This window comes from Pithys albifrons, chromosome 2 (assembly GCF_047495875.1).
Source record: "Pithys albifrons albifrons isolate INPA30051 chromosome 2, PitAlb_v1, whole genome shotgun sequence".
Lineage (NCBI taxonomy): Eukaryota > Metazoa > Chordata > Aves > Passeriformes > Thamnophilidae > Pithys > Pithys albifrons.
In genome coordinates, this window is record NC_092459.1 from 62945979 (window position 1) to 63177434 (window position 231456).

General features: G+C 39.4%; 4 protein-coding genes across 17 annotated transcripts; 1 reads left to right on the forward strand and 3 right to left on the reverse strand.

The window, feature by feature from the left end:
* Positions 1–4758: 4758 nt before the first annotated feature.
* On the reverse strand, positions 4759–21600 carry LOC139684672 (uncharacterized). Its single transcript, XM_071580834.1, has 5 exons — positions 21583–21600; positions 20941–21367; positions 11155–11289; positions 10655–10704; positions 4759–9382 (listed from the first exon to the last, which is right to left on the reverse strand). The coding sequence occupies exons 1-5, from the start codon at positions 21598–21600 to the stop codon at positions 9377–9379; spliced, it is 636 nt and encodes a 211-aa protein (XP_071436935.1). The 3' UTR covers positions 4759–9376.
* Positions 20998–47669, forward strand: TFB1M (transcription factor B1, mitochondrial). Of its 4 annotated transcripts, none has more exons than XM_071549277.1 (8): positions 20998–21042; positions 21609–21777; positions 23269–23420; positions 26421–26529; positions 28254–28405; positions 32243–32362; positions 43012–43139; positions 46037–47669. In XM_071549277.1, exons 2-8 carry the CDS (start codon positions 21645–21647, stop codon positions 46293–46295), a joined length of 1053 nt encoding a protein of 350 aa, XP_071405378.1. In that variant the 5' UTR covers positions 20998–21042; positions 21609–21644; the 3' UTR covers positions 46296–47669. The 4 variants fall into 4 exon arrangements, with proteins under 4 accessions (XP_071405378.1, XP_071405377.1, XP_071405381.1 ...); XM_071549276.1 differs by having other exon boundaries at positions 21009–21108; XM_071549278.1 differs by lacking the exon at positions 20998–21042 and adding an exon at positions 21275–21399.
* On the reverse strand, positions 36042–39189 carry CLDN20 (claudin 20). Its single transcript, XM_071547948.1, has 2 exons — positions 39053–39189; positions 36042–37075 (listed from the first exon to the last, which is right to left on the reverse strand). The coding sequence occupies exon 2, from the start codon at positions 36995–36997 to the stop codon at positions 36338–36340; it is 660 nt and encodes a 219-aa protein (XP_071404049.1). The 5' UTR covers positions 36998–37075; positions 39053–39189; the 3' UTR covers positions 36042–36337.
* TIAM2 (TIAM Rac1 associated GEF 2) lies at positions 46771–211882 on the reverse strand. 11 transcript variants are annotated; one of them, XM_071549264.1, is made up of 28 exons: positions 211794–211882; positions 180604–180746; positions 133332–133443; positions 131085–132287; positions 124878–125310; positions 119421–119593; positions 118176–118400; positions 108652–108837; positions 107561–107707; positions 103979–104041; positions 99043–99207; positions 96202–96307; positions 95694–95771; positions 94712–94804; positions 93413–93673; positions 76374–76477; positions 58864–59043; positions 58211–58279; positions 57719–57844; positions 56447–56555; positions 55652–55831; positions 54143–54261; positions 52855–52963; positions 51204–51262; positions 50272–50377; positions 49525–49612; positions 48971–49125; positions 46771–48123 (listed from the first exon to the last, which is right to left on the reverse strand). In XM_071549264.1, exons 4-28 carry the CDS (start codon positions 132279–132281, stop codon positions 47480–47482), a joined length of 5175 nt encoding a protein of 1724 aa, XP_071405365.1. In that variant the 5' UTR covers positions 132282–132287; positions 133332–133443; positions 180604–180746; positions 211794–211882; the 3' UTR covers positions 46771–47479. The 11 variants fall into 11 exon arrangements, with proteins under 11 accessions (XP_071405365.1, XP_071405366.1, XP_071405361.1 ...); XM_071549265.1 differs by having other exon boundaries at positions 99073–99210; XM_071549260.1 differs by having other exon boundaries at positions 99043–99210.
* Positions 211883–231456: the final 19574 nt, after the last annotated feature.

Genomic DNA, 231456 nt, shown 5'->3' on the forward strand with positions numbered 1-231456 from the left:
TCCACAGCAATGGTGGCTGTGTGCACCATAGGTTAATATGTACTTAGGTTAACTATACTAAGAGCACCCTAGAAATTTTTGCACTCAGTAAATGGATCTCCCGAGACATGCAACTGAAACTGCAGATAAAAGGTTTATGATAGACTGGCTGAGGTGGGGGGCACTCCAGGCATCTACTCTAAGCCTCTTGCTCAAAGCTGATTCTGTGAAGAGAGGAGCAACATTTGCATTCTTCCAGTCCTCAGGAACTTCCTTCCATCACCATGACTATTCAAAAATAAAGAATGGCCAGTTCCTTCAGCACTTGTGGATGCAGCCCATCAGTTTCCATGGAGTTGTTTAAAATCTCCCTAACCTGATCTTCCTTCACTGAGGTTAAGTATGAATTGCTTCAGATCTTCCCACTTGCCTCAGAAGCCAGGGGTCTCTGAAGGTCATCCTTACCTGTAAAGACTGAGGTGAAAAAGACATTGAGTACCTCTATCTTTCTCCATGGCCTTGGGCACCAGTCAGCATCCCATTCAGCAGCAAACCAACATTTTCCTAGTCATCCTTTTGCTATTCATGTATCCATAGCAGCTCTTCTTGGCCTTCACTTCCAATGGGCCCCGATCCCATCCCAGCACACTCATTGTCTCTATATTCCCTGCATCACCTGCCCTTTCTTCCATCTCTTGTACGGTTCCTTTTGTGCTTCAGTTCTGTCAGGAAAGATTTGTTCAACCATAGAGGTCTCCTACCACCCTTGAATGACTTAGTCCACAGCAGACAGATCCTTTGTGAACTTGGAAAAGGTGATTCTTGAAAATTCCCCAGTTCTCCTGGACCCCTCTTCTCTCTAGGACCATATTGCATGGGATACTTCTAAAAATCAAGTTCCTCCTGCATCCTCTCCATGCCATGTGTGTTAGTGTACAGGCACTTAAGAAAGGCATCCAGCTGTGATTTTTCCAGAAGAGGTGATAGATCTCACACCCTGCTTTTCTGTGGGCATTTGTTTGTTTGGGTGGATACTGTTGGAGAAGGACCCCTTCTGCCCTGTTTAGTTGCATGTGACATGTCTCCTGTTTACATCATCCTGCAAACTTCACTTGTCACCCTGTCCACCACTTTCTCATTTGGTCATCCACTCCCTCCCTATCGTGCAACATTCCCATAAGCTACTAAAGGAAAAAAAATATTTCCCTACATTCCAGCACAGAAAGCTAAAGAAAAACTATATTCTACTTGGACTGAGGAGTAACAGAGTTCACCAGGATCACACAACGCATTTATCCAGTCACATGATAAAAACGGGAGGTAGAAAACAACCTGTGTATGTCAACACTTGAATAAAACAAATGACAACATTATATATCTATACTTATCCACAGACACAAAAATGCCCACTAGAGGGGACATAACTGTATAGACAAAAGAAACAGAGCAATAAAAATTATGTGACAGACAACTCAAATATTATTTGGTACATCTTCTATTAGGGGATACAGTATGTGTGAACTGAGATTGTTCTACAAGATACTGTTGTATTATTATTAAGTTTAGGGCAATGCATCTTTGTTTTAAAATTGTTGAAGTTTTTTTAAATGTCTGCCTATGTGAAATGATTAATGCGGTGCATACTGTGTAGCAGTAGAGTGAGTAGAGAATTAGAGTCTCTGCCAGTTCACCTAGAGGCATTTATCTTTTATTTTTTCCCTTGGTGCCCGTGCTGAGCCTCAGGGTAAGCTGACACATTTTCTAATATAAATTAAGCTGCCTTTTTTTTTTATGTGTGTTGAAAATCTTGAAGGAAATGAGAAATGTGTGTAGGCACCAATACCAGCTGCCATTCCATGAAAGAAAGAGGTGACAATTTCCTACAGATTCTGAATGATTGTTTTAATGGGGCTGGATCGGAGGTAACAAGCACAAAGATATTGTGCTGCCAGAAAAACAGGATCTGTTCTCCCCCCAGCCTCATGCAACAAGATGTAACATTTAGCTTCTGGCTCAACATGGCATCTCTTCACTGCTTTGATTTATTCCCACTTTTGCAAATCACTGTGGTATGCTACAGGAGATGCATTTAGAGCCCTTGTTATAGTTCATTGAGTAGCACTGCTGTTATCACCACCAGAGGAGAATTTCACTTGTATCAAGACTGAGTGACCTAGAATAAAGGAAAAATAATAATAATAAAAAAAAAGTGGGGAGGTTTGTTGGACTAGGATGAAACTGCATTTAGGTTGAATGAAAATCCCTTTATTACAAATACAATTTGAATCAAAATGGGAACTAGGAAGATTTGGCTTTCTGCCTTGTTTTGAATAACACTGAGCACACAGCAGCTATGATAATGTGAGTGCATGTGTAATGACTCTATTATTATGTTTATATATGGAAACATCATTCACTGTCAGGGAAAATGAAAGATATCTTCATGGATTTGTCCATTCAGCTGCTTCAGCAGGAAGTGTAGGAAAATATTATTAAATAAAATATAGTCATAACAGCACAGACTCACCACATCCTGTGACAGAAAACTAATCATAGACAAGGATCATGAATATACAGATTAATTACTTTGGCTCTTACAATAAAAAGAGTGATATTATAAGGGTTGAAGTTGTGTTACAAAAATTTAAGTTTATTCACTAGGAATTGTAAATTGAAATACATGGGTTTGTATGTTCTGGATTTCCCCCCTCTCCCAAGTTGTATGTAGTAGAAATTATTTAAGTAATTTTGTTCCTTAGTTTACACTACAGAGAAATTGCCACTCTTAAATGAAGATCCATCATGTGGTGCCTGTGCCATATCATCACCATTACAAGGACTCTCTTCTATCCTTCTTTTAGGTATAATTAAATGGCTTAGAGGAAATACTGTTAGCTGCAAAAAAGTGACAAACTTTTCAAATGTTTGAGTACTCCTGATTAACAGGAGATTTTCTAAGAACTGCCTTAAAGGCAGCTTAGTTCATCCAGAAAAGTAATAAAGTAAATGACATGGTAGATTTATAATCTCAACTGGTCAACAATTTCTGTGATTTTTTTTTCTTGAAGGAAAATCAGCAGAATTTCTTCAGGAACAGAGAAAAGAAAAAGAAAAAAGTGACAGTGCTTCCATTCAGCTTCCCCTATAAATAGCAAAAGCTTAAATGAAACATGCATAGTCAGCCAAATAATGAGGAATGCACGCGGTGGACTGGAAGGTGCAATACTGTGTGCAGCAGAGACAAACTCTCCATAGGGCTTCATCTCATCTCCTGACACTTCTCAGGCAATCCAGTACCAGGCGTGAAGTCACCTTGGAGACCACTTACAAGGTGGAGGGCACCCTACTAAGGATTGGCTGACCTAAACCTTCCTAGCACTGGAACCAAGCTGAGATGAGGCTTTCTCACCTCAGTCAGGTTATCTGTTCTGCAGCTGCAACTCCAACTCCTCCTGTGACCGCTTAATTGTCTGAGAAATTCTGCCTTTATGCAGAATAAAATTGGGTGTCCATTTCATTAAAGCTGCAGTCACATTTTCCAAGAGTGTCTACTTACATGTTACAGAATACAGTTGAATGAGAATGAGCTGACAATCTGCATTTTAAAACTCTAACCAGTTAAGTCTATTTAACAGGAATCTACTTGTCCTTCAACAAGTCGTATCTTGCAGTGAAAAAAATCTCAATTACACAATGGTCTTAAAATATGGGAACAAATGTGTTAGTTGACATGGAAACACACTTTTTCTCCTTTCAACAGCAAGAAAGGACGAAAAAGCTTAAACTCTTTAAAAGATACATTAGTATCCTTTCAGAATACATAGAAGGAAACAAAAGTTGCATAGTATAATGAACCACTCAAACCAGCATATTTCAAAGGCTATCTGCTTCAAATATTTGCATCTATTATTTTTAAACAATAATGACTTCTAACATGGTAAGACATTTGTATTCATTGAGGATAAAAGCCCTGAGCCTGCCAATACTTACACATGTGCTTTAACAACTTCAAACAATCTTTTTACAGTCCTAGAGGACTAAATATGGTTTCCTTTGAAGCTCATGCAGAGAGGACTGATGTCAGGCTCAAGGCTGGGTCCTGAAGGCTGATCTCTATTATTCAGCTATTAAACTACCGGACTGTCTTGTTTCTTGTCTAGAGACTGTTTCTCTGGTACAGTAATTCTGAATATGAAAGACAACTTACAGTCATGCTCGCCTTAAGGTACACAGATAAGACTGCACTTATACACTACAATAAAAGGCCTGATTTTCAGTGGTCTTACAGCTTTTGTTAAGCAAAAAAAAATGTGGGTTTGGGGAGAGCTTTTATCTTCTTTTATTTTGGCCAAATTATGAATATGCAGATCTGGACATTTTATTCTATGGATATGTGCAAATAAGCAGGAGAGAAGGCAGATACGAGGCTTTCCTCTGAGACAGAATTTCTGGTCTCCAGCCTACTGCTGACCATTCTCCAGCATCGCTGCTTTAAACACTGAATCTCCAGTACCCTTGCTTGAGACAGGTTCTCTACACAAAAACATTTTTCCTCTTGCTGCTAAGTTTGCAAAAACCCTCACAGAAATCATTACTGTCAAAACTGAATTAAATGGGACTTTGTGAGCAAAGATAAGAACACAGGCCCAAGACCAAATTAACGCACAGTAGTTGAGGTGTGGATGCACATAGAAAATCTACAGATACCTACCTGCTTTAGATCACACACACATTTTCCTCACTGTAACAAGTATTATGTATTTATTCTCATTTCTAGGAATTCATCAAGGTTAAAAAAATGAAAGACAAACTTTGAATTCAAAAGGTTGCAAGCACATAATCAACCTGCAACACATCACACTCATTAATTATACATTACTATACAATTACATTACATTTAGATAAAAATGTTTAGATTGAAGAATGCCCACCATTTGCTCATTAATATTGGTAAAATATCCATGCAATGTTCTGAGTTTGTGTGCTGCTAAGGAAATTCAGAGGGCTATGCAAAATGCATACCAATGCAGAGGTACTCATATAACATCACTCTTTTTTAGATTCCTTACCATGCTGGCAAGAGGAAGATAGTTAAGAGGCACAGTTGGACAACTTTGAATGCAATATCAAAGGTTTGAGGATGAAACAAACAAATGTATGCTGTGATACTGGTCAACACAGAAGTTCCTTCAAATGGGAAGAACAGACAGATTTGACTGAACTGGACTTTGTGTAATACAAACATGCCCAAGTACAATTTCACTGACAGGAATGTACATCAACTATTTTATTATGTAGTTGGCATTACAAAGATGTATCTACAGAGAGAGACATCAAGCATAATCACAAATGCTGACTGCCCTATGTCTATTTGAGCAAGTACATCATCCTTCTATAACATTGTGCATTCATAAAGGACCTTGAAAATGCTTTAAAAATGGTCTGATGCTGGGGCATGCTTAACCGAAAAAGCTTTTAGTGAAACCAAAAGAAACTGTATCTGCTCAACATTCTGCAGAATCAGACTTTTGGAGTCCAGACAACAAAATTAACCAGAGTTTTTGCCAAAATGAGGATAGTAGAAACTTGGCTCAGTCAATATCATTGCAGAATGATACATAGGAAATATTGAACAGAATTTTAAAGGGAAAGAAAAAATCACTTCAAACTGTGTGATTCATTTATAATAAAATAGCTAGTGCTTTACTACATGCTGATTGTCTTATTGCTATACACATAGATAGCCATGAATAATAAAGTTTGTAAGTGGAGATACACCTTTTTGGGGATGGATGCAATTATATCTCTCTATATAATATATATAATATTACTAATATTACTATATTAGGCTCCAGTTCAGCCGAGCATTTGTGCTTATGCTTAGTTGAAAGCATATAAAGTGGAGGGTTTCTTTCAAGGGCTTAGACACATACTCAAGGCTCAGTCTGTATCCTGAGAGCTTTGTTCAAGTGAGAGACAAAATACCTTCACAGGGAAGTTTTTGCTATATTAGAAGAGACTTTTTTCTTCAAACAATGCTGAACCTTGGAAATTAGAGACACTGAAGAAAAAACTGAGGCTTTACTAGACAAATATCAAACACACGTTTGGTAAAATAATGAAGCAAAAGTGACAATTGTTCTTTTGTACATGGGAGGGATGAGACTACTACTGGCATATTGCAGGTTTTTCTGTTGTACATTTGAGGATGTTAAGAAATTAGCATTGAGGAAAGAGTCACAAACATATTCAAGGACCTCATAAAATACCTTGCAATTAAAGGGCCAATAAGTTTAGCACATCAAAAACTGTATTAAGAGATTACTCTATTACAGCATACAAGTACATTTATGTGGAGGCCTGAGTGCTACTCTGGAAGATCCATGATGGCCAGACACAAATAAGGCTCAGTTAAGTTGAAGTGCAGTTCTGTAAATGGATTCAAATTGCTGGCTGCTGCTATTTAAGCATCAAGGGTAAAAGGTGTAGTGGTCCCTTTGGGGTTCAAACTGCTTTGATTGTATATTTTCTCATAATATCCTCATCAGGTGGAAAATTTATTACTTCCAGTTTTAGATGGGAAACTGAGACATAGAAATGCTAAGTGATTTGCCTCAAGCTCTCAAAAGAATGGCAGAACAAGGATTAAACCATAGCCTTTCAGGGCCAAGACTGTCGCTTGAACTGTGACTGCAATCTTCCTCTCCCATAAACTGCATTATATATATTTGACATGACCCTTAAAAATATCTGTGAGCTTTCTGACTGAACATAAAACTGAAGTGAATTATTTTCTGTTTTAGTGGTAATGGTTAATATTTTTATTGGACAGCATGGCTTGTTTGAAAAGCAAGTGTTTTGATTCCCAGGACAAGTATGATACATACTTGCTTACTCCTAGAATTCTATCTATGAGATAAAATATTCATATGAAACTTAGATCCTCTGGCAGACAATGAGTGATTTTTGTGATGAAACAAAGATTTAAAACAAACAAAAAATAATATTTATCAGAAAAGAAACAATATTTGGGATTTTTTCCTAAGAAATATTATCAAATATCTGAACATAGATTTTGATGTTGGACTCAAGCCTGATCCTACTTTGAGCAAAGAACACAGGAAAATGCTTGTTGGCTCACATAGCAGCAGGATACAGCTAAAAACCAGATAGTACAGCATTGCGCTGTCAGGAAAGCCAAGATTTCATTTTCATGTAGGACAGATCAGAACATTTTCAAGTGTATTAAAGCAGCTCTTTAAACATTTCATGAAAAGAATATATGATAAAAATAATAAGACTAGGTAAATATGTAACATTCTACTTCAGTTTCCTGGGATGCACTCATTCCCTTTATGAGCATTTGAGGCCATGCCACATTTGTTTGCTTTCTGATTTCCACCACCTTGCTTGCACTAAGAGGATTTTTTAAGATTGCAAAGGAGAACCTGGTTATTTCTTGTTTGTCCTCCATTAACAGCTTAAATAAATTCTAACATAACCAGATATGAAGTCTTCATCGTGATTCTTTTATAACCTCACTTATTGGCTCCACAGTCATCCAGACTAATGGTATTTGACTATTGCCCAGCTTAAAGGTACATTAAAGCTGTCTCTGCAATAATACTGTTTACAAGAGTAAATTCAATCCTGCTCATTCTATTCACTAGTATTTTCTATTAAATTAATGCTAGGGGAGGAAGGATTTAGAACACTTCACCTCCTGCAGAAGTAATCAGAAAATGTTCATGAATGTTTGTGATGGGAGGAATAGAACAGAAGGCATTTTATGATGCTGATTTTATCATATTTCTTTTGATTGGTGTTAACTAGTGTACAAAGATCCAAGGCTCATTGGAGAAAAGGGATCTATGCATTTTCAAAAATTCTTGTTAATAAAATAAATTTAAGGGGGGGAAATGTAATTCATACCTTACTGTGTAAGTTCAACTCCACTAGCTGCCACCACCACACAGCACTGGGGCATGCTGTTAAGATGAGGAATGAAAACTACTCTGAAAGACAATATCAATCTAGAAATTCAGTCATTGAGAGCCTGCTTCATGAACTGAAGCTAATTAATGCTCTCATGTAGAGTTGAACCCAAACCATCAGAATTATAGCAACTCCACAGCTGAATTACTTTTTTAGTATGCTGCCACTTAAAATTCCACCCAGTCACTTTAAAAGAATGGAGCACATGATTAAATTTTGCTACAGGAAAGGAAAAGATGAACAATTAAAGTGAAAATCTCCTAAACCCCAAAGATTACCTAAGATATTTAAATACAGAATGACTTTGTATTGCAAAAAAGCTTTCTGCAAAAAAAAAAAAAATCCATTAATTATCTGCACAGACTTCTTGTACAGCTCTGTTTAGAAGCTCTAGAAAAGGTACTTTTGTCAGTTGAGCCTTACAAAGCTGGTTCAGTAAAAAATTTGAATATCCTAGTATCAAAGCACAACAATGATGCTGACAGTGTGAACTATGCAATTTTTTAAACAGAATAATATTTGTGTGCAGATGTCTGGAAGAATATAAATATGAAAATAAAAAACAAGGGTAGACTGAGCAGAGCCCTTTACCTTAGAAGGAGCAAAAACACAGATCATTTTTAAGAAGGGTATGAATCTATAATATTTGCAAGTTATTCTCACATTTTGCAAAATTACTTTAACTTGGAGCCTCGTCCATCATAACACTTTCAAACCCTTCTCATTCATTTGAATTCCTTGATGCCCTTGTTTAGATACTTTGCTTTCTGAAATAGACAAGAGTAAGATTTCAAAGTGTGGTCAGGATGGAAGAGGATGGTCAGACGAATATGGCTATAAAACCACATCTGCTAATGTCTTTAGATGATGATACAGCTGCTGGAAATCATAATATTTAGTTGTCTAGGTTATCAACTACATCAAAATTATATTTACAACTAGATTTTTCATCAAATACATGGGAATATCAAAGGTAACATTTCAAAAGGAATTGAGTTATGAGGCTAAATCACATTGACTTTCAACACAACACAGGCATCTATGTGACATAAATATGTGACATACATAGATTAGCATTTTCAATACTAAGCCATGTCAAAGGCATGAGGCCTTTTGCTGTATTGGGACCAGCACATTGTAACTAGGAGGAAGTCAAGGGAAAAGGAGGGGCAGAGGAAGCGCAACAGAGGACACAGCATTTATAGAGACCATTGCTCATGTAAACATGGCTCTTTTTCTGTTTGAAGTAGCTGGGAGGTTTTCTCATGCTGCCTTGAAGGAGGATTATTGTCCTCTTCTGCCTGGTGTTTGCATTTGTTTCAACATGCAAATTCAGCCAACTTATGAGATTCAAGCCAGCATGTCTTCGACAATCTTCTATCATAGCCAGAAGATACGAAAATCAGTCCTAAAATGGAGCAAACATAGACAGCAAAACCTTGGTCAGTGGCAGAATGGGTTATTGGGAAAAAGGACTTACAGGAGGCTGTAAAGCAGCTGGAGGCCTAGCAATAATTCTTTTATAGAGATATCACACAAGGGGATGGAATACTGACATAGCAGCAGCTTCTTTACAGATGTTTCAGAGTGATCTCTGAGGCTCATAAATGTTCTGGGTATGAATGGGCTGTCTTTCTGTGACTGGCACGATGTGAGGCACAGGCTTAAAGCTGCCATCCCTGACTGTAGCAGAGTGAAGATGTCTACTGATGATGATTGAGACAGGGAATGTTATTTTCAAACTCATATCCAGGACAACATCACTGCAGCTCAGGAATTTGTACAGCTCACTCAGAAGCATGTTACTCTGATGAATCATTGATTTTGAAATAGCCATACAAAGAAAAGTTTTGCTTCCAGCAATGTCTCCAGTTCTGAGAAAATTATATAACATGTAGGAAACTGATAGGAATTTTGACTTGGGCTTTGAGACAACCAAAGGAGTCAAAAGTCTAAGGTCTTGAGCTCTTAAGTTTGTCAACTACTCCTAAACTTCTAGGCTGCCCTTCCTTCTGAGCTGCATCTAATTTTCTCTGTCCATGCACTCTGGGAATCATGGTAGATAACAAGTAATTTAAGACAGGTGTGTATACCTTAGAAAAAAGGAGAGATCCTTAATTGATTTTACTGTGAGCAGTCAAAACCACAATGTCTGTGGTTCCTTCATGTTGACAACCAGTAGCTGTATCTCAAAGGTTGCTGGAGAGCTGCTGGAACTACAATGAAAGTACACAGGCAGCAGATAACTCAGAACTTCCAAAGATGAATAACAGACTTAAGGCAAGTTTATGGGATGGAGCAGTGGACACTACCATGTGGGTCACAGGATCCACATGAGATGCTGATACTGAAGAGCCACTTCAGGACTTCCAAACATCAAATCTTGATTCCCTTTAAGAAAAGATCATTCAATTGCAATAGCATCTGGCACAGCATTAGGAAGAGCACTGTGAGGGAGGTGATCCTTCCCCTCTATTCTGAGCTGGTGAGACACATCTGGAGTGGTGGGTCCAGTGTCGGGCTGCCCAGAATAAGAAAGATATGGATTCACCATAGGAGTGAATCTAGCAAAGGATCACTAAAACAATTATAGCTCCAGAGCATCCTTTATGAGAGGACAGGCTGAAGGATCCTGGAGAGGAGAAGACTCAGAAGGGTCTTATCAGTATGTCTTAAGTACCTGATGAGAGAAGATGAAGAAAAAGAGATCCAGACCCTTCTCAGTGGTTCCTAGTGACACGACAAGAAGAAATGGGCACAAATTGAAACACAGGTCTACATTATCTCAAGAGCTTCCTTTCAACCTAAACAATTCTGTGATACTTTACAGATTGCTGATTTTCCAATTGAAATTTTACAAGTCTCAGGGTGATTTTCATATAATTCTTGTAGTTCTCTGGCTTTTCATTATTATGCAATGGGTGGTCCTGTGGTGTAAAGGAGAGCACTCTGGACTCTCAATCCCAAGGACCTGAGTTCAAGTCTCAGTAGGGACCGTCCCCCCTGGCAGTTAAATGCCTCCCTGCCATCCAATTCCATCAGATCTGGGACACTAAGTTAGTACTGGGTGCTGGAGACAGTCCCAAGGACTTCACTGTCACTGTCCAAGCTCTCTCGGCCGTGGCAAATGGACCTTAGGAGTTTAAGGGTGGGGCCAGTTCTGTGCACGCTGTGCCTCACCTAAAACATCCACTGCACAGGCTGGAAGGGCACACCTACGTGGGGAGAGCCCTTCCCAAATCTTCGTTTGCGAAGTCTGGCCATACATACATACATACATTATTATGCATAAGGTACCACCAGGGAATATGGAACCTGGAGAGAAAAAAAAAGAGACCAGAAGTAAAAATGTGATTTGATTTATACTCAGTCTGAAGAAGTTGCACAGAGCTAGATCCTTTGCCAATAACCTACACCCTACACAGTATTCTCAACAGTGGTGTAATTCAGCACTGAGTGCTATTGACCAAAAAGTTGCTCAGACTTTGCTTTCTGATGAAAACCATTACCCAAGTGTCAGTAATTTTCATGTCTCACTTGAGATACCAAGGTCACTGTAGAAGCTGAAAAGTCACTTGTTTGGTGGGGAATTGGGCCACTGCAATTTGGAAAAAATGAAGATGTGTTAAGTTTAAGGTTGCACTGTTCAAACTAAACTTAGTAATTCAACTATGGGTCTTGGCAGAGAACCTACATGACTCCTCAGAGAAAACCTACCATAGATCTCAAAGAGGAAGCTACATGACTGGCTAAGGTGCGGTCAAATGTGCTTATAACCAGGTCAGCTGAGTGCCTTTCTAACTATATGAAATCATCACCTAAGTGTAAGAAAACACTTTGTGAGGTGATTATCAAAGACAACCAAGAAAAAGTTGAAGAATATAGTTCATTTAAGATTTATGAAAAATAGTGGTTATTTTAGCTTGTAGTATTTGAATTTTGTGTTGATTACTAGGAATATATTGAAAAACAAAGTAGCTGAATTTGACCCACTCTGATACTTGGAAATGATAGAATGCAAGAGGCTTGGAGAAGTCATTGAAAAACAACTTTGAGTTAATGAAGGGATACTGGCAAGCTCCATTATTTCTGAAAACCAAGAGTTACATTAACTGCCTTTAAAGGCCCTGTATCATCCATTCCACATCCTGCCGCTAGGACTGGGTGGAACTTATGGATGAGGTACTTTGATACTACGGATATTCAGACATATATCTTGATATACCACCTTGGAAACCGAGTCTTTGCACAGAGATCTCCTCAAGTCTCTACAGACTTTTTCTCCAGCAGTGACACATAATTGACTGCAGACTTTATATCTAGAAAGGTATTTAGGCCCTGTGCAGCCTAGTTACTGTGGGTTTAATCAAAGGAAGCCTTCATTTCTCTCACATCAAATATAAGTCACTTACCTTCACCCAAAATCTCCCAATGTCCTATTTCCACAATTCTTATGATCTCTTGTGCAATACTGTGACTCTACAAGGTGAGCTACTTACCCAGGTGAAGTAATGCTTTCAACTCCTGCTGATTTTAACTCCTTTTTAAGGCCTTTTATTTGACTCAGAAACAAAACTTCCAAGGTACCTCAAGCAATAAACCTTCAGTCTTGGCTGGATTGTCTCTAATACTCAGCTATTCTAGATCATAGCCAGATACCCTCCTCATTTACAGCTTCAGTTCTAGTAGATTCCTAACCCTCAAATACTTCCCTAAATTCTTTCTGCTATCAAGTATACAGAGTCTTTCACAAGTGCTTCCTAATCTCCACCTCACTTCACTCTCAGCAGAATGGGGAGCAAGACCTAAAGTTTTCAGTGTGCATCTCTGTGCCCAGAATGAGGCCTGAGATGGCATGGTCTGGACAAAAACCTCCTTAAAATGTTCTTCCTGCACATTCCTAGCAATACTTCTTCTGATCACCACCACCAACATTATACTGTGGTCACATTTATTCCTAAAATCAGATAATCATTATCACCTTGGACCTCTAATTGGGCTTAATTCCCACCTTTGTCTTCCAGATCTTTCTGCACAATTTCTGTAAGTTTCTTTTTCTTAATGTAGTTTATATTCTTATCCAATTCTCAACTCTTAGTCTCTTGCATAATGAAACAACCATCTCTCTGGCCTTTATAAATGCTTCTTTGTCTTACCTGTCATATGCATAATTCATCACGTATCTACCTACCTCTCACTTTGGCCTGATCTCTCCTCTCTTTACATCTTTCACTGCTTCACCTTTTATATTGCAACATGTGTCACAAACTCTCACATTCACTTGCTTCTATACAAAGATTTCTGAGGCAGCTTCCTGGAAACATTGTTGAGAGGCCATGGTTCATGAGAGCAACCCATGTTTCAAAGAAGCACCTTGATGATTTTTTACCCTCTGCCCGCCCTGTAAACATCTGCAAAGTTCCCTCACTGTACCCTTCACATCCCTCTTTTGTGATTCTGTAAGAAAAATGCTGCCTTGCTGAGACCACAGCTTGTCATGCTGACCACTACTAACTCCTTATTCTCTTAATCTGTCAGCATCCACTTTTACCAATTCTTTTGGACTCACATGGCAAGGTTTTCCTGACAGAGGTCATATCTTCTGCTGTGCTAGTACAATTTCTGACATACTACAGTTCTGCTGGGGGCCTCTGGGTGTAACTACAATAAAAAATCCATTCTAAGCTTTGAATACAACATTGAATAGTATCTGTTTAATACAGAGGGTTAAACAGACACATTAGCAGTTCAAGCAGAGTTGTGGATCCAAATTAAATTCAAACAAGAATTTTGCAAATGAAGAGCCAGAAAGAATTCAGTCTATCCCCCATCCACCTCCATTTTCAGACAAGCAGGTCACTGTTGCATTCTCTAAGATGTTAGAATATGTTGGTTTAAAAACAAATCAAACTAAGAAGACATAAAAGAATTAAAAAGCATTCCCACCCAGCTGTCATCACAATTTTAACAGAACTGCAGCAATTTATGCCAGGTAAAGCCTCAGAACAATATATTTGGAAAAAACTTACACTGTTGATTAGGGGAGCAATTTCTTATTGATGATTTTTAATTTAACACTTCCCTTAGGTTGGACAGAGAAATCATTCCAGTTAGCTTTACTCTCCCATATTCAATACTACAGCAATGGTGGCTGTTTGCCCCCTAAGAAATGCACAGTCAGAATGCTGTGGTAGTTACAGCAGCCTAACGATAAAAATAGGTTATGGTTCAAACAGAAACACTATATTTTATTGTACCAGCTGCATTAAATGAGAAAAGTTGACTTAAAACTTGTTAATTAAATGCTTTCTTTCAAAAAATATTTTTAATCAGTCTTCTCACCCTTCCCTTGCAAAATACAAATTCTGACATTGCCTTCTTAGGAGCTCCCAAAAAGCAGAACAACTATGATTAACATTCTACCCTTTCATGTGTTGTATTCAGCAAACCTGAACCTCCAGGTTTTACTGCTTGGATTTTGTTTCCTGAATCTTCCTTTCTTGTTTACTGTAAGCATCTAGCATTGACCTTCTGCTTTTTATTTCTGCTAGGCGGACTATATGGCATTCGTATTCTGGCAGCCTGAGTCGACATAAGGACATTCAGTGGAGTCAGTAAACTTTTTGGTCCTTGTTGAAGGCACAGCAGTTCACTTGCTGTGGAACAAGAGTGGCACCCAGTGGCCAGAGAGCTTGGTCCAACATTTATGTTCCGAAGTTTCTGTCTCCTGCATTTTATAAATCCCCTTGCTGCATATTTAAGACAGAAATCCTTTTGTGCTCAAGCTCCCAGACCCCAATCCCACCTCTGGAATTAAAAGACAGAAGCTAGAGAACTAAAGCCAAAAGGTTTCCTCCCTGTACTGGTTTTGAATGTCATCTTTTCTGAGAGCATAAACAATCTACCATAGGTATTAGGCATGTATAAAGGGTATTGCTTATTTCTGAGGTATCAAGTAGCAATGGACAAACATGGACATAAAGGAGTTCAAGGACCTCATCTAAACCTAACACATTGTCCAGTAATCCTGATAAAGTAAACATGTTTTTAAACTGCTTTGCCAAAAAAAAAAAAAAAAAAAAAATAAAAAAAAGTGGCAGCAGGAAAGGAAAACCCAGGGACAGAGACTGCTTTGAGATCTCCCCTCATGGGGGATATACAAGGTTTTGCACTGCTCCCTGTCCATGGATGGGTTTTAGAAGTCTATAAATTAAACTATTGCAATGGAGGCATAGATGGTGACATGGTGTGGTGATGAATACTGTTACCTATGTGACAGTACACATTTCATCTGTTTCTCAGAGGTTTAGGTCATTTTATATTCATGTTTCAAAACACAATCAAGAGTACAAAAGTCTGCATTTCAGTTATGTGGTATGTTGTACTTTTAATAAATTTCTTTGTGGGAGCTGCTGCTAGTAAGAAAGCTTTCACTCTCAATTCGTTAACTTGGGGATAATTGATGCTTAAAACTGGAACATCAGTTTTGAAAACACTCTGTCAGAGAGCCTAAGACACAAACAAGTATTACCCTCAAGGGAACATTCTCCAACACTTGGGTGTTGGGTGGACAAAACCAAGTTCACCATAACACCAGTTTCGCAATGCTCTAAAATTCCCAATGATCAGTGGGTGATAACGGTGCAACTGCTTGCAGGGCTGTGTCTGGGTTTTTGTTTTTAGGCCCTCCTAGCAGTGCGAAAATCCCCATTTCTACAGAGGCCAGCAGATAATGGAAGTAGGATGAGTCTTGATTCTCCTCATTCGTGCCATTCCTCAAATTTTAACCTAAAATTTGTGCTAACTGGTATTTTTTCTAAATGCCCTGGCACCTAAAATGGTATGAGCAAGTCAAAGTCAAATCTGTCAACTAGAAATAAACCTACTAGTGTGGATGGCTACAGCTAGAGCTTTACAATGTGACCTGAGTTGATTAAGTGGCTCACAAATAAAAAGGCACATCAGGAGAATCAAACATTAAAAGAAATTTTAATGTTTTAAAACAAATATAATGACTTTTAGATATCTGCTGTGGCAATACTGAAAGCTATGGATCTTTGTACTTCTTGAGTTATGTTAGGAAAAACTCAGCAGTCTGGGCAGAAATTTCTGCCAGATCTTTTGTTAATGTAAAGTCTTTGCTCTTTGAGTGTTTAGTTTTTGCTACACAATAGTATTGAAAAGGTAACAAGAAAAATACTGTTTCTGATCCAAATGTGGCCTGACAAATCCACAGTGGTAGACTGACAAAAGTAGGAAGAATTCCCTCATAACTGTATTGTTTGGCTCTATGGGAAGAAATGAGTGTAGTAATATTCAGGTTTATTTGTCATAGAATGTAAACACAGCAGCGAGTAGAACATTTACTTCTAAACAGGGACTCCAAAACGCATTGTCTCCACCATCAAAGAGTAAGAAACCATCTTACAGATCCTCTACAGAGTTAATACTGAAGAGGTTTCATAATAGTTTTGCACTTATTTGCAGTGGTTTCTAAAATTACCATGACTATGCAAATGTACTCTGCTGTTATATTACCCAAACTTCTTCCCATTTGCTAATTTATTTTCTTCAGCATTTTATTTTGTCACAGAAGTTTTCCTGAGGGAGGGCAGTCACTATGTTGTTTGTACAGTGCCTGATGCAATAGGCTCCTAACAACTATTTAGGATCCTTATGAGGTAGTGTAATAGAAATAATAAACATTTTATTTTCACAAACAATAGAAACCAGCGTATTAGAGAGCAAGCTGAAGAATAGAGGCTTTGTGGCATGGAAACACTTCCGGCATGTGGAAAATACAAGATATTTTGCATCTAACCTCCTTTGGGTGTTACATTCCCTTATCATTTACAATGCAATCTGGATATTTACAACTTGTCATCTTATTTACCTTAATTTGATGAAAGCAATTGTCAAATAGCTTTATCTGTGACAGAATTGAAAAGAGTGCAGCATTTCAAAAGCATGGTGTGAATGCTGTTTTCTACAACATGATGCCATAACACAAAACTAGTAACAATACTCCCAAGCAACAAAATTGTTTCAGGTCAGTAATACTGTACTTTCTTTCAGACACAGTTGTTTTTATGTTGCAAAAACCTGAACATGGAACCAGTAAAGAATTAGTATCCATGAAGGAGTTAAAGTCTACAAAATTAATTTCCCACTGGTGAACATGCTTTTTCATCATTAAGGATGCAACTTTGGTTTCAATCCTTGCAATGCTGGCAGGGAACCTGAACTGAAGCTAAGAACTCCAAGTAATCCTGCAACAATATCTCTGCACAATGATCTCAGAACCTCACCCTGAGCTTCTTCAGATGTCCCATTTATCTTTCCCTGGGCATCTACCTCATATGTGGAATACGTGCTGAACATTTTGTTGTCTTCAAAATTAGCAGGCTCTGTGTGTAAGGTCAAGGCGCAATTGAATGATTAAATAAGTCAGATGCTGGATTACTGTCATTCTCAAAATAAAGTATTTCTCCAGCTTTCCAAAATTCAGTATTATTTTGTTTATGGTTTTGTGAACTGCTCTCACCCTGGAGAAATGAAAGAAAATAGATTAGGAACACCTTTAGTAGATTCTTGAGCCGGGCTCCAGTATGAAAATGTAGTTGCCCAAAGTCTAACTTGAGAGGTCATTTGAGTTTTATTATTTCTGTTTATGGTAGTGCTCTTCATATTCCAGCTTCTTTCTACAAATTTAAAGACTGTCCTAACCATGGTGCCCACAACTGTTTGCAAGCACCTTTGTGGTAAATAATCAGAAATATCTTCCTGGGACAACCTTAACATACCAAGGGAGAAACAGACAGGAGAGTCACAGGGTGGGTGTCAGGCAGGCATTCACAGGAATAGAAAAATTCCTTCCAGCTTCTTTCTCTCATTTCTCTTCTGTGAACTTGGCTAGGAACATAAGAAAAAAATGCTCTTCCTGCAGGTCCTACCTTACTTGAAAAGCCATGAAAGGGCTGGAATAAGCAAAACAACAGATGAAGGCTGGGAAGGCTCACATTTCCTCTTGCAGAATACGCAAATCTTAGTTGGAGACACCTTCCAGAAATGACCAGCTAATGCAATGAAATTAATTAAGGCTCTACACGTCCACTTTTCCTTCCTGAGTTTTGAGGGGCCATCTTGACTCTGAATTCCATACACTACTAGCCCCATAGTAACTTTAGAAGTCTGGAAACAGTTCAGCTATAAACTGGAATTGTGATTTGAGCAAGAGGATTTTCTACCAAAAATTTTCCATAAGTAGGCCTCTTAGCACAGATTACTGTACTCCATTCAAGTACTTAAGTATAAATCTATTATAGCTTGTTATTATTACAGTAAGAGTCATGGCCACATGAAATACCTGGAAACTTATGCATGTGCATCTAATCAAGAAAAAGGGTTTACTTTAACCATGACAGAACAATATTCATATACAGAGTAGATTTGAGGCTGCAAGATGAAAAAGCTCAGCCTTGGTTATCATCAAGTATGAAATGCATTATTAAAAAAATGCTATGATGACATTTTTTATGTAGAGAAAAACTTTTAAACTGTTGTCTTTTTTTCGCTCGAGAGTTAAAATAGTCTGGACCTCAGCTGGTCATAAAGTTGATTGATCACATGCCATTCTCACACTTGCTCCTCCTGAGACCCAGCCCATATTCCTTCAAATTTTTGCAGATTTTAAGTAGAAAAAATCAACATTGTATTAATTTCTTGTATAACCCTTTTGGAACTGAGCTACTGTCATTGGGCTAGTAACAAATATAATTTGAAATCCCACATTTTCACCAACAGGTGGAGCTTACATTTTATGTTTAAATTACAATGACTTTAAATTCAAATAATATATATTACACCCAGTACATTATACCTCACAAAACTCAAAACTCCAGTGTTGCAGATAAGACTGGGACCATGAGATTTTATTCCAATATCCCACTGTATGCAAACAATAAACCCGAGGCCAGATCCTTTTCTCACTGATACCAATTGCAAAGTTCTCTATATTTTCCATGACTGCATAATTAGATCCATTTTAATTTTTTTGTAAACATGGCCCCTTCTAATTATATTCCTATTGATTCCACCTGTTTCCAGGGGTTCCCACATGTATTATTTAACACACACACACAGGTTTCAACAGAAATAAACTTGATTGATCTCAGAATGTGAGTGAGCCCACATTTATAAAGAAAGATTGATGCAGCTATTGTGTATTAGCCTCATTCCAATTAACTCTTCACAGGACAACACTGACACACATTACAGCATCTGCTGTTATTATTTAACTAGAACAGGCTACTGATGGCAGAAGTCATGTCTAATGCAGAAAGGTATTTAGAATTACACCCATTATTTCTCCTAAGTGAGAAATTACGTTTTGCAAATCCTTTAATGTCTTTATCTTTTTATATCTACCAAACAATATCCTTTATTATATCTGGCTCTTTAGTAACATTCTAGCTTTCTGGAAACATCTTCTTAACATCGAGTTGCATTGTCATACTAGCAATGATACAGGCCAAATGAAAAGGAACCTTAAAATCCAATCCTTGCTTAATATTGCAGAAATACTCTGCCAAAATGGCTTTTGATGCAACCAGTGTATTTCAGGATGAGCAAAACTGGACAATCCCCTAAGAATATATCTATAAATATACATGCACATATATATGAGCACATGTTGCTTCTGTGTTGACACAGTATATTATAGCTAAAATTCTGCTGGAACATGTAATTGCTCAATGTATAAAATTACTCTTAAGAGCATATTATTAAATCTTTTTCTTCACTGCTAATTTCCTAGTCTGATCAGGATGTGTGTTGTAGGACTGCAATTGCAGACTTCAGATATACAAAAACATAGAAGCAAATGAACTACAGGATTTCTGATCCCACTTTACAATTAATGTCAATGTGCAGAAATGAGCAGGTAAGACGTGCAGTATCCAGACCACCTGAAAAATAGCCTAGCTATTGCCTCACTCAAAAAACAAAACAAAACAAAGCTCAATTGTGAATATAGAAGACCAATCCAATTCTAGACTGATCTGCAAATCCGTGAACCTGCATTTCCATTTGACTTCCATGTGTTTTTGGAAAGTATCCCATCCATACCCTTAATGCCTGTTCCTGGAGCCTGCAGGTAAGAGGTCACCTGTACATCAGAGCATCAGACAAATCTCACTGCCACAGAAATGGATCAACCACAGTTTAATGCACAAGGATGAATGCCAACAGTGTTGGGGTTTTTATCATTGCCTAGAACCTTTGTCATGGCAACATACTGCCACACCAGGAAACTACAATTTTGTGTCTAGCCTTGGCAGCAGATGGTTCCAACGGGGCCTTCCCTTAGTTTGAAGTCATGGTCTTAAGCTGCACATGTGGAGGTTCAGACTGGACATTAGGAATGATTTCACAGAATCATGGAATCAACTGGATTGGAAAAGATTCCTGAGATCATCAAGTCCAATCCCTGATCCAACACTACAGTGATTACCGTATCATGGCACTCAGTGCTACATCCAGTCTCACCTTAAAAACCTCCAGGCATGGTGAATCCACCACCTCTCTGGGTAGGCCATTCCAGTGCCTGACTACTCTCTCTGTAAAAACTTTCTTTCTGATATCCAACCTAAACCTCCCCCTGGCAGAACTTAAGCCCGTGCCTTCTTATTCTACTGCTGGTTGCCTGGAAGAAGAGGCAGAAAGGGTGACTGGATATTGGAATGTGCTGCCCAGAGGGTGGTGGAGTCACCGTTCCTAGAGATGTTTAAGGAAAAACAAGACATGGCACTCAGTGCCACGGTCTAGTTGACACAGAGGTAGTGTCAGCTCTTAGGCTGGACTAGATGATCTCAAAAGGTCTTTTCCAGCCCAGCTGTGATTTCCTGCGGGGGTCTCCTCCGCGGCAGCCACAGGAACAGCAGCAGCACCGCTCTGTCAAGGTCTTACCCCGGCCCCCGTGCGCATGCTCACAGCAGCCCCGCCCCGCAGCGCGGAGCTCCGCCGGGTGCAACGGCTCTTCCTGTTCCGGGTCGGCGGCCGGCGCGCACCGTAAGGAGCCGCGGCGCTGCGGGAGCGCTGCTCGGAGGGTCCCTTTCCGCAGGCCCCGGGGCGGAGGTTGGAATAGAACGCGCACGCCGTGATGGGGCACTCCCGCCGCGCCCCGCTCCGCGCCCGCCTCGGCCCGGTCCTGCGCGAGGCCTTCCCCAGCCCCGCCGGCGGCTTGTGCGCCTGCGCGCCGCCGCCTGGAGCATGCGCAGTGCGGCGCCGGGCTTGGGGTGGGCAGGGCACGTGTGGCTCCTGCGCTGGGACTCTGCAATTCATTATACTCGGTCTGGGTGTGGTGAGGGACCTCGGTGTCCTTAAGGATTCTTCTCTAAAGCAGTGGAAGATCGGCATCGAGTAGTTGTGAGCGGGCTGTGATGTTGAGCTACAAAACGGGACTTGCCCAAATCCCACGAATTCCTGCTGACCCTAAGCAGTGGATTCAGTATTCGAAATACGCATGTCTGGAAGTTAGCCTTCCTATAATGATGTGTAAATCGTGTCTTGGTTTGTCAACTTAGTAGCCGTTTTAATATTACAATTTACTGCTTGTAATAGAATCATCTTTTCAGTATCTCTCTAGGAGAAAGGAAGGAGAGTTTTGGCTTATGGCTGCTCCAGGAAAGGTGTCAGCCTTCCGTCTGCCTCCCCTGCCAACTGTTGGAGATATTATTAAACTCTTTCACCTTAAAGCACAGAGACAACTTTCCCAAAACTTTCTACTGGATTTGCGATTGACAGGTTAAATATTTTATTCTAACATTTTTTGCAAATAAAGAACACATATCCAGGTTTTCTTCAGAATCCAGAGTATAGCTAAGGAGATGATGTTTGCATAATAATGTCTATCAGGGTAATGGCAGCTCAGTGGTAAACCTTTGAAGGCTTCTTTTAAAGTTTAGCTTAGACAAATTGTTTTTACCTGCTAATTCCTCAAAAATAGGTTTCTTTATAATTTTTAGGTAGAGACTATATTCCTATATAAAATAAGAGTTATTGGTTGAAGTGCAAAAATCCAAGCCTTAGTAGTACTTTCACCATTAGAGTGCTACTATAGTTTCAAAGCTTAATTTAAAAATGAGTGGGTTTTCAGATTATTATGTGTCAGTGAAAGTACTATAACTGACTGTGCAATTTAGTTTACTCTTTGCTGTGGTTAGGAAGGTCATTTGTCCCAGTTTATCAAAAGTGTTGCAGCTTTTTTCAACCAGTTACATTGTTCTGAACAATTCAGTTTTCTCCAGCTTCATGTCAGCAGTGGGTGATAAAGCTGGCACTGTTCAGTCAGTGGTGAGTGGATGTCTTTACTGGCCTGGTGGTGGCTGGGTTTTGCAGTAAGAAATTCAGTACAGCTTCATGATTTGATTACATTTGAAGATTCGGGCTGATAAAGATTCAGAACATGAAACTTAGTTCCACTTCCTGAACATCCAGGCTCTTACCCTGGAAAAAAATGTCTGCAGGCATTTAGTAAACCTTTCAAATAGACAGGTCTTCAGATATTTCTCATTTTTATTGCATACATGAGAAATTATGGAGTGAGCACCATAATTTCTGTCAGCATCTTCTCTTCATGCATGCTAAGGATCCCTTTGTTTCATTAGCTATATTTTTAATCCTTATTTTAGCCCTTAATCTGTCTTCTTTTTTGGTTGTAATACCCTCCAGTGTTGTGTCCTTCCATTTACATACAGGTGTTCTTTCCTCACCTTTCAACTGTCCAACTCTCTATACCTACCAGTTACCTGTGTTAATTTAATTTGCTTAATTTAATTCAATCCACTTCTCCCTCATAAAATTGTTCTATTCATATGATAATCTTGATAGAGCTTCCCTGAATCTTTTTTACTTAAATTTCCTTGAGATACTGTAAGCGAAATAAGGACAAGTCTTTAGGGTGTTGAACACAAGTGCTTGCTTGCAGCACAATAATACTGCAACCTTACAGATGAGGAGTAATATTCTCTTTTTATTTGATTCTGTAATGAGCACAATGTATGCTGAAGACATTAAACTAAAAATAGTCTTTTTTAAATAGCTCAGTGTATCTTGTATGAAACAAATCTGAATTCTGTGCAGCCTGGTGGGTGTGTGATCATTTAACTGGGATGTGTCACTGTTTGTGCTTGTTCTGAGATAAGCATGCCTGTGCTTTAACAATAAACAATGAGTTTATCTTAGTGAGTTGGATCTTCTGCAGAATAAAGGCTTAGTATGTTCTCTGTCTTGCAGACAAGATAGTGAAACAGGCTGGCGAGCTGAAAAATGCCCATGTTTGTGAAGTGGGCCCTGGGCCAGGAGGAATTACCAGATCCATTCTCAGTGCTGGTGTTGAACAACTCCTTTTAATTGAAAAAGATGCTCGATTTATTCCAGGATTGCAGGTACCAACTGGAGAATAATTTGTAAAAATGTATCCACAGCATTGAAAGATAACATTTTAAGAGCACAGAAAGGTCCAAAGTGTCTTGTTGAGATCTCAGCATTAAAAATAATTTTGGTTCTGTGGCTTAAACCAGAACTATAATTTGCTTGAAGATGAAGATACACAGTATAGTCATTAATTGCTCCTGCTTTCTCATAGCCCTTCAGGGCCTGATCCTGCAACTGAATTAATGCCAAGGCCTGATAGTTTTTTTCAGGTTGAGACACTTTGGGTGCATGTTACTGTGCAGGTAAAATCATAGTTGGAAGGCTGAACATAATGTCCTTTGGTCCTAATTTTCATTTTAATCCTAATGATTATGCTTTATAAAATTGTGAAAGGATAACTCCAATTAATAGAATTCAGTGTGGGTTAATACTCTGATACGGAAGAATAAACAAACAGACATTTTACATTTTCAAATAAACACTCAAACTTTTCTCCTTTCTTTTAAAGTTGATGTAAGTGCATCTACATTTCTATTCTAGATTTTAAATTCTGCATTAGAAGAACTGGTTTGGAACTGGAGAAAATTTGAGATGAAATGATACTTGCTTTAGTTAACAGAGCTTTTTAAGTACTTGCACTTTTTGTATGATCTTTCATAATGCATCTGCTAAAACAGATTTCTCTGAATAAAACTGTACCTTCCAGGGTCTGTGAGCTTTTGGTATATAATTATCTTTACTATTCAAGTGAAGAAATGTTTGTCATTATTTTTAATTACCAACCTACTCACAGGAGGAATGAATTTCTGAATGAAGTTATTGAATGTAAAGATGGTATAGCTCAGTAATAGTTGGATGTGAATGAACGAGAAATGTTTTGCATCCATTTCTGTTAAATTTGGTATTTTTTTTTTCCTACAAATAAGATGATGCATACTGAATCTTTCTTTTTTGATAATCTGGATTGTAATACCTATTTTCTGGATTCCCATAGCAAACTACCAAAACCAGATGCTTGTAAAAGCTTGAGATTTTAATATGAGAAAATTTCAGAAATTAAAATAACCATTGAGGACTATTACTTAAAAATATCTCTTTAGATACATTTGAAATCACTGATGTAAAGCATACAGCATTTTTCATTGATTTTTCATTTCCAAGCTGTGATATCTGACAAAACTGAAATACAGTGAAGAACAACATGTGTGTCCAGAGTAAAAGTTTACACAAACCGAGAGTGTGTCAGTTCTGTCTTGCTTTTAAAGAATCCTGAGCTCCCTATGCCATATGACCTACTAGTTTCTAGGCTTGAAAGATTAATGAGGAGAGAAAGAGAGCAAGAGAGTATATGAATATAAAGTGATTCCAGTAATGCCATTTCGTTTTTTAAACTATGCCCCTTACGTTTCCTTTGTGCCCTTTTGTTGTGTGTGAAGAATGAGAGGGTCTGTGTAATGGAACACTCTTGGCTGGTGTCCTAGCACACAGCAGCTCCTGAACTGTGTTAGTGCACAGGTTTTCTCTTAAAATGGGAAAAGCTTGAATGGGTTTCCAAGTGTTTTTGAATAAGAAAATAGTGTAATTTTTTTCATAGTTGTATATTTCTAACTTTATTGGTCTTACATTATCTTTCATTTGGCTATAGCATTTATAACAGCTTCAAAGAAAGATTTGACAAATCATGGCAGCTTAGTGAATTTGTATGCCATATAATTGCTAGTGTAATGCTGAAAATCCATTAAATGGTCTGGAGTTGAGGTTTTGTTTTTTGTATTTGGAAGTAATTGCACTTAAAGCATGAAAGAACACTTAGGTTTTAGTTAAGCTTTTATTTTAGCACTCTACAAAAAAATTAGCAATTCTGATTAATAAAGACCCCAAATTTTTACTCAAAAAAGTACCACACAGACATTTTATGAACAGTATGAGAAAAGCAGCAGTTTCCTTTGGCTCAAAGACCAGTGAAAGCTGTTTCTGCCCTGAGCATATAAGCATCATTCAGACTGAAGATGGAACTAACAATGGTGAGCAGTGTATTTCAGCAGTTTGGCCACTGGCACTTAACTGTTCATGAGTTCGGATTTCTGTGCAAAAGCAAAATTGTTCTTTAAGCCATTTCTCCTTATTGACACAGGATCAGTAAATAACACCAAATGTCATCTTTGAAAAACTTTGCATTTGAATTGTGCTATTTGCACATAGTTTCATTGTGTAAGGGAAAAGATTAGTAAAACATTAAAAAAACCCTAATTTTGATTATGGGAACTGACATCAGCAATGAAAGAACCACGACTAGTTCTGAGTTTATCAGCCTTTATTGAATACCAGATAAGCTGCAGAAGTGGGCTGCAGAAGCTGACATCAGAGTGGGGTTTGTAATGTCTGGAAAGATACAAATTCTTGAGATTTTCTCTACTGCTACCTACTCACTCCCTCCTTTGGGGGAATTCCTTGTTTTTAATGGTACAAGTGTAGACTACTACATGAGTATTAAGAGAATCTCTTCCACCTTTTTCATGTAGAAGGAAAAACGGCCAAGTATTTCTGCAGCCTTATGTCACATATGGCTAAAATTCAGTGATAGGCCCTAAGGCTGTGGGGGAGACAGAATAAACAACATGAACTTTGTTTCTATAGGTAATGGATCTAAAAACTTCTCAAAACCTGCTGCTTGCATTATTACTTGAATCAGGTGGCGTCCTGCTAGTGACCTGGGATTTGTTAATTGCTGTTGAAGAGACTCTTAGCAGTCTTTTCAAGTTTGAATTCCCTAGTAAGGATTCTACAGCTGTGCATAGTAAGTGTTTACAGAATTGTGCATTAAACATTTTTCTAGTCTTTGCTTTTTGAAAGTACATACTAACTAATAGTGTGCTCAGTGTAAACTCCTATTGTGCTGTGTTCTATATTGAAGATTAATATATAGCAGTGGTTTCATTCCTGCTGTGACTGAAGCCGGAAATCAGTTTGGTTAATACTCACTGTGAATTCTGTTGCTTGCTTACAAACAGATGTTGTCTGAAGCAGCTCCAGGAAAAGTGCACATCGTTCATGGAGATATCCTGACCTATAAGATGGAGAAGGCTTTTCCAAAGCACTTAAAAAAGGACTGGGAGGATGGTTAGTATTTACATTTGGTTTATTTTATTTTTTACGGCTTCTCAGTTAGTGTGGTGATAAAAGTTGAATTTCAGTCAATGCTAGTGTTATTCTCTTCTGTTACATTTTGAAGATAAGAAAAGACAACCTATCTTTGTTTTTTTCTTGGAAGAAAATAGAATTGTCTTCTTCTTCTAAGACAAAACCATGGAATTTGTGTGACATTGACCTTAGTCAGCAGTGAGGAGCTTTGCAGTTATTGATCTTGGAGCATCTTGACTGTACAATAACAACCCATGGAAAGCATAAAAGCAGATCAAATGGTGTACTTCCCAGCTTCTTCCTCTTTGTAAAGAAATCAGAAATCAACACTGCTGTTATTCCACTGAAGAAATTTCTGTAACTTGCTTTGAAACTTTTGGGAAATTTGTCCTCAAACATTCTTACTGCTTTGGTTTCATCGGGATGTCTGGCAAAAGCAGAATGTAATCAGGATTTGTGTGGGTTTGGGTTTTGTTTTAATCTGAGTTTCTAATAGGACACTATTTCACCCCCCTTTTTAAATATGCAGTATTACTAGATTAATCAGAGATGACCTTCCAGTCCCCTTTTCCAGATTTCTAAATTTGAAGTAGAGTCACTCTTTGCAGTGCCTGAAGAATAATAAACTGTTTTCTAACTTAGGACATAGAAGACCATGGCGCATTATATTAACCTCAAAAAATTCCATACTATATTTGCCCCACAGAAGCTCTTCACAGTACAAAAATATGAGCAAATGCATTTATGAGAGTGTAGTGCAGTTTTTAAAAAATTCCCTTTCTTGAACATACAGTTGTTGGTTTTGGACCTGACTAATTAGAGGTAGGGTGTATTTCTTCTCTGTTGCTGCCATACAAAAATCTGAAAGGCCAATGGGTTTCAGAAAGGTCCTGAGCCATCTCTGATGTGTGTAATATGATAAATATACCAGAAATATCACAGCCTAAAAAGTACGTAATAAGTAAAGTGTGCCAGAAAAATAGCTTGAATTTGATAGCTGTCATTCATTTTATTAAATATGGTGGTATCTAAGAAACATTACACACTTGCTTTTGGTTTTTGTCCACTTCTGCATTCCTGCTTTGACCACATGATCCCTGCTAATGAAATGCCTGCGTTATGTTGTGCAACACATGCATATACTGATATGATCCATAATGGAAAAATAGGTATCACTACTCACTGCCAAGTCCTGTCCTTGAACACATTTTGTTTTCAGAGGACTCTACACAGAAGGAGAGCTCTGTCCACTATGAGTTAGGTGGTTGTTTTGAGGGTTATTAAGACTTAGTCAAATACCCCTGAAGGAATGTGTTGAACGACAGATACATGAATATGGCTATTTACTCTGTACCTAATGGTCATAGTTTAAAGAAACACTGTTATAGCTTTGCTGTTGGTACAGCTTTCCTGTTGTGGAGTAGCTCAGCAGAATTTTACCGATCAGTTGAAAATCATCTGAAAGCTACTGATTTATTCAAATGTGAGAACCCAACCTAACTGCTTTTTTCCAAGTAATTGCTAAGAATAGTAACACAGTTCTGCCTGTATAGGACAAGTACAAATGAAAAGGCAGTGTGGCATGGTAAAAAGTATTTTAAGTCTAGGTTGATAGGCACGTTTTTTTAATTGTGTGTTCTTTCTTGGCAAAATCTTATCCAAAACTTTTTGACTGTTTTTTTTCTCCTGTCAAATGTCAACAGAACCACCAGATATACATATCATTGGGAATCTGCCCTTCAGTGTTTCTACTCCTCTAATTATCAAATGGCTTGAGAATGTTTCAAAAAAGGATGGACCTTTTAGTTACGGCAGGACACAGATGACGCTGACTTTTCAGAAGGAAGTTGGGGAGGTAAGATTTTAGCATCTTCCCAAAGTTGTACAGATTTGTTTACCTGCAACCTTTTGTTTAAAACTACAAACCTGATCTTAGTTGGCTTTAGAAAGAGAGGAAAAGTTTGGTTCAATTTTTAGTTTATGTGGCTATAAATTATGGATTTTGTTGTTGAATTGATCATCTGCTTTGATCCTTTCATAAGCACATAATTAAATTATTTTATTGTCTTACAAAGGGATATATTTGCTTGTGGTACTCTATCTTCTGAAGTCTGATTTTTTTAGCATTAATGGATTGCACAGCAGTCTTCTGATTTTAAATATCTTTCTTCTTTCACAGTCATTCGTCATTTCATCAGTTTTTTCTTACCTTTCATTCATCTCAAGAAATACACTTAGATTTATTTCCTTCGTCCTCTTTATTAATTTTTGTTTTAAAAGCACCTTCCTGGAAATAAGGAAAAATGACAGATTAACATTATTTCTAGTTGTGATTAAACACTTAAAATACAAGAGACTTGATATCAGAATTACGATCAGAATTATTAATGTATTGCTGCCATTCTTGTGTGTGTAAAAAGGCATCAATTGAGTTCTGTCACCACAAGTATGCAAATGTTTTATACTGAAAAATTTGGTGTCTCCCTTGGATGTTTCTAAGCTAAGAGCCTACATATCAAAGAAAGTCTGTGAATATGCCATAAAGTCAGCAAAAGCATGAGATGCTGTCGTGGAATAGGGTGTTGTTCTTTATAATTAATTAGGATAACTTGGTAATAACAGTAAGAAAGAAGAGCAATGTGCTTCTTTATTTATGATCCGGCTCTGTTTGCTAGCATAACAGGGAGAAAACACCTTTGCCTTTCTTGCTGATTGTATTTTTTTGCTTTTCTCTTTCCTTGTAGCACAGTGATGTTGGTGTGAGTTACTGCAGCCCACTCTGTTCTGATATGATTTGATAAAATGGATTAAAGCTGATAAAAACCAGCAGTTATGTTATATGCTGAATTCTGAGGCCTATTAAGGATGATAAGGCAAAATATCCACAGCAATAAAAATAGCAATTTTGAGTGTCAAGCAGATCATTTTGTTTCTCTGTAGTTTACATTTTTAAAATTGTTCCTTACTTAGTGAGTAAGAATTTTTACCTTGCCCCAAGTTCTTCAGTGCTTCATCGTAAATCTGCCACCCAGCCCAGGTAACTTTCCAGCCCACTTCCTTTAAAATTACTCGTATTTCAGTTTGAATAGGAGATCTTTGTCAGTCTCTAATTTTGAGTAGAACTGGGTAGATGATAGTTTGCCTGAACTGCAGGGACGTGGGAAGTGAGGTACTAAACTGCTAGATGTCTAGAACAGAGTTGTGTTAGAGGAGCCGAATGCTTTGTCACTTTGTGTCTGGCATTGCTGTCTAGAATACTAGGCAAAAGGTGCTAATAAAATAGAAATTCCAATTTTTTGAGTAATGTACAGAAGAAAAATTGCCATTATATTTTCATCACTTGATGTAGGTTCTAAACGAACATGTTTTGCAGAAAGTGGCTTATGTATTGAAACTGTATTTAATATTCTTTTGTATGGTCAGTGTAATTCTTCATGTAGGTTAATTCCTGTGCCAGATTTTGCAGATTCATTTGTAATGGGGTTTTAATATGCATTTATGAAAAGCACAATTTCAGGGTACAACTTCTATTGAAGACTAAAACAAACAGCTGTTCCTGAATCACAGAATATGCCAAGTTGCAAGGCACCCACAAGGCTCATCGAGTCCATCTCCTGGCCCTGCACAGAACCATCCCCAACAGTCACACCATGTGCCTGAGAGCATCATCCAAACACTTCCTGAACTCCGTCAGGCCTGTCGCTGTGACCATTTCCCTGGGGAGCCTGTTCAGTGCCCAGTCACCGTCTGGGAAAGAGTGTTTTTCTAATACCCAACCTAAACCTTCCCTGACACAATTTCAGGCCATTTGAGTGTGGTTGACAGTGAGCAGCATCAGAAGAGGTTTCTGGATCTTTATGCCTTGCTAAAGTTTTAATAGCAAATGAAAAAATGTTACCTAATTAGCTGAATTTCAGCATGATTTACTTAGTGTAGTTTCAGATGCTATCCATATTTAGAAGTATGAGTAAAGAAAATTTTGAGAACTGAGCTTCAAAACCTACCAATACAGGCCAAGTTACAGAAGCAGGGGGGCAAACTTTTTGACAAGGCGTGTTGCGATAAACAAAGGGTAATGGTTTTAAAGTAAAAGAGGATAGATTTAGATAAAAGGAAGAAGTTTTTTAAGGTGAGGGAAGTGAAACACTGTAACAAGTTGCCGAGAGAGGTGGTGGATGCACCATCCCTACAAATACTGAGATCAGGCAGTGCAAGGCTCTGAGCAACCCGATCTCACTGAAGGTGTCCCTGTCCATGACGGGGGAGTTTGAGTAGGTGACCCTTGTACGTGTATGCACAGGTATGTTCCTGCTGATGTGCTTGAAGTGCTCTAAGATGTTACTGCCCGGAGGTTGATGATGTTACTCCTTCTGTAGCTGAAAAGCAGGAGCTTACTGCCTGAGAGCAGCTAAGTGATTTTTGGGGGAAGTGAAGATCGGCTTGTTTGAATTGGCATTGGAAGGACTACAAGTGTTGTCATTAGGTCAGTTTCATTTCTACTGCAGAGGTTTGAAGTGCATATCTTACTGCATGGTTAGATTTTGCAGTCTGTTTTTTTTTCAGAAAATAATAATGATGGTGGATAAATTTTTTTTCCTACTACATTTCCTGTGAAACAACAGTGAAAGTAGTTTTAAATGCTGGTGTATGCAGAGAGAATCACTGAACTTTCTTTCCAAAAAGTTGTTGAAAAGTGTTTATTTGCTCTGCACTGAACTGCCTTTTAGAAGAGTTGTTTAAAAAAATGGCAAACTTCAGAAATAAATTTAGTTTCATTTTTCAGGGATATGTTTAATCAGCATGGCAGTATTTCATGAGTAGGCTTTTCATATGAAACTGCATGATGTACAGATGTCACCAGATATAAAAATTGGAGTTTAGTTTTTATTTTTTATTGAGGTGGTGGTAAATAAGAATAGGAATCTTAAAAAATCTGTTTCTGCATAGTTAGTGTAGTGGTTTTTATCACTTGAGACTTGTTTTACTGAGTACTTTTTTTGTTTAAATCTTGTTTGTGCTAGCAAAACACACAAAATGGGTTTCTTACTCGGTTCCAATGGTGTAGAAAACTTCTGGCCAGGCTATTATTTTGATAGTATTTGTAAAAAACTTCTTGGGAAAATCAGAGAATGACTGAGTTTTAAGTATTAAATGCTTTCATTGTTAGGCATTCTAAATTTTTATGAAGTAGATCAGCTTCCTTGGAAATATTGTAAGTGTAGATCAGTTAATAATGATGAAATTTTGGGTTCTATCTGATCTTGAGTTTATGGAGCTTTATCTTGAAGAAGGAAAAAGAGTAGTAATATCTAATATAGAAATCAGAAGGTATGTGAGAGTACTTTTTAGATGGTGTTAGGTTTATTTTGAATTCTGCAGTCAGGATAGTTTTAGTTTTCTCCTATATTCATACAAAATTCTTTTGGCATTCATTTAGTTCTGCAGAAGTTCAAGGAGCACCTTATCCTGTGCATTTGATTGCAGGGCTGACATAAATAAGCAGGGTGTCTTAGTGAAATGCTGCTACGTGGGAGAAAAGAATTCTAGATCAACAGGGCATGCAATTAAATATGAGTTCTTAACTGGTGGTGGATTTTTTTCCTTTTGATTATACTGATAAATCAAAGTTTAATGTAACTGATCACTTGGTTAACTCAGTATCACTGATGCACATGTTTTTGTTCTCCCATAGAGGCTTACGGCTAATGCAGGAGGTAAACAGCGTAGCAGACTGTCCATTATGGCTCAGCATCTCTGCAATGTTGAAAACTGTTTTGTAATTCCAGGTGCAGCCTTTGTTCCAAAGCCAAAGGTAGGTTTTCCTCTGTTTTTATGGGGGGTTTTTTGGTAATTTGTAAGTCAAGCAATGTATTTGATTTTGACTAAGGAACAGAGATGGCTGCTCTATCTCCATACTATGAAGTGATGTGAAATTTCTAGAAACAAAATGTTCTTACTCTTAAGAAGGTGCTTTTCTTTCTGGTTCCTCAGATCTTGGCTTTGGCTTTCAAACCTATTTGCAAGATCAGTGTTCTTCTTTGGGTGTTTCTGGAGAGGGAGATTAGGATTTAGTGGCAGGATAGTCTGCTAGGATTGTAGCATTTTTGCAAAGCTTGCTATTTTACGTTTTGTATTTATAAAACGAGTCTTTTGAAAGACTGTGATAAGAAAAGCTTTTAATTTGTCATCTTTGTCAAAGATCTCTATTTGTATTGTGTCTATAATCTTTGTTTCATCCTAGTCATTTTTAACATATTTTACTCCCTCCTATTTGCTATAACACTTTGTCACCTGTATTCTACTGCATGTTTTAAAAAGTAAGTTTTTTCTGCCTCCTATCTGTGAGGTAGAGTGAGTGGGGAAAGTCTAATGTTGCCCCCTTATCTACTGCCACTGATTTTATTATGATTACAGGAATCAAAAATCAATAAATTAATCAGTATTTTGGACAGGAATGCTTTTTCAGTTGTGGGTTTTTTTGTAAAATCTTGTGTTTGACATTAAAAGTCTGTTTCCCCTGAAAGCACATGGAAAACATAGGATTGTAGAAATACTTGGGTTGAAAGGAACCACTAAAGGTCATCCAGACCCATCCACATGCAATGAGCAGGAGCATCTTCAACTAGGTCAGGCTGGTCAGAGCTCAGTCCAATCTGAGCTTGAACGTTTCCAGGGATGGGGCAGCCACCATCACTCTGGGCAACATTTCAGTATTTTACCACTTTCATTGTAAAAAATTTCTTCTCTTTTTCTAATCTAAATCAACCCTGTTTTGTGTCCTAGCAAACAGCTGGTTTGTTTCAGAAATGAACTTGTAGTTTGTGACAATCCCTCTTAAACTAGTTGGTTCAGCTCTTCATTTTATTTTGTTTCCCTCTTATCACAGTCACTCTGTCCTTTTACTTTTCAGGCATACTCTTGAGAACGAACCTTTGGAAGGTTGTCTCTCTCATTTGTAACAATGAATTTCAAGGCTTCTACCTGGGCATATTCTGATGATGACTTAAAATTCTGTAAATACTTTTCAAGCAAGTAACCATTCAAACATGTTAAATTCCTAGTTCTGACAGCAGTCTGTAGTGAAGAAAAATGTCCATGCTTAAGAAATTGTATTTTTTTTCTTTGAGTTTTTGGAGTAGGTTTTCTTTTCCTTTCTCCTAACTGAAGGAAAAATAATTTTGGGATGCCATCTCACTGTCAAATAAATGAAATAGTTTTAAGTAAGGCCAAAATTCCAATTTTGTATTAGTGGTTTCTCAGTGGTGGATACAATTTGAGTACTAGTAGAGCTAGTTAGTCAAAAGTCTTGTGCAGATTGTGTCTCAGAATTGGGAAGCTGTAACTGTATTCCCATTTTCCTGTACTGAAAAGGTGATAGTTGACCAAGAGAGAGGCAACTCACAAAGTTGTGATGAATATTTTAGTATAAACACATCCTACAGTCAGTTGGTACTCTGTTGAATAAAAAAGCTGTACCACTAAAGGCAAGCATATTTTTAATTAATGTATTTCTTCGAGTTAAAACAAGAATTGCTTATATTGCAAAAGCAGAAAATACTATTTTTTCAGACAGATATGTTTTCATATGTTTTCAGTATATTTTGTTTCCTTCAAACTCCTGTTGTAGATTGATCTTCTATTCTGTTCTTGTTTGTTTTGCTGTAAACTGACGTGGTTTTAAATATTACCATTGCTTATAGAATCTGTTTCCTTGGAAAGCTCCTTCAGCATATTGTGAATGAAGTGGTTCTGTGCTTGATTTTAGTTTCATAGCTATACAAAGTTCTGGTACTTCTGTATAAAGTTTCAGGAAGAAAAATCTGCAGCGCATGGAACCGATGAATACTTCATTTTGCTTCTAGGATGCAGTTACTGCCTTTCTCTTATGCCCTCCTGGAAAAATGCTTTTTGGTTATAATTTTCCAAACATTAGTTTTAATTCACACACATAGCAATGCTCACGGCTTAGTGCCATGTCGAACCCCTTACTAAAGGTGGAGATGCATGTTTGTGAGAATGAGTTGTTTACCTCAGTTCTCACAATATATGAATATTATTTCAACCATACTGTGAATGTTGAGACATAAAAGACTCTTGGTTTATGGAATAGGGTGATGCTATAGGACACTGTGTCTAGGAAAAGAAAATTCAGCTTTTTGATCATACTTAAGTCTCTGGAATACCAAATAAAGTAGCATTAGGAATAATACAAAACAAGTTCATTGATTAATACATAGGAAACTCAAGCTGTAATGGTACTAAAAAAAGCAAGATATAATGCCATTCTATGTATAAAGAATGAAAAATGTAGACTCTCTGTGAATAAAGACTCTTTACATAATAGGTTCATAAAACTCCACTTCCGCAAATGCTGTAATGGAAGATCTTACTTTTTCCAACATATTAAACATATGATGTTTATGGTCCTTCATACTGTTTAGCAAATTTCAGGCTAATAACATGGGAAATGAAAGTTGTGTATAAATACACAGAGTAAATAGGAGTTGGTTTTATTGACAGACTTGTCCAGCATTATCATATTCCTAAATTTAAACACTTGTATCTCTTTTCATTCATCAATATGGTTGTTGTTTAGGGAAGTATTTAGATAGAATATGCTTTGCCAATGACCACTAGAAAAAAAAGTTTGTGTGGTGAAAGAAAAGGTTAAAAGATTTAAGATAATTATTCAAAATAAGGTAGTTAAGAAAATAAATGAAGAAGCTGTCTCTTTATCACTGTTAGATGCTATATTTTAGAGTACATGGAATACATGGAAGTGGGTCTGGAACAGACCTTACAGGAATAATTTAAAGGATTTATAAAGTTATTTTAGAAGGTCAGAACTGTAGAAGACAGTAAGTGGTAGCTGTATTATTTGACCTGTTAATAGCTCCTTTCAGCAGTTTACTTTGTATCCTGTTTGTTGCAGTTTGCAGGTGTTTTCAGAGTTACACTTATTATTGTTGTATTGCTCCTCATATCTAACATTCATTGTGCAGTGATAGATTAGTAGCAATTGGTGAATGTCCCGCAGACATTTCTTTAACAATACTTAATGAAACCCACAGCGGGTGTCAGTTTGGGGTGAGAGAGCTGTGTTTGGCAAGATCTGAATAATACTGCTGATTCTTCAGCCCAAAAAGCAGAGTATAACAGTGCAGCTAAAGTTTGGAACCATGGGCTTTTGTTGTGGGAGTTTTTTTGGTTTGTTGTTTTTTTGTGTATGATTCATTGGGTTTTTTTACTAAATCTTGTTACCAAGGCAATTTACCATTGAAAATGAAAGGCAGATGTGTCTGCTTTATAAAAACCATTGGACTTGACTTCTTGTGTTTGTTTTTCCTTGCATCATAATTAAAATAGAGATAAAAATGTAAAATACACTATAAAAAGTTATGTTATTGAAAACCACATTTGCTGTATAGAAAGCAGTTATTTTTTAATCATCTTTGCTATAGCAAGACATCCATACATTAATTGTACAGTCAGTTATGTTTGTAAATAGTTCCTTTTTCTTCAGTAAAAGTTACTTGGCAAGTCAGAAAGCATGGTTTGAAAAATCAGCAAAATAAAGTACTTTTTTAGCAGACAAGTATAATTTCCTACTTTTTTCCTTTTTCTGGGTGCCCCTATAAATTAAATACCTTGCGTAAACATAACTGCAACCCAGATGTAGGAAAAGTTAAATGCTCTGTTACACATTCTTTGAAATAATCAAACTACACTTAGCACACAAAAAACCCTTTGAATGGATAGAAATACTTCAATGAATAGAAATAACTATTTACACATAGTCCTTCAGGTTATAACCTGCATTGCTGTCCTGCTCTGTGGATGGGAAATGGTGCTGCTTTGGAGGGTAAATCCATGCTCCTTGCTGCTTTTTAAAACAGGAAGAGCAGAAAATCACACCTGCAATAAGCAGAAAGCCTGCTGAAATGAATCCTGTATAAACCGCTCCTCCTGGTTCATGTTTGCTGCTCTCCGGAATGGTCTGGTCCAGAAAATTTGAAATAATTTCTCTTGTGTACCAGGATGTAGGTACTAATCCAGAAATTCCTGCAAGAATGAAGCAGACTCCTCCAGCAAAACAAGCATGACTTTTGCTGTCACTGTCCCCTCCCAACTTTGTGCATTTCATTCCAACTGTAGTGATGCAGATCCCAAAGGCTGATAGGATACAAGACAGTACCATGGTGGTCCGTGCAGCCTGGATGTAGACGGGGAGAGAGAGGATGGAGTATTTTAGGCTGCAGCTAAACATCCCAGTGCTGTACCATGTGCAGTCCATCCAAAGTCCTTGCATCTGTGTTATAGCTGTTATGATATTTGAGCCAACGTCTGCATTTACCTTCCAGTTTGGTAGCAGCGTGGCTGCGATATCTCCAAAAACACCAAACAATGCCAGAATAAAAGCAAAGAACTGCAGACTTGCTGATGCCATGATGGTTGTCTGCTGTCACCTTTTGTCTGCCCTTTCTCTCGCGAAAATGAGTGGTAGCTTCGTAGCCAAGCTGTAGCCCTGTGTGTAATAGGGAAGAAAGGAGGGGGGAGGAGAAGTGCAAGGGGGAAAGAAAAAGAAATCAGAAAACACAAAACTGCCTCCGTTTAAAATTAGAGCTATCTGAATGAGTATCTGAACATGACCCTGCAGCAGCTGAGCAGCTGTACAAAAGGTACTTGAAAAGAAATGATGGCAAGTGGGCAGTGTATTAGAATGGCTTGTAAAAAAGGAGCTGCTGCCCTTTCATACATTATTGCAAACCATCCAGCAAAACTTACTTTACTGCAGTTGGTTTTGATAATACCATAAAGATTGCAGGTTTACTAAATAAATATGCAATGTAAATGGAAGGTTAGGAATTTGCAGATTAGAAGTCATTGGGGTAGAAAAACACTAGTAGAAAATATATTCTATTCCTCAAGTACCTTATTTAAGTGTGTTGATGGCTGTTGTCAGCTCTTGTTGACTGTTCTGTAGTCATGTATGCTGTTGCATTATCTCTTGTGTAAAGTGTGGTTGAAGGTAACCCTTTTTCTGTTACTTAAATATTACCTGTTCAAATTTTTAATAACTGTTAACAAAGTTTCTTGGTTTTGAAGGATAAAATTTAATTTAGTTTTTGCAGTATTTTCACCATTTAGTCACGTGTGACTTTTCTAAATCAGTATTTTATTTTCAATCAGTGATTTCCATTCCTTGATTTAGGGCAGCAGTATTGAGCAAGTCATGAGAGAGTATGATCTGCTTCTGTCTCTAAAATGTCTTTTTTTAATATTGATATGAAAAAACTCATTTGTGGAAGTGCATCTTTTTAATCAGTCACCTGTCTGAAATAATTTGCAAATTTGCCATGAAGTGGCAGTTTCAAAAATTCATTAAAAAAGCTTCCTGCTATTCTTGCATTAAGAGTCCAATTTTATTTTGCAGATGAGAACATTTTAGGCAGCACGATAACTGTGCACTTGGGAAGACAGAAGTGCTGCTGTTTCATCAGATGGACTGTTAGGAGAGCAGATGAAGAACGATGGTTTGATAGAGCTGAGAGGAGGATTAGAAGTAGTGCCCTGCCCTGCCTTTTACGAGGGGCTGGATAATTGGCAGGTTTTGTCTTTTGTCAGTGATAGACAAAGGGTAGACCTCAGTCTGGATTATGCTTTCTAAGACATTCTGTCTAAGTATGAACAATAATATTAAAATTGGTCTTGAGCATTAGAACGTTTTTAAAAAGCCATAATAATAAAGGATAAAATTGAAATAAGTGGAACACAAAATATCTGTAGCATTGTACATTATGCATAAGACAACAAAGTTTTAATCAATATATATTCTGTAGGTCTTCAGTGGCACTACTTAACTAATTAATGTAGCTATCCTCTATAAATATGATTATATTTAGTATTATTATTCTCTATAACAGTATAATATAATCCTCTAGATCTTCTATAAAATACATAATTTATATATTTATACTTTAATTTTTATATTGTACTTATTTCAAGTAATTGTTCAACAGTGTCCTAACTCTGCCCAGCATATATATATTAAAAATTCTTACAGTTAAGGTGAGAATATTAACAGCTATTCATTTTAAAAATCTTACTTTAAAGACCAGCCTACTTCCAAATCCCTTCAGTTTGTTCAGACTGTGAAGACGTGCTTTGGCAAATACATATCATTTGCTGTATGGGCCCGTGGGAAAGATGGTTTAACTTCCTTTTACAGAGGGAACTGACACATCCAGATAGCTCAAAATTCTTTTGAAAGCATATTCTGAAACAGCTAATTAGGATCTTGAGTCAGCCTTTTTCATTGCTTCTTTTTTAAAATTTCAGTATATATGAACATGCACACGTAAATGCAAAACACTGCAAATGGTAGCCATACATTACATTTAATTGGATGAACCAAGTTAAAGGCATGATAATTTCAAGTATAAGCACAACAATTGTAATTAAAAATACAATTATGTTTCATTCCTGTTTGTGTAGGACTTACTGCTGGATGTGAGGTCTGAGATGTTTTCTTCACTGTAGATGTCCTGGAAAATGCAGTTTCTCTTGAATGGAACTATCCCTTCTCATATAAAACTGCATTGGCATGTATTAACAAAATTTCTTGGAATGTTGTGGGGTTTTTTTTCTGTTCTCTACAGCAAGTGCATTACTGCTGTTTGTTCTCTCTCTTAGTTCCATCTACCCGAGAATAAAGGAGCACTTTGTTTAGTGAGTTTTGTTTGAAAAACACTCGGTAAGGAAAAGCAAAGAGATTATGGAATAAAATGGACGGAGGCCCTTAGTCCTAAATACATAATGATAGCCAGGTTCTATGATGAAAAGTGTGAACCGTGATTAAACACAGTAAAATTTTGAGTATCCATAAGCTGTAGACTTATAGACTGGGGTGAAAGGGAGGGAGAGTAATTTAAGTTGTACTGAGAGCCAGAGGGTTTTGTTGTTTTGTTTTTTTCGTCGCAGATAATCTTATTAAGAGTTTAAATTTCCTGGAAAAGAACTGTGCAATTTATTTTAATTTGTAATTGGAACAGCAAGGCATTTCTATTCAACTACAGGTTTTGCTTATCTATTTCTGTTAGCTTTAGCCTTCATAGGTGATCCTATAAATTGTTTCCTTGGTGGTATGAGGCTGTGTAAAAGAATGCAGGAATAAAGCTACTAACAAAACTTATGTGGTAACTGCAGCACATTGGAGTAGTGGCTGCAACAAGCTGGTATGTGAAATCAAGAAGATAGATCTAAGGCTTGCTCATTGCAGCAGTGATATACCCATAGGTTCTGTCTCTGACTTCTGATTTCCTGTGATTCTCTTTGTGAGCCTAGTGTGAATGGAGTTGTTGCAAAGCTGTTCTTAGAGAGAAATCACTGTTATTAGTGAGTGGCATAGTTACTTTTTTGCTGGAAGTGAACCAAAATTAAACTCTCACATCAGAACAAGATTGCTACGAGATGCACGTCTGGTGTTAGACCTAACATTTGTCTATAGTAGATAAAATGCTGCTATTGAACACTTGTTTTGTGAAAGTGCTGGCTTAGAACTGTCTCAGTAGTATCTCAAGCAGTCTGTTTTAATGAAATTGTAATATGTTCTGCTTAGGTTTCAGTTCCCTACTAGTAAATTACATCTTGAGGGAAGGTTATGTGGGTTTGCTTTTAATACAGCCCTGTTGCAAGATACATGTATTGCCCATTATAGACCTTTATTGTCAACAAGTAGTAAAAACTGTCTTGCTTAAGCTTAGTCTGATTTAGAATGTTGATTTCATTAGCAAGGCAGCAGAATTCTCTGGATTAAATTGTGCTCTGTCATGTGTTCCTCCTACCCTACCAGAACATAAACCTTCATTGTCACAAAAACAGTAAGGGATGAATAATTGCTGTGCTATTGACAGTTCAGGGTAGATCAGTTGAATGATTTTCATATTCTTCAATTTGTAAGATTTGAGTGCTATTTTGTAAATATTTTTAACATACTTGATGGGGTCAAAATTGTTACTTGTAAAATTATCATCAAATTAACTTGTATATTTTAAGTGCTCTTGTGTACTATATTGGCTTTCATAATTTTACTCTTTATACATACTAAAAAGGGTAGGAAAAAATGGCATGTATAATTTTAAAGGAGTGGCCAATTACAAGAGGAAAGCTTTTCCCTGTATCTGTTGCTATAGTAACCAGGCAGCTTTCCTGGGGTCCAAAGAAAACAGCATCTGTAATGGAACTGAGAAGTGCTGTGTTTTGTTTCAGAAGCAGAAATTATTGCCCACTGGCCTTGAGATTGCAAACTGAGCTGTTTGGCTCTGAAGTAGTACACTGCATCTAGACTGAGTTCTCTTTCCCTTCAGAAATTTTTGTTAAAGATACACCTTTAACTCCCGAAGAGCCCTAATTTCTCACTTAGGAGCAATTCTGCAAAATTGAGATAACTAGGAGATGCCATATGGTCTCTGGTTGTTTTCTTACCCCTTATTTTGTGGGGGAAATACCTTATTTTATTTCTTGACAATACACGTATGCATGTGCCAATAAACCCTTAGTATTTCTGTTCAAGTAGCTGATTATCATGTGAAGTATGTATTTCCTCATTTCAAAATGATTAACTTTTCTTACACTCAGTGTGAACACAAGTGTTTTCTGCATTCCTGTCGTCTTCTTTGTAGGTAGCAGCAACCTGTGACAAAGGCAAAAGCTTTGAACACTTGAAAAATTAAAAATCCGCTTTGGAAAATACATTTATGTTTATTTGACTGCTGATTCCATATGTCAAGTTTTCTTTGTCACCTGTTATTTTTAAACAAGTTCTTGTGCTTCACATTTTTGTAAATTTAAGTATTTTGTTATTTTTAACTAGCTTTCAGAAAAGGTGGACTAATAGAAAAAACATTCAGTAATGTGTACTTGAGAAACCTACTGGTTTTCTGGGTTGTATTTTTTTTTCATCAGAACCATTAACTGGTATTTCCTTTCTCTAGCAGATATTTTTTTTCAGTTTAGTTCTGTCTACATTAAAAACTTACATTGTTTGGATTTTATGATTCTGTTGAAAGGTAGTACTTCCTGTTATTGAAGCAGTTGTACCTGTATAGCTGTCCTTGACAGCTGAGCTGTTCCCTCTGGAAGAACAATATATATACCTTGTGTCCACATCAGAGATTGCTATGGGCAGTTTTGGTTGAAGCAGTGGGAAAAACACCTTCTTTTTTTAGTACTCTTGTGATCTGGGTCATCTCTATTGGTACACTGAGTTTGAGCTTAGAGCAGCAGTTGTTCTTTAGCCTGTGTCTCTTATTTCTGTCAGAACTAGCACATCTTCAGTTTAATGTCACATAGAATCTGTTCTATGAATGCCAGTGTTGACTGTCAGACCTTTAAAAAATGAGTGATTGTCCATCATATTAGCAGACTCTTTAATAAGAGACTGAATATTTTCAAAAATCAGTTACTTAAAAATTTTTAGTCATTCAATACTAGTACTTGTACAAATTTATAAATTTTCACCGTGCTCTTCCACAGAAATTTTCCCTTTTTTTTGTTAATGTCTAGTTTGGAAGATGAACTGCTTTATTCGTTGCTGTGCAGAACTGGATTTTTAGCCCAGCTTCTAGTTTTTAATACAGAAGTCTGAATTCAGGACATTTCTGTATAATACAGTGTCTCTATAGTTGCATGACATAGATATACATGTAAATACCATAAAATGTATACATACAACTTCATTCTGTTTTGTGACACAGGGAAAGTGACTGTTCTGTCCAAGCTGATTTTAGAACTATAAAAATGTATACAAGCTTACATTTATGGAATAATTCAAGTGTAATTTTAGATGAACTGTGATACACAGTGTAAATACAGAGTTGTGCGGTCACTTAAGCTGAATGCAGACTTATTTCTACCTACCATTCCTTTAAATAGAGTAGAATTTTAGAATCTTAATATGTTGAAACATAATTCCTTGGCTTACATTTTAGAAAAGCCCTAGAGCAACAGAAGAAATATAGGGAATGAGTTTGATTTCTAATTATAATACCAATTTTCTCCAGCTGCCCTTCAGCCTGTATCTCAAATATTGTCTAATTTGTGTATTATGTCAGAATTGTCTTGTGGAAGGATCTGAAGACAGAAGTGCTAATTACTTTACAGATTACATGGAAGTTGCTTTAGATGAAGAAAGTGCCATGGGGAAAAAAAGTACCAAGTATTAATGTCATGTGAACTAATTGGAAATATGTAGATAACTAAGACTAAAAATCTGTAGGGCCTTGAAAGCTAAACCAAATCTTTATATATTTAATACTTCATTAGTCACTGCACAGCTGTGTTACCTGTCACAATAATCTGTTCCTGTATTGTGCCTGTTTCCTGATGTCTAGCCAGTTAACTTAGAAGTAATGTGTCCCAGAGGAATATGTGTACTCAAATGTATCTTTCTTTTCCATATAGGTGGATGTGGCTGTGGTGCATTTCACTCCATTGGTGCAACCAAAGATACAGCAGCCCTTTGAGCTAGTAGAAAAAGTGGTTCAAAGTGTCTTTCAGTTTAGAAGAAAATATTGCTGCCGTGGACTTCAGTAAGGCTTTTTAATGACAAATTTTCAGATAATGTTTTTGTAAATGCATCAGCTACTAAATCAGTTAGATATGCATTTGACTTTTATTCCTTCCATTTTATACTTGTTGTCATTAGATCTTTCCATTTCAGAAGGGTTTCTGAAGACAAAATTAGGAGATTTATTTCTGATGTAATTATGTAATAGTTACCTGACATTTTTGTTAGTGCAATTGAAGTTGTTAAAATCACTAGGATAAGTTGGCCATCTTTTCAATAGTTTGTCTGTCTCAGAAATGAAAATAGCCCAACCACAAAAACTAGAGCATGATTGAGTTAAAAAACAAAAGTATCAAAATTCAGAATCAAAGATGGCAGTGTGAGGAGGTTTTGATGAAAATTTGAAGAGAACATCATCTGTGGAAAAATTTATTTGGGGATAATGTCAAAAGCTCAGATCCTTGTTTCTGTGCTTGCTCTTTTATGGAGTTCTTATTGGCCCTTTAAAAATCCCCATGGCTTACTGAGGGAATTTACTAGGTTCTCTGATGTGAGAAACCTGCAGTCTCTTCACCAGAGATCCTGTTAAAACTGCAACATAGCAACATGTCGGACTTGTTATGGCCAAAACCCAGCATTCAACATTGTAGAATGTGTGACAGATGCTGTTAGGACTGGAAGCGTGGTCCTGCACCTCAGGCTAGCTGGATTTGCTGGGCACAGTTTTGGCCGTGATTCAGTCTAGAATTAGAGTGAGTATTTGGGCAGGCAGTCCCGTGGCGTAAAGGAGAGCACTCTGGACTCTCAATCCCAAGGACCTGAGTTCGAGTCTCAGTGGGACCGTCCCCTGGCAGTTCAATGCCTCTCTGCCATCCCATCCCGTCACATCTCGGATGCTCAGCAAGGTCAGCCCCGGTTAGTACCGGGTGCTGTGACAGTCCTGAGGACTTCACTGTCACTGTCCAAGCTCGCTCGGCCGTGGCAAATGGACCTGAGGACTTAAACGGTGGGGCCAGTTCTGCGCACGCTGTGCCTCACCTAAAACATCCACTGTGCAGGCTGGAAGGGCACACCCATGTGGGCAGAGCCCTTCCCAAATCTTCATTCGCGAAGTCTGGCCATACAGAGTGGGTATCACCTTACTGAACTACAAGCCTTACATGTCAGTGTTTTAAAGGTGAACAATTTTGCCTCTAGTTTTAGTTTGTTGTCGTTTTTTTCTTGAGGCTGTGGATGCCATTGATGTTGGAATGCAGACATTGGGTCTAAAATGAGTGCCAATTTGCCTGTGTTACAATTTGAGTATGCATTTGGAGGTGTTTAGAAAATGAAGTATCCAAACTTTAGATTTATTTGTATTTGATTTACAGGGTGGTGAGAGCTTGCGTTTTTTTTTAATTTTCTTTTTTATGCGAAAGAATGGTTTCACTGACAGTTATAAGCAGAAGGCATGTGCAATCAGCATATATCTATGTTAGGTACAATATCTTTGCCAAAGTTGAAAAAAAACCCCAGAAACTCAACTGTTGCATAATCTGAAATTGCAAATAACTGCTTCACATTCTTTTGAGGCAAGGAGGGGGAATCTGAACTTTTGGACGTCACGTATTCCCTAGCAGCTTATCATACTTTAGCCCTAGTATGCAGCTAAGAAACACAATCCTCTTATTCTTTAGCTGACCTGAAAAAAATAGCAAATTTTTTTGTATAATAAAGCTGTTAAGTTCATTATAAGGTTATCAAATATACTGTATAAAAATAAGGTATAGAATCAATTTACATTCAGTCAGTAAATTCTGGCTCCAGGTATGTCTTTTAACTCCTAAATCAAAGAATAGCCCGAGGGATATTGAAATAAGAATTGATCCATTTTAAATTTGCTGACCTGGATGCTGAATTAATGGGAACATTTTGACCAAGGCCTGCAGTAACACATACTTTAAACCACGTTTCCCAGAAGTTCCATCCTTCACTTACAGTTTTAAACCTCTTAACTCCGTGTTCTTTCTGGCCACTGGACAGACTCTCACTTACTTATTATACAAGATTAGTTTGTCTAACAAACCTGCAAAACACATCTGGCATGTGAGGCTCTTACTGTATTACATGCACATTTTTGGATATTATGTATGTATCACAGATACACTTTGAAAATTGAGACACACACATAAATCATGTGCAGATTTTATGCCTTCCTGACCCTTTGTAGACTAAGACCTACTGCTAATAAGAGCTAGTCCTTTTATTAGTTCACACTTTGTAGCATGCATTTTTTGTGTGACATTAAAAATTACTTGAACTTTGGGGAACTTGTGTTCTGGCCACAGAGTAAATGTACTGATATGCCTATCTGTGAAGAATGACAGAGCTGAATCCAAAATTTAGAATTCCTGCTACATTCACCAAGTTCTAAATATAAGAAATTGAATGGTAATTACATATGCTTTTCCTCCTTGACCTTTTTTTACCCCTGGCATTAGAATTATGATATTAATGACAAGTTATAACAAATACCTTTCCCATTGGAATGAAACAGTCTGAAAGAAAGTCATATAGTTTGGATCTGATCTGTTTTGCAGAGTTTAATCTGTTCTTGCTTTCTAAATATGAGACTAATTCTAAGAAGGTTCTGATATCCTTGCTCAAAGCTCTTTAATGTTAGCAAACATGAACATACATGCACGTGTTTAATATATTTATATATATGCTTTCCTATGGTGTCATAATTTGCCTTTGCAGAAAAAGGACCCTCATATGTTTCCATTTGTTTAGATAGAGTTATATTAAGAGTGCCACAGCTAAAATATCATAGTTAGTAGTAAACCTCTATTAAGTAAATTCTTTGTTACTCTTAAGGGAAACTTAATTTTCTGTCTGAAATGTTTGAATTTGATTTTTTTTTCTCCCTACACCTTCTAGGACCTTGTTTCCTGAAAGTGGACGTTTTCAAAGAACAGAAGAGCTGATGATGACAGCGAATGTTGATCCAACTTTACGTCCTTTTCAGCTCTCCATGTCACAGTTTAGAAATCTCTGCAATACATACAGGAAAATGTGTGATGAAGACCCAAGCCTTTTTGTGTTCAACTACAGAGAAGAACTAAAACAAAAGAAGAGGGCAAGGAAATTACGAAGAACTAGTCAGCCTGAACAGACTGAAGAGGAAGATCAGCTGTAATTTGCAGCAGACTGTTTTTTTAATTAGCTTTAACTCTTTGTTTCAGTAAAAGGAGGCTTATATATTCCTGTATTTGTGCAGATATGGAAGAACTACTTTTGAGAAGGTGGTGGAGAGAGAGGGCAGCTCTCTCTACTCCATTCAGCTGCAGACAAAAGGGAAAAGAAAGTCCAGGTTATTTTTACTTCAGGGGAATGGTGAGAACACATACCAGGAAACAATGTATGATGTGAAACAGGTAAATAAGTTGTGATACTTCTGGAATAACTGAGTTTTGTATGAATTAAAGTGCATTACTGAAATGTAAGAAAAACACATTTTGTAGTTCAGCTGTAAGACTGTTTGGGTTTTTCTGCTTTTTTTATCCTGGAACATTCTACTGTGCAGAGTAATTTAAAAAACAGAAGCCAAGGCTCTTATAAATACACTCAAGTGACTGGCTTATGGGAGAATAAAGTGCACCAATTGCCTCAAGGTCTGCTAATACTCGTCTCATTTATGCAGAAACAAAGAATTTGGGATTTAAAGCTCCAACTAGAGAAAAGCAGCACAATAAAAAGTGGAAAACATGGCTAAGTACAATACTTAATTGTCTTTTACTGTACAAGCTGGTAGAGAAAATAAAAAATACAGTCAAATAAAAGATTACAGGCCAAGCTTTGTTTTTGTATTTACACATATGTATAAAGTATAAACAGCATTGAAACATACAAAAATGAAACTTCTGCACTGTGGTGCACTAAAACACATTAAAATAACTTAATTCTGCTTTAAATAAAGCAAACATGAAAACCAAAGAAATAAAATGCCCAAGGTATTGAAAAATTAAATTTGCAATGCTACTTTCCAAGTTAAACCCCTCTGCCACTCACTAGCACCTTTTCCACATTACTGAAAATACTAATGAGGCCATCCCCAAGAACACTACATCATCTTAATAACTGCTTGAAAGGGATGAACTAATTTACAGACCTTGGCCAACTTAATCTATTTTTGATCCACAATAAATTAAAATAACTTAAGAATCCTTTACAGCTGTTTCTGTGGAAAAAATGTATTAGTGCACAAAATCAGATAGTAGTTTTCCTGCAGCTTCCATGAATTAACTAATTTTAAAGCAAAATAGTTGTTGAATTTTATATGGACTTCAAATTAATGTTCTTAATATAGTGCTAATTAGAAAGCTAGGATTTTCCATGCCTCTCCACAGCTTCATAAAAACAGTCCTCATTAACTACAGATGTTAAACTCTGGACACTAAATTCTCTCTCTAAAATAGAGTTCAGATCCAGGTTTGCAGTATCAGAGTGACTGTCAAGAGACTGGTGACGTTCTTGCATTGCCATTAAAGTTCCTCTGTTACGCTTTGTGCTGTTTACTTTTCTCTTCACTGGGCAGAAATGGCCACGCACAAGCTTTGGATGCTGTCCTATCTCAAAGCCATCTCCTTCCTCATTTTCAGCAGCCTGATTCTGTTCAGAGTCAGGACTGGGTTCCTCTGAAATCTTCAGACGCTGGAACTGTATTTCAATGTCTTTTGTAGGACTGCCCTTCTTTAGGCTCCGATAATCCTCCTCCTCCTCATCGTCACTGAGAATATCAGATTCTTTGACAAGAACATTAGAAAAGTCAGATGCACAGCTCTCTACATGTTTATTGGGAGATGAGTTTTTGGGCTCCTGTATGCTCTCAGAAGTGTGGCAGCTGCTGCTCTGAGTACTGCTGCTCAGGCTGCACTCATCAGAGTCCTGGAAGGTGCCTTTCCCTGGGTCTCCATTCCACTCACTACTGGATGAATTCTTCAGGACCTTCAGGGACCTCGTGGAAGCTGAAAAAATGCAGGTTTATATTTTTTCAGCAAAAGATCAGCTGATTATCCCTTCTTTCTCAACCCACTTACGATTACTGTGTAGTCTCTCATTTGATAATAATTCCAAGTCAGAAGTGTCAGCACTCCAATACTGACAGTGTGATTCCATGTCACAGTTTTCATTACACCTACCAGGGCTATGTGCTTGCCTTCATGTGTAATACGCATCAAATCCTCCAAAAATTGTAATCTTAAATTACACACTTCTTCAGGATAGAATGATTAGGCACCTCAAGCACTGGAGGGCCAGGATGCAGGCAGAACTGGAACTGTTCCAGATCTGTGACGTTAAGGGGATCTGATCAAAGGACTGATCAGAGAGAGAACTTGAAATACTAGTACCTACTCATTTAAATAAAATGTCTGAAGCCTGTACATAATTAGAATATCTGCTGGGATGCAGATTTAGTGCATTGAAAGAAACAAGACCCCTGCCTTTTGCCAGTTGTTTTAGCTATAAATGTTATTATGGCTGAGATACTAAAGGGAACCCAGAGGAAAGAACACTAATATCATGCCAAAGGGAGTCTGTTCCTCCCCGTCAAAATTAAGCTGAGCCTTACTAAGTCTTCCCTGAAGACAGCTAATGGCACATTGCAGTGTGGGGAAGGGAGACAGCAAACTTTCTTACCTCCTCTAGCCCTTGTCACGCACTGAGTGGTGGGGAAACTACTACCCACCCAGCCTAAATAATGAAATGGGATATGTGGGTCTGACACATCACACCTTACAGTCGTAAGAATTGTGAACCACCTGCCAGTATTGGAGTCCAGAGTATTTTTCACTTTGAGAAGGTGTTTCTTACCCAGTTTGGCTGTTGCAGGTACACGATTTTTGAGTGGGACAAGGCGATCTTTACTCATTTTCTCTAGCGGTAGCTCACATTTTATGTGACGTCTGAAATTCTCCCGCAAAATAGAACGAATCACCTTCACAATGTTAGTCTTGTTCTCAGAATCACTGCAAGTTTAAGAAAACAGAAATTAATTTTCCTCTCTGAAGTAGGACACTGGGATAAAACATCTTGACAGGTAAATTCTATATCAAGGGAATCACCTCTTTAATTGGTCTTTTCCAGAAAGTAATTTTTGATAACCAACTGAGAGTCTGATAAAATCAGTTATTTTTCCCATATCATACTGGAACCTGTGCTTATAGAGGTGGGCAGATTTCTGATGTTGGATCACTGCATCAAATTCACTCCCGTTTGAATTTGTTAACTTAGCAATTAAATGCTGGTGTAATGCCTGGCTTCAAAGAGTGAATGTTACATCAAAACTGATGCAAAGGTCACATGGGGAAAACCTTTTTTTAATTCTATTGATGTGACTTTTGAAACAATCTCCATGCAAAGCTTACCTGCTGCACAACTGAAAAATTGTTTCTGGCCTGCCTTCTAGTTCTGACTTCGTGTGAATCAGTTCCCAGATACAGCTGTTCTCTGTTCCTGTGCAGAGAAGGAAACGTTACTTGTGTATATACTTCACAAAACCTTTGGCATTAGAAAGACCACGACAGAGCTTCTCCACTCCTGAAGGCAGTGTTGACATAGCCATGTGTGGATCCACTCTGTCTTGGAGGGTTACATTCCTCAATTCTTCTTGCTTCTTCATGCCTTCCAGTCTTAAAAGGCCTTCACCAAGGTGTGCAAAGCATTAATTTGCTCTAAAGAACTTGCAACACTTTATAGAACATACGGAGTTGGATAGGACCATAAAGACCAACTTGAAAATAAGAACACAACCCTCTACTACCACAAATTACAACTTTCCCTGCTCAGAAAAACACAAGGATCAGCACATGCACAGCGTAAGGGTATGACTAGGATGTCAACTATGGTAAATCACCTTCCTGTTATTAGGGAATTCCATTCTGTCATTCCTTCACATCTTTCTGAACTCACAGAAGTCAACATACCAAATGAAGAAAGCCTGTAAATTTATCAAGCCTGTACCGCCTGAGTGTGGACACAACAGTGAATAGTATTTTCTCTACACCTCCCTGTTTGCAAAGGCTCCAGAAAGATGGAAGAAGCAGTAAAGAAGCATGATTAACAGAATCCCAGAAAAGCATTCAATACTGCAGTATTTAGAGCAAGAGAATTACCTGCTGTGTTCCCCAGTCGAACCTGAAGAGCAGATAAAGGAATCAGCCAACGAAATTTAAATGGATCCAAGTCCCCATAATTATGTGCAGCACGAACATTAGTAGGCTGCAAAAAGAAAAACAAGGTTATTTCTAAGAAGTAGAATAAAAAAAGTAGTGTTTTGTGATGCTCTTAAAAGACCTGCCTCAGAAGAGAAACTAAATTCATTAGATTTTTCTTCAGTATCTTAAAATGTGCTTGTAAATGTAGTTGAAATGGTGATAGACATAACCTTTGGAATTTGTAATTGCTTCGACTTTTAAAAGCCATTTGATTTTAATGGATAAAAATAATACCTTGCATATAAGTACTACTAGGCAACAAGTTTCCCATGAAAGAACATGCAGTCTGTTGATTAGCAGAATACATTGATCACATTGCTGCTGCTGCTACTTTCAGAGCCCCTCCATCTGTTAAAATACGCATGGTGCAGTACCACCACTGATACTTGGGATATACAACTTGCTACCTGACGTCAGCATTCCAGGTTTGTAAGCAGAGGCAGAGAAGGTTATGTTTCTAATGCCCCTTTTCCTTTCCTTCCAGGGTGATCAGGGGTCTATAGAACAGAGGTCTTTCACCCATACACTGTGTTAAGGGAGACCATTGTACATGTCATCTGGAAAAATTAATTATTTCTACATGGCAATGCTTCATATTCCACCTGACAAAACTAACACAGGGCTCACACAGAGAAGATGCTGCTGTGTCCTGAAGAACAAAAATTGCTACACAGATCCTGAGCACTTGTTTTAACAGGGATAGCCAGAAGTCCAGCCTAGTGAGAGAAGATGGCATTTCACCCAAGTCACTTCCCCTTCAACACTCGTATGGTCCATCTCGTACTACAGTAGTATCATAAATATGCACCCACCTCTGATACCAGACTTACCATTTTCCTTTTCAGTTTGTAGTTCTCTTTATATACCAGTATTACAGCCCTCTTAAAAACTAAAAAGAGAAAGGAAAAAAAGGAAAATATTACAGGTGTAATATTGAATGAAAATACTATTTTGGAGAAGCTGATTATTGTAGTCATGGGAATGTGAGGGATGAGACAAGCAAACATTGGAAAGCACTTGCCTTGTATTAAGACAATTGTTTTTTCATCCTACAGTTTCACACAATGGCAGTATTTTTCCTCAGATTTTGTTCCAAACATTTAGGATGAAGCAATTCTGTACATTTATTCTGAAACTACCCAAAAACTATCCCCTTTAAGTGTTCACATAAACAAATACAGTAGATGTAGGCTACTCAGAAAGTTTTCTTTCCGTAATCAGTAGACATTTTCAAGTGGAATGAAGAGCCAGAGAGTGCTGTGAATAAGAACACTAAGTCTGTTCCTCCTGCAGACATCTCAGTTCCCACTTTTCTTTCTGTAGGAATTCTCTGGCTTCCACATCTGACGGGAGTGGCTCAGTAACTTTATCTAATCTTTCAGCCTCCAAGGAGACAGGAACATATTTACTCTCATCTGTATGGTGGAACAGAAACATGGGGACATTGAAGTTGCAGGTGAGCTGTGGATGGCTCCTCAGAGCAGTGCTGGATCCCAGATTAGACTCTAGGGCAGAATTAGCTCTATCGCTGCTCATGCATGTTTCCTTCCAGAGGAGAGACGGGCAATAGTATGAACTTGAGTCTTGTCTGTACATGAAGCCAGGATGCAGCCATAGCGAGCATAGTGTTAACCCCAGAGCCTGGCAGCTTTCTTCAATTCTACACATTGTGTGCCCTTTATAAGCTGTCTACAGTGGGTTTGAAGTGAGACTAGAATTCCGTTTCTCAAGTGGCAGACAACTAGTCCAAGTTAAGCATCAGGCCAGAGTCCTTTCATTCATACATCTCATCACTGAGAAGCTCATCCAAGGAGCCTGGTAGGTAGTTTCTGTTTGTTCTGTCCTCTAATCTGTCACACTTCCCAGAGAAAGGGAGAAAGATAAAGTTGTTTGAAAAAAAGAAACTTGTCTGTCATAAGCTTAGAGTTCTTCTATAGGTGTTCATCTAGTGAAATATTAAAATAATGCACAAGTGCCTAGGTTGTTTCCCTAGATTTAATTACTTAGGTAACAATTAAATGATTAATTGTGTATCTATTCTGTAAATAACACTTTAGTTTCTATGCTCTCATTTTCACATTACCTTTAAGGTTAAAATAATCTGGATGGGGATGTCAATGCAGTAACTGTAAAGCAGAGGTTAGCTGGAATTCACAATAGTAGAATAAATCATGATTGAAAGCCTCATTTAACAGATTGTTCTAAAGATAATATGGCCTCTTAAAAATCTCTGATTTCTGTAGTTTAAATATAGGCAAGACAGCAGCTGTGCGTGGCTCACAGAGCAAACTGTACCAGCAAGCAAACAAATACAAACTTTCCTCATGTTAGGAAATACAGCTATGTATTTTTTCAGATATAAGTCCACCCTAGATATCACATGGCTACAGGGAACAGGATTTGAGTCTTTTATCCTGTGAGAAGATATAATGTGGTAATCTTTAGATTTGAAAGAGCAGAGTTATTAAGCAAGACACTTACCAAACACTGTAAGTTCAAGGTCTTTCCTTGCTTTGCCAAGCGATGGGAAAGGATTCAACCAGGAAACTGTAGAATGCATCAGAAGTTCTCCCATTGAAAGCTCTGTCACCTGTATTAAATTATAGCAGTAGATTATAAATAAACAGTATAAATATATTACATCAGTGCTGCAACCCACATATGTAGAACATTAATGAGTATACATCAATAACTTTAAGGATCTGTTTGCTGTATTTATGTGCAGGAAGAGATCTGCAACTACAGCAGGAAAAGTGTGAGTAATTGCCTTTTAAAAATGGGTAACAACTATACTAAGTAATAGCCCTTAAGTTATGAAAGCTGGATAGACGTTCTTACTAGTAATAAGTTAGAAGAATATTAAGTTGATCTAATAACCTGTCACATATAGCCAGTTGCGAACTGGCTGATATAGTAGCTGTAAGTATCTTTACAGAGTAATTAGTATTAATGACACTGCCAATGGCAGAATTAATAGAGGTCTTGGACTCTGAGGCTTCTTTCTTCTATAGGATACAACATAACTCCGAAGAATTTCACAGGCTGTCAAGGGTTAGGGTTAGGGTTAGTTTTGTTTCCCCATAAACAAATTTTGTTTCCCCATAAATAACGAGAAACCAGATAGCTGATGGGGGCAACTTGACTTTTACTAGCAAGAAAGAAAACAACTGAGCTGACATCTTTTATATCTGATATCTAACTTTACAGATTTGATCTGCTTAGTGATTTTTTGATGTAAATGACTAAGTGGAGACCGTGGTGCCCCAGTTCTGAGAGGTGCATGCGCAGGGTCCATATAACTAATGGGGTTTGTTCTGACAAATACCCATGGATGTCTCAGCACTGGAAGTGTAGAGAATGAGAATAACAGATCTTAATATGAAACCCCTTCAATTGTCATTTTCATTTATACGGCAAAAAAATATCTTAAGAACTGAGGAACTCTATCGCATAAAATTGAATTGCCTTGGGCCATGGATAATCTCTGCAACATTTTGAAAAGAGAAGGATTTTTCCTGCTAAGAACTATGTCTACTCTTGCTTGCAGTGCTTGTCAGTCCAGAAGGCAGCTCTGGCAGCTGTCTGAAAATTTTACTCTAACCTACTGACAAAAAGAAACTTGACAGGCAGATACAGAACAAAAGTCAAAATATTAAAGGAGAATGGAAGAAGCCCAACACAAGTTCCCAAACTTACCTCAGGAAGAGATGAAACCCCAACAGCAAGCTGGATAATGCTTTGAGTCAATATATGTTGTTTTTTCTCTTACCTCTTTCTCTGTTCCACTTTGATCTGCAACGAGTTGGTCAAATACAGTGCCATAATCTTCGTATATCTTCTGCATCTCATTGATGTGACTTGCTACTTTTTCCATTGCCTTTAGTGCTTCTACAAGGTTTAAAAATTTCATAGACAGCTATGTAATTCAATTGTATTTTCTAAAAATGACATTTTTTTAATTGAATTCCCCTTGTGGCAGGTAAAATAAATTTTTATCTTCCCAAGCTCTGGTGAAATGAATTTTAGGTTTATACCAGTGCTTTCTCATACTAACAGTAGGGAATATTTCTTGATCAGAGTAAGTGAAAATGCTCATCTGGTGTCTTAAGTTCCTGAAAAGGTTACAATAAGCATTCTAGTGACAAGCCTCTAAATGGTTCATAGTTTATAGCAATATGATAGTAACCACACTTAAATTTTGCATCTTGTAGATACAGGGCCACTAGGATTGTTGGAGCAATCCACACTCTGTGTAGAATAAGTTATCTGACAAGTTTTCAGAGAAACAAATTGCATTTGTCTCACCACAGAATGGACAAAGAAATAAAGTGCAAGGTTGTACAAGTTCCTTATGGACTGTATACATGAAATTAACTGCTGGTGGCCAGCCTGTGTTTAAATTTTGTTTTCCAAGCAGGAATATCACTAGATTGCATTAGATTTTTGTGTTAATTCAGAATGGAATTGGAGAAGGGTGCTTCATTTTATCAGCTCTTAATGCTGCAGCCTTTTAGCAGTTTGGCATCCATCCTGACCTGCATGTAAATCACCCCCAGCTTGTTTGGGCAAGGGAATAATATTAGAAGAAGCTCTTCTGAAGTCATGAACAGCCTCATGACTTTTTGCTGACAATGTATTTTGCCTGAACCTGTTTTGTGAAAATGAAAATCAATCCATAAAATAACATCTTGATTTTCATTCACCAGATGCTGATACACGTGAACTGGAATTTGCCAGGGTGACGTCCCAAACATCTGAGCCTAGAAAAGCATTCAGCTCTAATGTACGTTAGACAGACAAGCCTTTCTACATGGAAAGACTGCAAAGCTTTGACAAAGATCTTTTCTATGGAAGCAAAAGTTACAGAAAAACTTCAAACAACCAAAATTTGCTTCTATGGTGCTTTTAAACTCCGACACATTTCAAGAACTAAGTAATAACCACAAGATGGAGCCTTGGTCAATGTTTCTCAAGTGGGGGCAGAAAAGCAACACTGTGACCTCACATGCTCCTGTGCATAAGGATAAAGAACCCAGTCCTACTTGCCATGACATATCCTGGGCATATCTACTTCTCAAAGGAACTTGGATATACCAAGTAGGACTTTCTGCTAAAAGCAGGAACAAACTACTTAATACTTTTAAGGAGAGGGAGGAAATTCTCTGTAGGTTTTGACAAGTTTTGTGTTAGCTACCAAAATGTTTACCTGTACCTTCAGAAAGTGCAGGAAATAAAACTTAACTCATATTCATTTCTGTAGAACAGAGGAAGACATTACCTGTCAAATGATAGTGCTCCTCACTCTCATTGTCTGTCAGTGACACCAACTCTTTTAAAAGCAGAGGGTATTTCAGCACTCTCTGGACTGGCTTTATGAGATACGACTCCAGTGTGGAAGAATGTTGCTTTGTGGGATTTCGAGCATCCAGAAAGGTCTTAAAGGCACTGTCTGTTTTGGCTGGACATAAAAAAAGAATTGGTCAGTTGAACATAAAAGTCATTGAAGCTACAATAATTGGAAAGCACAGAATTGCAACTTGAACCCAGCACCAAAATTCTCATCCTTCTCAATAGATAGTTTACAGAGTAGTATAAACTACTCATTTCATAATAATTTCCATCATTAAATAACATTCTTAAAGGCTGAGAGAGCAATTTTATCAAGGTGATATTATTCCTCAATGTAATTTTGCCACTGCAGCAAATGACAGAGGAAGTAATTCCTAACTTATTATACCATTTGTTTTTCCTTTTTGGAGTCTGGGTCGGCAGACAGCACAAACTTGTGGAAGATGTTTCTGTAGCTATCCAGGCTACTGCTTGGAAGTTACAAAAGGGCTCTAATTCTTCACGTCTATACCAAAATTCAGCAGAACCTCTGACCTTAGCTCTTCCTGTTCGAAGATACCTGATCAGTCCTTGGTTTGTACCAATCAATATATTCCAATATAATAATATATACCAATGAATAAATCAAATTCCTTGATTTATCAAGTTGCAAGATTTTTTACAGTAGGTCACAGCAAATTTGAATTCATGCAAATAAATTACAATAATGAAGACAATAAATTACCTCTCTCAAGAACTTTCTGAACCTTGATATGGTTTGCACAGAAGCCACTGTACAGTTTGAAGTGGTCAGCGTAATACAGAAAGGAGCCTCCGAGGGAAAACAGCAATTTCTGAAATCAACACAATCAAAATATTAATTCACTGCTAGTAACTTAAATAAATATTCAGGCACATAACATGCAGACTCAATGGTGTGATTATCTGCTATCCTTCCACACATATCCTGTATTAAATATTAAATAGTAATATACTACTGGTAGTAACTCAATGATGTTTTTGTATTTTGCTGAGTATAGAGATCAGCCTACTTAGGCACAGCCTGCAATTTTCTCCTTTCTTCCTGAGCAGGTAACACCACTGCAGATATTTTGTTTTACTTTATATTTCAGGCAGCATGAACAAGAACCAACAGACATATAACGATGTTATGGTGGGAAAAAACCATGAGCAATAGGAAGCAAGGCATAAAAGTGCCAAAGCCACAAGGGACAGTGTAAAACAAATACAGGATGGCTTTCCAACTGTTTTCCTTTTTTCAGGCAGATGGTAATTACAGGGCATCTCTGATGTTCTTGGATAAAGGGGAGGTTGGAAAGGTGTGGGAGGGACTGAATCACCAGAGAGAGGTTTTTAGAAAAATGCCTCCCAAAGCAAATACAAGAAAGAGGAGTAGAGAGGGAGGAGGAGAGCAGCCCTCTCCCCTCTTTTTAATCAATGTTTGCTCCACAAAATGCAGCAAGTATTTGGGACACCTACCAGCAGCATCGCTCAGTCCTGAGCCAATGACTGCATCGCCAAGAGACCAACTTCCTCCAATTAGGGCAGGTACTGTGTGGTGCTATAGCCATTTACACTTTGTACGCCCTTTTCTTGGACCTCACAACATGAGAAACTCATATGGCATTTAACAAGAAAAGCTCCCAGTCTGTAGTGGGCTAGTTGAGTACAACAGGGAGAAACACAGGCACGGCAGAATTCAGCATAGCAACAATAACCGTTCTACAACGGAGTTCTACATCACAAGCACTGCTAGTTTATAGTGTACTCAAGGTCTACTCTACATTTGCCCATGTTGCACCTTCTGCTATGGGAAGGTAAAACCATGAGAAATAGCACTTATCTTTCATTGCTGAATAGAATTCTGTAAGCCAAAACAAAGCTTCAAACATAAAAGCAACCATATGAAACTTCTCAGAGGCAGAAACTTCTTAAAGCCAGATTTTCACAAAGATTTGCAGGCACACTACAAAGTATGAAATGACGAAATATTTACTCGGAACTGAGACGGCGTTTCCAATGTATTAAAATCTGAGGAAGAAGATATTCCATCTTCAAGGGTCTCCAAAAACACCTTCTGGAAATCCAGCATTTCTGGCAGACTGCCGAACAAGGACTCCATCTGTGAAAAACATGAGGCTGTGAAGTGCAGCACTCCATGCACCTAAGAGTGGTCTTATGAAACAGTAAACTAAGGAGGTATAACACACAAAGAGGTTGCAAAGGCCAATAACATCTTTGTTAATACTTTTCAAACCAGTTTAAAACAAAAATCACTATAAAAAGTGAAGATTTCTTAGTAGTTCGTTCAGAAGAACAATTACCCTTTAAGAAAAAGAAGTGATGCATGCACCAGACAGGCATTGCTTGGTGTAATTCCTATTGCTATCTTTGTTGCCTGCTTTTTCTGTCATGCTGTCAGCAATGAAAAACCTAAGGTCTTAACAGGTAAAAGAAGGAAAAGCATAGCTTTCAGTTATTTCCTCACCTCATCCTGAGTGAGAAAGGTTTCATTTTGAAGGGGCTCCAAGTATAGCTCAAAGAGGCAGCTCAAGTCCTGCAAGAAAGAGTATTTGTTCACCTTTTATGTAACATTTTGAAATTGCTCTTTATGTGACCGTGAGATAGGGGTAAGTTTTGGGAACGAACTAGAGATACACTGAACAAATTATGGACTTACCAGTTAAAGGAGAAATAACATACTTGTGATGCTACAAACAACCGGAGTTGTGACTTTTAGCTTTGCTGATTCAAAATAATTATGCACTATTTTCCATGGTTAAACTTTTTTTCTCATTTGTAGGAGACTGTTCTTCTACTAGATTTATTTTCATCTTGAAAACTAGGGAAACATCCCCTAGAAACCCTTTTTTGTATTGCAGGTATCTACTACTCACAAATTACCACTCTCCAATATAACTACAAATTGACTAGATCTCAAATCCTACAGCCCCTGCTACAGGGGCAAGTCTGCTAAGAATGACAGGAATGATTAGATAAGCAGACTGTAGGTTATGGCCCTTGTAGAGGGCTGGTCATATAGAGATAAATATGAAATATATCAAGACCATCCACAAGTCATGGTTAGCCTCAAAAACAAGGCTGTAGCGAGCCAGACTTTATTACTTTTTTTTTTTTTACCTTGACATAAGATTTCTCAGTGTCCATAAGTTCTTGGATGACTTTTCTCAATCTATCTGCGTCAGAAAGGTGGCGAGCCAGTGGGCGTGGAGGTGGATCCTGGTTGTCTTTCTGTCCTTCCATACTGCTTGCTTGGACTTCTTGGAAGTTCCGGCACAAGGCACTGATCTGTTCTGCGCTCTGTTAAGTGAGAAGAGACAAGCGCCAAAGTTTTCAGGATACAAGCTCTACTACAATTATTTCTAAATTCCTCCAATTTTGTTCCTGTTCCAAATTCAGGCACCAGAAGTTGCCATTGATTTTTTTGTCTGATGTGTATCTTGGTAGCTTTGAACAGCTTTAATATATAGCAGATCCAGATCAAGCAGTAAAATGAATTTAAAATTTTCTAGTGATTTTCAGGTGTAAATTATTTTCAGTCTTCAGATACAAGCTTGTGGGATGCAAAAGCTTAGAGAGCACTTAGATATATCAAATACTTTGATTCTTATGACACTAACTTCATACTGCTTTCCATCTCTTATTTTGCAATACTCACTGCATCAAATTAGAAAGTATTAGTAGATAAACCTCTTATAAGCATCCAAAATAATCCTTACATTTGTCATCTGCTACCTATATTGTGTTTTGTGTTCTGTTGTTGCTTTATAAACAATGAAACATGGAGATGAGGATTCAAATTCCAATGTCTTGGGCTGCCAAAAGATGTTCAGATGCTTTCTCTCCAAGGACACAACTACATATTAGGATTTTTTTCTCTCAAAAAAGGCAAATAGAAACATAAATCGTTGAGATTCTTTAAAAGAATCATAAAAATGTGGGGGAAAAAAAACCAAACCAGAAAATATTCAAGCGAGGTAGGCACCGAAGATAGAATGACAACAGTTAATCTTGTAATGCAAAGATGGAAAAGAGATAAGTCTTACACTATGACCACCACTAGTATTTAGGAGCAACTTTTGCAGGCAATAATTTTTAATGCTTACTTTGAAAATTATTCAACTGTTTTCATTCTTCCATGGTGTTTCCCTGAAAGCTAAATTATGACTAGACTAACATTATCCAATTTTACCTTAACAGCATTCAATATCCACATCTTTATACTACACGAAATAATTCTTCTTCAGCGCTTCTGTCATTCAGACACTCACTAAGAAACTGGATGGTTGCCTGTTTTGTGCCATTTATCACCTTGTATTTAGGAAATGCATTTAAATGAGGACCATGAATGTTGCCTTATTTCAAGTGTAAGTCTTCTTTCAGGGGAGATATCAGGTATGAGTTCATTTCTGAACTGTGTGTAGTAATCTGTAGTAATTTATTGCACATGATCCTTTTCAGGTGTTCCAATTGACTCCTGATTATCTGTATAACTACATTCTCCAACATACTAGGCCATCAAACCAAAAAATGCAAAAGTTATTCTGCAAATGAATTGAACTATACAAAGCCTTCAGTAGGTTGGAGATTAAATGAACTAGCAATATTGCATCTCAACCATTCCTGTAATAAAACACCCATATGATGAAAATAAACATTAAAATGTCAGATATTTGCCTATTACTCTGTAGCTTCACAGCTTCCAGTTTTGAATAATGCCACCACTCTAAAAAAAATTAAATTACTTTCCTCACCAATATGTGCAACCAGCTTCACAGTCCTATATAATGATGGCTTGCAGGACTATGAAGCTTAGACACATTTAGTATTTTCAACACTTATGGGGACCCAAGAAAATACAACTTAAATTGAATGGTGTTTGTGGAAATTACAGTTGCACACTAATGAAATGCATTTAAAAATCAGAGCCAGTTTGTGAAATAAAATTAATTAATAGTTTGGAGACCAATCACAATTTACAAAGCGATGTGTGTGTTTATGTATGTATGTTTTTTAAACAACTTCAAACAGCTGAATGCCAAAGTCCTTCAATTTTCTTTTCTTTGTTTCTAATGTCAGAAAGGTTTGTATTTGTATCAGAATGTCTTAGATTTTACACTCTCTACATCTCAAGTGGTGAGTAGGCAGCTTGATTTACATCAGCCTGATGACTGATCAAGGACAGTAGGATCAAGGGTACAAAGCAGCCTATTGAAAGCTAGTCATAAGAATCATGATCAGGCACAGTTTTAAAAGGAGGAGTTAGAAGTCCTCTATTCTTCCTCAACCATCTTCGCATATAAAACAGGCAGACATTGGGGAACATGCTATTTCTATATCCTTTTCAGTTTTGGGGTCAGAGCTGCATCTGTCACCAAGAAACACTGGATAAGAAAGCGTGTGGAAATAGATGACACTCACCAACATAGATACTTTCTGATCACCTAAGCAACATAATTTTGGTGTCAGAAATTGTTCTGCATAACTGGCCTAAGCCCAAGACACAAGATTACCTATCAGGTACTGCCAACAAGCACTGATTTTTATCAACTTCAATATGTTCCTGAATATGTTTGCAAATTTGGCATTAGAAGTATTGCCCTTGGCTTCCCACACTGCTTACAGGATCTTGTCCTTTCCTGAAGTTTTGCTGCTCTCTGTCCTTCCCTTTATGGGAGGCTTCCAGGCTGTGCAGTATCAAGACCTCACTCTTTGTACCCACTGTGGCATTTACATTCGGATTAAAGCAAGCATCAAACGCTACTTGATCATAGGACAAAAGTATTTCACATTCACTCATACACATTGCATAGAAGACGCAGGAACACATTTTGCCAGTGGAACCACTGCTTCTTGACAAAGAGCCTAGTATCAGTGAGAAATTTCATAGCAACAAATAAGTAGAGAGGTATAAAAAGAATTCTTGCTTCACGTTTCTTCCTGAAACTCCCTTACCACCCAGGCTGGGTTCTCTACCTTTTTGCCCCAGTGCTCTGGATGCTACTTTGTGCTTCTCACACTAAACTATTTTCTACTCTTTTCAACTGTTTAAAACAGATCTTTTCTGGAAAGGCTTTAGCGACAACCCCTAAGAACATCTGTTTTATATCTTGTATGTGTAGGCAGGAGAGGCTCATCCTCTGCCCTGTTACTGACTGCAACTGGGATTTTAAAGCCACCTGGGCATTCTGGATGTCAAATCAGAGCTTGGCAGTCAAGTGCCCTTAAGCCAAGAAGTCTCAAGAAGAACCCCCAGTTGATACTTACATACATCCTCTGTAATCTTAAACTAAGGTGTAAATTAACCCTGAATTTGCCCTGATGTTGACATTGCAATGTCTAACACAGTCAGATTTGACCCACAGATGCACTTGATAAATTCCTTAAACAGAAAGCTGCTGCTTTTATTTGCACAAGACCAAGACTATCTGTACTTTGTAAATGGCAAAAAAATTATTTATGCCAACTTTTATAGTGCACAGCTCATCAGAACAAAAATATTTAAATCAGTGAAAAGTCCAGATGACTGACTGTGGACAAAGCTGCGAGGTAGCTGGGTACAGACAAAAGGTGATGGGAGACTGGTGGAAGGAACAAACTTCCTCCAAAAATCCATCACTTAAACTTATGTATGCCACTTTCAGCAGCATGTATAGGGGATTGAAAGCATCTTCAGTTACCGTTGGTACTGAACAGCAGACAGATAAGGCTAAATATTGTAGGGAGTATTCCCTGTGAATGCGGACTGCTCATAGTAAACTTGGAAGGGAAAGTTCCAGTCCACATAGTTGTCACCTTGACCCACAGTCAAACACTGCAGTGGTGCTCAGCTTGTCAGACAGAAATGAAAGCACATTCCATTCTCAATAATACTTGTGGTAAAAAATATTACTGATTATTCCCCTAAAGAAAACAAAAAGATACTCTTACAAGGATGTCTTGCAGATTTGCTTTGCTCCTTGCAGACAAGTATTTCATCATTTGAGGCTGTGCTATCCCCATCAAAGCAACAAAACTCCATAAAATTAATCAGTGAGAGAGCAGAAGACATTAATCACCAGTGGTTAAGAACTAGCACAACGATTTCATGGCTACCCTGTGACTTTCTAGAGAATGACACTGATGGAGCATAAATGCTGCATAAGGTCAATTAGTGTTATGGTGTCTCTGCACACTGTTGTTTGCTTTACCCTCACTTATACATATCATTTACCATCATTTTGTCAGGGTTTGTTTGAAAAAGTGATGGAAGGGAATATTTTGAGTAGGCTTAGAAAACTCTACACAGCTTAAGAAAGACTCCTTGGTGAGGTGAAAACTACAGATGGTTCTTTGAAGGGTTTTCAGATTTCTCTACCCTTGTACAGGGCACTGACCACAACTAGAGGGTGGATCAACAGGCCTTTGAATTCCCTATCCTAAGAGAAACATGGCCAGAAACATTCTGCAGAAACAGATTAGACTATTGCCCTCTAAAAATGAATAACTAACAGCTCAGTTCTGTCTGATGCATTTAATTCCAGGAAGACTGAATGCACCAGTCAGTAGAAGAAACACAATTACACAGAATTTTGAGAAATGAACACTGGCCAGAGATGCCTTTACATCCCTCACTCTGTGTAAAAGGAAAGCTCTTGGAGATGTTCATCACTTTTACTGTATTAGAAAGTAGATCTCTCCAGAGCAAAGGTAGCCCTAACAGCCACCATTTTTTCGTAGTTGCATCACTCTATGGACACTTCTGACATCTCCTCAGAGATGTAACCAAGCAACATAAGAAGCTAGAAAGTTGCAGGCCTTAGTTTCCTTAAAGACCACTAAAAATTTGCTTTATGGTACACACTAATACAGTGCATCACTCCTCTAAGTTGTTCATTAAAACTGAAAAATTTCAGCAGAGTTTTACTGAAAAATACCTTGTGGGATTTTCATCATAGATATTCGGGCAAGACTGATGCTCACCTTTGGGCAACAGAAGCTAAAACTAAGCAGTAGGCTCTGTCATCACTTATCTTCTGCTCTTCCTCTTCAAGGCCATTCAGAATATGAAACAGTTCCTGACTGACACTGCTGAAATTTTAGGGGTCTGCTTTGTTTCACTGTATCTCTTGCATGTGTTTTAATTAAAATGTTTTAAACTTTGCTAAAAGAAGGATATTTGTTAAAAATATCCATTCAGAGCCTTCATAGCAATAAGTGAAGCATAGTTAGTTATGCTTTAAGGAAGGAGAAGCAATCTTATTCACCACAGTATGAGAAGCTGCAGGCAAGGAACTAAAAATGACTTTTTGTCTTTGAATTAGAATTTCTCAGTTTCAGGGAGATTAAGTTAGCAAAGTCAGCCTGTTCTGGTAACACAAGTAGATGTCTCCAGTGTCATTTAGAAATCACAAATACAATAAGAAGAGGGATTGATGACCCAGTAACTCTTTCCAGACAGCCCAGAGGCCTGAAAGAAGGCTAAAAGATGTGACCCATCTGACGTGGTGCCTGAGCTATTGATATTTGCATGGTGGCAAATCTTCCCTCTCACTTGCCACACACAGAGATGCCCATCTTTCCCCTTGAGCACCAAAGAACTGGTGGCGACTGAGGTACTTGGCTGAAACTCTAGTTATAAACCAGGTCACACAGCAGGGATCCAGAACCAAGAGCATCAACTGGGTCCCCAGGATTAGCAGCAACAAATGAGTTCGGAGATGCTGTGCTCAGCTTCTCTAAAATCAGTCCCCAAAGCCACCTGACCCAAGTCATACCAAAGTCAAAAGCAAAACAGAAGTCATTCCCATTGCAGAACATTAAATCCTGACTATACAAAATGTAAAGATGAGAGTATCAGGAAAAAAAGAGAGGAACCCTGACAGCTCAGGTCACGAAAAGGAGATTCTCATCAGGTAATATCTAAGCACACAATATAAATTTTCCCAAACCCTGATCTTCTGAAAACATTGTCAGTTCATCTTTCCCCATGTCCTTACACTGATGATGTCAATTTTAATGCAGAAGGGTCATGTATTTTCTGCCACCTGTGTAATATATTTACAGCTATTTCCACCATCCTACCTTGTTTGTGAAAAGAATAGAAAACTAGTTAAAACATTCATGCCACAGTTTTTTCCAAATTTCAAGAAAAATCTTTTTAAAAATCATCCCACTTCTTGTCAAAATGTGGATCTTACTTAATAATTTCTCTGACAGATGCAAGAAATAATGATTTGCTCGAGCCCAGCAGCAAACAGTGCAGGCAACCAACCCACCTTTCCCTCCCCCAAACTTCACAAAGCCTAAACCTTTTCTCCCATGCAGACTACTGGTATAAACTCACCCACCAACAACACCGGAATCCATTATTTGATTACTAATGCTGGGACAGTCGCTATTTATCAAGTACATGCAGCTTGGAGTGCTCCTGCAGCCCCACCACCTTAGGCTAATCAAGCAGCACCCCCCAGCCTAACCCACGCCGCTGCAGAACTCACCACAGAAAACATCCTGTGCAGAGAGCCGTAAGCTGCTGCTGCCTGCTGCTGGGTTTTGCGAGCCAGTGCTAAACTCTTAGCTCTGGTTTTACTCCTCCTGAAGGCGGGCATTGTGGCTTGTGAATGCAAACTTTGCCAAAGGAAAAGGGCCCTAGGAAGGAAGCCACGGACGTTGTGATCCCCCACCAACAGACCTTCTCTTCAGGCTCAGCTGCACAAGTTTGTCTTTTGTGCTGATTAACAAAAATCAAAGGCACTGACAACATCCCAGTGCAACAGAGCTAAGCAGTGTATGAGAGCAGACCTGCAATGCTTCCCTTTATTGCAACAAATGAAGGGAAAATGTGCCAGATGAGAAGGGTTTTTTTATAAGTAGCCTTAGTGCAGCACAAAGTGCAGTTATGGCAAGGGAAGATGGGTTTTATCTGCCCAGAAATATACCTGCCTCTGTGCCCGTGAGATTTACTGCATAAACAAAACATCAGGTGCTTTGAGAAAGTTAGCCAAATACCTAAAAATATCTAGATGGTGCTGACTGCCCTGAAGGTCAGCATGAATTATCAATAGCACTGATGTTCTGTCAAGGGTATATGCTGCTAAATGGTATGGCATACAAATGCTCTTACAATGATAAAACAAAAAACAAAGAGGCAGCTCTCTGGATGATTTCTTTATATAATTTTCCTTGTCCTTTGTTTGAGCTTTTTAGCCATAATTACATCAATAAAAAGAAATTTAAACTGGGCTAGTAATAAATTCAGACTTGAAAGTAATAGTCTTGATGTGGATATATTTACACAAAACCAATCAGGTCTACAGACAGATTACTCTAAGAACAATATGACTTTAAATGAAACATCATAGGACATGACAACACTGAGCTGAAGAGACAAAAGACTGACATGCAATTCATTAATAAAAGGAGAACTACACCAGTGGCATAATAAAACACATCAGTTCCCATGTTGCCCCTATCACAGCACTCCTAGAGTGCAATGAAATTTAGCTATAAGGCTTCATTCAACCCTGCCCTTGCCACTGCCTGTTACTCTCTAGCAAACTCTTCTCTTGAACCCAAATGATACCACAAGGCTGGAGATCTATATCTTTAGTTATGTGTGCACTGCTTCAAAAGTTTCAAGGATATTCAGATATTCACCTTCATACAACCAAGGGAATAACATAGCTTTCTCCTTTAATTACTGCAATTAAACTTCCATCCATCTCTTTCCAAATCATTAGCACAATTTGACAGCTCACCATTTGCCAAACTGTACAGTTCAGTTGCAGAGAGGCTGCCTATCAGAGGAAAAATGGTGCTGGAGCCCTGAAACAACATGCTGCTGATAAGGCATGCAGAATGCATCACAGTAGTAGGAAACTCTTTTTTTAACTATGCCCTTTCTTTCTCTTGGAGAGATAATGGGTTCACTGGGTGAGAACATTATGTAATAGAAAACTGAGACAATGGTCTTCAAGGAGCAAGAGAGGTTTTGTCTGCTTCATAACATTTAATTTTTCAATGGATGTACAGCCTGGTTTAAAAATCCAATTACATGAACCACTGTGTAGCATGTACAAGGATACTGTTCTTATCCACCATTAGGAGTTGCCTCTGCAGTAGGCTACAGACCCTAGGGATCCACAGAGCAAGTCTGAAGACAAAAAATGAAAAAATAAGTAGCCTGTGGAAATTAAAATTTATGGTACTGCATATGGCATTTTAAAAATAACACAGGCCAGGTCACCAGATCCACATTTATTAAGAGTATAAGTATACTTTCTGGAAAGGTACTAGTTCCTCATTTCCTATCGGCATTAGTTGGGGCACTTTCAAGCTCTGTTTTTTGTTAAAACACAGCTCATCCACTGGGACCGGGAAAAAAAAGTTTGCTAAATTTCAGGTCCAAGCAATTGTAAGTCTTGATGAAAAACCATGATAGGCCTTTTTAATTCCATATTAGGAAGTTATTCTTTCCCAGATTTGCTAATTAAGTCTGCATTATTAGCTAGCCATATGCCAGCTAAAAGATGTTACCAATTAACAGCTTTTTTTTAATGTGTACTCATTAGAAAAAAGATAATTATGTTTTAGTAATCTTTCCAACTTCTACTCAGGAACTTGTACAAATCAAAAAGGAGAACAACACAAACTAGAATGAACCAAATGAATGAAAATGTTTTCTTTAGCCTTTCTTTGGAAGTACACGATAAACACTCAAGCCCTTTTCAAAAACTTCTCCTATGTAAAATTTACATGTAAAGTTATCCACCACCTTGAAATATTTTTAAGCTCACTGGAAAAATGTCATAGACTTGTTGTTTGTTCCTGTGTACTTTGAATAACGCACATTCCCTTTACAGACATCTGGTTTTCATCTTTCCATTTCAGTGGCACCAGGCTTGACAGTTACCGTAAGAGTAACATCCTCCATAATAGAGGCTTCCCTCTATTGTCCTGGTATGTGTAGGTGTGCTTATCGGCATAGAGTTCATTTCCCATCCTGCTTTTGCCCTTACTGTATGAAGGTAAAAGGCTAATTTTGCTCTGTCTGTATACACATTGAATGAAAGGAAGCAGAGTCTTGCCTCCAGGAAAACTCCAAGCACTTGTGGGCTACTTTGTAACATGGAGCACTGGTGATATATGAGCATAATTTGTATACACATTTGTATAAAAAAACCCATATATATGTATATACACACACACATACACACCCTGGACCAGTATTTGTGACATTAGTGGTCCCTAAGCATTACAAGCTCAGGCTTGATACAGGTGGTCTCCAAGCATTATAAACTTCCGGTTGAGAGCTGGTCTCCAGATCTCTGCAGTGATCTAAAGGGACACTGTTTTTTTACTTTTTATAACTGTGGGTGGATGAATTTACTGAATATGTTCCTATCATGCCTAGTGTAGTAATAACGTGAGTTTTAAATGCCTTCAAAATGTATTTTCAAAGCATAATTGACCACAGTGAAGACACTTGCTTTAATTCCAGCATTAAAAAATTAGTTAGCATTCCAAATGTTTAAAATGAATTCCTGTTTTATTTTTAATTTCAAGAATCCTGAATATTATTTGTAAAATTCTCACATGAAGTGTTTCATGCTGAATGCAAAAACTTTTCTCAAGTGTTGAAGCAGAAACTATGGCAACCACTGAGGTATTGTCTTTGTAGTTGCACTCCTGTTTCACAATACAGTTTTGTAGTGTGCCACCTTTGGAGGCAGAGAAGGCAGCTCGTATCTGCTCTTGTTAGTAGCCAGCATACTGCATTTCAAATGTTAAAAGATGCAATAACTTCCCTGTAAAAACAAATATTGATTCTCTGAACTCCACATCAACCTCTCCCCTGGTTTTGGCGAGGCTTTGTTTAGGTACTACAAAAGGATTCTGCTGTCCCAGAAGGAAATAACCACCATGTGATAAGATGTCTATGTCTGCCCACAGTATATTACCAAGTAAAGAGACAACAGGTAACAAATTATGAAAATCTGTTGGAACCTCCCTGTGCATCTGACTCAACTGACCCCTTAATTTTTTATAATTCTCCTCCCTCTTCCATCCTTTCAGGTATCTTTTTATCTTGGATTTTGCAGAATCTGCTGCAGGTAGCAGATTTTTCTCAGTTTGGCCATTTCAGTCTACCTTTGTCATTACATGTTCCTGACAGAGCAAAATAAGAATCAAAGCCTCATCAAAGTGTATGATGGTACCCAGGAGGCAATATTTGTCTGAAATTCTATACTGAAACTTTGTGCAACTTTAGTGACTTTGTGTCATATCACATACCTCAGCATGAACTAAAACTGGGCTTAAATGCTTTTGTATTGCAAGGAAAAAACACATATGTTACTGTCAGCACTGTAACAGAACAGTATCTTGATTAAATAAAAATGAAAGCCCACCAAATATTCTGAAGCTGGCAGAGAGGTTACCCAGTTCCCTGGGTCTGTCAGAAGTGTGATAAGATATCTTTCTGCCTTTCACTGCAAAATGAAATGCTGCCGTCACATCCTGCACTGCAGGTGACCGGGGCTGCTTTTGGAGGCCCAGGGTGGTGGGGTCCCAGGCAGCTTCCTGCCCTTCATCAATGAAGTCACAGGCACCTCGAGGGTCACTGCTAACCATATCCTGTTGCAATGATTCAGGACTATTGTCATATGTTTCCCTTTTCACCTGCAGGTAAGCCCTATGGATTTTTTCCCAGAGAACTACAAAGAAAAGCTGCGTTGTAAGTCCTCTCTCACTGGCTTCCTTTTGTGAGCATCAACAGAATACAATTTCTTTTCCTGATCAAAGCCATCTATATGTTTTACACTAAAAATTGTCTCAGTACTTTAGAGGATGTTTTCTTCAGTCACAGGACAGACAACAAATAGCAGCTTCCCCCTAAAAAATACAGTACCACAAGGTCACACTCTGTGTGCAAGCACTGCACAGTAACCGTTTGGTCTTCATTCCTCCTGTTGTTATGCCTGCCTATGCACCAGTAACTATGCACACAGGTCTTCATCTACAGCTTGACCAAATGTCTGGTTACAGGTTCACACTAGGGATAGCACCTTCCATATTCTAACTGTTATGACCTGGAAGCTCCTTCACTATGTTAGCCAAGACAGGCAACTCTCATATATTTGAGGTTTTGGCTGTCCATTGGGATGAAAAACTGCAGGACCAACACAACAGTGAAATCCAGAATTGAGCAGTAGCACTCACTGGTATGCTTACAGCAAGTCTTCAGTAACCTGCAGTCCATCAGTTTTGGTGCCTTCTCTGAGCAATAGATTAATATACTAAAACATAGATTAATTAGCAAAATTATTATGGACTTCTAACAGGCTACAGTTTCTTTCATATCACTGAGACCCATTCAAAAGGCACATGGAGACAGTAGGGGTCTGGCAGTGGCTCCACACTGCTGGAGCCAGCAACTCTGGTTGGGCTCACCATAGGCTGGGCTATCTGCAAGGGAAGCACAAAAATTAGCAGAACTCCCCACACGCTTCTGTCATGCTTTCAATGCAAAACTGTCCCCTCCAGGCACAAATGAATCAAGGAAACCACTGCTGAGAAACATGGTATTTTCCCATGTTAGCTCTAAGATTCCCTAAATGCATGTCACATCTGGAAGAAAATGACATTTGAATTGCAGAGGCTATACATGATTTTGAGAGTACCATGTTGTTAATCCCTCTCCTACAAAGCACAAAAAAAAAGAATGTTAATTGCAGACTACTCCCCAAGCTTTTGGATCTCATCAACTGCTAAAGAGAAATTCTTATGATTAAAATAAAGGAAAGATCCTCAATGTCCTATGGTTGCTGACTAAACCTTCAGGCAGGCAGCTCTCCTGCAATTAATGACATGCTGCGCAAGTGAGAACTGCCTGGGCAATGCAAAATAGAGCTAATGAGAAGCTATCATGATGTTTAACTGGAATTGCCTCCATGCAAGAAATAGGTTTGGGGCTCTGTTGAGCTTCTGGTCATTTCCTCTTGGCTTTCTTTCAATGGAGCTCAAAAACTGGTCTTTACTTGATTAATAATAACATTCACTTTCCAAGATTTTTAATTTTTACAATCTGCTTAACAAAATTACTCCACATACACTTTTTTATTAAAATGTCTTCTTTTTTTGTTTTGGTTTTGTTTTGGTTTTGTTTTTTCGTTTTGCCACTGTTTTATTTCAATGCTCATGTTTTTTCAGGGGTGTTCTGGGGGTAGGAGTCACTAAACTGACTAGCAAGAATGATGCCACATACCAAATGTACAGAAATATAGCTCTGAAATCTAGCAGACACATGTAGACATACAAGACATAATACATAACACCACCCTAATGTAATCAAAACATGAATTATACTTGTCAAGTTTTATGTTTTATGCACCATGTCATTGCAAATCTTCTTTCTAATTCAGTATACTTTGTTAAATCTTTAACTTTCTCACTGAAAAGTCATACTAGGAAACTGTTTAACTTTGGTGGGAATGAATAAACATTACTTGACATTTACCCACTAAAAGACAATCATCCACTGCTTATATACATGCACTCAGACTGATCCCAAACTCATCTCTGAGAGTGAATGAGTGTCATACCAGACCAAAATCAAAAAAAGAACCACAACATATATATTTTATATAATGTATATGATCCATACAATATACAGGATCACATTTACTGACAGCACCAATAAAAGGCTGTCAGGTATGTTTTGAATAACGAGGCTCTGAACTACTCCACAGCACATCTGCTACAGATTACACTGTATAATGTTTTCTAGGTAATAAATCAAAGGAATACATCATTCCTAGTATCCACTTGCATTCTTCTGCAAGATAAAATACCATTCAAATCATTCACAAACACTGAACAATTGTAAAGGTTTTCTGTTGGGATTGGACTGTATGAGTAATGATTACCAACTACTTTCTACCCCTACCATTCCATGACAACTGTTACAGTTGCCTCCTTCCTCTTGCCAAAATCAAACCTTTAACAATTGAGCATTCAGAAAGATCAGCAATGGGATACACAGTCTTTCATCCAGGTTTGAACCTAGACCTGAATGTATATTTTACCTCAGGATTTTTACCCGTGCATTATTCCGTCTGCATAAGTTGATGGAAAGCAAACTTGGCTGTCAACCAGGAGAGGAGGGTGAATGAGTTGAGATAATCGGAATAAGCTCAAGTGAGAGAAAGGTGTTCAGGGATTTTTAGCCATAACTTCTGTTCATTGCATTAAGAATGGTATTCCCAGAGGGATAAAAAGTTCACTTTCCATCTCTTCAATGTATAGAATTTTGCATTTATTTTTTATTAAGAGGTGATGGGGATAGACTTGTTTTCTTACACATGCATTGATGTATGATCAATAACCCATTCTAAGAGTAAAGTGACTATCTTAAGATGCAAAAGCAAAGGTAATTTCTCTAAGTTTCTATATTTAACTTATCCCTAGGATCAATTTTACTTCATTGTTTGAAAGAAATAAAGGACCATGACAAAATCAAACCAGTTGGCCATTCTTTAGAAAGCAAATTCTTGTTAACATTAAAAGTTTCTCATCACAGTAGCTTCCACTTCTGTATCTGCAATGATTTTTGAGGATGCTACCATAAAACCATTCTGCATTCATTGACCATTTTATCATGATTACAAACCACCACACTAGGTAATTTTACAGAGTTTGTTGGGTCTCTCCAAGGCCTCTAGGATACAGGTGAGAATATAATGAAGTTATGTGAAATATCTGCAGAGAGTATACTCTAAGTTTTTCTTCTTACTATCTGTAAAATACTCAAAGTGAAAATACATCTACCTCTTCTCACACATGCATTCATATGAAGTTACTTCTTTCTGTCTGTTAATATTTAATATGATTTCAGAAATACCTCTCTCTGATGATACTATAAAGATTCAAGTCAACCAGAAGTCAGACCACAGCATTTGTTCAAGAGACCTTAGAATAACGGCTACTTATATGGTAAAATTTCACCTTTTAGCTATGTTCATCTTTAATAAAAGAGTATTTTTAAGACACTGAAAATACAAAGTAAAGATAAGCAGGTTAGTAATAGACTACTAAATTTCACCTTAAAACAAGCTGTGGGCTAGAGAAAACATTTTACAGTTTGTGATTAGAAATCATGAGTAGCTGAAGGGAAAGTGGCATTTTTCATTTATTTGGCTTCACGCTACTTTAATATACAGAGAGCTTGATTCTTGGCAACTGCCAACATACCAGGATTTAACTGAGCACTAGGAGCACAAACAATTAGTTCTCAAAATGATTAAACACAACTAAACCTAATTACACTGACAGGCATACTCAATTCTCAATTTTCTGAGGTCAACTATTCTTCTGTCAACAGGATGCCTATACCTCCAGAACCAACAATAGCAAGGACAAGATGCTGCTGCCACATAAACAGTATTTTAACACAGTTTGAAAAGGTACTGCAGCAGAATGTGTCAAAAGTATATCATCTATATTTGTTAAAGAACATGGAAAACAAGGTTAGGGGTATTAATGGTATTAAAATATAAATAGGGTATCCCAGAGAATACAGAGCTGTCAGAACTAATGAGCATCTGGAATGGATGGTTCCTGATGTCCATGTGTTTTTAATAATATTTTATAACCTAAGGAACAACTTTCATTTCTCGAGTGATACGATCCTCTCTTGCCTCCTAATTAATTTGTTAGCTCTCAGATGAAAGACAAACATATAGCTATCCTAAATACATTAACTTCTCAGACTACAAAAGAAATCAATGAATGGATGATTGAATGAATATGTTTCAATGTAGTATATATACATGCAACAAAAGACTTATTTCTTTGAGATTACAAGGCACTTATCATACTTTCAGTTGAGATGATATCTAACCCTAGCTTGGTATAAGATGAAGAAAATAGTGAAAAATGAAGAAACAAAAATATTCAACAAGAAGAAACACAAAATCTAGAAATCAGACATGCAACCATTAAATCCAAAGCTTTAAGCTTTGGTTTTGATTTACTTACATGTTACGGGACAAAAATCAATCAAACTTCAAAGGAGCCTGCCCGTCGGAGCCAAACAATTATATCTACAGTTGCTGTCAACTGGAAAGTGAGCATCTCTAACTGTGTCTCCTCTGAAATAATCCCAAACTGCCTGTTGTTTCAGGCTGTGCTCAGAACCTCTCAGCGCCACCACCGTCTCCTCCACAGAGCTGTGCTTACAGATTTCCTCTCCCCCAAGACTTCTGCAGCATCGCCCACTGCCTACTACTGAGGTGTCTGCACTACTGCTGTCCCACAGGCACGGGAGGTCAAGTCAGCACATGCAGGAAACAGAAGGCAAAGAGAAAAAAAACCACAAATCCAAATCCAGATCCCATGCTTTTTGAGGCTGCACAGTTTCCTCAAACTAGCTCTTATTAGCAATACTTATTGTTCATTTGGTGAGCAATCCAAAATCACAGCTATAAAAACAGAAATCATTTTAATTCCTTTCATACACAATCACAAAAGCAGATACAATATACACCACCTAAACTTACTGTTGGGTTTGGGTTTTTTTTAATTCTATGTCTATTGGGGAAATCAAAAGGGTCAGACAAAATGCTCTGACAGTAATAGGCACCCTCCAACAGAAGGACAGCAATCAATTACAAACCATTTGCAGAAATTGTAGAGCTGTCACAGACTCCTTTGCAGCTGCAGTTCAAGTCAGCTGCCTCTGATTGCAAGGCTGTTTTCCTCTCTTATACCTACAAAACTAGGACAGCCTCAGATAATTTGTAGAATGACACTAGAAGTCCCACATGTCAACCCAAGAAGTGAACTGCAATATAGCGTGGGCAGTTACTTCAGCAAATCATGCAAGAGCATAACTGCTGGACGTGAGAGATTTGAGGTTGGAGAGAGGGTAGGGAGTAGGCTGTTCTCCCCTCTTTTTTTGACCATTAATTGCAGCATGTAATTTAAACCATTTAAGCAAATTTAGTGCATTCAGAGAAACAACTAGTGTACATCAATTGCTCTCTGTGTATTTAAGTGCTCCTGAACTCTCTCTAATTTTCTGGCATCTGGTGCATTTGACATAGACAATCATGATTGGCTTTGTTCTTCTGCTAAAGCAAAGCTGATGCCCCAGAATCTGCTCCTCTCCAGCAGGACAGGTCAGCTATTTATATCCACATGCTGCATGGGGCGGTGCATACTCCTTGTGCACAGGGCACCCCAAGGTCCTGAGGGGAATCTGGCTTGGTGCAACCAGCCATCAAGGCATCCTAAGCCTTGGAGTCACCTCTGCTGTGCTCCCACAAAGATACCCTCCCCTAAAGCCAGGCAGAAGCCCTAAAACAGGACAGTCAAGAAATCTACATTATTCCTTCCAAAGGAACAATGTGTTCTAAGGGTAGAAAACCTAGTTTATTCTTGTCTGGTTGCAAAGATTTTTGGGGAACATAAGCAATGTGTTATAACAGGATACAGATCCTCTCTGTGGGAATCCCCTTGGGCAGCAGGAGATGGGTTGAAGACCCACAATCACAGGGCTTCTCCTTATTCTCTAGGTAAATGGCATAAAGTGACCTGAAGTAGGTTGCAAATTCAAAAGGTAAGAGATGAACAGCTCCTCTCAGAGGAGGTTAGAGGCACAATATATGTTCCTTGTTGCAGCCTTAAGAGTTGTTACATTCTGCCTCATCTCTACCAATTTTTCATATAACTTAGTAAAAGACAGTAGTATATTCCAGAACCATAAAAACTCTAACTTTAGCCCTGTTATGTAAGAGTGTAACGTAAGTGTTATCACAAATTTACTGGGAGATACAATCAATTTATCAAAAGAATTTTAAAAAAAACCCATTTCTGTTGTCAGAATGGCAATGCCTGCTAAAATCACAGCCACCAACATGAAAACACTACCCACACTAGCTGTTGGGAGGTTCAAAACAATATTTATTTGAGTTGGGCACAGGTGGCAATTGGCCTGACTCAGAGCAAAATGGATGTAAAACTGCTCTTCAGAGTCCAGTGCATTTGAAGGTGGACACTAACTCGGTGCTTTCCTGCCTCAGCCTCCAAAGTTCTGACTGAGAGAAAGTTTGAGCATCCATTACTCCAGCTGACGTCAAACAGTAACTGCAGACACATAAAGGTTCTCCAAATGGAGCCAGTGGAAATCACTGGCTCTCAAACACTGCACCTCTCCAAGTCTGCAGCCCAGTTTAAAATGACTGATGTTAAATGAGTACTGCTGTGGTCACTACAGTCTTAACAGCAAGCTCTGGAATTATCAGCAAAAAGAAAATACAAAACAAACTGAATCAATTACAAAGCTGCAGCAGCTTTACTGTTCTCTGTGAGAACAGTGTTCAAGCAACACAAAAAGATGAATTTTCTAAGTCTCCACCTGTTTGCTATTTCCACGCATGACACTGGTCTTGGAGATGCAGCAGCTGTACTGTAGATGCTGACTTGTCAGGGTGACTTCAATATAATAAAACACTAAGTACAGTTAATATACATGGAAAAAATTCCAAATTAGTGCCATATATTTAATTCTTTCCAACGAAACACAGAGCATTAACACTACGACACTGTCTTTTTCTTCATAAGGATTGTTATATTAAGCATGCTCTTACCCTGAAAGGTGGATCAGTCTTCTCCATGTGTGGCACTTGGTCCAGAGTGCCATCTGTACTGCTCCTTTTCAAACTGGATGTGACATCAGGCACATTACTAAAATCTGCAGTTGAAAGAAAACAAATAAATAAGTTAGAGGGTTACAGGACAGGAACAGGACATGTATTTGCTCTTACCTGCAACTATGTTCAGTGTCTAGGAGAATTACAATAGTGGGGAGAGAAGCACAGAATCAATTAGGTTGGAAAAGACCTCTGACACCATATTAAATCCAACCTATGACCTAACACTCCCATATCAACTAGACCCCGGCACTAAGTGCCATGCCCAGTGGGAACACAAAATTAGCAATCCCCCCCACCCCTCAGTAAACAACAGAAGAGGTCAAAGCAAGGAGCATCTATGCCCTGAAATTCTTGCTTTCCAAACAGCAGCTGGACATCTGAGACTGTCTGAAGCAATGTGCATATCTACACTACCAAAATAAAACTAACACTCTTGCTAACAGTGTGCTTTTAAAGGCAGCATTATCTATAATCAGCACACTCTGTACTGCAACATTCAGTGAAGATAATTAAATGCACTCAGCAGTTCTCCTTGGATGAACACACCATTGTTCAACATGACTTAGTCCTGAATCCCTTAAAGATTTAAAATGAAAAGATAATTTTGCCCTGGAACAAAGACCACAGTTCATGATACAGGCAAAATCCCTTCTCTTTACTGATAGTTTACCAATTTTACTAAGTTTGGAGTCCGTCTACATAGCAGCTGGCACAATGCAAAAAACAGAGGCAGCACTGCCCTGCTCTACTTACTGACAGACTGTAGCTTTCAATAACAGTTATATGTAAACTCAGGATCTATCCAACTATGCTGAAAATTCATATAAGAGTGGTGATCTTTCTGTGTTTCCTCAGTTGGCTGCTTAAAATCTGCAGAGGTGTTTACATGGCAATTCTAACTAAAATTCTTAGAAGTGAAGAAGAGATTTTTATCTACAGTACTATCAATCTATGTACAATCTATGTATCCATATAGCTGAAAATCATTAAGCAGCCACCAAAAAAATCAATGAGGATTTTAAGCAACCTCAGAAGATAAAATAGCAATAAACTGAAGGCAGTTTAGAATTTGTTGCTTTGTTTCCTAGCCTTTAAACCTCTGGTGTATAATTCACACCACATTACCACATTTTCAAACTCTTTCTCAATATCTAAAAATGCTGGAGATGTATTTTTAAGTGAAAGATAAGACACTCCTTTAATCAGTGACACCAGCAACTGGGATGGCAATTAAAACAAATACCACCCACCTTGCAGTAAAATCATGACGACTAGCAAAAAGAAAGTTGTGAAGGACAACAGAATCTATCTGTCTGGGTGCTGCTCTTGTCCTGTCCATGAAGAGCAGGACCAGCTCCTCTCAGCAGGAACTGATCAACATGGACTGAGGAAAATGGGAATTTTAGGCCCAAATGAGCACCTTACAGACCATGAAGAGCCTTCCTGGGAAGACAAAACACAGCAGACAGACTCCAGAGGAAAGTCAGGGAAAGACATGCAAATAACTCAGCATGATGTCATCTTGATACTTAGCTTTTCCATATGTTATTAAGATGCTCAGGTCAAGCTTAGCATCAAGGCTGACACTTTCCACCCAGATGCCAAAGACTTTACTCTCTCATTTCCTTGTCTTTGCAGAACCAAGGTCTCACAACTTTTCTTCCCTCAAGCTCTTTTTTTGAGGGAATTCTCTGACCTTTTCCTTCTGGAATCAGGTGTGGCTCCTAATACTTCAGAGCCTATATAACATGCAATACCCCAACAGTTACCACTTTAGCAGAAAAAAACACATTTTACACAACTCCACAAAACAGTCATCCCTTGTCTTTAAAACCTTAACAAAGAGTATGCCTTGTCTATTTTATTATGCTTTCCCTCTCTTCCTTCACCAAGCCTGAATAATCTTCTCCTTCCCTCTGGACTTCTAAAGTTATCTTGAGTTTCTCTTCTGTATATGTGTACACATGAGTGCCTACTGACATGCACCGCTGTCACCTCCTGGGTATACAAAAGGTAAGCTAACCCCTAAAACTTAAAGTGACTTCTAAATAACATTTTCTTCAGGTAAGAAAGATAATACCAAGGATATTATTTCCTACCGTTTCCCAGTTGTGCTCTTTCTACTTGCTTTCTGGGTTTTAATGTTCTTCTCCCTCATACCTACCTCCAAGCAACATGCACCTGAGATAGATTTTTCTGTGGCATAAAGGATCTAGAGTTTGACCTCAGGTAACTGGCTAATAGGAAAAAAAATCTATGTCTTTTCCCTGATTTTACAAAGTGATCATTAAACATATTTGTCCTTTACAAAGCAGTCAAACTAACGTAGGCAAGCAATGAAGAGAAAGCATAAATCTGGGAAGACTAAAATAGGTTAAAACAATCATCAGACAACATAAACAGAAGTAATCAGGATAACAACAACCAATGTAGGCAAATAGAATATTGTATCGCTTTGTCCAGATGACCCATCTTCTCCTCTCTTTACCCTCATCTTTGTTTCCTTTACAATCTATAGGACTGTCAAAGGTAGGTCTAAATATTCTTGCCCATTTTTATAGCATTTGCTGTTGGCAGAAGGAATTGCTGATGATAGGGATCCAACATTAAATGTTATTTTAAATAGCAAAAGCTAAAAAAGTTACATGGAAAGGATCCAAGGTGTAAAACGACATCCTACTGCACATTGCATGCAGAACTAACAGGGGGAAGGAAGGAAGAAAGGAAGGAAGGATGTATGGCTTGTTGTTCAGTTTAGCATCCATATCCTGTCTCTTTCCTTCTTTTGCAGTGGAAGGAGACTTCCTTTGGATCTGCTCCTACAAATCATACTAAATTATTAGTATTACCTTAGGGAATGGATAATTTCAAATGCAAAGCCTAAGGACATAAACATAGCAACAAGTTTAATATTTAAATTCTTTCTACTTCTCGTCCTAAGTAGAAGGGGAGTAAGAAAGCCAAACCCTAAAAAATGTATTTCCTTTAAACATTTAAATTTGGATTTAACTCTAAAATAGTATTCATATTATCAAAGATGTTCACCAATAGTAATGTGAAACTTTTATCTTAGAGGTTGGGTAACCACTATTCTTCCAGGTAAAACTAGCAACAAAACTGTAGAGTATGCACAGAATTAAGAAAAATGTTGTCATAGTTCAAGTACAAATTTGTTCCAGTATGTAACTTTCTAGATCTTTGCTGGTAAAAAGCATGGAAAAGTATGCAAGGGATACATATTCCTAAAAATTATCCAAATTCAAGGTCAAATCAGCACTTCTTGGCGCTTTTTTTTTAATTACTATTATTAAAAAAAATCCAAACCAAACCAAATCAAAAAATACCCCACCAAAATAACAACAACAAGAAAAACACACCCACCCCCCCCACTCCCCCAATCACTAGAATTACACATCTGTCTACTTAAAGAAACCATGGATTACTTTGCTGGTAACATTGTTTGAGAGGCTTTCTGACATAGCAAATGGTGAGTATATCATGACTAAATCTGTCCATACATCTCCATTACAAGAGTACAAATGATTTATTCTACTGATACACTTGTGATAAACCTGTCTGGAAGAAAAGTGGGATTGATAATAATGAGTTAAACAAAACCTGATTTAAATCTTTTAATGTATTTTTTCTCTGCTGCAGTCCACCTCTCTGTCCTATTTACACACACACACACATTCATGTTTGGTGAGCTGAAATGTGTATCACTTCCATCTGGGATACAGAAATCTCTTAAGCGGATACTTTCTTCTTGTCTAGCAAACAGGAGTGTCTCCACACGCTAAAATACCAAGTCAGTGTGGTGAGTTGCCTGTGGCTGGACAGCTGGATAGCTACTCTATCTCACCTCCTCAGCTGGGCAAGGGAGAGAAATATAATGAAAGGCTCCTGGGTCGAGATAAGGACAGGGAGAGATCACTCAGTAGTCACAGGCAAAAAAGACTCAACTTGGGAATATCAATTTAATTTATTAATCAAATTGGAGTAAGATAATGAGAAATAAAACCAAATCTTAAAAGCACCTCCTCCCCATCCTTCCATTTTCCCAGCCTTAACTTTACTCCCAGTTATCTCTCCTTCCCATCCTGAACATCACAGGGGAAACAGGGAATGGAGGTTGTGTCTCTGCTGCTTCTTCTGGGAAGGACTCCTCACACTCTTCCCATGCTTCAGTGTTGGGTCATCCCATGGGAGACAGTCCTCCACAAACTTCTCCAGCATCAGTCCTTTCCACCAGCTGCAGTTCTTCACAAACTGCTCCAGCATGGGTCCCTCCCACAGAGTACAGCCCTTCAGGAACAAATTGCTCCAGCCTGGGTACCTCATGGGGTCACAAGTCCTGCCAGAAAACCTGCTCCAGCATGGGCTTCCCATGTGGTCACAGCCTCCTTCAGGCATCCACCTGCTCTGCCATGGGGTCCTCCACAGGCTGCAGAGGGACAGCCTGCCTCACCATGGGCTTCACCATGGGTTTCAGAGTCTGCAACTACATCTGGAGAATTTTCTCCTCTATTTTCTCCCCTTCCTTCTTCACTGACCTTGCTGTCTGCAGAGTTGTTTCTCTCATATATTCTCACTCCTGCATCCAGCTGCAATTATGAAGGGGTTTTTCTGCTCCTTAAATATGTGAACCCAGAGGAGCTACCACCATTGCTGATGGGCTCAGCCTTGGTCAGTGGTTGTCCACTATTGGAGCCGCTGGCACTGGCTCCATCAGACATAGGGAAAGCTTCTAGCCATCTCTGTAGCCCTCTGCTACCAAAAGTCTGCAACACAAACTCAAAACAATCAGCTTGTTGCAAAACAGAAGAGTAGGAACCTCAGATAAAAGTTTACAGGAGAAAAAATGTAATTATGTGAAAAGCTTAACTACATCACATGAAATGCTTACTAAACTTTTTTCTTGGTTTCTAGCAATGAGCCATCAAGTACTAGGAACCTACTCAGTACCTTTAGCTACCAACAGCATTACAAAGAATGTCATTACTCCTGCAATGTTGTGTCTTGATGGCAGGCAGGTAAAGTGTTTCATAATCATTCAAGAGAAATTATAACATAACCAGTAAAAACAGAAAGAAAACATACTTCCTAACTCATGCTCCTCACTGCTCATTATTCAATTAAAAGTAGGCACAGAGGACACAGATGGGACAGTTGGTTGGAAAAACAAACACATGCAGCATATCCAAGAGCTCTGTATGCCTACGGGAATGTCTCTTCCCATGTTGATGCAACGGTACACGTACAAGTGGTGAACGTGGAAGTTATTCATGTTTGTGAGCAGTGAGGTACAATGGAAATGCATCCTCTAGCAGATGTGTGAGACAATAATAATCTGTGCTGCAATCCTAGCCAAGAAACCAAAGGAAATCAACTGGAAAACATCAACATCCACCATCCGGCAATTCATTTACCATAAAGAAGCTACCAACAAATGCAAATGTCACTTATCTCTCTTTTTCTGTTTAATTAATGAAGAAGCCTTAATTACTTTCTAGTCAGCGATGTTCTTACCAGTTTAGCTGCTCACTGCAAAGGCAAAATCATGCAGATAGAGTAGGAACTGAGGATTCTGTTTCTTTTATAATTCTTTTTTCTTAATGCATCAGAACTTGCTCTGTTTCAGACTTCTCTCACTGATTTCCAAAGAAATGCCAAATAACCATCACAAGTGTGTCAAACACTATCAGGTGTCAAGCACTGAGTAGGTGGTGTAACCACTCCTTTTTTCAAACTATGGCAAGAGAGTGTGTTTTCACCTGCCACTCTAATGACAATGGTAAACTGAACAAAAATTTCCTTCTATCTCTACAGGAGAAGACAACACAGAAAAATTAAATGTACTCAGTCTCTCACTCCAAGACAAACTAAGTATGTATTCAATATTTTCACTAATTCCCAAATGTTCTAGAAATTGCCAATAAAACAGAACGCAGCTGATCTTCAGCATGTAGAATGTTCTCCCTCTCCTGCTTACAGAGAATTTCCCTAACAGGGCTGCAAGGTTTAACTGGAAATGAGATATTACATTTGGGTAATAAAGTTAGGGCAGGTGTAAGGAAAGCTGCATTTTCCACTGTTGTGCAAATTCTCCAGACTGATCAGTTAACTATGATAAGCTTGCAGTTCACATATTTCTCTAGTCAATGTTACTATCAAGAGAAAAGTAAACTTGCAAGAGAAGAAAACAAGCATTTCCAAAATTCCTGGTGCAAACAATATGAAAGTCTGAGCCAACTCTCATAAAGGAACAAAGCTTTGGTGGTCTTAATGTCTTGAGACTTATTGAAAAACAGGGAGTGGTAGGTGAACCATTCCAGCATTGCCTGGAGAAGAGAAATTTCAGGGCAGTGAGCTCTAAAAATGCTCCCTCAGAGACCAGCACTCGTAGCTTCAGTTAAACAGTTCAACCTGGCAGGTAGGATACACACATGTGCTTATTTCTTTTGGTTCGATACAACTAAATATATTTCAGGTTTTCAACAGCACATTTACTCTTTTGAAATGAAGTTGAAAAAAATAGAACTGTAAGCATTTCCTTCTGTACCCTTTTTCTTTCTGAAAGATCAGAAATAGCTTTCAAAAAGTAACAGTTGATCCAAAGGAATTTATTGAACGGCTTTCAAAAGACATTCTCACAATCTCTGTTAAAGAAGGCATCCAAGTTTCACCAGAGATATGAAGGGGTTTGGGTTCATTAGTTCAGCTATGAATAACTCATATATCTTGCTTATTTGAGGATAAGACCTTTCAGTTCTTTAGCTCATGTTATCCCCTGGAATCAGCATGTAAGGGACACCCAGCAGTTGGCATCTAGGTCAGAGCCCACACACTCTTCTCTACAGCCTTTTAGATTTCTCACTGGGTTGGAAAAAGCACATTAACTGTGGTCAGAAAGAAGAAAAGCAATAGAAGATTCCATGAAAGATTCATTAACTGACTGACAAGAGCCTTGGCACTGGAGAAATTGCTAGTAAAAGTGAGGAGGGTCTAGAAGATGAAGTGTGGAGATACAGCAAGGTAAGGTGTAATAAAGTTGTGATACAAGAGCCCACTGGAGTTGCTGTACAGTTTCCATCATGAAGGCTCAGGTCTGGAAACATCAGGAGGTGTTTAGAGGCAAAGTTCTTCAAGGCCTTCACAGGAAAGCAGGTTTTTTCTTGTAAACTCTCTTTTGACAGAGAAGGATGAATAGAAATTTGGTGATAAGTCAGCTAAACTAAAATTCAGAGCCTATAACACAAGAATGGTCCAGCTCAAGTGACACATGGGGAGTTAATTTCTACCTAGGAAGAGTGGGCAAGCTATTAATCTATTTCCTCTGCACTCAGAGCAGCAAAAAATTAAATAAATAAACATCAATTTTTGCACTCGTATATCCTATCAGTACAACAATATGAAAAATCTGTATTTTTATCTCTATCTATGAATCTGGGCAAGAGATTGAGGCACCATAGACCCCAAGTGCAGATTTTTATTAATCTCCAGTTAAGTTTTCCACATTTAAGTGAATTTTCATGTTAGCTCAATTAATGGAATTTATGTAAGTTTTTAACTATTACACAATGCCAGTCCACTTTTTCCCGACAGGTGGTACTCACAGTCAAATATTAGTACTTAGGCTTTCACACTCCAATACTGGAGTAAATTCAAATTTATTTGTGGGCAGTAACTGAGACTATGAACTGTATGGTAGTTTACAGCTTTCATACTGCTTTTGAGAGGGGCTGTCCCCCACGTGGGTGAGCCCTTCCAGCCTGTGCAGTGGAATTTTTAGGTGAGGCTCAGCGTGCGCAGAACTGGCCACACCATTTAAGTCCTGAGGTTCATCTGCCACGGCCGAGCAAGCTTGGACGGTGCCAGTGCAGTCCTCAGGTCTAGAACCTACAGCACCCGGCATTTCCCATGAGGTCTCCCATCCAAGTACTAATCCGGGGCTGACCCTGCTTAGCTTCTGAGATCTGACAGGATCGGATGTCAGGGAGGCATTTAACTGCCCTTATGCTGCTTTAATCAACTGTTAAAAGAATAGTGAAATATTACATTTATTATCAATTCAAAAACAACTTCCCCTTTTTGCCTGGGAAATTTTCAAGTTCTTCAGAAAGGCTTTAAGCTAACTGCAGATAACTAGCTCAAATTCTCATTGCTAAATTAATGTGACTTGATTCTACTAGTACTAGTAACTTCAGTTTCTAAAAACTGAACATGTTACAGCAACACAAGTAAAACAAATTGAATTCAGTATTTCAGAAATTATTAAATATTTGCAAGATATTTTGGCTTTTATCACTTGTTGGTGTTCTGGGTGTTTTGTAATCTGTTTTGGGACTGGCTGGAAGGTATGTTCTCATCTTATCTTCAAGGCTGTAAAAACTGACTCTTTGACATAGCTAGAAAATCATTCAGGAATTCACGCAAGATGTTCAGTCCGGAAAGAAAATTAGCATACAGCTGTCATAACATCAGACTTCCTAGATAGGATTTGTAAACACAGAATTACTAGATGCCTGTCACTAACAAGACTAATTCTTATCAAACAAGACATGTAATTACAGACCAGGCAAGAAGGTTCCCTTCATGGCCTCTCTCATCCCCATGTTTTGGCTTCAGGGAGAAAACTATGAAACATAAGAAGGTGCTTTACATGCTTCCTCATGTACAATGCAACCAGGCTGCTTCTTTTTGCATATGTGATACTGCCTACACAAAGAGAAACTTGCATGTCTGTCTAGAACATGAAATCCTTAAGCAGGACAAGTCTTTATCCACCGTTCTCACCTTTCAGTGACAAAAGTGAGGCTTCTTCTTTAAATATTCCACATTTTTAAGTATAGACAAAGCCAGTATACTTATGCAAATATTCTTGTCTTGTACAGCTTGCTTAAGAGGTGTTGGGTCACACACTGAATGGTGGCTTAGCTCCAGGCAGCCACCTACATGTACAAGTTTGACTTTCTGCAGGCTGTTTTATGCTCTCTTATAACTTCCCTTTTTTTTTTTTTTTAAATATCTACAGAAGCATCCATTTTGAAGCCAGAGTCCTTTAGATTCCTTGGAATTTCCTTTGTCCATTAACTGCTCACAGTAAGGCAAAGCAATTTGACTCATCCGCGAGTTCACTAATCAATAGGAGACACAAATTAGCAACATAATAGGAAATAGCTGCCTGTGCTTCTGTAGCAATGCCTGATTAGCCCCTGCATCTCAGTGGTATGTTTTTAGAGGGTTATTTAACATTCTAAACTTTCTCTGTCCAAGTATTTACCAGTCAGACAGCTGTTCAGGCTTTTCAGTTTTAAGCTTAACACTTCACACTACTTCTCAAATTGTTCCCTAAATTGCATTTGTTTCCTCTCAAAAGCCTTCTCGTATACAGTCTCACTGGAGGCCAGTGCTAGCCACAGCTAGTGCATCACCCTTCTATTCCAGTTCAACAACTGGAGATGTGCGACTGCAGTACAGGGGACAAAGACAGAGCAGAGCCTGTGTCGGGTCACCACCATCCTCCCAAAGGCTGCAAACTACTGCTGCCATTATGCCTTCCAGGCTGTGAATGTTAGACATGCAGAGCTGTTGTCAGTAATCACTCCTCGTTTTTGCTGCTACTGCAGGACTGTTCGCGTGGAATGGCTTTGGCCACTCTCAGAGGTAGTTTGCACCAAGAAGAGTTAGAAAGCAAATGGAGCTAGCCCTGCCCAAGTTCCAAGTTCTTCTCAACCTCAGATCCATAGGCACAGAAGTAATGAAAAGAGAAAGAAGAAAGGGGGAAAAAAGTTACTTAACAATTTAGCAAGAATTTGTGGCTAGCTTAGACAGTTTTTGTAATTACTCAACCTACCTTTCCTCTGTGAAAGACAGAACAACTTCTGTTTCATGTGCTTCAAATCATGCCTAAGGCACTAGTCTATATGTGAATGTCTCTATCACAATTAATAAATCTTTTTGCTATCCATATTGTCACTCTACAGAATTCAGTAGGAAGGGCAATATGATGATATATGACTACAAATCACTGAGCCAGAAGATGCAGTTATACAGAGTTTAGTGGAGTTTACACCAGGAAAAAAAAACAATCTGGCCCACTGACTTCACAGGGATTAAATCATAGCAGCATTTAGCAAAGCAGAACAGAATGCTCTGTCAGTAGAAAAGCACAATGAAGAGCATTTAAGATTGACCCATTTTATAATATAAGCAACCTTTTAATTTGCAGCACACACATCTAGCAGAAAGCCAACAGGACAGTTTGTCAAGTGCCAGCAAGAGTTCATTAAACCACCACCCTTGAGAAACACTTGTATTGCAAAACATGCACAGGCAACAAGTGCTCCTGTGGATCCAGCTTCTGAAGAGACAAACGTTTTCTCTGAATTAACCTCTACACTGCTACAGTCCCAGGCATTGTCACAAGCCAAACCTAGCCTTTTCCCAGAGATTCACAAGAGGGCAGGACAAAGACTCTTGTGTTAACAGCACATAAACAGCTGGAGCAGAACCCAACCTATCACAGTTATCCAAGACTACTGTCAACACACACCTTGCCTCTTGAGCTTGGTCTCACAAGCATGTTGTATCACATCTATGTGGCTTCCTGCTGAACTGAGTAATAACTAAAAAAAGAAAACCCAGCAGAGTCATCTATCCTCAGACAAATAAGCAGTCATGCTGCATAGACAACTACATATCTATATTAAAGAGGGGCACTGCTTTTCTGATACATTGCCCTCACACCACACAAAACCATCAGATAGTTGGCATTCGATCCAGTAGGTAAGAGGGACCAATGTATACAGACCTGCACAGCTAACGCACATCAGGGCTAATATCTAATGGGACTGTGGGTATCCTTGGGACTTGGGAAGCTAAGAAGCAATATTCACCTCATATGAGCTCAAAAGAATTTATTGTGAAAGAATAAAAACAGACTTCTTTGATTCCTCATACATGAGGCACAATGAAGGACATGCCCTACTGCACAATGAAGAGAACTTAAACGTTGAAACGGTAGCCAGACAAACAAACAGGACCTGATTTGGCAAAACCAAAAGTAGAAGTTATTTTAGAAATTCCATTCAGTTAAGTTTCAGTTTTACTTTTGTTTGCAAAATGCTTTTAACACTACATTAAAGATGTTTGTGAAAAACTATGTCCAAATAGCAATAAGCAGAGTGGTCTAAGCCGGTGGGACACACACAGTACCCAGCTGTTGGTGGCTAGAGACCACCTTACTGTCATATCCTCCTGACTTTGCCTCTTCTCTCAAGTGGGACACACAGGTCTTTCTGTTATTCAGGGTAAGTTGGGGCTGAAAGAAGATGTAGGGAGTGTTGCCTGGAAAGGTGTGCACAGCAACACTCAGAGAACCAGCTGGCACAGCCAACCTCACTCTCTTTTCCTCACTTAACTCGGTGGTATCTGATGAAGCTGAATGGGGCAAAGTTTTCTGGAGAAGTTACAGAGGCACCTAAGCCTCCCAACAAATTGCATTTGAAACACAAAGTACCTTGGAACTGAATCCACACCAATTATTATTGGGAATGGTTTTTTAAAAGTAATTTAGTCATATCAAAATTAAACTGGTGAAAAACTGATGTACTTTGCTTCTGTGTGTGCTTACTATGAATAGAATCAGAAGCTGCTCATGTCTAGGTAAACAGAAGAACTACTTTTCCATCTGAAGATTCAAACCACTGATCCTCCTCCTGAAGCAGTGGCGCTTTGCAAAAATATCTCAATGTTTATCAGAGCAGGAGCCAAAATATAATTTTTCCTCTCCTGCACACAGCCCAGCCACTTGTCAAACTCTCTCTCTCCCTGACTCCAAGCCATGCCTTATACAGCATGAAACAGCTTAATCAGGAGTGACTCAAACAGGCATGTCCCAGACTACACTGCTGCCCAGGAATCAGTGTGAGAGGGTGAAAAGCAGAGGGAAAAATCCATCCTCCAAAATGGCTAGAGAAGTGCCCTGTGGGCAGGTCAACTGAGAGGTTGCTGCATCTGAGCATAACTGTCCTTGCAACCAGCTCTCCCCCAGCACCTGCCTGCTCCCCGCTCCTCCTCCTTACCTGGCTCTGGCCCTGGTCAGAACTCTGCACCCATCAGTTCAACCCCCTGACTTTGCAGGGACTGGGGTGGGGGAGAAAGATTTCTCCTTAATTAGCTCCAAGGACTCCAGTAAGTGCTGCTGCCAGCACAGGGGTGGGAGGAGTGCTATGGGGCTGAAAGGAAGGCTAGAGGAAGAGAAGGAGGAGCAAGCCTCTTGCTTGACAGTAGCACCCAAGCCTTCTTCACTGCTCCTGGCACTGCACCTTTGGAAATACGGGCCAGACGGGAAGCCAGACCCTACAAAGGAAAAAGTATGTCCATTTCTTTTTAACTTTTTTTATTATTGTTTCTTTACTATTTAGCTTTCTAACCCTCACAGATGAAAGTGTTTTATCATGGAACTACCATCCCCCACCTTTTTTTTTTTTTTTTGCTTTTAATCAGAGAGTTCTATTTACAAACTAGGGTTGATTTCAACAGTGTCAGCTAACCAAAGTGAGAGCTTTTTTCGGCAAAAACACGTTCTCTGAGAGAAAAAGACCTGCCCAACTCTGACAGCAACTCACATTCTGCAATTGGTTTTCACACTTACTAATGCTCCTACCTCCTGCCTCTGCATTCCATAGATATACCATAAACCCACACAGCACTGTCCTAAATATACAGTTTTCAATTCTTGTGCCCCCTCTGTAATTTATTCCTCAGATACCCATGTCATCTTAAAGTGAGGCTTTTTTTATCTCCACAGCTGTAACTACTTCAGTCCAGTTCCCTCATTTTTTAATTCTACATAAATATTTCTTTAATTTCCTTAGCACTGGAGCTTGGAGCAAATTTATTTGCTCTGTTATTTAGTTTTCCACATTCATGAGTGCATTTTTTAAAAGTATTTCATCTCATTTCTTTTCCAGGATAAGCTTATTACTAGCCAAGCAGCTAAGCAGAGAGAACATAATGTTGCCATGTGGGAGATCAAATGACACAACCACAGTAGGTCCAAAATACAGATACAAAATATATACAAGGGTATAACCAACCTCTTGGAGTGAATGAATCACTCTAACAGAAAATTCCCTGGGAATGATTTTCAGGAGAGGCAGTTAGTGGCTTTGGAGAGAGTCAATCACTTCCTTTCTGTACAGTAAAGGTTGCCAAAGTTGGCCATGAGGTGTTATTCAGTATCCTTAACATAGCAGAATATGTAGGAAAAGGCTTTCATCGGAGTTATGCTAAGCAGTTACAAAACTGTAAACAAATGTGGACAAACTATTACCACTCAAGTTATATGAAGCCAATGATTTAAAGTACATTCTGTTTTGCTTTTGTCTGGTGGTCATTACCAGCCACTAGGCAAGGCATTACTTTGTGACTCAGTGCTAAAAAATTTCATTTTCTAAGTGCCTTGTTAATTTTAGCACACTAATCCTCATAGTAGTCTAGAAAGACAGTAAATTTTTTAAAAACATGGAGGCAACAACAGAAACATTAAGGTTTTTAACTCCCAATAAGTACCTTGAGCCAAACTGTGCTTGATTTTTGAAACAGGTTTCCTTTGCAGGCACTAACTGACTTTCAAAGGCACTTCTTTGGAAGAACAGACTCAACACAGAACAAGCAAACATTAGAAATTATATTTGAAAATTGTGGTCTTAAGAATGACTCACTCAATTCTGTCAAAGGAGACAGAACAATATTAAACAGGTTAACCAGGGGATCAGGTCCAGCCAGCATGGGTTTGGGAAAGGCATGTCCTGCTTGACCAACTGATCTGTTTATAACCAGATGGCCTGCCTAGTGGATGAAGGAAAGGCTGTGGATATTGTCTACTTGGATTTCAGTAAAGCCTTTAATACTGTCTCTCATGGGACTCTTCTGGAGAAACTGGCTGCTCATGTCTTGGACTGGTGCACTTTTCACTGGGTAAAAAACTGGCTGGATAGTTGAGCCCAGAGGGTGGCAGTGAATGGAGTTACATCCAGCTGGTGGCTGGTCATGAGGGGTGCTCCACAGGGCTCAGTGTTGGGCCCAGTCTTCTTGAATATCTTTATCAATGATCTGGACAAGGGGATCAAGCACACCCTCAGTCGGTTTGCAGGCGACACTAGGTTGGGTGGGAATGTTGATTTTCTGGAGCGTTAGGAAGGCTCTGTAGAGGGATTTGGACAGGCTGGATTGATGGGACAAGGCCAATTGTAGGAGTTTCAACAAGGTGAAGTGCTCAGTCCTGCACCTGGTTCACAACAACCCCATACATCACTATAGGCTTGGGGAAGAGTGGGTGGAAAGTGGCCCAGGGGAAGAGGGCCTGGTTGACCGTCACCTCAACATTAGCCAGCACTGTGCCCAGGTGGCCAAGAAGGTCAGCAGCATCCTGGCTTGTATCAAGAACAGTGTGGCCAGCAGGACCAGGGCAGTGATTGTCCCTCTGTACTTGGCACTCAAGGCCACACACTGAGTACTGTATTCAGTTCCAGGCCACTCACTTCAAGAAAGACATTGAGGTCCTGAAGTATGTCCAGAGAGGAGCAACAGAGCTGGTGTAGAGTCTAGAAAATAAGTCGTATGAGGAGCAGCTGAGGGAGCTAGGGTTGTTTAGCCTGGAGAAAAGGAGGCTCAGGGGAAACGTTATTGCTCTCCACAAATACCTGAAAGGAGGTTGTAGCAAGGTTGGGGGTCAGCCTCTTCCCTTGGGGAACTAGTAACAGGACAAGAGGAAATGGCCTCAAGCTGTGCCAGGGAAGGCTCAGGCTCGACATCAGGAAGAATTTCTTCACTGAAAGGGTGGTTAAGCACTGCACAGGAACTGGTGGAGCCACCATCCCTGGTCATGTTCAAGAAACAACTGGACATGGCCCTCAGTGCTATGGTTTAGTTGGTATGGTGGTGTTCAGTCAAAGGTTGGACTTGATGATCTCCAAGGCCTTTTCCAAGCTTAATGATTCTATGATTTCATTAAGACTGGATATGAATTTAAGAGCCCCTGGCCTCCAAATCCCTGCTTGGATCATTAAATACCCCCTCTGCTTATTTAAAATCTTATTTAATTCCTGAGTGAGTAGCAGGACACAGAACAGTTAAACCCTTTATGATTATCTATTAACTCAAAGTAATGCCATTTGTTTCTGTTTCCATTTGAACTTGATCAGGTGATCAGACACTAAGCACTGAATTCAATAAACATTAAAATTCTTCTCACGAAGCTTAATTTAGAACTATTTGTTCTCTTTCAGAAGAAAATAAATCTTCCTTAACTGCTTTTAAGCAGAAGAGCAAATATACTATCTCCGTTTATCTACTAGTGCTTAAAGTATAATACGTACTCCAGTAATTTCCTATTATAGTGGAATATTTGCACAGGTTGCAAATTTATCCCAGGTGAATGAAGAATCTGGTGAATGGACACATACATTTATTACACTGAAGACTCCAGGTAGAGCTGGCCTATGATATCAAGCCAATAAACTAGATGATAGTCCTGGTATAATTATGTAATTAATTAGCTCAATCATAATTTTTGGTTTATGACACTAACTATTATGTGCCACTCATCAATTTAATGGCATTTTAAATTGAAATAAGGCCCCTGAGAGAGAGGCTACTTACTGAATCACAAATCCTGTATTCAGTTTTCTTTTAATTTCAAAAGATGACCTAATAAAATTGCTTTATAATTAAATCCATTATAACAACTTCTCCTATGTGATTCTTTTGCTTTTCCCATTTTTAATTACAAAAAGAATTCTAATCAGAAAAAACTTGCCACCATAATAATATACAAAAATCAGCGATCCCTTTTTGTACCTCTTGCTGCTCCCCTCACACAGCAGTGCATCCTGGTTAGCTTTCCTGCAGAATTTTACTAGCATCCTCCAGAGGTACACTGAGGAAACCGCACTTTTTGCAGTGAAAAACTACTTAAATTTCCTTCTATCTTGTTTGAAAAATAGTCAAGATGTGGGAAGAAAGGGGAGGAGAGTCCCATGTATCTTCTATTTCAGGCAGATGTTTACAAGCACTCTGGTATCACAAGATGAAGTTCTCCACCGAAGTAAGATCAGCCAAGCGAAGGGAAAGGTGACCATGGCTCACCTCCACCCACAGTGGCAGAGACCCTCTAGGTGCCCCCTCCCATTTCCACCTGAAAAAGTAACCCAGAAGTGAGCATTGGCACTTCCTTGGTGATAGGGAGTTGTGATGTCATCCAGGAGCAGTCCTTACCACATAGGCACCTTCCCTGCCTGGTGCTCCTCATACAGAAACCCTCAGGATCACATCCTGACACAGCACTGCTAGGATACATCCTCCATTCAATGCTTAATACAACAGTATTACATTGAGTAAGAAATACGAGCACATAGTAGCAAGATAATCCCTATAAAACCTACTTTCATAGGCTTTATTCTACACATTGGGCAGCTGCACCCAAAAGGAACAGGTTGATATGGGTGGGAGCAGAGATAAATGACTCCTTTTAAGGTGATGACAATTACTGCATTAAAGGAACCCTTAATGTATGTGATATTTTACCACATGTAAACTATGGTAGACACAGAACAGCATTCTGCTTCTGACAGCCATCACATTTCAACCACTGATGTGTGGGAAATGGATGTGTTGGAGGTACCCAAGATGACTCAGAACAGTTAAGAGACCACTTGATAATACCGGATGGTGCACCCAATCAGATAAAAATAATATCATCTCCCTGCAGACATAATCATATTCTGTTCCACCTCTACTCCTTACAAACCAATAAAATAACAGACAGATATTGAACATAAATGGAACTTCAACAGTTTGTCCTTGTGTTTCTAAGGCAAGCACATAATTTTAAACATATCTGAGTTTTAAAAACCAGTGATATTGGAAGTGAGGTGAAAGTAATGGAACTATTGTCAACCTCTTACCATTTGCTGTGTTCTTTCTGAAGTTATCCAGAAACTCTTCCAGGAGCTGTGACTGATTCGGAGGGGGCAACAAACTCTTTGGGTCCCTGGAAATGTCACCATCTGACCAGGACACATGTAAGGGTTGGTGAGTTCCGCAATGGCTCATCCTCACTGTGAGCATTACACTTCTCTGTGAAAACAGCAACTCCATCTGCCTGAGGTCAAGATCAAACACAGCCTCTCCATTTATGCTCAGGATTTCATTGCCTACTCGGAGCCCTGGGAGTATGTGAAAGAAAAGAAGGGAAAAAAAAAACCAAAAGACCAAAAGATGTAATATAAAACATAAAGAGTCACAAACCAAACATTATGCCAATTCATCTTTTATGTTTTAGGTTTGAACTCAAATAGCCTAATCCTACAAGTCCATTAGAATCAATAGGAGTTTTATTTTGGCTATAATTATACAGATTGACCTCATTCTTACTTTGATAGGTGTCAACACATAATACAGCAATCAAGTATTTTCTGTTTGAAGATACTGCAGAATAGGGTAGGTGGGAGAGCAGCACAGCTTTCAAACATATTAGAATAGAGCCACCTCTCACAAATATATACCACCAGTATACTGCACCATAACACATATTTCACTATATGGGAAGAATTAAAGCACTAGTCACAGAAATCAAATTATTTGTGCAAAACTGGAACAAAGGATGGAGTTTTTATCAGCTTTTGTATAAATCTAAACAGTACCAAATTCTGTCTTTCAAGGTCAGCAACAACAAAGTAGACCTTAGGTAGCAAATTATTATCTCTGTCTCCATTTTTCTGGGTTTGTTTTTCAGAGAGCAGAACTTGGGCGATCCTCACATGTGCCAGTTAAGAGAAGTACAGTTTCTGAGCAGCACCATGGAGAAACTGCTCACAAAAATATATGCAGAAAACTATTTTGGGAAGGAAGGCTACTTTTATTGCCAGAAAAAGTGGAAGTGATGTGTCATAAAAACTGATCAAGCCCATGAGGTTCACTAGTGTGAGATGAACTATTTCTCCAGTGTGTTCCTCTGTGCAAAAGGACTTGGTTGGATGACTGTCTCCAAGGCTGAACAAGAACTCTCTCCACTATACTGAAAGGATAATTCAGTTACTCTGTGTATACTATTTTTTCTAATATCACACACCTTCTTCAGGAAAGAAAACGGTGAACGGTAAAAGTAAAAAATCATTTCAGACAGCATTAGTAAAACATCTTAAAGTTTTTGGACTTTAAAAAGATAATGAAGCACAGTTTTAAGCATAAAGATGATACAATACCTTCCTTGTATGCCAGGCCATCGTGGAGAACATCACTTACAAAGATACGGCTGAGATGCTCATTTTCAGCCACTTGTGCTGTGACAGCAAAGCCTGAAGTAAAAAAGGTTTAAATCAAATAAACTTCCTTGGGAACATTTCCCTTTTGTGTATTTAGTAGACTATACACAAGAAAGAGGATACTTCTTGTGAGAACACACCCATGGAGCATACAGAAATTATCATACTGTTTCCCAGTCATTGTAAGTCCTGTTAAAATTAACAGGACTTTTCAACTCTCAAGAAAGGTAATGCTCTGCTGTAAAAAAAATGCTACATTGCAAAAAAGTAATTTCTACCTCAACTCCATATGACATTTAAATAACAGCTTATCATTACGCTAATGATGCAGCATGTCCATCAGACATAGAGGTGTCTTAGTTCAAAAAACTGGAAACCCAAACTACGAAGCAGCAAACTATACAGACCAGTGAGTGGGACAGCCCAGAAAGGAACAATTCACAGCAGACGTGCAGCTAAAGAACAGCACAAAGCTGCCTCACAAAGGTATCCTTGCAAGGTATATAATTATTCCTAGGCATAACTGCCTACCACAGATAAAAAACCTGTCAGAACCTGTTCCAAAGGACACTTGATACTGTGCCAATGGAGGATCCCATTACCAAAAAAATGGCAGACCTTGACCATGGCCTGACTGACAGCATTTTTATTAATCCTGACAAAGGACTTTTGTTTTCTGACAAGTCCAAGACTGAATTATTTGGTTAGTGTATCAAAATTAGAAAGTGGACCATTCCAAAGCATAAGAAATGCACTTGCCAGTGTAAAACAATTGATCTGGGTCTTTCTTATTAGGCCTTGAGTCCTGTGCAGAGTCACACTTTGAACTACCAAGGATGGCTCTACCTGCTCGCAGAGACAGAAAAGTCCTGAAGAGAGTAAGAAAGCAATGAGAAGAATAAAAGGAATTCCTGAAGCTTACCATAATCACTTATGTTTTCAGTCTTTGTAAGATGAACATGATAAACATTTAATGGACAAATTTCTATTTCATCATACACCTGTTGGAAAAAGAGGTAACACAAGTCATCAAATTATGAAAATGCAAGCAGCAAAAGCCAAAGATATCTTTCATATGGTATGAGAAACAAGCATATTATTCTTTGCATTAAGATTTCTTTTCTTTACATAGAGAATTGTGTTACTATGTAAGCATCACTGCTATCAGTGAGACTAAAGCTAAAGATCAAAATCCCAGCCTGGAGTAGAGACTGACACTCTGCTTTTGTACCAAAAGCCTCACTCAAATCTTCAAACAGTTCGTGAAGAAAGTGTTTGCAGTGCTTAGCCATGCAAATGTGTGAACAAGGATGACAGAATGCAGTTCAAGAACAGCTTTAAAACCTTATTTTAGATCTAAATTTCACATATTTGTAGGTGACAATTCAACTGCAGCAGCAGACAAACTTATCTAAAAGGAAACACACTTTCCTGGTCTACTATGTTTTCGTATGGCTCAGGAGCACAATATTCAGTATTTTCATTAACCAGTCTTCTGAGTTGTAGACCATAGTGTCTTGGCTCCAACTGTTTCATCTAAGGAAGAAAAATAATAGAGTTTGGAATTTTCTATTTATTTCCAGAATCCTAGAAGACAAAGAAGTTACACACAAACACACAAAAAGCTTCTAAAATCATGCAAAAGAATTTGAAAAAGCCATTTTCCAACTATTTTTTGTTGTAAACAAAACCAGATGCTTTGCTTAAAAGACAAGGTTCACGAACAATTTCCATTTTGCCCTATGATCCTCCCAAATTCTTTCATAAACACTATATCTTGTCTATTAGATTAACTGAGCAGTAATGTAAGTCTCCAAAGATATCACAACTGTTTTCTGTCCTTTTGAACTTAAGAAAACCACCTTTTTCTACGACTACTTTTAATGATTCAGTTCTGTTCAGAAACTTTTGCTTCTGATATAGAAAATGTTTATGCATGTATGGGCAGGAGAGAGAATGGGATGGCAAGCAGGTTCCCTAAGAGTTTGTCTTTATTGGATTTTATTGTTATTGCTGGGTTTCATCTGTGATCAGAGAGTTTCATTTTTTTTTTTTTACAACAAGGTCAAAGCAAAGATCCTGTCTCTACAGGAAGTCAAAAGGAAGCAGGAATATTCCAAAAGGATGCTAGCTTGAAAGTGCTGAGCCCCTGATGGAAGGCTCGGAAAAATCAGGATACTGGTGAGACCACAGCACAAAACACTTCATCTTAGCATATTAATGGAGAAATAATTCTAAAACAGAAGGAAGCAATATTTCTAAAAGTGAAGGAATGACAGTCTCCGAGAGTTATTTAACCCCTTTAACACATCTCTTTAGCTTATGAAATCTAAATCTACTGAGTAACTAGTAATTACCTTAACATTGTATTACATGTTACAGTTTATGAGTTGCAATTTTTCTGTATCCTGAACAATCGTAGTCAAATGCACAAGATTTTGTATATGTGCTATCAAAAAAAACCCAGACAGAAAACAGAACTGAGAAAAGTAGAATCCCCAAAAAGCATGGGTGAAGGGGAAAAAATCAAAATGAACAAACCATGAACAACCCCTTTGAACTTTATCCTTATCCACATAACATTCATACATGTTCTGTTAAGAAGAAAGATTCCTTACACTCACCAGAGCAGAATGAAAATGTAAGAAGGAAAAGAACCAGGATAGATGAGCAGAAAGTATTCAGCATTAGAGAATGCTTATGAAAAGCTTTACATACAGAATAGAAAGACAAAATAAAACAGAAAAACATTTAAGAAAAAAAATCAAATCATGTAAAACTAAATTTTCATGCAATAGAGACACTGAAAATTAACATTCAGCTTTACATTTACAACTATTTTGGAATGATAGAGTAAGAGAGGTAAGGAATTTCCTTTATATTACTTTTTGAAATTTTATTTTCTCCTTTAGGGGTCTTGCATGCCACCTTAAGGACTTAAAAATGTTTCAGTTCTACGACGCCACCCGGTGGCCAAGTAATTTCTCAGACAATCCCCTTAGCCTGACAGGGTTTTAAAAGTAAAGCCAAGCATTAAACGTTTTCTCCAGGATTCAGGCTCCACCAGGAAAAGCCACAAGAAGTTAATTTCTTCTTTGTGATGCCACGGAAATACACTGAGACTTGGTTAAGTCAGTGCGCTTTCGATTTTTAAACCAGTAGTTTAAAAATAAAATTTTTAAAAACTTGCATAACAATTTTTGTTTGTTTGTTTGTTTGCAACATTAACAGGTGCAAAGAGCCATTAAATTGAGTCCTTTCCTCCATTAGAAACCTCAAATTCATTAACTTAAAGCCAGTTGAATAAGCTCACCTTCAAATTCGCCCTAACCTATGCCAAAAGCTACAGCTGGATTTGTATAGCGCAGTGCTCCTTTTTCTCCTGTTTTTCCCCTTGTGAAGTGAATAAAATATATTTACCAGTTGTCCAGAAAACAGAAGTCAGGGGTAAAGAGTTAGTTTTACCAAAAAGCTTGCTTGCCTAATTTAAGTGACTTGAATCATGGAATTAAGAGCTAAATTCAAGCACTGACACACACGGAGACAAAAGTGCTAAGTACGTTGCTATGTTCTAAAGGTGCTGGTGTTTTGTCTATAGTTAAAACTCGTATTTCTATTTTAACTTCAACCTATGGCTCAGCTTTCTGTCCCATGATCTATAAATCCCTCTCAAATTGTTGGCACTGACTTTCAGAAGGGAATTTACTCTTTGGAATTCACAAGTAGAACTGGTATTTAATTAAAAGCTTAAAAAGTTCCTTTAAGAAACAAACATGTATGATAGCCTTTGTCACAGCAGACTTAATTGTCTTAATTTCCTGGCATTGACTCAACCAGTCCCTCTTGCTCCTCTGTGATTAATTTGCATGGAACAATCGGGTTTGCTGCAAGGACAACATAGAGTGGGCATGTGCTAAGATTCCTCATGGGCTGACTACCTGACAAACTGTCTCTGCTCTTTAAGTATCCACTGGGCACTGTCTTGAGCAACACCTTTGGAGAACCTTTCCACAACCCTGCTACTCTGACTACAATACATAAATAACACAACTAAAGGAAAGCGACAATGTGCTAATGTCACTACATGGTGGTATTATAATAATATAATATTATATATTATTATTTAATATTAATATTCTATATTATATCATTATTCTATTATTATTACAATAGTGATAATCATATCACTATTTAAGCATCCTCTGGTATACTATGTCCCTTCTAAGGCCACAGCTATTAATAAGGTGCAATTGTGCATGAAAAATAAGTACCTTGCATGCCAAAGACAAAACATCCTCCACCTTGTGCTCTGGCTTGAGTGTCAGCGCCACTCCTTGGCCATCACAAAAATGAACATATGTCTGTGTTTCCCAAGCATTCTCCTTCTGGATGTTCTCTGGCACTGAGCAGTAGACATTCAACAAATCATCAACTTGCTGCTGAAACAAGGGAGAAATGTACAACATGTGGATGTTAAAAATCCCCAAACAAGCAAAAGCAGAATTACATTAGTAGGTTGAAGTGATTATCACAGTGCTGTGAATTTCCAACATGGCAAACCTGGGAAGAAGTTCTGTTACCAGCTGTCATTCACTATCGAAGATCTGATTTTCTAGAGTTTGGGTTGCACTTCCGGTGCATTCCTGTTATGGGATTTTATACCTATATCTCATGTTAATTGTTGATTTAACTCAATGTGGAAATATGTAATTACCTGGTATTGTATCACAGTGGAAATAAATCTTGAAGAAGACCTTATTAACAAATGTAAAATAACTCAATAAATAACTCAATAAACAGAATTACTGTAATTTTGACAGAAAATGACAATACAGTAAACTTCCAGCAGAGAGCACTGTGGAGCAAGGCTAGTCATAATAAAGGCCTAAAGCAGGAATAAAGCTCTCCTATTTACAGATTAAGAATATACTGTTTCATAGGCAGTACAGGGTATTTGTCTGCTTACCATTTTGCTTCACATTCTCCCTCGTTCCAAAGCCACTCTGCTTGATCAAATAACAACATCCACTCTGAATAAATTCCCTGTCACTTTCTCACCCTTCACTTTCTCCTGTACTGCACTTCAGGCTGTATGCTTCAAAGGAAGTCACCCAAGAAGAAGCAAAACACCAGGAGCTGTTCGGAATTCGGAGTTTCACATGTAGATGTGGGTCTGCCTATTCAGCACATCACTTAAATATCCATACCAAGACATTTGAGCTTATGCAGATAAGGTGCCTTGATTTCCTATATAGCCACTGGAAAGGGATAATAATCACATGAGGTGGCAGTACTGCCACCCAAGACATATCGTAAAATATCCTGAACTGTTCTCCAGAGTGCCTAACTCCCTAATGCTTTTTTTTACTAATTTTGGTTGGTTTGTTGGTTGGTTTTGAGGGGGTTGTTGCTGCAAAAAGACCCTTGATTATGCAATTCTTCCTCCTCTCCACAGGGACACAAGCCCACGGGTGCACTGCAATTAAAAGCTGCTGTAAAATCACTACACAGGGACTGCTTCCCTTGTTGTAGTCAGCAAAGTTATTAACAACAATCTACCAGTAGCAACAGAGAGATTAATATTATTTTGTTTTTCCAAATAGCAACTGTGGCTGTGAAAATGATGAAGCAAGCAATCCTATACAGGTAATTACCAAACAATGCAGAAATTCAGGTTGCAGCCAACCAGAGTGTGGCGTGGTAATGATTTGATGTCAGAGGAACACAGGTTTGGTGGAATAATATTAGTGAACTAGTGGTATTCATGAATCTTGTCTGTCTTGCTCAACTGTCCCTTCTAACTAGTTGAACATGAAATTTCAATTAACACAGGTGCATGGAAATCCTACTAAAATCCAGCTACTACTTACACAAAATAGGAATCATGCTATGCTACTGCAATTAATGTAGTGATGAAATCTCCACCAGGTGAAGTTTGACCTTGGTGGCTGTAGTTACAGACTGCTCGTAATACTGGTGATATTGAAGGAGATAATTCCCTTAGAAGCACAGTTCTCTCAGCACTAAATCACGTGCCCAGAAATAAAAGCCGGCCTCCCTCCACGGTGTAAGTAACAGAAAGGAGAAAGGGGGAAGGCTGTGAGACAGGCAGGCTATGAGAGTTCAGCACAAATGACCCAGACTGAATTTCCTGGCGGCTTCCTCGAGGGAAAACCGATGCTATGCTTGCCTCAACAAGGGAGATGCTCCCAGCAGCTCAGAGATTTTCAACTACCACAATGGTTTATTGCACTGCAGCAGTAGCTGTTCAAATCTGTGTAACTGAAATAAATCTCACTATTGCCAAAGATAAAAAACCCCAAACCTCAAATCATAGAGGTTAAAGATAATGAGAACTGGGTTGAAGGCCACCTTTTAGTATAAACTTTTGAGACAGGAAAGAAAGCTCAGCAGACAATGTGAGATACATCCATTCCTTGCCATGTACACTGATGCTCAAGCATGCTCTGTTATAAAACATGACTATGTTCCTTAATGGCAGTCAAGGTACCATTGCTTCATCCACATTTTCCATCTCAGAAAATCTGGCATGAAAAGAGATTTTTTTTTCCTGTTATGCCTGCAGTGACTAATTCCACAATAGTTCATTCATTCATTGCCACATAATGTTATAACAACCCATTCGATTTTCCAGAAACAGGTGCCAGGATTTGCAGACTGTCACACATTGTACCACAAGGCTGCTCCAGGACCAATAGGTTACTTAATCATTTTCTCCCACTATTTGCCCCTGTTTTATCATCCTTTTCAGGGAAAATACAGCCTCCCCAGCAGACTTCACTATTTGTCATTTGCTACCCTCCTCGCGCAGCATTTTATAAAAGTTTTGATGCTGTCTCTGTTTTGGGTTTGTTTTTCTCTTTTTCATTTTAAGCCAGCCAGTGCAATCACACTGATGCCAGAGTAACGGTTTTCAGAGTTCTGATGAATCATTTCTGAGTTGTCGTATGATTCACCAAAATGTCAGGATCTTAAAAATGCCTATGCTATATTTAATACTCATTGAAAAAAGGGTTTATAAATAGGGTTGAGACAATAAAAATAATAATGTTTTTCTAGCTTCAGAGTTCTGCACAGCACCTAAATTGAGTGGCTTTTTCTAGTCTTGAAATACAACCCTGCTAAATTTGTAAAATCCTGACCCAAAACCTGCAGCCCCATTGCTCTCCTGCTGGTCCCCTTCTACCTGGGGAACAGGGCTGTAATCCCCTGCCTGAATTTGGAGAAGGCTTCTTTATCTAGGGTTGGGACAAGAAGACAGACCTTGTCCCTTCACCAACACAGCACTAAAGGGAGAGAACTTCATTCTGCCTGCTTTCTAGTGCCTTCAGAAACATTTCCCTGTCTCCTGCTAAGGGTTCAAGAAGAGCAAATGCTTCTGTTAGGCCAGAGGACAGGAGACCCACAGCAGAACCTCTTGCATAAGGCAGCTCCGTCACCCTCCCACCCCCAAGAGGGTTGACATTCAGGGGTTGGTGTCATAGCCCTTCAGGAGAAATCTTCAGGGGCTGCACCCATAAGATTTTGCCACTTCTCATGTGGCAAACCTTTTCACATTTTAACAGGTTTGAATGGGAACAAATTGTGTTTGCTGTCTCTGAGGACATGGATGCCATCCCATACCACATCCAGTGATACGTTTTGTAGTGTTCTCTACAGTAGATCATTTCAACCAGAAATACCTCATAATTATAACTTATTTTGAAAAGAGAGGAGTGATCTGGTTTAAATACTTTCCCACTCCAAGAAATAACAAGGAAGTGGTCAAGTAACAAAGGGAATCTAGGTGTTTCAGTACACTTTTTCAAAGAATAGACTATGTGAAGGTACTTTCAGAAGGCAGAACACCATTATAGGATTAGGTGCTGTCAGTGAGAGATGTCTCTCCCAGTAGTATAACTTCTGCATAATTATATATTTCTTTCTTACCTAGTCATTAAATTAATGCACTTGATGAGAAAATAAACCATGTAGTACATAACGATATTAAAAAAACACCATAAAAATCTATGAGAAATGATGAACTTTGTCCAAACCTTCCTCACAGGATTCATTATGGGTCTCCATAACAGCTAATCATTTTCCAGAGCAACATTGCATTTTAAATGCAGAATTTGGCTTTTTATCTAATACGTGGTATACAAACCCAGCTGAAATGGAACAGCATCACGCAATGATTTTTCAAAGTCTTCTTTCAAGATTTAAACCACATCAGGCAACTATCTGGTTCAGGCTACAAAGGCAGAAAAGTGACAGGAGGTAGATGGGGGAAAAAAATACCCCTTTGAGTCTGACACATGTTGCCATTAAAGAAATCCAGCTATACCATTCAGAAAACGAAGTCCAGAAACCCTGTGGCTAAGTTTTTTTTTATCTGGAGCCTGCAGAAGCCTACTGAGGGAGGAGGATGCTGTCTACATAAGCCCTGCAGCACACAGACAACATTCACTGCTCCTACAGGGCTGCAATAATGGAGAGGGACCATGACTGAGGCCAGGCAGGGACAAGCAGCAGCTCTGCTCCTTCTTCTAGGCACCAGAGAACATCAATCACAGCTTGATAACGCTGTTGGGGGGATGCTGCAACCTCTCCCTTTACTTTGGCAATCTCCAGCTATACATTAATTCTCACTTCTCCACAAACTTACAGAGATTTTATTGCTTTTGTGCTCAAAATACAAAGGTTCTGTTGAAGTAGGCAAAGGGGAGAAATATACCTATGGTTCGTCCCATCCCAGGAAACCATGAAGGTCAGATTGGATGAGACCCTGAGTAGCCTGATCTGGTTGAAGATTTTCCTGCTCATTGCAGGAGGGTTGGACTAGATGATCTTTAAAGGTTGCTTCCAACCCAAACCATTCTATGATTTTCCATACTATAAAGGATGCTTTCAAACCAGCTCAGTCCCAAATCTCTCTCATACAGTGTACAGACTGTACAGATAGTGCGGTGAAGAAGCTTCTAGAGTTCTGTTTTGTTTAGTTGGGCTTTTTTAAAGACTACCATGAATGTTCAGAGACTTAGGTTAAAGTGGTTTCATTAGTAGAACTCTAATCCTGTCATCTAGCAACAACTAGATTTTATAAACCTTTTTCGGGTTTCTGAACCAGCCCCATCATACACTTAGTGAAACACATTTAGGAATTTAAAAACACAATGATGCAGAATGAGGACAGACATATCTTACCTCAGCAGAGTTGGTTGAATTCTGGACACCAGGAAATCCATGTCCTCCAGCTGAATCAAAAACCTATTGAAAATATTACAGATAAATAAATAGGTTAAACAAATAAACATGTTTATTTCTTATCTATGTTGGGTAAATCCTCTCAGAAATAAAAATTAAAAATAAAATAATAAATATATAAACCTGCTAAACTCCATGGATCTTTTTGTATTTTTTATTGCTTTATTCAGACTAGAAGTAATAAATAAATACAAATCTCTATATATAAAGAAAATTCAAGCAGATTTTCTCTTTCAACATACATAACATTCAAATATGTATAAAACCATTAATTCCCTTAGTTTTTTTAATCTACTATTTAGCAATAAGATTAAAGTCATTTACCTTCAAATCAGGCACTACATTGGAAGTTTTAAGTTTCACCCTTCAGGATACTGTTAGGTACAGCTACAAATCTCATCATGATTCAAGGAACTATTTCAAACCATTGTTGTTGGTTTCTAAAACTTCCTACCCTACAGTTTTTCATCTCTTCTAACCAAGCAGTTTGCTTAACACTATTGATTGAAACTTTTAGTTTAGCTTTAAAGGCATACTTGACCCAAACCCCACAATATTAAGTAATGAATATAGCTGACTACTGTGTCTGCTTTGGAAGTGATGAAAGGAAAAAACTGAGATGTACATTGTCCATCTGTTTTGAAAGTTTAACTAGCATCTCAAAAAGATATTAGGCTTATTTATGAATTTTTTTTAAATCCAATAAATGAATATGAACACAATCAGCTGTTTTGGTGATAAGTCTGGTAAAAACACATGGATAAATTTATAGTCTATACACAACATTGAGATTTGCAAGTAATAACATTACCAAGGTGCAAATATAAATAGCATTTTTATTACTCCTTCTGCAGACAAAAAGTCAGGACAATATCAGACTTACATCTGAGCTTTTTTTTTTCTTTTTTAATTTTTGGTACTTACAAAAGCCTTTCAGATAATTCACGACAACAACAAACTCTCTCAAGATTTTATACAAAAGCCAGTTTCTGCCAATGTAAATAAAGGGCACCACTTCTGAACTTCCTTGTCTCACCCACAGACATAATCAAAGTATTTTATTGCCTATGATTTCTCAAACAGTTCACCATTTAGACATAAGAAAGCAGATAAGCATTTATGAAACTGAGGATAATGTGAGCCTAGACATCCCCCATCTGCTACAGTGCAGTTTTATTAACTGATTTGTAAAAGACTGAGCCACTTCATTAAAGTTTATGAAAGCCTCCTAGCATAGAAACTCTGAACATTTTTTTAGTAATGCCATAAAAATAAACAAGATAAAATTAAAAACTTCTCTGACACAACAATTTTCAAGAATATACCATCTGATTTTGAAGCTAGGGTACAGCAGACTAAAACATACCAGCCACAGTCAAATGAATTTAAATCCAAGAAAGCAAAACATTTTTTTAATCTATTGTTTGACAAAAACATTGGAACACAATGAGCACAGAAGTGAGCTCCACTTCTCTGCATAACCCAGCTTCCCAGTGGGCTAAAAGAGACAAGAAAGTCAGCCTCAGGCCTATTCTGATTTTGATATAGAACTGCGTGCAATGCAAGTCTCAGTGAGGATGTGGTTCTCTTTTCCCCCACCTTCTAGGTTCATGGGTCAATTTTCAAGCCATGCCTTTAAAAATTCGTTATTTTTATAGGTATGAGTCATTGCCTGGTGTTATTCATATACATACAACACTCAGCATTTACATTTCCTTAACTTTATTGTAGGATGTTTAATTAAAAAAAAATTAAAAATCAAGAATCTCAGCTCGTGTATGAAAATGAACACATTTTTGGATCAGCTGGTTGCAAGGTTTGGAATAAGAAGAGTGAAGACTCACTAGGGGCACCTCTGCCTGTGACAGGGCTCCCTTCTCTGTGCTCAGAAAATCACTGGGAGGGCAGCAGGAACCTCTCCTTCCCAGAGATACAAGATTCCCTTTTCCTGAGCTCCACAGAATCCCCTTCACAGGCTATAAAGCACATGAGAAGACATATTACCCAGTTAAAAGCAGTGCAAGGTATCACCTCTGCTGGGAACAGAGCTAAGGGGCATAACATCTCTTTCCTCAGGGCTTGCATTAATAAAGAAATAGAGGTGCAGGACTTGTAGACCAGACTCACCTGCTAGGGAATACAGGGAAAATTACATGAAAAGGATGATCCGGAGAAAATTTCTCCTTCCGTTCCTTCTTTTCTAAGACAGACTTGAGTTTTATTAATCAATGTCACTATGTTAACACATCTCAATCAATGTGCCACAATGTCTAACAGCCATCCAAAGAAGCTTAATGCCAGTGTAACATATAGATATTTACCTATTAAAAATACAAACCACAGGACCAGAAAATCCTTACATGTTATTTTGCAACACTGAAGCTGTTGCATCCGCTCTGTCACTACTGGAAGATGCATACAGATAGGTTTGTTTAAATATTCCCCAATAGATTACCAGACATGCAAGAACAGCCAATTTCCAAGTGCTGATCATAGTTCTTTGTCTAATTAAATTAAAATACAAGGGCCAGGGAATGACAGGAACAAAGTTACCTAATGAACAACGCACAAAATACTGCTTTGCAAGAGTAACCACAGACATGTCAGAGGCTAATAAAAACAGCAGTGTTCTGAGCATGGGTGCATCTTTATGCCTTCTGCCTCACTGTCAAGAAGTGTCTGTGCTCTATTTACCTTTTTTCATGGAAAAGGCAGCAAACTTCTCTTTCACATATAACTGTGCTTTTATTAGGAAAACACAGCCTCCTGATGTGTGGGGTTTACACTAAATGTGTGCACAGGCCATTAGTTTCACAAAGAGAAAAATTGCTGTGAGATGCTGTGGTTTCAGCAGCAATGCAGCCCTTCAGTGGGGGCAGGCATTGGCACAGCCCCACTTTCAAGAGCCAGTCTGACCCAGCATATCCAACCTGGGCCAAGCCTTCAGCTGCTGTAAAGTGGCCTGGCATTATTTGTCAGCTGTCTACACTGACAGCTGGCCTCTTGCATGATAGCAGTCTTCTGCTGGCTAAAATGTACTGCCAAGCAGTGTGTGTTGCTTTGAGAGGCCATGTCAAAGATGGTTGTCTTTGCAGCAGTCTCTCTTCTTTTCCCTTTGAAGACTCACCTGTGCTACTCTATTTTGAATTGCAACAGTACTTTATAGTCCCAATCAGAAACAAGCATACAGCGTGTTAAGGACTGTCCATACACGCTATCTCCAAAGAAACTCTACTTTCAAACAGTTTGAAATGTGCCAGAATAGAAGTTTTGTTACAAATTCAAACCTGATGGTCTTGTGCTGCTGATAATTAATGTACTGGGTCATTCACCAATGTTATTTATCACAAAGAAACCCAATATTAGATATATATTCTTCAAAAGTGATGATCCCATTGCAAGTCTGCCACACCTACTGAAACTTTGGATGCAGACATCTACCCTGTGCACAAACAGCACCTTGCAGGAGGAGCCCCAGGAGAAACAAGCCATTCTACGCTCTTCACAGCATATATGATCTACCTGAGTTATGGAAGGTCGCTTTTCTTTTCCTTTTCTTGCCAATGTGTCCAGTCCTTTCAGCGAAGAAAATAAACCCTTCTTATTTCGAACCCTTTGTGACAGAGACAGGGTACGTTTCCTGAGAGCAGTTTCATCCCTGGAGCAGATCTATTTAAACACAGAGACAGGCCTTCCTGTATCACTCTCATAACAGCAAAATATTGACAGTTTTTTCAACTTGAGGTATCAAATGAGGGTTACTTGTAAATGTAACATGCCAAGCTACAAGGACAATGTTTTAAACTTTCAGCAGTGATGCTTGTTTGGATGGTGTGGTAATTTTTTTTTATCACAGGGCAAAATTAGAAGTCATAGGAAAGGAGAAACTGAAAAAATACTGGTCTGTACAACAAAAAAAGTTAATGAAAAGGCTCTGAAGAAGCATGATAAACCTATCCTTCAGATATGAAATTGCTAGAAGAAGACAGACTTTCAAAATTGTCAAAAATGGGAGATAAACCTGCTATGGTATTGAGTTATTAAAAAGCAATGGCACAAACCACACAAGATAAAAAAAGTGGCAGAGAGAAACACATTCCCTGACAGGACTTTCAGTATCACTATTCAGACTTCACATGCAGCAAATGTGGTCCAGACCTCTCTGCTAAGATCAGCCTTGCAGCCCTGCTAAGGTTAAAGACCAGAGGTGAACCTGCTACTGCTGTACTACTTCCCTTGAAGCTGACAGGGTGACAATGGGTTACAGAAGCTCAGGATCTCACTCTTCTTTAAAACACAGTCCACAGTTCTTAAAAAAGGGACTTATAATTTTGAATTGTCTCTAGTTTTAGCCCATGCTAAGAATACTTCATTTTTAGGAGGGATTCCAATTCTGAAGTCCTTGGGGGACAGAGAAAAAGTCCTGGCCATATCCTGTAGAGGAAAATTGATTTTCAGTCAAGAAACAGGCTGAAAGGGTGAGAGAGAAACAGGTCTGTCTGAGCAATGTATGTGGGTGCAGCCATGCATTATCCCAGCACAATTCCACATCTAAAAACAATATTAATGATGGCTTTGTGTAACATGCCCATGAAAAGTGCATTCAGACTTACCAGTGCATGGAAGGATGAGACAGAGAAAATGCCGAGCCTCCCCAGTGCCAGTTTTGAAGGACGACTGGCAGCAGCCAAAAGGCTCTTCGGGTTTGGGAGTTCCCCACCTTGCAAACTGGCTAGATAACATCGCATTCGGAAAAGGTCCATGTTAAATTTTTCCAGGTTTTGTTCCCATTGCTGGATCTGTTTAGATATAAGAAGGGACAATTAAAAGGGGAAAAATGCCTTTGTGGGCTGTACTGAAAATCCAAGCTCTTCCCCAAACCCATAGTAAATTACTTTCATCTGGTAGTATAAGGATGAGATTAGTTACTCCCTGCCAAAACACATTCAGTCATATTGAGTTACATCAACCCAAAAGATGACTTGAAATAAAACAAAGCTGGTGGTCTTAGATGCATACTGACAGGATGAACATACCATGAACATCGGGTAGTTTGATAGCCACAAAAACAGTTACATAAAAACACAACCCTGCGATTCATGAAGGCTTTTTATTTTTTTTCTTTTCCTTATTCCCCTCTCCTTTTTGGAAATTAGTCTTGATTGGTTTAGATTTGATTGCCTAGTTGGCAGGCTGAAAGCAAAGTAGCATAGCTACATTAACGTGCTGTGCAAAGCGAAGTAGCTATAGTGGTAGGTCTTGCTCATTCTTTAGTACCATCCTATGGCTTCTCTAACTGTAAACGGGAGACAATACTCATGGTTCTTGTTCTTACTAATAGGGTAAGACATACTTGTGCTCAGGCAAGCTGCAAACAATCAGCTAAGAAGAACCAACATAAACCATTGGACCAAAAGGAATGTACATATGCAATTTTTATACATATCGAGCACAGGTACATGCAGATGTAACAACTTAAACCAGCTGTAATGCAAAACTAGGAAAGTGAAGACTCAAAGTGCTTATCAGACCAAGCTTTGAATCAAGGCTTAGATGAGAGATTTTAAGTATTTGTGTAAATGCATGCTCATTTAAACAAACACATACTCTTATGCATTGCATCAAAGTCAAATTTTGCTGTTCATTTCTCCAAATTGCAGACCGGTAGTTGCAGGTAAAATCTGTCCTGCAGATTGTACAATTAATGTACAACATACACTAATACCTATAAATAGTACAAATAAAAAAGGCAGGAAGCACATTGACTCAAGGCAGAAAAGGCATGTCCATTAGGTTAACATACACAAAGTTCATGTACTGAAGATCAGTAAAATCCCCTGACAATGTTGGTCTTCCAATGGCAGCTCCAATCACTGCATATTGGCTGTTCAACAGGTGGTTTAGGGCTGTGGAGAAAGTTGATCACATTTTCTCTAACAAGCTTTGGTTTCCTGTCTTTTGCTGGTACACCCTGAGTGTCCCTGCATGCACAGGACATTATCACCTTACACTGAGATTAGGCAAAGCTTTGTGACTCAGAAACAAGCCGACAAATAAAAAAAGCTCAGGTGAACTATGACCTGTAGGCTCACCTAGAAGCAAAATCAATTCAGGTTCCTTATAATGCTGTCAAATATCACAAGAATTAAACAAATATCTTCCCTCTTTACTTTAAACAATGAAGTAAGCAATAAAAGGGTGAAAAGGGCCCTGTTAACAAAATGGTGCTAAGGTTTGTGCTACAAGTGATAGAGACCGTTCCTAGTCCAGCTTCTTTACACATGTGCTCACAAACTGTGGCATTGGCTATGGCTATACTTTTGGAAGTAAGAGGTGATTTTACTTGGCAGGTAGGGTGAAGAAACAGAAGACAATGTACCATTTTGTACAGCTATGAATACAAAATTATAATTTACAGTACACTTACAAAGTCTTTCAAAGAATAACTCTTAAAAGCAAAAGAGAGAATTTATAAAGGCTTATCATGAGACTAATTCCACTGAGGAGCGACAAGAGGCATTCACAGAATGAAGATGCCTCATGAAATCTCTCACCACAGACATTCAAAACATGAACCCTCTGTACTTCGGAAAGAATAATCTTTTCTTTTTCCTTAGGCTTATTTGATCATTGCCCTCTTTTGCTTTCTTTGTGCTCAGACACTCCTCATAGAGCATTTTTCTGCTTGCCAGTACTTTACACATGGGACGACTCCAAAAAGAGGTTGTGACATGAGCTCTTTCTCTGTGTCAACATCCAAGTAGAATGAAAACATAGTTGTCATCTTTTCACAAAGCCAACAGCTACAAGCTCAGGTGATGACTTTCCCTTCAAAATGACACCTCTGTGGGTACAGCACCAAGTCAACTTGAGAGCAAGGCTTGTTCTGGGCACTGCTAGAATGGAGAATCCTGTTCCCATTGGACACAGGCTTAACACAGGCATCCTTGTGTTTCTTAGGCCTTCCTCAAAATCCCCATTAAATACTTGTACTAGGTTGTATTTTAAACTAATCTAAGAAGGGGGAATGAGTTACAACATGAGGGCATGCTGAAGAAATAATTAAATTACAGTGTTTATCAGCCATGCAGGATACTAGCTAATCAGCTCCAAAAGCATTGGTAATCACAATGTTACATTTAATGGCATTAGCACAAGCTCTAGGCAAGGAATTTCTGAGATTGTCTTGTAACCTTATCAAAACCAGGGATGTCTGGAACCAATTGGAGACCAGGAACCAATACCAGCTGCTATTTGTCTAAGCCTTTTAAACTATGATAATTCTTCCTAAAGATTTATATTCTTAAAGACTAAATGGGGGAAGCACACAAATAAAAAAGTAACAACTTCAAAGCATAGTATGACCTGGTCCACAAAGTTAATTTACAGCCTTCAGACTAGCTGCTCTGATCCTTATTCTGCTATTGTGCGAGGCAAATCTCTGCCCCACGTGGGAGGACTGCCCAAAAGACGGCTCAAGGACTTAACTTCATCATGCACAGACAAAATACCCCTTTAGAAATCTGCTCAAAAGCAAACAGGAAGAAGTGGATGCACCAGAGTTGGAGTGGGAATGGGTGACAAAGGCTAACAGCAGCATGAAGTTAGTCCACAAAGAGATAAGAGATATGGCCCGATGTGGGTTACATCAAAACAAGCAAGCACACATAAAACATGAGAGCATTAAAGGCTTTTTCCAGAGGAAAGGGAGGGTGTCATTCTCAGTCCAGGCAAATGTTAAGCAAGGATTCCTGGGTTTAGTGGCAGCATGAAAGAGCTCGGGAGAAAGGCAAGGAGAGGCCACCCAAATAAATGTATTGAACCTAATAGGATCATGTAAGGTAGAGAGAAAGAGGAAGCTATGGCAGAGACCTAGAAAGGAGTAAACTGTGGAAAGCCTTGAGAATTATTTAGCCTGGGAAACCAGGAGTAGTCATGCAAGGATGTCTGGTGTGGGGACAAGACAGTAACTGTATAAGAGGATGAACTTTTGCATCACTCAGAAGAGGAAAGAGTTATAAAAGTTAACATAAAAAGGAAGATCAGCATGGTACTTTTGGCACTACTTCAGTAGCAATGATAATTTTCAGAACATAAATAGTTGATTCTCCTTCAGGTTAGTGAAAAATCTATCCAGACACAGAAACAATTGAAAGTTAATTACATTTTAAACCATGCATACAGAGGAGCTAAAGGAATTTGCCTGAAAACAGGTCTCTCTCAGTTCAATAAACCTGCTAGGTTTTCTATAGGTAAACTTTAAAGTGGGAGCTTGGGAAAGGCAAGGGGTAAATATATTCAGATCAGACAATACAGACCAGTGGATTCCAGCAGGTGACAGTATCCATAGTTCCTATGTGCTATACAGTTGTCTCTGCAGGTGACATTTACAGTGGCACCACCACCTCAGCTGGAACATGGTTAGGGATTCTGTAAAAGGAAGGGCCTTGATATCCCAGCAAAGGCAGTGCCAACAGTGTGGTTCAGAGGTAGTCCCTGTCCTTATCCTTCCTACACTACAGAGCAAACAGTATCTTTTGGGGGGCTGAGGAAGAACTGTTTCATTTTCAAACACATGTTCTGTACAAAGTAAATAGAGTTCAGCGTAATAAAACCCAAACCGGTATGTGAATGGTGTAAAGCAGTGCCAGAAATGATACCATATCAACTCAGTGTAGCAATAATTCAAGGACCTAGAAGAAGGATGGAAGAAACTTCCCAGACAGCTCATCTGACAAACACAAGTTTTTCCCTTGGCACCTATTTAAAGAAGCAGAAAGGAAGAGATGCCCAGGCAGGAGGTCCTTCCCTCAGTGCTTAAGCCTTCAAAACTGATTTTATTTAGTAATAGTTCTTATTCCATGCAGAAACATGAGTGCCTCACTGAAACAATTCACTATCTATTGCAATAAAAAATTCAGAATTTTTTCCTATACAACATCTTATTACCAGATGGAAAGTGTCTGCAAGTTGATGTAAGGAACTCTGTGGATTGAAAAGAAATTTCTGCTGCTGTTTTATATGTACAGCTTTTCAAACACATTACAAACAACACCAAACTCTTTGCATTCCAGTCTCTGGTTCTCAGACACAATTCATAACGTACCCATCTGGAGAAATAAGTCACTTGGTTTCTGGGGACAAGGAACAGATTTTTTATTGTCATTAGTTCCTAAGGAGAACTTGAATAAGCAAAAGCACAATTCTTCAAGAAATTCCATCACTTTAAATACACCATTGAGATACTGTCATAACTTTCAGCTCAAAGAAATAAAAAAGGCAACGTAATAGAGTACAACAATACTAGTGTGCAATTAGCAATACTTTATTCTTCACTCTGCCTTGTGACTTAAAAAAATATTATGAAATCTTCCTGAAATAACAAGACTTTTTTTTGTAATCCAATAAATGCCATCATTTTGGTTGTTTTGGAAGGACAGAATTTTCATCATTTCTAACCAAAACAGACAAGAGGAAATCTTATTCTAATACCATTAATAGCATAAAAGTGCATGCACATGTACCCAATTTACATTCTTGATGATAATCTGATTGAAATTGGTTGTACCACATATATGTCTATAGCTAGAGATGTAAGTGAGAAAACCACTGAATTTTATTACCCAGTTGCCTCTCCCCAAAACCCAAACCTCTAGCCCTTTTTGCATACACTCCCCCATCTCATCATATGAGATAATGCTATGCAACTCCACGTGCAGTAATAGTTCATTTATTCTTCATCATTTTATGCCAAATCTTTGCAAAACAAAGATGGAAATCCACTCATCTGTAAAACATAACTACAGTGCAGGGAGATTGGAGATTAACTTCCCTAACTTTCTGGCTGCCTACTCACTTCATTCACAGTCTGCTACTAGTAAAGAAAAGTATTTTATTAATGAGGTAGGGAAGAACTATTCTTACTGAGGAGTCACATCTGAAAAGAAATTGCACTGAACCTCTCATGAAGCAGAGCTCTGCTTTAGCCAGTTCAGAGACCACACAAACTGTTCTGTTCACACAAACTGATCTGTTTTAACAAGTTGAGACAATGGGGTTTTATTTGTTTAAGAGGATAGGGAAGAAAAAAAAGTTACTGTGTACTGCAATTCAAATTCAATTTGTATGTGGCAATACTGGCATGTGCTAGCAAAGTTTCCTGAAAAGATTATCTTTGAGTGTTGTTACTGTGAATTTTCATCTCAATGACAGACAATATTTCATCAGATGTTTTATAAAAAGCTAAGACATGAAATTTGGGCTTTGTGGAGCCTGAAGAATAAATTCCCAGACCTATTCCAATCATCTTTCTTCAAATGTGAAAGGAAAACAAAAAGTCAAGTAAATTATAAAAAAAAGTAATGAAGTTATGCTCTTTGTAAAAAGCTGAAGACCACTACGGAGAAGGGAAGAAAGGTACTAGTGGATTTAATGACTACCCATAATAAACAGACTACCACCTTATTGAGCCCCCTTATTTTTTATGGCAACTACCTTTAGGTGGAGTACACATATAAAAACTTCCAGAAAAAATATCTCCAAGCATGTGCCTGTTCTTCTCATTAATGCCTCACTATTTCAGTGCCTGCAAGTAAATATCTATGCTCAAAACCCATCAGATCAGTAAGTTAAGTATCATGTGCAAAGAATATATGAATCACATCAGAAACATCTGAATAATCTGGAAAACATGATTATACCAACATAATAAAATCTAAAAACTCCAGATGCTTTCAAGCAACTATTATTCATGCTATTGCTCTGAAGTGAGACAATAGGATAGACTTATCTACCAAGTACATAAAGAAGTACACCCAAGGCTGCAGTGCCCTCACTGTGAGATAGATTTTCCATCCCACTAAAAACTATTCTACAGGCAGAGGCAGCTCCACTTTTGACTTAATGTGCAACATTTTGTTAAAAGAGTTCTGAATAAATGTTAATTTTCACTGAATTCCCTAGCAGTTTGACAGAGCTTTATATTCACAGCAAACACTGTGGTTTCTCTAGCACGTTAAACATCAGGAAAACTGTAATTTTCTTAAAGACAGGCATTGAAATTCATCTTGGCACCAGGGGATTTTCAAACTTGCTACCTTTTATCGTAATTTTTTTCAGTTTAGGGCAGAAGTTATATGCTGGAGGAATATCACCACCCACAACATATTTATTTCAAATAGTAATAAAAACATATGTGGCTGTAGGTAGTATGTGCAGACTTGAGATTTCCAGCCACACTGCAGTGACCTGTGGCTGCTTTACATGCACTGCTGTGACAGATATTTGCTTCATTGATCTCTTCTAAGCTGACCAATATTACCCACAGCTATGTGAAGGGCTGTCATTTTCTCTGAATGGATGAGTAAACTCAGATAGAGAGAATCCCCTATGTAAGCCACAAGGCTGAAGACATTTCCCAACCAGTTTGATAGCATCAAGTCTGTAAAACAAAAATTTCCATTGAAAAACAGTATTTTCCCTGTAATTTTTTTGTTTACACTTCCATTTAGCACAGGTTTTATCAATTAATAGCCTTCAGGTTCTCCAGATTTACAAAATAGTATCAGATGAGCTTCTCCAGTCCACTTGCTGAACACCAAAAGGAAGCATGTGAGTATATCAAAATACCTATAGCAATTTTTGAAAGTCCAGGTTTCCTTAATAAAACTGATAAAGTTGATGGTAACTGTGAAACAAGAAAAAGTTTTGTTTGCTTATAAAGCCCTATTTTTATTGAATTATTAAGTCTTCAGCAGAGAAGTATTGGTTTTAAATCAATACAGATGCAGAAGAAAATAGATGAGGTTGAGTGGTTGCTTCTCAGAGGAAGAAAAGAAAAGGAGAAAGGCTATAGAAATCAGAGTTTCCAAGATAATTCCCCAGTGGAAACAAATCAAGATTATGCCTCATCTTTCTATGTAAAAAACCACCATGATCCCTCTGAAGTCAATCGCACTATTTCTGCTGACTTCCCAAAATAAATCCCTAGTGAAGATTTCCAGTACAGAATGGAGGACATGCTTATAAACTACAGTATTGGAATACTATCTACTTCAGCATGGAGGAATCATAACTGCCACATGATTGAAAACACTATTGAATTTACAATGAATTTACAATCAAAAATCAAACCAGAACTTAAATTCCTCTTGTTACTCAAAGTGGGCCAAAGACAGTTAAACAACCACAGTTACAAAACAACTGAGCTACATATATGAGAACTATTCTCTTAGGAATAATGTTTTCTCACTATCATTACCTTACTAAGTATACTAAGAATTCTAGGTTACTAATTACATCAAGATTTTCTTTTTCCTTTGCAAAATCCAATCTCTGAGACAACAAATCAGAAGATTAGGAAAGCCAGTTATCTACTGACTTTTCTCAGAAGCGACTTTGCCAATAAACCTTCAGCAATTGTAAGGAGAGATTTTAAAGAGATCAAAAGGATCAAGAATGGAGAAAAATCTCATAAATTTATACTTTGCTAACTAGTGGATATTTGCAATGGTCTGTTTCATTCTTTGTGTCAATGATTTGCCCCCATTCAATGTTCTGAGACATGTACAGACAGAAGATTAAAAGGAACAAATCTTCTGCAGCCCTAGTCATGGATTTCAGTTCTACAGAATGAAGTCAGTTTCTTCCAGAGCTGGAAAATAATGGCAGTTGTTCAAGGACAGAACATCTAATTAGCAGATATTAAGACACATCATTAATACTCTTCAGCTGACTCCAAATAAACTATTAGCATGAATATCTGATGGGGAAAGGGATAAACTAAGTCAATACACATGAGGATTTTTCCATGTTACAAGCATGAGACATGTATAGAACTCCATATATTCTTCTAGGTCTCAAAACCTGTTTCAATGGAAGGATGCTTAACATTTTTCCTCTTTCATTCACCTCACTCAGCTCTGGACCGTGAAATAAAGTGACCAGGAAACAAATTTTGAACATCTGAGCATTCAAAGGGCTTATGAACATCTGCAGCATCCCTACACAAACCTGCATGTTATTTGAACTCTGCTCACATAGGTTCAAAATGAAGTGTGCCACAAGAGCTTGACAACAAAGTCAATACCAGTCAGTCTGCTCTTCAAGTTCAAACCTTTATAGTAAGACTTTTAAATATTATAAGCATCAAATTCTGAAACTAGAAGTGTTTCACTAACCAAAGAAAAATAATTATGCTCCAAAGTTTCAAAGGAAATAAACTTTGGTTGATAACCAAGGGGCTATGGTGTGCAGCCTGAAGTACTGACAGAGATGCTGTGACTGCAAAGGCAGGTAAGGATGGGCTCTCAAAGACCAGTCAGTAAGTTCAAATGATCAGTTGTCTCCTGCTGAAGGCCTAATAAAATAAAGGATCCAGCAAACTCAGTTCACAGACTTATTCAGGCTAAACTACTAGACACATTCAGTGCACAAGAGGCTATGGGGCAGTGAGATCTTTGTCTGAACATTAAGCATGTCTAAACATCCTTTTGCCAGTTGCTACTTGCAAAACTGGGGACATGACTAAGACATCAACACCACAAGATGTACTTCCAAAAGGTGTCACTGAAGTGATTCCTGGATCACACACTAGAAGTGAGAGCACAGTAAGGCCTCATGTTTGTTCACCACTATACAGACAATAAAGTGCTCATTAGTGATGGCTGCATTTCAACTGCAAGCACATGGATTTGTCTGCCACTATCCAAAAAAAGTTGGAAGAAGGACTAAGTACTCTTCACGTCCTGTCTTAAGGTGCAGAACAATATTGCCAAGTACCTATACTTCAATGTCTTCTGCAATTCAATAATAAATTAAATTATTCACAGAACACACTGTATATTCTCTTGTATGCAATGTAACAGTTAGATATTATTAACAGTGAAGTACCTCATAAAACAGTGAAAATTAATTATGTTTTCACAGAAAAGAAATAGCTTTGTGCTTATAAAACAGTTCAGTCTCTGAGGATCCTACCTCCTGCGCTGCTCTGGACTGCTGTAGAAAATTGGCAATAATTACACCTACCATGCCAGCTATCTCCAAGACAATTACTCTCAGGCCCAGAAAGCGGAAACAGAGCCCAAAGCGAGAAGTAATGATAAATACGCTCCTGCAAAAATATTGTTTCCAGTACCTGATTCTCTATTGCCTTTCTGTTTTTTGGATCATTAACAATTGAGAGCTGCAACTCTGCCATCTTTTTCATTTTGCCATCCATGTCAATCTTCTGGAAGAGGCTCTTGGTTTGATTTTTCAGCAGCCTAACAGTGTCCTCTTTCCCAAGCTTCTTTGCAAAGAGGGAAGCACAGGCTGAATGTATGGCAGTAACCCAGTTTTCCAGATCTGTCTGGCTTGTCGCCTGTGAAATCAAAGTTGCAATATTATGAGCAGATAAGAGAAAAAAAAGTAAAAATCAACAGCTCTAGGACATAAAGTGCTTGATGGGCTCACTATCATCATAGACACTTTATCTTAACCAAATGAAATAAGGTTTTTTTGTAAATAAAAAAGTGTGAGCTTTTCCTGCACTGTCATGACTTGTCTCCAAACTTCAGCTTCTGCTTCTTAGACCTCCATAGTCTGTATGCCCTAGGAGCACAACAGAGCTGTATAAGCTGTGGGAAAGATGTGACTTGCATCTTTCATCCAAATAATTAATGTAAACTCCATCAGATTGCAAAGATAAACCTCCACCTCTTCAGGTAACACAACAACAGAGAAAATTTTATATGTAAGACCTGAGAGAGGTATTTGCTTACTTAAAAAATATCAAATTAGTGAAGAGAGAACATCCAGGTCAAGAGAATATAATCTGCACAAAATGTCTGTGGAGATATGTACAAGTGTGCCTATGAATCAACATGTTTCTAGACACACAGTTCCACATAACCCTGTTCTTTATTAACATTTCCAGTGGTACACTTAAGCAGCGAAGATAATTAGATTATTTTTAGCCTTCTTTCTTAAGTACCTTGCTCAAGCAAACTCTTTGTGGCCAGCAGATTCAGGATAGAGCACACCATTCTCTAAGGGTGAAATGCTAACAGGTGTGAAAAAAAATGGATCATAAAGTTGACTTTCCAGAATCTTATGGTCAACCAGGTACCCAAAGTTGTCTTGCATATTTGTGATATTTTGTTCCTTTTGTTTCTGAACCATAATTGACTGAGCCATTTGGTATAATATCATATACCTGAAATCATAACATACACTTAATATTATGATAGTATAGTACAATAGTGCAATTATGTGATTAAGTCTAAGGCAGAAGCATGATGTGCGTGTGTGTGTGTGTATACAATCATATACATACATGTGTAGACTCAAAAACACATCCTAAAATGGAAACCACCACAAAGTTATGCATGCATCCTGTTACCTGAAATAGGTAGACATCTCCAAAAGAATTGCTGAGACAGAAAACATTTTCTTTCTTGGGATCTTCTGGAACAGACTGAACTATACTGTCTTCTGCAAACAGGGCATATCGAGGCAAACTGCTCTGCTCCATCGAGTTCCTTCCATAGGTCTCATGAAACAGTAGAGTACAACCTTTGCAGTTTAGAGGGACAAAAAACATAAGGAGAAAGTGAGTTCTGGATCTCCCATTTGAGTCCTTTTATATTAATGTTTTTGTGAATTAAGACACCCTTCAGAGAAAAGGAACTGTTTCATTCCTCTTCTGAAGTAGGTAAAAAAGGAAGATCTTCTAAACAGAAATACAGGCAAAATTAATGATGAGTTTGCCAATGAAAACTTGAAACAGACCTCTAATAGAGACACAACAAACATCTATGGACTTAAAAAATAAATCAGGATATTCCTCAATATGCAAAAGTTCAAAGCTAGGTAGGATGAGTTTGAGTAATCTGGTCTTGTGAAAAATGTCCCTAGCCATGGTAAGAGAGTTGGTCCTTTCCAACTCAAAATATTCTGTGATTCTAGCAAGGAACTCAGCCTATTAAATCATTAAGGCATTTAGAAGAGATTAAATCCTGCTTAGTTAAATAGGCTTTTGTGTTTCGTTATTAAATTGAACCAACTCTCTCACAACAGCCGTTTTCTTTGTATTTGTTGAAATGATTTGCAGAATCTTTTGTCTTCATACAACATGTTTAGTGAATAAACTTTTTAAATTTAAACCACATTGCCTCTAATCTAACTACAAATTGGAGATTAAGACAATTCTGAATAATTTGATACAGTTTAAAGGGGTTCAGCTTGAGCATGTTCAGTCTTGTAAATAAGAGTAGTATCTGAGGTATGAAACTTGTATCCAGAAAACAAGCTTCATCCTTAATCATGACAATGCCAAGGTAACAAGTGAAATTATTTCTGGAGCACAGCAGAAGAGACCTGATCCCAGCCCACAGCACTGTGACTACAATGCCATGTTGCCTTCGGCAGTGAAGCTGGTTAAAGAAGGGCCCATCCTCTCTATCCTCATCTGCCTTTCCTTCCTGCCACTGTCCTATGAAATGCAGCAGTCTGGCTGTTCAAGGAGTCATGGACTGAGTTCCACTTATAAAGTAGTTAAAATTATTTTATTATTATTATAAAATACATTACTATTACTAATACTAAAATACAAATACGGTACATCAGCATCAGCAGTTCAGTGGTAGAATTCTTGCCTGCCATGCAGGAGGCCTGGGTTCAGTTTCTGGCCAATGTAGCTCTGCCTTTTGGGTAACGGCTTTACAAGGAAAGAGGGTAGGTTTAGTTTTGATATTAGGAAGAAACTATGGGGTTGGGTGAAGCACTGGAACAGGTTGCCCAGACAAGCTGGGGATGCTCCATCCCTGGAAGTGTTCAAGGCCAGGTTGGATGGGGCTTTGAGCAACATGGTCTAGTGAAAGCTGTCCTTGCCCATGGCAGGGGTGTTGGAACTAAATGATCTTTAAAATCCGTTCCAAACCAAACCATTTTATGATTCCATGAAAATAACCTTGTTATAAACTAGATTTCTCAAGAAGTTCTTAAGCTAAACTGATTTCTCTGTGCATTCAGAGAAAATAAGCAAACCTTAATTCATTGGAGCACTTTAACAACAGAGGATTTGGTGATTTTTTAAATATAGAAGATAAATTAATACTATTCTACATCTATATGTATGCAAGAAGTAAGACCAGAATACTCCAAACACATTTTGAAAACTGAGGATAACCTAAGCAGTTTGAAAAATCTGAGGCTAATAGTAGATTCTCCATCAAGGCAAGCCTTTTGCAAAAGATATGCTCAAATTCAGGAATGAATTTAGAGAAGACCTGTGGCTGCATTACATAGCAAGTCAGACTAAATGATCACTAGTAATCCACAAATATATTACTGCTGCAAGCCCTACCCATATTCAGTAGAAGACTTGAAATTTAACCAATACAATAACTGAGTTTGCTAGGACTACAGCATTGTCATCTCTCCAGCCTCCTTTTTATTGTTTTCCCTTCAGATCAAAGAGGCACCACAACACAGGGCAGTGCCAAAACTGAGATTTTTGGCTGTCTTGCTGATTATCAATCTGCTGGATTTTCTTGGAGTGACACCTCTTTCTGTTTATGCACTTGCAAATATGCCTAGGAAATGGATATCAAAGGGAGACAGCTAAACCTGAAAAATAGAAATGTTTCTTTGGTGGATGATTTTAAGCTAGTTAGGTAAAAGCAGAGTCCTACATTTATTTTAATAATTTTTTAACATTTACACTTAATACTGCATTAAAAATCCAAGACACATCACTCAAAGTCATGTAAATTCAAGGGGAGCTTCCTCTAAGGTCAAATCAGAAATCAGAACCAAAATCAAGAGTTTTTTGATACTTATGTCTGATAAAGGGGAAAGCTGGGCTTATTAGAGTCTATGGGACACATTTGCTGTGAAAAGTTATGAGGTGGAATACACTGGTCTTCATAGAGACCAAATCCAAAGTGTACGAAAAGTGAGATCCATCAGAGGGATTTCAACATATTCTCCAGTGTCAATAAATGTACAAGAGTTGCAAGAGAAAGGGAAACACCAGAGGTTACTGATCAAATCATCTGTCGACTTTAAAGTTTTCAAATTAAGGAATCCAGTAAACAGAAATGCCTCTATAGCACGTAAGTGCACCTTTTCCTATTACAGTCCAAAGTGCTTGGAAGATTATTTTGGATAAGAATAAATCTTATAGAGTTGGTCCTATCCTTTCCCCTTGCCATCCCTCACTTGATCTTCTTTATGACACTGAAACGCTTGGAGATCTCTGCAGCTGAAAAAGAAGGACATGGTTTTTACACTCTACATATCAGGTATGGCTCTTCTGTAATTGTTTGAACGTAACAGGGCAAACTAAACCAGCAAAATCAGCAGCAAGGAGGAATGCACAAACTTCCACTTATGCATTTTAAGAAAGTGCATATTAAATTCTATTTTAAGTTCCCATACTTTCCCTACTTGCTATAACTGAGGATAAGTCATATTTTATCCGGACAGTTTATGTGCACATGAATAAAAAATTTTAAAAGGTATAGATTCATGTATGCTCAGGTCTACAGCACCCCAGGCACATCTTTGGATCAAATGAAGTGATCCCTGGAAGCAGCTAACTTCATAAGCTCTGTCAGACCCACTGGGACTGATTATTGTCCAAGTATTTTAATCAAAACTTGAATGGAAGAGGAAGGGCAATGGAAAAGCACTTTCCCTCGTTAAAATAAACTAATTACATGGGCAGATGGAAAAGAGAGTTCTTGGTACAGGGTCTTGGTGGTCCTCAGAGTAGAGCAGAGGCCTCAGGACATGTATACTTTGAAGCCTGGCAGGTAACCCAGATGGCTATAAGCCTTCTGCAAATTTGTAATTAAACACATCTCAACAGAGTGCAAAGAAACATGCTGATCTCTATTTGCATATGTAGCTATTTTAAGTCACAGTTTAAAATATCTTGGCTATTTAAACTTCAAGAACAAATTAAACACAGATTTATTCAAAATCCTGTATAAGGAGAACCAAAATGAGTGCCTTGATCTTGATATAGCATATTAAAATAACAGAACTATGTCTTGATATCCAGACAGGCAAGTTTATTCTGGCATTAGAAGTCTCCACAAGACAATAAAGGTAAGAGACCAAGGAAATGAGGAATGCATATTTAAAACAGCTAACAAAGTGGAAGAGACTCTGCACCATAAATGCAGACTCTGCAGCCATATTAACCACTGAAGTAAAAACTACTGTATCTAACACTTATAATGTTAGAAGTCAATACAGCTTTTTAAAAAGCTGCAGAAATTTGGGTAGCAAAAAGGGATGCAACTTGTTCAAGATCACCAATAAGACAATTTTATAGTAAGAAAATGAACATGAAGCACCTGAATTTCTTGCCAGAGCCTCAGAAATACCTGAACTACCAGTATACAATGTACTTCAGTTTAGACTTTTGATAGAATTGTTTAGAAACTAACTGAATCTCAGAAGAGGCAGGTCAAACTCATATTCGCACTTGGTAACACACACATAATAAGACATTGGACTGTTTTTGTACACACTTCTTGTAAGCATGAATCATGCTGATGATCAGGGTAAGTTATTTAAACTGTTCAGACTGCCTACATTTTGCTCCCTTGATATCAAGTCTCTGAATTATGAGGCAGAATTGCCTCATTCTAGTGAGTTTGCTTCTTTTAAATCAGCACTGTCAAGGACAACATTAGCAGCACTTGCTGTTTGCTGTTCATTTTTCCTCAGGTCTACACTTACGCAGAATTCTGAAAAGGGCAACCTGTGGGAAAGCTGTTATTTTCTCTCCTCTAGTCCCATAAATGCTAGGAAATTATTAAGTTTGATCATTTCCTTACTCATTAACTTAGCATTATATTTACTGAACGGCAAATCCTTTGGATGTAATTCAAAACAAAAAAAAAAAAGAAGCCTATGAACTCACCCTCCCCACAATAGACGTTATTTTCCTTCTCACAATTCCTGACACCCATATACTTCTCACAGCACCCTCTGAGCCATCCATGTACATGGATAGAGCAGTGCTGAGCACAACAGTCACATCTGCAATGTTCAATCCACCCTTTTAGTGGATTCCCTTCCCACGAGGCTGTTTCACAGTGGGAGCAGCCGTGGGAGATGAGAAGCTCGGCTTGCCAAAAGCCAGAACAGGTTGGTATTGCAGGGAATGGGCAAGGTGAAAGACCATCCAGGGAGAGGAGGTAGACTAGCAAGCCCTGGGAATGCTCCATGGCAACTATGCCTTGAGCACCACAGGGCTTCCCTTGCTGCTGTTGCTTCAACTCCTGTGCCCTGAACCACACATCTCTCTCTGTGTAAATGCTCTGGCACATGGAGTTCACCTCATCGTTATATTGCCACTTGAAAAGAACTAAACATTTTACATTAACCTATCCCATCTTTAAGTAAACCTTATAGAAGAGCCTAAGGAACTGTGACAGGGAACTGGGCACCAGTGACTTCTTCTGACCCTTAAATTTTGACTGCCTCCAAGACAGGTGTAACTTCAGTATTTTCCTCACTTTTGGTTTAATTTGGTCTTTGATCTCTGATAATCCAAAAGCATCTTCTAAATCCCCAATTCTGTGTCAATACACAAACTGGGAAATCAGACTAAATAATTCCCTCTGTGGTATGAAACCTAAGGCTGCACGAGCAATACCAAAGACAGTTGAGCACCACCTCAGTTCAGTGGGCTGCTTAGGCACATGCTTCACTTTAAGTGGTGGGTAGACATTGTAAAGGTAGGCATGATTTTCTGGTCCCCCTAAACCTGCTAACAGAAGCAAACATGAATGAAAGCAGAACTGCTGCTGCCAAGCTGAAGGATCGACCTTTTTACCTTTGAGTGTGACCCAGTACTGCTTCCACTTTCGCCGTGTGACCAGCTCCAGCTTCTTCTCCTTCTGCAGGGTCACCAAGGGTTTGAAGAACAGCCAACCTGCTTTACGTACCACTCCTTGCTCTTTCTCATACAACAAATCCAACTGCTCCAAGGAGCTGAGGGACTCGCCACTGGAGTCTTCTGTTTCTGACGAGGACTCGGTATTCTCCAAGTTCATCCTGCTCATCTCCAGCTCCCTCATGAAGTTTTCATAAATGTTCTGCCTCAAGGCATCACTGCTGACTGCGTTGGTGGATTCACTTCTCTGGGACAGGACATGGCTGGAGCCAGGTGACCATGCCAAGGTGGAGAGCTGTGATGGTGCCAGTGTGTCTGTAGTGAAGTCTGTTCTGCTGTCTAAGTATTCACTCCCATCTCTACACTTTGGCTCCTGTGTATAAAAGGAATTTATCAGTGATCAGTCACCAGAGCTAGGATCAAAAGACTCATCTCATTTGACACTTAAATTTGTTCCATGTTTAGCCACTTCCAGTGTCTTCATCAAGAGCCACCTCTTTTCACCATTACATTATTATGCTTTACCTCAGCAGCTGGTTACACCTCCAGTGCCACCATTCACAATTTTTTCAGCAGAACCTCATTAAACCCTAACCACTAAGTCTGAGCACTTCCATAATTCTGACACCTGTGAATAATCTCAAATTTCATTAGTAACTACTGTGGTTTCTACTGGCTGAAACCTGAGGTACTCTAGGAGACAATTACATCCTCATCTGAAACCCAGGGACCACTGCTTACATGTCAGTTTGAGTACAAACAGGAACAATGTCACAACAGGTTTTCTATTATTACAGGGTTTTCAATACTTTGGTGCTATCCTATTTCTGCAATGTGGTCTGATTTAGCTTCAGCAGAGCAATGCTGATTTTACCTCCATTTTCAATTTGTCATATAAGCTGTGCTTAGCCAACAAAAAAAAGGTCAGAAGTTGAGAATACTTTAAGCTTGTTAGTATTGATCAACTGACTAAAATCTAATCTAACAGAATATGTGATTTAAAAATAGAAAGACATGCTTGCTGACTGGCATGAATCCAGTCTCCAGACTGCAGAGGTGTGTATTTTCTGACTTGATGGAAACCCCCTAAGAGCTTGATTATCTCATCAAGCACTGATGGGCCTTTCTTCTAATTGCACTCTGCAACTTTATCCCTTGGATTGAGAAGGCTAGCCAATTTTATTTGAAATACTTAGGCCTGATGGTATGACTTCAACTTTGTCCATTTCTTTCCACTGCTTGTCAATATGGGACCTTATTGACAGATGGAACTTTTTCTTTCTTAAGCCTTTTCCAGTAATGTGTTGACTGCTCCCAACTCTCCTAGGATCCAGTGATGGACAGGGATTTTTGTATTACTCAAGACAGAGCTCCTTGGAGTAACTTCACTACTGAGAATCACACTATCCATCCCAAGAAACCATTTATTGTCTTCCAAACTCAAGCATTGCAAAAGTCATTTAAAAACAACCAAAACTTAAAAACATAAAATACAAAAAACATGTTGCTTTTTGCAGTAAAAGTGTGAGGGAAGAGAAAAAAAGAGATGGCAATAAACAATTCAAGAAGTGAAACTATTACCCTCAGTAATAATAAAGCTATTATGCTTTTGAGTTTAGACTGCTTTCTAAAAGCATTTTGTTGCTCATAGACTACTGTACATGAACAAAGTAAATAAACATCAGTCTCCTGTGAGCTGTTCTCACCAGCAGCTTTGAAAACAACTACTTTTTTGTTCCTTTGCTTCTTACTTGATGCTCTTCAAAACTGAAGCGGAAAACCTGTGCTGTGTTTTGATAGCACCAGGACCTCCAGCACACAGCCAAGAGCAACAGTGGGATTGCACGCCCTCTCAAGCAATGCCAGACAAGCTACTTCTCAAGCAGCTGGACACTGCTGGCCATGGCCTCACAAAAGCTAGTTTGAACTGAAACCCATGTTCCCTTTAGTACATTGAACTTCAGTCTGGCTTTTCAGATCACTGTCTGCTGATGAGCTTATTGCAGAGTGTTAATTAGTGTTCTCCAAGAGGAACTCGATAAATATCAAAGGTTTAGCTGTCTTTTATACAGTAAAGGGAGGAAAATTGACACAGGGCGTGCCAAACCAGGAAATAATCCTGCATGTAATGTGTTAATGCCACAGAGCAACGGTAGAACATAGATTATACAACTGCACTGGCCATCTGCAGTTCAGTGGGAAACTGAAAGCTTTCTCCACCCTTGTTTTAATTACTGTCACTGTACTTGTGTGCCAAAATCCTGCATTTTAATTGTTTGACTATTCTCTAGGAAGTAGTGTCCCCTTGAAAACATTAGCATACACCTTATTAAGAATATGTATTTCTTTCAGTCCCAAAGCACTAGTAAGAGATACAACACAAGACACATCCCATAAGGTGTCTGCTGTGAAGACCCACCACAGAAACAACAAACAATAAAAAGGGTGGGATACAACCTGTCCATGAACAGCCACTACTCCCATCCTATGTTCTCTCCACACATAGAGAAAGAGGAGAAACAAGGAAGTACCACACCAGAGTAAATGGAGAAAGGAACCAAAACGAATATATACACTTCATCATAACAGCATCACCTACATTTTTTTTTCTTAAAGAACTGAACTGGCAGAATCAGGCAGTCTCTGCTGGTCCTTGTGGAGGCTGTCACTGTAGCAGTATGTGTAACTGCTGAAAAGGTTTGACCTAAGTTGGCTGGTCTTGGTGGTTTCCCTGCCAGGAGAATTTCTGCTCATTTTCCCTTCTTTGCATCTACTGATGATAGAAAACTACCACCATTTCTGCTTAGCTATATTTCAAGACATCTCTCAGTGTTTGAGATATACTCTGGAATAGTTAGAGATTACACAAAAGATAAAGGAACTAAGATATCCATTAGACAAAGTGATGCATATAATAATTAGCTCTAAAGAACAGCACAGGAAACAATGCAGCCTGCTACCTTTATTAGGACCCAAGCTAAAAGGAGACTCTAAAACCAGTTTTCAAGTCAAATAAAGATGTTGGCTCAATGTGCTTTTAAATTCTCTTTACATCCCACTTTAAGGGCTCTGGCCTATAAAGTCACAAAATTTCAGATAAGACTCCAATTAAAGAGGCAACTTCACTTAATTGGAAGAACCTTTCTTCAGCAGCTGTTTTTGGTGTCTGGACTTTCATTTTACACAGTATTTGCTTATTTTCTCCATGTTACAGAGTTGCGTACTGAGTTTACACCACCCTCTTTTGCAGTATCTGACTGTGTAGCAAGTCTACTAAATTCTGTCCGTAGGTGTCACATGTATCACATACACCTTTCAGCTCACACATACTGTATTGTGATACAGCATCACTCCAATGCCACAGATTAAAGTAAATGACAACATTCTCTTCAGCAGAGTACCAGTGATGCACTGAGGGAACACATATGCAATAAAAGCTCGGTCATGGAACAGAATGAACAGCAAGTCTTGATATAAGACCATTATTAAAAAGGCAAACTCAATTCTAGGATATATCAGATCAAGTCATAAGGAAGCATCTGAGTAACTGGACAGGGCACAGCCAAGGACTCCTGTGGAATATCCCATATGCAAATCTGTTTGTGTATGATTTAAAACAGGTCCAAAGGAAGGGTGCCAGAATGAAAAGGAAACAGACTTCCTATCTTAACACAGGAGACCAAGGATAGTCTGCATAGCACCCCAAACATGGGCCAAGAAAAGATATGATTTCTTTAAATAAATCGTAACAGATTAATAGGGAAGAACAACCAATGTAGCAGGCAATGCTGACATCAGGAAAAACTGGCTGGGACTACATTTACTCTGTCAGTTACCAAGCATTAGAGTAAGAGGGTTTGGAAAGAGCCTTCAAGATGCAGAAAAGCCTACCTGTGTTTAAGCTGCAATTTGTTCACAAAGAGGATTAAATTCCACTGCCTTTCGAGAGTCAAGGGTCCAGCCTCAATATCGCAAGCCAGTGCCTTCTGGTCCTGAGCCCCCATGAAGCAGGCAGCTTGGCTGACTTGTTTCCACTGGGGTACCTGGAAGGACCTATCCACTCAGCTAGCACCAGCACTTAGGGCCACTTAGAGGGAAATATTCCAGCTTTCACCCACATTCAGCCCAAGTGACTCACATTCAGTTATTAGTAATGCACAGAGGAAGGGACACATTGTTCAGAGAGAAGCACAGAGACTACAGCTGCTGAGAACAGTCCTGCAAATGGGGACTAACCATCTGACAGATCATAATCATGCGCAATAATTCTGCATTTTTAAGCCAAAGGACCCAGTGAGAGTATAATCATTACCAAACTACAACACAGCAACCCCCAGAAGAGACAGCAGGTTACTCAAAGCTTGCAAGATGGAAAAGAACCAAGCAAGCCTCACAAGGAACTGCAAAACTATAAAGCATTCACTACTTCCCTCTTATCCTTCCTGTCGCTGCATACTTGGCAGGTTAAAATCAATGACTAACCATTTCCTATGCCTTTTTCTAAGAAACCACCATTTTTAGAGCTAGGGCTGTTTTCCGTCTACCAGAATCTGATTCAAGCTTGATGCAATCTCACCAGCCAAACTTCCTTGCTGTGTCTGAAGTCAGTTCACTGCACAGTGAATTCAAAACAGCTATGAATCGCACACCACAAATACCATTCTGAAAATGTCATAACTAAGTAATACATAGCAAAGGTCTGGGATACAGAAATCATATGTAAAGCCTGGCAGTAAAATCCAGAACAGCTACAGACATTGAAACCAGTAAGGAATCCTGGAACACGGCACTGAGGCTCTTCAGTGATTCCAGTTTTTTCTGTCTTCTCTTTCACAGCTAAATAAGAAGGTGAAAAGACAGCATCTGACAAAACACATGAGCAGGAACTCACAGAATTGATCCAAATAAATGGTTCTCATTTTCATTTCCCAGTTCTGTAGCCTCTACCTAGCCCGCGGACCGGCAAACCTTATGTTGACCTCATTTCTGAGCCTAAGAGTCTGTCAGAGTTTTACATTGCAGTGACAGATGCCTGTTAAGCACAGTATCTGTCTGAATTTCAGCACAGGAGACAGCATTTGCTCTACATGCCACATAAAGCATGTATTATGATCTACTGCTTATCTGCTGCCTAAGTTGCAGAAGTGGGTGTTCTCTTAACTCTCTGCTAACTTTCTGAAGTGGCCAGAACCTCCTCAATGTTGCTGAAAGGGTGCATCCTTCATTTAGGGAAACACAGGCACTGTTCCTATGTAAGAAACACTAGGGAATACTTAAAAAAAAACCAAAACAGTCTCTGCCCTCCATCTCAGCTTGTAAACTCACGTGCAGAGCCCAGGCAGAGTCTGGTATTTCATGCCCAATTCTGGGGCCTACAGCTAGAGATGAGCATTTCATTCCTGACCAGAGGCATCCTAAATTCCTATTAATGGGATTAAGTCTTAAATTCTTCTGAGGAAACATCCTTTCCCTCCCTCTTGCCCTCCTCCCATCTCCTTCTTCACACTGCCATCTCCCAGTGGGCCAGATGGCAATTGAAGCTTTTCCGTCTGGTGAACTAAGCTGACACAGAGGAAGGAGGAGGTTGCTTCACATAATGTGTTCAGAGAAGGTGGAGGCAGAACCAGCAGCACTGGTCAATACAGTTGCTTGTCTTGCTAGAGATGGACTGACAGTGAAAGTAAAGTGATGAAGCCAGCAACACAGACAGGGAATACCTGCAAAGATAGTTACAATGTCCTTCTTCTGCTGCACCTTCTACACTCTTTAGATAACATATGCTGATTCACAGCATATATAAATAGCATTATATTTTCATAGTTGAAACAAAGGAAGGCTTAAAAACTCCCAAGTCACTCTTTAAGTAATGCAATGATTTCAAAAGCAAATTCACTGAGACATTAAGCTGCAAAGACTGGAGTTAACTTAAAAGGGGACAAAAACAAGAAGGGAAAATTTGCACACACAAACATGTATTTTTTTGCTGTTGACATTTCAGACAGCACCAGGGATGCAGTACTCTCATAATTTCACAAATTATTAAATGAGATAAGCAAGTAATCATCGTGCAAGAAAGACAAATATGATATACTTGTAAGAGGAATCTACAAACCCACTTTCAGATGCTTAGGCTGGGTTTGTACATACCTGCAGCTTCCTTTTCTTCCTTGACAGACTTCCTGTCCAGTCACTGATGCGTCGCATTCGGTTTTTTAATGTATCCTTCTTGGATGCATCCTCACTAAGTGGCTTAGACTTCCTGCATGGGAGCGTGTAGGAGGTGTAACGTGCAGGACTTCCCTGCTCTACCCTGGAGGGAACATCAATGTCTGAGGCAAAGGAGACACGGTTGCTTAGACTACCAGGAGTGTCAATATACTCATCAGACAGCCTGATCCCAGGTGGAGGAGTGCTTTCCAAATTTGTATCCTTATAGAGATCTCGGAGTGAGGAAAGAGATGAACTTTGGTTGAAGGACTTCTTGTTGTCGCTTGTCGGGAAACTCGCATGAATGCTTGTGTCTGGAGTGCTTCTGGTTAAAAATGAACCATCCAGCTCATTAATATCCCCAGCATTTCCCCAGAGAGAGTCATACCATGAAGACTCGGAGCTGAGAGAGCTTCCTTTACTAGATCGAAGCCTTGAATCTGTAGGTGACAGGCGATGGCTTGAAGAACAATCTGCACTGGAGTTCCTTCTGACATCCAGCAGGTTATTTGGCTTAGATTCCAAGGCAGGTGAATACCTCAGCAACTGCACTGGTCCATTGGACTCCTCAGTCGGTACCTTGCTGTTGTTGCTGTTGTGGAACTCAACCCTCAAGCAACCATCCAGCTTCCCCAGTGTTTTAATGAGAACTTTCGGACTCCTCCTGTCCCCTGATGGGGAGGCTGACACAAGACTCTCATTCTTTCCATAGCAATTTAAAATGTGGCCATTGCATTCTCGAGAGGCAGCATGATTACTTTCAGCTTGAAGGCCAATATAGTGGAAACCATTCTCTGGCAAAAACATTGCATTATTTCCTTGGCAGTAGTCCCCTGAGGCATTTGTCCTGTGTTTGGCATGGGCATTGCTTTTGGAGACCTTCATCACAGTGTCACCAAGTCTAGATGAATAAGGCTGACTACTCTTGAAGTGTGAAAGGCAGCTTCTGGCAAGAGACCTTGATTTGTAGTTTGAGCCACTGCTGGTATGTCCCCATCCATGTACAGAGCAAGATTTTTCATCTTTAGCATGAATGCTGCGGATTTTCAGAGAACAAGGCTTCTGCTTGGCACCAACTGTAGCAGCAGCTTGATTTTTTGATCCCTGAAGACTGTATTGGCTTTCTGAATTCCCCATTTTCCACTAAATTAAAAAGAGTTTCATTAGAAACAATAGCTAGAAGACAGAGCAAAAATAGCAGGCCATTTTTACCCTTTACACAGGAAAACGCCTATTTAAAAAATGATATGAAACAATTGTTTCAAAAAACCCATTAAATAGCCATGTTCTATGTTAAATTCATAACTGAATATATTTTAAGGGCTGACTAGGAAAGCCTGTTCTCCGTATGGTTCATTACCCTGCTGTTATAAAGCTGGAATCTAACTCCATTGAAATCATGTCAACACCTTTCTCCACCCACACACTTGGCAACATCCTTATAACTTACAAAGTCTCTGGCTCCCAAGAACAATGGTATAATGAAAGGGGGACAGCAAGATAATCATAACTTAGACATAAAATGAACTGTACTTTCAGAGAAATCCCTTCTGCCAGGAGAAAAGCCCACTGCAGTTTCAGTTTAATTGATTTCTGTGCAACCAAGTGTTGCCTCAATAAAATATTCAGTAAACCCCAGCTTTGTGTTTAAATGGAGTTAATCTAGGAGAAAGGGAAAAAAAAACATGCCAAAAATCAAAGATGGTTAGTGAAAAGCCTCATCTTCCACTACAGCACAAAACTGCATTATATTCATTCAGCACAGCGCAGTTTGATAGTTCACTTAGGAAAATGCTCTTCGGCTCTTCACAGAATTCACAGTGAATGGCACACACTGGAGCAGTTACATTGCCCCAGGGAGGTGACTGAAGATTTCAAACCTACATAAAATGACTCCAAAACAAAAAAAGTTTTCTCTTCTTTTTGTTACTCAGAGTGAATCTGCAGTTTGTAACTTAAAGAAACAACATTAGTGTGGTTTTTCCATGGGCACTATGCTGCTTTACATATTGGATCTCAGACTATCACTCATAGGAGAATACACTGCCACCTCATTAAAATTTCATAAAAATAAGCCACTGTGAAAGCATGATCTTATCTTCTAGGGTTTGTATATGTTTTTAACATCCCTACTTCTAGCCCTTAGCACTTTTAGATTAAAAGTGTAGTATAAAACAAAGAGCAAACCTGTAGGATCACTCTTAAACACAGATAGAGTTAGTAGTTAGCATGCTCTGCATTGTCTTCGTGACCAGTTGCTTCGCTTGCCAAACCAGGATGGAGTTCGCATGCAGCCTTCCTAGAAAACAACAAAAAGACAAAAGAAGGTTTTTAGTCAAATAGAACTTACACTTTACATCTGCTGCAAGTAAAATTAATTTTAAAAAAATTAAAAATAAGACAGAGGTTACAAATGGAGAATTCTGGTGAAGGGGACTCCTGGACTTAAGATATACATTTTTATAAACATCCTTTAACAATTGGCATTGAGTTAGTGCAAATAAGTCAGTAAGTGTTTTATTTTCTAACTCTGTCCTTCTCCCATCTGACTGACAAGTAAGGACTGAGCGCCCTCCAGTTTTCATTTTGGAAGACCAATTACAGTTGTCAGGATTGCGCAGTGATCCATTACAATGTGGACCAAACTGATCAGAGCAATGTCCCACAGCATCTGTTTATTCTTCCCCAAGCCTGGATTTCAACTATGACCTTTGCAGCAAAAGGCCACCATGCAGTTCACTCCAGCAGCTACCCAGTAACCTCCTTCTTTAGGCTTGTTCTGATGGTAAATTAATCTACCAGTAAAACAACAAAAAGGCAGCACCAAGCATCACACACACCTAAAGATAACAAGACTCAAGTTCTTCCTAACACTCTGAATGTATCAGCTCTTCACTTGGCACAAAAAGGCCACAACTCAAAGCAAAAGGACTGAAACTGGATCTCACAGAACACATCAGCAGTGTAGGGATTGAAATACTCACGAGAAATCAGGTACAATATCTTAAGACTCAGTTTTGAAACATGCATTTTAGCTAGAAACCATTCTTAATACACTACCACCAAAATTATTCTTTTCTGACTAAATTCTGTGGCTACTGTTCATAATTTTCAATTGAGTACCTACCTGATTTGAACACACTGGATTTTGCTCTTTTTGACTCTTTCAGTGGCTATTTAATGTATAAGAACCTTGAAGATATTTAAATTAATGCACTGGTAATCTAGGTACTTTTCTAACCTTACCAAAAACAAAGGTAAAGGCTGCAAACTTGAAGAACTTGCAGAAGTAAAAGCAGTCTTAACAGCAAACCTAGAAAAAGGTTAGCAAATAAATTACTTAGAAGAGATATGATAGAGATGCTACAGACCTATAAACACAAATTCACGGTTGTTACCACAAAGATATTTGACAAAACAGATAAGCCACAGAAATCTCGTCTTACACTTGAAAAAAATTTGTTTAACTTGCTTATTCTCTCAACAGTTCGGAAGGTTGCCATTTATGACACTCTTGCCTTGTAGGTTTGCTTTGCCTATGCTGCTAAGCACACTCCTTTATGTTGACAGTTTTTAAGCTGTCATGTACAACTTGGATTGAACAAAAGACTATTGATTCAAGGTTAACAGAAGACAACAAACAAACTTCCTAAGCTTCAAGCTGACGAACAAATTGCTAACGCACAGCAAAACTGCCTTCCTATATCCAAGAGGGACGGATCACAAACAAGTAATCAGTTTATGTTCAGAACTTTTCATCTGGGAGCAGAAAGTACTTTCAACAAGCTTATATCTATTCATAAGGAAACACTGAACACAATTTGTCTAAAGTAACAGGCAAAAAGACCATCTGGTCTCCACAGTGATTGTGCAATGGTTAGGTAATCCTTTTAACAGAGTAGGTGAGCAAGCTGCTGTCATGAACCTCAAAAGACAGACCTTCAATTCACTGAGGCTCGAGCTGCCGCTACCAGGGTCCATTGTACGTCTGATCCCATACACAGGCCACATAATGGGTGAATGAATAGATTTATCTCAGGGTACAATGTTTACAAAACAGTGTCTCAGTCTGTGCAGGAATCAGTCTGCACTACAACAGAACAGTCAATAAATCACATAGAAATACCCCCAAGGGCTTTTTCTCAGCATCCTGGCCATCCAGAAGGCTATGATAGGCTCAACATCCGCACATGCTATGATAGTCTATTGGGGCATCTATGGGGCTGCACAAAGACCATCACTCTGGAAATCAGCTGCCATGCCTTTCTCTTACTTCATACTTGCATGAAGCAATTTTATTTCTGTTAATTCCAACTGGTGGAGCTGGAGAAGAGCAAGCCAGCTTATACCCAAAGGCAGTGTGATACAGGCTGGGTGGTGGTCATGTACAAACTCTGGCTGTGCTCACTCCAAACACTCATGGTGTTTTACAATATTTGATCTGTGGAAGCCCTGGAAATTACAGTGCAGGGGACATAGTTTGGCTTCCACTGTGTTTCTCACAGCAACCTACTACTGCAGAAGACAACATGCTTTTCTTGCTTCCTATGTAGAGGCATGAATACTTCTTGTGAGTAGAACTAGTTTCTATGAATATTTTTGGCAATTATAATCAGCATAATTAGAAAGCAGCTCACTGTGCCTAAAGATGACTATTAAGAGTTTATTTACTTTCAATTATAACCACATTCCTTTAAAAAGAAGTTTTCAATCTTCACCCTGGTTCCCCTTAAAAAACCCAGCTATGCAAACATACTAATCCAGGAACCTCATGATCCCCACCACACCCAATCATTAACACCAGTCATAACCCTAGAGCTAAAAATGTATTTCCCCACCTTGAGGCTTCTCCACATAAAGTTCCCCTAGATATTTTTTTTACAAACACACAAGCTCAGGTGTCATTCCAGAGAAACACAAACACACAAGCTCAGGTGTCATTCCAGAGAAGTGCCTGCCACCTATATTCTCTCATTCACAAGTAGACTGCTTTATGAATCCCAGAGGAGAAAATTACTTTCTTCGATTAAGGAAAGCACACACACAAGTAGTGCTCAGCAACTGCAAGGGTGCTTTCCTTTCCAGTCTTAATGTCTCAAAGGTTTACAAACTAAACTCACTAACCAAAGCTCACTAAGCAAAGCTGGATCAGAACAATAATATCCCAGTATTGTTTGCTCATGTGATGTAACAGGGAATTATTGTATTATGAATGACCTGAGTCAAGGGGGATGGGCTTCTGCACTGCTCTCATCTGCTACAGTGAGAGAGTACAGAGTCATGAGCTGGCTGAATGCTCCACAGTCAGTGTCAGCATCGCACAGTGGTCATACACCAGTTACAAAAAGGTAAGAGTCTGCTCTTCCTAGGGAGGTTCAGTAGATTCCCCTCACTGAGACTGACAATATCATCATCCAGAATGTTGGAGCAGCTCAACTAATGCCAATCCCAGCAATGTTAGACTTTAGTCTGGAAGTTACCCTCATGAGACAAACACATGTACCAAAGATATCTCTCTGATGTATTTTGTCTTGAGTTCCTCTGGGCGGCTGGCTACAACAAACCTTTACTGGTAGATGACTAATAAGTGATCTACAAACCACTGAAGTTGAAGCTTCCTCACAAATCTGCTGAAGATTTATGTGGAAGTGGATTCTCACTTTCCTAAACATGGCATTCATGCAGAAGTGGCAAAAACAATGACAAAATGACCAAAAAAAAAAAAAAAGAACAGTATGGATTGGTCCAGATGAGAACATCATCCCATCAAATTGGCACCAGTGAGTGAGGGCTTATTAAGAAATGAAGGAACTCATGAAAGTCTTCAATGTTATCAGGAACAAAACTTTTCATGCACAGCAGAATAGCTTAAATTTAAAACCTCCCATCATTAACAAGGAAAAGGCATTTAAAAGAAGAGCTAGATTAAAAGCCAAGAAAATAGATCAGAGCTAGAGCTAGCTGCTTCATTCCTACAAAATAAGAGCCTATATAAAATCATAAAAGTTGAAAAATATCTCTAAGATCACGGAATCGAACTGTTAATCCAGCATTGCCAAGGTCACCAGTAAACCATAGTGTCAAATCCACATGCCTTTTGAACACTTTCAGGGCTGGTGATTCCACCAGTTCCCTGAGCAGCGTTTTCCAGTGCCTAACCACCCTTTCAAGTGACTATTTTTCTTTTTTCTAATAATTAAGATAACTTCCCCTGGAACAACTTCAGGCCATTTCCTCTGGTCCTGTCACTTGTTACCTGGGAGAAGAGATCAACTCCCATCTTCTCAGTTCTTCAATGACACACCAGGACACAGTTTAAACTTTTTAAGAAATCCAATGGGAGGATTGTTACTTTCTCCAGTGCAGTTCCTTTCAAGAGCAGATAGGACTCTTACAAGGAGTACCTACCACCAGACAGTCCCTCACAGCCATCCACATGGGTATAAACATTTGCCAAAGAAAGGCAGAGCTTCAACTCATTCTGCAGTGACATAAATAAGTGTGCAAAGGGCCTTTACATATTAAGGGCAGAGTGCATCCCATCAGCTACTCACCAGTGATGAAGCAAGAGGAGTCATGTGCTTTCTGCTGTGTTTAAACACTCTGTTTTTACAAGAACAGGTAAGGACTCCCAACCACAGAGCAGGGCTGTGTATGTGGAATGGGAGGCATGGAGAGGAGAAAAGGCAGTGCCAGGGTCTCTACACATGCAACTGCCCTGAGTGTCCAGCTCACAAGGTCAGCACAGGAAAGTGTCATCAGGATTAGAGAAGCTGGGATAATGGAGCATCTAAAAGTATTTCAGAGTAATAAAAAAAAGGAAACTGAGAGTCCACTCATTTATATGAAATTACCAACTTGTTTTCTTTGAACGGCAGATCAAGTTAGAAATGTTGCAGGAGTTTTTTGATGTACATCAACTACACTAGTGGCTTTTTACATCAGGAAAAGACTTTTGTGCTGTTTTTTTGGTTTTTTTAATCACCTTAGCAATTCCTATATTTTCTTTCAAACTAGTTCCATATCCCCTTTCACCTAATGGTTAAAACACTGTCAATTTTAAATGGCTTACAAAGTCTTTGAAATTGTATATAACTAATTTTCAGATACCAATGTCTTCATAAATTTTCAAAATAATCACTCTGCTTTGTGAATTCTTATAGGGATACAGAATTACAGATTTGAAGCTTTAATTAACTTTTAATCTACCCTGGCTTTTAGTATGAAAGTAATATAGAATGCTAGAATGTGAACTTGCTCTCCCCTGCCTGCATGGCTGTGTATGGACAGATATGTGAAATTAATAAGGGGGGCAGGTTAGCACAACACTGTAGATGGATTAAATGTGGAGTTTCTTACTGGAAACAATTTACTGTATATTTTATAACTATGCACTTTGGTCACATGCTCCTACAAATCAGAAGCAGATTTCTTATTTCTGCAGTCTCAATCACATTCCTATTATAAAAATATACCATAATAATTACACTGTGGTATTCTTGGCAGTCCACTTTGCATTATATATCACTGTATTCAAAGAATGAATAACTAAAACACCACAAGTATGCCTGTATTAAAAAAAGGACTATTTTGTCTTAAAAATTTCAATTTGAAGCCAGCATTCCTCACTCATTCATTAGGTTCTATAGAATTCTAACCTCCTGTATTAGGAACTGTTTGGTAGCCTACAGATCAAATTAAAGCCAATCATTTTTCTCATTAAACATAAGTAGCCATTACAACCCCAGACACTTCTTTTCATGCTGTGAATCATACCTACATTGCATATGGACTTCTAATTTCACACCTGAAGCAAAAAAGGGACACCTTCCTTTTCCAGTTACTTCTCTTAAAATAACATTAATTCCAACAGGTCTACACAACATCACAGCTATATCACATCAGAATTACACATCTCATACCTGGTATGTGATTCTATCTTTTATTCAATCCATTCTTCTGGGTCCCAGACACTGGCAGCTTAACTAAATTAAGCCCTATAGCTCTCAAGTTAGTGCAATATGGAAGGCTGACTCAAGCCTGAAGATCCTTATCATATTAAACCAGTGCTGATACAATCTAAATCTCTAGGGTCTTGCTTTTCTCTGGCAAAAAAACAAATTTCACCATTTGTAAATGTTATTAAATTTATACACAATGGCTAAAGTGCACATCCATTTAAATAAAAGCTATTAAGCTTGTTGGAGGAAAAAAAAAACAACACCAGGAGTGCCAACTAATATCTTTGCTCAACGCAGTAGCTGCAGCAGTTAAAGTACTTTGATATGTCAAGGGGTCTATTTCCCACAATGGAAGGGGAAATGAACTCAGTGATCTGAAAGGTCTTTTCTTCTCAACCTATTCCAGTTGTAAGCATACTGTCAGGTCCTGATGCAGATTAACTTGGTGCTTTCAGGGGATTTCAAGGCCTGAGGACTCAGATGGGGAGGATGGTGCACCTGAAAGGAGCCACAATGAGGCTCCAGCATCGTTGCCCACACTGGGCTGTGGAGTGAAACACTTTGGAGACAACTCAAATCTGCAGGCTTTGCTTAGACAAACACCTGAAGAAGTCTCTCCCTCAGCCCTCCTCACTTACAAGAACAACAACAGGGTAGACTGGGGCTTTCTGGTCAAACCAGAATTCCCAAAACTCTACTAGGAACATATGTCCTTCTTCTTTCTTGTCTGTTTCAGTAGCAACCACTTCATGCTACCAAATACAACCACAGTCAGCAGGTAGCTTTGGGGATATTCTGTCACACACCCCCACTCAATACTGTAGGTGCCAAAACAGCAGCTTTGGAGAGGGTAGGAGAAAGGTTACTTTTGGACTAGGACACAGCTCACAATGCCATACCTTGAGCAGCCCCACAGATCCTACCAAAAGGAGAAGCAAACGGCAGAAAGGATGAACAATCTGGACAGCAGCATTAACACATTCTGCCCACAAATGTTCTTTTTGGCATAACACATTCCAAGTTTGCTGGACCAACTCCTAACCCATGGCACCAGAGAAAAACTTCCATTAGCAATTGGCAGAACAGCAGCCTGAGGGATATGGGCTGGAGTGGCTGCAGGACTCCCCAGTGCCTGTCACACAGCCTGCCTATTACACAGCCTGCTCCACAAGTGGGAGAGGGCAACCACACCACGTTTGGATGGTCCTTTCAGTTTACACATTCATAAGCGACACACCTGAGAATGTCGATTCCAAAGTAAATGCTTTCCTACCTTCAGCTCTGGGACTTCCTGATCAAGACAGAGGATCTGGGAGTTAGACACCAAAAGTAAACTTGAGACACAGTCCTTTGGAAAATTGAAAGCAGATCTTGATTTTTGCATGTTAAGAGCTCTACAGCAGTAACACAGCTTAAGGCTTCTTTCCTGTACCCTTGTAGCACCAACATGTTACTCACACATTAAAAGAACAAAAAGAGTACACTGAGGATTAGGTTTCCCTACTAAAAAACTTGCTTTGCAGCTTCACAGCTACAGAGTGATCTATTCAGAGAGTCCTCTCTTCCATGGTACATAGATATCCTTTTCCCATTGAAGGTGGTCAGATAAAATAAATTCCAGCCCTTGCCTCTAGATTGTAACTTGCTATACATTGTATAACATTGTCGAACCATCCACCCTAAAGGAAAAGAAATGCATGATTTCCAGAATGAAGTCACCAATGTACAAAATTAACTCAGTGACCACATCAGCAACAAGCATAAACAAAGCTGTAAACTTTGATTGCATTGCGCAAGTAATTAATCACCCCTCTTAAAAAAAAAGGGGGGGGGGGGGGGGAAGGGGTTGGAACATACTTCCCCATTTCTTGGGCATTTGCGTCTTTTGTTATTTTGTCTGTGCCACAAAACATAGCATTTTCACAATTCCTGCACAGTTATGTATCGAAAATCTACACAGAAAGATCAAAACCTGTGCAAGACCTACCTCTGCCAGATACAGAAGCTTTGGTTTTCCATCCCCAGTTCAGTAGTGGTAGTAGTGCTGACTGAAACTTTTTCCTCTAACACTATATAAACAACATCCTTTCTTGGATACACTGTTTATCATAAGTCACTCTAAGTACTATCGAGAATAGACAGAATAATAAAAAAATTAAATATTCGGAGGGATTATTCAACATATTGTATTGGAATGGTGACTTTAATGTTAAAGAAACCACAGTACTATCAAACATACTTTTTCGTACTTTGCCTCAAAAAAAAGCCCCCAAACTAGCCCTGTTATACTGGAGCTGTAAATGATCCCAGCAGTGGTTTATTTAGCAATTCAGGCAGTGCAGTTTGACAGATGACCACCAAGAATTATTTTCTGGAGGAAAACCATTCATCTTAGGTGCAGCCTCTGGTAGCAGAGGCAGTACAGGGGGTGCAAGTCCTGGCACCTCAGCAGCCCACTTTGCCTCCGTTTTCAGAGGCTTCCCAAGTCCTTCCCTACTTTCCTTGCACTGCTCCAAGTCTGGCCGGCAGCTGGTGAGCGAAGAACTGCCTGTTGTCCCCCAACATCCCCCTCGCCGTCTCCAGTCCCACTTACCTTCCCCAGGGCACTGTCTTCAGCCTCCTGACTGCCCAAGTCTTGCCCCAGGAACACGGACACGCAGACACGCTGCCTGTCCCTGCCCTGGGCATTGCCAGGAAACTGTGCCTAACACTTCAAAATGCTCAGCCGTTAGGAACTAAAAACAGATCCTGTGCGAAGCTGGATGTATTTTTGTCTACAGGCAACACACCCTCCTTCAGTTCAGTTTTTTCCATTGGTGGAACAGCATGATGCAGACTTAACCAGAGGGTGGTTTTCCACGGTTTTCCGCCTGAAATGATTATGCGGGCCAGCCTGCCACGATGCCGGGCAGCCGCCGGGGAATACACCGTGACTGAGCTCTTGTCTGACCCCACATTCCTCAGCCTCCAGGCTGCTTCCACAGGAAAACTGCTTTGGAAGGCTGCTCAGTGGCAAGGGGTTTGCCTGCCTGAAGGTGGTTCCAGGGTCTCCTCCTCTTCCCCCCCCTTCCCGCCCCCCCTCCCTCCTCCCTTTTTTTCCTTTTTTTTTCCTTTTTGTGGGTTTTGGGGTTTTCTGTTTTGTTTTGGTTTTTGTTTTTTTGTTTCTTTTCCCAAGCTTGCTTGGAAGGAGTGGGTAACCCTAAAATCCTTGAGTGAGACACACCAGCAAAAAATGTAATTCCTCCAACCACAGCAGGAATGTTGAAGTCCCAAAAATCCACCCTTAAAAGCAGCTCTCAGTTGTGTTTAACAATTCTGCACAACAGCATCACATATACAACCGCAAACTCTGGCACTCTCTTCCTTGCTACTTTCTTTGTCAGAGGTTTATACTTTCCAATGGAAAGAATTAATTGTTTTTTAGTAACTGACCTAAGAAAAAAGGTAACTCTTTACATGCAAATGGAATCCCTAAGTTTCAATATACAGAGCTAAGCTGTTAACTCTGCAGTTAGGTGCATGAACAATTGCTTTATTATCAGAAAAGCTCAACACTTCATTGATTGCAGCAACAGTTGGTGAACAAACTCCGCCAAAAAACAAGGCATTTATTCAAATATTCTAATAAAATTGCAGAGTTACATTCAAGTGCCAAGTGTGAAAATACAGCCAAGTTACACTGCAGATGACGTGTTCAATTGAAAAGAAACACATGAACACTATAATAAAAATCACTAATAACCCACAAAAGCCCCAAATCAATATATATATATGTCCACAAAAATGAAATAATGATTTGCACAGTGACAGGAATTGCCACCTAAAAGTGGACCGCTGTTTCACTGTGTCCACTATCCTGACTCATTACAGAGAAAACTTCAGAACCCAGCAGCTTTGGAATAATTTGGAACAAAATTCTATTTCATCTCCAAAGCTCAGTTATAGCTAACTCCTCCACTGGAAAGCAATGACTTGGATCTCTTCTCAAACTTCACAGGTTGACAATATTAGCACTGAATACACCCTCCTCATCTCAGCAAAGGTCAAATCCCTCTTTGAATTTTACTGACCTCCATTAAGTTTTCCACAAGCAAGTTCCACAGGCCAGTTTTTGTAAAACCTAATAGAGCAGTATGTGACTTATGCTCATACTGCTAACACTACAACTAAAAATATGTCCTGGGGCTTCACATCTGCCTGTTCTGGAAACACCTTTACTCTCTGTGCAAAACAGACTATTTTCTTTTTCATGTTCCCACTACAGTTATATTTTCTTCCCTTAGCATTGCTGTGGTCCAATTATTTCACTAACAGGTCAGACCCTAGTTCTGGGACTAACATGGGAACAATAACAGTTCATGAGTCAAAGTACCAGGTCTCTCTCAGGAGCAACAGTTGGCCTCTGGTCCTACCCCCCTTCTCACACAGAGCACTGCATTTCCCCCACAAATCCATCTCTTAGGTCATTAAATAGATAATGTTCAAATGATTCCTTAGATAAAATCAGTATCCAACCAGTCCAGAAGCCTTTCATCATCATCTATACTGTTGAATTTATCTTTCTTAGACATGAATGTTCAGAAGTATAAATACTATTCCCAAAGATGTCTCTCCAGAACCCTTTCAATAATAGTGATTCTGTGTTAACTCAATGAAAAATATCTGGACCAACCAACACCTAGGACCTAGCTGAATTACATTAGTGCCTCACAATCTTCCAGTAACAGGTAATAAAGCTGTTCATTCCCTTTCACTTCCATTTTCAGAGAGTTACTCCCAAATGTGAACAGACATTCTTGCTATTAGTGCAAAGCACTCAACTCTGTACTTCCTCCTTTTTCAAGTTCACTGCGTTTGATTGTTCCTGTCCTAGGGGTCATTCAGCTATTTAGTACATCATTTCTAAATCCCCTGTGTATTCACTATGTCTTCTGCCTTTTATCAGTTCCATCGATGCATTCCCACATTTTTGACGGGCAATCAATACTCATTAAGTTTGGTCTGAAGATTCCAGTTGATACCCCCAAATATTTTTATTTTCAAATAAATTTTATTTTCAAAATTTCACCTCTAATGTACTGAATGATTACTTTTAGCACACTAAGACTGCATGCTGAAGGCATACTTCTCTGACTTTGACTTGACTTGTTTGGTACAGTCTAGGTTGTGGGTTACAACATGAGGAGCCTTCTTAATTACACTCCAAAATGTGAGTCTCCACATCCACTTTGTCCCTTTTTTCTCACCCATGTTAAGTATTTGTGTGCCTCACAATCTTCCACAAATGTATTGTCACCACAACATTGCTGGGAAAGAAAAGGGTTGCCATTATCCTTATTTTCTAGAGCTGCTACATCACACAGGAAATTAAAGGGGATTTCAATACAGCAAGAGGAAACTCCATAGCTTGTTAATGCATATCCCTGCTAGATTAATGGCTCTTAACATCTGTTTTGCAGTAAAAACAAACTGTAGTTTGTGCAGAGAAGTCCATAATGGAATTAAAAATAAATTTGTGTGTATTAATTTTGAGAATTGATTTCTCTCCCTCTACAAAGATGTTTTACAGATAATGAGAAATCAATTCTCAAAATTAAAGACAGCTATTTTAACCTTTTACACCATTTTTACACTACAAAAACTTAGATTTTACTTAGAAGGTGCTAGGACATCCCACTGTTACCACAGTTTTGTTTCCTAAGCTATGGAAATCCATGAAGAAAAACATAGAAAATGCACATATTCCCAGCATTCATGTGGAGATGGTGACACACCCCTTTTACTAAAGTCATCCTACTTTAATACACATGCCACCCCTATAAAAAATGTTTCGCTAGACACAGAACAGTCTGTTTCTGAAAGACCAGTTCTCTGCTTTGCCTTTTGCCCTCTCCTGCCTAACTCACTTGACACTGATACAGCTGAGCTGCGTGAAAATCCCTGGTCCATAAGGTCTCTCGACTAATACTCCACAGATGGGTGCTGGATGGGCACATGTGGAAAGACATCAGTATCTTGCCGATCGTGGCTTAACCATAGACTGGCAGATGTGTACAGAATCTTCCCATGAAATCCAAAACATGTTCCCATGCTCTCTGAAACAGGATCTGTGTAGGAATTAAAGAAGTTTGAAGTAGGAAATTTGTTTTCTCAAATCAGAAACCTCTAATGGAGCTCTCAAGAAAGCTGGGAAACTCTGCTACACTAAGTGTAACTAATGCTAAAAAATAATTGCATGTAATTGTCAACAAGATAATAACCAGAGATGAGTTTCAAAGCATTATTTATCTCATGACTGAATCATGCAACATCAGCTAAATAAATATTCTAATCAAACTGTACTTAAGGTCCATTCTTGGCATCTTTGGCCTTGAAGGGAAACTGCAAAAGAAACACAGTGGTCTCCCATTCAGGCAGTGGTGAAGGCAAACCTTACTCCCCATGAAATTCCTCTAGAAGAGATCAATTCAATTTCTCAGAATCAACTTTATGCAAACCAGTGCTCACGCACTCAGCTTCCTAGTCTCATCTTAAAATGTTTGTCAGATGCAAAAGGACAGAACTGATGGAAATTATTCGTTAATTAATTCTGATTCAGAGGAGGTTTTTTCACTTACTCAACAGTAGCAACAACACCAGTCTAACAGCTCTGACTATAAGTCAGAATAGATGTTAAGCAAAGAAAACATGATGTACATGAGCACACTTTTATACTCTCAGTTATCACAGAGACTGAGAATACCCTAAGTGCCTACTACCTTTCTGGCAGTCTCCTGTTCTCCCTGTGAAATGCTGTAATAAAAGAGATCAAAGGGATGATCCCCAACCCCACCTCCCCGTGGAGTCTGTGTGCCCTTGCCCAGTGCAGCAGAAGTGAGTGGCTGCTGTACAGACACTATTCGCATGCATCTTGTGCTCCCCTCAAATAGGTTTTCCCAGTGTCCAAAATAGGGAGAATCCACTGACATTTAAGGCATGCAACAAATCATACCTGACGTTTAAAGCAAGATGAAGTTTTTCCTTTACTCTTACTCTTTACTCTTACATGGTTCTTTAGTGCTGCTGTCAACAAGGGCTTACTGTTTGTGGTTATGACCTATTTTTATCTGTTACAGGAATAGTTGGGGAATCAAAGTGCCTCTAGTGCCTGTCTTATTAATCTCAGTGCAATTAAATGAAGAAAGATAAAGCATGATCATGTGATGGGCAAGTCAGGTGGCATAAGCATTACTGAAAAATGGGAAGTTAGGAGGAAAAAAAAATGGATGAACTATGCAGCCAACCTATCTCCTCAGTTTCAATGACAAAGCTGGACACAAGAAGCCTGGTCTGCGATGGTCCATCAGTAATCCTGCACTGGGACTGGCTGGGATGGAGCTAGTTTTCTTCATAGTAGGCTCTGTGGTGCTGTGTTCTGGATTTATGACCAAAACAGTGGTGATAGCACACTATTGTTTTCACTGTTGCTGAACAAATCAAGGATTTCTGCATTTCCCGCTCTGTCCCATCAGCAGGGGTAGGTAAGAGGACACAGCTGGGACAGCTGATCCCAACAGGCCAAAGTTATATGCCACACCATATAATATCATGCTCAGCAGTAAAAATGAGGAGCTGTTTTGCCAGGGTTCTCATTGCAACATCTGAGACCAACAAGACACTCATAAGAGTTAACCCCTGAGAACAAGGTTGCCCTCAGCAGCAGTAGTATCTACCTCAACAGATGGGCTCGCCCTGCACAATCTCAGATGGTCACACTTTTTAATAGTCTTTTTTTCTTCAGAAGTTATGGTAAAAGCTTCATTTTTGAAAAACAAAGTGAGAAATACTGATATAGAAGATCGCGATGGGAAAATACTTTCAATACCGATACAGCAGAACTGATGCACCTTTTTCTGACAAGCACTCTACGTCAGCAATACATTTTTTCAATACACAATGGACAGTAAGAAATTTTATTTAACTAGGTAGTTGCATCTTCCAAGCTATAATTAAGAGCTTTTTTACTGCAATAGATGCATGTAAAAATGTTCCCATTTTGGGACTGTTACTTTGCAGGAACAAAAATCTAAAGCTTGGACAAATTTCATAAAAATATGAGTGGAAAGGGTTTTTGAATGCAGTGGGTTGAAAAATTAGAACTGAAGCCTTCACACAAGCCATTAAAAAAACCTTGCCTATTAAACATGTAAAAATATTTGAAGGCAGAGTAATTTGTCACAAGAATGTACTAGGAGATCTTACAACATAAATATTTACAAAGGACACATGTTATGTCACATTGTGTTACTAACATTGCTTGTTCCATTAACTGATCCAACAGACCAGCTAATTTCTTGTGCAAGATTGACTATTTGCTATCACCCATTCAAGACAGAAACGCAAACAGTTGCTGGGGGGCAGAAACTTTAAAGAGGTTGTTTTCTAACAAAACTTGTTAAATAATTTTTTGTTAAAATACTGATCAATCATTCCTCAAATAAATTAGAAAAATGTGCAAACATAAATGCTACAGAGGGAGAAGTATGGCAAAGTTTCTAAGAAAATTGTGTCAAAGCACTGCTTGCTTCAATAGCACAAACCAAAAGGCATATAAAATAAGTCTTCTAGTGAATTTTAACTAAAGAAGTCCTGCATATGTGTATGACTTTGACATGCACGTTTCCCTAGAAGTTTCAGATCCTAGGGTTAGATGCCTATACAGCAAATTCTGCCTAACAATACCTCCAATCATTTTGTTTGTAGAGAAGCACTTCAAAATACAAAATAAGAAATTAACACAACAAAAGGAATATTAAAAAAGTCAAATTTAGGGAGGGGAGGTTGTTTGCCTCTTTTTAAAAAAAAGTCTTGATTGTGGTTTCTCATTATAGCTGGCAGGCAAACGTACTAAAAGTGGTAAATGGCAATACTAGCAGCTTATTACAGTATCATTAAATTAAATACAAGAAATAGTGGGGTATAAAAGCAATGACGAAGTCTGGCCAACATGTGTTGCTTACATCCTCATGAATGGCCTGAATAGAGTGACGCAGAAATCCTGCAAGTGGTTGCAAAGCTATTTGCCTGAAGCAGAGTGAACAATGAGAACAAGTTCAACATCTGCCATGGTGTCCAACTGCTCACAACCATTTTTCTGGTCAGAGAGGGCATTGTTTAAGTTGACAGGTTCCTAATGGTCTGAATTATTTAGCAATTCTCAAAAGACTCTTTCTACTCATTAGAGAGGAAAATGCGAACCACCCCAGCCAGCTCCGTGGGAGCTGATCATGCTAATTGAGGAGAACATCACAATGTGTTCCATTTTAATCACATGAGTTAAGTAGGCAAGAGGCTTCTATTTATCCCCACCGTACAACAAAAGATGGAGGGCACCAGCTTCCACAAATACATGCACCACGATACATCATCTCAACATTTTTACAAAACCTGTTTGAACAAAGAGGGTACGTGTTGCTGATAAGCACTACACCTACCAAACTAAGTAGAGAAGTAAATTACATAAAGAGAAAATTGAACCAAAACCACACCATTTGAAGCCCAAACGCTAAGTGAGCAACAGCAAACATCTCAACATATGGGAAGTTAGTGGGAGGCAAAATAGCTATTTAGTGATTTTTTTCCTTCTTGTCTGCCATATGATAGATGACAGGTATAAACAAACTACTGTAGCAGCACAGAGTTTGCAGGAAAATGACACTCATACCTAAAGAGCCAGATCTTTCAAACATGTTCTCACTTCTAATATACATAGAAATGAAGAGGAGCACTACTAGTAACCGCAGCTTTACTTATGATGGATTATCTCTCAGTCACTTAACAGCAATCAAACATGCTCTGCAGCAGTAATTATCTCACCTAATCTTAGCATTCCTCATCATGGACAAAAAATGCAACAGTCTTACAATCAACAGAACTATCTTGTTCTTTTCACAGCATTCGGAGACCTCTAAAATTTGGAATCACTTCAAAACCCTAAGACCTGAACAGAGCTCTTCGTAAACTTTGTAAGGAATGCTAGTGGAGTAATTAGGAATTCCTGCAATAGACTTCTTTTACCAAAACACAGGCCATGTGTGAGAAGAAAGAGATTTACAAATATATTCAAAGGTTATAGGGGAAGACATGTAAATATTTGGTAGAGTATCAAACAGAACACAACAATTGGAAATTGCCAATTTGATGGAAGGACAAGTGAAAGGAGAACACTTCCAAATTAATATTATTACTTCTGTTCCTAAGCAACCACCATATGAATAAGAAACAGCAAAAAATATTTACCTTAATGCATATAACAGGAGTTCAGGAAATTCCTTTCTTATTCCTTGAAACAATGCCACAAAGATAAACCTTTCAATTAACATGATCAAAAAGTAAGCCATCAGTTTACTAACAAAATCTTTATTCTGTCATCTGCATATAAACATTTCCAGAAGCAGAAGATTAAGTCAGTGAGCTAAATGGAAAAACATTAGATATTTTTCTGGCATGACATTGTTATTAAGTACCTAAAAGCCCCCCAAAAAAGCAAAGACACAACACGATGCTAGCCTATTCAGCCATAAAATTAATTTCAATAACCACATTCAGCACACAGCTTAGATCATACATGGCATTTTCCTATTTGAGAGCGTGTAAGATTGATTGTTACAGGCTCAATTGTCCCATACACAGGCAAACAACATGTAAGGAATGATTAAATCAGTGAGATTCCCCCACTGAGCCTCCTACACATGCTTACACTCAGGCAAAGGAGAGGTGGGGTTTCTCCAGAGAAACAAAAGAATAGGCTTATGCAAGAAGCTTAAGACCATCTGCACGACGTCATGTGGCCAGGGATTTCCTCTTCCCCTCACTGTGTACTGGGCATCCTTTCTCACTTCCAGTCTAAGCTGCATGGTGGGCAGCAGAGCTGGACTTAATTCCCAGCTCAGGGACAAAACAGAATCCGGGACGAGGGGTTTCTGGGGCCCTCTTGGCCCATATTTACTGCCTTCAAAGCTAAGCCACTTAAGGATGTAATCCTTAATACCCCAATGTGCAGAAGTTCACAATGTCTGGGTCATTGTAAAATTTTGCATATCCTGGTCCCAGCCCAGTCCTTCTTGCATTCCTGAGAGTGAAGCCGCCCAGGCATAGTGACCCTCTCACTTCCATCCCTCTCAGGCACAGAGTAGGGCGCTTTTCCCTGCAGCCATGAAAAATGCAGGACAGACACAAGCCTCTCCCCAGGTGTATCCCAGTTTCACATGAATTAACAAGCGGAGCATCGGCATTTTGTGTTTTCTATTTTCTCTGACTAATTTAAGTTCCTTTCTCCTTGCCCAAGGTAGAAAGATCAGGGAAGTAAAAAACATTCTTGACCTCAACAAGATACCTTGTTGGGTTATGGCAGCCTCAAGGACTCTTTCCTGGCATCTGAGAAGGGGGTTACAACTAATGTTGGTTCACTTTTTCCACAAGGCCCAGAGGGGAATTGTATAGCATTTTTCCAAATATAATGAAACATTAACTCTATTTGCAGAAAAGGTTTTTCTGCAGCGCTCAGTGCTTTCTAAACAACACTCATGCCTATGTTAACAGCCTACTCTGTGGCAGTGATTTCTGAGTCCTGCCTGCTCTCTCCCTCCTTATCAAGCTGCCTTTTCAGCTCCCTGAAGTATTATTGCTGACATAATCACGTTGCCAAGATAGGGCCCAATCCAAGTCAACTGCAGATAATAGAAAGACTTCTGTGAGCTTTGCATTAGGTCAAAAGCAGTGAAAGTACCCATATGATTAAGTCCCAGCTTCTCACTTCAGAATGGTCCTTAAAATGTGTCTAACTTTAGATATTTCATTCTTGACTTTATAGTAGGCTGGCAAGGTACATTGAGACAACATACTAAAACACATCCCTTGTCTTAGCCTAAATTCAGACTGCTGCATCTTTATTATTTCAAATTTGCAGAAAAAGAAAGTAAATAAAAAATTAAATCAAGCAAAGTTTACATTAAGCAAACTATCATCTTGTTTAATTGTGCTAAATACAGAGTGTCTTCACCCAAGGTACTCACTACATACTGAGTTTATCAGTGCTGGCATTAGTTTTGCAGTGTAAGACGCTCTGCAACTTCTTCTTGCAGACTGTGTTTGTGAAAGGCAAGATGACCTCAGGACCACCCCCAAGAAATCCTTAACTCCTCTCTACTCATCAGAAATATTAAGTAGTTATTACCTTCCAGGTCAAACCAAACCTTGTTAAATATTCCCCAGTGATATACATAAATTGGTCAACCTTCCAATGGAAGATTCAAGTCTGGACTTAGATTTTAAACAATACTCAAAAATTAGGAATGTCTGGATCTCAATGTTTCACTTAGTTGTGTCTGGAATAAACCAAATCCACAGAGTACTTTGCACTTCAGCTCCACATTTTCAGGTGCTTCCAGTGTAATATTTTAATCTGGTCAAATTGCTATTTTTAGCAAGTGGAGGTAGTTGAAAATGTTCAAAAATCAGGTGTTTGATAAAATTATTTTCTTGAAATTTGAAATTTTTTTTTCCGGAAAAAAGGGTCCATATAAAGATCTGGAACATGTTCTGGTAACTTACCATTTTTCAACAACAAACTACTACAGATGATAACAATGAAATTGATAAATGAACGCATAAACACGTACACAAAGAATCACATGCAGACCATCTCATTTTCCATGTGGTGGTCTGTATTTGCAATGCTAAGATAAACTGTCAGTGCTCAATGTCCATGAAAGGCAGCAAGCCCTCTCTAGTGGGGACATTTTTTAGGCCCAAGAGCATTCAAAGAATTGAGCAAAACTACAAATGTGGCAACAGTATAATAAACCAGGTCAGTTCCAGTTATAAAGTTGGTAGCTGTTACAGCAACAAAGCTAACACTTTGCAGAGATTGCAAACATTTTTGAATTTGTTCCTTGTTACTTGGTCAAGGTACATGCAAATAAATGAATTAAACTCTGAGCAATTCCATTACTAGTAAAAGAGAACAGTCAATTAACCAATGTCATGCCTCACTGTAAAAGAAACCTGTTTCCTGATATTCAGAGGGAACTGGTTGTGGCTTCAGTACCATTGCCTCTGGTACTGACACCAGGCATCAATGAAAAGAACCTGACTCCATCTGCCTTGCACCCTCCCTTCAGGTATTTCTACACATTAATGAGATCCCCTGAGCCTTTCTTCTCCAGACTGAACAGTCTCAGCTCTCAGCTCTTCCTCACCCAAGAGGCATTCCAGTCCCTTCATCACCTTTCTTGCCCTTCATCAGACTGTCCCCAGTACCTCTATCTTTTGCACTGAGGGACCCAAATGTGGAAATTATTCCAGGTGTGGCCTCACCAGAGTTTAGATTCAGAAAAGCAGGGGGACTGTCTGGTGTTTTGGGGTTTTTTTTGTTGGGTTTTGTTTGTTTTTTGTTTTGTTTGTTTGGTGTTTGGAGGTTGGGGGGGGGGTGTTGCTGACCACACTCTAGTGAGATCGCACACACCAATATGATGTTCAAGCAAATCCCAAGTTTATTCAAAAACACAGGTATATATGACCTCAAGTGACCCCGCCCCAGGTAGAATGGTCTGACTCCAATTGGTTGAGGCTGGAAACATGTCCTTTTAAAGTGAAAATGAAACTTGTAAGGTGGTCATTCAGACCCACCAAAATCAGGGCTGCAACGGGGTAGGAGGTTTGTTGTGGATTTTTTTCTTTTGCTACTATTGCTTAAGAAAACTGTTACTGCAGAAGAGGTGAGATTCAGAAGTACTCACAGAAACATGCAAGTAAAGGAAGGGAACCAGTAACTCATCTTCACACTTTCTGGCAGAGAGGCCCCTAAGTGAAATGCCTATCACCATTTGCTTACCACAGGCTGATGGGAAAATGGAGATGCCAACCAGTCCCATTACAGGAGTCTGACTAAAGCTTTCTGGCCAAGAGCTGTGCTGCCAAGTTCCCCACAAGGCCAAAGCCCCTCTGCTTTGGTATGGAGAGAAGTCCAGCATCACTATGAACCAAAGCTAGTACATGTAGCTCACGGTCTCACCAACATTTCGTACCCTTTTTCATGTCTGCGTCCTTCTGGCTTCTGTGATGGCCATTATAGATGATGAAAGAAAGCAGCTACTCTATTCAAATGCAGCAAGTGCTTTGGTTGTAACAAGCAAAATATCTTTCTCTCCTTGGCTCTGAAATACAAGGAGTTATGAACAAACACAACTGGATGCATGTATAGTTCCTAGGGAAAAAAATTACAGGTCAAACTTTGTTCCTCTGAAGGAGATCTAGATCTCTTCCAAGCAGTCACTACAGAAGACTAGCTTTTATTCTGCAAGTGCAGGCTGAGCATCAAATTGGACCTATCATGGTACATAGCACTTTTCCCTTGCTTTGTATTAGCATAAATGAATGCACAAGATAGAAGGATCGTGAGAGATGTTCCCTATTTTAATCACTTTTTGTTCAAGAATAGAGTGGAAACAGCAGATCTGGTCATGCTTCTGTCATTTATTCTTATTGGTTGAGAAAATAAGAATAAGTTACAATCAAGCTTGTCTCAAGTATGATTATCAGGGAAGGCAGTCTTTCAAAAATACTGGAAGTTGTGTTAAATAAACACCTGAGTTCAGAGCATAGACCCAGAGAATGGTATTTCTGGCAAACATACAACATGGATTAAGAAACACATATTGTGTTGTTAGTCTGTGAAAAAGACTATCTGATGACACCAAAAGTACCTTTTTCTATCAAGAAATGCAATTTCCTGGGAGAAAAGAATTGTGTGGCTCTTCTGCTATTCACAGATTCACATTTGAAAGTATAAATTTTTCATTTCTTTCTGTATTATTTGATTTGTCATACTATACAAAGCTTTATGTAGGTATTCTTAGGAAGCCCATAAAGAGAAACTTTCTTCCTGTGTTTGGCTTGTACTCCTCAGCCATTGTATTGCTTTTTCCTCTCCCCTCCCTGGGGACTAGGAGCACCAGGTCCTTTCACTTTTCCTTATAATACAAGTCTCGCTCAGTATTGTTTCTTCTGTTTTATATTGCTGTTTTTTACTCTATGAGGTGATGTAGCCATTTAGGACCCAAATGAGGTGACAGATCAAACTACCTTTATCCCACAGGCTCCAGGTCAATGGCAGCACTGGGGGCTAAGATAGCAAAAAGATGAACCCCTTCTCAGAAAAAATAAGTGCAAAACCTCACAAATTCATGTTTGGCTAAGTCTAAACCATGAGGTCACATGTAAGATTTTTCTTTTAAATTAATATAAGTTATTTGTTTAAAAAGAAATTCACTGTTGTTGCATTTTAAAGCAAATTGGCTGGTAACACCTACAAGTCCAGCTGCAGGACAGAGAGACAACCATAACAAAAAAAATTATCATCTTTACATCAGTTGTAATTTCAATTAAAACAATGCAATTATTCTAAAACAAAGAAGGAGATGCTGGAGAAAAGGACAACCAAGCTGTTTTGCTGAGTTTAATTCACCTATTTCATACAGTTTCATCTGTTTCTCTGCTTTCTCTGTATATGAGATGAAGTACCCTGGAACACAAGGGGACCGAGAAACCTGCATTTTAAGAACACATGGAAGATTTTCGTGACTTATGTAAGTCAGCTACATTATTTACCACCACTATACCTACTTTCTTCTGAAAAAATGGTCACACCAGATTTTTCTGAAGACAGCGAAGACTATGTGAAGAGATGAACTATAAGGTCTCTTTATTCTTTGACAGAACATTCAGTTTTCAGGCTGTCTCTGTCCCTTTAGAAAACGCAGTGTAAAGCTGACAAGTGAGAAAACAAAACCAAAATATTTCATTTACAGAATATTAATTCAGCATGAACTTCATGAACTGAACAATTCAAATTGTGGCAACCCCCCACTCATCCCAGAAAATCCCACAACAGATGACAGAAGTATCAAAATTGTCTCATTTTCCCACTAAAAATGACTGAAACCAGATGGGGTTCCCCAAAGACATATGGTCCTACTTATATTAAAGTAAAATTCAGATCTGATCATTTTAATCCCCCATAACTAATCCTATTTGCCTAACCAAGAGTTAAAATAACTAGCACAGTTCTCCTTCTGCTGGTTCACTGGGGAGTATCTACTCTGCTTTTCCTTGCTTTAATCAGTCAAGATAAGTAGCTGTTAAGGGCCACAAGACATTAACCTATAGATCACATAGCTTACATATTCTTCCTTCTTCAGCTTTTGGGAGGAAATTTCTCCATTTTGCTTTCTTTTCTGAAGCTGTCCCTTAAAGGGTTTGTTTATTTTTTGCAGGTTATTTTTGTTTGTTTTTTCTTTTTTTTGCAAAAGCCATATCTGTGCAAGTTTTACTTACAGTACAAGCAGACAGAAGAGGAAACCTGCATCTACAGTAACACAGATCATAAATCAGTCCATAAAATTGTTGTTAAGACCTGTACAAATTTCACAGACTGCTCAGTGTTCATAAAGTTTTCACCAAACATCTATAGAGTGTGAGGCAGGGAGAGTTTAGAGTGCTTAAGACAATTGCTTTTGCCAAGATTATATCCTAAAAAAAACAAAAACAAAGAAACAAAAAAAAATAAAAAACCCAACCAACCAAACAAACAAAACCACCAAAACCCACCATCTCTGGTGTTCCAATCATGTATCTTAGTATGCCTCCTTTTTATTTACTTTTAAAAATATCTCCTGCCTGGCAAATTTTAAACTTTACTTAGCTGTCCTCAAATACTCATTACTGTCCTACTTGCTCTTTTTCTTCCACAATTAATTCCTCTTTGGCCAACATCACATGGCTTCCAGGTGTCTTCAGCTGTCTCCATACTTACCATTTCTCTTTCATAAAGGGCTGGAGGTTAGGACCTGTGTCTATGGGTAGTGGGACTGGAACATTAGGGCTCTGCTGATTTCTAGCTTCTTTCCCCCCTGACAGCAGCCTGACTAGATGGCATGGAATGGCCTTGGAAGGAGGGCAGAGCCACAGTTCCACAGGTCTTCTGAACTAACTTCTGCTAGTTCAGTTAATAACTGTGTATTTTGATAAACTTTCTCTGTTCCCCCCCTGTAGCCACCACCACAAAAAAAAAGTTAACGATGATGACAGCTTATCAGTTGCAAAACAAAATTTTGCATGGTAAATAACCATGGAGAACCGGCCCAGCTCTAGAAAGACAACTAGTACCCAGTACAAAATAAGCTTAACACACTCACTACTACCATACATAGGTGACCCTTAGAATGGCAGTACAAAGTCACTCTAAACCCTCCAATGCTGATGAAGCCCAGTTTCCACAAACTACAGGATCAGGACACAGCAAAAGCCTGCAGTCAGACACATCAGATGCTGGTCTGTTTTTCTTCTACCCTAAATCAATTCACATTTAAAACTCTGGTTTACCACCAGGGAGGTAAGTGGGTTGGTTTGCTCTGCCCTCCCTTCCTACTTCCCTCCCAGGCCACACATGAAGGTAATGAGAATGCATAATAAGAATCAGATGAAATGCTATTTACTGCTTCATGCTCGTACAATAGCTGCACTCAGTCAAGGGCCTCTTCACACAGGCACAGCATGAGGAGGCAATCCCAAACCCCTCCTTTTCCAGGGCTGCTCCTCTCCCAAATGCAGTGATGTGCAATGCCACTTAACTCTGAACAGTCTTACATCCACCTGAAAAGAAGTCGAACACTTATTTTTCTCATTTTTCCAGAACAGAGTAGTCCAATTTTGAAAAGAGAAGGAAACATTGCACACAACCCTCCCAAGGGCAGGGTACAGTCCCTTTATGTCTTTTCATCCAGCAAGGGAAGTGATGAATTCGTGGCACTACTACTTGCAAATTAACTTTCCAGATGAAAACAAATATTTTCACAATGCAGCTAGCTACTCAACTACAGATGAGATACCACAGCAGCAGAGAAAAGAACATTCAAGGGCTCCATCTTAATACCCTAGGCATCACTTTCACTTACAGTGAAGCATGTGCACCACCATTTACATGACAATGAACTTGCCAGAACTAAGGAAATAAAAATAAAAATATTGTTACTCCAAGTAAAAATTAACCCAAATGACTGAGCATAATTGTCTTTCATCCATGTACAGCTTTTGGAGCAAAACATTTGAGCTGCAAGGACTGCAAACAGAGACCGCAAGCAAGGCCGGTCAGTGGCTGGCTCTGCTTTTGCTGGGAAGACTATGTTTCAAGCACATCGAGCCTGAAACATCAAACCAGCAGATGGAGAAGTCTAGAGAAATTCAAGGTCATTGAGGGAAATGCTTTTGCCTCTGCCCTGAGATAAATCAAGACAGCATTGTCTCAGTAAAGTGATAGCTGAAAAGCAGGCAGGGATGTTAAGGAAAAGCAGAAGATCAATCCTAGTGCCTCCTGCTGCTGGATTCCAGCTGGTTGCTGAACGGACGACTTTATATATTCACCATAAAGGAACAATGCTTTCTCGAAGAAATACTTAGTTCTAAAGGTCACTGCTTCCTAATGTAAACAACCCAAATAGCAAACCAGCACCAAAAGGCATGCCAGTTTTTACACAGGAAATGTTACCAAGATCAACTTCTGACTTTCATTTAACAAAAAAACCAGACAGCTTAAGAACTGATATCTGTTTGTTGGTCTGGCCTCTTGGGTCCTTGAATCCACTCAATTATGTCCAAAGAAAAGTCTTTTAAGGACACTTGAAAATATACTGGCACACACTTCATGATGGAAAGTTATTCTTTTGCTCTTCATTCCTCTGACAGACAATCCCAGGAAACTGCAACTCTTGAGATCTCTTGATCAGCTTCTCCTGTAATCACAGTTAGGCAGCAAAGTCAAAAAGGAAACAGTAGCTATAAAACAATTTTTAACACTACTTCTAACTTTTACTTTTTTTTTGTCGTCAAGAGTTACATTATACAGAAGACTAAAGAAGCTGTGTACAGTTTCTCGAAAAAGGGAAGCATTTATGTATTTATATTTCAAAGTATGCTTTTTCACGTTAATGTTTCTTTTCCTTCCAGCAACAAGGAGAAGAGACCAAAAAAAAAAAAAAAATAAGTGATATATCATGATCTGAGACAGCTTCCTGTCCTGGTTTGCATCAGCAGTGTCATGAAATGAAGAATGACATAATGTGCAATAGTTTTCCCAGCTTTGAAAAACATGTGTTAGAGTGATGCACACACTGCAGAATATTGCAGCCAGAGTACACAATTGGAGCACTCAGGTTTCTATTTGTGATAAATCTCAGAAAGCCATTGTGAGCACAAGTTTAACTTTAAACACTTCTTTATCCTACTGAGGTCCTGTACCCTGAACTAGCGCTTAAGGCTTAACTGATGTTTACTCCCTTCAAAAAGAATATTTTTTCTTTCACAGTCCTGACGGTGAAATCCCAGTTAGACCATAATTAGCATGAGGTCACTTCCTGCAGAGTCAGGATTTCACTTCCAGCTATGAATTTTCTTCAGATTAACCTGGGACAAACAGTGTCCCCAGAGCTGCGAGATTATTAGGTATCTGGTACAAAACCTGTGCCTTCTCTGCATACCTCTGCCTGAGACCCTGTGGAGAGTTTGGACTATGCAGGGAGGGCAAAAGCAGTGAGAACTCCAAAGAACTAAAGCCTGGAACTGCACAAATAGATAACAAGATTTTTGTCAACTTCGTTTGTAAGGTTCTTCCACCCACCTCACCCCACCTCTCTTTTTTTTCTCCTATAAACAAAAATTATGTGGGAAGTTCCATGCAAGTCCTTCAAGAGAATAGTGCAGACACTTCCAGGATGAACTGGTCCCTCTTCCTAATTCTCCCCAGGCAATGTGCCAAACATTGCAGAAATCAGTATAAATCAACAAATTTCACTTTTGAAAAACATTTGGTTGTGGTTTTTTGTTTTCTTTCTAACTCTTCCAACAGTGAGCACACGGAGGTTCTTCTGGTTTTCAACCATGGTAATCTTGATGTGTTTTTCCTTACTGATGTCTGAGGAGGACTAGGAGACAGCAAAGGGAATCAGACTATCACTTAACAGTCCTAGCCTGCAGAATCCCCTATTCTGATATGAATAAAATTATCTTACATGTTATTTCTGCTTTATGCAGCCATTATGTGGAACTTGGAGGACCTGCAAACTGGGCAGGAACCAGGGAGAATGGAGAGAAGGGTGCTCCAGATGATTTTGGCAAGACTGCAAAATTATCATGAAACTCAGCACATGTGCGCTGTATGGGGAGTGGGTGACTGAGACGAGGCAATAGCTTTAAGTCCTTCTCCATCCTGCCCAATAAATCCATATCCGACAGATCCCCACAGGCCTGTATATCATTTACTTTTTCTTTAATTAGGAGTCCAGCTGCAACTCCTTGGCCACAGCCCAGCCCAGTTTCCCATGCTCCTTCTATAAGCTTCTCCAACAAATAGCGCTAAGAAGCAAAACAACTGAATAAAAAATTTAGCATGTGACAAACTCTTCCATGTGTGACGTCTGTACAAGGCAATCTGCAAATCTACATCAGACTGACTTTCTGCATAAGGTCATGACAAGAAAAAAAAATGCATCAGGACAGTCTGTGAACTTTATTTTTCACCCAGCCTTTCCCCTGTCTGTCCACACATTATCTACCATTTATGCACAATTTGAATGAAGAAGAACAGATTCCAAGATAGTATGTACCATATACAGCAGAGTAGTTCCTTGTTTAATTCTGAAGAAGATGCAACTACTTAAATATTTACTGGAGGACAACATATTGCCTCAGAGAATATTTTTGGGAACTTAATCCCAGAAGCAGAAGCCAGTGTCACAACTCACTTTTGTTCAATATATTCAAGATAATGAAATACAGCTTCCCATAACTCTTCCCCTTCCTCTTTCCTCCAAGAAAAAAGTTCCTGTTTCAGAAATTTGTTGTCTACCTTGAGACTTGCCACTGGAAGTAGCAATTGCTTGCAAGAAGCTGAAAATCAAAAGCACATCCAAATGGTGCAAGCCAGTCTGCTACCAGTGAGCTTAGAAACAGAGAAACTGATGCTGTGCATCTTCCACATGCTGCTCCTTCTCTTTCCTCCAGAACACTCCATTTAAAATAAAAAAAATTAATAAAATTAATAAAATTCTTTAAAATAAATAAATCATCAGAAAACAAAATTATTTGCCAGCAGGCACTGAATTTCTGTGCTATATAAGACCTTAAGGTGCAGATTTGATTAAAGCTTGAAGTTTGGCATCCTTTGAATTTCCTTTTTTCAGAGGAAAGGTAAGGAATAAGGACCTGCTACCACTTCCACTGCTGCTCTGCTCTAGTAGCACATGAACCAAGAAGTATCCATCAAAGTCTATGTTCTTTGGAAAGCAACAGTGGGGATACTCCCAAATCCTTTTCAAAGCTTGTTTCACAGTAAGTCTGTAAAGATTCCAAAAGAAGTTGCATATTTCATCATCAACTTAACTCTGAAAATACCAGATAGTGCTGAAATAGCTTTTTAGCAGCACAGTGAACTGACAGTGCAAACAGGCATGGCTAAAATCATCACTCCCTCCTGCTCTCATCCTGAGTCCCACATCCCCTTTCTTCACTCTATCTTCAGTCACGTCCCCAGTGACTCCCCATCAGGGAGCAGAACTCAACATTAAATGCAGAGCCTCTTCAAACATAACCAGATTGATATCAATGGGTCATACTTTAAATGAACCTTGAGAAGACAATTCAGAAGAAATGAAAGGACAGTGGAAGAAAAAAACCCCATGTGTAATACACAACCTTTGATTCACCTTAGCCTTTCAAGATAGTGATCAGAGAGCAGTGCTAGTTTTTTTATGGAACACATGGAGGGGAGATCATGCTCTATGTTCCTACAGACTGGTTTGATGCTCTGCTGTTAGAGTGACAACCCCAGTAGCCAGAATGAGTTGAAGGAAAATAATAAAGGAAAAGACTGTTGGGAAAGACAAGTCTCTTGAGATGGTAGGGGCACATTAGGCTGTTACCAAATAAAGTACACTTAAAAACAGTCTGTGCTATGTTGCTCTGTTCTCTCCTATAACAAGACATGGCAGGTCACAAGTTTGCTGTAGACAGAAAATCCTGGTAAAAGGGTCTTTCTACATTTCTTGACAGAAGCTTTAACCTCTCTTCAAAGCATAGCAGGATGGTGAAATAGTGTTGCTGTGTTCCGTGCTGGGGCAGGCTGGATCAGACTCTCCAGCTCCTGGACCCCTCAAGCAACTGAATAGAGAATGGCTGTGTGACAAAGCTGGTGCTTTCTGGAACCATCACACATGTGCCAAGAGGGAAGGCCACCATGTCAAACCAGCAGCAAGACTGGCTGCCTGGCCTGAGAACACTCATATGCGAGCAGAGGGTGAAGAGGCAGACAGATAGTGACATGGGGCTGGGCGGTGTGTCACAGTAATGCTCTGTCACCACCATGCCATGTGCACCAGGGGCCCATGAGCAAGACTGTGCAAAGACACCAGCTCCTGGTCTTTCTTGCAAACCCTTAATTCAGTATGCTGGTCCGGCCCTTCTAAACTGTGCATAGGCATGTCAGATAACAGGACAGAACATATTAACAAGAGCAGGTCCCTGGGTGAGATGAGGGTCCACCTATGCCTTGGAGATATCAGTCCCATCCAAAATTGCCCTAAAGTACTTAACTGAGGGAGTCAGGTAATCAATTTGGTTCGCTGCTCAGACTGTCCTTTGCTCCCACTTATTCATCACTGCTCTGCCTAATTCACCATAAAGGAATTCCTGAGGAACTGCCCTGCAGTCAGGAAGCCTCCTGTTTATTCAAAGGAAAGACCAAAAGTGCCAATAATTGAATGATTCACTTGGCACAGACTGCTTAATTTAAGATTTTTTTACCCGAGCAACAACTTGGGGGGCGGGGGAAGGGGAGGGGGGAGAGGAAAAAGAAGGGGAAAAAAGATAACAATTAAGATCAAGAATAATGAAGTTTTTTCTTAATTAGCCACCAGAAAACAGGCTCTGAAGCTAGGAGAGACCATATGCAGTAAGTACTATTCTTTACTGTGGACTCAATCAGCATTCCTGCACAAAACACATGAACTGCCATGAGTTAATACTACTTTGGTTGCCTTTGGCTTTACAGTTTATACCATGTTCCTGGAGTGCCGGGGAAAGACTAGTGGAGAAACTGGTTCGTGACCATATCTTTTGATTAAACTACTATTTTCCTTTATTTTCAAATTCTAAGGTGGGTCCCTTCCTGTCACAAAATATCTGAAATATATTGGCTGATACTGGCAGAATATAAATTATTTTCAAAACAACACATGAATTGGCAATCATATTGTCTTTTTAAGGTCTTATAACAGTATAATGATACTTCCTTTCCTTAGCATTTTCTACCACACTGCAAGCAAGCACTCTACACTTCAAAACATCAGCTGCTATAGGACAAACAAACTGTTGATGCTTACAAATGGTACCAGGACTCAATATTTGCAGAACTGAGGTATAAGATGTTAAATTGTCTTCATCGCTCTATTTGGGCAATTTCTGTTTAACCTTTTTATTCTCCCCTCAGAAATTCAGAAAAGGTGAAAGATGGGTCAAAACTGCAGCAGAGCCTAAGAAATATGCACATTTAGAGCATTTCAACTCAAACTCAGTGATTACAGTACAAACCTAGCATTTTATTTCCTAAAACATAATGCAGGACAACATGAGACTGAAAGTAAATAAGAGGACATTTGATAGAAAGCCAGGGGAAAATTGGAAACATAGCCCGTAAGTTTTGCAGCAAAATGACCTCTCTCTGATAATATCTTCCTCTTTCTTGCAAAGTCATGTATAGACACAAATAGATACTCCTCTGCCACCGCCTCTTGGCTTTTTTATATCACTGAATTTAGCATTTGTCACAAGTCACATTTCTAAAAAAGCATCACTGTAATTGTCCTTTTCAATAAATCCTTCCAAAACATGTTGTTCCTGGCCTGTACTATGTACTTAATGTCAGAGATGCAAAATAATGTTTTCCAAATTATTTCTATGAAAGCTTCACACTCTATCAATTAAAGCAGGAAATGGGATGTTAAAACCCACATTCAGATTTTCCATAAAATCTTTGCTATTAATACATTTAGATTCACTCCATGCTGTGTTTATGATTAGAATCCTTTGTGGAAACATTGGCTGGTTAATAATCATCTACATCTGTCACAATATCCCATTTATGCCTCAGCTGACATCCTTCCATTGTTTTATTAGCTACCTTCGATAAATGATTGTCAGAATTATTTCCTTTTCGTTTGCTGGAGTAGTCTGAAGATGAGAGAGAAGAAAATAAAACCAAAAAGGTGACACTGGCTTGTAGTACAACTGAGATGGCAAATAAAGATTTTTAAAGGTGTTGCACATTGTTCCACCAGTAAAGCAGAGTGTTTATTAACTAGAATTTACAGCCTAGACCACCCTCTGAGTTTTTAAGGGTCTGACCTGACCAGCTCCAAGTGGTTTGCCCTTTCTCAGGGTTCATCCCAGGAGCAAACCCCTGAGACCCTGGTGGCAGAGGGCACAGCCATGTCACCCTGAGACCAAGCAGCACTGCCAGACGCATTTCCAGTAGCTGGCAGGGACCCGAGGCAGCAGGCCCCTAATCAAACCTCCTAGGGCTATCTGTATATAATCTGTGATGACACAGCTACTGAGTCTGCAACAGAGATCAAGCCCAGAAACCTCTGCAGATATTTGCCAGCAAACACGCAGCTCGGTTCAGTACTTTCATGACCAGTGTCACCAAATCGTCTGTTCTGCTGGATCCTTACTTCGGTGGAGGAAAAAACCCTACAGACCTCCATTTCTCCACAGATTGAAATAAATAGGTGGGACAAAAACGCAGTCTGTTTACTTCGACATGAAAAAAGGGAAAGAAAAGGACAACATACGTTTTGCAGGCAACAGAGACCATTTACAGCCATGACAGTTCCCAGACTGGTTTGCCCTATTGCAATCATTGTTTTGTTATTTTAAACAACACACACTACAAATTTCCTACCAGAGGTTAACATGTCCTCAGCTGATCACTCAGGAGCCTGGAGACTGTCCTGGTGGGCTGAGGAAAGCCTAGGAAGCCTGAAGAGGAGCACACAGGCACAAGGCTACATGACCTTCACAGTCTGAAACCCCGGCATAGTCTTTGCAAGGACAAAATCCCCTCATGCCTACTCTGCAGGGACCCCTGCTCCTCACCTCAAGGAGGGTTTGGGTTTTGTCCCACCGATGTCCTCAGGAGGGAAGGAACTGGGATGCTCTGCTTTAAGGCAAATTAGGCTGACGGGTAATGTTACCCATCACAAAATGCTAAGTAAGAGAACAATTAGTGCTACTGAGAGTTAATGAATAGCGATAACAGAAGTAATCTCAGCAGTGTGAGATGTCCTCCTTTAAGCAGCCAGATTGCAGAGCTAATCAGAGGCAAAACACATTCCCAGCTGCCAGGTGAGAAGCAGAGGAAAAAGGGTTCTTACATATATATAAAATCTGTCTCAGGGTGATCCACAATTTTCTGGAAATTTGTTGCTGAAATTACTCAACTGATCTACTAAAAAGTCATTAAGAACAGGCAAATGCTGAAAGCAGCATGTCATGCTGTTTGTCAGGCTAGCTTTTGATGATGCCTGCTGCATATTAAGGCAGTTGGTTCATCCAAAAGCACTAAAAGGACAGAAAACAATAACAATGTGCAGAATATTAGTCTGACCCTTCATTTGTGAGCAAGATAAACACTAGTTCCACTCAAACTGCCTCATGCTTTGTTTTGCCATTGGAAAAAGGCAGGCTATACTTCAGTTAATTTTGCCTGACTGCACTAACTAATTAAGTCTTAAATGCAAGACAGAAGAAAGCATGACAACAAAATAGCATTGTTTTGCATAGTGTGGAGCAGGAGAAATATCTGTGAAGTGCAAATGAAAGAAAACAGCACGTTCTGCCATTTTCCCTGGCTGGTGTAGGATGCAGCCCAGCCAGTTAAGCCTTGTGCTGAGCAGCAAAGGTCCTGGCAAATCAAAGAGTATTAAGAAGAGAGAGTTCAATGTGACTCAGAGTTCTTACCCATAAGCAGGACTAGAAAAATACGGTGCCTGAAGCTGACTTTTGAGTAGATACACAGGCAGGGTAACAGCACCTTGCTCATTGCCTGCAAACAAAAGCAATCACTAAAACAAAAACCTTTTCCACCTACTTGAGAAAGGGGAATAATCAAGGAGGAAAGAGAGGAGATGAAGTGAAAGAAAAGAGAACACTTTGGTCTGACCTGGAACCCAGCATGGAAGGGCACACACAATCAGTTGCACCTCAAGAGCTTGGTGGCACCAAGTCTTGCAACAGGCACAGCGCTTACCGGCTGCCCGCAGCACCACACAACTGAACTCCTCCTGCTACACATTTGCTTCTGGCAACATGAGTCCATGATGACATCATCACAAGATACACCACTAAGAATAAAACTGTACTTGTTGTTCATCCCTTAATTAAGTGCGTACCAACATTCAATTCCAATTTCTATCAAAACGTACATTTCTGCAAAACAAATCTTTCATGTTGTTCCCCACCCCCTCCTCCTGTCTGTTCCTCTGTAGTTTAATTGGGCAGCCCCACAGCAGCAGAAGCATGATTCCCAATGAAGAGGAGTCAGCCCAGGCCAGTTCTAGGAACAGACAACTACACAAGCAAGCCATGTGCAGGCAGCAGCCCCCAGTCCAAGGATGGTCAGCAGCAGAACGCTGGGTACAGCAACAGCCAGTTTTTGAATGCCCAAATGCAAGAGTTGGCTTTTGGAAAGGAAGGCAGAAGCAGGAGCTGCCATACAGACCCTCCCAGGTTGGATATAAGGCAACATGGCCACAGTAGATGTCCCACTCCTGACTGTGGCAAAATGCAAGGGAGAAGCCTGTCAGATCACTCTGTGGCCAGGACTGCTCCTCTAACACTCTGCACCCTCTAGCACTTCTAGCACTTCTGCATCCTTGGGGTGATCCAGCAGCCCACCCAGGCTTCCCTCCTAGCTGCACAAAATTGCCCTGGGAACTGTACCAGGAACCAGACACTCTATGAAAAACAAAAGCTGGAGACTCATTGCCCCTACAAACAACTACTGTGCCTATGAGCACCATAACTACATCATGTAATCCTGCTCTAGGTTCTTATGAGGTAAAAAAAGAGGTAGGCACATTCTACAACAGTTAAAGCTACTGCTTTGATCAGTATTTCCCAGAAGTAAATTATAAAGCCATTACATTTACTCGACTCATGATGTCCTTACAGTTTCCAAATAATTCAGAAGAAATATCCAGTTCCTGGATGCCTGCTCCAATACACAGCCACAGCAGGCAGTGGAGGCTGCCTTGCACACAACCACTCCTGTACAGGTAAATGAGAAAATACCAGTGCCCTACAACAACCATCTACATTCTGGATTTAGATTAATTTCAATTTAAAGGTTTATATTATTTGAGAAACCAATGTTACAAAAGTGAAAACCAGAAATGAAACAAAGACTTTCTCAAAATCCTGTCCATGCAGGAAGCATCTCATACCTTCAAACATCAGATTCAATACCTTAATTCACATTGTGTTCACATTCATACTATAATTCATCCTAAATATGTCTAACTACCATTGTTCATGCAGTCTATCAAGAGGCATCTCAGCAGAAGTGTGATTCACAACTTCACAGGAATGCTGGGGGAAGGTTTTTGCTATCACTGTGAATGTTGATAATTGTATTACTACTGAGAATAACTTGCAGTGCAAAGTAATACTAGATAAGTTTTCTGCATCTGAAAAAGGGAGAGATTTCATCTTCTGAGTCAACCACAATTGCATGAACCTCCTGAATCTGTTCTAATCATCAGGTTCTCACCACTATGTGCAGACTTATGTTTGCTGCTAATAAGTCAACAAGCTGCTGTAGTCTGTAAAAAAAACATTGTCATTGGAAGAAAACAGCTTGGAAATTTTCAAACTTCATAAAGAAAAAAAAATCTGTGTTAAATCAAAAGTTTTGATTAAACTTTACTGATTAAACCCTATGAGAAGTACAGACTGATAGATCACAAAGCAAAAACATCATAAGAAAATTAAAGCTGCTTTTTATTTTTTTTTAGGAAAAAAAAAAGCAGTATGTCTTAGCACAAACATTTGTGTGCTGTCCCTGTGTTAGACAAATGCTCTGCAGCCCTTCACACACCAGAACAATGGCTCCTGAAGTGATGGAAACGACACCATCCAAGAATCTCAGCACAATTAGTACTGCAGCATTTCCTGAAAACACTACAAGCCATAAACAACCATGGAGAAATCAGCCTGGGAGGCCATTTTAACTCCATCTGTGCACAACTAAATGGTGCATGAGAGCCAGCATTCACTCCTACTCAGGGACAGCAGCTTTGCCACACAGCTCAAACCTTGCCAAAGTGCTGCCTGGACACCACCAAATAGCTCTTCTGCACTGGGCACAAATGAATGCCCTCCACAGCAAGGAGAAGGTGGGATTCATCTTCTATGATCACAGCTAACTTGGTAAATTAGCCAGTACTCCAAGTTCCTGTTACAGTTAGTGGAATGACCCAGGCAATTCAGAGACTCAGGCAATTCATTCTCTTTTAAATAAGTGTCAGAGATAGCTGGGTGCTCATACTAGCAGTTCTCTTCTGAGCAATCTTGCAGACAGAACATATGCATGCCTTCTATCCTGCTCTTGCTATGAACATATAAAATAAAATGTATTGTGTTTGTTTCAGGTTTGTTTTGGGAGGGTTTTTTGGCTGATCGGTTTTTCGGGTTTTTTTAATCCCAGTAACATGTCCATTGACACTTTCAACTGCTACATTTTATGCAAGTAAAACTCTCTTCTCTAGCTTCAGTTTTCTTGCAGTAATTGAAACAAGGAGAGTACCAGATAGGAGTACCCTGTCTGCCTTGAAATAACTCTCCTACTTCCTTTTCCAAGAAGATAAGAAACATCTGCACATACAGGCATTATTACACAAAAATTACCTCTCTGTAAGGAAAAGCCTAACTGAAAATTCAAATAATGTCTATACCTCGTGGACATAACCTGGAGTAGCAATTCAGGAAGGTATGTTCAACCTGAGCAACAAGGGGTGCCGTTGAGCTGTCCAAATTACATACAAGAGTAGTCTGTCCTTAAAAGAGACAAATCTCACAGTTGCCTTTTTGCTCACCAGGTAATTGTAAAACACAAACTATACCATATATTGATTTTTCTTACCTGTGCTTCCCATATTCTTTTTCTAGCTATTTTTCTCCATTACCTCTCCTCTTCCCCTCTTCTCTTATTCTCACATCAGCACCACAAATTTTATCTGCTAAACAACTATTCTCCATCTCTATTCCCCCTCCTGCAGAAGTCTCCCTTCTTCATCCCAAGGCTGCTTTCCCCAGTCCCCGCAAGCTCCTCTGCTCCCTGTTCCTGCTCTGACTGCAGCACAATAATGAGTCCCCAAACCCCATCCAGTTATTCACATGTGGCAGGTCAGGTCAAGCCCCACTTGGTTCACTTGTAGCAGCTTTCTGCTGTGGGCACTGCTTTGAAGCTGGCTGCTCAGGAACACGGGAAGTGAGCAGGGTTAGACTGTGGTGAAGGGGAGCTTCTCTGTCACACAGCCCCAGCCAAAGAACCCACCAAATTCCCCCCACACCCTTATCTCACACACACAGCTTTTGTGACCTGGCCCTTAGGATATGGGTAACCCTCTCTGCTACAGCTGCCTGCTACCAGCTTCTCATATGAGGAGAACTGAGGATGTCTGAGTCCATGACTGCAAGACAGACAGATGGCGATGCCATCATTCTGGAAGTTTATGTGGGCTTTCTCCCACTCACATGCTTGGACTTCCAAGTTCCTCTGCCCACTCCTACTAGCAGGAGCATTGACTTCTGTTACATTTCTTTATTCCACCAGTGCTGCGGCATCAGAGCTAGATTGGAGCAATCTCCCAATAGCTAGCCTTTCTTCCACTGTAACAGCTTATTAAAGAAAACAAAATTCAGCAGTGAATATAAACTATTTATTAATTATGGAGACAGCACTGATGCTCTGAAATCAGATAATAAATCAATATCAGTTTCCCCTTTGTAGCTAACTGCCTCTCCGTTCAGAAAGTTTACTAGGTTAAATGTACTTGTGACACCCAAGTTGATGGGTTTTTGTCGCTCTGAAAATAGAGAGGATAAGCACAAACATGTCCTAACCACCAGCTAAGACGAGCAGAGGGCCTCTGGAGGTGATGCAAACCATGGTGCAACCACGACATACAGGAGAGCAGAGCAAGGTGCTGCCTGCATGGTGCTGCCTGCATGGCCCTGCCTGCAACCCTTGCACCAGACTCTTCTGCAATCACTTCAAAGCCTCCAGCTTGGGAGAAGACCACAGTCATGTTCCTTTCTATGGAAATTAAGAACAGCTTACTCAAAAGACAACTCATATGTTTGGGCACTCCACTTTCCAGAGAGGCTTCCCACCAGAAGGTGTTCCAGTGGATGCCAGCATCAGAGGGGTGTGACCTGGGGGGAATCCCTTTCCTGCAGATGCCCTAACGGCTCCTGGCTGCTATCTGGTGACCCAGGCAGACCCTGGCAGCAGCTGCAGCTGCCAACAGGCACCCCACCCTGGACCCACTGCTGCTCCCTGACACACCCGATGTCACACAGCCTGTCTACAAATGGTGCATTATCTTAACCAAAAATGTCCGAATGCATTTTCATTTGGGAACTCTACAGCAGCACAGGGTCTGAAAGCATAGCTCTCCTTCTCAAAACTGCAAAGCAGATCTGATTTGTAGAAGTTGGGTATGGAATACTAAGCTCCATCATCCTACTAAACTGTAACATGATGTTTTGTAACTACATCCATCTAGCATCTTCCTTTCTTTAGCTAGCAATATCCCCACTCTGCATTTGTACATTAAGTTGCTGAATTTAGGTGATAAACTCCTCTGAACATGTGACACATTCTTCATCTTTACCAGAAAAACAACAGCTCCATCCTGTATCTTTCACACTGGTGTAACTGTGAAGCAAAACAAAGTTCACATTTTTCTATTTGTCTGGAAAGCATGCCCTACAAGTAAGTCACAGAATAAAACACCATGATGGCAACAGGTATGGGAAAAAGTACTGAGCTTTGGGAGTAGCTCAGTTTCTTTAAATAAACAGCAATTAATTTACATGGCTTCTCCTTGTGCAAATCACAATTTTAGTGTTGTTAATTTGTTAGTTTTTTTCTTTTAGTACTTTTTTCAGATATGCATGAAGGAAGTAGGAATGACACTACAAGTAAAAAGACATAGACAAAAAACAGCATGATTCAGCAATCTTTAAAAAAATAAAATATTCTCTAATTTGTTAGAATGATCAAATGTAATAATTCTTCCATCAATATCACTGGAACTTTTGCAGAACTTTGTTCAGTTATTTAAAAAAAAAAACCATAGACAATTTGAAGAAATTAAGAGTGAAAAGACAAGCCTCTTTAGAAAAGAGAACAAAAAATGGGATACAGAATATTCTTTCAGCATGTAAAAGGCTGGTATAAATAGATTTGGGATCAGCTGTTGGCCAGCCTCATCAAGAATACATGAGAAATAAATAAGCTTGATTTTCAGTGAGAAAACCTTTATGTAGATGTCAGGGAAAGCTTTCTAAATAGAAACAGAAATAGAACAGATAAGGCCAAGCTACTCTAGGAAGGTTATATAGACAAATTAGCAAAAAAAGGTAATGTGGGAGAAAAATTACATTATTATCCCTTACAGTAATGTTAGAAGTCTCCACTAACTGACTGCCAAAATGAAACAAAAAATCATTGTTGCAAGTGTCAACAGGTTGGATTAAATTTTACATGAAATAGGCAAAATAAATTATTTCCAAATAAATAATGCACAGCTTAAAACTAACAGTTTTGAAACTTTTTAATACTGTATTTGCTTTAAAATAGCCTTTTTATATTTAGGCAACATTATGGGAAAAATCACAGTGTAAATTTTCCATGCACTCCTTGCATAACTGTTGGGAATAAACATCCACTAAGCTGACAATACAGTTGTGCATTTATATACGAACTGATCTTCACGACAAAGAGTTTTTTGTGAGACATTCAAAATATTTTGTTACTTCTTGCCAAAAACTAAGCTACCACTTCACAGTGTAACACTCACTCTTTTCTTTCCACAGTCTGGACAGAAGCAGTGACTCTGTAACTAAGATTTCCAAATCCTTTCAGTTTAAAACCTGGGTATTAAAATTTCACAACATTTCAGCTAATGAAATGGTTCTGACCAGGACTGTTAATAAGCCAAACTGTTTGTTTCAGGAGGCAAAACTCAGCAACACAAACAGATCCCATCTCTGTCCCAGGAGGGCAAATACTCCTCAAAGTTGCCAGCATCAGGGGCAGAAAGGGAAAAACAGCAGTAGTTGAGTGCTGACCCAGATCCTATTGATGGTGGTAAAACCCCCTCAGTGTTTGGTGATGCCAAGACTTTGTCTAGGGAAATTATTACAATTTTCTGCTACCATAACTAGTTAAACAATCAAGCTGTTTATTGCAGAATGCCACCTGCTACTGCCTGACAAATTATATTCAAACAATCACACAGGGCACATTATCATAATGAACAGGGGGGTTCAATAACAAAGCCCTAAGTGTGCTGAAGGAGTATCATTATCCTCACTCAAAGGCAGGGGAAAAGACAAGGAGTAGAGATGGGTGCATAGACAAGAGGGTTTCATCAGGCAGAATGATGGCCAAGGGGTGGATGGGGCTCAGCTAACCCAAGCACTATTGCTGCATCTTCTCCTATAGGCTTCACACTTAATTCAGCAGGAAAGAATTTCACAGAGTGCATTGTCTGTCAAAACACATGCAGAAAAGCAGCAGCTGGTAAAGCACCATATACTGCTTATTTCATCACATTCTGCAAGAACTTGGAAGGGGACACAGTTTGTCAGGCTCACAGGCCCACTAAGGAGGACCAACCTTCAGTAGTGACCATCAGCAGCAGAAGCAAAGCAAGGTTTGGGGGGAATTACAGAAATACATGAAGCGGTCTGTTAGGGATTAAAGCCTCTTTAGGTTTTTTTAAAAAAACCTATGAGAACTAGTGTTTATTTAGAAAGAAAAAAATTTGGTCACGCAATCTGTGTTATTCAGGAAATCAAATCAGATGATCAAAATTATCGCTTCTGGCACATTCTTTTTAAGAGATTGTCATTCTCTGTTTTTCCCCATAAAGTCCAAAGAACTTAAGAAACCCACCCTTCATCTCCTGTATTTTACTATATAGGTTTCTTTACTGATTCTACTAAAGTCTTGGAAATCAAATATCTTTTCATTTCCAACTTCTGTGAATAATCAAAACTTTGTTCAACATTACAGCTTTTATTCCAACATACATAAATAGCTTCTTGATTTGCACAAAACTGAAACCACTTTAATCAATTGGTTATATATAGTCTGGATAAATACTGAGTTTGAGATACTGCGTATACAGCCAATCCCATGCTATTTGCTAATACTTTGATCTAATTTCACATTATTTTAAGAAGAAATGAAAAATATTCTGGTGAGGACAAAGGCAACAGTACAGAAATTACAGCCTGTAAAAGACGGAGAATCTGTACCTTCATGAAAAATTCAACTTGTTCAAAGAGTATTTAAAAAGACTGAAATACATATAGACTTATCACAAAATGAGACAAAAATACCCACAAATTTGTTATTTTGTTACTCACACAGGAATTCACTGTTGATTTTCCAGAAATCTACCACTAAATAAAATATATTTAATAGCATTAGTAGACAGCACTACAGTCTCATTGCGTGTGTAATGTATTGCTCCATTTTCTATGGAAGCATTATAGCACAGGTGATTTACGTTTCTCTAACAAAAAGGGCTATTCTGTAGAAATATCACAGGAAATGACACACAGGAAATAAACCAACACAAACATCGTACAATCATTTCCTAAGCTGTAGTGCAGCAATCTGTTGAGCTCCTGAAACAACCCAGATGCTGCTGATGCAAGGAATGAACAAGAACCAAAAAAGCTTCTCTCTCCCAGAATGGCTTCTGGGTCCCAAGAGGAGAAAAGGATGAATGAGGCAACAAGCTATGGAATAGTTGGTTATTTTCCACCTGGAAATATGCTTTATTGGGTACTAACTGTTCAGTCCTGTCATGGTTCATCTATGATGGCTATGGACAGAGTAGGGGGACCTGCAGCAGCCGTGAAAACAAGAAAACTGAAGATTAATATGTAGTGAATGCTCAAGTGATGGCTGGGGAAAAGAAGGTCATATGGCAGAAAAGTTGCAGTAAGACTCATACTGAAGCTTTCTCATCTCCCTCCCTCATGATAGGAGGCTTATAAGAAAAATGAAAATAGACTTTTTAGTAGGTCCTGTAGCGATAGGACAAGTGGTAGCAGTTTTAACCTAAAGGACAGTAGATTCAGACTAGAAATAAAGAAATTTCTTACTATGAGGGTGGTGAAACATTGGATTGTCCACAGAGGTGATAGATGCCCCATGCCTGGAAACATTCAAGGCCAGGTTGTACAGAGCTCTGAGCAACTTGGTCTAGTTGAGAATGTTCCTGCTCATTGCAGATGACCTTGAAAAGCCCCTTCCACCCCAACCATTTCCATCATTCTGTGATTCTACGAACTAACCCCAACATCATTCACATAACATCCCACTACCATGTGTTATTCTGCTCTAGTGCTCAGAAGCATCTGTTCCCTTCCCACTAACTCCTACTGTGTCAGATAATGGACAGCATTAAAATTCACTTCCTGTCCTCAAGAGCACTTAATTCAGGTTACAGCAAGATACCAACAGATGTAGAGAAATAATTGTGCTTCATTCAGGTTTGCCAATGTGCAACAAAACACCACATCCTGGAAACCATATGAACTAAATAACATTTTAACATGAATGTTATTAAGGAATGCTAGGACATACCTCATGAGGGTTTAACTGAATGCACAGTATAGAGAACTGCTTTTCATCCAAGTAAATTTCACCAGTTAAAAATAGCCAGAAAATGATGAAATATCTCAGCACACTATCTCATTATTTCTTAATATTGTACTATTCCCACCCATGTTTCATATAGCTTTTTAACGGAAAATAGTATATGTGAAATCACATATGCAGATCTCTAAACAATGTATTGAAACCCACACCTGACATTGGTCCCCTAGGCTAGGGAATCAATATATCTCTGTACTATTATTTTCTATGGGAAAAAAAGAGCAGAAATATTCTATACTGATTTGATTACACAGAGGTCTACACAACCAGATTACACTGACACTTCAAATGTACTTATTTCTTGTAATACTTTTCCTTATCCACTGCAGGAATTAGCAGTGCTGTTTCAAGACTGCAATCAGAAGAACATCTGTGTAATTCCATAACACAGTTCTTTTTTTTTTTTTGAGTTGGAAGTTCTTTCTCCTAAAGATTTCATGTGATATTTTATCATTAAGTACATGGAAGTCACATAGTTGGTGCAATACCTAATAATACATTTTACCACTGTATAACTTAGAAGTCAAAAGATACTGTCAATTTTTGTATTATGTGAAAGTTAGTCTACCAGTAAAAACACCCTTTCCTGTAGATAAAAGGAAAAAAAAGAAGAAACAAAAAAAGGAAGTTTTGAGAAACATTTACCGTAATTATGTGAAACTTCCCATAATAAAAATAAATACGATTTTCTTCAGATAACTGGAAAAGGATACCTAACACTTTCACCATTACCTACAAATCAAGAAATCATAAAATCATCATCATCATCATCATGGCTGGGTTTCGTGAACGAAGATTTGGGAAGGGCTCTCCCCACTTGGGTGTGTCCTTCGAGCCTGTGCAGTGGATTTTTTAGGTGAGGCACAGTGTGTGCAGAACTGGCTCCACCCTTTAACTCCTAAGATATTCCCAGGAGGTCTCCCATTCAAGTACTAACCAGGCCTGACCCTGCTTAGCTTGAGATCTGACAGGATCTGGTGTCAGGGTGGCACCTACAAATCAAGAAATCATAAAATACACAGATGCTGTGTAACACCCAAACCATCTTAAAACACTTTGGGTGAAATCTTGATCCCATGATAGCTGATGTCAAATTTTCTGCTAACTTAAACAGCAAGAGAATTTAATCCATTGTGCCAGCTCAGAAAGCCAAAAAGGGTATAGAAAAGGCTTTGAAATAGAAAACTAAAACAATAAATAAGATTGCTTTAATCACCACTTCTGATGTCTTTGATCATGCATTTTCTGCTCCTCCCTCTGCTATGCCAACAAGCCAAAGGTTCTGTGCTTGGGTAGTTGATTTATCACTCCTTGTGGCAGAGATTTGGACCATGCCCTTCCCCCTGTTTCACGCCCAGTGAAACAAGCCACAGCATTTCTTATACCAGTTGCATTTTAATAGTACAGGAAAATATCCACAATGTTAAAACTCAGTTTTGCAGTGATTCTGTCCAGAGCGCTGCACTTCCTAAAACTGGGATTGTTTTTTGGGGGGGTTAAGGGTTTTTGTTTTGAATTGGTTTGTTGTTTTTTTCTGGTCAGTTGGGGTTTTTGTAAGGTTTGAGGGAAGTTCCTCAGTGATCAGTGTGCAAGGGATCTGGCAGGAGTGAGTGGCAGCATTTGGCTCCAGTCCCAAAAAAAGGGTGTTTTGCAATTATATTGTCACCTCGTCAGATATACTGCGGAGACTTCAAAGGAAGAACATTTCTGGAAATCAAATGGCTCTATGAGTCCAATAGGAGAAGCACACCCAAAGGCCAAATGTCTTTCATAAGATGTTGGACTCCAAGGACAGCTGCTACTTATACACGAACTGCCCACTCTGAGCAACCTGAACAGCAACCGTATCAGTGTATGAAGGGCAAAGATTTCACGGGAGGCCTTAATGAATGAGTTGAGGTAACATTTACTGCCTCAGCCACTTGAAAAACAAACTCTGCAGCACTGTATGAACTTCTGCCAGATTAGTGTTGCTACAGGGAAGTGCAATGAACTCCAATACTACCTAATTATTATACATTATGGTTTCTCTTTTAAAGTATTTTTAGATATGTTTTTAAAAATTTCAAATTTAGCACACCTGTTTTGTTCAGTTCTATCAGTAATTATTTTTTCAGTGCCAACAACAGGCAGACAGAAAAGTAATTAAAATTTCAGTTCACACAAATGCATACAACATTTGCACTGGACTAATCACCAAGTTTGGTTGCAACAGCAAATACAAAGAAGCAACATTTTCTTAAATGCTGTGCTTCAGAGTGACAAAATCCCCCTCAAATTTCTTTATAATATTGTCCTCAATGCTTTTATAAGGCAAAGCACTGCAAGGCATGAGCAAATGAAGAAGAAACATTGTTTTAAAGTGAAGATTCTCAATATCTACTACCTGTCATTTTATTTTCTGATCTCTGATTTCCAAGATTATTTTGCTATCCTATTTAATATTATCCTGTATTATACAATGATTCTAAAATATGATATTCTCCAGTATCAAATTATATGTTTTTAATAGACTGACTCTATATGCAAATTCAGCAGAAGACTGCAAGGAATATTTGATGTATATAATTTTAAGAAGAAAAGTAAAAAAAAGACTCCTCTGATATATCAGGGTAGAAGACAATATACCAGGGGATCACGCTGTAAGATTTCACAGGACACTGGAATGGTGGAGCACAAATGAGAGCTGATCCTCAGAAGGGGAGTACATCTCTGAGCAGACAAAAAGCAGTGCCAGCTTTCAGAGGTGTCAAGTTGGATATATGTAACAGGGAGAGCTGCCCTGTGGATGGAGGGTAGCATCATTAAACTTTGTCAGGCATGCCTAACTTTTTGGTGTCATCTTTAGTAAGGCTGATGATCTTTGCTAACGATGTAGACCAGCTGTCGGGTCATGGTGGACAAGGTTGTGAAAGAGAACACCAAGAAAAGAGGGAAAGCAATGTACAGCTAGAAAATAAGAGTAGGCAGTAACTGCAGATAGACAGCTTTGGAGATAGGAGTCTTATCTCACCTTGAAGCCTTTAGGGCCTTATATATTTCTTACAGGATTGCACTGCAAAAAAATGCGTACACCAGATTGATTGTTGTAGGAAATCAGTAACTCAGTTTTACGGAGTTTATTTACTGTTGCCTGTCAATAAGAAATTGTTTCCTGGATACAGAGTTTAAGCAGCAGGCCACATGGCTTACATTAGCATACCAAGGTTTTCTTCTGCTTCCTTGGCCTTTTTTGCACATTTCTCCTTGCACATTATGACTGAACATCAACCACAGGGCTTACCCAAATAGCCACAAAGATGCTTTCTTCAATGTCCCTACTTCATTTTGTATTGAGGTTGAATATATGCTGATGGTACTAACAATTATATATTACTTAAAGAGTTTTTAAGATTACTCTATTCCAGTTTTCATGAAGATACCTGTGGGTATTCTTATGTTTGATCAGCTTCCTGATAATTTCATCACAAACTTGGTGGTTTTCTTCCCCTCCTTCGTCTACAAACTTTTGTTTGGCACCTTCTCATTCAATCAGCCACATGTGTAAGACTTTCATTTGCAAAGGAGATAAATAACCAGGCCTTGTCTTTAATTACTTTTACCTGGGAACAATTTGTTGCAAGAGTCTAAAGATGGAGTGCCTTTCCAAACACTTCGTAAGCCTGGTAAATCAGTGCTGGGCCTTACTGGATATCGCTGCCTTCCTCATGAGATTAGGTTTTGAATTAGCTCTACCTCCTGAAAGTACTTTGCTGGAACACTTAATAAAGTCCAAGCAGCTACTAACACAGAGCCTTCACAACTCTGCCTATATGAGTGGCTACTGTAACAAAATTTGTCTACAACTAAAGTGAGGGAACAATCAAACATGCTACTGTGATTCACAGAACAATTTCAGGTTGCAAAGCTGAACAGACGGCATTTGTGAGCTTTACTCAATATCTTGGACTTTTTAATTAGATTCCTGTTCATGTCAGTCTGCTGGTTTACAGCAGGAGACCCCAGGTTTCAAAGTAACCATAAGAATCCCATTGCTCTGTCCGATAGAAACCACTATGTCAGGATACTGCTGCAGGCATAGTTCCTGCTGCTTCCACCCCAGGAACTGGTCAGCAGGTAATTAAAGGAACCAAATTAAAGGGATAGTCCAAAAATGCAGCTATGACTTAGTCAAAATGCAAATTAAGGTTTAATGCACCACACTGTTTTATAATTTTAGGATGCTTTGGTATGTTTATCATTAGGTGTCTGTGTACTGTAATTTTCTCCTCCTTGTCTTCACGTGGTTCTCAAATTCACCTTCTACCACTGGCAAGCTCCCTCAGGGTTTTCAGTGCTTTTTGAAAAGCTGCAGGAGGACACAATAAAACAAAATGAGAGAAGACATACTGGCTGCTAAAAAACTGAACTTGCAAAGGAACGAATCGTGCATCCCTCCTACAGCACCGGAAAGTGGCAAAAAGCACCACCAGACTCTGATGGCTGTGGGTCTGAATGCCCCAACAGACACCAGTGTCGTTAAATTTTACAATCAGGTTCAATACTTCCTTTTACCAGTACAGATCAAGCAAAACCAACCAACCAAGCAAAACACAACAAGAAAGCCCACAAGCCCCCAAGATTGACTAACGTAACAAATTAGGATGTTTATGAACGCTGCAGAGCATAAAATCTCAGTGACACTTTTAACTTGTGTAAATAGAGCATGGCACAACACACTGAATATGTAAGTATAGTTGTATCAATCACAATGACACAGCTTCACAGCTGTCCTTTGGTCAAAATCAATTAAAAGTTGACTATTTTTGAGTTGTTTGTTTGTATTACTTTACCTTTCTGAAGAGGGAAACTACAGAATTTTGAAGAGCTTCCAGACTGCTATAATTATGTTCAGCAGAACATTGATCACACCTGCAAATCCATTTTCATTTTTAATATATCCTGACGGTATAAGCTAGTATTAAAAATAGCCTGTTTTAGAAAAGAATGGGCCAAATACTCTGTAACCAAACAACAGAAAATTCAGAGTTTGTGCATATTTACTTCTGTGGCCTCAGTGTCCTAAGTCCCTTTCAAGTGGCAGAACTTTGAAGTCATTACAAAAAGTAGCAGTGCTCCATTATACACTGACTTTAAAAGAGATGAGCAGATTACAAAATACTTTTTATCTGTTTGAATATCATATAACAAGCAGCTCTAACAGTTACCTTCCTGGTATGTGTCAGTCAGGGAAAAAACCTACTTGGAGAGTTCCCTTATTTATTCAGCACAATTTTGCCACAAAGTATTTTGTCAGGAAAGAAAAGCAATTCTGTCCTAGCATGGAATGAGACTGAATCCCTCTGAAACTGCATTCCTTTACAGTGGATTCTGATCATGTCAGACAAACTCCTGGGGAATGAGGATGAACAGGATGGGGTGGGGTCCAACCATGTTCCCTGTGATGTGCAAACTGCCCATAGAACTAACTTCCTAAAAGGTGGTTTTGTCAGGGTTGCACAGTGAATTCCAGCTATAAAGGTCAAGCATGTCTGGATTTTGTGTTAACTAGTAGCATACATGTTGTAGTAGATAGCAAAGTATTGACAACAATGTGGGGTTTCTTCTAGTAGTAACAGCAAACAATGCTAAAGCAATTAAAAATACTGAACAGTTGAATAAATACTCTTAGCCAAACTTTTACAAAACATCATGACTGGGTCCTTTAAAAATCTCTAAACAACCCCTCTGTTTCAGATAACAAGCCTTAATGGGGTGGAGGAAACTTGCCCTACCACAAAATCAGTTGCACCAGGTTTTCCAAACCCTCAACCAAAGCACCTCTCTCTCTCATATGCCATTCACACAGTAGTAGAGAGACCTCTTATGTTCACCAGAGTTAAACTGTAACACCTCTCTGCCCTTTGGGTGAGACATCAGGAGCAGAGAATCACTTTGCTGGTGATTTTCTGTCTAATTCTGGAATGATGCACTCTGCTCCAGAAACTCCTCATCCATTCCGCCTCCTTTGATAGATCTACCACATCATAACACTGAGCTGAGCAGGAAAAAGCCTAAACCACTCTCTTTCCCTGCTAAGTATAGAAAACTGCATCTATGCTATTTACAAGTTAGAAGGCTTGTCTGGACTGAAGTTTTGTAAATACAACCTGTGTTGAAGTCAGAGGCATTAAGATTTGAATTCATGCCTTGAGCCGAACAATTCACACAGCCTGTGTTTCCCCCTGTGCTGATGATCACTATTGGTTGACTCTAAAGCCTCAAAAGCACTGAGGGACTAAAACAAATTTTAAGCTGGTTTTATCTGCATCTTGGCTTATAATGTTTCATAATACAAATTACCCATTCAGAAATAAACCATTTGACAAAATAAAAACAAACAAACCTTGCATGACTTATTTGCTCTCTAAATTTCTTCTTTCCCTCTGCATCATGAGTGAAAGCACAGAGAGAACGTGGGGTGTCCTTGGGGCTTCACAGGCTGAAGAATTTTTTGCTGGAAGTCTCTATTTTTGTAGCACTGGCAATCTGAAAAAAAAAATTGTTTTGTTAACACCTGTATCCCTAGACACATTAGAAAAAAGGTTTGTTCTGAAGCACTGCCAACTAAATCATTAACCTCTCCTATGCAAAAGCCAACAATTCTCATGCAAAAAAAGCAGCTAGAAAGAGCTGCACTCAATTCATACCTTGCTTACATGCTCTACATGGATTGCTCACACACAACAGCTAAAAATCCTCTTTCTATGTACCAATGGAAATTAGAAACCGGTAAAGCAACACACTACAACCCTGTGCTTCTTAAGCTGTCCAGGGTTCCATCTAGGAAATGCAAAACTAGGAAAGGTGGCTTGAAATGGGCCAGCACCACCACAGTCCCTTTTCTACAGTGTGGCACAGACCATAAACAGTACCTGTACCATAATAGGATTGCCCATTTCCACATGTTCTTATTTAAAGCTTCTATCAAATCCCAGCCAGGACCACTAAAAAATAGCTGCGTATTAGTTACAAAGATCTCCTGTGGAAGTTCTGCACTAGCCAAGCCAGGCTTTGAAAAGCCAGCCACTGCTTCTGGGTAGACTCATATGGAGCAACCAGCTGAAAATGGTAAGACAGAAGGCATAGACACCATTCTAACTGCATTTGCATTGAACAAATAGAGTGGCTAACTGAACTCCCAAAAGCTGGCACTGAGAACTTCATGCTCTACAAAGTCTGTTATTTTCATTCTGCAAAGTGTCAGACTGCATTATAATATTTTCTCTGATGTTTAAATTGGCAAAGCTGATTTTAAACTGCTTCTTCACAGCATACAGCACCTTGTCATAAAAATACCCTTATATCTACAGCAGTTAAACTGATATACCACTGAATTAAAACTAACACAAGAATTTATCATACTCATGCTTCATAAGGCAGATCTTACTGAAAAGCCTGATGATGGAAGCAGTATACAACTGAACAAATTGAATAGATTCTCAACTAAAATGTACATATAAAGTAGAAACTAGTTATTATTCCTCCATCTAAAGCTGTCAAACTTTCTGTTTATAAGATTACTAGTGGAGTTAGAGCAAAGTCCTAAACTCACTTCACTGGAAAAAAAGGCTGTTCCATTAAAATAAAATGCAAACAAAATGATAAAGAATACAAGCTGCAAAACCCCCATACAAAATGGACAAATTAACAATGGGTGAGCAATGTAAACAGTAATAGCAAGCTGTAAGTTACACCAAAGAGGAAATGAGAGAAATAAGATGTAAGTAATATTTTTCTTAGTTGTTACCATAAGAACACTTGTAAAGTTCCAAATACAAAACACAGATTTGCTTTGCTGGTAGGGAAAGGTATGTATCTATCTACACAGAACATTTAGAGTACAGAACACCAAAGCCTTCCTAATCATGGCTATAGGAGACACAGAGTGAAGTGCTGCAGGACAGGGTTGCAAGTGCCATGATTATGCATTCAGATAACGTCATCGTGACCCATATGTGATGGATATCTTCTTTTGTCAAGTTCATAGCACTGCTACTGTGCCTGACCTCTACTGTTGTCATACTTCCTTTTCCTACAGAATGGCACAGCATGGATCCACTCCTCAAAGACACACAGTGCTTCCTTCACCATGGTATCCAGTTCCTGAGCATCAGCAACTAAAACTGAAAAGACTTGGGTGACACTTGCTCTGACCTACATGATTGCAAAATCCCTGAACTGAGAAGTGCCCTTTTCCTTCCCGTGTTCCAGGTCACTGCAGAGGACTGATGGAGTATTTTCCTTTTTCGTCTGGAACCACACTTCCAGCTCTTCAGAGATGTGGCTTCTTCACTAATGCTTTGATAGACATGGAGTGAGACCTAGTACAGAGCTAAATGCAAGACCTGTGACAGTATACACCTGTGATTTCAACAATGTAGAGTCAAACTCCGTCCTCACGGGCAAACCTGACTCCCCTGGATTTTTGCTGGCCCATAACTATACGAGGAATGCAGCTGGCCACCAGCTAATCACAGCCCAGGAGACCTCACAGTACTAACACTCATCCCAGATTTGTAAATGTACAGCTAAAACATTTCAGTCTGGACAAGAACAGGCAGAAATGAGAACACAATATTTAAGCAGGCAGATGGTGTACTACTTTTGATACAAAAGAATTATTTTATGGTAGAGTATTACATGAGCTTCCTACCAATCACGTCTTACTTGGAGACTTATTAAGGATGATATCCAGCTCTGTTTGAAGAAAACTTCCTGGCCAGGAAAGAAGGCCAGATTTTCTGAAGTGCTTCCAGCACTCCCAGCAAGCTACCTCTTCAGGAGGTCACAATGCTCCCCTGCAGGCAGTCCGTCAATGTTGAAGGAAGCTTGCCACGGTGAATACAAACTTCCCAGCAGTTCTCTGCCAGATCTGTGATATCCATCCCCCCAGATCTGCACAATCTTGAATAATAAGGCTTAACATAAGAAAAATCTATACGGTAGAAAGTTGCTCCATACATACAGAACTTTACACATTCAAATATCTTTTTCTAGCACCCTAAGAGGAAACAGACATCTTAGATCAGTGATCTTACAACACTCCTCTTTCCCCTTTCCCAAAACAAATATTTTAAGACCAATGATTCTTATCAAACCTTTACTGAGGGCAAAGCACTTCCAAAGGAATCAATCTGAAAAGAAAAATCTTTCATGCAATTAAAAAAAAAAAAAAGAAAAAGACAAAGAACTGCTATACTAGAGTAACAGTCAGATAAACCTCACATGTCCCAAACTGAGATTCTTGCTTCCTGCACATTACCAAGGGCAAAAATCCCATGCATTAAGCATGGCAAATACAACACCCTGGACTCTGCCATTTTAGGATAGATAGGTAGGCATAGCTGCAAATGTCTTAACAGAATAGATTAGGCACTATGTGCTGTGGTAACAAAACTTCTGTTTGCCATTCATCTTGTACTCACATTTTCATTTTCCTGCTGAATAGGAGGGCACACAAAAATAAATACCATCATACAGCTGAACTTCTTAGTACAAAGCTACCAGGCCCTTTCAGCTCTACTGTAAACAAAGAGTGAATTACATTGTACACTCAATAGCAACACTCAAATCACAGATATAGTTCCTCAGCTGTGATTTGGGAAGAGCTGTAAAAACTCAGGGCAGATGCTGTCTGCACAAGCAGGGAGAGAACACCAACTGTTGGTTGTTTTTCTGTTTAGGTGGGGTTTTTTGCTGGGTTGCCAGACATCTTCATTCTAAAGTATAGCCCCTGGTTAAAGCCAGTGTACAATGACACGGTGCTGAGCAATTCTAGAACACAACTCTACAGACACCTCCAGTCCTTTGAGCTGCAGTACACCTCCTATGTCAAAAGGGAAGTATGAGATGCTACCAAACCTCAACAGGTCTGGCAAGAAGGAATAAGAGAGCTGATGCTTATTCATGTGCTTCCCCTGGAGGGATAGCTATTTGTAGCTAAACTAAGCACAGCACATTGCCCACCTATGAAGTGCACAGCAAACAGCTTTCCAGGGTAGTTACAGTATATACATCCAGACCTTGCCCTGTCAATCATCAGATGACAGAGAAATTATCTTGTTCTGTGACATCTATGTCCAATCAACAACCAGTGAACAGCCTGTGAAAGCTACTGTAGCTTTCTTTGACAGTCCATCAATTTGCTGCACATGATTTTCTTTCCACCCTTTCCCCTGGAGAAATTTGGGGATAGTCTGCAGATCAGATGTAATACCATGGAAAGCTGCTTCTGCTTACAGAAAACAAACAAAAAAAAAAGAAACCCACAACTTTTTCAACCTCATGGAACCATGGAACAACCCTAATTGCAGCATGTGTCATACTGGACACATCAGTATATATTTACACATTCAGCATATAATCAACTCCTGGGAGCCCAGGCTGACTAGTGACATACAGAGCAACAGCTCTGCTCATGGGGAGCAACTCTCCAGCCCTCAGGAAGGGACCATTGACTAAGCACATTCATTCACTCTGCCCACAAAGGCAGGGCTATGCCACAGCATGCAGCTCGGCCCAGAAGGCAGAAACCATCTGCACAAGAAAAACTGGACTTCACTTCCCTGTGCCTGGGTGTTTGTTTCAGGAAATTTCCCATTCCCAAACAGAGTTTCAGGTTCTACCTTAACTGCTCTGCTAGATGCAGAACAAAGCCAAGCAGGTATGTATGTCTGGGACAAGCCAAATAATTTCTTTCCCCACCTTTTCTTCTATTTTGAAAATATAGTTCTGAAAGCACTTGAAAACACTTTTGTATTTGTTGATGATTTACATTTTAGAGGTGCTGACCTTTTTTCTAACCTCTGACAGATCCTATGAGAAAAAGAAATATCTTGTTAACATTACTTTCCTTTAATTTGCTGATTCTACACAAAAGTAATGATTGTCCTCTAAATCCTCTCTCTCTATTCAGTAGTTTAATTAGAAAGGTGATCATTGATTAATTCACTTGAGTTACCCTGGAGAAGGTGTGACTGAACACAGATCACTCCACCCCAGAGAAATGTGTATTAATTAGTTCTTCATTAAACAATTTTCCTCTTTATTCAACTTCAAAAGAAGCAGCAAAACCACACAACACAACCCCAAACTTTCAGTCCTAAACTTCTGAGGTACTTTTATTTTATTTTATTCTTCAGGAAGTCTCAAATTTTCTTGCCTTGAATTTCATAATCATTTAATTTTTTTAATTATTGTGATTTTACAAAATAAACAAACTGAGGCTGGAGGTTCAATACGCATTTGCTAAGCCCTGCCAAAGACCTGCAGCCATGAATTAGTTGGTTCAGGCAAGCAATGAGGGTTGACACTGATACTCGATGGGAATGTACACAGCATGAAGCACATACCACAACTGAAACCAGGTATACTCCCATCCAGCCAGTGGTTTCAGTGTTCCACCTAGGAAGACAAAGAGAAAACCTTATTTAAAGGTTTCCCCACTCTTTTTAAGATCTCATTAAAATTTCTTGAATCACAGGCTGGCCTTCAGCCTGATCATGAGTCTTTTACTCTTGAAAAGCAGGTAAGCCTTCCCTGACTGTATCTCTGCATCACAACTCACGCTGCACATGCTTCACCAGACCTCAGGGCCACAATTCTGTTTGCTAATGCTCTGAACAGCCTCAAGGATTGGCTAACTTTTCTCTTTCTGTGAAAGTCCTCTCCTGGTCTCTACACATAAACAGAAAGCATCCCCGCATCACTACCTTCTCCTTGCCCACTGCCCTGTGACCAAGGCAGATACCAACTCTTTCCCACAAGGCTGAGTGACATAAGTCCCAAATGATTTCAGGCAAATAATTCTCCTGCTCGGTTTCCCTTTGTCCAGGAAGGTCTCCTGCAAAGAGGCAGGTAGAGTTGGTAACACCTTTATGTACAGGAGCAGCCTAATCCTTCTTCTGGTCACCAGAAAGTGGTATTAGCAAGGCAAACATGGGGCAGACTGGACAACCAGGTTAAGTAGGGCAGGGAGGGAGGAGCAAATCTTTCTCTTCCACATCCTAAACTACATGCTCTTCTCCTGTGCATACTTCTTCCCATACCTGGCATTATTTATTCACTTTCAAAGCACAAGCCACCACACAGGATACAACGCAGCTCCACAGGCTCCTGGTACATGGTTAGAAAGGATTTTTCCATTGGCCTCTGTCAACTTAATACATAATCAATACAAAAGCAAAAGTCAAGCAAGAAAGCTGAGGCTACACTTTAAGATTCACATTTAAAATTTACATTTTTAAGAAAGCTAATGTAAGCCATTTTAAGAGCATCCAGAAGCAATCTATTGTGAATTCCTTCTTTATTGCCATTATCCCTGGTGGCAGAAATGGTTTTTTTTTAATTTTTTTATTTCAAAGTTAATTCATCATCAACACATTATGAAGAAAATAAAATAAGTCTATGTTATTGCAAAGGACTGGGAGTAGTAACTAAATCTTTCTGAGGCTTCTGATGGTCTTGCCAATACCCATAGATCAGTTCCATGATGCAGTTTTAAAAAAAGGATGACTGATAGAGAAGGGACACAGAAATAACAGAACTGAGCCTGATCTATGTGAGGTCCATCACAAAATCACAGCTTTCTAGTGCTGAAGTGATTAGATCTGTGTAGAGCACAAGCAAGAGATGCATAGACCACATCACCAGCCTGGGACTCTCAGTTTCAAAATATTTTTGCAGTGAAGCAACTTAAGAAAATAAACATTCCAAGTCAGGCAAAGATCAGTCATAAACCTTTCCTGAAAGGGAGATGAACTCTCTTATTGTGTATTTAAAGCAACACTATAAACCAGACCAGATCTATATAAAGCAAAACTGTGAGCTTAAAGCAACAGCATCATTATTCTGTCAGAGAAATGAAAACCTTTGGCAGAAAAAATGTTGGAGATTTCTGTGAATTTCTCCATGACGCTAACAAAAGCAGCAAAACAAGTTGCACATAGAAAGGCAAGCTTCATATTTTCTGTAAAGCTAGCTACATTACCAAGAGGTTATTGCTCACCTTTGGTGATAGATACCAAATTTAATTCTTAGATACTTACATTTTACAGACACTCTGCAGTAAGATATACTTCAGAAAATACTGTATTACCTTACATTTTCCCAAGTATTTTATTTTCCCTCTTCCAGAACATTCATCTGGTATAATTTTTAGGACGTTACATCATGCACAAGAAAATAGCCTAGTATTTTAATTCTGCATTTACATCAGGACATTCATAATTGATAAATGCAATAGAAATTATGGGGGAAAGTGACTTCAAAATATAAACATGAAATACAGACTCAAAGTCAGTCTCTTTTGCTTAAATATGTAATGAAAATTTCAGCACATCAAGACAAACATTTGAAGGAAACACTGGAGTTCCACCTTCTCACCTCAGCACCCAAACTCCCCAGAAGTCACACACTATTAACTTCAGTTGGCAGGAAGGCAAACCTATAATTTGCCACACTGATTAACTCTTATCTAAGATTTTGTAACACAAGGTCCTGAACCGCTTAATTGTTTTAGTTCACTCTAATAACACAGAGTTTTTTCAAAATAAAGAGCATAAAGTTGATTCTAACATTTCCACTCATGCAAGTTTTAATTAGTTGCATTTTTGTTGGTGGGAACATGCTTTGAGATTTACAGTGATAATGAACAATCTTTACAGACTACTCTCATAGTCTGAATAGGCTGAAAATGCTAAAGAGTGTATCATGAATGCTGCAGATTGCTAGGAAATCCATTGTAACATTCACCTCTGGGTGTGAAATGTAAATGCATGTTTGAAGGGTGACAAAATATCATTCTTCATCATGGTTAGCAAAACAAATGAGCAGAAATACTGTAAAAACCATCCAGTCATTTATGCTCTGCACAGAATTATTTATCTGTTCCACACCTGATCTACTTCATAGCCCACTAATTTGTCCAAGCACTAGAGGCTGGCAAGTGCTTCCCTCTCCCTTTTCACCCCACCTGTGCAAATATAAAGTTTCTCTCAGAAAAGCTCCTGGTGCCTCTTGGGGATTTTGACTGAGAAGGCAAAGATCTAAAGCAGTTCTCACTAGGGAGGAGCGTTTTGTGTTTTCTGAGCAAGATGAATATTTTAAAAGGGCTTGAGATAGGGAAAAGCAAGAATTACCAGTGTCATTAAAAGTGAAGGAACAAAAACATGGAAGAAGGCAACCCAAAACACATGAAACCTTTAGACCCCAACCAGCTGGAGTAATACTGACATAGCAGGAACAAATTCATTCCCACCCTGCAGAATGACTAAGAACTGACCTTAGTCTTGCCATCACCCTCAAGTCACAAACCTCTGTGCTTCTGATTTCTTCAATAGTTTAAAGTTAGCATGCATTAGATTCTTGTTTTTATTATTTTATTGCAAGTTTCATAAAACATCCAGGTAGTATTTTCATGCTTAGCTACTTTTTAAACTAAATAGATCCACCTACTCTATGGAAAGACATGACTCTGACAGTTGCTACTTTAAAGTAACAGAGAATTATCAGTAAAATCCTATAACCTGGCAGTACTAGAGTCTCCCTGCAACCTGGGAGAAAAGAAAAGGTAGAAGACAAAGTTATTTTTTGAACTTTGATCCCAAACTTTGGGCATCACACCTCTCATCGTGGGCACTCCTGAGAGTGGTATATGGACTAGAGGATAAATTCTACCCTCAGCTTCATCAAAATTAACTTCATGAATGATGACTAGTAAAACAGTAGTGATTTTTCAATTATTTTCTCAAGTATGCCTTGGCATAAAGCTTTACTGAATTTGGAAGACTATTAAACATCCAGATATCTTTTCCTCCAACAAAGCAGAGGCAGTGGGAATCATGGAGCTACCCAGATGTGTGTTCAGTACCACCCATCTTAATCACCACCCCAGGCACAGAAAGGGGCCAGTGAGGTTGAAGCACATTGTATAAAGTAGGAGTATTCCATGATTGTATCAGCAAACCTCTAAACCTGCTCCTGCGAGCACGTGCAGATAATTTTCACCAGCTCTGGTAGGCTGGTAAATATGTATTAATTTCAACAGGGCTGCAAAAAGCACCCCAACTCCCCTCTCTACTCCCTGAAGGTATAATAATACTTTGAAGGAATGATTGGCTAAATAAAGTTGACAAATCTCTCCATATTTCTGTAATGCATTCTTTTAAAAACAGTTGGAGTTCTTCAGTTGAAAATCTTTCCAAGACATTTCAGCCTGAAGCAGAAAAAACACTGGAAATTTTTGTCTGAGTGACTGAAGGCTGGCCAGAACTAAACACAGGTGAAAATATTATGTTGGAATATGGCAGGCATGCTTAAGGGTGCTCCTACTACCTCTATTGACCATATTTTAGAATAATATTGTATAATGTAGTTGGAAATGTAAAGATCTATTAAAACAGCTTTAAAACCCTAATGGCCCAGCCTTTCTGTTGTTATCCTTTCAGTATTTTAAACAGGATTATTGCAGTTTTAGCAATATAAAGTATAAAACATCCTGAATCTGTGCTGAAATTCCCTCTATTGGGATCTGAGGCCGAGACGGGACCACCTGGTTCAGCCAGTCCTGCTCCAAGCAGCCAGACACTGCAGACTTCTTAGTCTGAAGGGTCTTTGGGCCACATAATCCATCAGTCCACATCATGACTCACAAAACACTTCATGAGATCTGACATGAAACCTGCAGCCTTCAGGAGGGGACCAAAGCCAGAGACATGAACTGTACAAGACAGCAAGAGAGAGACTGAAGACCTCACAAGGGTCCCACCAGAACATGAAATTTTCTGTACTAAAGGACATCGCTCTATCACCAATCTCCATCATCAATGAAGAAAACACAGACAAAAATATTAACCTTTCAACTCCTGAAAAGGAATTTTGAAAAAATTACATACAGCTTATATCACAAATCACAGAGGCCGTCTTCTGCTGACCCACCACATTCCTCTGTGTTCCTAAATCAGTGCACCCCACACCACCCCTGGGGTTAACAGTCACATCCAAAAGATGACATTGAGCAAAATCCCTTCTGAATATAACCTTCTCCACTGTGCACACAGACAAGCTGGAAGACCAAGCTCCGAATTTATGCACCTCAGTAGATTGCTTGCCTGAGATAAAAAAAGTCTGAGCCACAGAGTCTCTCTCCTACTTGCTTTTCAGCAACAACAACAAAACAAACAAACAGAGAGAAAAACCAAGAGGAAGAGACTGTTTTCAGCAATGAAAATGTAGTTTAAGAGGCTGATACCTTGTTAAAAACTTAAAGTTATAATGAATTCCAGGATTCATTCAAGTACTCCATTCTTAAAAAACACTAAGTCTGAGCCACAGAGTCTCTCTCCTACTTGCTTTTCAGCAACAACAACAAAACAAACAAACAGAGAGAAAAACCAAGAGGAAGAGACTGTTTTCAGCAATGAAAATGTAGTTTAAGAGGCTGATACCTTGTTAAAAACTTAAAGTTATAATGAATTCCAGGATTCATTCAAGTACTCCATTCTTAAAAAACACTATAATGAAAGGCTTACATATGAAATTTAGTAGTAGTAACTTTGGGGTCAAATCCATAGTGATTTCTTTGGCAAGGTTTTCACTGACGACACTTAAATGTGATTTCAATGGGTGCTCTGCTTGAGAAAGGACTTTGGTATTGGCCCACAGTCTGTATATTTAGTCACCCCAGCCCCAGCATTATACAGCGCCAACCAGACACAAACCCTAGCATTATTTAAACCATTTGTGTGCCAGAATCTCCAATTGCAGGGTGCAAACGCCAGCAGGAAGCATTGATCATTCCCTTAGTAGCAAACAAAAATGCAATCGTTTTTACTTGGCTTTCTTATGATATCATTTACCTTCTATAATAGCAATTGCTTTTTTTAAAATGTGGATTTGCACACTATTCAATTTGCCAGTTTCCACATATAGATACAAATTTACTGAAATAGCTGTTCACAAAATCCAAAGCCCAAGGGTGGAGTCCTAAAAATAAATATATGTAGTTTAAGTTCTTTTATATCCATACATGATAAGAAATCTGGTTCTTTCCTGGTGAGCCATAAAAGGGGAAGAATGGTAAAACCACAAACAGGCAAACAGAAAATGTAAATCTGTATCTTTTGCCCTACCCCCTCAAAATTGCATGGATACTTCAATGCAACCACTTGACTAAATGTTTCAAATGTTGGTTTTTCAAAGTATTTAGCCATATAAACTACCCTTTTGTTTCTATTGGCTTCAAATGTTCCTAGGCTCACGAATTCTTCCTTACGTCTTATTATTAAAAAAAAATACTGCTTTATGGAGCAAGAAAAACCCGAGTATCATTTTCCAGTTAACCCTTCTGAATCTCCATGAAAGTGAAGTCAGCAACAGCAATTTTAAGTCAGGTTTTCTAATCAGTGCACCTAATCACTAGCTTTTTGAAGTATTTTATTTTCCAAGCAGTACCATAGAAAAATCTTTACAATCACAACAAAAAATCGAGTCACAATAGTGCTACAGCACATGCTCTAAAAATTTATAAAAGTCTATGTACCCAGAAAAACAAGAAGCAGCAGTAGGAAAGACTTACTGCCCTACTGAATGCCACAATCCCAGAAATATTTCAAACAGAAAGCAGTTCTTTAATTTGAAAGACTTGCACTAAGACAGACCTGGTACTGATCTATCTTCCAAATGCAAGTATTTCAGTGAATGCAACCTTGGTTAACACTCCTATGCTGTTCTTTTACACCATCATGAAAGGAAATTTTATAATTGTCACTTTCTTAATCTTTCAAGTATTCAATCTTTTGTCTGGCTTCTGTAATCTGGGGTATCAGTGACTAAACAAGCAATTGATCTCCATTTCCATATTTTCCATTGATTTAGCCTCACACTCAGAACTCCAGCAGCTCAATGACTTCACAGACAACAGCTGTCAGTCACCGTCCTTTAGAGAAGTCCATGAAAAGACTGCTTCAAACACCAGCCACTCTGGCAGGGGAAGAAAAAACAAAACAAAACAAAACAAAACCAGACTTATGAGATCTATTCCCTTAAATACCACAGGTACACGATTGCAGGTCTTTCCCTTCATTTCCTGTGACCTTCCCCCGTGTTTCATTCTTCAGGACCAGAAGACCCAGCCAGGAAGAATTCCAAATGACTCCAAACAGAAACGTATTTTCCCTTGCAAGCACCTCAGTTTCTCCACCCGAGCTGAGGAATGAACTCCACAACACAGCAGTGAAAATTTGCATGCTGCTATTTTTCTCAAGAAGTGCTGCCCATCCCAACAATTCCTGAATGAAAAAATGGCAAAACCATAAGCTTACGAGTAGACTCTTTAGTCACAGAAACAAGATTTCTTCCAACTTTAAGGAATGTGACAATAACAGCAAATCTAACCCCGCTTGATAAGTGGCAGGCAATTCTCCATATAAGGTGAAAAATGTGCTAGTTCTGCTCATGCACCACTGCTAATTCCTTCCCTGTTCTCAATATTCAAGAACATAAATGAACATATAAATGAATTTTGTAAGTAAACCTTTTGTTCCTTACAGCTATAAACCATCTAGACCATGCTGATCACACAAGGAATTTTGAATTTAACTATTTCATTCCTTCTAAACACTTGGCATGCATATCATAGCAACTGCACAAATTAATATAAATCTGAGAGGTCCCATCCCCATTCAATTCCTACACTCCCTTTATACTTTGCCATTTCCCAGTCAACCTGTGCATTCCAGCCCCTTACTCACACTATTGCTGGTGGCAAAGCAAGGCCAGGAGAGCTGCCTGGGGAGGGTGAGGAGGGGGCTGAGGGCTGGGTGAAGCCCAGGAGCATAACACAACCACCAGTCATACTCTTCCAAGTACCCAGGCTGATCTGTGGTGCAAGCACCAGGTTATTGGCACAGGACTGCTGCTCCTGCTGAGCACTTTTATCTCAGATGATTGTCCCATAATCTCTATGTAATAGCAACAGAAAAATAAGCAGCATTTACCTAGTTATGCATTACAAGAAGATTGCAGGCAATACTCATTAAGAGACTCCATTGATTTTAATGAGCTCTACACCAAGGCGTAACCCTAAAGGAAAGCTACTTTATGTGAACCCTTCACCTCAAAGCAAGTTAGAGCATCTGCAAAACATGTATCAGTCCTAGAAATGAAATCCGCTTTGTTTTGAAGTTAGGCCCACACCCCAGCCCCTCCCACGTCCCACTTCACCATTTTTTACATGCTATTAGTTGTCTTACTGGACCCTTATCCCCGTTCCCCTAAGGAAATATGTACCAATGACCAATAGGGTATAAAAGAGATTCAGAACAAGTGCCCAGAGGTCTTTTGGAAACCATTTAAAACTGATGGGGGCTATCAGGGACAGAAAATTTCCTAAAATCTTGTTGCCAGTGACGAGAGGGAGGGAAAAAAGCATTAATAGGATGAAGTTATCAAAAACCTCTTAATTTCATGAACTGTTCTGCAGAAGCTATACTCCAGAAGTCAGTGACTTGTATGAGAGGCACAGAAGAGAAGTTTCCACACACACTGTACATAAACATATCAAATGTCGGTGGGAACAGTAGGAAAAAAGGTCACTATTTTCTTGAACTTTAACGACAATAGCTTCAGATTGCCAGCCTTCCTAGTTTATCCACATTCAGCCATTTCGTAATGCTCCCAAAGAAAGAAAGAAAACATAACACAATGTGCTGAGAAAGCAACATAGATTAATTAATTGCTACCATAAATGTAGGCTTCTATTAACTGGAGATTCTGTTTTGTTGACTTTTTTTGCGTATCATCCATTGCATTACCATGTAAAATTGCACAGCCCATGAAATATTATGAGGTAGAAAATGATATGCATCAGAATTTTAGGACTCAAATTACACTGTTTGCTGTGTTCTACAACAGAAATAAAAAAAAAAAGTCAGGAGAATTAAGTCTAAAACATTATTTAATTCCTACAGAATGATTCTTTTAAGCATGTTTGCACTCATTCACATCTAAGGCACTTCCTCATTTCCTGGAACCTTATCTAATCTAAATTCCATATGGAAGATTTTAGTGGTCTATGAAGTTGCATACAAATTAACCACACTCCAATTCATTCAGAGAAATTAAACTAAATTTAATAGTGATGAAACTAGAGCTGTCAAATTATATATACTAACAACAAAAAATTCAGACCTTTTTGTACACATTTACTTTTAAAGGACCTTAATATAGCCTTAATTCAGAGGGTAACTCTGATGTGGCTTAGTACAAACATGCTTCCAGTTGACTTTCTTTTGATTCAGGGAATGTCTATTACCCATGTGATAACAAAGAGCTCACATGGCTAAACCTCAAACTTGAAGCTTTTCAGGGTTTAGCACTTGAAGTTGTAAACATTCCTATCTTTTCTCTGCAAAATTTTTTATATATAAATGTGCATATATCAATAATGCATGGAATAATACATACAATAATATACATGCACTTATCATAAAGTGCCAATAACAAATGGAAAAAAACCCAATGAAAACAGTGATGAATAATTATCAGTAATAGTTCGTACTGTAATACTAAGTGCAATATGGTAAACAATGTATTACAGATTCAGTTTCTACAAACAACCTCAACTACAACAATTCTACAAAGAAATCCATAGAGATTAAAGGAAAAAGCCAACAGCAAAAGATAAAAGTTCCCCATAAAAAGGTCTTTGGCTGAGGAGGGTAACTGCACAATAAAAACTTCCTGTCTCAAGAGGATATAGAGAATACAAGTCAACAAAAAGTTGATGTCAAGCTCTTATCCTGAAATCCAAAACCAGTTAGCTCCACATAGGTGCTTGAGGTATCCACCAAACAAGTTTTATTTGGGAAACTGCCTTCCCTGTAACACAGAAGTTGCAGTAAAATACAAAATACTGCAAGAAATAAAAACAATATAGCATGTGGACCAGAGGAAAAAGGACTGTTCCAAACTGAAGGAAATTGTTTTAAAAGAAACAAAATGTTTAAAAGGACTTATTGGTCAAGGTCAGCTCAGAAACTGAAAAAAAATATTTTATTATGATCTTGTTATGGGGAAAAAGAAGTAGTAAAGGCAAGATTTTTTTTTGAACTTGGACACTTTTTTTTTGATGCTTTAGCTCATTTGTTACTTCTCCATACCTGGCAAGCTGAAGGTCTTAATTTCTACACCAGTTTTATACAGGAAGCAGTCACTCATTAAGAACCGTCTCAATCTGAATTCAGTGAATGGCAATTAATATCTTCCCTCCTTTACAGCTGGGATTTAACATGAATAAAGTGCAAGAAAACAAAAGTAACTGACTAAAGGCAAACTTGAAAGAAGCAATAAAAGCCACCCTTTTCACCTGTTCTTAGCCCTCAATACACACTGTCATTTACAATATAGGTTTTAGTGAATGATTTATCAGTATTGGCCTTGGGTGACACCCTCTCCCACACAGATAATTGTGCACATGAAGATCTTGCAGGACATGCTCTTGAATAAAAATGTTGGCTCAGAGATTTGACAGTGACAATTCATCACATATATTTCACCCTTAATATTATACCAACAAAACCTCAACTGTTTTATGGTACTAAACTCCTGTGTATCATTCCAGGAAATATTTCATCATAAAAAAATTGCCGACGGCCAAATACTGCAGCCAATCCTGATCCTGCCAGTGAAGATCTGCCTCCTTGCAAAGCATATTCTCATGTCTTGCCTACCCTAAATTTAAACAACTCCAGGGACAGGACTCCCATTCAGTCCACAAAGAAATCTTCTACTACTTAACAGATCTGACTGTGAAGATGATTTTCTTTTTATTCAGATTCAACTTCCTGCTAAGCTTACTACTTCCAAATTTTACCATTCATAATCCCCCCCAGAGTCTTAAGTAATAGCCCCTTCTGCACAAGGGTTATAGCTTTCTGGGATACTGGCTAGTAGGTTAGTCCTCTCTCCATGACCATTTAAGCTAAGCTATCCCACGTTCGCATCTTAGTTTACTCCACCTGAATCAGCCAGCAAGACAGCAACACAATGTCCTAAACACCATAAATGTTTAGACTGTTTATATACATTATATTCCTTACTGCTGCAATGCCCAGACCTAAAGGCAATGATCCAGATGTAGCTCTACAACAACTGCAGCACACAGAAGTACTATCCCCTCCCCAGTTTATATAATTGAACTTCTGGTGGTCAGTCATTGTTTCCATAAAACACTAGTTTGCCATGCAAGGACATTCCATGTCTCTACAACATACGTCTCTATAATCACTACTGCCTGGTCCCATCTTCTCCTCCCACCAGTTATTCTCAAATTCAGCTGCATGCCTCAAATTCAACTTCATCTCCTCAATGCTTAGATCATCCTGAAGGATTTGCAAAGCATCTTAATCTGTTTACAAGTACCGGTCTTTTTCCTCTCCAGAACCATCTTGTGCAACTTTTGAAGAACACACCGGAGACCATCAGGCACATCCCTCCATTGCCAGAGTGGAGGGCAACCAGCGCCAAGGAATTGGGGTCAGGCACAGAGAGTCTACTGAAGCCTCATCTAAAATGCTTACTGACACCACAAAGTTAATAAAATCTTTTTCATTTCCAGTGGTAACAGGCAAAATCCAAGGCAGAAAAAAGGATCTGTGGCTTTATAATATGCTACTCAAAATATCTGCTGATGGTCATAAGACAGAAAGAATATGCCAAAAGAACTGTATGATGTAGTCAGTTGGCAAATGGGGAAAATCACACACAAAATGAAATGTGTTCAGCACTGTAAAAGCAGGGCTGTGGGAAATTGTTGGTTCTCCATATAAGGATCCAGTATTTTTTCAATTTGCCAGCATAGCATAAAGCACATAAAAATCTTTAAATAAAATTCTAAATGTTAACCATGAAGAACAGTTTTTACAATATTTCTTAAGAATGTTAATTCTGTACACCCATGAGTCCCAGTTTTACAATTTACAGCCAGTCCAAATGAAAAATAAAGATTTTTTTTTTAATTCTCCATATAAAATGTCAACCACCTTTTTAATTGAGAGCTAGAAAAGTGTAATTGAAAATTACTAACCTCAAGCACTCATTAGTGACAAATCCAAACCCTAGTTAAACACAGCCCTAATAGGATTAAAGAAACATGCAGGATGATGTATGCAGAACTGGTATGTAAGAAAAGCCAAAGGAAAATCGGGACCCATCCATAGAGAAGGGATCAGACAGAAAGCTCTGGGAGCAGCAGTACTTTGGCACACACACTCTTCCTGGTACCTCCCTCTATTGTTGCTACTCACAGGCACCCTCAGGAGCTTAGACCGTGCCTCACTGAAGCCTGGAGACACCAGTGCTGGGTCCAGAAGCTGCAAGGTGTCCCAAGCGTCCATGGGAAGGAAGCAGGAAGCAGGGAATGGCATCCCATGTGTCTCACAGCAAGGCATTTCACAGAGCACAGCCACCCTTTGTATGTTTTTAATGGTCCTTTGCCACTTCCCCCGACACATGAGGTTCTTCAATAGGTGGGCAGGTCAGTCCACCACAGCTACAAAAAATCACATGTACAGGTAAGCAGGGACCCAAGCTGAGTTTCCTGGTCTCAAAGTCCTTCTGTGAGCATCAAAATCATAGAGCATGAGATTTCCAATAGATCACATGCCACTGGCTGCACATCTAAGGAGGCTCAGGAGGGTAAATAATTTTTTCCCAAGTCAATTTTAAATTGGCTTCCTAGATTGTCTCCAGATCCTTTCCAGACAGCAGAATGGAAATAATTAGAGGTGGTTGGAAAATGGAATTTTTGTCCTGTGGGGAAACTCTGATAGTCCTGTACTTATTTTTATCCTGACATAGGCCAAAGTATAAAAGCCTTAAAATATTTAGTAGAGCAAAATACTGTTAAGATATTCTGAAACAGCATCCTGAATACATTTTGACTTTTTTTTTCTCCTAGAGAAGTTGAATAGAAATCACTTTGAGGTCAATTACCCCCAGTGCCAACTGGCTGTGAGGGATACGAGACCCATCCATCAGTGTGCTTGGGCTGGGAGGCAGGTGAGCTGCAGGAGGAGGGAAAAAGCCAAGGAAGTTCTCAATACTGGAGCAGCACTGGAAAAGGGTGACCAATCCAGCCACCCAAGTGCTAGACAGGGGCTTAGGCTGGTGGCCACCCCAACAGCACTAATGTGGATAAGGCACTGCACAAAGGGCACTTTTCAGATCGGGCAACACACAACACAATGCTGGACTGCTCTGTGGCCCCATCATGCAAAATCACATCCAAAGTCTGGGAAGAAAACAGGCCACCACAGCAGCTCCTGATGGAGAATGCTGCTCTCCTCCAGCAAGGAAGCCTGTTCAAGTCATGTATCTGGATGGGGAAGACAAGAGGAAGATGACATTGTCAGGGTGGCGTTCCTAGACAGTAAGGCAGCAAGGCGTAGGAGTAACCATCTCCACCCCTACAGTATCTCCCCATCACAATGCAACCGGCGCAAGGATGACCCATTCCTCCCATGGACACACCACCAGCCCATATAAATGGCTTAGTTTCCTCCACAAGATTCTTTTTACTCCCCAAGACCACATGGCAGTCACTAGTGCTGTGGACACAAGCTCACCACTTATCTCATCCTATTTTTCTATGTGTGTTAGACAGGAGGACAACGGGAACCACACTTAATCACTGCTCCCTTGGTCATCTTCTGAAAACAAATTTAAATTACATGTTTTGGAGGTTTGGGTGAGGAGGTCCCCTACATTTTAATTCAAATCATTGTGTCAGTCAGTAGTGGCTCATTCTAACTTTTCCTGCTGCTTACTGTGCAGCAAACACTTGTCCACCACCCACATGCACTCAGAGTGGTTGTGGAGCTGGTAGCTAAGACACCATAGGGAAATTCACAGAGAAGTGATCTTTAAAAGTTGTTACACAAACTGTGAACAAGAGTAGAAGGGGGATTCCCCTTCATCACCTCTTAGGGAGAGGAATAACACATCATCCCTCCTGCTCTCTGTGAGCAGCACTGTGCCTAAACAGAGATACACTGTTGAACCAAGGACCTAGGTAACTAAGAAGACTCAAACTCTTGCTTCGTGACACCATGGAGATGGCTCTTTTACGCAAGTCACCCCTCATGGGAAAACCTCCAGTGCCACCACTCTGTTAGAGGTCTTCTCTGCAGCTGTTTATCTGACAGAGCCATGGAAATCCTCAGTACATGTGATTTCTGCATCATTCAATTCTTGGTTTCAGATGCCCTCCGGACGAGGATGACACCACTGTCTGTAACTTGCTCTAAGCCACTGTTTCATCAGTGCAACTTTTCACTGTTCAGATAAGGAGATCTCAGTGTCTATTCCTCTCCCAGGTCATCTGGCAGACATTCCCAGAGGAACCTGCAGCATGCTGTCCAAGCACAGCTGAAGTGGAGAGAGCCTGAAGCACAAAATGGCTAGAGAGGAACATCAGGAAAAATGCTTGTATCATTGTATCTTTCTGCAAAAGTTCTTTCCAAGCTAGGCCAAGGCAGCAGGGGAAATAATGGAGCCCTTGGTTACACACAGGGAAGTGAGTGATTGCATCGGTTCAAAATTTTCACCTCTGCTAACCTTCCCACATGGAAATGCTGCATCCAATAAGCCTTATACTGAAGACTGCTGAATCTAAAGGTGCAGGGCTCAAAAAAGAAGGCTTGATGAAGAATGTGAAACACAGTATAGAAGAGATCTTTTGGCACTTTGGACTTAGCTGGTCACCAGATTGGAAACTGGCTGGAAAGCAGCCCGGAAGAAAAAGACCTGGGGTACTGGCTGACAACTGGCTAAAGCATGAGCCAGCAGTGTACCCAGGTAGCCAAGAAGGCCAGTGACATGCTGTATTAAAAACACTGGCCAGCAGGACTATGAAAGTGATTATTCCTCTCTACTCAGCACTGGTGAGAGCACCTGAGTCCTGTGTCCAGTTCTGGGTCACTCACTTTGAGAAAGACAATGAGATGCTGCAGCGTGTTCAGATAAGGGCAAAGGAGCTTTGAAGGATCTAGAGCACAAGTCTTACAAAGAGTGGCTGAGGGATTTGAGGGTGTTTAGCCTGGAGAAAAGGAATCCCAGGGGAGACTATGTGTCTCTACAACCCCCTGAAAGGAGGTTGTAGTAAGGTTGGGGGTCAGCCTCCTCTCCCAGGGAACTAGCAACAGGACAAGACAGCATGGCCTCAAGCTGCACCAGGGGAGGTTTAGGTTGGACATGAGAAAGAATTTCTTCACTGACAAGGTGGTTAAGCATTGGAACAGGCTGCCCAGGGAAATGCTGGAGTCACCATCCCTGGAGGTGTTCAAGAAATAACTGGACATGGCATTTAGTGCTATGGCCTTGACCTTCAGTCAAAGGTCAGATTTAATGATCTTGGAGATCTTTTCCAGCCTTAATGATTCTCTGATTCTGTAATTGCTTCTTCCTATTCTAAGTTTTCTACACAGTGAGGCAAGTTTAGCAAAATTTAAAAAAAAATCATTAACAAACTCAAAGGCAGTCAAAGAGAGGCAAGATACTAAGCCATTCCAGTTTCCTTTCATCAAAGACACAAACTCACAGGATGTATCTACAGGTTATGATGCTGGCAGGTTCAAACTTGTTCTGAACAGACACGAGAAATCCCTGCCCACACTTGGAGATAACCAAAAGTCTTTTGAACACTTACCATGGCTCTGGGCCAAACTAATAAACTCTGCTGAGCCGCAGGGACATCTCTGTGCCATTACCTAAGGGCTCAGCACAGCTGGCAATGTTCATAGTGCTTTGTGCTGGCTCAAACCATGGGCAGAGATCATTCCTGGCTGCATTCACCGCAACATGGAGAGGGAAATGGCACCACACTCACAGCTTTGTCTTCAAGCCTTGACTTCAGTCTTGGGACCATTAATACCCATTACCTGCACTATCTATGTAACAAAAAAAAAAAGAAAATTTCAAGACATTTTTTGATTCAAGTGTCAATATTTTGACATGGACACCAAGTGTTTTGTCTGAAGGCAACGAAAAGTGTTGCAATGAGAGTCTAACTAAGCCAATACACTTAGTTTTAGGTTTGAATTACACTTTCACAACAGCTTTTGTATTGAAAATTATGAATTTACACATTTGCACAAGGCTTCTGAAGCAAAAGAGCATTTTTATTCAAGTATTTCTTTGGAATGCTTCCTCAACCCTCTGAAGAGCACTTCTTATTGGGTTGAGCGGGGGAGCAGAGAAGGGGATGATGAGACTTACACAGTGTTTACAGTGGGTAGAGCTGCCAGGCTTCTATCCAGTTTTAAGATGTACAGCCTTTGAAAGCCCTTGTGTCTGGTCTTTGGAACAAAATGACATCTCTACAGACAGACAGAGGGGTATGGGGCTGTAAAACCAAAGCATATTTTCTTAACACTGCTCCAGAAATATCCTCTGCTAAATGTGTAACAGATGCGTGTTCCTCATTAAAAAAGTGTTGCTATACATTACGTCTTGGCTGTAGACAGATTCTGGCAGAGATTGATACACTGTGGACATATAATTCATGTGTATAGTATGTGAACTCTGGACCCTGCTTCTCAACCTGCTGAGGTCCTGTTGTGGATCTCGGGCCATGGAAATGGGAGCAAAGGGAGAAAGCAGGCAGACGTTGAGGACCAGTGTGTAACTGAGAAAACAACAAAGCTATTGGACGTACCTTTGCCAACACCATCCCCAGACACCCAGCTTTTATTCCCACTTGTATCGTGAACTGGAAAGGCAGCACCAATTCAACTACCTTTCTTTGAGAGGAAAAAGAAATCAACACTTCATGGTGACCGTTTTCTTCCTTGAGTAATCTCTTGCCTTTTGCTGAAATTTAACTTTCAGGTTTTGGAAAGGTAGGTCCTAATGATGAATTACAATATTTTTTTGGCTGACTGGTGCTTAAAACCAGCCCATGCTAATCATAACTTCATAATCCACAGGGAGACCCTCAGTTTTATTCCTTGCCTGGTATTCAGACTTCCATTTAATTACTGGTTACTTAGATTTATAGGCAGATTTGCTAAAAACAGTGACTCTCTGTGTGCAGACAATAACCTTTTGATGGGTATGGTAGTAAAACTGAAATTCCTATGTAAACAGGACCAAATTTTAAAAGTAGCTGGTGTAGCTCTCTAATGAAATTGGCAGCACTGTGTGGGTACTTTGTCTTGGAGAATGCTAAATGGTGCATAGCCAGCATTTACTCCATAAACTGTCAAACAAGAGAACCACAACTGTTCGGTGATTTGTTTTTCTAATGTAGTTCTCTACTATGGGAAATGTCTTTTCCATGACCAAATGTAGAAGCTGTCAGGATCCAAAAGAAATAGAGGGAAGAAGGATGATGTCTAGAAGGTATCTCCCAAAAGAGAAAAAAGGAGAAGGGAAACATTTCTCAAAGACCCTGATTTGGTAGCATTATGAAAAAGCAAAATGCTTAGGAAAGAATTATTAATTGTTGAGCTTCAGTTATGCTACTGTTAAACTCAAATATTTCCCTTCATTAGGCAGTACTGATAATAATATTGCTGCGTATCTCAATAGGAAGTTTAAACAACAATATATGCATCTGGTAACTTTCTTCTCAGGGCCTTCTACTACTTTACAAAAGGAAACAGACTTCATCACCTTAGAATGGCGGAAAGGCCCCCTTTCCTTATGGAGAAACAAACACTCTGCAAATAAGTGATACCTGAGCTATGCTTCAGCAAATGAAGCAGTGCATAAACACTGGTCCCAAATTTCTTATTTTGTTCTATATTCCTCTCAGAATTTCACTGTAGTTTTAGGCTCATGTCAGTACAAGAGACAACAAAAGCAAGGTCATTTTGTTCATAATAATAGAGGGTAGGTAAATAGGTAAAGTATTTGTATGTATGGCCAGACTTCACGAACGCAGATTTGGGAAGGGCTCTCCCCACGTGGGTGTGCCCTTCCAGCCTGCGCAGTGGATTTTTTAGGTGAGGCACAGCGTGCACAGAACTGGCCCCACCATTTCTGTCCTGCGGTCCATCTGCCACGGCCGAGTGAGCTTGGACAGTGACAGTGAAGTCCTCAGGACTGTCTACAGCACCCGGTACTAACCAGGGCTGACTCTGCTGAGCATCTGAGATCTGATCGGGATCGGATGGCAGGGAGGCTTTGAACTGCCAGGGGACGGTCCCACTGAGACTCGAACTCATGACCTTGTGATCCAGAGTCTGGAGTGCTCACCATTACACCATGGGACCGCCCTGTATCGTATCAGTAAAGTAATTACTACTGATGAAATTTCAGAATTCTGAAAGCAATCGATAGGGACTGACTTTATTTCAGATAGGTGCTCGGGTGAAGTCTCTCCATAATGGAAAAAGCAGCACAGCTCTCCTTTTTCCTAGCTTGGACCAGAGAAAAACAAAAAAAAATAAAACACAGATTTCATCATCTGAATTCAAATCTCACTTGATGATCTGGTCCTCAGGAAGACACATAGCATTGAAGTATTTCCAATGGCTATTGAGAGACCAATTCTGGAGAAGTAATCACATCGACAATATTTTTACCAGTGTTCAAGTGTCCACAACACCCAGTAAAATAATCAAGGTGACCCTGAGCAGACTGCATGACTCCTCTGTATGTGTAGATACTTCCCAGTGGTGCAATTGTAGCTGTTAATTAGGCCTTGCCACTATCTATCGCACAGTTTCAAGTGCCTGATGTAACACTGATGCTGCCCACTACCCTACAATTTCTCTGCTTGCTTCCAGCCTAGGAACTGGTTTTTGTAACAAGACCAAAAGGGAGGATGGGAGGACAGGACTATTGCAAGGAATTTGAGAACTATTAGCAATAATATGCCAACTACAACATGTCTACTCTAGAAGAAGGGAGTGTCAACACTCATCAGCAGCCTACATTGCAATTGTTCAGAATCAAAGCATGCATCATTTTATGTCGCTGAAATGTCAACTCAATTGCAAATTTAAAAACAATAGTTTCATCACTTTGCCAGTCATAGGACAAATCTTAATAATCTTAGTGATGTTGTGCTGACCTTGACCAGGCTGGAGACAGTAAGTCACAGATGCAGAGAAAACCAGAAGCCCACAGAATAATTACAAAACCTGGAAATCACAGCCATGGTATGACAAATTAAAGCCCTGTTCAACCTCTACTGACCACTGCAATCTATATTATCTTTAGGGAATATTTCTAGATTAAGCAGCCTACTAGCAGAATCTTTTTATCAAATGTCCAGTGCGCTACTGGTATTATGCAAACAGATAAACCATACAGGTAGGAGAGTATTGTGAGTGTTGTACAGATATTTCCCTGTACTGTTGTTAAGTATTACATTGTGATACAACTTTAAAATTGTCCCATTATTTGGAACTCCATGAGTCCAAAGCACTTAGTTGAGACAAAGCTTTTTTACTTTCAACAACAAAACCAATACTCTCACTAAAATAAAAATACCAAGGGAGGGGGCAAAATTTATAATAAGATCAGGAACATGAGGTCACAAAAACATCAGCATGAGTAATTACACTACTTAAAAAAATCCTTTTAATTATTTATAATGACTTAGCTTTTCAGGTGCTATTTGTGCTCTGTATTTTATAGCTACAGCATGCCAAGTGGGGACCAGAGTTACACAGATAAACAGCTACACCAAGAATACTGTTTTCAGGTGACACTGATATGAAATCAGTGAAAATGATTCTCAAACATGCAGCTCCATAACTGTTCCATCATCAGTTTCTGGCTTTAGCCAGTTACTTATCTGAAAACTTGAACATCTTTAAGCAAATATTTTCCCCTAGAGATCTGACAAAGTGGTGTATATATACAAAGTATTTTAGTTCAAATAAAACATTCCTGTTGGTTTAAAACCACATTAAAAAAAAAGTAAATTATGGTACAGTTTCTTTTCTCAAACAAGATGCCTTGCAGTTGGTTTGTAAAGCTTGAAAGTTGATAATTGCTTAACAAGTTTTGTATTCCAAACAAAAGTTAATGGTTCAAGTTTCTGTTCTTCCTGCTGTTGTAAGTACAATGACAACACAAGTTAATTACAGAGAGTTAACACTGTCAAATATCTCACACTAAAATGGTGATACAGTTCCACGAGAAAGAACAAAAAAATATACACTAATTATTGGCACCACTACCACATTTAAGCGTGATGTCTCTGTATCTATGGGCAGTCAAGGTTTGCACCGTCTGACCTAAAGGAACACTGCAGTGGGAGCACAGCTACACTGACATCAGCTCCAGATCCTGGACTCAGTCTTTCCATAGTAGGGCAGTTCCTTGAACTAGAATGAGAGGTGAATGTCCTGTATTTATAGGGCTACATTAAATGTTTCCTTCTAGAAGTTATTTTACTAACAGTGTGGTGCTTCACAAAGGAAACCAATTCAGCACATGGCTAACACATATAAACATGTCTCTTACCTCTGAAGAGATATAGTCTTTAGGAGCATTTTCAAGTGACTAATACCAACACCAATCAGAAACTGAAACCTTACAGCATCAATTGAAGATGGCATTTTGGCAAGTAAGTATCCAAGCTCTTCACAATGTCCTTGCAGAACACATCTATAACTCTCATTTTTACACTCAAAGAAGATGCACAGAGCCTTTTGAATGATGGTGATGCAATTTAAATGATATCATTTGATTAATATGCTCTAGTCCTTGGCCACTCTCTCACTATAAAGTAGGAATTTCCTCTGAGCAGACACAGCACACAAGCCAAGCTGCGACTGCTCTTCCCAGCTCCAAAAAAAATGTACTCTTACTTCCCATTGCTGTGAAATACCAGAGGGGTCTGCTGACTTCTTTTGACAAATTTCCTTTCTTTGCTAAGCCTAAATCCATCCTAAGACTACAAGGAAAACAAAATCAAGTTGTTACCATAACAAAGAGTTTAAAACACTAATAAGAGCTACCGAAATGCGTGCATGTTTCTACTAATTTCTGGTTCAGATTCAAAAAGTAAATCAGAAGTCCATTTCTTCTGCCAAAGCAGTTTTTCTTTAATTAAAAGACTAAAATCTGAATCACTTTTCCTGGGGAAGGCAGGTAAAAAAAAAAAAAAAAAAAAAAAAGACAGGACAGAGTACTACCAAACCAAATTTATCTCAAACCATAAACTTGATAATGATCGGTTTCTCTAAAACTGGCTACCAATTAAAAAAATACAATTTTTAACTACAGCAGAAAACTGTTTTTACAGCCTTTCCTCTATATTGAAAGTAACAAAGTTGAATTTAATTTACTACACTTCCAAAAAGCAGTAAGGTACTAAAAACAAGCAGCAATATCAGTTTTCCAGCTTTTGATTTTTAGTAAGGATTCAGAGAAATTCATTTTTTCTACATATATGAGAAAGTTTCTGACTTAAGTGAGCAACAAACTTCCGCAACCGACTTCAGTGAAGCCCCAATTAATTTAAAGAGACAATTGTCTTCTCTTTCCTAACTGAAGATAAGAAGTTCCCTTCTAAATTGCATCCTAGAGACATTTGACTAAAACTATTTCCCTCTAGGCAAAAAAGTAAACATCTATAAACGTTTTATACTAACACTGCAAAGCAAAAAAACAGACTAAGCACTATTAATGTGCACCTTTTCTTTTCTTCATCACATTTATAAGAAACAGGCAGTGATGCACGCCACAAGGCTGGGATCTAATCAGACACAGTAAGGCCCTGTCTAGACAGGCAAAAGTTATTACAATCAGTTAGCGTGGTTGAAGAACTCCATTAAGATGCAGGCCAGCAAGAAAGAAACCACATTAGCAAATGGCACAGAACAACCAGGAGACAAGGCAGCCAAGGGGCTTTCTGGTACCTTCAAAATTGAGACTCTCTTTGACTCATTGGCAAGCTGGCATGTCACACCAGAGCTCCTTCATCAACATCAAGTTTGACAGACTATGGACATGTGAGCAGTGGGCAACTCCATAACCCCACACTGCTCTGACCCAGCCACAGCATCACTCAGGGAAAAGGAGTTTACAGGTGAGCAGAGAGGAGCCAGAGTGCTATTCCGTGGTGCTGTGCCCAGGTAGAGTCAGATTCAGTCCCAACAGCAAGGCACAAAGTGCCCACAGCAGAAAAAACACTGTTTACTCACCAGGTGAGGGTGTTATTCTCAACCCTCATCCCTTGGAATGATATCATTGTTAACTGGTCCGATGGCAGTGGCATTGCAGAGAAATACACTTCCCTGATACTTGTGATATAAGCATACAGATCCTAGAAATAAGAAGCCCTATACTAAAGAAGAAAAAAAAAAAAAAGCAAACTAAACAAACCATGACAGAAATGAAAATTTAAAAATTAGTGATAAGAATAACACAAATCAAAGCAAACTTGCTTCCTTTGCTGCCAACTTCCCCCTTGATCAAAACTTTCAAGGCTTCTCAATAACGAGTATTTGCTTTGCAAATGTGCAGTGGCAAATGTGATAAAACACAACCTATTTATCACTCCTTACCTTATTAATTTTTTCAGCTAATTTTGTTTAAATAAAGAAAAAACACACAATTCTAAAGAGACAAGGGAGGCAGTGGGATCACCTAGGAAATTTTTATCTCAACACCTATAGACAGTAGGAACACTTCTAGATTTAGACACTCCAGCATTTAATCATGGTCCAGAACAAATAGAAACCAGTCCAGAAAAGTGCTTGCATTTTAATTACTATCAACAATAAACCCTGTTTTCAGCTATCCTATCCCAAGCAATGAACTACAAGCCTTGAAACAGCTATTAAAACCCTCACAAACTATTTGCTGAAAAGAAGCAAGCATATACTTCTGCAGTTACACAATATGACACACACGCTTTTGGGATGGGGGAGGAAGTTATAAACTATCCACAATCCACCAGGGAAAATCTTTCTTCTTTGAATCAAGAACAGGCTTCGTAATAAATTCCTTTGCTATTGTATTATATAATCTCATTGGTAGCATTTGTCCAAACTTTTCCAGTGCATTACTTTCTGTCACTGCAATTCACTTTATAGAAGGGGAAAAAGTCTCATAGAGAATTTGAGAGTATACACAGAAACTGTTGCAACTTTTCCCATCCACTATCACATTATTATTATTATTATTATTATTATTATTATTATTATTATTATTATTATTATTATTATTATTATTATTTATGTTATTGTTAAATTTTTAGAAGCAATGCGCTTCACTTTGGCACCATTAGAACCTCACCTTTGGCTCTAAATGGTACAGCAATCCCACAAATCTATAAGGGTGTTCCACAGCACCATGAAGAATCCTTAAAAATGAACCTATGCACTATCAAACACAAGGTTGGAGTTAAATTTGTCACTGCAAATATGAGTGGACAGTACAGGGAGCTCATCTGTGTGATTAGGGGGCAGGGAACCCACATGACTTCTGTAGGCATCTCACTGAAGGCAGTTCAGTGAGATCTTCAGCAGTGCTTGAAGGTAACATCATTAGCTGAGCATGGAAGAGATCAGATGTGGCCAACAAATGCAGGTTTTGGAAGAACATCTGGAAGAACAAACACTAGTCTTTCAACCAACTCTTGGTCAACCCCATGATGAGCTGTGCCGTGACATAAGAGGAAGAATGTCCAAATCTTATAAAACAGAACCATCAAGTCCTACATACAAATATATCATAGAATCATAGAATGGTTTGGGTTTGAAGAGACTTTAAAGATCATCTAGTTCTATGCCCTGTGCCGTGGGCATGCGACCTACCTCTCTTCTATAGGTCAAAAATAACAACTAAGTATCACTTGTAGCAACAGTTATTTCTTCCAGATAGTACAAATACTTCAACAGGGATCTAAGGCGAGACAGTGAGTGATCCCCAGGACCTGAGCACCACACAAATACCTTCTGCCAGCTTCTCAAGGGACTGAAATAAGGGGCATGGAATAAGCAACTGCACTATCAATACAGCATCATCTAAAACTACACTGCTACCAAAAGGGAGAAGTCTCACAGCACCCTTCATCTCTGGCCACCAATTGCTACCTCCTGTCTTCAGATTATTACAAGGACTGACACTGAAGCAGTTCAGTCAGCATACTGATTGGCATTTTCCAATTGTGAGCACTTATTTTCAGCCTGATTAGTGATCTGATCCAACTCATACCCAGCAGAGCCAGTGCAAGGAACATGAGGGAATGGAGTCACCACGAACAGAAAGGACAGATTCCCCATCTCCTGCTGCAGCAAAGACTTTGCTGTCTTACACTGGGATACAGTTCTATTTTTTCATGAGCCCCAGGAGCAAGAAACACACAAACAGCTTATTTCATCTGGCTGATCAGCACCCACTCCTGTCAGAAGCCCATGTGATAATTACTTAGCACTACAAATGTCATGATTGACTGTAACCTTCTGGCTCACCCTGTGAATTAAGTGCTAAACAGACACTGCAAAGAGCAACAAAATCCAACAAAAGCTTACAAACTCACATACTTTTTATAAAATCCTTCATATTGTACTGTGCTACCTACAGAGTTTATTGTTCAAAGCAACAATTATGCAAACACTTGGGCATTTGCCTAATTTTTCTCTTACAAACTACTCCATTACACTTAATAGATTAATTAGCAAAAGCTCATTTTTACCTAGGGAGGGAATGCTCCCAAGGCTACATCCACAATCACTGGACAGGCTCCTGGAGTGAGGCAGTGAGGAGGGAAAGCACCTACAGTCAAATTGCAGCTCCAAAAGCAGTTTTGGCAGCAATACCATGTTTTGCCAGCTTAAAAAAGCTGCCCTGCCTTCTCCACACACTCTTTCTTCCTCTCTTACCCCCCAGTGAACCAAATCATGGAACTGATCCAGATGAAAATTAGATCTGTTTTTTTGCTCAGTACCTAGACCCAGATCACCACAGGGCAGCCTAAGTGTTTCTGCTGTTATGAATGGGGCTAAGAGGCAGAGGTAGGCAGGGGCTGCCAGGGCAACCACAGGTTACTGCAGTTTAAATCACACAAAGCATAATCATAGTCCAACCCTGTAGTTTCAGCCCTGCTACACTCATCTGACACAGACATTAGAGCAATAAGGGTCATCTTCCCCTTCCTCCCTGCATCTCTCTGGCCTCTCCCTGCAGCACCGAGGCTCAGCATCTCTCCCAGACATTCCTCTGGGAAGGCAAAGCTGCAAAAAAACTCTTGCAAAAAAACACTGGGGCTGGATTAGGTTTTTGCTATATTGGCTTCTGGGACTGGCTTTCCACAGGGTTGGATGAACTGGCATAAGGGAGAGGATGCAATGAGTCCACAGCAGAGCATTCAGAGTAAAAGGTCCATATTTCTCCCAACAAGAGAGCACAAGACTCTCCAGGACCAACTGATGCCTCCTACAGGGACCAACCCTAGAAGTAAACCCATTTGCAGGATTTTAAGTCTTGCTCACGCCAAAAACATAGATCCATACTATTGTAAGTTTAGTTAGATAAAAAAGGTCATACAAACTACTGGTTTCCTTTCACATTCTTTGCATATACAAAGATCCCAACGGTTTCAGAGAGATTTTCTCGTATAGCCTTAGAAAAAGCTGATTAAAGAAAATTACCATTGATCCCGCTGGTAACTAAAAACAAAACGTGTTAATTTCAGTGGGAGTTCTGGATGCATACAAAACCCAGCGTGGTACCCTCAGATTCCTACACACGGCTCTCTTGGGAAATGACAAGAGCTCTGCAGATAGGTAAAAAGGGAAAAAATTTACTCCGCGTTATGAAAACTCGGTACAAAAATCACCAAACCGTTCGCACTGGGCTTAAAACTATTTCCACAAACCCGACCTTTTGAAATTCTCATTGTTCACTCCGCTGTTCCACTTTTCACCTCTTTCACTTTGAAAGCTCACCCGCCGCAATCATTTTTAAACCACGATCCGCGCCAGCGAACCTTTTCATTTTGCTAAAATTCTGAGCTGTGTTTTCTCAGGCTGCTGAGCCCAGCGCTGCACGGCCACCCCTGCAGGAGCGCGGCTGCCCCGTACGCGCCCGCCGAAGCGCCGGGCACAGGCACAAGCATGTGGCAGCTGCCGGACTCCCTGCAGGGGCTCCGGCGGACCCCGAGTGTCCCGCATGCAGCCGATGGCCACCGCCAGTGGCCCCGGCGCGGGGAGCGCTCCCGGAGCCCGAAACCGCCGCCTTCCCTCTCCCGCCGGGCCGCCCTGCCCTGCCCTTCCCTGCGCGGGGCGCGGACCGTGCGCGGCCGCGGTTCTTTGTTCGGCAGCGCTAAAGGCCAGATCGGTCGCGCCCCGCGGAGCCGGGCAGGACGCGGCTCAGCCCCGGGGGCGCCGGCAGGAGCCCGCGGAGCCGGGTGGCAGCTAGACCCCATCCCGCGGCCGCGCAGCCGCCCGCTCCCGGCCGCAGAGATGCACAGTGGGGGACAGGACTCACCACAGACAGACAGACGCTCAGACAAGCGGTAGCTCCTGCTGGGGGCTGTCAACCCGCCGCCCACCCCTTCCCGCTTACCTGTCCGCGGGTGCGCAGCAACCCCGAGGACTTTGTTTCCGCGGCGCGCCCAGCTCCCAGCGAAGAAGTTTCTACCCCTACTTCGCTCTCGCAGCAACAGCGGCACTTTCCCCGCCCACCCACTCCGTCCGCCCCTCCCTCCGTCTCTCTCTCTCTCTCTCCCTCCCTCCCTCCCTCCCTCCGGTCGGGATGGGCGGTGGTCCGGAGCGCGTTCTGAACCCACCCCAGCTGGCTTCAGCCGGCCGGGAAGGCACCGCGGGCAGCCCGCACGTAGTGACAGAGCGGCGCGGTCTGCGGGGTGGAACGGCCCGGCCAGCGGCCAAGCTGATGGGCTGGGGACGTGCCCGTCCTGGTGGTGCACCGGGACGGGCTGGGGGACGTGCCCGCCCAGGTGATGCCCTGGAAAGTGCTGGGCGTGCTCACCTGTAGTCGCCGGCCCCAGCAAGGGCAAGCGAAGGATGCGAGATCCAGGCGTTGCCACCTCATCCTCTGTTTGCCCAAGCAAGCCCTCCTATTAGTCTTCGTTTATTTACAAACTTAGTCTGAGTTACCTAGCCGGTTAATGCAACAGCAGGAGAAATTTAACCTGGGGGAACCTCACACCTCTTGAGTTTTTCCACACAGTGGTTTTTAATGGAAGAGAAACCACCTCGGAGAGTTCTTTTAGAAGGGCTACACAGAGGAACAAACTCCAAAGGGAATGGCTCCTGCAGCACAGTTGCAATTCTTGCAGATATTGCAGAAAGCGGGGACAGACCCCTGTGAGAGCAGAGATAAGCAGGCACACCATCCACAAGTCTCTGCTGTGTTCGATTCTCCTGATGTATTTATTACCATTATTGCACTGTGCAAGCAGAGCTCTGATGCATATTACATAATTAACCTTTGTTATATTGGTAACCCTGTCATTCTCTTCACAGGGCAATTGTGAACATGGGGAAAAGGGCTTGATGTTGGGATAGCCAGTTGTTGTTTTCTTCCTCTGACAATTTTTGTTTGGTTTCTCTCCAAAAAATCTAGATCAAAAAAGTTCTTTGCCGTAGAGAGCACAGTGTGGTGAATGCTGAGGTAGCGCTTTGTTCCTCAGCTAGTCTGTGCCACAGCCAGCCCTTAAAGTTTTGTCTCCTCCCCAGGCAGGCTACACCCCATCTTCAGAGAGACCCAGTGCATCAGAGTAGCAAAATTGTGTGGAAGTCAATCTTTGTAGTCAGTGGCAGTACTGCTAAGTGAGAAGCAGAGAACATATGTTCATGATAAACTCAGCATCTTAGACAACACACTAGGTTGGAGTTTTCTGCTGGCTTCCTGCCTGCAATTTTTTTTCTGTAATCTAGTGAGAGGTGGAGTTGTCAGAGTGGAGTCAGAATAGAAGAGACTCTTCTGGCCAACAAGTTCTTTCTGACAGAAAAGACTACGTGTCCATCATGGGGTGGCTAAGGGTGCGTCAGTGAGGGATACTGACAGCACTCCTGCCCCACAGACTAACTTAGCCAATTGTGATTATGACATCTCAATTAAGAAATCTGTACTATGACTATGAAGTCCTTAAATAAAAAGCACTAAATTGTTGTAAGACTAAAATGAGTGTCATCTTCCACTTGTATGGTTTCTCCTACTGATCTCACAGAGAGCATTTAAGTTAGATGTACTGACTGGAGAAATAAGAATATACCTGGCTGTCATTACTGACTGAAGGACACAAAGAAACACTGCAAAACTATTATAAGCATTTTTTTATGTGAGGGGAAAAGAAGAGAAATATCAGGCAAGTATCAGTCAAAAATCAGGCTCTTTCATTGTATTTAAGGTAATTAGTCATAATTAAGTAGACTTTCCACACAGGGTGGAAAGAACCTGTGAAAGGTTGTGCAGAGTGGCCATCTGTACCCTGTTCTGGTTTAATCAATGTCTCCATGGACATGGGGCTCTGCTGAATGATTAGTACATTAAATCTGGGGTTGGGGTGTTTATCCTGTTCCAAATCAACCTCTCCCAACTGTGGATAGCTTTCCTTCTCTATACACCTGCAGTTAGAATATGGCTTTGCCTTTGTTGCAACAGCCCTCAATACAGACTCCAGGGACAGACTTTTGGCCGGTGACCATGGTGTTGGATCTATGTGCTGAGCAGGAGATGAAGCAGAACAAGTCCATGGAACACTGTTGGAAACAATCAGTGGCAGTACTGCTAGTTTGGCTTATGAAAAAATCATATGAAAAGTCATATGGAAGCTCTTAAAAAGTATTTGTTCTTCAACAGCTAGGTCTTGGACTTTCAGGATCACACCAGGATTATGTTCCCAATTTATTTTTCACAATTATGAGAGCTAACTACTTATTTTTAAAAAGAAATAAAAGATTGAATGGTCTTATATTTAAATAACATCTGGAACCAGGTTTTAGAAATAAACTGAATATCATTAAAATACTCATATCTGTAGCATGGCAGAAGTGGTGATGGAGGCATTATTGCCCCTCTGAGCCATTCAGCTTACACAGCCATAAACATCTCTTTTGCTTAATAGATTATTTTTGTACAAAATTCATGTTAGTGGTAAATCCAGCCTGTAGTGTACTTTGGAGATGAAAATTTTTTTGTTTACAAAGTGCTGAACCAGGTGACTATCAAAAATTATACAAGAAAGCACTGTACCCAAAAATATCATCTGCTGTCATGAATACTTAAAGCTAGCATCACTGTCAAATGCTACATACTGTAAATTTACTCTTAAGGCCACAATTAAAATTCCTGAAAACATCACAAAATAATACGTTCCTTGCAGACTTGCATATTACAATGTTTTGTGGTCTCAGGTCCAGCCTTTACCTCATGACTCACTCAAGCAAAACGTCTATTGAAGTAAATGGGAATTTGGCAGGAAAAAAATATGTAGATGGGCCGAAATCAAAATAGGGATGGAAACAATCTGGTCTTTTAAGGCATTTGGCTTCCTTATGTGGACCCAAAGTTTGCTGTTCACAGCTTAACTCTCAAGCGAGATTACTGAAGAACTTCCGATGGGCCTTCAGCCATCATGTCCTGGCTAAGAAGGCTTTAGTGAACACCATCTGTGGTTGTTCCTTACGCACACCAGCTTCCCAAGGTACACAATAGAGTGTTATTTTTGTGAGGATATTCAGTTCTTCCTTTTTCGTCTTGCATTTCTTGGTTTTCCCTCTCAAGGAACCATTGCATTAGAAGTTTCTTCAATCTTATCCGCTTTTATCCTCCTCTCTGTGGTTTGCGTGTCTGACTGACTCAGTGCTTGCATGGATTTCCTCTCAGTGGTTGGTGTTCCTGCTTGTCCTCCAAGTGTCTCTCTCTCTCCCTTTTAAGTAGAGAAATCCTTTATCTGTCCCCTCCTGACCTCCCTGTATGTCTGGCTTCTCAGCATCTGTTTTACTGTTGTTCTCTGCTCTCCAGCAGCCATCCATGTTCCATCCGGCTGTAGCAGCTGGTCATCCTTGGTTCTGCCTCTGCCTGTTACCCTGCGTGCTTCTGGGACCCCCACGTCCCCAGCACAAGAGGTACAGACTCTGGACCTGCCTGTTCCCTAAATTTCAACTCATAAAATGGTGGTATTCTGCCAGTCAGGATCCTGGGACCCCTTAAATATTTGGGATACTTCTTTCTGCTCTTCCTGTCGAAACAGTATGGAAGTGCACAGACAATGTTTAGTTCTATTATTGGAAAATAATATACATGATGCAAACTATCAGGTGGCAAATGCTCTACATCCTCTGCAAATGCACTTTCAACATATTTAATGAAACATAGTCTCTATGAGTGCAATTAAGACAGAACACATATTCACCAAGGGTAAATTAGTAAAGGTAAATTAAGGAACATGAAAATGGTTCTTGTCTACTCTTTGCATGCTCACACATGCACAACACACACAAACATACTCAGGGAAAAATGTCCATCTTCAACATACCACCAAAGCAGTGTTTTGGCTTCTGTGCCCCCTCTACTGGCTGACCTTTATGTATCTGTATTAACAGTTACTTTAAAAAGTTACATAGAAATAATTGGCGATGCTGGACCCTTAACAAAATTGGTCACACTAATAAAACTACTACAAAGAATAAGTATCTTTACCAATCCTGCAGAACAGAAATTTGTAATTATTTGCTCTGAACATATATTCAGGCTCAAAATATTTTTAAAATATTAAGATAAGAAATGTGAAAAGCTAATAAAGCAGTGTAAACATGCCTAAGAAAAGATGTCTTCAAAACACAGATGTGTGTGGATGGGATCTTGTATTAAATTTTTGTAATTTCCAATTTTTAATTGCAAAAACTTCCTTCTTTTGTAATTTTCCCCACTAAAAACAAATTATGAAAACTGATTTATCATTCTGCATACTATTTAAATCCAAATATACACCTGTGTCAATATTTTGAGCTTATGCATTGAAACTTTAAAGGGAAAATGTGATTTCAAAGATACATCATTAAAAAATCCAGAAAGATAAAATTAAATATTTGATACAAGAAAAAGTCTATACAGATGGAAACAGACAAAGGCATAGAACTAAGATAACAGTTCCATTAGAGCCATGCTCAGCATCTGGATGACCTGTATTGAAACTTGCACTGGTCTCATGGACATCAGTGCAACTGGCTTTTTCCTGCCAGAAGCTTTCAGCAGGAAGGCAAAGCCATTCAAAGCATGTCCAAATCCCTGAGGACCCACCAGTTCCAGGGCAGCTGTGGAAATGGACCAGAGCTAACCTATCTGCAGAGCTGAGAGCCTGGAGAGTAACATCTACAGATCTTCTGGGAGTTTGATCTGGGACATTCCAGAGAAAAAAGTAGATTGTCCCACTCAGCAAGGAGTTTTTACTAATTACTAGAAGAGAATGTATTTGCTGTTCAAATAGCTTAATTCAAGATGCTACATGCCAAGAATAAAAGTATCTTTCTCAAAATATATATATATAAAATTAGATAGCTCTTCTACAGCTTTATAATTTTAAAAACAGCAGAAAAAGTTGTCTCTAAGTGAAAATGAGCAAGCTCCCAAAATGCCCCTTGCTCATGCCCCTCCTAAGAAACTTACCTCAGACAAGGCTCACAGCCATGGCATTATTCTCAGGGAATACTTTCCATGTGACTAGGTACCTGGTACTATATCATTGGAAAACCAAGCCACATTTTTGCATTGGCAACACAAATTAAAGCAATGATGTTGTGCTCTTTAAAACAAGTAATACATGGGCTAATTTCTGCTGAACTTCACATCTCTTGCACTTTCTGCAAGCACAACCTCTTCTCCTCTGCAATCACTCTGCCATATACATGCCTCAGGCCATCACTAGTCTGGCGTTTTAAAGTTCCTTGCTGCTAATTCATTCAAACAATACAAGAATAAAAGTGTTTTCTCTGTCCTTTAGCCATTGCACCAGCTAGGTCAGTCAGGGAGCAGTGCACAGCAAAGCATGCGTGAAATCTCTCAAGGACTCCCCTGCATGACCACTTCCAAGTGCCTTTCCTCAAGTGGGGGAGGCTTGCTAAGCCTGTCAGGTCCTCCTCTCCTTAAAGCCCCATCGCCTGCAGAGAAAATGCCCTGGCCAAATTCTTCAACAAGACAGCGCTCAAAGGCCAATCTGGGATGCTAGGATTTTTCTGGCACAACAAATCACACTCAGAAGCCCTTGTCTGAAGCCTGTAAAGCCAATGCAGTTATATATTGAATTGTAATATTCATCTTAAGAACAAAAAGGAACATCTTTTAAAAAATTATTGTTGCATGCGTGTGTCCCCTGATGAAGACCCTTTGCCCTGTTAGGCACTATCAGAGGGGGTAGATAAGGAAATGGCAGCCTCTGGAAAACACAAAGTCATCTCTAATTTCACAGTTTCCAAAAGCTCTATTTGAAAGCTCCCTTTGTGCGAGGCAAAGCTGGGTCCCTCAGCTCATTCAAGATGCTAATTTCCCTTTGAGATACCAGTTCCACTTTATGATACCAAAACTTTTATGTTTTAGCACATTCTCAAAACATTGGTGGAGAGATGACTGGTGAGAGTTCATATCAAAGTCTTTCTCAAGCTTTTATCAGGTTTGGACATTAACTTTTTTCAAATCAGAAGCGGCAGAACTACCAGAACTGCTGACACAACCCCTCTCTCCTAACTAGCTGGCAGTGATACCATCACTGGTACAAAAGATACCACAGTCACATCATATCTTATCTTCCAGGGCAGGGTGTTTACAGACTGTTCCCTTGGCTTATTGTATTAGCACATGCCAACCTTCAAGACAGCTCCAAAAACGGACTGTGCTCTCCACCACTTCATTTAGGTGTTAGCATTTAGTTTCTGTGCTCTTTCTGGTCTTCTTTTCTTCTCCTTTCATTGATTCATGTTTGCACATTGATGGTACATAAACTCAGTTCCCCTGTGGGTATATTAGGTCCTTACTGCTAGGAAAAAGACCCCAAATAGAATGAAGGGGCCGATTTATTATACAGAAGCATGACTTTTTTTTACCCATTAACTTCATAAAACAAACATGTTTAAATGAACAGGTGCTTTCTACCTTGCAATTTCAGATCTGTATTTATCATTTGTAAAGAAAGCATATAAGCAAAGTTATACCACAAATGTTGCAGATAATTTTTCCTTTCAGTGCTCAATAGGTGCCAAAGTATATTTAACATATTAGTTTAAAATGCATAATCCATGCTTTCTTGAACATATCTTTCTTCATACAGACATGGCTTTCTAAATAGACTAGAACAAGGTCTCACTCCTTCATACAATTAACACTGTCTGGCTAACATTATTGGCATGAACTTTCAGGCAGAATAAATTTCCATGGTTTTCATCCCCAGTTCTTGTCCGTCCCAACATTCACAGTCATGGCAAAGCCAGGGAGCTGTGACTTGATTTTTACATTAATTCACTGCTAGCTCAAAAAAAGGGTGTGTTCTAATTAAAATCCAGATTTTAATAGACTAAAGGATGTGCCCACATGTTGTTCTGAACCAAGATGTCATCTGGAGTCCAGCCCTGAACTGCCAACACACACAGAGTTTCTTTGGAGGCCTCTTACCCAAGCACTATCTCTGAACCTTATTAGCATGTGAAATGCAAAAAGTAGGAAAAATGTTGAACAAACTGACCACTTGTACATGAAACACAGCGGGGCTATGTGCATCTTAAAAGCTAATTGTTGCTTAGAAAAGTAAAAAAAAAAAACCCAAACCAAAACAAACCATACAAAACACCCTGGACAGATGCAGGCATGAGTTGAGAGACATAAGATTCCATATATTAGAGGACTTCTAGATATGCCACGTGTCCTGACTTAACCTACTACACATGACTGAACTTCCTCCTGGAACAGGAAAATTATGCTATTGCTCTTTGCTATGTACTGCAGCATTTGGACTCACAGAGCTGCCCAGCAGTGACTTATTTCTTCGTTTGGCAGCCATTGCTCCAGAAGAGTGCTTGAGCAGAGAAAAAGGTCAGCATTTTGTGCCTGTGATGCAGGCTGGTAACCTTCTACATAATTAGCCCCTACCACTGAATCCCAGACTACAGGTTTCTGCAGTAGGAGGATTTTTCATAATTAAATCCTGACGAGGAACACAGCCTTTAAAAGTGTTGTGCTATTCTGTGCTGTTGCTTTGCAGATAATCATGGAGCACAACAATAGCGGTCTAGTTGTATGTGACCCACAGCTCTGATGTTAACTGATTTACACCAGATGATCCAGAATTCAGGCAGACACCCAGTTTCCCTGGTCCTTCTTTTTGGATTGATGCTGTATATGTCATTTTAGTTCTTCTGAAGGCTGGCAAAAGATAGAATGGCTGGTTTAGTTGTTTCCCTTCTTTCTTAGGGGTTTTGTAGGGATTTTCATGATCATGAAATCTGAGTACCTACTTCCTTCTTGATTTTCAGAGGAAGAGAGGGACATGTGGATAATTCTGGAGGAAAGTTTGATGGAGTCCTTGTCAACACAAGGAATTCCTAGAGGAAGGAGCTGGTGGGAGACAAGGACTGACAGTGGGTTCAAAGTGTTTGTTATGAAGACAGGGGCAAGCTGGAAGCCACAGCCAATGATGTAATTAAAGCACATCCTGAGCAGCACCAGTGGATTGCCCTTATGACCGCCAGTGAAGGCTCTGTGAACATGGCAGAGATGACACTTCATGGCACTGACCATTTGCATTAAGTGACTTGTAAGCCTTTTTGCACACTAGTCTCTGTGAGAAGAGGGTAGTTTTACTTGGAATGACTCACAACCTACACTTGCCAGCTAATTGTACCTTCAGGGCCCGAGCCAGAAGAAGGAGTTGGCGTGAAAGCAGTCCCCAAGAATTTAGGAGGGAATGTGCTGCTTGGTCATCAGACACAGGTGTTTGGTAGGCAACTGCCTTTTATCTTCCCTTTACATTCACTGAGCTTAATTTACTAGGTTTTCATCTCCTTTGCTGTTCTCATTGCTCATGACTTCATTCTTCTGTCACTTTGAAACCTTTGAATAAACAGGTTACAAGCATTCATTATCAGTTAGTATTTATTTTGTCTTGACTAAGTGTTGTATTTTAGATTAAATTTCTTTTCTGGTCTCTTTCTTCTTACATATTCACAGACAGGAAATGTACTGCTCCTCAGAGAGAAGGATTTTAAAAATTTTCTTTGGGAGAAGTGAATTTTTCTCCACTTTCTGAAAAGATCAGCATTGCCATGAAGACGCAGGTTGCTTGTGCTCCTGATGTGGTAGGAATGAGCATTGTTACTACACCTTGGACATTCCAGCAGAACTCCCCCAAGGCTGAGTGAGCTTTTCAGGCTACTTTGAGGTGAGAAGGCAGGTCACTGTTTCTGTACTCCACCCAGGGCTTGGTGAACATCAAGTACACGTTAGATAAGTACAATGTGTCGCCGAAGAGAGGAGCCTGGACAGTGGGAATGAGATGAGAACTTGGCCTTCTTTTGGGGAGCAGGGAGGAAGATGAAGACCAGTAAAAACATTTCTGGATTGAGTAGGACTGGATTGTGCTTATGTTTCTCATGGGCCAGTGCTGACCAGAACACATTTCCTGTCTTTCTCCTACCCACAAGTCAGCTGAGCATGTTAATTTGAGATTGAGGCATTTGAAGTCAGTATTAATTAGAGCATAGCATCATATCCCTTGGACTGCATGGAAGGTGATGTGACAACAGACCTACGTCTTATCTCTTGGCACTAATGCTCTTTGGTGCTATTATATTATGGTACACAATAACAATGAGCCCATAGCAACAACAGCATAACTACCAGATTCATTAGCCACAAAGTACAACCAGGAATAATTTTTTTAAACATTTCTAACTTGCTTTCAGTCTGGTTCCTAAGGAAAGAGCTCTCACATGAACTGATAACTACCTACCCATCTGTCAACTTATCATCCATATTGCTACTTGCTACACCTTTTGAACTTTTTAATCAATTTCAAACAAATGTAGTAAAAGGATATCTCAAAACTGCCCACATTTAGTGTAAGTCTGTTAAGGAGATGGAGAAGTGGCCACATGAATGCTGCTAGTGATGGAAAGGTAGTCATTGCATTTTTCTTTTGTTTGCTCTGATGGGATTTAGGAGAAACAGTTGGCCAACTAGCACTAATGTAAGTGGCCGTTCAAACAGCAATTTCTACATGGCTTTTGAAACAGCCACAAAACAGTGTGCTTTTTTCTCAGTTGATGGGATAAGTAAAGGTACAAGACCTGTGAAGGGGCTGGAAGTAGTGGAGAACTGGCCTGAGGGAGCTGTTAGTGATACAGGGATATGGATGTGATGGGGATTCAGAATGAGCTGCTCATACTCTTTTTGGAAGTAGAAATGAATGTAGGAAAATATGATGCAAGTTTATAGGGAGAGTACAGCAGAGATACAGAAAATAACCACTAGATCAGACAATTTCTCTCCTCCAGCTGCTTCAGATTCATTCCCTTGTGGAAGTCCACCAAAATCCTTCTTGCTATGTCCCCACAGCTTCATCACTGCAGCTAGTAACTGCAGTCATTGAAAAAAAAAACCAAACCAAAACTGTCAAGATTTGACTGCATATTTAATTTTCCATCTTAAGTGTGCTTTGGAAACTCTCGAAAAGCACCAACCTTAAATATTATATGTTGGCTTGAGTCCAAAACCCAGGAGCAGTTTAGGTCCTTTTGGTTTTTTGCCTTTTTTCCCTTACTCTCTCAGACTCATGTAGTGAAAATAAACTGTCTGTCAAATGAGTGTATGCTACTTATTTAATAATAAAAGTTAGGCTTTCCTTCTGTTCAGTTCTCAAGATGATTATCAATAATTACATACACATATAATTAATATATATACATAAAAATATTCAGATAGGTTGGATATTGATTAGGCTTTTTTCAATCTCTGAACTGAGAACAGCAAAGGTGGATGAGTTTTGTCTCCAGAAGGCTCCAGCCACAGCCTCTGAGGATCTATGTAGATAAAACACAAATAGTAGGAGAAGAGGTAAAAAAACACTCAGCACCCTATTTCTGTCTACTGGGAGCCTTTGCTTCTCACTGTGGGAGAAGAGTTTGAATTTGAGGCAGTTTGAAAACCATGGAGTCTAATTGTGCTTCTTGTGCATTCATTTTACAGGTGTGCATATATCTAGGGGGAACAGTCCCTGGAGACAGGTAGTCTTTTAAGGTTGTATTAGGAAAATCTAATGCTTTATGCATAAGACAGAGGCAGCCTGAAGCACATTTCATTACAGATCCTTTTGCAAACATTGAATAAACTGTTGTCACAACAAGCTACTGGGGGAATAAAATCAACCTAAGTGATTGGGATTTTTCCAAGTCACAAGAAGATGGTGTGGCAATGTGTTATCTAAGCTCCAGACTACCTACAAATAAAGACCCCCAAGATGTGTGCGTGATTTGAGATCACACAGTAGATTTCTAAGAAAGGGTTTCACATGTAAATAACAGGGAATGTCCTTCCCAAATGTATCATTTACCTCCATAACAGATATTTAAACAATCATGCCTATTGTTTGATTGGACAAAGATGGAGCTAACTCAGAAATGGTGTGAAGAGAAACTGATATCTAGCATTAGTTCCTTTCTTTGTCCAAGCAATATACTGTAAAGCCTATCAGAAGCATGTAAAAAACTGACTTTAATGAAAAACTAATAAAAAAATTTCTTTGCTTAGCTAGACTTTCTTTTTCTGTTGTTCTGGTATGCACATGTTAGTTCAGCAGCATGATAATTTTTTGTAAGTTCTTACTCTTTGTAGACACCATGATGGTAGAATAATTAAAAAATAATAATCTGTGGATTTCCAGCTAATTTCTGCATGGTGACAGAGAAATATGAAGGCCTGATTTTGTGTGTATGAGATATGTTCCTAATTCTCTCACCATGTAAAACTGCATAAGGTGTCCAAAGTCTTTTTACATAATTCTGACTTGAAATAGGTTGAAAGGAAGCTCCAAGTCTCCCATGACTACTGAAGTTTCCCTGAGCTGACTTGAAATATTGCTGCCCTTCCCTTGGCTCAGTGCAAACTTAATATATTCTCTTTCTTCAGTAGAAGGAAATCACCGGCACAAATGCATTTAATGCAAAAGAATGGGGTGTAAGCATATGAAACACTTACATGTGAGGATGCAGCTCTACCTAGCTTTGCTGAAGGTACTGATTTAATGCACTGTTTATGGTTATTCTGTAAAAGCAGAACAGTCCCACAGCCTAGGAAGATTTCTTCTCAATTGTCCTACTATCCAATATCCAATGCCCAAAATGAAATGCAAAATAAACAGCATTGTACATAGGTAAGGACTCTTGGACTAGTCAACTTCCTCTGCAATCAAAATATTTCCCTACATTTGCTTCCTTACAGCCTGTCACTTCTTTCTTTTTTCCACATTTTGTTGGCTCTCCTGAAATGTCATGACACCAAACAGCCCACAAAAAATTACTGCCTTCTCTTCAAACACTCAGAAAACATCTCTTGCCATGATAATTAGTTCGAATTGGATGACTAATCATAGGAAGTTCTGCCTAGAGCAATACCACTGTGAAAGGGCTATACAGAAATGCAAGTGTAAGTGAAATGTGACTCACAGTCACACTTAAGACTTTTTCTGCAAATTTGTCAACACAATGCCCTGTTTATACACTTGGTGATGGTGAATTTAGCTGCTTAAGTACAAGAATAATCTAACCTAAAGCTAAAGCCACATATATACATCTTGTTAGGTTATATGGCACTATAGTTTGGCTTATTTACCTAAGGTCTGTTTCCGTTGCTCTGAGTAGACACCAAGATCTGCAGCATACAGCAACGTTGTCCTAAAATCTACAGTGGACCTGAAATCCCAGGCCATGGAAAGAAGACTTGGGATTCAGAAGCTGTATTCTGTCCTGGCACAAGGTGTCTGGCTGTATCTACATGGCTAAGTTAATCAGCAGCAAGAAACACTCAACTGCAGTTGGTTGCTGGGACTCGAGCTTGACTTTATTAGATCTCTTGAGCCATGACCAATGGAGTTTTGCCTCCCAAACTATCTTTGGGCACATGTAGGGTAGGTCAAGTACCACTCCCCATAGGCAGTTTGGCTGCAGCCACACTGATTTGGAGGGCATGAGAATTTAAGTCTAGGGACATGGTTGGCTTCAGTCCAGAGTCCTGGGCATTAATTTACCAATATAGCTGTAGCCCATGCCTCCCTGAGCCAGTGAGCATGCAGAAGATGAAGAGTAAAAAGATTCATGTTGCTCATCTACCTTATGGTGGCTTCGGGAGTAAAATCTATTTAAGTGCTCTGAAATTTTCTATCGGGAAGTAATGAGCAACTATTTGTCCTCAAATCTATTGCATATACATGTATTATAGAATATAATATACATTCCTAAGTAAAAGGCTTAAAGGGACTGACACATGCTGCTTCTTTACTTAGGTTTCTGTGAATGCTTATTTCCTGATAAAAATCAAGCCATTTTCAAGCAGGCATGCTCAGTTACTTGCTTACCTTACATTTCAATGAGTTCCTTTTTCATTATTTTTTCCTACCATGCAGGGACTGTGCATAACAAAGCCTAGAGATAATTTAAAAATAGAAGGGAATCATACTAAGTTACACATATCAGCAGTCTCCAGCTCCCAGCAAAGCAAAAAGCAGGGGGTTTGGAAGCACTGCATATTAACAGAAGTGAATTCTGCAGAGCACTCTTATCTAAGAGATGGGAAGTTGAGAGGATGTTCTTAGATCACATGTTATGCTGCACCCAGGAAAATGCAGATAATAGTAGTTCTCCTTATGTTTGTAAGGGCTCTGCAGTCCTTAGGGATAGGACAAAGCAGAGAGAGCAAAACTATTGAATGGAACAATCAGATGTTACAAGGGTGGGTACTAAAGAAATTCCTATTAAAAATTCCCAAAAGCCCTTTAGTCTCTTGTTAGCATATTTTTAAAAAGCTGAGATCACTGTAGTAATTTATATTTTGTCAGCTGCCATTCTCCCCTTCTGGATGTGTTGCTCAGTTACTCCTGTTGTCAAATGGTCACAGAAGATTTTAGGGGTGAGCTGAGGCTCATTGTAGGTGTTGAAAGGCTTAGAGCTCACATACATTTGTACTTAAAAATTATTCAGTACTTCAAAATAGTTCACTTCAGGAATCTGAACACGATTTTATTCTCAGAGAGAGGCAAAGGGAACATACATAATTTGTATAATTGATTCAGATTAATATATGGCTTTGCTCCCTTGCCCCCATTACAAATTGGTTTTATATCCAAACCAGCCTGGATAGGAAGGTGGCACAGTGAAGATGAGCAAAGAAACTACATAAGCCAGGCAAGTGGGAAATGATCTGACCATTTCCTCCTCCTTCTAGCTCACTGGCTGCATGGGACCAGCCTGGATGATTAGGAAACCAGGACAAACTCTGGACAAGCTTCACAAATCCAGACATTCTACATTCTCAGGTGCTTTGGGGGACCCTAATGAAAAAACAACTGGTAGTAGTTTGCAAGACTCTCTGTTCTTATGAAGTACTCCATGTCATCTGCTTTGTATTCTCTTGTGTCTTCTCTCTCTCTTGCTCTGAGCAGCTGTTTCTTTACAAGGAAACTTCAGAATGAATACTTTGTGAAACGCTTGTATCTGGGGCTGAGAGGCAAATGGACCCAGATCTGAGGGGAAACACTGCTCTAAATTGCCATCAGCCCATTAACTGCCACCAGCCTGTGGGAACAAGCCATTGGTTCCTCTTGTAACCTGTGCCCCCTATAGAAACCTGACAGAGCCAAACCGTGACCTGCTATAATATACCTACTGCACAATACTATGATCATGTCTTTCTGTTCCTTGCTATAGAAATAACCATGTTTCTAAGAGAAGTATCTGGCTTTACTTTTCATCAAGGCTGTACTTGGGAGCACTGCTATTAATGCAGCAATGCCTTTGAGCTTTATCTTCCATCCTGTGGAAGATGAAGACCTTGCATCTTCATGTTGTCACACTGGTTTTAGTCTGGTGAAACTCATCACTGCTCAGTAAAATTGCACCAGCGTAAAACTGGCATAATGGTGCAGAGAATCAGGCCTGCAGGCTACAATTTGTTCTGAAATAATAGGATAAAACTATTTGTCTTCTATGTAGTCTCAAGTGATAATGCTGATGAAATGTGTCAGAATAAAGCCCTGGAAAGTGAAGTCCTTTTCCTGTCCATTCATCAGGCACAGAATGGTTGGGAAAGCAAAAGCTTCGTCATTTAGGCTATGTGCTGCTCTCCCAGTATGCCTGCACTGAGACTGGGGGAGTGCCCTCTCCCATGTGACATAGTAATTTTGTTTCCTTGCCCATTTATTTCATGGCATCTCCATGGAGACTGCCAGAGGGGACACCAGTCACTGTCAATGTCAGTTGTGATGCTGTTTTATTGTGCTCTGAAAATGTACCCTAGAAGTGGATCAGCAGCCCTCACCCCACGTAACAATTGGATAACCTATTTCCACTCCTTACTGACCTACTTATTTGCACACTGGTGACCTAGATATGGAAGGCCCTGTATCCTTCTAAGGTCTCTAGGTCCTTCAACCATGAATAAGCTAGGATGTTATGTGTATGCACATTTCACCAGCATGAATTTGATGCTACAGAACCACCCACTGATAGAGAAAAATCATATTAAGAAAAGCAGAAATCAGATGAAGCAAAACATTATTTTGCCCCCTCTTAGGTTTATAGACAGGGGTCATTTACAGCAACAGAAAGGACTACAATATAAAGAGTAGTGATGGCTAAGCAAATAGTAGAGAAGAGTAAGGGAATGTGAGAAACACAAACTGTTATGATTTTGCAATTTAGTAACCCTTCACTGATACAAAGTCTTTACCAAGTACTATCATGTAAAGTCTGAAAAATATTTGTTGTTCACAAGTCCGGTATTCAACATATATAAATTATGAGGAAAAGTCTACACGGTGCAGTGACAGACAAGACATATAACTATTTTAGCCAGGAGTTATCCATTACCTGAAACAATTATCTTTTTCTGTTATATATTGATTTCTTAAAAATTCTGCAGCTACTGACATTCCTGTTGTTTGGTGGGATGCATCCTCAGGAAGCAGAAATTAATGCTCCTCCATCAGTCTGGATCACTGGGACAGTCTAGTTGTTGCTGTAGGATATGCAAGAAATTAGACCCATTCACAGTCACTGACCTTGCAGTATTTGATGTGAGAATAATGATCAATATTGTACTCATTGTATTTATATCAGGAGCAGATTCACATTGGGATTCACAGTGTCACAACTACAGATGCAAACCGGAGTCTCCAAACCTCTTGAAGTCTCATGGCAGGAGTTTCTAAGCTTTGCACAGACTCATTTTACACGCTGTGAGAAACATGTCCACCCTCACCTATCTGCTTTCTAAGCCCTCATCATCACGGAGTTTTTGTAGCTCATGATATATAAGAAACTGGTACTGCTAAAGCATCCTATGTGGCTACCCATGGTGGTCCACATACCTGTATGAGGGCCCTATGGAGCAAGGGGCTAGCTTTGGCTTTGTGGTGAGACAATTTCACTGCTCAGTCAGCAGACTTCTCACCTTGCACTTGCTAATTGCAGTTTTTTTACAGCTTGTCTTTCTTTGTTTTGGAACACACTTTAAATCCATCATCTCAGTAAAATCATTTAATACAGGAGCTGGAAACCAGTAAACATCAAGCTGGCCAGAATGACCTCAGGTCCTTCTGGCATTGTCTGTTCTTATAGATGTAACTGGTGTGATGTTCATACACTGTCCTCTGCCTTCGCTGTTTATATCTGGTGAACAGGAACTAATGAGATCCCCTCAGGTTGGCTGCCCTGGGACACACACAGTTATCCATGGCCCTCATCATCCTTTTGGGCTGAAGGTAGAAGAAAGCAAAAATAAATGCTGCCTTTTGTCACTTCCTAAGGCTCCAGAGCCAAATCCAAATCCAAATCCTATCTTTTCCCCCATAGAGTAACATTTGCTTTTGACAAATTCTGCTCAACTGACTTGCTTTTCCTGACAAGTACAGCTGTATACTTTTGAAGAAATTTTGGAATTGACCATGTTGCTACAGCTTCTGTAACAGTGAATGGGAGAGGAAGAGATTGGTGAAAGACGCTTGTCTCCCTGCTTCGCTATAAACCATCACCCTGAACACTATGAAGTACTTTTTCCAATTTTACACTACTCCACCATATTTTCTTTATCTATTTTTATCTACAGTGACCCATTCGCAGAATTTGAATGTGTAGGCAGGGGAAAATGAGTTTTGCAAAAGCCATTTTTCCAAAGGCACTCACGTGTGCCTGTAATTTGATGTATGACTTTGTGAAAGCTGTCACAGAGGTATCCCACATGCTCCAGTACTGATGGATCAGCATACTGACATGATGACACAAATACAGTCTTTCACCATTGTCAGCACCTTTTGACTCTGCATTTTAAAGCTGGACAGTTGCAAGCTCTGATTTTCCATTAGTCTCTCACATACTCTCCGCCTGTACTAAAACAGACTTAGAGGTATAAGTCATACACCAAAAGTCCAAAATTCTGCAAGGCTCACAAAATGACTAATGGGGTGGCTCAGCATCATGCATCACTTAGTGACATGCTTTGTGATTACATGCAAGGGAAGGACTCCTGCTTCTATATCCCTCTGAAGTAAGGACATGAGATTTCTGCAAATACATCTGCCCTAGAAACACAGAGCTTTTGTGAAAAGTGGTCAGCCTATGGTGAAAGGAAAACCCAATGAGGTTTTTCTGCAAGATGGAAAGCTCACTGCTGTGATCTCTTGTCTGGATTTCAACTCTGGACACCACGTATCACTCTGCTATAGTTACTCAGAGGCCTGATGGAACTGCAGTTGTTGTATCCTTTGGCAGAAAGTTGACCTTCATTTTAACCAAGGTGAAGCACAGCCCAGAGAAATGCCTCCTGCAAATGCACTATTGCATGACATTCCCTCTGACCAGGCAGGCTTGGTCACCGCAAAGAAATTAATATTCATACAAACAGAGATCTCCCCTAGCACCAAGGGTGACTGTACAGTCCAATAGCAAGACATGCTGCAGGCAGTCAGCTGTGGGCTCCTGCCCATGGTCCACTCTGTGGCAAGTCGTATATTTTTAAATCAGAAACAGGACAAAGTACTGTCCAACAGGTGGTTGCAAATATCAGACACCAGACTGCTCTCAGGAAAAAAAGAAATCCCTGTTGCCAATGAGTCTGTAGTCTCATAACTAAAAGTTGCACACAAGGCTTCTCGATATCAAATGCTATTGTGAGTTTCCAGCAGTACTGGTGCAGCAGTAAGGGATTCCCCTTGTCTCAGACAGGCTTTGCCATCTCATCGAAGCAGTCACAATTTCTCCTCTCTTTTCCCAACACACACTTCTCCTTTTTTTTTTGGTCCATTTACTTGAAACAATGCAGCAGGTGGGCAACCTAAGCAAAATTAAAACCACCAGTCAAGTTGCCAAATAAAGCCAGAGCATGGTCACATGAATACATTCACCTTACCAAAATACATTTGCAACAAAATAAATGAGAAACAAAAATCTGCTGGAACTTTATACCAAGGTTAAACATATATTAGCATGTAGTGAACCTATCCCTGTTCAATGTCAGCTGTATGCCAGGGCCTACATCCAGACCACAGCTCTGCAGCTGGTTCCCAAAGGAGTAAGTACTTACGAGCTCCTCAAAAATGCAACACTGCCTGCACTGTTTCTAAATCAACACGTCTTCCCCTTCAGTTAGGCTCAGCAGGTTGATGTTACTGTTACAGAGCCTGATCCCAGCAGGATCTGCAGCCATAGTCAGCCCTACCATGCTTGCTGCAAGAGTCAGGGGCATTGCACGGCATGGCACCAGGCAGATGACAGCACAAGTCAAGGTAATGTCACACCCTGCAAATAGCACAAATGTCACCTCTCATGGGGAAACAGAATAATCCCAGGTCAGTGTTTCATAAGTGCACTGCATTAAAGGTGAAAAATACTACAATACACCTGACATTCATAACACTGCTGAGCAACCAGTTTATGACTGGTGTAGTTGCAACATCAGTGTATGGATCTGTATGGTTTCTGGGAAAGGAAGGGCAATGTTCTAGTGCTATTCTGTGGAGCAACAATTATAATAAAATGACAAATAAAATATGAAAGGAACAGGTGTTTTGCAATGTTACCCAAGAGAGTTCAGTGCAAAGACAGTGCTGTGGGCTGACACAGAGGTCACTGTTCATAGCATGTGTATTTTCGAAAAGAATGGGCTCAGTCTTGCTACATGCATTTGGCCTTTGTTCTTTTTTTTTTAAGGCAGACAGATCATAGAATCATAGTTGGAAGGGACATTAAAGATCATCTAGTCTCCAAGCCCCCTAACATGGGCTGGGACACCTTTCACTAGACTTGATGGCTCAAAACCTTATCCAGCCTGGCCTTGAACACTTCCAGGTAGGGAATGAAAAATTTTTAACAGGCTCAAATGATAGTGACTGTCAAATCCTCCTGCTTAATGCTTAATACTCCTTAATGCTTAATCCTGACCACCTAGAGGGGTTATCATTGACTGAGAAGAGACTTGGGACATAGTACTGCAAACTTGACAGAGAGCGCTTATTCCTTTCTTTCATGTCTAAAGTTACTGGTAGGATCACTGAAAATGCTTTCTGGTCCTACTGGCCTGAGGCAGACCGGTTGAAAGTTTCTTTTTTTTCCTGTGTTATGTAATTTCTCTGTTAAGTTCAGAATTAGGTTCTGAAGTCACTGTCTGGCATCACTACTGGAACTGCTTAAATTCAGCACAGGACTGGGGTGACACTATATTTGACCTGAGAGAGACTCAGAAGGTATTTTTGGTTGTCCTGGCTCCTTCATGCTGTGACAGCTCTGCTCAGTACTAACAGCTGAAGGATGACACAAAGATAATGTTATCTATGTCAACTGAGATGAGCTTGGACCTAGAGCTCAAAACTGTTTTCTGGTTCATTCTGCCCACATACCTCCTTACAGTGTGGTGCCAATGTGATGGGTGTTCAAACATCATGGTAGTGCCTGTGCAAAACACAGTCAAAAGCAGGAACTGAAAGGAAATGAGTCAAGAGGATGTACATGAGAGAGCT

Bases quoted from the DNA above. Each gene is read 5' to 3' on its own strand.
- CLDN20 (XM_071547948.1), bottom strand. From the start codon at position 36,997: ATGGCATCAGCAAGTCTGCAGTTCTTTGCTTTTATTCTGGCATTGTTT.
- TIAM2 (XM_071549260.1), bottom strand. From the start codon at position 132,281: ATGGGGAATTCAGAAAGCCAATACAGTCTTCAGGGATCAAAAAATCAA. The intron at 54,262-55,651 runs GTAATGTCTTCC...TAAACCTTGTAG, and splicing joins GGAGCACTATCATTTGACAG to AAGCACTAAAGGCAATGGAA. The intron at 49,613-50,271 runs GTAATTCTCTTG...TTCTCTGCACAG, and splicing joins TCGACTGGGGAACACAGCAG to GAACAGAGAACAGCTGTATC.
- LOC139684672 (XM_071580834.1), bottom strand. The intron at 11,290-20,940 runs GTAAGACCTTGA...TTTTCTCTCCAG, and splicing joins GCATGCGCACGGGGGCCGGG to GTTCCATATTCCCTGGTGGT. The intron at 10,705-11,154 runs GTGAGGCACAGC...TCGTGTCACTAG, and splicing joins CTGTGCAGTGGATGTTTTAG to GAACCACTGAGAAGGGTCTG.
- TFB1M (XM_071549277.1), top strand. From the start codon at position 21,645: ATGGCTGCTCCAGGAAAGGTGTCAGCCTTCCGTCTGCCTCCCCTGCCA. The intron at 23,421-26,420 runs GTACCAACTGGA...GCTTACAAACAG, and splicing joins GATTTATTCCAGGATTGCAG to ATGTTGTCTGAAGCAGCTCC. The intron at 28,406-32,242 runs GTAAGATTTTAG...GTTCTCCCATAG, and splicing joins TTCAGAAGGAAGTTGGGGAG to AGGCTTACGGCTAATGCAGG.